The 288358-nt window shown below is 37.9% G+C and overlaps 3 protein-coding genes and 2 pseudogenes across 16 annotated transcripts; all 5 read left to right on the plus strand.

The window, feature by feature from the left end:
- The first annotated feature begins 4797 nt into the window (after positions 1–4797).
- LOC101718722 (disintegrin and metalloproteinase domain-containing protein 32) lies at positions 4798–122122 on the plus strand. Of its 5 annotated transcripts, XM_021236779.2 has the most exons (20): positions 4811–4984; positions 14101–14171; positions 18723–18784; positions 21877–21952; positions 26819–26895; positions 28081–28258; positions 40969–41037; positions 44717–44788; positions 46614–46679; positions 56515–56586; positions 56774–56940; positions 57642–57723; positions 70678–70808; positions 73048–73231; positions 74098–74307; positions 79462–79557; positions 95582–95696; positions 105153–105330; positions 117004–117154; positions 120990–122122. In XM_021236779.2, the coding sequence occupies exons 3-14, from the start codon at positions 18729–18731 to the stop codon at positions 73127–73129; spliced, it is 1128 nt and encodes a 375-aa protein (XP_021092438.2). In that variant the 5' UTR covers positions 4811–4984; positions 14101–14171; positions 18723–18728; the 3' UTR covers positions 73130–73231; positions 74098–74307; positions 79462–79557; positions 95582–95696; positions 105153–105330; positions 117004–117154; positions 120990–122122. The 5 variants fall into 5 exon arrangements, with proteins under 5 accessions (XP_087073481.1, XP_021092438.2, XP_087073483.1 ...); XM_087217355.1 differs by having other exon boundaries at positions 4798–4984; positions 73048–74307; XM_087217357.1 differs by lacking the exons at positions 74098–74307; positions 79462–79557; positions 95582–95696; ... (1 more) ...; positions 117004–117154; positions 120990–122122 and adding an exon at positions 70376–70510 and having other exon boundaries at positions 73048–73089.
- On the plus strand, positions 96149–102909 carry LOC101724112 (ATP-dependent chromatin remodeler CHD1 pseudogene; annotated as a pseudogene).
- A 29527-nt stretch (positions 122123–151649) lies between the features above and the next one.
- LOC101718365 (Y-box-binding protein 3 pseudogene) lies at positions 151650–152775 on the plus strand (annotated as a pseudogene).
- Positions 152776–180060: 27285 nt separating this feature from the next.
- Positions 180061–192624, plus strand: Ido1 (indoleamine 2,3-dioxygenase 1). The gene is made up of 10 exons (XM_004855319.3): positions 180061–180218; positions 182329–182424; positions 182541–182660; positions 186282–186400; positions 187361–187375; positions 188970–189069; positions 189460–189577; positions 190616–190667; positions 191063–191211; positions 192168–192624. Exons 1-10 carry the CDS (start codon positions 180120–180122, stop codon positions 192521–192523), a joined length of 1224 nt encoding a protein of 407 aa, XP_004855376.1. The 5' UTR covers positions 180061–180119; the 3' UTR covers positions 192524–192624.
- Positions 192625–209412: 16788 nt separating this feature from the next.
- Positions 209413–256874, plus strand: Ido2 (indoleamine 2,3-dioxygenase 2). 10 transcript variants are annotated; one of them, XM_013076072.3, is made up of 11 exons: positions 209420–209863; positions 215374–215501; positions 220522–220617; positions 231536–231658; positions 234293–234411; positions 236902–236916; positions 238626–238725; positions 239916–240033; positions 247938–247989; positions 254379–254527; positions 255795–256874. In XM_013076072.3, exons 2-11 carry the CDS (start codon positions 215499–215501, stop codon positions 256148–256150), a joined length of 1131 nt encoding a protein of 376 aa, XP_012931526.2. In that variant the 5' UTR covers positions 209420–209863; positions 215374–215498; the 3' UTR covers positions 256151–256874. The 10 variants fall into 10 exon arrangements, 9 of the variants coding, with proteins under 9 accessions (XP_087073486.1, XP_012931528.1, XP_012931526.2 ...); XM_013076071.3 differs by having other exon boundaries at positions 209420–209840; XM_021236775.2 differs by having other exon boundaries at positions 209420–209840; positions 231539–231658.
- The last annotated feature ends 31484 nt before the right edge of the window (positions 256875–288358 follow it).

The raw sequence follows: 288358 nt of genomic DNA on the forward strand, positions 1-288358 counted from the left end.
CTCTCATTCTTACATATTTAGAACACACAAGCTTGGAATATTAGACATCTAACAGGTTGATAGATATAATATTTTCATATCTCATCTCCTGTATAAATAGGATTTTTTTTCTTTTTGGTACCAGGGCTCCAACTCAGGACCTTGCATTTGAAAGCCAGGTGCAGTGCCACTGAGCTAAATCCCCGGCCCCCACAATTAGGAGTTTTTAACATAGATATATTCATACACTATTATCAGGTGTATGATCTATAAATCTTTTCTCCCTAGGTTGACTTTTCTCTTTCCTGATAATGTCCTTTTGTGCAGAAACCATTTTAAGTTTTATGAAGTCTTTTCCTATTTTTATCTATTTATTTATTTAGTTAGTTTTTTTGTTGTTGCTTTTGTGGTGCTCAGAACCCAGGGCCTCTTGCATGGTAAACAAATGTTCTACCACCAGGCTACATCTCTAGTCCTATTTTTTGTTATTGTGGGTTATGCTTTTGATATTTTATCTAATAATCCACTGTCAAATTCAACATGAAGAATTTACCCTATATTTTCTTACAAGAGTTTCCTATTTTTTCTTGTTAAATTTAGTTTATCCATTTTGGCCTAATTTTTGTACATGATGTGAGTGAGGTAGGCATCCAACTTCATTACTTTGGATGTGGAAATCCATGTGTCAGAGTTGAGACCATTCTGTTACCATTAAATGGACTTGGCACCCTTGGAGGAAATTGTTTGTCTACAGATGTGTAAGTGTACTTTTAGACTATCAACTCATTGGTCTTTGTGTCCATCATTATGTTAGTACTACACTATTTTGATTACTATTGTATTTCGGTAAGTTATAAACTGTGAAGGTGAGTCCTCCAATTTTGTTTTTTATCAAGACTGTTCTGTTTATTCTAGTCCTCTTATAATTCTGTATGGACTTTAGGATCAGTCTTTCAATTTCAACAAAAAAAGGCTGTTGAAATTATATTAATGATTCTGTTGAGTTCATAGATTGCTTTGGGTTTTACTGACATCTCAACAAACATAGTAAGTCTTTGATTCCATGACTGTGACTTGTCTATTTACTCCAGGCACTTTAATTTCTTTCAGAAATGTTTTATAGCTTTCAGTGTAAAAGTTTGTCACTCTTGTTTTGTTTTGTTTGAATATTATTGTAAATGAAGTTGCTTTCTTAATTTTTTTCGATTGTTCATTGCTTCTGTGTTGAAACACAATTGATTTTTGTGTGTTCACCTTGTGCCCTATATAAGTCTTCTGAATTCATTGATTAGCTATAGCAATTTCTTTTCTTTTCTTTTTTTTTTTTTTGGTACTGGGAATTGAATCTAGGATGTTGGTCTTGAGAGGCAGGCGGTGGCACCACTGAGATAAATCCCAGGCCCCAGATCTAGCAATTTCTTAATGCGTGCTTTGGAATCTTGTGTGTACCTCCCCCCACCCCACACACATATAACCATATCATTGATTCTTTGTTGCCTTTTATTATTGTTTGAGTGCTATGGTAAGACCTCTGAGTCCTATGATGCATAGCACTGATAAAGTGGGCATTCTTTCTTTATTCTTGATCCCAAGGAAAAAGCTTTCAGTTTCCATTAAAGAACATTTAAAATTTCTTGCATATTGTTTCAGATGACATCTTTCATGTAGATAATTATAAATATTTAAAGCAGGTCCCTATAGCTGTTTTGAGATTTTTCCATTATGGAGAGTTGGGGTAGTTATGTATGAGCTTGGGGAAAATAATTTCTTAATTAGAATTTTTGTGTTAATGTAGCAATATTAGAATGTTTTGGTCAGTATTTATCTCATGTCACATGAATTTTTTCTTGGCCTTTATGTAGGCTCTTATAAAAAAATCCTGGATTTTTAATTTTTTAAATGTTTGCCTTTTAATTGTATACTTCAGTCTATTTATATTGATTGTAACCATTAATAAAATTTTCTAACATCTCATTTTACTATGTGTTGTCATTAGTTTTTTGATTTTGTTTCTTTTCTACATCCAATTCCTCATATTATTTTGGATTTATGTAGTTCCTTTTACAGTATGTTTCATTTTTCTTTTGTGTTAGTGTTTAGTGAAATTATGTTTACTTTTTCTAAACAACATGAAGACCTTATAATGCTTTAATTCTGATCACCTGTTACTGATTATATGCTATTGCTATCTAGTATTCTAATTCTTTCTTTACAATTTAAAAACATATGTATTACTATGTTGTATTATGAAATGTTTGTTTAAATTTGTGAGGCCATGCACTGACATTGTTAAGAGCATGAACTATTAGCCCAGCTGCGCAGCTTGAATTTGGCTTTGACACTCACTAGCTCTAAATTTAGGCAACTTTCTTATCCTTTTCTGTTCTTGATTTCTTATCTGTAAAATACTTTATAACAGTATAATCTCAAAGGATTTTGAGACAGGGTCTCACCAAGTCACTAAATTGCCCAGGCTGGTCTTTAACTTGAGATCCTCCTGCCTCATCCTCCCAGAGTGCTGGGATTACAGGTGTGAGCCACATGCCTGGCTCCATGGAGACTTTTTTTTTCTTCTACCATTACAAAGAATACACAATATTATCACTGGCACCCTTAGGAACAGGTGTTCCTTTGTTTAGTTAACATGGAAGTATCACCCTCTAGAGGGTTTATGTATGGTCTTAGAATCCACATTCCATGCAGCGTAGGCTCTTTGTTTTGCCTCCTATGTCTGTTACCTGCAAATGCAGACAGTAGCTTACTATCATAAGAAGACGCTCACAGGACCAGTGCTGCTCCAAAGTTTGAATTTTTATACTTGCTTATTATTTGGGGCCAGGTATAAAAGAAATGAGGCAATGGACCATAAAAACAGACTCAGATGATATCCAGTTAACAGTCATCTAAAATACTTCAAATAACTATGATAATTCTGCAGTGGAATTACTGTCAAGATTAAGAATTTCACCATAGAATTAAAAAATTCAAAAACAATCTGTTAGATTCTAGAACTAAAAGACAAAAACAAAAACACCCACAAGAGCTGAAACTAAAGATAGAAAAGAGGGCTTTAAAATTAGGAGAGAAGCAGAAAATTTAGTACAATTCACATCATGTGAAATGCATCTCATCTTGCTACCCCCAAAGTCCTGCCAACTCCAACTGCATGTCACATTGAGTGTCCTCATATATAGTCTTTATTATTCAGTATGAGTCCGTTGAAAACTAACTGAAATGAAGTGAAGATTGTATAAATTGGGAAACATTTATCAGCTAGTGTTTTAGCATGGTGTTAGAACAGATACTAGGATTGGATTGATGACAGAGTTAAGAAGGGTATCCAAGTGCTGGGGATTTAGCTCAGTGGTTCTGCTGCCTGCCCTGCAAGCGCAAGGACCTGAGTTCCATCCCCGGTACCCGCCCCCCCCCAAAGTGTATCCAAGTACTATATGAGGATGAGAGCAGACAAGAAGACACATAATCACATGGTTAACCCTCAGGGTGGATATTGTTTGAGGAGCTGAAATTTCAGCTGTGTACATAAACACAGCTAGGCTTACACAGCAGTAATGAGCTACCCATAAATTTTAACAACACAAGTGCTTCCTCCACTTAGTCGCCTTATTTATCTTTCACAAATTGTTTTACAATTTCATGTGCTATTTTTGAAAACATATAAGCTACAACCTTCACGGATTACTGATTATGGAGTAATACTGATATTCTGATTCCATTTTAGACTCTAATTGAATCTCTTTACCTATTGACTATATAATAATCTCAGAATATAAACTACCCTTATCTGTTGTCATGGAATGTGGAAGTGGTGTGATGTTGAGCTTGTCATGAATACAGCATTATTTCACTCGGGCCACATGCACTATGAACTATCTTTTCTCCCCCTCACAGGCCACCTCTACCACAACTGCAGATACTCTCAGGAAAACTTTCCCACACCCAATTTCTTTTGTATTCTTTCGGATTTATGTAGTTTCCCTTATGTCACATTTCATTTTTCTCCTGTGTGCTTAGGGATACTTTTAAATTAGATATAAAAATAAAATCTCTTTTAGAGGTTTTCCTACAGTTTTCCGCTTACGCATCTAATGTAATGTGTAAAGTTACGTTTATTTTCCAAACAATGCGAGGACCTTAGCATGTCTTGGTCCTGATCACCTTCGCAATATGCCACTGTCTGGGATTTCAAATATTCTTTATTTTTTATTATTTTAGTTCATTAGTTCACTGTGTAGTACATGATGTTTATATTCCTTGTGTGGAGTTGGTACCTGACACATCTTCATTCCTTTTTTAACCCCTTCCCGCTTCTCTCCCTCTCCCTCTTGGTCCCCTTCCCCTGTGAAAAGCTCTTTCCCTACTTCCTATTATCTCTTATTTTGCTCCTTATTTTTCCTCTGGTTCTCCTGTGGGAGACACCACACGACATTTAGGCTTTGTGTCACGCCCTCTTCCCTCGTCCCGCGGGCTCCTCCCGCCTTGGCGTCGCGGCTGCGCCGGCACTGGACGCGCGCGTCGTCCGTGGGGACGCGGGGCGCAGACTGCGCTCCTTTCCGGGCAGCAGGGGCCGTGGCCAGGCGCGGCCGCCGTGAGGGACGCGGAGCGCGGGCACCAGGCCCACGCGGTGTCAGGACCCTCCCGGCCCGCAACGGCTGCTCCGCCCGCCGCCCATCGCCCGCCGCCCATCGCCCGCCGCCCATCGCCCGCCGCTCGGAGCCGCCGGGGCCGCCATACCGCGCCCACCTCTGTCGCTGCTGCTACTGCTGCTGCTGCGCTCCGGGCTGCGCCTAGGGGCGGCCGTCGGTTCGGAAGCCGCAGCGTGGGGGCGCCGTAGGGCGGGCGGCCTTTTTGGGCGGGTCGTACGCTCAGACGCTGACTTCACTCCGAAGCACCAGGAGGGCCCTGAATTTCGCTCAGAATGAAAGGACCGCCTTCCTCAACCTTGGTCTGAGCTGGCAGGGCGCGCCAGGCAGCTGCGCGTCTCTAGGTACAAAAATCGTGGGAGGCCGTGGAGGGGCACTGCGGGCCTCAGAGCTGCTGTCGCTGTCTCTTGCGGGACGTTTAGTCTGAAGAATAGGAAGAAAATCCAGCTTGTGTATTTGATAAAGGGAGGAGTATTTCCATAGGCTTTCAGATTACAGTATTCTTTGTGTACTATAACTTGACAAATGGCAATGGTTAATTGTGGTGTCGAATCTGAAAAATATCAATGAGCTTTTCTTAATATGCCACATTAAAATTTGTTCATCTATGCATATTGAACATTGATTTTTACTTATTTTTAAAATGTATTATCTAGTTTAACTTTTCAAAAATTTCAATTGTGGGAAAGCACCTAAAATGAAATTGCGTTGTATCAGGTTATTGTTGGTAAAAAAAAAAAAACCCCACAAAAATTGTTTTTAAGTTGTTTTCAGTTCACAGTAAAACTGAGTGGAAAGTAAAGAATTCCCAGATAGCCCATATCCCTTCCCAACTCTCTCAACGTTTGGCTCTGCAGAGATGGATTTGTTAGAACTGAGGAATTTACATCGACATATCCTTACTATCAAGTCTCTAGCTTACGTTAGGGTTCATTGTTGGTGTTTCACAGTCTGTGGTTTTGACAAATGTGTAACAACATGTGCCCACTCTTGTAGTATCATGAGTCAAAAATTCTCTGTGTTGTGCCTGTTCATCCTTTCCTCCCCCATTAGCCTTAAACAATTTTCGACAATGCTCATAGCTTTGCGTTGCCTAGATTGTCATATAGTTTGAATCATACAGTGTGTAGCTTTCGGATTGGCTTTTTCTTTGTAATATATATTTGTAATATATATTTTAGGTTCCTCTGTGTCTTTCCATGGCTTGATAGCTCATTGCCTTTTAGCCATGAAAAATATCTCACTGTCTAGATCAGTGATAGTGAACCTGTGGCACACAGGTTATTGTGTTTTAAGACAAAAGGTACTAATGTAGAGTTGGCACTTTGGGATACATAAGTGGGTTTTGGGTTGCAGATTGGCACTCAGTCTCTAAAAGGTTCGCCATCACTGGACATGGTCTATCATTTATCCATTGATCTACTGAAGGACATTCTGGTTTCTTCCAAGTCTTGGCAGTTACAAATAAACGTCCGTGTGCAGGTTTTTGTGTGAGCGTGAATTTTCAACTTCTTTGGATAAATGCTGAAGAGTCATTAGAGGATTGTATTTAAGAGTATGTTTATATTTATAAGAAATCACCAAACTGTTTTCCAAAGTGGTTATACCTTGTGGAGTCCTGCCAGCAGTGAATGAGTGTCTGTTGTTCTAAATTCTGACCAGCATTTGAGTGGTCAGTATTTTGGATTTTGGTCATTGTAATAGGTGTGTAGTAGTATCTCATTGTTGTTTTAATTTACAGTTTCTTAATGACACATGTATCAGTCTTTTTATATGCTCACTTTCCCTCTGTGTACCTTCATCAGCTAAAAGCTGGTTAAATGAATTGCATACAATAGTTTATTTCTTACATTTCCTATTCTCTGCTTTCAGATTCCTTTTCCTACAATTTGTCAAAACATTCCTTGATTTTTAACTTCATGTGTTGAAGATAATTGTAAAATTCATGTTTCAAATAACCATTAAAGCAAATGGTAGGATCCAGTCTTAGGTAATGGATCTAGTACATTAAATCCTAAATCGTAGGTAATAACTCCATATTAATAAATTTGTTCCCACCCCCGAATCATCTCCTGTTGGCTAAGGATCCTGCTAGGATTTTGTAGCACTTTGGTGTAAGAATTTTGTACTCTCAAAGCAATTTTTTGCAGTTTCTCCCTAGGCAAACTACAATACAACTTGGGGCGGGGGTGTTGAAACAGGATCTTGCTGTGTAACCCAGGCTGGCCTTGAACTCACAGCAATCTTCCCATCTCAGCCTTCTCAGTGCTGGGACTACAGCCTCTCTGGGGACAACTTAACTTCTGATAAAAGCTTGGAAATAATAAGAGTTTGTGGTGGTGAGCTACCAGTTATGGGGCTTCTGGTTCAGGTGAAGTCAGTGTAAGGTTTTATGCAGTGAAAGGCAGATTTCTTCAAATGGGGCTGAAGGCTGCTTGCTTCTCCAAGGAAAGCCCAGGAGATTGAGAAATTTTAAATTTCCTTTCAGCCCAAGTACACTTATCTCAGAAGTCTGGATCTTATTATTTCCTAAACAGTGAGTTTAATTTTTTTTCTGCCTAAAAATTTCTTTATGCCTCATTTTTTTCCCCCTTAAATTCTTTTATTGGTACATTTTAGGTATATAATACATTTACATTTATCATTGGGAACTTTTATCTTTACATGATGTATCTTGGTTGTTATTTTTTCCCCATTCCCTGCCCTCCCTTCACCCCCTCCACCCTTCCCCATTTATAAAGACTTTGTTTCCTTTTTTTCCATTTCTCATCATTTTTTCCTTTCCCTTCTTTCCTTTCCCCTGCCCCTCCCACTACCCCTACCCCTGTGGACCTTTTCTTCCTATTTTTCATTATTAATTATTCATTTTAATCATTGGTACATTTTAGGTATACAATATAATGACATTCATCATTGGAAATTTGCACCTTTACATAATCTCTTGGTTCTTATTTTTCCCTTTTGCCCAGCCCTCCCTTCAACCCCTCCATCCCTCCAACCCCTCCGTCCCTCCATGTTTACAAAGACTTTGTTTCCATTTTTCCATTTTCTCATATTAATTCCATTCCCTTCTTTCCTTTCCCCTACCCCTCCCACTTCCCCTTCCCCTTTGCCCCTTTTCTTCCTATTTCACATTATCTGTTATACCTTTTAGTCCTTATTTACACTTTCAGTTTCTCACACTAGAGAAACTAGTCAGTATTTACACATGTGTCCTGTTTATTTCACTTGAGTATCGCCTCAATGTGCATCCACATAGCTATAAATGTCTCTAATTTCTCATTTTTTATGGCTGAGTAGTACTTCATTTTATAAGAAAACACATTTTCTTTATCCAGTCTCCAGTTGATGGACATTTGGGCTGCTTCCAAGTTTTAGCTATTACAAATTGTGCTGCTGTGAACATGGGTGCACATATATCACTGTGGTATGATTCTTTTAAATTTTGGGGGAAGACACCCAGCAGGGGAATAGCTGAGTCAAATGGGACTTCCAGTCCTAGTTCTTTGAAGTATCTCCATACTGATTTCCATAATGGTTGCACCAGTCTACACTCCCGCCAGCAGTGGAGCAGTGTTCCTCTTTCCCCACAGCCCCACCAGCATTTGTTATTGGTTGATTTCATGATAGCAGCCAGTCTTTCTGGAGTGAGGTGGAATCTCAGTGTTTTTTTCATTTATATCTCTCGAATGACCAGTGACGTTGAGCATTTTTTCATGTTTATTTGCTATTTCTACTTCTTTGTCTGAGAAATGTCTGTTCATTTCAGATGCCCATTTTCGGATTGGGTCTTTAAATTTGGGAGGTCTGATCTTTTTAAATTCTTTGTAGATTCTATATAGTAGACCTTTGTCTGAGGAAGAGCAGGTGAAGATTTTTTCCCACATTGTGGTTTGTCTCTTCACATTGCTGGTGGTTTCTCTTGCTGTGCAGAACCTTTTTAATAAGAAGAGATCGATCCCACTTGTTGATTGTTTGTGCTAGTTCATGGGCAACTGAGATTTTTCCTCTACAGGAACAACAGACTCACTGAGAGCAAAATAGGGCAAACAATTCCTTTCACAATAGCATCCAAAAAACTGAAATACCTAGGAATCATCCTAACGAAAGAAATCAAAGACCTCTTCTCTGAAAACTATGGCACTCTGAAAAGAGATTGAAGATGATATCAGAAAATGGACAGACATGCCCTGCTCCTGAGTAGGAAGGATTAATATAGTGAAAATGGCCATACTTCCAAAACTGCTATATAGATTTAATGCAATTCCAATTGAGATCCCAGCAGCATACTTCATAGACCTCGAGAAAACAATCCAAAAAGTCATTTGGAGCAAGAAGAGACCCAGAATAGCAAAAGCAATTCTAGGTAACAGAGACATGGCAGGGGGTATCACAATCCCCAACCTGCAACTATACTACAAAGCTACTATGATAAAAACAGCATGGTACTGGCAAAGAAACAGGCTTGAGGACCAGTGGAACAGATTAGAAGATGCAGAAACAACTCCAGACACACTCAGTCATCTCATCTTCGATAAAGGAGTCAAACACCCTCACTGGAGGAAAGATAGCCTCTTTAATAAATGGTGCTGGAAAAATTGGGTTTTAACTTGTCAAAGATTAAAACTAGTTCTATGTTTTTCACCATGCACTAAACTAAAATCGAAATGGATTAAAGATCTCAATATTAAAATAGAAATGCTGAATCAGCTGGAACAGAGGTTAGGTAGAACTCTTGAAGACATTGGTGTGGGGAAAGATTTTATGAACAAAACCTCAGTGAATTTAATTTTAACATAGGAATTCTTGTGACATTGCACATTTACATTAGCTTTGCAACTCTTTAACCCTTACATCCTGATTCTTACGCATGTTTGCCCTGTAGCCATAGGAAATACAGAATTTCTGTAAGGCCAATGCACAGAACTTCAGATGATTCAATGGGTTTGAACTTGGGAGTCTAACATCTTAAGTTGCTTCATTTTCTCTATTCTCTTCAGGCAGCCTAGCTCACTGTCTGTGTCATTACTTAGGTTATTGTAGGAATTAAGTAGCCCCATAGTCACTTAGTCTCCTAACACCTTACTCCTTAACCTCACATCATCTCCTGCCACCACAAGGGACAGAGAACATGCACTGTGATGCCACTGATTCTGTGTCCCACATCCCTCTAGCAAGGTAGCTACCATGCGGTCATCAAACAGGTACTAATTTAGACCCAGGAGCTCCATTTTAAGGGTCTGTTTTCCTGGGCTACTGTCCTTGCCAGTTTGGGTGACAGTTTAGCCTCCAGCATGAAATAACAGTGAGTACTCAAGGATTTCATTCAAGTGTTATGAAAGGACTAGTCAATGAGGTATGGGCAGCTTTAAGGAAACCAGTGAAGGCTGTTAACCCTACTGTGAAAATATGTTACCATCCTAAAGAAAGAAGATGATATTATTGGAACCTGGTGAGAGACATAGCTGTTGAAGAGAGCAGTTGTGACTTGGAGACATTCAACTATATTCCAAACAGCCTGTTCTGAATTGATAGTGGAAAAAAAAAAAAGCTTGACTTTGTTTTCTCCCTCTGATTTTTGCCAGTGCCTCTCACTGGCTGACCTCATCCAAATCCAATGGGCAAAGGATCCTACATATGCAATCTGTGGAGTCTCTTGGGCGGAGCAGGGCAGAGAAAGGACAAGGGGATTGATAGCCAGCCTAGAATACATGTGTCTGTTTCTGGACTCTATTCCATTGATATGTCTATCCCTGTAGGGACAGGGGTCATAGGCAGGAAAAAGAATAAAATAGGATCTCATTAAGCTTTATTAAACCTTACTAAAGGCAGCTTTTTGCTTCTGCAGCTAGACTCTAGGAATTAGACAAAGGTAAAGAGAGACAGAGACAGAGATGGACATAGAGATGGAGATGGAGATGGAGCTGGAGATAGACAGATGGAGACAGAGATCAAGAGACTAGAACTGGGAAGATGCCAGGTAACATAATTAACATAAGAATTTAGCAGGCAGAGTGGAAAGGCAAAACAGGGATGTAGCCAGGAATATGATGGCCAAGGTAGTCAGCCCCCCACTCATCTCTGATAAAATGCAAAGGAGATCAGAGACAACTACCTGAGGACTCTTATTTAATATATAAAGCACACATGTCCCTTAATCATTAACTCTAAATTACCTTTCTGTGAGCCCCTGAGGCATTATCCATCACAAAGGGACAGGGAAAAAATCAAATAGCCAGGTAGAATGTAGATAGAGTTGCCCAGGTTAGGATCAAAGACAGCCAGAAAGCCAATCAGATAGTGACAACTTCTAAGTGTCCATGTGAAGGGTCGGAGAAATAACTAATGCATAAAGGGAGCTGAAGACAAAAATCCATGAGTGCCCCCTACTCTGTTCTCTTTGAGTAGCTGTCTATCTTTTTTCTTTTCCATTTTTTTTTCAAATAAATTGTTTTCCCTTATTTTAAACTCTGCCTTTGTGATGTATTACTGAAGGTGAGAGTTTCTGATTTCAGCAGGATCCCAGTAACTGCGTGTTCAAGCACAGCAGTGGTGTAATGTGGCATGGCACAGTGTGTTGCACATTCCTCCCCAGAAATGATACCTCTATGACCAACTAAACTCAAAATTACTGTAAAGATAATTTAAATAAATTACTGTAAAGATATGTTTTATTTCTATGGGGGGAAGGAAGAGGATAAATAAAACTTTTCAAGTATCTCCAGGAATTTCATAATGACCTGGTGAAGAAGGTGCATAGCCATTACTCTTAAGCAAAAATGCAAACTTATTTTAGGAATTCTTGGGTTATTCGAACATGTAAAGCAACCACTTTTTCTGTCAGTGGTTTCATACGGGTGCCAATGCCTGTACTGATTTGCTTCAGCAGAGAACATATTTGGAATTATATTTTATTATGATCATTGCCAGATTAAATTTAAAACAATTCTTTGCCTTTTTCTGTTGCTTACCCATCATTTTGTAGGCTAAACAAGTCAAATAAGATTATGATAGGAATCACCACCTTTGTATATTTCAGGTTTCTCATGGTGGGACTGATTTCTGTATTCAGAAAGACTGTGGCTTAATATTTTGGTGATGGTAGAGATGATATTTAGGGGCTTCCATTTGGCCCTTTCTTACATAACAACCCTATCATGTGGGTCAGGGAGGCAAAGTATGAATTTCACAACTTATTACTTGTGCTTCTTTATACAAACTGCTCCCCTATGGGGAAAATATGATAGAGTTGATTTGTAGACCCATAGATACAGTCATCTGTTTGAACTTAAATTTCATTGAGATCTTCCAAGCACTCATTTTCCTCAAGTGAACCACAGCAGTATTTTAAGTTTTCAAAAATCAAGTTAGAGCCCTTCCTTCCTTCCTTCTTTTCTTTCTTTCTTTCTTTCTTTCTTTCTTTCTTTCTTTCTTTCTTTCTTTCTTTCCTTTCTTTCTTTCTTTCTTTCTTTCTTTCTTTCTTTCTTTCTTTCTTTCTTTCTTTCTTTCTTTCTTTCTTTCTTTCTTTCTTTCTTTCCTTCCTTCTTTCTTTCTTTCTCCTTCCTTCCTTCCTTCTGTGAGACTGCATAACCTTTGCCCCTTTTTTCTCCAGCCCCATTGTGATTAAAATGTGTTAATAGATAGAGATGCTTGTTAGTCTAAGGATGCTAGATCCTCCCGCCCCATTGTGATTAAAATGTGAGTTGATAGATGGAGATGTTTGTTAGTCTAGAGATGCTAGATAGGGATCTGTAACCAACCTAGGGTCCCAGAGTAAACTACTCAACTCTTTGTTTATCCAGAACTGTTATTCCAGACACCACAATTGTTAAAACAAGCTGCAGATGTCTGCTAACCATCAATATGTGACAGTCGTATGTTAACTTCCCCTTCAACCCCCTATAAAAACAGCCTCGGATTCTGAGCCAGTTGCCTCTCTAAGCTATTTTGCTTTGGGAGTGCCATCTGGCCAGACTAATAAAGGTCTGTTTCCCAACTTGGCTGGTGTGTTCCTTCCCGGGTGGTCTTCGCTGTAGTCAGCTCCTTGGAGCGTTTGGTAAGGCTTTTGGTCTTACATTCTGAAGGCACCACTGAGATTCCTGGGTATGCTTCACTAATCAGCTCCTTGGAGCATTTGGTAAGGCTCTCAGTCTTACATTCTGAAGGCACCACTGGGATTCCTGGGTGTGCTTCACTATAGTCAGCTCCTCGGAGCCTTTGGTAAGGCCCTCGGTCTTACACTTCCTTCCTTCCTTCCTTCCTTCCTTCCTTCTAGTACATGCTTGCAGTGCATAATGTTTACATTCCTTGTGAGGAGTTGGTGCATATACATAACACGTCTTCCTTTTTTTCATTCATTTTTCCTCCCTTCTGTCTGTCTCTTGGTCCCCTTCCCCTTTGAGAAAGATCTATCTCCCTACTTGCTATTATCAATCTTTTATTTTGCTCTTTATTTTTACTTTGGGTTTTCCATGTAAAGGAAACCATGTAATATCTTAGCATCTGGGTCTGATTTATTTCACTTAACATTATGGTTTCAAGATGCATCCATTTTCCTACAAACGACTCATTTATCTTTCTTTATGGCAGAATAGTACTCCATTTTGTCTAAGAACCACATTTTCTCTATCCATTCATCTGATGAAGGATCATAGAACTAAATGTTAAAATAGAAACACTTAACCTGCTGGAAGATAAAATAGATAAAACTCTTGAAGTCATAGGTGTAGGCAAGGACATTTTTAACAGAACCCCTATTGCACAGGAAATAGTACTAAGAATTAACAAATAGGATTGTATCAAATTAAAAAGTTTCTGCACAGCAAAAGAAACAGTCAACAGAGTGAAAAATCCTATAGACTAGAAAAAATTGCCAGTCCTCAGACAGAGGACAAATATCTAGAATATATAAAAAACTCAAAAATATTAGACCTCTCCTAATAAGAGATTGAATCAGAAAATGGGCAAGTGCAATGAAGTATATCTTTGATTGATATTTTTGCTCTATTTGTTCTGGGTTTGTTTGGGTTTTTTTTGGTACTGGGAATCGAACTCGGATCCTTGGCTTGCTAGGCAGGTGGTGGAACCACTGAGCTAAATCCCTGGCCCATTGCCTTATTCTGTTTCCTTCAGGAATAGCAAATTTTTTTGGAAGTTGAATATCTCCTCTCCTCCCCCTTTTTTTTGGTATTTCATAAGTATCTACTTTTCAAGTTAAATGTTGTTAAGGTTCATTTGTTTTGTTTTGAATATGTGACAGCTCATGAACTTGCATGCCACTCTCCTACAGAGGCCACAGTTGTCTTTGTAGCTCTCCCAATTTCTGTGCATGTGCTGGTAAAGTGAGTACTCAGGGTTTTTAAAGAAGTACGCAGTGTAGAACCATCCATAGTTATGTAAGTAATACAAGAAAATAGTCAAATTTAAGGCAAGTTGTTGACTTTTAAAAAAATTTCTTCAGGTTCTCAACGTTCATTCCTTCAAATCATATTTCCAGAGAAACTACAAGGAAATGCAAGCAGTAATTTACAAGTAAGATACGTAAATATTTTTACAACATAAATTATTATATGAAATTTCTTATTTTTATCATATAACTGTAAAATATATCATCATTATAATACAAGTGTAAATATCTAATATTATTGCCAATAAAGGTAATTTAAAGTTTTAATGGTAAAAGCAAATATATAAATAATAATGCTCTGCTTTGTTTAAAATTTATCATTTCTTCATGGTAAATTATTTTTAAAAGTTCACATATAGAAAATAATATAGAAGAATTAAGTGTCTTCTCTAAGTGATATCAAGGAGGTATCTTGGACATTCAGATGAGGAAAATAATGTTCTCCAAAACAACATTATCTTTTGACAACAGTTTTCTTCCTCACTCTTGATCCCTGTGCCTACCCATTCTCAGGCAAGAAGAAACCTTATATATTTTACTATTTTTATTAGGAAGGGTAATAGTTTATTTTATTCACTGATTTATTTAACATCTATTTCTCTGTAGAATTGCCGTGTAAATATACTACGCATCCTAGGAGAGTAAAGAGAAAGAAGAAACTGAACAAGCCTGACTTAAAGTGGCCAATCTTTTGATAATGCTTTGTTTTTTAGCAGATTTATTTAGGTATAATTTTCACACTACAGGATTCATCTATCATAAGTGCACAGCTCAATGATTAGTACATAATGAGGGTTGTGCAAACATGATCACAATCCAGTTGTAGAATATTTTCATAATCCTGCAACTTTCCCTCCTAGCTTGTGAACTTTGAATGTTGTCTGTCTTCTGGATTAAAACTGTTGTAGTGAGGGTATAATGATATGTCATTGTTGCTTTAAGGTACATTTCATCAATAAATAATGATGTTGAACATTTTTCATGAGTCTTTTTATCTATTTGTATAGCTTTCTCCCAAGTATTTATTCAATCATTTATCTGTTTTTTAATTATTTCTTTATTTTTGAGTTCTAGAGAGTCATACTGTATTCTGGATATGTTTTTATCAGTTGTATACCTTTAATTATTTCCCTCCAACTTGTAGTTTGCCTTTTCATTTTCTAAAGTGTTTGAAACATACTTTCAATTTTGATGACATCTTATCGTTTTGTCTTTTATGGATCTTGGCTTTGGTTTTGTCTTGAAAAGCTCCACTGTGTACCTGAATTGTGTCCCTTCAAAATTCATATGTTGAAGCCCTAACCTTCAGGTCTCACCTGAAACCAACCTACTGCCATGATGGTCTTGACTTCTGGGCTTCAGAATTTAAAAAAAATAAATTTATGGTGTTTATGTCACATATGTTACATTAACTCACTTATTTTACTATTTCTGGTTCTTTGAGATACCATCTGCTATGATTTCTTGTAAGTCTGAAGGTATTCTTTTAGTATTTCTACTAAAGCAGGTGTTTGTGTCACCATTTTAAAAGCACGGGTTTTGATGAATATAGAGTTCTTGGCGGGCAGGGTTTTTTTTTCTTTCAGCACATTTTATACCTCACTTCACTGCCTTTTGTCCTCCATTAATTATTTTAGAAGACAAATCTGTCATTAACTGTACTGATGCTTTGTTGTATGTGATGAGTCATTTTTGTCTTGGTATTTTGAAGATTTTTCTCATCATGTTTAGGTCTTATCAGATTGCCCAGGAAGTATCTCAATGTTTATCTTCTTGACTATTTACTCCTTACAGTTTATTGAGATTTGAGATGTGTAGATTAATGTTTTTCTTTAAATTTTGGGTGGTTTTGCCATAATTTGTTCAAATATTTTTCCTGACCTTATCTATTCTATTTCTCTCACATTTCTAGAACCTACATTTCTAGAACTGCCTTTACTCACATGTCAGTACTCTCACAGTTGTCTTACAGGATTCTCCTTTTTTTTTTTGGTACCAGGGATCGAACTCCAGACCTCGCGCTTGCGAGGCAGGTGATGACACCACTGAGCTAAATCCCTGGCCCCAGGCTTCTCCAGTTTTATTCACTGATCTTCAATATTTTTTCTCACTGTTCTCTAGAATAGGTAATTTTTATTGCCATACCATCAAATTTATTTATTCTTTTTATCAGATTCTACTGTTGAACTGCTTTGTTCAAATTTTGCATTTTAATTATTTTACTCTTCCACTATTGTTTTAAAATGATTGTTTTTTTTTTTCTCTATTTCTCTGAAGAATGCCATAAAGTTCTCATAGTGATTACATTGAGTCTGTAAACCACTTTAGGTATTGTGAACATTTAATAATAGTAAATATTCCAACTCATGAACATAGGATGCTTTTCCTTTTCTTTTTTCTTTTTTTTTATTTGTGTGTGTCTCTTTGATTCCCTTCAGTAAAATTTCATAATATTCATTCTAGACAGTTTTCAAGTTCTGGTCAAATTTATTCCTAAGTATTTTTTGTAGTTAATTTCTTTTTCAGGTAATGCACCATTGATATATAACATTGCTACTGATTTTCATGTTTGGATGTTTGCTGAATTAATGAATTGGTTTTAATAGCTTTTTGTGGAGTCTTGGAGTTTTCTATTTATAAGATCCTATCATCTGCAAAGAGTGGTGATTTGACACCTCCTTTCTAATTTGGGTGATCTTTATTTTTTTCATTTGCCTAATAGGTTCTGCTAGGATTTTGACTACTGTGTTGAATAAAAGTGGTAGAAGTGGAGTTTCTTGTAACAGAAGTTAGACAGAACTTTCATCTTTCCCTAAATGTGTTAGCTGTGTCCTTCTTGTACATGACCTGAAGTACATTTCTTCCCTAAGTATTTTGTTTAGAGTTTTTAATCATAATGGGATTTGAATTTCTTCAAATGCCTTTTCTGTATCTATTAAGGTAAAGGAAAAACAGTAATTATTAAGATATTAGTATAGCAAATATTACTTCCCTTACTTGTACTTGCATAATGGGATTTAGCATAAAATGGCTATATTTGCAGATAATTTGGAGAAATTTGGTGAAATCCTTAAAGCAAATAGAGGAAATTATAAGGTAGTTTACTAAACAATGATGTTAAATTTGTATTTTAATTTTTAACCTCTTAAAAATTACTATGATTTTGTTTTGGGAACATATTCATTCAAGAGCTACTTTGGATAACTACTTGCACATCAAGTCCACTAAAAAACTAGATAAAGATGCTTTAGCAAGTATACTTAATTATTACATTTAGACCAACCTCTCCAAGGAACTATTTTCTTATCACTGAGACTTTTAAAACTTGTTTACCCTTCTGCTTCAGTACAAGAATCTTTGCAGTATTTCTGTCTTCATATCTGTCATGCTTAATTTGCATTTTCCTCAATTTTTCTGTTTTAAAAAATAAATATTTAAAAATTTGAAAGAAATTGAGATATACAGAAAAAATATAGCGATAGCGGACAATTCTCATATGCTGTTCACACAGTTTCCTCTAATATGAAAATTTATATAGTTATGTTGATGCATTATGTTTGTTAAAACCAAGAAATTAACATTGGTATACATTTTGAATAGATAATACATTAAATACTATTTTCTTTGGGTATCAGTGGTTTTTCCAGTGATGTCCTTTTCCAGTTCCAGAATCTAAAACAGGATATCCCATTGCGCACCCTCCCTGTCTCCTTTGTTATGTTGCAGTCTTTCCTTGTCTTTCATGATCTTGACCGTTGTGAAGGGTACTGGGCAGGTATTAAGTAGAATGCCTCTCAGTTTGGCTTTGTCTGATATTCTTTCATCATTAAACTAAGGTTATGAGATTTAAGAACATTACCATAGAGGTGAAATGCTCTTAACATTACATCATATTGGATATATGATATCAATTTATTACTAATGACATTAACCTTCTGGTTTCATTTTTTTACCATTTGCTGACCTTTGCACAACTTGCCTTATCCTTTTGTTTGTGTGGTATACTGGGTGCTTTTTATTTTCACAGATCCTGGAGCATTTATCTTTTTTGTTGCCCTAGTGTTTGTGTCCTTTTCATTTTTACATGCTTTTTTCCCCCGTACAGATAATACTATTGCTTACCACATGTTCTTTTTTGCTAGGTAAAATCTTGTCCCTCAGATTCACTGATCTGTAAATATTCTAACCTACAGCTACCAGTATTCTAAATTGAAAATAGTAATGGTAGAGTCAAAAGCAGTATCAAATTTTGATCAAGAATCTTCCATTTAAAAAGATAGGAAATAGGATATCCTAATATGGAATATTTTTTTAAAAATTGTTAAATAATTTTTGTGCTTGGTACAGGAAGCTTCACTGTTGTAGAGTACCTTATTATCCCAACAATGCCATGTGAATAAACATTACAGCATAGAATATGGTCTCTCCTTTCATAGGAGTTTATGATTTAGTTACATGTAGATTACTCTTCTTATATAAATCCTTAGATTTGCTTATTGTTGGTGGAAATAGTGAGAATGTGTTAAATAATAAATGTTAAAACTCTAATATTTTGTTGAAGATTTTAAATCAGTCTTACATATTTTAAGCACTATTTGGAGGAATTAATTGATATAAAATTGTTTTGCTTCTTATATTAAATTCACTTTCACTCTTAGTTGTTCTTGACTTTCTAGGACCAGATGTCCTATATTATTGCAATAGATGAGAAACTGTGTACTGTGCACCTAAAGCCAAGGTAAGTTTTTTTTAGTTGAGAATTTCATTTTATGTCTATGAAATTTTTTCCTTGCAATAAAATGATGTATGAAAAATAATACAATTGTTGTTAATATTTTTTATCTGTTTTGGATGAACTGATGCTCTCTTGTGACCTAAATTTTTGGTCTTAAAATCTTATGTAATCTTTTGTGAATGGGGATTCAGAAATGAAAAAGTGGGGACCCACCTCTTGCAGACTGATATCATGATAGTTGGCAGGACTGGTTGGATCTCTGCAGCCAGAGTAGAGGGAAAAGAGGAACAGACCCCAGTCAGGGGAAATGTGAATCTGAATTGGAGAAGCTGTATATGAACTATTTGTGGGACATTCCAGCTGAAATAGTTAGTTGAAATTAATCTGGTTTTGAACATGGGAGAGAGATATGACTTTCAACATCCTTTATGATAAAATTCTCAACCATAGAAGGAATGTACCTCAATACAATAAATATCACATATAACAAATTCATATGTAATATCATATTCAAAGGTCAACAGTTGAAGGCTTTTCTCCAAGACCACCTAAGGTTAGTAATGAGACAAGATACCTACTCTAACTGAAATAGGAATGTTATCAGACCTCCAAATGACATAGGGGAAATATTATAACTCTAAACCTGCTAGATGTAAGATACACTGAGTTTGTGTTCCCCAGAATCAAAGAATGAATTCTAAGGAACAACAGAAGTTAAGAGTAGGAAATGTTTATTGAGAGATATAGATGCTGAGAGGTAAGAAGGGTCCCAAATGGGTGTCTGGGAACTGTGTTACAGGGGAAGTTTTATAGAACACAACCACATCAGTACAATGTGGGTTAAAGCTATGATCAACCCATAAAGTTACAAGTATAGTCGCTTAGGTAATAGTCATTCAATGGGGTAGCAAGTCACATAGCAAGTGTACATGGAAAGAACAGAGAACTTTTCAGGAAGATGATGGGCCTGAGGGTCTTGATCACATGCCAAGGTGACTTCTCTGATGTCTATCTAGACTACATTATACCAGGTATTACAACTTGTCTCATCCCTTGGAGAACTATGTAGGCCTAGTCATTTTATCTTTATATTGAGGCCTGACCTCCAACTGATGCACCTCCAGCCACAACTGTAATGTGTTTTTATCTTTTGGACTGACTCTCTCAAGAGTCCAGCCCAATCTGACTGCCTATAATATTTTTACCTAACTTAGCTGTCTATAATATAACCATGCCTGTTCAAGATAGTACCGGACATTCCAAACAGAACAGTTAGGCAAAATAAAGAAAGAGAGGGCATTCAGATTAGAAAGGAGAAGCTAAACTGTCCCTGTTTGTAGATAACATGATCACAATACATAAAAAAAACCTCAAAACATGTATATGGAATTACAGTAGACTACAAGTTTTCAAAGTTGCCTTAAGCAATACGAGCAAAGCTGCAGTCATCACACTAGCAAATTTAAAAATATACCACAGTTACAGTACCAAAAGCTGTCTATATAGGTAATACATATGCTCACAGAAATAAATGAGATATAAATGTAGTGGTGTATTTTAAAGATAAGAAAAAACAAAGAACTGAATACTGTGGAGCATTTAAGGGATGAAGGAAAGCTAGATGAAGGGATTTATATTAGTAAACAGGAAGACATGGGGAGTACCAAGAGGGAATAATATCATTAATACCAGAGCCAGTTGGCTAAAGGGGAGATGTAGTCAAGTGTGGAATGCTTCAGGGTAATATTGTTATAGGAAATAATACCAGAGTTGAAATATGAAATAATATATCTCCCAACATGTTAACGGTATGATATCCCAAGTTCTTGTTCTCTAGAAATCGAAGAATGAGTCCTAGGGCCAATGGAGGTTAAGAGTAAGAAGATATTTATTGATAGGAAAGCTCCTGAGGGGCACGAGGGGGACCTGAGTGGGTAGCCCGGGACCCCACTTTACAGAGGAATTTTATAGAGTGAAATTTACCTGGGTACAACGTGGGCCACAGCAATGAACATCCAATAAGGTTACAAATATAGTCACTTAGGTAATGGTGGTCCCATTGGGAAACAAGTCATGTAAAAAGCATGGATGAAAAGAACAAAGATTCTCCTAGGATGTGGTGGGTCCAGAGGTCTTTGGTCACTCACTGGGGTAGTTGATGTCTATCTAGGATTCATTAGCCCAGTGTGTACGTCTGGTCATTTTGTCTTTATCTTGAGGTGTTGTTTTCAGCTGATGTGTCTCCAGTGTAGCTGTGGTGTGTTTCACCTTTGTCCTGACCCTCTTGAGGACTTAGCCCTATCTGACTGCCTATAATATTTCTACTTAGCTCATCTATGTATAGTAATATTACTTGACCTCAGACTGCCTTTGGGAATTGACAAATAGGGAAATTTTGTGAAACAAAATTTAGCTGAGTTTTTCCAAAAGAAACTAATCTGGGTAGTCTACTTAAGTTTTATTGGGTTAGAGTCAGGATGAGGTGGGCAAGCCTAACTAAAATAGTATAATAAGTACAGGCAATCATAACCACAAAATCCTGAGCATAGACTTAAATTTTTAGCACCGGTACTAAAAATAAGACTTTTACCTAAGACTCTTCTACCTCCTTATGAAAGTAATATAGTCCACTATCCATGGTAGTGAAACATACAGTGAAAAAACAGCAGACTCATAATCTCACATCCAGTTCATGTCTTTATATTTTAAAATGCATTTTCCTTCTTCTTGTAGTCCTTTCTTATTGCTTTAAAGTTCATTAAGTCTGGAAACTTATTTTGAGTAACTGTATTATATTGAATAAAATATATTATATGTCAGAAGAAAACACTATCAAAGATTGACCTACTTTTTCTCTAAAGGTCCAGAGAGTAAATTTTTTTAGTCATTGAGGGCCATATTATCTCTGCCAAACTACTTTCTTCTGCTCTTTTAGCATAAATACACTAATAGATATTGCTGTTTTCCAATGAATCTTTATTTATAAAAACAAAGAAAGGGTAAGATTTGGCCTGAGGATGTCATCTTGCTGACTGCTGCTTTGTATGTTTGGAAAGAAAAACTTTTAAAATTCTGTCACTCTTATTTACATTTAGATATTTTCTAGCAAAGGATTTTATGGTTTATTCCTACAGTCAAGGCATTGTGAATTCTCAGTCTTCAGGTATTCAGGTAAGAATTAAGATCTATGTTTTATTAATTTAAAGAAATTATATTTAACAAATACTTTCCTAACAGAGAAGAATCTCAGTATTCACGGGATATTTTAAGGTATTTATGTAGATTTATACAAGGAGATCATGAAGAGGCTCATGCTCATCTTTGTGAGAAGATAGGTTGTACTCTTTGAGAAGAATGGATGTGCCTGACCTCAAAGGTTTCTTGCTGTTTTACAATTAAAACAGTTAATTTTGTATAGCCCTGAGTTGTTTGTCTCCCAAAATGAAACAATAAATTTGAGGAGAAAAGAAAGAATTTAGGAGAATGTTTATTAGAAATAATAAGAAAAAAGCTCTTCATCCATACTCATCAAGAGGGGAAAGGCATACTCTGTACTTTCTTTGTCTTGGCCTTATATAGATAGGTGGATTGTGGGGGCTCAGTTCAAAAGGAATGAGTTCAAAGTGTTAAAAAAGAAACTGATTATCTTGCATTTCTAATTTTTTTTAGTCCTGTTGAAGTTCAGGTTTAGAGGTAGGGAGGAGCTGTAAGAGCTGTTAATAAACTTAGCATACCCTGGATAAGGATCTTCTTCCTAGGGGGATGAGTCTTTATCTCTCTATTCTTGTTACAGGAAATAATGCTGGAGGTGAAATATGAAATATTATATCTCCCAACCTGTTAACTGTATATACGCTGAGTTCTTGTCCTCTAGAAATCAAAGAATGAGTCCTCGGAACAATGGAGGTTAAGAGTAGAAATAAATAGGACACATGTGTAAATACTGAATAGTTTCTCTAGTGTGAGAAACTGAAATTGTAAATAAGGATTAAAATGATTAAAATGAATAATTGATAATTTGAAATAGGAAGAAAAGGTCCAAAGGGGTAGGGGAAGTGGGAGGGGAAGGGGAAAGGAAAGAAGGGAAAGGAAAAATTATGAGAAAAGGGAAAAATGGAAACAAAGTCTTTGTAAATAGGGAAGGGTGGAGCGGGTGAAGGGAGGGCAGGGAATGGGGAAAAAATAAGAACCAAGATACATCATGTACAGGTACAAGCACCCAGTGATAAATGTAAATGTATTGTATACCTAAAATGTACCAATAAAAGAATTTAAGCCCCCCCCCAAAAAAATAGGAAGATATTTATTGATAGGATCCTGAGGGGCAGGAGGGGGACCTGAGTGGGTAGCCCGTGAACTCTGCTTTACAGAGGAGTTTTATAGGGTAAAACCCACGTGGGTACAATGTGGCCCACAGCCATGAACATCCAATAAGGTGTGGGACTGCATAACCTTTGTTCCTTTTCTCCAGCCCCATTGTGATTAAATGTGAGTTAATGGATAAAGATGCTTGTTAGTTTTGGGACACTAGGTAAAAATCTGTAACAGACCTAAAGTCCCAAAGTAAACTACTCAACTCCTTGTTTGCCCGCAACTGATGTTCCGGGCACCACAATTTTTAGAACAAGCTGCAAATGTCTGCTTACCATCAATACATGATAGTCGACCACTAACCTTTGTCCTCTTTTCTTTAATTCTATATGTTAACTTCCCCCTCAACCCTCTATAAAAACAGCCTCAGACTCTGAGCCAGCTGCCTCTCTAAGCTATTTTGCTTTGGGAGTGCCATCTGGCCAGACTAATAAAGGTCTGTTTTATTTTCCAACTTGGCTGGTGTGTTCCTTCCCGGGTGTTCTTCGCTACAGTCAACTCAGAGTGTTTGGTAAGGCTCTTGGTCTTACATTCTGGAGACACTGCTGGGATCCCCGGGTGTGCTCCACTTCAGCTCCTTAGAGCATTTGTTAAGGCCCTCGGTCTTACAAAGGTTACAAGTATAGTCACTTAGGTAATGGTGGTCGAATTGGGAAACAAGTCATGTAAAAAGCATGGATGGAAAGAACAAAGATTCTCCTAGATGTGGTGAGTCCAGAGGTCTTTGGTCACTCACCAGGGTGGTTGATGTCTATCTAGGATTCATTAGGCCCAGTGTTTGTTCTTTGAGGAAGTATGTAGGTCTGGTCATCTTGTCTTTATCTTGAGGTGTTGTTTTCAGCTGATGTGTCTCCAGTGTAGCTGTGGTGTGTTTCACCTTTGTCCTGACCCTCTTGAGGACCTAGCCCTATCTGACTGCCTGTAATATTTCTATCTAGCTCATCTATCTATAATAAACTCATCCCAACCTTTTACCCTTTGTCCTTGTGTTTTCTTCTACATTTTTATGCTTAACAAGCTGCTTGATTAACTGGCTACATGAATTAACTTTTTTTTTTTTGGTACCGGGGATCCTACTTGGATCCTTGCACTTGCGCAGCAGGTGGTGAAACCACTGAGCTAAATCCCCAGCCCTGAGTTAACTTTTTATCTTACCCCATAGTTAAGCTGCTCTACCTACCTACAATAACTAATTTACTACCTTTTGAGATTTGCTGGGTCCTGGCTTATAGCCTAGAATATGGTTTTGTTATACTTAATTGGGAAAGATTATAGAGAATCACCACCACTCTGAGCCAAATTTGAGTCCTTTTTTGTTGTCAGCTGGTGTTTGAGAGTGGCTCAAGCCTAGAAAACTCTTGAGGAGGAAAAGCAGCTTGCAGGGTTCTTTTAAGGCTCTTCTAATTGGGGAGGGCTCAGAGAGAGGGGCAACGCAAGTGAAATTTCACAGGAGCAGAACTTTGCTAAGTTAGTGGAGGTCAGGGGAAGTTTCACACAATTTAGTTGAAACAAAATATCGCATAGGTGAGGAGTATCCTGTTCACAAGTTTGTAAAGATACCATACAGTTGCAAATTGCTCTACCAAATGGGAAGGTATAAAGATAACATATAGTTGCACAAAGATAACATATAGTTGCAGACTGCAGGATGTGGCAATCTGTCATGTATTAACTGAGGGGACTCCAAAGCGGGGAAGGGGAAGGAACTACCCAGAATCATTCGACTTTACACAAATGGAGTCAGGTTGGCTATCACAGTTTCATTTTTGTAAATGCTCCAAGTATGTTTTAAAAATGTATTCTTCTCTTTCAGATATTGCATTCTGATACTTATATAATAGATTTGCAAGTTTGTTAACTCAGGTTGAAGAAGAATTGTCAGGACTAGTCAGCAAGAGGCCCAGAAAGGACTCATTCTGCAGAATTTCAAATTATTCACTCAAAGAATATAGTGTGGGCCCTAGAGAGAGAAAGGGGGTGGGAGTGGGGAGACAGAGAGAACGAGAGAGAAAGAGAGAGAGAGAGGAGACAGAGAGGAGAGAGAGAGAGAGGAGAGAGAGAGAAGCTTAGTACAGTTGGGAACTGGGAATGTTTGTGTTTTTGGTGTTGGAAATTTGTGGAATTTGTGAATCTATGGGAAGTCCTGTCTAGGTATTGGAAAAGGATGGTTCACCCACAGAAAGAAATAGCTCAGTCAAAGGGGAAGGCCTATTTTTATAGGTGAGGAGAGGTAATCTATTCACACATGAAAGAAGCCCATTTGCAACTAAAAACAGAACAACTGAAACCATTTGCAGGTGAAAGGGAATTCTACAGGCTTATTGTGTTCTGGAAGAAAAGAAAGAAAAAAATCTTAACTGGGTTTGTGTCTTGAAGCTGCAGTTTTCATTTTAAAAATCATTTTTCCTTTTTTCTTTTCTACTTATCTTTATTTCTTCTATCCTACCTTATGTTCTACATATGGTAATTGGTTGATTACCAACTATGCTGTTCATACCTGCAGATTTTGAATGCTTTATTTATCAGTTACTGAGAAAAATTACGTTGAAAAATATTTTAGTAATATTGTGAATTTTATATTTTTGCTGCTCTTTCAAGTTTAGCTTTATAGTTTTTGAAGCTATATTATGTAGTGAATACAAATTTAGAATATTTGTACCTTCCTTGTGAATTGAAGCCCCTATCATTATGAAAGGTCTCTCCTTACCTCTAGTAATGCTTATTGCCTTAGAGTCTAGATTTTCATTATTACTACAGATTTCATGTCATCTTTTGAGATTGTGTTGGCAGCGGATATCTAGCACTTCAGTTTTCTGTTATTATTATAGAATTTTATATGCAAGAATATTGAGACCAGGAGATAGACAATCAATAGGCAGCTAGAATAGGGACCTGAGTAAACCAAGATAAGCCCTGGGAGAACTGGAAAACAAGAGAGAGAGACTCACTGAGGTCTGGCTTGGGGAGCTAGAGGACACCTGTTCTCCTGACATCAGAGGCCTAGCTAAAAATGGCAACCCCATTGTTTCAAAGGGCAAGGGGCTAGGGAAACTGAGATAAGCCCTCAGAAATTATGATGCAAGGTAAGTCTGTTCTGATGTCAGAGGCCTAGGTAAAAATAGCAGCCATGTTGATTCATTGTTTCATTTTTCACACACCCACCAAAATAGCCCAGCAAAGTACAGGTAACCCCCGGAAGGTGAATGCACCCTCAGTATCTTCCCTTGGAGCCTCTCTTGGCTAGCAAGAGCTCTTCTTTGTTTTCCCTAGTAAACTACTCTCTATATTCCCCATTTTCTGTGTTCATGGACTTCATCCTTCATCACCCTTAGGACAAGAGCCCAGAGAGAAAGTTGGTGTACTTTTAAAGATATCCTGATTCATAATTTTTAATTGATCATCTAAATTTATAAACTGGAAAATAATTTTACCTAATGAAATAACATATTGGAGGTCCACTAGAAAATAATAATCCCAAGCCACCAATAAGCAGAGCAGTAAAAGTGGAAAGTAAGCATTTTTTCCCTGAATTTCACTTTGCTCATACAATTGTAAATCATGTTGCCTGTGAACGATATTGAGAAAGTGTTTTCAAGCATTGAAGTAGAAAATCCTTAGAAAGTTTGTCAATTCCTACATAACCACTTCATGTTTTTTCTTTCCTAGTCTGAATGCTGCTATCAAGGATATGTCAAAGGATATCCAAATTCTCTTGCCATACTCAGCGCCTGCTCTGGACTGAGGTTATTTCTTTTGTTGATTATAGAATGGTTATGATATTTTTCTGCAGTGAATTTATTCTCTTTATATCAAGTGTGTAGCTGGAGGAAGATTTCTATTTGAAACTGAGATTTTGCGAAGAACATCCTCTGCTGAACTCCTTCCTCCTGCTTTTATTTATTCTAGCTTTCCTCACTGAGCAGACATTTTTAGTTTCCTTGAAGTTTTGGGTTCCCTAGTCTCCTTGCCCTGCTTCTCATGTTTCTTAACTGCAGAGATGACAGTTGAACATAGTTGATTGCAGTGAGTTGGAGGAGCTAAGTTTAAAGTGGATTATTTTATTAGCAAATAGATTATTTACAATAACTACCATGTGTCTTACTGTTGAGCAATATAAATAAATAATGGTAAATCAGCCTTGCTTTTCTCAAGGAAATAATCTTCAGGATGAGGAGGCAAGTTATATGTAAACAAATAATTATTAATTTCATATTTATATTTTTCAATAACATCACTCTCCTAAACTCTCTAAGAATATTAAATTTCTTTTTTCCTGATTAGAGGAGCCTCCATTCTGTCAGGAAATTCTCCACCTTTCTTTTGTAATGTAGGGTCCCTGTTTTCACAACAAATGTTTTTCAATGCTTCTTACTTGGAATCCTGAAATTTAGACCTGAGATTGTTTTCTTGTAGAGTATTGACTTAAACTGTTACCTGAATTTAGGAAGGATAGTTATACAAGTTCTTAGGAATCTTATTTTTGATTTCTTATTCAGATCATGTAGCTAAATAAAATTAATAGATTTCATTGCATAATCATTAATAAATTTTATATTTATAAATAAAATTGTTCTCTCCTTAATTTTAAAAAGCATTGCCAATTAGAGAAAAATTCATCAAGATTTCTATGTACTAATAATTTACTTATTCACTGACTCGGGAAATGGGGGGATCACTTGGATGCTGTAATGCTGTGCTCCTAGTAAACTGATTAGGTAATTTTTCTTCCTTTTATAACTATAAAAATTGAGATGAAAAGTAGGTCTTGTGGATTAGAGAAATTACTTGTCTCTAAAAAGTTATCCCTAAGACAAAATTTGGAACAAAATACTGGACTCAAAATATACCATATCTTTAATTGTATTTTTCCTTTATGGATTTTATCAGTCTCACAAATAGCACATAATATTTTTTCCTGAATTTTACAGAGGAATACTGCAGTTTGAAAATGTTTCTGATGGAATTGAGCCTCTGGATTCTACAGTTGAATTTCAGCATGTTCTTTATCAATTAGGAAATGAAAACAATGAACTTGGGATTCTTACTGAAAATAGCAGAAGCATGGAAAAATACTCAGTGGACTATAACATTTTTATAAGTGAAAAAGTAAGTGGTATATGTTTTATTACTATTTTCTGAAGGACCCTAGTTAGCAAGACAGACTCCATATTGCTGCCTGACCCACCTGCCTGTCCTTTAGATGAACTCAGAAGGAGGAAGTTTAGAAACCTCCTCCCCTTAGAGAGTCCCTTTAGAAATAACAATTAATCAACTATTGTTTTACAAATGTTCTAACAGCAGGACGTTCTGCTTCGGTACCTTTCACTTGTTTTGCTAGTTCTATCCCATAGGAGGGCCTAGAAACTGTTGGCCTCAAAGGTGTATAAAACATGTTTGTCTGCCCGAGTCCAATGCTCGGCTCAATGTCCCGGCCAGTAATAAACTCCTGTGTGGTTTAATATTGGTCTCTGGTTGGTTCTTTCTTGCTGGGTCTAACATTTTCAAAGTAGTTATTGTTTTTACTTATAAATGTAAATGTATTAGCCTGTTAAACATTCCTACAAAATACCCTCTGATTGTTAATATCTTAATCTTTTATCAACCTAATGTTTTCTTGATACCATAATGTTATCTTTTTCTCTTGCATCATTCCATCATTTACTTCTTACAACTCATTGTATTTTAGTTCTTACATTTGTCACGTTGGGGGACAAGCACTGAGGTAAGCAGCTAACGGGGATCATAAACTCAGTAATGAATGAAGGAAACAGAGTTTAGAAAGGAAGACTCTTTATTTGTAAGGGGAGAAAAGTGGAAGACAGAAAGCTGCCCAAGGAGGGGACAGGGAATTTCAGAAAGATGGAAGACCTAGGGGCCCTTTGTTTCTGGCTTCTTTAACTGGGTGCCAGGGGCCCATCCCCCTACCTGGAATGTGCCATAACCTGATTAGTTCCTTGGGCTGTCCTTGGCTTAGACTGAGCCCCCTTGCCTATTGTGTGCATTTCTTTTAGTGAGCTTTGTGTAACTTCTTTCTCTTTGTCCTTGACAGGGCCTTATCTCCGGGATTGTTGGTTAGGAGGACCTTTATCAACCTAGAGTTAGTGAGGGGATATGTGGGTATTCTATTGTAGCAATATAGTGACCTTAGGGGAAATATATATATTATACCGAATAAGAGCTTTCCCTAAAGTTAATTTGCCCCTGTCCACCTCTGTTTCCCTTCAATTCTTTTGGCTATGGGGAGGGCTGGCCTATCTTGGGTATTTGGTTTCCTGTACTTGGCTTTCTTTCTGCTTTGCCTGTCATTTCTCTGTAAATTTGTTTTAAAATATTTAAATTATTATTATTACTAGTAGTAGTAGTAGTAGTAGTAGTGGTAGTACTGGGGAATTAACCCAGGGTCTTTGCTGTGCTAGATCCCCATTCTTTATATATTTTTATTTTGAGAGAGCTCTTGATTCTACATGTGAGTGAGAATATATGGTACTCGTCTTTCTGTGCCTGGCTTATTTCTCTGAACTTCACGCACAGTTCCATGGTTTGATTCATGTTACAAATGACAAGATTTCATTTTTGTTGTTTCCTTTAGTGGTACTAGTGATGGAACCCAGGGCCTTTGGATTCAAACACATTCCCAGACTCTTAAAAAATATTCTTCAAATTTGTGACAAGGTCATGCTAAGTTATGAAGTTACCCTGTCTGTGTTCAAATTTGTGATTCTCCTCTTTCAGCTTCCCAGAATGCTAGAATTACAGTTGTGTGCCACCTGGCCCAGGGCTACAAAATCTTTTAATGGATAAATAATATTCCATTGTGTCTACTATATTTTCTTCATCTGTTCATTAGTTGATAAGCACTTAGATTGTTTTCGTTTCTTGGCTAGACATAAGTAAATTTTACAAAATACAAATATAACCATCTAAGTGAGAGAAAGACCTACTTTTAAATAGGATAAATTTCAGATAACATTGATTTATGTATTCCATAAAATTTAAGAAGAAGGATATGAAGAAATGACAGACAGGACTGTATCATAAATTGAAAAAGAAATGAAGAATCCTGAATAAATCAAAATGAATGTAGATAATGGAAGGAAAATGTTTTCAAACTAAGCATAGGAAATACTTGCTTTTATCATCAGGATCATTCCCTCAGAAGGGAATAATCCCTTGCTTCAATCCTTTGCCACAAGTCCCTCATACCTGGCAGCCTCCAATCTTTGGACATCAGGCTAGTGAGAATCAGCTTAAGACTTTTGCAAGAATTTTTGGAAAAATTTATTTCCTATTTGATTGAAAGTATGATAACGAAGCCTGGGGATGATTGTGGTCAAATCTGACCTACACTGAGATAATATACATGTTACTGAAGACAGCATGGCTGAGTGAGAGATGGAGAGATACAGTACTGCGGAATTTAATCCAAAGTGTTAATTGAAGTATATCCTAGAACTTTCAGTATCATGAATGTTTGTATGTATGTGTATTTGCTAACACAAATTCTTAGTTGTGTTTTGAGACTTAAATCTCCAACATCATGATAAATAAAAGACTTTCCAATATATTTTTTAAATGCATAGCAATTAATGATTTGAATTTTTAATTTAGCTAATAAAAACCAGAAGATATTTCCAGATTATGAAGTGGTGAGCTAGGTAAGATCAAAGAGAAGATGAAGAATAGTTGCTCACCATAACAATTTTTCTAAAGAAGTATTAATTTAAAAAATGCAACAGAAATAATAAAAGCAAAAAAATATGATCAATATGAGGAAAAATTTAAGTTGTAAATTTAAAGCGTTCCCTGGTATCTGAAATAATAACTAAGAAGATAGTAACAACCAAATATATTTTGAGTAAGTGCTCAGTTTGGAATTAAAATATGCATAAAACTCCAGATTACTCTACATCTAAAAGAATTTAACAGAAACACTTTATCTGGAAAATAAAATAGGTAAGACTCTTGATGACATTGGTGTAGGCAAGAACTTTATGAACAGAACCCCAGTGGCATGAGGAATAGTACCATGAATTAACAAATAAGATCATATCAAATTAAAGAGCTTTTGCACAGCAAAGGAAAAAAACCAAGAAAGTGAAAAGCAAACCTACAGAATGGGAAGACATTTGGCCAGCTCCTCCTCAGACAGAGGACTAATATCTAGACTATCTAATGAACTAAAAAAAAATTAGACTTCTCCAAATTAAAGACCCAATCAAAAAATGGGCAAGTAAAATGAATAGACACTTCTCAAAAGAAAAAGTTAAATGGCCTATAATTACATGAAAAAATGTTCAACGTAGCTGACTGTTAAGGTTTGTGTCTAGATATCACCCAAAGCCTTATACAGTCATAGGTGGGGTTTTTTCATAGTCATAGGTGGATCTAGGGTGTTATTCTGGGATTAAGGCTGTGTGATTACTAAATTAGTCCACTGATTGGTTTCCACATAGTTCTAGGTGTGATGCTACCTGCCCTTAGGGGAATATAAAGGGACAGAAGGAAGCTGCAATGTTGCTTATTTTTGCCGCTACTGCTTGTCTTCTGCTCTGTGATGTCCCTCTGCCACCCTGCCTTGGAGCCAGCTAACTGTTAACTGCAACCTCTACAAACTGTGAGGCAAATACACCTTTCCTCTTTTAACCCTGGGTGACAGGTATTTTGTCCCAGCAATAGGAAAAATAACTAAGACACTAACCATTAGAGAAATGCAAATTAAAACAGCACTGAGATTCTGCTTTACTGCAGAGAGAATGGCTATCAGTAAGTCAAATAAAAAATGCTGGCAAGGCTAAGTTGGGAAGGAAAAAGAACACTTCTGCATTGTTGGTGAGAATGTAAACTAGCCAAGCCACTATAGAAATTTCTCAGTATGGAGATTCCTCAGAAAATTAAAACTAAAAATTCCATTTGGCTCAGCTCTTCTCCTTCTAGATATCTTCCTAAAGGGGTTAAAAACATATTACAGGCATATACGCCTACCAATGTGTATAGCAGCACAGTTCATAATAGCTAAAACCTGAAAACAGCCTATATTTCCATCAACAGATGAATAGATAAAGAAAATATGGAATTTATACATAATAGAGTACATCTCTGCCATAAAGAAGGATACATTTGGGTCATTTTGGGGAAAATGGATGCACTTTGAGACCATAATTTTTAGTGAAATAAATCAGACACATAAGCTTAACTATTGAATAGGTTCTCTTGTGTGAGCAAGTCAAAATACAAGTAAAGAGCAGAATAAAAGATTTATAATAGAAAGTAGGGAGATAGATCTTTTTTTAAATGGGAAGGGGATCAAGAGATAGAGGGAGAGGAGAGGGAGAAGAGGAGAAGGTGATGAAGAAAGAATTGAGGTACGTTATTTACGTGTAACAATGATCCACAAGAAATGCAATCATCATGTACTGCAAATATGTACAGCACTAATAAAAAATTAAAACTAAAAAAATTTCACAACCAGCCTAGTTCTATTATTTTCCTCTGCAACATTAATCAAAAAATAGTGAAGTAGCATGTATCAAATTTTGGTTAGAAACATTTGTGTCTGAAGAATTTATGCTAGTATCATTTAAGGTGAAAGTGTCAGAAAGATATACAAAATAGCTGATTCCAGAAAATGCAGCCTCATTAATCCATTTGAAATTTATTAAACTATGAATTTGTGACATCAGATATCCAATTATCATTCTATTTTACTGAATCATTAGTGAGCAGAAGAAATGTGCTGCAATCTCTAGTAGTCTTTCCTCACTCTACTTTTAGAAACATGGAACTTAATGGGTGGGCTCAGTAAACTGTCTCTGATGAAGAAACAATGACCTTGTTTGATTTGGATTCTTGGTCCAATATTGATATCTGTCTTCTTGTAGAATCATCCAAAGCATAGTGATGAACAGAATCATCTTAGTAAGCGTTTGTGTGATAATGAAAATGAGCAAAAAGCTTTATTTGCCAAAGTTCCATGCCTTGTACACTCTCATGTTTTACTTAAGTTTTATTTTCATAAACTTTCTTAAAAATTTTATTTTGAAAAACTTTAATATATGTATGTCTACTATTTGAAAACAATACTCTTAAGATTTCTATTTTGAATAATTGGGAACTCAGTAATTGGACCAACCCTCATACTGAAGACATATAAAATTATGTAAAAAGTAAAACCTAAATTCTCAAGAACATGAGATGTATTTTCTGGGACAAAATCTGGGAGAAGGTGTGGTAATAGAGAGGTAAACATATCCATTTAAAGCTGTTTTTGCCCTAATGCAATTTTTTGATCCTGGAAAAGTGGATATTTATTTCACCATTATTTTTGGTGACCTTACAGGCCTAAAGATTCAGAAGTAAAACCCAAGAATAAGTGGTATAATAAACTGTTTCTCACTGTGAGGTAGGTATAGGAATAAACTTGAAAATAAATCTACTTTTCGTGAAGCCAGGATTCTATGATGGCTTTATTCAAGTTAAGGGACTTAGAAATTTGGTTCTAGACTGGTTGCATCTCATCAATCAGATGAAAACAACTGGAAACCATCTCTAGAGAAAGCATCGTTTTAAGCTTCAATATTTTTGAAATGTATTTTAAAATCACAATGCTAAACCTAAGGCAATGATAATCAGGAACAAAAGAAAATAAATCGCCATAAGCAAGGAACAGAAAGAAGCTGGGTGTGGTGGCCCATGCCTGTAATGCCAGCACAATGAGAGGCAGAGGCAGGAAGATCTCAAACTGGAGACCAGCCTGTATAACTTAGTAACTATATCTCAAAATAGAAAACAAAAAAGAGGGCTGGGAATATAGCTGAGTGCCCAGGCCCTTGGTTCAAGCTCTAGCAGCCCCTCTTCCCAAAAAGAAAGAATAGAAACAAACATTAAATTCAGACTCATAAGGAAACATAATATTTAAAAACCACTATGCTTACTGTGTTCAGCAAGAGTAAAATTAAATTTTAACTGAAAACAATGAGAAGTGATAAGATTGATTTTAAGGAACTATATAGCAATTTTAAAGCTAAAGAGATGACTAGAAAAGCTGGGGTTTGCAGCACCTGAGATATGACTACCTGGAGGGCTGAAAGATATATTAAAAGAAATATAAAGCCATCCAGAATGTGGCACTGGGACAAAAACATGGGAAATATAGAAAAGAGATGAGTATAAAAATGATACCATGAGAAGCAATTGGAGTCTCCAGAAAGTGAAAGAAAATGGTTCAAAAGGCAATGTTTAATAAGAATTTGGCTGAGGATTTTCCAGAATTTATGAAAGACAAATTCACTGAAGCAAGAAATATGAATGAAATGTGCTGAATCGCAAGCAAGATTAAATTAAAAGAATTACTCTTTTAGATGTACAACTACAAGAAATCAGTATATAACAAAAGACCCATATCACCCATAGGCAGTGAACCATTTTCATGTAAGATATTTGAGAGAGTGTTTTGTAGTACTAGTTCATTTGTAAGGCATAAAAGGACTCACTGAAGTAAACAGTGAATGTAAATAGTGTGTAAATAGTGTCTCCCTTCAAATTGAAGAAACACCTTATTGGAGAAAAGACCTCTGAATATAAGAAGTTTTTGAAGACTTGTAATTTCTTAGTTCCCTTCCAACTCATGAAAGTATTCACACTGGAGTGAAACCCTATGTAATGAATATGAGAAAATCTTTCATTTCTCACACATCCTTTTGAGCAGAGAAGTGAATCAATGCTAGGCAGATAATTGATCAATGTCCAAATGTGGGAAAGCTTTCTGTCATCCCTGTCCAAATGAAACCATAAGAGAACTCACATTGGTGTTCATCACTGTCTCAGTTTTAAAGTGAGTCTATGTACGTTTGATTTCTGCTTCTTTTGTAAAAGAGCATGGAAGTGTGATGGTTTGGGAGTATTCTTTAAGCCTTAGTCCATGTGATTAATAGGTAGGAATTTTTTTCCTTGGCTGAGTTACAACATTTTATGTTCCCATTCATGAAGTATCCAGGTCCATTGAGGTATATTTTCATTGTAATAGATTTAATTTTTACATAGTTTAATTGTTTTTCTGATTAATGAACCATTGAAAAATAATCCTTCTTGGTTGCTAAGCACCTCTGGTTTCTGGTGGGTTGAAGAAAAATTGTGATTTTTATTGATTGTGTGACTTTTTCCTCTGTGACCCGGGAATGACACTCTTTCTAGCTTTCTACATCTTAATCAGTGTTTTCCAGGATTATAAGTATAAACAAAATATTTATAAAAAGTATGACATAGTCTCAGTTATAAAGCTAGTTTTCAAAAATTTCTAAGGATTGAAATTGTATTTTTTCCTCTGGCCTCCATTAGAGAAATGCAAATCAATTGACAATTGAAGATAATGTCTTTTTCAATATATTTATTAATGTTTTATAGCTTACAGGACATAAATCTGTCTTGTTCTTAGTAATTTACTCTTATTTTATTTTTGGATATGTTTGCAAATGAGATTGTCTTAATTACAGATAGTTGTCAGTATATACAAATACTACTGATTTTCTTCTGAATATATATATATCAGTTCTAAAAGTTTTGGTGAACTTTAGGATTTTCTATATATAAGATCATGCTGTCAACAAATGAGAACAATTTAATTTCTTCCTTTCCAGTTTGGATGCCTTCTTTCTTTCTCTTGTCTAAATGCTCTGACCAGGACTTCAGTCCTACGTGACCCTGGACAGTTTTGTCTTGTTCATGATTTTAGAGGAAAAGCCATCAGTTTGTCACTGTTGAGTAGGAATCTAGCTGTGGGCTTGTTAACTATGGCTTTTATTGAGTTAAGGAAAATACATATAGCTAATCTGTTGAGAGTTTTTAGTCATGAAATGATGAAGTTTGCCAAATGTTTTTCATGCACCTACTGAGATGATCACATAGTTTTGTCCTGCTTCTGTTAATACAAACAATCATATTTACTGATTTATACATGTCCAGGAAACTTTGTATCCAAGGGCTCCTCTTAATGTATCACTGAGTACAGTTTGTTAGTATTTTGTTGATTTTTGCATCTCTGCTCACCTGGACTATTGACTGGTAGTTTGCTTTTCTGGTGTTATGAAGGAAAAGCTGATTATCATAAATATCAAGATTGTGCTTACCTCAAGGAGTTGTGATCAGGTTAAGGAGGACTTCATGGATTCTGGAGGGAGGGATAGAAATATTTCTTCTTCACCTTAATGATTATTACAAATTTTTTATTTTGTAAGTTATTACATTTTGCCTGATATATTTTATGCACTTTAGTAATTTGCAAGTATAAATAAAAGTGGCAATCTTCTCCACATTTATCCATAAACCTCTATTCTAATATTTTGAAAATACGCTTCTGTTTCTGATGTTAGTTTTGATTCCCTTCTCATCTGTTTTTGTATAGCTTTTAGTTACCCTGAACTTTATAATTAAAATATTATATTTATAACAATCCTAGTTTGAATTAATACCAAATTAGCTTCTGTAGTATACACACACACACACACACGCGCGCACACACACACACGCACACACACACACACACACAAAACAACTCTGCTCCTTTATAATAGCTTACCTTCTTTGGTGTCACAAATTATATCTTTAAGCATTGTATTTCCATTAACATATATTTATACTTTTAAGTTTTAAGAATTAATTTGGGAAAAAGAAAAATTACAAACCAAAAACATAATAATACAGGCTTCTACATTTACCAGTGTACTTACTGTGTTCTTAGTTATTTTATTGTTTCTAAAAGTTACTTTCTAGTGTAGTTTCATTTTGGAATGAGGACTACCTTTGGCATATTTTGCTAAGGCTGCTGTAACATTATATCATAGACTAGGTAGCTTAAATAACAGGAATTTAATTTTTAGCTATTGTGGAAATGTTATGCTTGAGAAGGTGTCCTCAAAGGTGGTTTCTTCGGAGGCATCTCTCTGCCTTTACATCACCATCTGCATTTTTATATCTGCATCTTAACTCTGTGTGTGTTTGTGTATTAATTTCCTCTTTTTTTAAAGATACCCATTCTGTTGTATCAAGACCTGCCCCAAAGATCTAATTTTAACTTGATTACCTCTTTAAAGCCCCTCTTCTAATGGAGTCCCTTTCTGGAGTTTTGCGAGTTAGGACTTCAACTTGTGGGACAAAATTCAGGGTTTAGCAGGCAGTTCTTTTACCTAGCTCCCTCAGTTTTTGACTGGAAATGACTTCACCTTAAATTATAAAAGAAAGGTTTGCCAGATAAAGAATTTTTCACTGATTTTTTTCTTTCAGTACTTAAATATCATCACACTGCCTCTGGCCCCCTCAGTTCGTTTTTCATCAAATGTGGGGTGTTTTCACCTATTACTTTCTCAAACATTCCTTCTGCCCTTTTCATTTTTCTTTGTATGGGACTCCCGTTATGGTTGGTATTCCACAGATCTCATGGAGTCTGTTCATTTATCTTCATTTTTTCCCCTTAGATTGAAAAACCAGTTAGATAAAAGGAATAAATTCTAGCTAGTGTTTCTATAGCATAGTAGGAATTAAAGAATTAACATATTTTATAGAGAAGCACCAGATAAGAGTTCAAAAGTTCCAAACACAAAGAAAGAATAAATATTTCAGAAGATGGAAATACTAATTATCATGATTTGATCATTTTATGTGTATATACATTATTGAATTATCACCCTGTACCTCATAAGTACAATTATGGTGTGTTAATTAAAGTAATTTTAAACAGTTTTGTTGATTTGTTTTGAAATTTGCATATTATTTCTTTTGTTTGCTAACATCTGCTACTGAATCTCTCTAGCAATTTGTTTGTTATATTTTTCAGCTCCATAATTGCTTTTATAAAATGATATATTTTTATTGACATTATCTATTTGGTAAGGCATTATTCTTCTGATTTATTTATTTAGTTTTTTGTACATGATTTCCCTTAGCTCTTGGAGCACATTTCAAACAGTTAATTTACAATCTTGGTTTGCTAAATTCAATATCTGAACTTCCTTAGGGAAAATTTTTATTTTTTCCTTGAGAATTGGTCATTTTATTCATACTTTACAGTTTTTTTGTTGAAGAACTGGGAATTTTGAGTATTTTAGTTTGGTAATGCTAGAAATCAGGTTGCTCTGTCTTCCCCAGTCTCTTGTTTCTATTGCCAGATGTGGCGTGTTGTAATTGTTCATTGACTTTTCTGAACTATTTTTATAAAGAGGATTGTTTGTTAGTGGTCACCAAGTGATTTGAGAGAGATTTTGTTAAATGACTTGAATCTGCTCCCCCGCTCCAGCAGTACCTGGCCAGATGTTTCCAAGTTAATTCAGGGCTTGGGCACACCTGCAGCACCCAAGCTGTTGCAACTCTGCCTTGGTCTCCAGTCCTCCTTTTACACTGCCTGAAAGTGAGCCAGAGGAGAGAGCTTAGTGTCTTCCAGAGCCATTTATGTACTTGTGTCCAGCCTTGTACCTGTGTGTTTCCTTCTAGATTTACCAGTATAATTGAGATTTTTGAAGCCTTTCTTTTCACACTAAGCCTTTTCCTTCCCAGGCTTCTCAGCATGCCCATTGCTTATCCCTTGTATTATTCTCTTCTCCAAGCAACTGCAGGTTGTGTATCTGCCTTCAAATGCTTTTAACAGATACCACCTATGAGTCCACTCCATCTCTGTGAGCAGACCCGTCAGGGAGTCCCTGGGCACCTGGAATCACCCAACCATAATTGTTTGGGAACAAGTTTGCAGTCGCATCTCTGACATCAGCCCGCCACACCAGGGACATGAGTGTCATCCTCATGGAAACCCCTGAGCTGGGTGTGTGGAGTGGATTTGTGGGTGGCAAGGTCCAAGCACCACAACATTCTTTTACAGAAATTCATCTCATCAAAATGGATATAATCATTAGGTACCTCAAACATGTACTAATAAAAATTATATATATAAAAAAGAAACAGCTGCTTCTTTTGTCCTGAAGCAATAACTTAGTTTCACCCCATCTGCAGCTCAGGTGTTTCTTATCCTTTACTAGGCTGGGCAGATACTAAGGAGCAGGTGTTCTGGGAGCAGGAGTAGCATATGAAAGGTGACTCAGACTCCTAATTGGCACTTGAGGTTGGCACTGCATTTATTGACTTAAAGAAGTTATGAGGTCCCATCTTAGATAAAGACAGAGAAGGAAAGCAGTCATCTCTTAGTGAGAGGCTCTGCAAAGGATTTGGATACAGGAAGGATTAAGGAAACTGTAACTAACTTTTCAATCTCCAGTATTTCCATAATCTATAAAGTAGAAGTTTATTGTATCTCTGATATTTAAATGAAATACATGCTTCAAAATGCTAGGTATGGCCACCATTCCACCACTCCCAGGGCAGAGGAGGTGAGCCTTGCAGGCTTCAGCAGCACCCCTCCGCCCTGGGGAAATGAGAAGACACATAAACAAGCCTCAAAAACAGACTTCCAGATCATGAGCAGCAACCCCAAAGGGAAACGAGATGGAACAATCTGATACTTATCCACCTGGACTCCCTGAACTGGGAACAAAAGAGGATCTGGAAAAAATGAAATCAGAAATAATTACTTAGAGAACAGCAAAGATTTTGCTCATGGTGCAAGACATGATTAATGAATCTAGAGAGGAAGTATGGAGTACATGTCTTTAATCTGTTGAGAAGGTTCTGTTCTACTTTTAGTCTTCTGATAGCTTTTACCATGAACAGCCCTAGAATTTAGTCCAATACTTTTTCTCCAACTAGTGACAGGATCATATGGCTTTTTCCTTTCCTCTGTTAAAATGATGACTTTTGGGGGTGGATCTTCCAATGCTGAACCAACACTGCCATCCCTATAATAAAACCACTTTTTACATACTGCCAGATCTGACTTCTAATAGTTTGTTTTGTTAAACAAATTTCTATCTATGTTCATAATTTTTTCTTCTATTATCTTTATCCAGTTTTAGGATTAGCACAATGTTGATTTCCTAAAATGAGGGGAGAAGTGAAGTGTTCCTTCTTTTTTCTGCTTTTAATGTTTGATATAATTTATTAGTTAAAATGTTTATGAGCCTGCTGTTGTCATATAGGTAGGTTTTCAAGCTAGGAATAGATTTTCTTTAATAGGTGCTATTCAAATTTTATATTTCTTCCAGAGTTAGTTTCATTAATTTGTTTTCCAAGGTACTTCTTTGAGGTTGTCGAATTTATTTCAAAAAAGATTTTTGTAATGTGCTTACTATATCCTTTTAAATTCTGTAAAATCTGTGGTAATGTCTCCTAGATCTTGATATTGTAATTTTAAAAATGTATTATTGATATTGTACAATAGGAAGGAAAGGCCTAAAGGAGCAGGGGAAGTGGGAGGGTTAGGGGAAAGGAAAGAAGGGAAAATAAAAAATATGGGAAAAGGAAACAAATGGAAACAAAGTCTGCAAACAGGGAAGGGTGGAGGGGGTGAAGGGAGGGCAGGGGAAGGGGAAAAAAATAAGAACCAAGATACTCATGTAATGGTACAAGATCCCAATGATGAATGTAACTGTAATTTATATCTGAAATATACCAATAAACTTAATGGGAAAGAAAAAAAATGCTAGGTGTTTTGTTCTTCATAAATTGGACACTGCAGACCTATTGAATGATTTCGTTAACAATGGTTTTAGTACTAGAGTCCAGGATATAAAACTTAAAGCTCTATACATTAATATTTGCCACTTGTAACAAGAAAACTTCCTACCAAGTCTTATGAATGCCATGGCAGTACCATTTATAAAGAGTTCAAACTAAATAAATTACAAAATATTTCAAATTTTATTTTCTGCTTTTCTTTTTTCTAGCCAGAAACACCAATTCCAGACTTACTTCCTCTTTATCTAGAAATGTATGTTGTGGTGGACAAAGCTTTGGTATGTGTTTTCACTTTTTCTTTAGTTTTAAATACTGTTATAAGTAGATAGTTATCCTTAGCTAGAAGGCAATTAAGAGATTCTAGTTATCTTGCCTTTTATCACAGCACAGTATAAAATATGCAAACTGTAAAAGCAAGCAACAAAAAACCATTGTAATTTTATTAGAAATGTTTTTTTGAAATATTTAATAACAGTCCTGAAGAGCAAAATTATTTTTTTTCTTTTGTTGGATCTTTATATTTTTAGGGACTCTTTTTAACCACACAACTTTTTAATGGACTTGTGGTAAAAGTGAGCCTGTTTAAGCTGCTAAGAGTTCTAGAGAAGTCTCAAAGGTAGTATATAATCCTAATCTGAGGAATGTTTCACTCTATGAAATATTTACTGACACAGAAGTGATGATAGTGTACCTGTGTAAGAAAACATTTTCCATTAATACTGTATATTGGAATTTTTCTGTACCAGATGCTTCTGGTTCAGTCCACTGTGTGCCTGATGTGAAGGCCACTCTAGATTCTCGATTTCTGTAAACAACTCAAGGGCCTCTTAAAATTTAGGGCCTTAGCGTGATTACATAGTTTGTAATCAACCCCATAATGGCTTCATTTCTTCTAATCATTAAAGATTACAGAAAGTAGGGATAAAACTCTATTTTCCAGGTTTTATTTTGATGATAATCATTTGATTCCCCCACTTAAGAAACCTCACAGAGAAGTCACCAGCTCTGTCCTTTGAGTTGCAGAGCTTTACAGGAAGCCAGAGTTGAGGTCAGAAGCAGGAGGGAGTTGGAGAAGCATGACAGTGCTTGATTTAATACAGTTCCTGGAAAAAACAAAGGAAATATTTAGGATTGAGATACTTAAGAGAAAACAGACATTTCTAATAAATATGACTAAAATTCTGGAGAATATTTGGGATTGTTAAACTTCATTTGTTACAGGCTTTTATTATGAAGTTTTGAGAGTTGTTTTAAAAGCCTCTTGCCCAAATTGTAGGTTTTGTAAGCCATAGGATGCTGACTGAACATTACTTTTCTATGTTTCTATGTATATTTACAAATTCCTGAATAAAACATTAAACCAGGTATGAAACCTGTGTTACCATATAGAGATGTATGTGTAAAGAAGAAGAATACTGACATTTTTTCTATGATTTCATAAAATGTAAATGTATAATTTTAGCCTACTGAATTCAGCAACATAATTGTGGGAAGCATATGGCACTGTAGAAACACAGCCATGTTTTCATGGTCCCATGTCAATACAATGAGAATGTACAGTTGAGAGTTTTACAATATAGATTTTAATATTACAGAACTATGCTGAGGCCAACAGATGAGGACAGGACTGCTGTTGATGACTCATTCCTTTCTAGAGGAGAGGCCACTCTGGCATACTGCTGGGGCCATATGGCCAGGCACCAGGGCCATCCTGAGACCGAGGAAGCAGAGGCCATGTGATCAGGAGGCTTTGTTATCATTTCTGTGAGATCACACAAGGCAGCATAAGCAGCTTAAGATCTCCTCACTTGCATATTTTCAGTGTGTACTAGTTGGGGTGTAGCAGCCGTGCATATTTGTCTACCTGGTCCTGGGCAGGGCAGAAAAAAAGTGGCCCTGAGGGTGAGAGCTTGTGGCAGGAGGGCCCTGGGGTGCAGGTCCTAACTGGATTGGTTTGGTACACTCTAAGGCAGTCAATTTCTATCCCTCTTTACTCTGAGAATCATGTTTTCAAAATCTGCAAGCCCCCAAGTTATCAAAGCATAAGAAATACCCAAAACAAAAAGGGCGTATTTTACACAGCAGGGCATATAGTGGATACAAAAATGAGCAACTGGTGGAGGATTGGCCCAGGGAAGACTTCGTATCAACCTTCTTGTGCAAGTATGAGAGAAAGTTTGTCAATAGTACTCAGGGCTAGAAGAGGGACGTGGAAATAGATGAATCAAATAATTCATAGGATATTTGAATTTTAGCTTAAGGCAATAGACATTGAAAAATTTTAAGCAAGTAAGTGCCATATTCACGGTTTGATTTTAGAATTTTTATTTTGGCAGTAGTGTAGGGGTAGCTTGCTGATAGGAAAATTGGAGGAGTAATCACTTAAGAAATTATTCAGTCATCAAAGTGAGAACTTAGAAATTGGTTTCTGTTAGACCTAGTGAGAAAGAACCAACCAGAGACCGATATTAAATTCACCCAGGAGTTTATTACCAGTCGGCACCCAAGCCAAGTGACAGACTGGAGCCCCAACTTGGGGGAGACAAACATCTTTTATACACCTTTGAAGCCAACAGTTTCTAGGCCCCCCTATGGTATTGAACTAGAAAAGCAAGTGAAAGGTACAGAAGCAGAACGACCTGTTGTTAGAACATTTGTAAAACAATAGTTGATTAATTGTTATTTCTAAAGGGACCTTTTAAGGGGAGGAGGTTTCTAAACTTCCTCCTTCTGAGTTCATCTAAAGGACAGGCAGGTGGGTCAAGCAGCAATACGGAGTCTGTCTTGCTAACTAGGGTCCTTTAGTTTCAGTAGGACCAGAACTAGTGGTAAAACTTTAAAGTTACTGGTGAGGTAAAATTAGAAGAACTTGTAAATTTATTCATTTGTTTAAATCTGCTGTGTGTCATCTACATATCAGCTGCTTTTCTAGTTATTAAGGATGTAGCAGTGAACAAAAGCTTTTTTTTCTGTGAAATATGTCATAATAAATGTAGATGCAATAATTGATAGTACCATTAAATAGAAGTGTTCAAAATATAAGTAAGAACACTATTTTGAGGGAGGAAGGAGCATTTAGTTTCTGATACGAGTGTAGTTTTGAAAATTTGAAGTTCCTACAGAAATCCACTGCATGTAGTGTGCTGTAGAAAGCTGTTGTGTAGACATACAGAGATTAACATTGCTGCAATCCAGAGTTCCATTGTTAATTCATAACACTTTGCACTAATTTGTGCATGTGTGGATATGTATGTGTGTGTTTTTTTGCGACAGTGGTGTATCAGAGGTCTTGTGGAATCACCATAACCAAGACACTCAACAGCACATCACCACAAGATTCTCATACTATCTTTTCACAGCCTCACCCAGATCCTCCTTCTTCTTAACCCTGTAGTGACACTAAGGTGTTCTCCTTTATCATTTCACAAATATTATATAAAGTTATCCTGCAGTGTTTTCTTTGGAGATTGTTTTTAATCTTACCATAATTTTGTTAAGGTTTATTTAAGGTGTTTCATATATGAGGATTTCATTTCTTTTTTATTGCAGATTAATATTCTAGGGAATGTTTGTACTACATTTTAAGCCATTAAATCACTTAAAAATGTTCATTTTTGGCCATTTAGGGACAACAATATTAGGAAAGTTCATATGCGGGATTTTGTGTGAGAATCAGTTTTCATTTATTTGGGATAAATGCCCAGGAGTATAATTGATAGGACATGTAATAAGTCAATTATTTGTTTTATAAGAAGTTGCCAAGCTATTTTCTAGAGTGACCGTACCACTATTTGCATCACCATTCACAATGCAAATGTTCCAGTTTGTGTTCATTTTTTCTTTGTTAATGTCTTATTTTGAACTATTCAATCCCAAGTCAGCCAGTAGATGAAGACTAAATCTCAAAATATAACATAACAAATTGGATTTAAATGTAAAATTAATTCTGTCTTTCAGTATGATTACTTGGGCTCTGATAGCATGACCGTAACTAACAAAGTCATTGAAATGATCAACATTGTAAATTCAGTAAGTATTTTCCTTTTCATGTCAGATTTTTTGTTTTGGAATTACATTTTCAGTAAGTTGAAGTGCTGTTTCTCAGTAATTAATTCATCCATTTAAATTGAGTGTGGATTTGTAATAATACTGAAATAATTTCTAGGTTATTATAAAATAATACAACATGATTTTTAATATATAATCTATTTATTTATGTCCTTAGGTGTTTGCACAACTTAATGTGATGATTGTGTTGTCATCATTGGAGTTGTGGTCAGATAAAAATAAGATATCTACTGACAGTGAGGTGGATGAATTACTGTACAGGTTTTCAAATGTGTTAACTAAAAAAGTAAACCTGAAACAAAGTCATAGGCAATATAATAAGATGTTAAGATATTTGAAAATAGTCGTTATAAAAATACTGGAAATGAGACTTTAGAAGGAGACACAGGTAAGAAAATGAAGCACCAACAGCAATTTTTAATTTGTATTGTTTTTAATCAATGAAATCTCTAAAATGGCTTTGTGTATTCAAGTGTGTTTGGTTTTAGAAATATATGCAGTTTTAGAAATATTTTTTGAGTGTATTTCTAGGTCTATCAAAATAATGAAGCCTAACTTTTCAGTTCATTAAATGTCAATATCAGTAATTATATAATTTTGTTTTTTAATATTACCTCTTCCCACTCCAAATTATTCCCTTTTACAAGATTTTAGAACATGTTTTAAAATCGCACTAAGAATGAAAGCGAGCTAAGAGATCAAACCCACTTATTTCAGAATTTGAGAGGAAATGAGTTAACATTTTCTTTCATACAAAATTGCCTATATGTATGTATATACACACACAAGGATGATAAATCGAGTAGATGGATGGATGAATGGATGGAAGAAAGGATGACTGGAAAAGTAGATGTATGGATAGGAAGGAGACAGAGAGGGCAGGAGGCAGGAAGAAAGGAAGGAAGGAAAAAGAATGAAAGCAATGAACAATGAATATATAGAATGCGTGCATACTTTATAGTAATTCTCCATGGAAATATGAACAAATCTATTTAAAATCAAGATTCTACCTAGTTAAATCCAGTATTTATGACATATCCAATCTTATCACCAACCCTAAGCTAATTTGGTGACTAATAAGCTTTGCTCAGAGAAATTTTAATTTCTCTGAAATGACTATGTGTAAAGTGACATTTCACTGTTAGAATTGTAGCTTATATAAAAACCTCAGAAGAAATCTTGAATCTTGATGCAGTAAATTGACAGCTTAATGCTGTCTTGGCACAATCAAGAATATTTCATGATATCAAACATGATCTATGTTCTGGAACTATTGAATAATTTCTGATATTTAACATTCTTTTGTTTGCTGCATACCCTGTGGTTAATAGGCAAATCACACTACCCAAATTTCTGTTTAGACTATAATTCCTCAAGTGTTAATGAATTGTAGAAAAAATATTTCCCATATTTTCTGCAGAATAAATGGAAAATTTGCATCGATCTATAGCTGGTATTAACATATTCTCTAGGACAGTTGGTGAAAAATTTTCCAGTAAACTAGGTGGTGTAGCTGTCATCAGATGAAGACAACAGAATCTGTAACTTTTTATTCACTTTCTCATGCAATACTAATCTTGAAGTATATATCACTCTGGCAAGAGTACTAGGAATTTTCAAAGTCTGGAATGATTTAAAGTGAATTTTTAGGCTTTACAGTTAATTTTTATATTTTTCCTCTTGATGGCTTTATGTGCATTGTTTTGCCTTCTTTATATGTTACCTTTTGCCATTAACATATTCAATACATAATAACATTTGATAAATCCTTTGTTCATTTTTCCAGGAACAATCTCATTTACAACTATTAGCCCAATATCTACCAATGCACATTATAGTGGAAAAAGCTTTGGTAAGTCCATTTTTTTTCTTGCCTTCTTTCCCTCCTCTCTCTCTCCCTTCCCTTCTCCTTCCCTTCTGCCCTTCCCCTTTTCTTTCTTCTTACTGAAAATTTCATCTTAATTTCAAAGACAACATGGATTTTTTTCAGTATTTTCAAATAAAGATATTTTATGTGCATTAGACAAATCGCTATGTGACCTTTGTACACCCCTATGAGTAAAAGCCCAAACTGTCCTAGACCATCCTATACCTCTGCTACCGCCACCCTCACTCTGCCCAGTGTCTTTTCCTCACTCACTGGCAGCCTTGTCCTGCACTTTATCTGCTCCAGCCTTTCTGGCCACATTGCTTTCTTTGTACACAGACATTTTTTATAAGGTACATTTACTTGATGTTTTCTATTTTCCAAAAAGCTTTCGACTTACTACTTTGTTTAAATATAACATTTTTTATTTCCCCCCATAACTAACATGTCACTTCAGTAGTAATTTGATAGGTTTTTTAATATTATCTTAAGGGGCCAGGGGTTTAGCTCAGTGGTTCTGCCACCTGCCTTGCAAGTGCAAGGTTCTGAGTTCAATCCCTGGTACCAAAAAAAAAAAATTATCTTAAAACATATTTCAGTGGTCTTCAGTATACATTTGGCTTTTACATTAGTACCAAGAGATGTGTACTGATTATCAAGTATAATGTGGTGACTAGGGATTCTGCTTTAAAGAACCATATTTTAAAGGAAAAGAGAAATATATAACAAGAGAATTCCAATATGATGCATTATGTTCACTAAAGGAAATATATTCAAAATGGTAGAATATAAAAAGATGTAGGAATTATTGTGGAAAAAATTCAGAGAAAAGAACTTTTCAGTAAACAGCTAGGATAGATACAAGTGTGGGGATCACATGCAGGAGTCTGAAAGACAACTCTTGTGTTTCCAAAATGATGAACAGTGTGATATAGCTGATCACATAAAGTAAGATGTGCAGGGTGTGGCTTGGAGGTGCATCAGGTAAGGCAACTGCATCCCAGCCTCAGGTAGGAGCTTGCATTTGTCTCATATGCAACTGTAATATTGAAGAATTTACACATGAAGTGAGAAGTAGAGGCATGCTGGACTACAGATTCAGAGAGCAATTAGAATCATATGCAGTATCTCATGATATTGGAGGAATTTGGAGTAGGATTTGGGGAATGTTGGCTACCAAAGTCTTAAATCAGATGAATAGCACACACAGAAGGCCTAAAGCTGAAAACCTAGTTCCTGTTAATTGAAAGTCGTTTGAGAATTTACATAAGGACATTGATAGAAAAATGAATGACAGAAGCATAAAACAGAGATTACAGAGCAGTGAGAACAGAATCACAGAAACAAAGAAAAGGGTACTGTTGTAGTTGTCTGAAGCTCTGTCAATAGCATTGGGATGTTAGGTGAAACCTGACTTTCAGGAGTAAAGAGAGGAGTATCTTCCAAACATTTTATAGAGAGGTATAGATTACATAAAGCCACAGGCACATCACTCTGACATTTTATGTATGTGTACCCCAAGATGGTCATGTATATACCAGCTGTAAACATTCTCACCCTCATGCCTCTTTCCACTCAATATGTCCCCAAATTTTAACTCCATCAGTTAATGTTGGTAATTTATAAATATCTTGGAAATAGAATCACAGATTATCTACTCTACAGTATTAAAATTCCTTTCCTCAATACAGTGTCTCTATGATTAATACATATTATTGTCTAGAGTAGTGGTTTATTCCTTAATGTGAAGAATACCACAGCTTGTGGTTTTTATGAATAAAATTGTAACTAACATTCTCATACATGACTTCTGGAAGACAATTTCTTTCATATATTTGTGTAGGAGTGGAATTAGTATGTCTTGGGGTATCTGATAACTTTAGATTCTATTGATAAACAGTTTTGTTTTTTATTTTTACAAGGGAAATGTAAATTTCTTTTTTTTTTCCCCATTAAGCTTATTGTTACATTTTAGGTATAAAATACAGTTACATTCATTGTTGGGATCTTGTACCATTACATGAGTATCTTGGTTCTTATTTTTTTCCCCATTCCTCTGCCCTCCCTTCACCCCCTCCACCCTTCCCTATTTGCAAAGACTTTGTTCCCATTTTTATCCTTTTTTCATATTTTTCCCTTCTTTCCTTTCCCCTACCCCTCCCACTTCCCCTGCTCCTTTAGACCATTTTTTTCTATTACACGATATCAATTATACATTTTTTAAATTACAATATTAAGATATAAGAGACATTACCACAGAATTTACAGAATTTAAAAGGATATGGAAAACATATTACAAAAATCTGTTTTGAAATAAATTTGACAACTTCTAAGAAGTACCTTGGAAGACAAATTAATGAAATTTACTCTGAGGAAATATAAAATTTGAATAGCACCTATTAAGGAAAGTATATTACTAGCTTGAAAACCTACCTGTATGACAATAGCAGGCTCGTATACATTTTAACTGATAATTTATATCAAATAATTAAAGCAGAAAAAAAAGGAACACTTCTCCCCTCATTTTAGGAAATCAACATTGTGCTAATCCTAAAACTGGATAAAGATAATAGAAGAAAAAAGTATGAACATAGATAGAAATTTGTTTAACAAAACTAACTATTAGAAGTCAGATCTGGCAGTATGTGGAAAGTGGTTTTATTATAGAGATGGCAGTATTGGTTCAGCATTGGAAGATCCACACCAAAAAGTCATCATTTTAACAGAGGAAAGGATAAAGCCATATGATCCTGTCACTATTTGGAGAAAGAAGTATCAAACTAAATTCTACAGCTGTTCATGGTAAAAGCTATGAGGAGATTAGAAGTAGAACAGAACCTTCTCTACATATTAAAGACATGTACTCCATACTTCCAGCAAAAATGCCTAAGGTGCTCTTTATCATGAAAGTATCTTATTTCTCCATCAATTTTGAAAGATAGTTTTGCAGGGTACATCAATCTGGGTCAGAGGCTGTTTTCCTTTAGGGCTTGAAATACATCACTCTAAGCTCTTCTTGCCTTGAGGGATTGCGTTGAGAAGTCCGCTGTGATTCTGATGGGATTTCCTTTGTGTGTGATTTCTTTCTTTTCTCTCACTGCTTGGAGAATTTTGTTATTCTGTTGGGTTTCTGGAATCCTAACTATTATATACCTATGTGTAGATTTTTTTTTGATGAAGGCTAGTTGGAGTCCTATATGCCTCACTTATCTGTATGTCAGGTTATTTTCCCCTCCTTGGGAAGTTTTCTGCCATCACTTCTGAGAACGGTTTTTTTATGCCATCTGCACTCTCTCCTGTTTCTTCATTGACTCCAATCAGTCTTATGTTATACTTCTTTGCATCGTCTAGCAGCTGCTGGATTGCTTTCTCGTGGTCCCTTACAATTTTAAAGCAATTTTTCTTTTCCTGGTCACTAATTGCAATCTTATCTTCTATATCTGAAATTCTGTCCTCACATTGGTTCATTCTGCTGTGTAGACTTTCAATGGAGTTTTTAGTCTCCTGGAAATCTGTTCGCATCTGTTTTATGGATTCCATTTGTTTCCTATGTTGGGATTCCATCATGTTCCTGAGCTCCTCTATTTTTTGATCTGTGTCCTCTCTAGATTTATTAATCATGTCTTGCACCATGAGCAAAATCTTTGCTGTTATCTGAGTAATTATTTCTGATTTCATTTTTCCCAGATCCTCTTTTGTTGCCAGTTCAGAGAGTCCAGGTGGTTGAGTGTCAGATTGTTCCATCTCGTTTCCCTTTGGGGTTGCTGTAGGTGATTCAGAAGTCTGTTTTTGAGGCTTGTTTACGTGTCTTCTCATTTCCATGGAGGGGGTGGTGTTTGCTACTGGTGCTCGTGTGGCTCACCTCCATTGCCCTAGGAGTGATGGAATGGCGGCGGGAAGCCTCCTCCTGGGTGCTGGGATTGGCTCACCTCCTTTGCCCTAGGAGCAGTGGAATCTTGATAAACAGTTTTGAATGTGATTATAGCAATTTTTTCTGCCATCCAGAATGAACAAAAAGTCCAGTAGTTCTATAGTGTCCCCAATAATTCGTGCTGATAGCCTTTTTTACTCTTAGTCATCTGATATGTGTAGTGATAATGTATTGTTGTTTTTATGTGCATTTATCTAGTAATTACTGAATTTGATCACATGTTCATATTGTTGTTGACCATTTAGTTGTTCTCTTTCAGAGTAAATATATGTTTTCCTCTCTCAATTTAATATTTTTCTTCTTGCTTTGGGCAAATTCATTATATGTGGCAAATACAATTTGTCGGATAGCTATATTGAGGTTATAGTGTCCTAGTCTGTGGCTTGCTTTTACTGTCTTTAGATAGATACATATTCTTAATTATAATTAGTTTAAATCTAATTTATGATTTTTTACTACTTTTTGTTTTTAACTTAAGCAGTAGTTTATTAATTCAAGGACATGACTATTTTCATCTACATTTTATTTTAGAATTTATTTTCCTTTACCTTTTTAAACAGTTTTTTAATGTATCTTTAGCTGTTAGATATGTATGCTCTGAGGTAGAAGTTAAAGGTTATTTTTTTCCTATTTTCTTCAATGGCATTTATGGAAAAGATATCTTTTATCATCTTCAGTTGTGTTACCAAGTTTTTAAAATTATATAGTAAAATAGGTGTGTTTTTTCTTGTTATTTTCTGCTATTGGCTTTCTCTTCCTTATATACAATATTGTGTTAATCAGTATGATACTGTGTTAAAGACTGTAGTTTTATTATCACATATTCTGTTTTTTGCTTATCATATTTCATGATAAGTATCAGTCCCTGTTGATTAAGTATTGTTATGTTTCCTTTATATATTGCCAAATTTATTTTAGAAAATACATTTGGGAGCTAACAATTCCATCAGCAGTATCATGACAATTAATGTAGAAATGTATATTTCTACTTTGATAAAATCTTGAGTATTCACAGATTGTCATAAATAATTTTCTTATTTTTATGTTTCCTGGGAATATGTTTCATATATCTATCCCCTATGAGGAGCAATATCCTTTGTACTATATAGAAAGTACTTTACCTAAAATAAATTTAATTGTAAACTCAATGAAAATATATGATTAATTTTACAGTACCACTGTTATCTGCAGTAATGAGTAACTGTACAACCATTTCATTAATTATTGTAGTTATGAGATATTGACCAAAAATATTCTTCAATTTAAGTAGGAATCCTTATTTTTAAGGTGTAAAATCAACAGTTTTAACAGAAGTATTAAAATTTTTCCATTTGAGACTCCAAGGAAGAGAGGATTCATTAGTCCATCAAATGTGAGTCCATATCTTCTCAAGAATTTGCCAAACTCAGAAGACATTTCCTTTCTCTTTTTATACATTATCTCATTTTTTATTAATGTATAACTTTATTATCATTCACTAAACACACACATATGCAAAGATTAAAATTATTCAAAGAAAAACAATGCAAGGGAAAAATTATAATAATATTCAAATATAATAGAACTCAACCAAGGCAAAACCGAAAAGTACTAAAACCTTTTTCCATATAATTTAAAAAAAAATGTCAAGTATTAATAAGACATCAGAAGATGTAATTTGTTTTAGAAAGATTTTCAAAATTAATATTGAACAAATAGTGGTTTGGAGAAAAAATTCTAATTAACTAGTAGACTCCACATAGGCCAACTTTTTTTAAATTTAAATTTCAATACAGTCATGTGATTCGTGATGGAAATATAATCTGAGAAATAAGTTATTAGGCAATTTCATCCATGTGTATCGCAAAGTAGCACACAGAGTGCCAACTTGTTTCCAAGCTGTAGCTATTACAAACTGTGTTGCTATAAACATGAGTGCACATATATCACTGCAATATGATTCTTTTAATACTTTTGGGAAGATAACCATCAGGGGGATAGCTGGGTCAATGGGACCTCTTAACTCTAGCTCTTTGAGGCATCTCCACACTGATTTCCACAGTGGTTGCACCAGTATGCACTCCCACCAACAGTGGAGAAGGGTTCCTTTCTTCCCACACCCCCGCCAGCATTTGTTATTGGATGATTTCTTTATAACAGCCATTCTTTCTGGGGTGAGGTTGAATCTCAGTGTTGTTTTCATCTGCATCGCTCAAATAACCAGTGATATTGAACATTTTTTTTCATATATTTATTTGCTGCCTTTACTTCTTTTTCTGAGAAATGTCTGTTCATTTCAGATGCCCAGTTTTGAACTTGGGGGGGTCTGATTTTTTTTCAGTTCTTTATATATTCTAGGTAGCAGTCCTTTGTCTAAGATGCAGCTGCTGAAAATTTTTTCCCACATTGTAGGTTCTCTCTTAGCTCTGTTGGTGGTTTCTCTTGCAGTATGGAAGCTTTTAAATAAGATGAGATCCCACTTGTTGATTCTTTGTGCTAGTTCCTGTGCTACTGAGGTTTTGCTCATAAAGTCTTTTCCTAAGCCAATGTCTTCAAGAGTTCTACCTAACTTATCTTCTAGCAAATTTAATGTTTCTGTCTTAATATTTAGATCTTTAATCCACTTCTATCATAGTTTGGTGCATGGTGATAGGTATGGGTCTAGTTTTAATCTTTGGCAGGTTGAAATCCAGTTTTTCCAACACCAGTTATTAAAAAGGTTATCTTTTCTCCAATGAGGGTGGTTGGCTTCTTTGTCAAAGATGAGGTGGCTGAGTATATCTGTAGCTGTTTCTGCATTTTCTAATCTATTCCACTGATCCTTGGGTCTGTTTCTTTGCCAGCACCATGCTGTTTTTATCACAGTAGCTTTGTAGTATAGTTTCAAGTTGGGGCTTGTAATACCCCCAGCCATGTCTCTGTTGCCTAGAATTTCTTTTGATATTCTAGGTCTCTTCTGGTTCCAAATGTATTTTTGGATTATTTTCTCTAGTTCTGTGAAATATATTGATGGAATTTCAATTGGCATTGTATTAAATCTATAAAGTAGTTTTGGAGGTATGGCCATTTTCACTATATTAGTTCTTCCTACCCAGGAGCAAGGGATGTCTTTCCATTTTCTTATATCCTCCTCGATCTCCTTTTTCAGAATGCTATAGTTTTCAGAGTAGACATCTTTTGCTTCCTTTGTTAGACTGATTCCTAGATATTTCATTTTTTTGGATGCTATTGTAAAAGTAATTGTTTCCCCAATTTCTCTCTCAGTAAGTTTATTATTTGTATATAAAAAGGTTATTGTTTTTTGAGTGTTGACCTTATATCGAGCTACTCTACTGAGTCTGTCAATGAAGTCTAGAAGTCTTTTGGCAGAGTATTTTGGGTCTTCTATGTAAAGTATCATATCATCAGCAAATAATGACAGTTTAACTTCTTCCTTTCCTATCTTTATTCTTTTTATTTCTTTCTCTTTTCTAATTGCTATTGCTCATGTTTCCAGAACTATATTGAACAGGGGTGGCGATAGTGGGCATCCTTGTCTTGTTCCTGATTTTAACATGAAAGTTTTCAGTTTTTGACCATTTAGTATGATGTTGGCTGTTGGTTTTTCATAGATAGCCTTAATCAGGTTAAGATAAAAACCTTCTATTCCAATTTTTTGTAGGGTTTTTATCATGAATGGGTGCTGGATTTTGTCGAATGCTTTTTCTGCATCTATTGAGATGATCATATGGTTTTTGTCCTTGACACTGTTAATATACTGTATTACATTTATTGATTTATGAATGTTGAACCATCCTTGCATCCCTGGGATAAATCCTACTTGGTCAGGGTGTATAATCTTCTTGATGACCCTCTGTATTCTGTTTGCCAGTATCTTGTTGAGGATTTTTGCATCTATGTTCATTAGGGAGATTGGCCAGTAGTTCTCTTTTTGGGTTGGATCTTTCCCTGGTTTTGGAATCAAAGTAATACTTGCTTCCAGGAATGAATTTGGAAGCCTTGCTTCCCTTTCAATTTCCTTGATGAGTTTAAAGAGTAATGGCAATAGTTCTTCTTTAAATGTCTTGTAGAATTCAGCAGTCAAGCTATCAGGACCTGGGCTTTTCTTTTTTCTCAAATTTTTTTTTATTACATTTTCAATTTCACTCATTATAATTGGTGTGTTTAGGATCTCTATATCTTCTTCATTTAATTTTGGTAATTCGTATGTATCTAGGAATCTGTCCATTTCTTCTGTGTTTTTCATTTTATTAGATTACAGGTTCTCGAAATAGGTATTTGATGATGCTCTGGATTTCTGCTGGATCTCCTCTGACTTCACCTTTTTCATTCTTAATTGCATGGATTTGAGCCTTTTCTTGATAAGGTTGGCTAAGGGTTTATTGATTTTCTTTTATTCTTTCAAAAAACCAACTCTTTGATTCATTGATTTTTTGTATCATTCTCTTAGTCTCCATGGCATTGATTTCTGCTCTGATCTTTATAATTTCCTCTCATATGAGCTTTGGGTTTGTTATGCTCTTCTTTTTCTGGGAGCTTGAGGTTCTGCAGTAGGTTATTTATTTGAGTTCTCTCTGTTTCCCTAATACGAGCATTCACTGTTATGAATTTCCCACGTAGAACTGCTTTCATTGTGTCTCATAGATTCCTGTATGTTGTACTGGCATTATCATTTACTTGTAGAAACTGTCTAATTTCTTCTTTAATTACTTTTGTGACCCACTGGTTGTTTAAGAGGGTGTTATTCAGTTTCCATGTGTTTGTTGGGGTTTTGCAGTTTCTTATGTTATTGATCTCCAATTTTATTGCACTATGGTCTGATAATATACAAGGGGTAACTTCAATTCTTTTACATTTACTTAGACATGCCCTATGAGCTAGCATGTGGTCTGTTTTGGAGAATGACCTGAGTGCAGCTGAAAAGAATGTGTATTCTGATTTTGTGGGTTGGAACACTCTGTAAACGTCTATTAAGTCCTTTTGTTCAATAGCTTGGTTCAGTTCTAGAATTTCACTGTTAATTTTTTGTCTGGATGATCTGTGTATTTTTGATGGTGGGGTATTAAGGTCCCCCACTACAATTGTATTACTGCTTATTTGGTTTTTCATGTCCATTATCTCATTTTATTCTTTCTCAAACCATTTGTTGCACACCATTCTCACCATGCATTGTGGAAATTTCTATCTTCCTCCTATAAACGTATTTTTGAATTTTAATTAATTTTTCTATTTATTTGTCCATCTTTCTTTACCAAGCATGCAGTCAGAGATACCTTGTATCCCACTGTTTCACCAAAAATTTCTAGCTAAAGAAGTTTCTTTTTATGGAGAGAATTATCTATAAAATTATTTTTGTACCTCTTGAGAATTTCTTGAGAATATCTTTAATGTGTATAGTAAGAATTTGTTTTAAATGCTCATGTACAGTGTTTTCTTTTTTATTTACTATGAAAGCTATCTTTATGTTAGTATATTTTTATATTGTTTTACAAACTCTATGCTTTTCTTACTTGGTATTATCAAGATATACACATCATCTAAAAAATTGCTCTTCTTTGTATGTTTTTTCATTAAGTTTATTGGTCCATTTTAGGCATACAATTTATTTATGTTCATCACTGGGAACTTGTACCCTTACATGATGTATCTTGGTTCTTACTTTTTCCCCATTCCCCTGCCCTCCCTTCAAACCCTCCACTCCTCCCTATTTACAGAAACTTTGTTTCCATTCTTTCCTTTCCCTTCTTTCCTTTCCCTTACCCCTCCACTTCCCCTGCCCCTTTAGACCTTTTCTTCCTATTTCACCTTATCAATTATACATTTTGATCCTTATTTACACTTTTAATTTCTCACACCAGAGAGACTATTTGGTATTTACACATGTGTGTCCTTTTGGAATTTGTTTTCCAGTATGAATATATGGGACCTGAAATGATGGCTTTAACACCGAAAATTGTCCAGGTTATTGGGCTTGTCAACACTGTAAGTTTTTACTTTTTATCTTTCTAGTTCTATGAAAAATCATTGGAAATTGTTTGTACATTTTATAATAGCAAATTAATGACTTAAAGATCTTTTGTTAGTTTAATACTCAAACTTTTCCTTTATTTTATGTAGTATTTTAATGTGATGGTTGATATTACTTGAAAAATATAAATCTTATTTTTAGATGTTTACCCAGCTTAAATTGACTGTTATATTGTCCTCCTTGGAATTGTGGTCAGGTAAAAACCAAATTTCAACTGATGGAGATGCTGATGATATATTACAAAGACTTTTGGCATGGAAACAGAACTCTCTTATTCGAAGGCCCCATGACATAGCATACTTACTTATGTAAGCACATACTTACTTATGTAAGAGATATCCATAAATAATCCCATTAAATTGGTACATCAGTGCATTTTTTGTGTTCTCCAATTTTCTGTAGGATCCTTTGAAAATCTATCTATCTATCTATCTATCTATCTATCTATCTATCTATCTATTAATCATCGATCTATCCAGAGATGCCACAGAGGTGATAGTGCAGTTAGAAATATAATAAAGACAATAGCCATCTAATTTATATCAGTATATTTTAAACTATAATTGAAGTGAAATTGTATTTCATGCAATTTTAGGATGTTAATTTTACTACAGAACACATACAATTCTTAGCTTATTAATGATGTAAAACTTTACAGTATTCAGTTAATATTGCATAAAAGCATTTTAGGAGCAGTAGGACTCTTTTTTTACAAATTAAAAATTATTTTTTACTTTCAGTTTGCCAAAACAGTGCATCATGAAAGGAACTAAATTGAATTTGAGTTAAAAATTACACCAAAATTAAGAGTTAGGTGAGGAAAGAAAATTTGACATTAAAGTCAATTATGAGTATTTTACATAACTTATTAGATATTATCAGATTTATTGGAACTTTATATGTTTACAAAATCATTTCCAAATTTTAGGAAAAGGATGTTAATTTAATATATTTTATAAAATGTTTTGAATAATCATACTAGTAAAAAGTCACTAATATAATGATGTAGTTACAGGAAACACCCTCACTATGTGGGAGCAACATTTCCAGGGATAACATACAATAAAAAGTACAATGCAGGTGTTGCAGTGGTATGTATTTTTTATCTTTCTTTATATTATCATTCTTAACCTTATATTTTATAAGTAGTAATGTAAGTAAACAGTTTATAACTACTACCTTTTTCTGTATATGTTATTCATTATTATTTTATAACAGGGCTATTAGAATCTTTAAAAAGTTTTATAGAAGAACATCAGTTTCTAACACATTAGAAGTATAATGCAAACATTAGTACACTCACATAACAACTAGTCATATTATTCATAAAAATTCCCTCAGATTTTTAAGTAAATCAAACACTAGAGGAAAGGTGTTTTTTAAGTTTTTAAAGTTTAAGATGTTGCAAAAATCATCAATTTATGCTTGATATTTCTTACTACTTCTTTATACATTTTTTCAAATGTATATAGCATATGCAATATATATTATTTTCCTGTATTATTCTTATTTTATGTATCATTGTAGAGCTATTTTTAAAAATTCTTAAAAGTGTACATTTGGAAATATAACTGCAGTGTGATACTTTCCCTACTGAACTTTTTATTTTTAACAAATAATACATTTATACTTATAAATACAAATATTTATACATTTTATAACTGCAAATTGTGTTTCAAGACTAATACTGAAACAATTAATAAACCAGTCACCTGCGTAATCTATACTCTTTGAATCCTGTTCTAGTTTTTAAAAACTTGTTCCTCCCAATAATATAACTCCATACCCATTTATTTTTAAGGTTTTATAGAAGTACATAAAGTAGAGGGAAAAATTATATCATAAAAGTGCAAAGAACATTTTTAACAAGACAATATTTAGGTGTAAATACCACACAGATCAAGAAATCAAATATTAACAATACTTCAGAAGACTGTTTCTGAATCTCTCCTCCTCCCATCTATTGCCTGTAACAGCGGTGTTTGCTACCCTGACAACTGTCACTATTGGTTAGTTTGACCTTTCCTTGAGCTTTTTTTATGTCTGCTTGATTAGGTATAAGATTATGTCTCTAAAAATCATCCAAGTTTATAGGTGTGGGAATAGTTTGTTCATTGTTTCACTCTGTATCTCAAGAATATAATCACAAAGGTTCTTGAGTGTTCTCTATTTTCTATATTAACAACCTAATGGACAACCTCATCTACAACTTGCCTCCTGTCCCCTTCCTCTGTAATTTTACAGCACACAGGCATTGTGTTTTGTCGTCTCTAATGTGCCAAATGATGAACTAGTATTAAATTACCCTGATTTTATAAGATTTGGTTCTTTCTGAATTTAATAATAGCATTATATTTGTTTTGTCCAAATTCTTTAATTGCTTCTCTTTTTCCACATGTTTCAGAAGTTGCTCTTTTTCACTTCGGCGACATTCTGGAGAACTTTTCTTTTTTACCGGTTTTTATTAGATCTAATGCATAGCTGTGCCTTGAGAATATTTCATCTTGCATCAGTTGGAATGTGTGCATTCCTCTTTTGTGGTTTGCTCACTGTTTTGGCAGAAAGCATGTTCCTATAATTTCCTGAGAAAGAGTAGTGAGAAGCAAATTAGATGAGAGCTGTGTGATAAAAAATGAAATTCATTTAAAAAATTTTGTCCATTTTAATTTAAAAATATCTATATCTTGAAACTTTAAAGTCTTCTTCATGCTTTTTAAACATCTCTTTGGATATTTAAGGACACTCTTATTCTCATTCATATGTTTATTGTTTGCTTCTTTTCTCTATGGAAATACTTAAGTTTGTATTCACAAACTTGGTGTCTTTTGTCCTCAAATATTCTGGATATCATAAAGCCCTTTCTGTGAGGCTAAGAATTAACTTCTGCCCTGAGAAATTAACTATAATACTTTTTTGTTATATTTTTGTTTCTATTTTTTCTCACTAGTACTGTGTTATTTACTTAGAAACCCAAAGGGTACATAAGGAGCAAAATGGAGGGTAGATAATTGGGAAGTAGGAAGAAACTTGCTCAAATGGGAAGGGGAACCAGGGAGGGTAAGGGGAAGGGAATGAAGGAAAAATGGATTTAAAAAAAGAATATGGAAGGAAAAAACTAAACAAAGCTTTTGTAAACGGGGCAGGGAGGAAGGTTTGGAGGAAGGGGAGGGAATGGGGAAAATGAATTGAGATATATTATGTACAGGTACAAATTCTCATTCGTAATGATCATATGTATGACAAATATATATTAAGAACAACAGTGAAAAAGAATCAGATAGCTGTAGTTGCAATAAATGTGTTTCTGTGTCCTCTCTTCCAGTGGTCATGGACCCAGAGAGGTCTGTGGCCGGTTAAGAGCCAAGCCACACAGCAGAAGGGCAGCAGCAGGTGAGGGAGTGAAATTTCATCTGTCTTCACAGCTGCTCCCAGTCCCTGGTGCCTGGCATTATGGCTCAGCCCAGTCTCCTGTCAGATTAGCAGTGGCATATGTTTCTCATAGCCATATGAACCCTACTCTGAACTGAACAGGCAAGGGTTTTAAATTATGCACTTCTTATGAGAATGTAACCACTGATGACCTGAAGTGAAGCCCAGGTGGTGATGTTAGCATTAACTGGAGAATGTAATTATTGTGTATCATAAATATATACTAATAAAAAAGGAAACTAAAAATAAGTCTTGTGCCCAGATCCATAGAAAAATTATCTTCCATGAAACCAGTCCCTAGTGTCAAAGAGGTCGGGGATTGATATTCTAAACTATTCCATTTTTCTACATGTGTATTTTTATGCCAGTACTATGATATTTTTGTTACTCTAATGTTGTGGTGTGTTTTGAGATTGGCTATTTTGATACTTCCAGCACTGGCCTTTTTACTTAGGATTGTTTTGGATTTTCTGGGTCAGTTTTGCTTTTCTATCAGTTTTAGGATTATTTGTTTTCTACTTCTGTAAAGGAAGCAGTTGGTGTTTTTATGAAGATGGCATTGAATCTGTATACCACTTTTATTAATTTGGCCATATGTTTTTTCATTGTTTATTGATACATTTTAAGTATAAAATATGATGACATTCATCATTGGGAATTTGTACCTTTACATGACATACCCTGGTTCTTATTTTTTCCCCATTTTTCTGCCCTCCGTTCAACCCCTCAACACCTCCCTATTTACAGAAAATTTGTTTCCATATTTTCCTTTTCTCATATTTATTCCTTTCCCTTACACCTCCCACTTCCCCTTTCCCTATGGAACTTTCAGTCCTATTTCACATTATCTATTATACGTTTTGATCCTTATTTACACTTTCAGTTTCTAACCCCAGAGAAGCTATTCAGTATTTACACATGTGTCCTATTTATTTCATTTAAGGGTATGGCCTCAATGTGCATCCATTTAGTTATAAATGTCTCTAGTTTCTCATTCTTTATGGCTGAGTAGTACTCCGTTTTATTTTTTTAAAAAAACAAACACATCTTTATCCAGTCTCCAGTTGGTGGGAAATTGGGCTGTTTCTGAGTTTTAGCTATTAAAACTGTGCCACTGTGAACATAAGTGCACATATATCACTGTGGTATGATTCTTTTAATTCTTTGGGAAAGATAACCAGCAGGGGAAGAGCTGGGTCAAATGGGACCCTCTAATCCTAGTTCTTTGAGGTATCTCCATACTGATTTCCACAGTGGTTGCACCAGTCTACACTCTCAACAACAGTGGAGAAGGGTTTGCTTTCCCCACAACCCCGGAAGGCTTTGTTATTGGTTGATTTCTTGATAGCAGCCATTCTTTCAGGAGTGAGGTGGAATCTCAGTATTGTTTTCATTTGCATCTCTCAAATGACTAGTGATGTTGAACATATTTTCATATGTTTATTTTCTGTTTCTACTTTGTCGGAGAAATGTCTGTTCATTTCAGATGCCCATTTTCAGATTGGATCTTTAAATTGGGAGTTTTGATTTTTTACAGTTCTTTATATATTCTAGATAGTGGACCTTTGTCTGAGGAATAGCTGGTGAAATTTTTTTCTCAAATTGTGGGTTGTCTTTTTACTCTGTTGGTGGTTTAACTTGCTGTACAGAAGCATTTTAATGAGATCACTATTGTTGATTCTTTGTGCTAGTTCATGTGCAACTGAGGTTTTGTTCATGAAATCTTTTCCTACACCAGTGTCTTCAAGAGTTCTAGCTAACTTCTCTTCCAGCTGGTTTAGTGTTTCTATTTTAATAATTAGATCTCTAATCCATTTCTATTTTGGTTTAGTGCATAGTGAGTGATATAGATCTAGTTTTAATCTTTGGCAAATTGAAACCAAAATTTTCCAGCACCATTTATCAAAGAGGATACCTTTCCTCCAGTGAGGGTGTTTGGCTCCTTTGTCAAAATTGAGGTGGCTGAGTATGTCTGGAGTTGTTTTTACATTTTCTAATCTGTTCCACTGATCCTCAGGTCTGTTTCTTTGCCAATACAATGCTGTTTTTATCACAGTAGCTTTTTAATATAGCTTCAAGTTGGGGCTTGTGATACCTCCTACCTTGTCTTTGTTGTCTAGAATTGCTTTTGCTGTTCTAGGTCTCTTCTTGTTCCAAATGAATTTTTTGGATTGTTTTCTCAAACTCTGTGAAGTATGCTGTTGGAATTTCAATTGAGATTGCATCAAATCTATATAGAAGTTTCAGAAGTTTGGCCATATTCATTATATTACCTCTTCCTACCCAGGAGCAATGCATGTCTTTCCATTTTCTGATATCCTCTTCAATCTCTTTTTTCAAAATGTGGTAGATTTTGGAGTAGAGGTCTTTGATTTCTTTCATTAGGTTGATTCCTAGGCATTATATTTTTTGGATGCCATTGTGAAAGGAGTTATTTGTCCATTTTCTCTCTCAGTGAGTCTGCTGTTAGTGTACAGGAAGGCTATTAATTTTTGTGTGTTGACCTTGTATCCACCTACTGTACTGAAGTTGGTTGTTAAGTCTAGAAGACTTTTGGTGGAGTTCTTGGTGTCAATTTTAACTTGTTTGTTTCCTATCTTATTTCTTTCATTTCTTTCTCTTGTCTAATTGCCATGGCTAATGTTTCCAGAACTATATTGAATAGGAATGATGATAATGGACATCCTCATCTTGTTCCTGATTTTAGTGTGAAATATTTCAGTTTTTGACCATTTAGTATGATATTGGCTGTTGGTTTTTCATAGACGGGTTTTATCAGGTTGAGATAAAGACTGTCTTTTCCAATTTTCAGTAGGGTTCTTATCATGAATGGGTGTTGGATTTTGTCGAATACTTTTTCTGCATTTATTGAGATGATCTATGATTTTTGTCCTTGGCTCTGTAAATATAGTGTGTTACATTTATTGATTTGTGTATGTTGAACCATCCCTGCATCCCTGGGATGAATCCCACTTGATCAGGTTGTATGATCTTCTTGAGGATCTTCTGCATTTTGTTTGCCAGTATCTTATTGAAAATTTTTGCATGAGGGAAGGTTTTATTCATTAGGGTGATTGGCTTATATTTCTCTTTTTCAGTTGGGTCTTTTTCTACTTTTGGAATGAAGATGATGCTTGCTTCCAGGATTGAATTTGGGAGTATTGCTTCCTTTTCAATTTCATTGAAGAGTTTAAACAGTAACGGCAGTAGTTCCTCTCTAAATGTCTTGTAGAATTCAGCAGTGAAGCCATTAGACCCCATGCTTTTCTTCATTCCTAAGTTTTTTATTAGGTTTTCAGTTTCTTTGATTGATGTTGGGTTGTTTAGAATTTTTAGGTCATCTTTGTTCAACTTTAGTAATTCATACGTATCTAGGAATCTGTCCATTTCTCCTGTGTTTTCCATTTTATTGACATAAAGTTTCCCAAAATAGGTATTGATTCTCCTCTGGATTTGTGCTGGGTCCATTGTACTTTCACCCTTCTTCTTCATAATTGTCCAGATTTGGTGCTTTTCTTTCCTTTTTCTGATGAGGTTGGCTAAGGGTTTGTCAATTTTGTCTATTTTTTCAAAGAACCAACTCCTTGCTTCATTGATTTTTCATATCATTCTTTTAGTCTCCATTGCATTAATTTCTGTTCTGATCTTTATAGTTTCCTTCCTTGTTTGAGCTTTGGGTTGGTCCTGCTCTTCTTTTTCTAGAAGCTTGAGGTTCAGCATCAGGTTCTTTAATTGGGCTCGCTCTGTTTTCCTAATATGAGTGTTCACTGCTGTGAATTTCCCTCGTAAGATTACTTTCATTGTGCCCCATAGATTGTGATATGTTGTATTGGGATTATTGTTTAATTGTAAAAACTGTCTGATTTCGCCTTTAATGTCTTCTGTGACCCATTGGTTGTTCAGGAGTGTGTTGTTCAGCTTCCATGTGTTTAAGAAATATTCACGGTTTCTTTTGCTATTGATCTCCAATTTCATCACACTATGATCTGATAATATACAGAGAATAACTTTGATTTCTTTGGATTTACTTAAACATGCTTAATGAGGAAGTATGTGGTCTATTTTGGAGAACAACCTATGTGCAGCTGAAAAGAATGTGTGTTCTGATTTTGTGGGATTGAACACTGTAAACATCTGTTAAGTCCATTTGTTCAAGAGTTTGGTTGAGTTCTGGTGTTTCATTGTTTATTTTTTTGTCTAGTTGACCTATCTATTTGTGACAGTTGGGTATTGAGGTTCACCACTACTATTTTATTAGTGCTTATTTGATTTTTCATGTCTATTATTATTGGTTTTATAAGTTGGATTTACTAGTATTTGGTGCATATATAATTATGATTTTCATCTGTTCCTCTTGGATTTTTCCCTTAACAAGGATGTAGTGGTCTTCTTTGTCTTTCTTAATTAGTGTTGATTTTAAATCCATTGGATCTTCAAATAGAATAGCTACTCCTGCTTGTTTTCAGGTTCCTGTCACACGGAGTATTGTTTTCTATCCTTTAAATTTCAGTCTATGAGTTTCTTTCTGAATTAGGTGTGTTTCTTGTATGCAACATATTGTTGGATCTTGCTTCTTGACCCATTCTGCCAGTCTATTTCTCTTGATTGGTGAATTGATGACCATTAATGTTGATGGTTATAACTGATATATATTGACTTATCCTTGTCATGACCTTTTCCTGTTGTTGGATTATCCCCTTTTGCATTTATTTTTTTGTCTTGCCTGATGGATTCATTTTTCTGGGCTTCCTGGAGTTCTGACCCTAATTGTCTTTTCCTAGGATATTGTCTAAAATTTTTTGAAGTGCTGATTTTGTATTCATGAAGTCCCCCAGGTGTTTTTTGTCATAAAAGTATCTTATTACCTGCATTGATTTTGAAAGATAGTTTTGGAGGGTACATCAATCTGGGTAGGAGTTTGTTTTCTTTTAGGGTATTAAATACTTCACTCCAGGCTTTTCTTGACTTGAAGGTTTGTGTTGAGAAGCCTGCTGTGATTCTAATGGACTTTCCTTTGTGATTCATTTCTTTTCTCTGTTTGCAGTATTTTGTTCTTTTGTTGGGTTTCTGCAATCTTGACTATTGTATGTCTAGGTTTAGATTTCTTTTGATCACATTTAGTTTGAGTCCTATATGCCTCACTTATATGTATGTTAAATTCTTTCCCCCTGCTTGGTAGGTTTTCTGCCATTACTTCTGGGAATAGTTTTTATGTCATTTTCACTATCTCCTGTTTCTTCATTGACTCTGATCAGTCCTGTGTTATTCTTCTTTGCATCATCTAGCAGCTGCTGGATTGATTTCTTGTGGTTCCTTGCTGTTTCTTTTCCTGATCACTAATTGCAATCTTATCTTCTATATCTGAAATTCTGTCCTCACATTGGTTCATTCTGCTGCATAGACTTTCAATGGAGTTTTTAATCTCCTGGAAATCTGTTTGCATCTGTTTTATGGATTCCATTTGTTTTCTGTGCTGGGATTCCATCATGTTCCTCACCTCCTCTATTATTTTTCTCTTTTTTTGCTGTAGAGTTATTAATCATATCTTTCACTATGGACCCAATCTCTGTTGTTATCTGAGAAATTATTTCCAATTTCATTTTTTTCCAGATTCTCTTTTCTTCTCAGGTCAGGGAGTCCAGATGGTTGAGTTTCAGATTGTTCCATCTTATTTCCCCTTGGGATTGCCTTTGGTGATATGTAAGGCTGGTTTTGAGTTTTGTTTATGTGTCTTCTCATTTCAACCAATGCAGTCTGCTGTGCCTTTATTGAGGTGACTTTTTTCTCTCCCGGTGGGCTTCATTTCTCAACTTGGCTCAGAGAGGCCTTCTCTCTGCTGCTCAACACTGTGCCAATTCCTAGGTTCAGAATGATGGACTTCTGGATCCCTACACTGGGCTGTTTTCCAGGCAGGCTTTTGGCTAGGGCCTTTGTGCATTTAGCAATGGTATCTGGGCAAGCCTCTGGCTGGGACCTACAGGCCTGCAAAGCTGTTTTCCAGGTGGGCCTCTAGATGGGAACTGTGCAACCCAACTTACGGTGTCTGGGCAGGGCCCTTGCTGGGGCCTGCACACTGGGGCTGCTGTTGTCCAGGCAGACTTCTGGCTGGGATCTGCACTGCCAAACCACTGGTGTCTGGGCTGGCTTCTCATTGGGGTCTGGGCACACTTACCAGTGGTATCTGGGTGGGCCTCTGGCTCTAATTTGGCCATATTAACAATATTAATTCTTCTAAGCCATTAACATGGGAAGTCTTTTTATCTTCTAATGTCTTCTACAATTTCTTTCTTCCATGTTTTGTAATTTTCATAGTTGAGGTGTTTTATCTCTTGGGTTAGGCTAATTCCTATATGTTTTTATAGTTATTGTCAATATAATTGCTTATTTGATTTCTTTCTCAGTAGGTTGATATGTACTGATCTATGGGATTGTTGTGGAATTTTCAAGTGTTTCACAATTTAGTTTCTTGGTTACTTCTTTGATGGTGATAAGTATATTTTGACGCAGTGTGCACTTTGTCAGATACTGAGGGTCTCAAAAGTGCAGGGTCCTTTTATTATCTCAAACAATTGTGTTGTAGAGAGCAGAGTATATGGGGCATACATTCTTCGGTTACCCATCTAGTCTTGTCAAGAATGCATGTTCTAAAAGAGTGTAGAAGTGAGCTGAGGCCCCTTGTGGGTGTGGCATCCCATGGTCCTTGTGTTGTTTTTTCTCTCTGCTCTTGCTGTCTCTGTGGATGTCCAGGAGCAAGTCTTCCGGGCTCACTTGCTGGGCTTACTTAGTGCCTGGTTATTGGCTGGGGCTTTTACTTCCCCAAGTTTTGACTGAAGCTTGATTGAGACAGAGGTGCACACATGACTGCCTCTTGTCTGCAGTCAGAGTAAAGTTCAGTGGCAATTTGTGTACCTAATGTATGCAAAATGTGGTCCTTAGTGTGCAATAACATATAGAAAAGAACAGTGAATAACATTACCAACAGTAAAAACTAGTGATCACAGTAGGCCAGTGAGACTGAAAGCAAGTTCCAACTGTGACACCCACAATTCTAATAAAAACAGCAGGAATAGTAGGGTCAGCAACTATATGAACTAAACTGTTTTATGAGATTATAAAAATACAGTTAAAAGTAAAGAAAATGGGGGCCAGGGATTTAGCTCAGTGGTGCCGCACCTGCCTGGCAAGTGCAAGGTACTGCGTTTGATCCCAGGTACCAAAAAAGAAAAAAAAAAAGTAAAGAAAATGGGATGAGGGAAGCAAAAATCAAGTTAAAATGTCTGAAAAATCAAAAGAGAGAAAGTAACAAGAAAAGTAGAAATTAACTCCCTGCCAAAAGTGGGAATATGTAGCTCAATATTGGAGCACCCTTGTCTTTGAACCCCAGTACGACACACGCGCACACACACACACACACACACACACACCACCTCCACCACGACCACTTCCAAAACCAAAATAGGATTGAATAAGGAAAGAAAATAGAAAGCAAAACCAAAAGAGAGTAATAAAAGTATTTGACTTACTAGGAGTAGCAAAAGAATAATAAAAAATTGTTAAAAAAGAAAAAAATATATATATAGCTATACATGTATATATACATACACACAGAGGGAACTAATCAGCTAATAGAAAAGAATCTTCATAAAAAATGGAAAGGATGTCTCCACTGGGGTGGTCAAACATGGAGGAGAATGGGTACTCCTACCTGCCCATCTGCAATGCTTTCCCTGTCTTCTTGGGCTGTGCACCCTCAGGGAGAGCAAAGCTGGGGTGCTTTACCCCTTTCTCCTTTGGTGCTGCTCTCTGGCAGCTGCCACCTGCAGGCCTGGGATTTCAGCCCATGGCAGTGACTCTGGGCTCCCTGCTTTCCAATGTCAGGTTGTGCAGAGGGGGGGTTCCTAGGCTAGAGGGTGCACTGGACAGAGGAGTTCAGTGCACTTCCAGGGCCATTCTGTGCTGAGCTCCAGGCCTTCATGCCTTGAGACACCCACCTGGGCTGGGGTGGGCGTGGGGGGCGGTGCAAAGGATGAGGACACAGACTCAGACAGTGAGGGTGCAGGAGCTGATCAGATTGAAACCTAGTCTCCATCAAAATAATCTGGCAATAAAATGACACAATTAGGATAGGATTGGCAAGGTAGAAGCAAAATCTTTACATGTAGATGAAATAATCATCTACAGAGAAAATACTAAGAAATCTCTAGGAGCCCCTAGAACTTGTATTTGAATTTAGCAGGATTAGAAAACAAAAGGTGTATATAAAAATTCAGGCCTATGTATACTTGCTATAAATGAAGAATTGTATATTGAAATTTAAAAGTTATGTAGGAGTACAAAGAACCTAGAAAAGTTAAAAAAAAAAACCAGTGTTGGAAGATGTTTAGTACCTAATTTTAAGACTTCTTCTAAAGCTACAGTAATCAAGGCAGTGTTGGTGTAAAGAAAGACATAGATCATTTGAATAAAACAGAGAATCTAGAAATAGAACCACACATATATGGTTCACTGAATTTTGAAAGATTATTTAACATTAGCATTTAATAGAATATAAACTCGATTCAAGAACCGAGGAGGAGATAGTGTTTTCAGCAAATGGCACTGGAATACCTGGTATCCGTACATAAAAAATTAACCTCAATCCTTTATTTCCATACATGAAAATAACTTGAAGGGTCTATGAACCTAAATATGAAAGCCTAAAAGTATAAAACTTTAAGAAGCAATTATAAGGGAAAATGTTTACAAAATTAGGGCAGGCCACAACTACCGAGGATACAAAAAACATGATGTATAAAAGAAAAAAATGATAAATGAGATTCCATCAAAATTTAGAACTTTAAATGACATCAGTAAAATGAAAAGTCGTCCTTAAACAGACCATATTTACAATGCATATTACCTATGACCGGAATATATAAAGAACTCTTACAGCTCATTAATAGACGACACAATTAAAAAGTAGGCATAAGAAGATGATAAATAGCCAGTACAGCACAAGGAAAAGTGTGCAACTCTAGAATCAGAAAAATACTAATGAGTACAATAACAATATTGAATTATACACTCATTAGGGAGATGAAGTTAACAGTTTTCAAAGTCTTGTCATGACATTTTCTTTTTGTTGGATTCTCCCCCTTTGAGTTTAATTCATCATGCCCAGTGGATTCATTCTGCTGGGCTTCCTGGGGTTGTGATCCTCATTGTCATTTCCTAGGGTATTGTCTAAAATTTTTTGGAGTGCTGGCTTGGTATTCATGAAGTTCCCGAGATGCTCTTTATCATGAAAGTATCTTATTTCTCCATCAATTTTGAAAGATAGTTTTGCAAAATCTGGGTCAGAAGCTGTTTTCCTTTAGGGCTTGAAATACATCTCTCCAAGCTCTTCTTGCCTTGAGGGTTTGCATTGAGAAGTCTGCTGTGATTCTGATGGGCTTTCCTTTGTATGTGATTTGTTTCTTTTCTCTCGCTGCTTGTAGAATTTTGTTCTTCTGTTGGATTTCTGGAATCCTAAGTATTTTATGCCTATTTGTAGATTTTTTTTTTTTGATCAAGGCTAGCTGGAGTCCTATATACCTTACTTACCTGTATGTCAAGTTCTTTTCCCCTCCTTGGGAAGTTTTCTGCCATCACTTCTGTGAACAGTTTTTTTCTGTCATCTGCACTCTCTCCTGTTTCTTCATTGACTCCAATAAGTCTTATGTTATTCTTCTTTGCGTCGTCTAGCAGCTGCTGGATTGATTTCTCATGGTCCCTTACAATTTTAAAGCAATTTTTCTTTTCCTCCTCACTAATTGCAATCTTATCTTCTATATCTGAAATTCTATCCTCACATTGGTTCCTTTTTCTGTGCAGACTTTTGATGGAGTTTTAATCTCCTGGAAATCTGTTTGCATCTGTTTTATGGATTCCATTTGTTTCCTATGTTGGGATTCCATCATGTTCTTCAGATCCTTTATTTTTTGATCTGTGTCCTCTCTAGATTTATTAATCATGTCTTGCACCATGAGCACAATCTTTGCTGTTATCTGAATAATTATTTCTGATTTCATTTTCCCAGATCCTCTTTTGTTGCCAGTTCAGAGAGTCCAGGTGGTTGAGTATCAGATTGTTCCATCTCGTTTCCCTTTGGGGTTGCTGTAGGTGATCCAGAAGTCTGTTTTTGAGGCTTGTTTACGTGTCTTCTCATTTCCACAGCGGGGGCGGGGGGGTGCTTCTGGTGCCCGCGCGGCTCACCCTCTCTGCCCTAGGAGCATGGGATGGTGGCGGGGGAGCTTCCTTCCGAGTGCTGGGACCAGTTCACCTTCTTTGCCCTAGGAGCGTGGGATGGCAGTGGAGGAGCTTCCTTCCAGATGCTGGGACTGGCTCACCTTCTCTGCCCTAGGAGCGTGGTATGGCAGCGGAGGACCTTCCTTCTGGATGCTGGGACTGGCTCACCTTCTCTCTTAATGAGTAAATTAATATATATATCAATAACATATGAAAGTAAATTAGTATAAAATATGCTTGCTATAAAAAGTATTAAAATGTAGAAATTTATAGAAGTAAAAATGCTTCAAGTTATTACTTTCTTTTTTTTCCTTCTTACATACCAGTTTTCCCTTCCAATTTTATTTTAGTTTCCAGATGGTGTAAGTTTGGAAGGATTTTCAAATGCACAACTCCTTGGCCTCAACATTGGATTAACGTATGATGACATAAATAATTGTTCATGTCCAAGAGCTACATGCGTAATGAATCATGAATCAGTGTAAGAATTTTTCTTAATTAATTTCACATATACTTTTAGGAGGTTTTTCCAAGATGTGATGAATTTCAAAAATGTTTTATATTGATCAGTATATCACAAATTGGAAAGTTATATTTCATTTGAAGAGATAGTGCACAAAACTTTTTCTATGTGAAACAAGTCTTGAAAGTGATAGATCTTATTATTAAGAATTTTCACTCAAGATAATTAGATAGATAAATTTAAACCTGATGAAAATTATGAAATATCAAGTAAACATATGATACTACTGCTGTATTTTGTTGCAGTCTTTGTTGCTGAGGACAGAGATACCCAGCATCATCTTTAATAATATAACATAAAACTGGCACCTTTGGCCAGTGACTTGAGGAGAGGAAAAGGGAGGAAAAATTTGAAGAGGGAAAAAAGTCCTTAATTTTTACATATTATGATAGTTGACCTAGAAGAATCATTGTACAGTTAGGGCAACAATAATATCAAAAATCCACTAGGCTGGGTGAATCTAGAAAAACCAATAATGTGTATATACCAGCAGTAAGCAAATGAGATGACTTATTTTACCATTGAAAATTTTTCCAGTAAAGGTTTATAAAGTTAGTATAATCCCAAAAAGAATTTGTATTGTTTTTAAAAGAAATTTGATACGTTCTGTGATAAGTGAGCGGTGGGGTGCTAAATATAGGCACACTTTTGAGCATGATGAGTTGGGATGTGTAGTCAAGGTAAGGATTTTACAGATGGGAGACAGCACACACATCTATAGATGGATAGAAGGGAAGGAAGAGGAGAAAGATAACATCAGACATGAAATTTAAGAGCAAAATCAATGAGTTAATTGTAAAAGATGGAATTGGTGAAAAGTTTTTATTAGGGCTGGGCCATTTATTATGATAGGAAATTAGGAGAGTAAGTGTAAAGGTGGACAGTTTGATTAATGGAGGTGCCAAGTAAAACTGATTTCTTGTGTTTAGAAGCTGAGAGCCAAGAATGTACTGTCTTTGATAGGAGGGGTAAAGCAATTCTCTTGGAGACTGGAAAGTAGAAATGGTTTAGGACATGTGATAAGATTGTTGGGCATTATGAAAAATGTACTTATAATTTATGATAACAAACTCAATTCAATCAGCATGACTCTTTTCTTTGGTTTATTCAATTTCAGCTTCTGAGTTGTATATGCAAAGAAAAGGGAGTTAAGGTTTAGCCAAATTAATACCGATGAGATTCAGAAAAAGAGCTGTAATGGATTGTGTTTTCTCCTGAAATAAGTGTATTTCATTTGTTTTCCTTCCACAAATTTGGAACTATGTGTGAAAACTCAATGTATTTTTCCCACCTTATTTCAACTGTAGGCAAAGATGGTCATACTCCCCTCAGAAAGTGAATCACTTAACGTTTAAATTGTGTTGTGCCTATCAAAGTTACATATATCTAAGTATCAGTATGTAGTCATGTGCACATGACTATCCGTTAACAACAGGCCTTGTATATATAACTGTATTGCTATAGGATTATGTCACCAGGGACCTTAGTTTGTGTGAATGCAAACACTAACTACTGTTAACTATGACATTTGCACAATGACAAAATTACCTAGTGATGCCTTTCTCAGAATGCACCCTGTTGTTAAATGCTGCATGGCCATAATGTCTTCTTCACTCATCACAATAATCTTGTGTCTTCAGCCATGTGCTGTTACAAACAACAGTACCACAGGCAGGGTGAGTTTTACAGAAAAGAGCTTTATTTTGGCTCTCAGTTCTGGTCCAAGTTCAAGGGGTCACATCTGTGGGTGGCCTTCACACTGGCCATTGCAGTCTTGAGGCCATCAGGGTGTTCATGGCAAGAGAAAGGGAGTGAGTGCACCTCCTTTGGTCTTTCCCATTCTTCGCCAGTATTCAATCACGATGGCTGCACTCTGCTTGGTAGCTGACTCTGTCTAATCTTATCACCTCTCAAGAGGTCAATTTCAAATCAGATTCAATTTCTACCTGCTTTATACCTTGCACTGGGGGTTAAATCCCATGCATTTCCTAGGGTACAAATAATAGACCATTGTAGATAACAAGAAATGCATTTTTAAAAAAATGTTAATCAGTTTTAAAATTTTAGTCAATCAATTTAATCTGTTAATGTACAAGTGTTTTTTATTTAAGTTACATGATTCATATGATTTATGTGTGGAACAATGTTTAGATTTTTTTTAGCAAGTTTTATTTACCTGAGAAATATTGCATTTTAGGAGTTCCAGTGGTATCAAGATTTTTAGTAACTGTAGCATGCATGAATATAGGCATTTTGTTTCAAAAATTGAGGCAGATTGACTTCACAACCTTTCAAATTTTCAACTTCTGTATCAAACTCAACCATTGGCTGGCAGTGGGATTTTGGAATCTAATGAAGAATATGACTGTGGTTACAAAGAGGTAAGTGAAGAATGTTGAAATACGAGCACAATTTTTACAACTCTAATAAAACATGCTTGTCAGTGGAATTATATATGTAACTTTGTCTTACATTTATAACTGAGACATAAGAATGAGCATAAGTTAAAGGAATCACTTCCCCATACCTCTTGAACTGAGAAGATCAATGTAGCCTGAAGTCCTGGTTTGCGTAGCTACTTCAAATCACCCTTGGAAATACATTTTGAATATATCAGGTAAATTAAATCCTTTTCAGCCATGATTCAGTTTCTAACTTATATGATCTTATTCTGTATTTTTTTCTACACAAACTTCTGCAAATGTTTTTCCAAAACTTTCCCTGTCCCTTGTGGTTGCAACGATTTCTAGACATCCTAATAGGTTTTCTTTAGTCATTCTCAAACATTGCTGCAATTATAAAGTCTTGGATGGTGAAGAAGCTTTTTCAGTTTGCTCATTTCTAAATATAGATATTCAAACAAATTTTCAATACTCTCCTCTCAACCAGAAAGCCCATGTATTTAGTCTCTTGTAAATATTGTTGGTGTGTATTTAATGACTCCCTTCTATTTAAGTAAAATAAAGAATCTTCATGATTCCCCCTAGCAGTACATAAATTATTTCCTTTGACAAAAACAGATGAGTACCACATAGTTATGTACCACTAAATGCTTACAAGTTCTCTCAGGCATCTGCCACTGCACACAGTAAAATCTGATATGAATGAATGTCCTGGTGCACATGTGTGCATGTGTGTATATGTAGAATCCATATATGTATGGTTTCCAGCTAGCATGAACTTCTCAAAGCTGTCTTATTTTGCTGATATGCATTGCTATGCTCATCTTGGATTCTCCTGCCCCTAGATATGTTGCCATCTCTTTGTCGATAAATCCTGCTTTTAAAATGAAAGACAGAATAAAACAACACAGTCTGAATAGATCTGCACCCTGTGAGTTTCTACAACCAGAGGCTGTACCCAGACTGTCACATAGAAGATCCCTCCAGTGCCTCATCAGTATCTTCTTCACAGTAACTGTTGCCACAGTGTATTTTTAATCTTTATTTTTTTATTGGTACGTATTTGCTGTCTATAATGATCACATTCAAGTGAGGAATTTCTACCTGTACATATTATATCTTAATTCATTTTTTCCTATTCTCTTCCCCTCCCTTCAGCCCTTCTTCCTATCTCCATTTACAAAAGCTTTGTTTCCATTTTTCTTTCCATTCTCTCTTATTTTTTAAAATCCTTTATCCCTTCCCACACTTCCCTTTTCCCCTTCCCTTCCCATTTGAACAAGCCCTTCCTACTTCCTTATATCTGTCCTCCATTTTGCTTCTTATTTACACTTTGGGTTTCTCACATAAGAGAAACAATGTGATAGTTACACTTGTGTGTCTAATTTATTTCAATTAAGATTATGGTCTCAAAATGCATCTATTTATCAAAAAATGTCTCAAGTTTATCCTTCTTTATAACAGAGTAGTGCTCCATTGTATATAAATATCACATTTTCTTTATCCATTTGTCTGTTGGTGGGCATATGGGCTGTTTCCAAGATTTAGCTATTATAAATTGTGCTCCTGTAAACAAAAGTATGCATGTATCACTGTGGTATGACGCTTTAGCTCTTTCAGAAAGATATCTAGAAGAGGAATAGTTGGGTGAAATGGCTACTTTTCCCATTGCTGAGACAAAATACCCAGTACCCAAAGTTAAAGGAGGAAAGGTTTATTTGACTAACAGTTTGAAGAGGTTTCATTCCATGGTTGGCAATTTTAAAGGCAGGGTAGCAGGGAGAGGAGCATCACAGAGGAAAAATGTTTGGGGAATGGCAGGAAAAAGGCAACAAAACAGCAGTAGCATCCTGTTTTTATATTTAATTCAGATTACAAGAGTATTTAGGGTTGTGCCACACACACACACAGTGTGGGGCACCCTTAATTGCAGCATCATACCCTTAATCTATATTCACACACCATAGATTGATCATCTTTTGTGTAGAAGACCCAAAAAAATTGCACCAAAACCCTTTCAAAGCTAATAAACTAATTCAGCAAGATAGTAGGATACAAAATCAACACAAAAGTCAGTAGTGTTCCTGGACACCAAAAATGAACCAGAGAGAAAAAAGTTAGGAAAACAATACCATTTATAATAGCTTCAGGAAACTCTGACTATTTAGAAATTAACCTAACAAAGGAAGTGAAAGAGCTGTATAGCAAAAATTATGGTACTCTAAAAAAGGAGATCCAAGAGCCATCAGAAAGTAAAAGACTTACCTTGTTCCTGGATAGGCAGAACCAATATTGTCAAAATGGCCATAATTCCAAAATTGATATATAGACTTAGTGTAATCCCAATTGAAATACCAACATTCCTCATAGAACTAAAGAAAACAATCTTAAAATTCACGTTGAACCAGAAAAGACCAAGAATAGCAAAAGCAATGCTGGGTGACAAAAGCAAATCAGGAAGCCTTGCAATTCCAGATTTCAAGTTATATTACAAAGATATAGCAGTAAAAGTAGCATGGTACTGGTGCAAAATCAGACACATGGATCAGGGGAACAGAACAGAGGATGCAGAAAAAACCTCAGGCACATTCAGCTGTCTGATCTTTTACAAAGGGGTCAAAAGCATCTGTTGAGGAAAGGTAGCCTCTTTAACAAATGGTGCTGGGAAAACTTGATATCTACATGCAGGAGATTGAATTTACATTCATAACTCTCACCATGCACTAAACTAAAATGAAAAAGGATCAAAGATTTAAATAATAAAAAATAAACATTTATCCTAATGGAAGATAAAGTAGGTAAAACTTTTTAAGACATAAGCATCACCAAGGAACATCTAAACAGAGCCGCAACTTCACAGGAAGTAATAAGAATCAATAAATGAATTATATAAAATTAAGAAGCTTCTGCACTGCGAAAGATACCACCAAGAGAAGAGACAATCTATGAAATAGGAAAACAATTTACCAACTATTCCTCAGACAGAGACTAATACCTAGAATATATAATGAAGTCAAAAAATTAGAGCCCCCCCAAAAATAAAAGACCCAATGAAAAACTGAGCAACAGAACTAAACAGACACTTCTCAGAAAATTAAGTATGAATGACCAATGTACATGAAAAAATGTTCAACATCTCTGGCCATTAGAGAAATGGTAATAAAACAACACTGAGATTCCCATCTTACTGCAGAAATAGTGGCTAATACTGAGAAATCAAATATTGAATGCTGGCAATGCCAGGGATTTAGCTCAGTGGTTCTGCTGCCTGCCTTGCAAGCGCAAGGTCCTGAGTTTGATTCCCGGTACCAAAAAAACCAGAAAAAAAAAACCCCAAGCAAAGAAAAAAGAAAGAAAGAAATAACAAATGCTGGCAAGGATTCAGGGAAAGAGGAGTCCTTCTGCATTGTTGGGAATGTAAACTAGTACAACCACCATGGAAATCAGTATGGAGATTCCTCAAAAATTTTGACACAGTTATTCTTTTAGGTATCTTCCCAAAAGAGTTACAGACTTCATAGTTCAATGGTAACTACATACTAATGTTGGTAGCTGTACAATAAAACATCTAAATCTTTTAAGTGGCCTATATGTGAATAAGTGAATCGATAAAGAAAATGTAATGTTTTATTTTATTTTTTGTGTTTTGGTACCAGGGATCGAACTCAGGACCTTGCGCTTGCGAGGCAGGAGCGGTGCCACTGAGCTAAATCCCTGGCCCATGAAAATGTAATGTTTGTACAGAATGGAGTATTCCTCTGCTATATAAAAGAATAAATTTGAAACATTTTAGGAAAATGGATGGACCTTGAGACCATAATGTTAAGTGAAATGAAACACACAAGCTTAAATATTATGGGTTTCTGTTACATGAGAAACCTAAAGTATAAATAAACTAAAGAGCAAGATATAAGATAGATAATAGGAAACAGGAAGATAGATCTTTTGCAAATGGAAAGAGGACCAAGAGATGGACAGATGGGGGAGGTAGAGGAGGAGAAGGATTGTAGAAAGAACATGTGTTTGGGCTGGGGATTTAGCTCAGTGGTGCCACCACCTGTCTTGCAAGTGTAAGGTCCTCAGTTCAATCCCTGGTACCAAAAAAAAACACTTGGAACAAGATTTTGAAAATGAATTTGTTGCCAGATAGACCATAATATGTACTTATTGCTAGTTTTGGACATTTGAATAGATGCACTTTAGAAACTTAAGTTCTAGATTTCTATTAGTTTCATTGGCTTTGCAGTGGCCCCCATGAAGGAGGAAAGCTGCCTCACATGGCCTGGGGCTCAGAACCACCTGAGACAGACAATTTGCAAGATTATGCTTCCTCTTTGGAAGCTCTGATCTGATCTTGCTTCATTGTCCCTAGAACACTAATTTGTGTCAAATGTAAGGGTCACTAAGTGAGGAGATATTTTAGTTGTGGAATAAAGGATTATTTTTAAACCTGTGGAATTTTGACACTGTCCATGGACAAGAGTATGGAGAACATGCCAGGATGGATGTTAATGATGCTGACTCCAAGTTGTTAAACTATAAGCCTGGATGGGGATGCTTGCTGGTGAATGAGGATTTCAAACCTTGGAGAGAAAATCTAGAGCCAGCCTTAAGGTGTTGCTGAATGGGTACTTGAAGATGGAATCAATCTGGCCTACATTCAATAAGGAGGCCATCCTGAGTTAACCTTGGAAGTGTTGTAAGGGAAGGGTAACAATTCTGAACAGTGGCCTCTGTGAAATCACAAAAATGTTGAAAATATCAGCAGATGTCTTCTATACACTAGGTCCCTTCACTGGAGCTCTTATTATGGAGATGATCTCTCCCTGATGTCACTGAGGTCCTTGGATTCCAGAGCTGCAGAGGTCAAGTGGGAGCATTTAATTAGTGTATTGTGAAGCAAGGCACAAATGGCAGCTGGCAGTGTTGACCTGCGTAGATTTATACACATGGCTAGATGTGGGTAGTCAGTCATGATATTGTGCCATGTTTCATATGCAATTAAACTTAATAAAGGTGAATGCAGGACTGGTGGCAGCTGCTGTCAATGAAAAATCACAATCCATTGCCAAATTTGTCAGAGCCTCAGCTCTTTGTTTACATAGAAGATGTATGCTCTATGATGCTCCAGCAAGGATAAAAAGTAGCATTTCCTCAAGCATTCTTCCTCCCCCTGAAGTCCCTGCTGCCCTTTACTAGAACAGGATGAATTATATACAGATTATTGCAGGTGAATTGGATACAAATCTGAGCTCACAGGGTATGGGTATGATGCATCAGAGAACTCAAAACACCATCACATTTCCCATGGCAGTACACAGAGTCTGGGTGACTCCTAAAGTCTCATAAGAATCCATCTGACAATGGGCCAAATGGACTTATGATCCTCCTCCATTATCATTTCACAAGTCCTTTAGTGGCAGCTCAGAGTGGATGTACTATGACGTCAACAGACCCTCACATTGGTTCCCTCTCCTGTGTAATTATAGCTTTAAAGACAGTAAAGGCCAAATGGAAACACCTGGAATCACCAGGCTAGAAATCAAAAGTAATATGTCCTGGATAAAAAAATAAAAAGAAATTAGTGAGTAATTTGAACTACATACAAATGAAGTGTTAACCAAGACATTACAAAAATATTGTATACAGAACCTATGCTACCAGCTGTGACATCAGAGGCCTCTGACACGGTCATGGTCAGCACAGATTCTGGATCCAGTCATCTTGCAAACAAACATATGTGCTTTGGAAAATCAATTAAGGACCAGAGAAGCCACTCCTAACAATATTAAAGTAACAAAAGACACATGAATAACACTGTTTTTCACTATACTTCTTATATTTTAACCTTCTTCATAATCATAATCATTAAAAAGCAAATCCCAGCAAGACAATCAAAGAATGTATGTTTCTGCTAGAAATCCATATTTTCCCCTCCTTGGAGTATATTTCCATATTAATAATTTTTTAGTTAATTCTCTAATATTTTATCTTGTAAATATTACTAATTTACATGCTATTCCCTTTGTTCTTATAGTTACATATACCTTTGAATATTCCAAAAACAATAAAAGAGTAAAGCTTCAATGAATATAATATTATCTTATTAAATAAATTGACATTAGTGTTAAATTGAAGTTATGATTAAGAAATAAGACTTCTTAAGTGCTTGAACTGGAATATCATGATTTCTTCTTTTGATATTTTAGGAATGTCAATTTAAAAATTGCTGTGATTTTAGAACATGTAAGCTGAAAGGCTCAGCAGAATGTGGTTCAGGACCATGTTGCAGATCAAACTGTGAGGTAAATTTCTGACATTTGTGAAAAGAAAACTGAACTGTGAGAATAGAAGGCTGTATTTACTGACTCAATGTGTAATTGACAAAAAAGAATGAAGAAACAATTCAATGAGATAAAGTACAGAACACATAAGCAAATAAAACTGTATAAAGATTGTTACTATGAAATAAAGAAGGGATCTCAAATTGATACTGCTGATTCTACAGTGTTGAAAACACAAATTGTAACATCTTATAAGTTATTCTTATTAGTGATGTAGAATAGTGAAGTTCATTTGGGGAATTTGGTTCAACATCAATACGCTCCCACTCTAACTTTTTGTAGTTAACTTGTACCTCTACTAACATCTCCTGCTTTCAGCCTCTATGATTTTAGTTTTATAACAACATCACATAAATTGAATCATATAATATGTATAAACATATGAATTAGGCATAAAGCATTTGAGATTCACTCATATTGTGGTGTTTAACTACGAATTCCTTGTTCATTGCTAAATAGTATTGGAAGTATTATAACTACATACTACAGTTTATTAATCCACTCCCTAGTTGGGGGATATTTGAGTCATTTTCAGTTTGGGGAAATGTTTTAGTTATTTTTTCATTGTTTAATCACAATACCTGGCACCCAAAAATTAATGGAGGAAAGGTTTATACAGCTTTGAATCCAAGTAATACAGAAAATTGTTTCTAAAATGCAATGATTTGACAGGTATATATGTACTCATCACAAGAGGGAAAAATGAGGAAGAAATGGGCAACTGGTGCTGAGCCCCGAATTCAACAGAACAATGTTAAAACTTTGGGTTGGAGAATAATCTTATTTGATGTGATGGAACATCTTTCAGACACCTCAGAAAGGGTTAGGACACCCAAAGGCTCTGGGAAGTTGCATCCATGTGCATTTCTGGACAGTGCCACCCCAGCTCTCATGGATGGTAGCTGTGTGTCTAAGGTTCTCCCATGATGGAGTTGCACCCTAATTTGATATCCAGGGCTCTCTACAGTAGCCTGCCACCCATGGCTCCATTGGACCTTGATATCCAGTGGTATCAAGGATAGATTCTGTTGCTGGTGCTTTTTTTTTTACATATTTTCTGTAGTAGCTTTCAAAAAATCATCAATAGACATTTTTCAGGGTAGTTTCTGGTTTGGAGAAAAATAATTGCCATATAAATACAGCTATCACATATAACCTCTCTCACATATACCCCACCCCGGTTTTACCTATCATTTATGTCTTGCCATAGTGTGATACATTTGCTATAATTCAGATGTCATTTTCTATACAGTGTTAACTAGAATACATAGTTTATACAAGGGTAAACTCTTTCTTGTATATACAATGGCATATATCCATTAATATAATAACAGAGAAGAGCTTCGTTGCTCTACTAAAAATGCCCTGTGAGCCATATTTTCTTTTCTCTCCACCTTCTCAAGCTCCTAGAACCCAGTGACCTTTCCACTATCTCTGGATGACATTCATCTAGGTTTCTTCCACATCCTGGCTTCCTAGTGCATTTCCTGTTGTCACTGAATAGTATTTCACTATGCATCATAGCTTGTCCTTTTATGTACTGAAAGACATTTCTGTTTCTTCAAATCTTGGGCAGCTATGAATAAAGCTGCTATAAACATTCAGGCACAAGGTTTTGTGTGGGCATGTTTTCAAATCAGTTGGTTAAATACAAAGAAACAAAATTACTGGTTTGTGTGTAGGGGAAAAACATGCTTACTATTGTAAGAAATTACCAAATGTTTTTCAAAGTGACTACACTACTTTGCATTCCTACCAACAATGGATGAGAGCTCCTGTTGTTTTATGTCTTCACCAACATATGGTGTTTCCAGTGTTTTTTACTATAACTATCCTAAGTACTGTTTAATAGCATTATGATTTGGGTTTGAAATATATTCCCAAAAGCTCACATATTGAATTATTGGTATCCAGTACAACAATATTCAGAGATTGGACTGATAATAACTGACTGGATCACCTCACCTCATAAATGGATTAATCCTTTATGGGTTCATAATTTGGTAGGATTCTAGAAGTTGTTGGAAACTTAATTGGTGTGACCTAATTAAAGAAATGTGTCCTTAAGTACATCCTTGGGGACTATAACTTGTCCCCAGCACTTTCATCTCTGTCTCTGCTTCCCAGCTGACATGAGCTGAGCTCCTTTGCTCCACCATTTCCGCCTCCCCTTGTGTTCTCCCTTGCATCAGGCCCATAGTGATGGAGCCACGCAACCACAGACTGAATCCTCAGAAGTCCTTTGCTAACATAAATCTTTCTTTCTTCATTTTATTTTCTCAGGCTTTTTGTCAAAGCAGTGGAAAACTAATACAAGTAATAGCTCATTATTATTTTAATTTGCAACATCCTAATGATACATGACGCTGAGCACCATTTTGTGTTTGTTTGCCATGTGTGTATCTTTCTAACATATAGTGTATTAGACAAGTCTGAGAAGCCAATGTATAACAGATCAGTCTCTCTTGATCATTTGTCCATGTTTTAAAATTTGGTTGTGTTTGTTTTTGAGTTTTAAGAATTCTTTGTGTATTTTGGACTAGCCTTTGTTGGATATTCACTTTGCAAGTACTTTCTGTCAGTATGTAGCTATTGTTTCCTTCTCTTGACAGTGTTTTTCACAGAGAAGAAGTAATTAATTTTAATCAAGCCCATTTTTTTCTTTCATACTTTCGATTTTCAAAAAGTCATCATCAAAACCAAGGCCACCAAGATTTCCTTCTATGTTGTCTCATAGGAATTTGATAGCTTTTCCTTGTACATTTAAAGCTATAATTCATTTTGAATTAATTTTAAAGAAAGGTATAGGTTTCATTGTTAGCATGTCAAAATCCAGCACTGTTTCTGAGAAGACTGTACTTTGCTCATTAAATTCCCCTTACTTCTTAAAGAGCAGCTGCATATATGTATTCGAATCTAATACTGGGTTATCTCTTCTGTTCTATGGTCTTATTTTTAAATTCTATTTCTAATACTATACTTTTGTGATTATTGTAGCTTTATAGTACATCTTAATGTTGGGTCGACAAAGGGATCCATCTATGTTCTTCTTCAAGAGTTTTTATTGGCTGTTCTAAGTCTCCTGTCTTTACATATATACTTTTGTTGGCAAGACCACTTCATTAATATCCATCAAGTAAATTAACTGAGTTTTTAATTGGGACTGTGTTGATAAGTGGTATTGTATTTTTAACTCCAATTGTTCATTGCTGTATATAATAAGTGATGTATGCACATTAACCTTGCATGATGTAGCCTTGCCATAATCACTTGTTAGTTGTAGGACTTTTTTCTTGGTAAATTCTTTGAAATTAAACACATAGACAATCATATATCTAAGAAAAAAACAATGTTTTATTTCTTTCTTTCTCATTTTCTTGTTTCTGTTTCCTTTTCTTGTCTTATTTGATTTCCTAGAAGTCCTAGTTCAGTGCTGTCAAGAAGTGGTGAAAGTAGTGCTCTTCCTTGTCTTCTAATATTATCAGGAAAGCCTATGAATTTTTACAACATAATGTTAGCTGCAGAGTGGTTTTTGTTTTTGTTCTCTTTGTTTATTTGTAGATGTTCTTTCTCAATTTGTGGAATTTCTCTCTAGGTCCCTGATTCTCTGACATTTTTTATTATGCACAACACATTTTATGAAATGCTTTATCTCTCTATCTTCATACAGTTGCATGACTTTTTCATCTTTAGATTATTGATGATAGGTTACATTGATTGCTTCTTGAGTCAAAAATCTGTCTTGTATACTGATAATAAATGGCATTTGATTGTGATAATATTCCTTTTAAAAATCATTGAATTTACTTTCCTAATATTTTTGAGAATTCCTTCAATGTATTTGGAATAATATTGGTCTGGACTTTTCCTTTTATGTAATACATTTGTCTGGTTTTGGAATTAGGGTAATGCTAATTCAATAGGATGGTTTTGGAAGTATTCTTTATGTTTATATTTTCTGACAGTGGCTGCCAATAAATTAGTATAATTTTTCCCTTAAGTATTTGGTCAGAGAACACAAATGAACCAAGTGCTTTCAGCTTTAGGTTATTAATTGTTAAGTTAATTTTGTTAATACACTTAGGGCTATTCAGATTAACTGTTTTGTGTAAGATTATTCAGATTAACTGTTTTGTGTAAGATTTCCTAGTCTTTTTTTATTTCAAGAAATTGGTCCATTTCTCTTAGGTTATCAATTTTTGAACATAGAGCTACTCATAAAAATTTTTTATTATCCATGGATCAATAGTGATAGCATTTCTTTCATTTCTGATGTTAGTGATTTTGGTTTCTCTATTTTTGTTCTCAGTTGGTCTGGGTAAAGTCCAGTCTCTTTTATTGATTACTGTATATTTCTACAAAATATACCTACAGTAACCCTTTTCAAAATGCCTATGATCTAGTGGAAATGTCCAAATTTTGAAAGGCAAAATAGATCATATGATATTGATATAAAAATGTGCCACAGCTAACTGCATAAATAAAATATAATTGTGCACAACATAATGTTCTGTATCAGAACACAAACTGATATTCCTAATCATTCCATATATAAAAAGTCAAATTTGGGAACAAAATATCTATGGTTTCTGGAATAAGGATAGTGACTACTTTAATGGATAGTGTAATTAAATAGTGTATAAATAAGCCTTTAGGACACTGATGACATAATATTGCTTCCTATAAATTCTCATTAGGTAGTCATGTTTTTCTCTTTGAAAACTAATTCATAATTTGCTCGATATTTTGTTTTACCACTCAATAACATATTTCCTAATAAAGTCATTTACCACAACAGAAAAAGCAAAGGAGTCAATATTGCATCTGATATTTAAAAATAATTCAAATAATTATAAAACACTCAAAATTTAGATGTTACTGACAAAGTTGTTGGAAAACTTCAAATGAGAAAACCTACATTAGAAAAATAGAATTAATGAATAGCCTTATGACTTCGAAAACTGTCTTAAATTATTTGCCTTATCACAAAGAAAATAGATGAAATTTCTCCCACAACAAATTCTACTATAATTCTAACATGATTCTACCATTTCTTCTAAAAGAAGAAATCAAATCAGTATATGAAAAAGTAATTTATTACAGGTTTCCAGTTTCTAATCTGACATGTAAGGGGCTTGGAAGTCATCACAGCCATCTTTATAACAGGAAAAAAAATCAAATAAACTGATCACAGACAACTCTTTCTAGAGCCATCAGAGAACTGAGCTGACAAGGCCAACTGCTACCCTTCAAATTGGAGACAACCAGGCAGATTTAGAGAATGACAACTTCATGTAGCAGACATCTTAAGACAAAAACCACTGCAAGAATCATTACTGGAACAGGAAAACCTATGCTACAGGTGCTGGATCACTGGATCCCTGCGTGGACAAGTTCCAGAGTAGAAAGAAAATCCAGAGGGGCCTGGCATTAGTGAGTTCGCTACACTTTCATGGGTGTCACCACCTGGAGACTGACCAGGCTCTCTCAGTGAGCACTGGACAACACTCCCCTTCATCCCACCACATTTCCTACATGGGTAGAGAAATTTGGCATCTAAAATCTCAGAGAATTCTGTTTTACTTAATGAAGCTTAACTGAACAAAGATTATTTCATCAAGGCCTAAGTGACAAATTTAACTGATGCTTACTTGAATAAAGACAAGCACCCAACTCCAGCATTCTCTAACTTTCAGAAGGAAGGAAAGCAGCCATCCAGCTTAAGTCCACTCCAGCATTTCATCTGAGGGAAGATAAATGCCCACATCTAGCTCCCTTGAAACTGGTGTGTAGGGTAAAGAAAATCTTTAATTTCAGATGCAGCTAGACTTCCTAAGTCATGTAATGAAAGTTGGCTGGAAAATTTCTGCAAATGTTATGTCATAGGGGCATCAGCTCACTGAGTATAGGACTATAGAACACCTCTCTGCTTCCCATATTTTCCCACCAGAACAATAAAAGCATGATACAAATGAAAAATCTTCATGCCTCAGACATTATTTAAGATGTTTCTAGGGAACCTCAAAGATAATAGAAGAAATGAAAAAGGACAATGGAAGAAATTGTAGCTTCTTTTTAAAATTAATTATATTAACACTTTTTTGACATACATAATGAGCAAATTCATCATAGAGAATTTGTACCTGTACATAATATATCTTTATTCTTCTTTTTCCCCCCTCCCCTCCCTTTAATCTTTCTTCCTCCCTTATTTAAAAAAGCTTTATTTCCATTTTTTTCCTTTTCCCCTCCTTCCCTTCCCTCTTCCTCTCCTTTGTTTCCCTTCCCATTTGAACATTTTATACCTACTTCTCAATATCTGTCATCCTTTTTGGTCCTTATTTATGCTTTCACTTTCTCACACAAGAGAAACAATGCAATATTTAAACTTGTGTGCATGATTTATTTCACTTAAAAATATTGTCTTGGGCCGGGGATTTAGCTTAGTGGTTCTGCCGCGTGCCTTGCAAGCAAGGTCTCAAGTTCAATTCCCAGTACCAAAAAAATAAACAAAACAAATAAACAAAAGTGGTCTCAAGGTACATTCATTTACCTAAAATTGACTCAAATTTATCCTTTATGGCAGAGTAGTATTCTACTGTATACAAAAAAACACATTTTCTTTTTGTTAATGGACATCTGGGGAGTCTTTAGGCTTCTGCTGTATTTCTCTTCATTTATATCTCTGTTTTTGCCTTATCCCCTATAAATCCCACCCTCCATGCACACACACACCAGGCAAAATCACTCTACTAAAGAAAAACTCATTGCATACAAGTTCCTGCTTCATGTTGGATTTTGTTATATAACTATAGACCTTTCTCCTATGGTTAAAGGTACCAAATTAAAGTCATCAAAGCTTGTCAGTTTCTGGGCTGTGCTTGATGCTATTGTTATTGCTAATTGCACTACTTTAGCCAGGGTGTCATACTTGTTGTAATCAGTTGTCCTCCTTTGTATGAAAACAGTGTGATTTTCTGGAGTCATAATCATTACCATAGTCCAGGACCAAAGGACTGGGTGCTGGGCCAAATAGATAGCAACCTCTCATCTCTACTAAATTGGGAAAGTGGGATCTTGGGACAGGCTCAAATGCCAAGAGCCAGCTACACCCAGAAAACATCTCTGAGTCATTTGCTTGGGTGACTTCATTACCTACCACGAGCAATTTACAAGCATTAACACAGAAAACAAATTTAAAAGATAGAAAATAACAAGATGCAGAAGCAAAAGGCAACCCCAGACCTCCAGGCCACCTAGGGCAAGTCCAGAGACAATAAGATGGAGGAAATCTGAAGCCATCCAGCCAAATTTTCTAAAATGGTAGCAGTGAAAGTAACAAAACAGATTAATAAGGCTATAGGGAAAATCTGATCAGAAATACTCAGTAAAAAGAGATGATGATCATAATGAAGGACTTGTTCAGTGAATCCAGAGTAGACACGGATAAAAAAAATACAAGAGCTTAGGAAAATGATAGAAACCATGAATGCACAACATGGGAAAGAAATGGAACCCATGAAACAGATTAAAACAAGTATCCAGGAGATTAAAAAATCTATTGGAACTCTGTGCAGCAGAATGAATCAAAGTGAGGACTGAATATCAGGTCTAGAAGACAAGATTGTGATTAGTGATAATGAAAAGAAAGATTTCTTAAAAACAGCAAAGGACCATGAAAAATCAATATAGCAGCTGCTAGATGATGCAAAGAAGAACAACAGAAGATTGATCAGAGTCAACAAAAAACCAGGAGACTGTACAAATAACATAAAAAAACCTGTTCACTGGCAGAAAATTTCCCAAGCATTTTTCGAATGACCACTGATGTTGAACATTTTTTCATATATTAATCTGCTGTTTCTACTTCATCTGAAAAATGTCTATTCATTTCAGGTGCCCATTTTTGGATTGAGTCTTTAAATTTAGGATGTCTGATTTTTTTGTTTTGTTTTTCTATATTCTAGATATTAGTCCTTTGTCTGAGGAGTAGCTGGTAAACTTTTTTCCTATTCTCTTGGTTGTCTTCCCTCTGTTAGTGGTTTTGATTACTGTGCAAAACCTCTTTAATATGATGAGATCCTAGTTGTTGATTCTTTTTAATATATCCTCTGTATTGAAGGTTTTGTTCATAAAGTCTGCCTATACCTATGTCTTCAAGAGTTTTACTTGTTTTATCTTCCAGCAGATTGTGGCCCTGTTTTAATATTTAGATTTTTTACCATTTTCTGCCAGAGATTCCTAAAGTAAGTCTCTAGTCCCCACCTGCCCACTGTGTGATGCAAGACTGAAGAAAAATTTAAGACATGGTTAAGAGAAAGTGTAAACTGGGGTGGCCAAATGCTCCTTTGTCCAAAGGCACTGGCCTGTCTCTTCCACCAAATTTTATTATTCATCAATTAGGGTAAAAGCTGCATGTATAGATGTCCATTATGTGAAATTACCATGGAAACCAATGCAGGCAAGGCTTTAAAGAGCAGTCAATGCATTTTCAAATTAGAAGCAAGATAGACAAAATATATGGTTGTAATTAGAGCATTGTCCTTCAAGCTATGAAGGCACTAATTGTGGGAATATAATTTGGGTGCAATTATCTCATATTAGCCCCACAGTTTCAGAAGCGATTACTCTAGTCTCGGCTCTGGCTGTTAGTGGGAAGGTCATATTAACCTGCGTGCTACCGCAGTGCTTGAGATACTTCTGTGAGTCATGTAGCTTCAGTCAGATTCACTTCTTAAAGTAAGCCAATTGAAGGATTTAACTGTTTTCAGCCTGCACTGCTCAAAGCATGTTTTGGGCATTATCAATATTGCAGGCTCTGACAATTTTCAATTTTAGTTTGGTGCATGGTGAGCGATATGGGTTTAGGTTTAATCTTTGGCATGTGGAGAGCCAGTACCTTTTATTAAAGAGGCTATCTTTCTTCCAGTGAAGGTGTTTGGCCATTTTCTCAAAGACAAGTTGGTTGAGTGTATTTGGAATTGTCTCTGCATCTTCTAATCTGTACCATTGAGCTTTAGGTCTTTTTTTCTTTTCTTGCCAGTGCCATGCTGTTTTTATTGTGGTAGCTTTGTAGTATAATTCCAAGTTGGAGATTGTAATGCCTCCTGCCTTGCCTTGCTGTCCAGAATTGCCTTTGCTATACTAGGTCTCTTCTGGTTTCAAATGAATTTTAGGACTGTTTTCTCTAATTCTGTGAGATATATTATTGGTATTTTGATTTGGATTGCATTAAATCTGTATCACAATTTTGGGAGTGCGGACATTTTCACTTGGTTCTGCCTATCCAAGAACAAGGGATATCTTTTCATTTTCAGGTGTCCTCTTTGATCTCCTTTTTCAGAGTACTGTAGTTTTCAATGTAAAGGTCTTTCACTTCATTAGATTGATGCCTATGTATTTCATTTTACTTGATGTTATTGTGAATGATGTGTTTTCCCTAATTTCTCTCAATGAGTTTGTTATTTCTGTACGAGAATGCCTTTGATTTTTGAGTGTTTAGTTTGTATCCTGCTATGATACAAATTTGATTATTAAATCTAGAAGTCTTTTGGTGGAGTTCTTGGGGTCTTCTATGTAGAATATTATATCATTTGCAAATAATGATAATTTAACTTCTTCCTTTACCATCCTTATTCCATTTATGTTTTTCTCTTGTCTAATTTCTCTGGCTAATGTTTCCAAAACTATTTTGAGCAGGAGTGGTGATAGTGGGCATTCTTGACTTATTCCTAAATTTAGTATGAAAGTTTCCAGTTCTTGACCATTAAATATGATGTTGGCTATGGTTTGTCATCAATGGCTTTTATTAGATTGAGATACCACCTCTTATTTAAATTTTCTGTAGAGTTTTTATCATGAATGGGTGTTGGGCTCTGTCAAATGCTTTCTCTGCATCTGTTGAAATGATCATGCGGTTTTTGTCCCTGCTTCTGTTAATGTAGTGTATTATATTTCTTGTTTGCATATGTTGAACAATCCCTGCATCCCTGGGATTAACTCCACTTGGTCATGGTGTATAATCTTCTTGATGATTTTTTGCATTCTGTTTGGCAGTATTTTATTGAGGATTGTTGCACCTATGTTCATTAAGGAGATTAGCCTGTAGTTCTCTTTTTTGGTTGAATCCTTCTGTGGAAATTGTAGCTTCTGACTCAAATGTCAGCAAGAAACAATAAAAATGCACTAAATTCTAGCCAGATAAATACAAAACTTCACACAATTCACTTTCCTTTACTCATTATACCATGCTTGGCTTTCAACAGTAAATTACAGGGCACAGTAAAGAATGAAAAGTGAAATGTTAAGGGAAAGAACAAGGGCCAGAACCAGACTGATATTCAAGTATGGTCAGAATGATCAGACTGGAAATTTGGAACAATAACAAATATGCTAATGACTGTAGGAAAATGATAGAAGCAGACAAGAACAGATGGATAATTAAAGCAGATGGATGGGGACTCTTAATAAATAACTAAAAGGAAATGCTGGAGGGGAAGGGACAGAAACAGAAACAAAATGAAGGGTGCCCTTGATGGGCTCATTGATGAATTGAACAGAGCTGAATCAATAATCAGCAAGCTTGAGGAATTGTCAAAAGAAACTTTGAACACTGAAATGCAAAGTAGTAAGAGAATTTAAAAGTCAGGACAGAATTTTAACATGTGTGAAAGTGGAGCACATGTAGTGGATATATGAGTCAGGGCTATCCAGGAGAATAGAGCCACAATGATAAAGTGGGAATTGCTTATGAGATTATGAAGGCCAAGAAGTTCCGGATTCTACCATCGTCAAGCTAGAGAAACAGCAAGCCCAGCTGTGTAACTCAGTTTGCGTCCAAGGTTCTGAGAACCAGACTCACCAATGCTCCAGTCACAAAAGGAAGAAGGTGATGGATTTACCAAATCCAAAGAAAAAGAATTCTCATTTTCTAGATTCTTTTGCTCTATGGGACTCTCACCCGGATAATGCCCAGCTGAGTCGGTGAAGATGGACTTTCTTTATTCAACTGGAAGTATGGAAGACATTTGTCAAATTGTCATTATTTTCCAATAGTCTGAGTTACCTCTTGTTAATGTCAGAAATGGATTGAATTTTAGGATACTTAGTGCTGAAAAGTTTAGAATTGCTTGATGAGGGGGCAAAACCAGTGTACATATTTGAGGTACAATATTATTCTGTAATTAGAGAATGAAACAGGTTTTTTTCTACATATAGTTGACTCTCCATATACCGAGGCACATTGTCCTCAATTAGCTCACTGGTGTCATGATTATCCTTCTCAGCTTTTCAATCACATTTCTCAAATCTCAGCAAAGCTTGAAAAACACTAATTGCATTTTAGACTTTTTATTTTCCTGCATATCTCAAATACTTAATATATCCAATGAGTTCATGCATTCTCTTCTACCCCAGTAGAAGATTCACTACCAATGACTGTTTTAGTGATTGAAATGCCACCATATACCAAGAGCTGTCTGTGCTTTATTACCAGTTATGAATGAGGTCTCCCTTGACACCTGAGTGGTAGGTGACTCAGTGCAAAAAAACCATCTCAATATCAGCTTTTTCAGGTTACTTTTGGTCACAACAATTGTAAGTTGTGATCCCTGGGAAGCAATTAAAAGACAGAGATTATTCTGCAGAATGTTCTTAGAAAGTGTACATCCAGATAAATATCTGTAGAAAGGAAAGCAGAGAGGTGGGATTGGACAAAGAGAGGTAGAATATTAGCTGTAAAGAAATTTTCAATAAAAATTTTAACTATCAACGTAGGAAGCTCTAAAGTGGATATAATGACCTGTTCAAAAATGTCCCAAGTTAGGGCCCAAGGCCTAGGCTTTTAAGACCCCACATCAATTGTTAGATACAGGCTGCCCTGAGAAGGGTGACATTGAATTTCATGGTTCTCTTCAGCTAGGAAATTCTCAAAGAGGGCTGATAGTTGAGAGCTGTATGCTAGCAACATGCTTAGCAAATGAGATTAAAATGAAAAATTTCAGCATTCCCACAGGAGTCTAGAGGTGGTAGTGCGTCTAAGGAAGTGATCCACCTAAATGGCTCATACTCTGCTGACAACTTACTTGGATTTTTTTTTTAATAAAACTTTATTAGGAGTAACTTTAGATATTTGACTTTTAGCACTGGATTTCTTTATACAATAAGCATTTAATATTATCAATCTCTCCTGCTTACTTGCATCCTCAAATTTGTATCATGTTATATTATCATTAGCTTTCAACTTGCTGTTGCTTTATTTCCTTTTGAGATTGTCTTTGAACAAGGGTCATTTACAAGTGTGCTTAATGATTACCTGCTTGGATCTTTCCCAATAACTGCTATCAGTTCCATTGTGGTCAAGCAAATCCTCTCTGCATGAGTTCATTTCTGTTAAAATTTTTATCATTTGCTTTTTGGTAAGCATATGGTCTATATTGTGCATACGTTGAAGGGTGAGTTCACTACATATGTGCCAGTGAAATGAGTTTGTAATCATTAGATTCATGACCTATAAATGAAGAATTTTTCTATGTTTTTGACAATTATTTTAGGATTTTCTTTGTCTTCACTGTCTTTAAAATTGCCCAATTCTTCATTAATTATAGAAAATATTGTTTCAAAGTATTCTTCCATGACTGTGGAATTGACTGTTTCCTTTTAGTTCCACTGCACACTTTTCACTATGACAAATATGAGCATTACTGCATGATCAGCTAGAAACTTGGGCTGAAATTGGGGAGTGCATTTGGATTTTTTGTTTTCAATTATGATGCCTTTTACTGGAGTTTGACCTGTCCCATTCTGCCGCTGTCATTGCTGCTGCCCTCAGATCAAAGCTACCATGGGGCCAGATGTGGTGGCTCTTGAGCCTAGCAATGTGAGGCAGCTGGGGAACATAGTGAGGACCCATCTAAAACTGCTGCAGTGGATAGTTCATCCCATCCAGACCCCTTCCACTCCAACTCTCCTCCTGCTGCATGTGTTTGTTCCCTCTCCGGAGGTCTCAGGTAGTTTTATTATCATATCATTATTGTTTATTTGTATTATTTTGTACAAAATTCACACTTTATAATCAGAAGCAAGAGAAATGCATTTATAAATAAAAGAATTTATAAATGTGAGAACTTAGTAACTCCATGTATCTTTTGCTAGTTAATTCTTGCTTTATTGAATTACCTTTAAGTTGTTCTAAATTCAGGATGTTAAAATTTTAGGGGTTTATTTTATGCCCCAGTGTATGAGTGCATGATTACTTTTGATAAATGGTCTATGAGATTAGATATATAATGTGGATTAAGGAAGAAATCTGCTTCATTCATATATTGTATATACTTACATATTTTAAGATTACCTGCATTGTTCTGAACTGTCTATTATTGCTGTATTTTTTTTTGCTTATTTCATTAGTATTTGAAGATAATGTTGAAAGGCCCCACTACTATTTGGATTTGACTAGTTTTCTCTGTGATTCTGTCAGTTTTTGCATTATATACTTTTTAGGACACATGTAAAATGACTATGAATTTAGAAATTTCACATTTTATAAGAGAATAAGCCTCTTAGCATTTAACAATTATTATATTTATTTGCTTTTTCATTATATACAACTATATTGGAATTCTTTAGGCTAGTATTTGCATAATGTATTTTTCAGACCTTTGTGTTTTAGATTTGTTTAAGAATTATACACTTAGCTTTTCTAATTTATCTGTCAGTCTTTGTATTTTACATTTATATTTCATGTTAATTTCCAATATTGTATTTTTATTGTCCTTTATAAATGTCTCTAATATTTATAGACTTTCCTTTTTATATTAATATTACTTTCATTGGCAAATCGTAACTGTATATTTATTTTGCATAATACAGTGTTTTGAACTTGTACACAATGTGGAACAGTGAAATCAAGCTTGGGGGTTCTGTCAGTGGGGCAGTGGCAGTTCTGTCCGTTAAATGTGTCCATGACAGGATCAACGCTGCTTTCCTAAGTGAGGAGCAGAGAACTGTGAAAGTGCTGAAGGCTCAAGCACAGTGTGATATTAACTTTGAAGAAAACAAGAAAAAAAGAAAAAGCTTTTTTGAGTAGTAATAGATTAAAAGGCATGAAAAGAAATATTGAAGCAAATGTCTAAGGTTCATGGGTTGTATTCAGTTTTCCTGTTAGAAAACCAGTCTCCATACCTATGGTTGAAACCTCGAGGTAGTTTTCACTTAAGAAAAGGTGTATGGTATATTTACTTGATACCGCTTGCTCTGACGACCTTGCTTTAAACTTAGTAAAAACTTATTGATAATATCCTTTGTTGTTTTATGCTGTTTAAGCAAATGTAAAATAATTCATAAAGGGATAATAATTGTGAAATAAGCTTAAAATGATGCTAAGGGGTGGTATGGTTTAGACCTAAAATGCCTCCCAAAATTCTCATGAGTTTGGAAGGTGAATGAATAACGGGGATTTTATATTCCTCAGTGGACTCATCCACTGACTGGTTCATAGGTCACTGTGCTGTCAGGAGGTGGGGCCTGGCTGGAGGGACTCATGGGGATGTGACCCGGCAGGGTGCATTCTTGTCCCTGGCTCTTCTCTTTTCCCTCTGCCTCCTGGCTGCCATGGGATGAGCAGCCATCCACAGCCCAGGCCCTTCCACCACACTCTGTGCCTTGGACTCAGCCAACCATGGACTAAAACTGCTAAAAACTTGAACTAAAATAAACCTTTCCTCCTTTAAGTTGTGTCTATTGAATTTTTGTTTGGTTTTTGTTGTTGTTGTTGTTCCAGCACCTAAAAGGTGACTAAGACAAGTTGATATTCCAATCCTTATCTGTGATCTATATGTTAAAATATTTATTGCCAGCACTCTAAACTGTCACTGTGTAATTGAGGGGTATAATTCCAACTCACAATTGTAATCTTTTTTGGTAAGTAGGAACAGGAGGTTAACAATTTTAATGAAATTTAAAATAGTTTAGCAGAATGAGTGTAAGATTACAGTAATATCCATGCCACTAAAAATTATGTTTTAAAATATGCCAAGTCTATGTATTTATAATACAGGTATAAGAGTAAGCTTTTGGCATATTGTTGACATTGTTTTGGCTAGAACAGATGAATATGTTTTGATTTGTCGCTTGAATAGGCATGTTTATAAATGCATATGGAAATTATATATATATAAATATTTATACAAATGAAACAAATACATTCTTAGCAGTGACAGTGGGATTTAATTAGTGGCTAAGTACTCTTTTAGTTACATACATTTTGTATTGTCTTCATTTTAGAAAACATGTACTTATTTAATTTTAAAATAAAAATCAATACTAACAATAAAATATAGAAGGGTCAATAAGGAAACACTTCCAAATGTAAAGTTCTAGCAATGCAAATTTACCATAAAGTTTTGTCTTGTTGCTCATTTTTGTTTTGTTTTGTTTCTCATTTTTAATATTTTCTTTTGGATCTGTTTTGTTTTGTGTAGGAACAGATTTTCACCTAAAAATAAAATACAAAATATTGAGCACTAATGTGGAATCTTAAAAAGGTGTAGGATTAAAAAAAAATCAAAGTATCTGTGTCAATTGATGTCTATTTTATTGCAATCATATGCATAGAAATTAAAGTGCATAAATATAAATGTCCAAGTAGTGACAGCAAATATTTCCAAAATAAATTGTAATTGTGAAAAAATTTAAATTCACTTCTGAATAACTTTATTGAATCTCATTTTTAAAAGATGATTGAAGAAGATAAAGTATTTATTAGAAATAGGCAATATTCTGAGGCTAAAATATGCTTTCATGTAAGTAGTGGTTTTGCCATTTGATTATTATTTTGTCAAAATGTTCACTACTTATTTTAACCCATTTTTCATATTATATAATCATAAAGGTCTTACAAAAAATAGTGATTCAGTGAAATTCTGGCATTAATATCATATAGAAAACATAAGACAATTCAAAGTGATTGCATATTTTTCTGTTTCAGATATGTGATAATTTTGGTAATTGCCAATGCTTTCCAGACCACAGGCCCCCAGACTGTGAATTCCGTCTTAGTTCACCAGGGGGCAGTATTGACGATGGAAATGTTCAGAAATCAGGTAAGTAGAAAGCAAACTTTTAAGGTAAGAAGAAATGTTATTTTACATGGTGCAAACCAAAAAATTCTTCTGAGTCAAATTTTTCATGATCTCTTGATTAATGCTATCATGCAGCGTGCCTTTATTTAAAGTAATATTACACAATATTTTTACTTAGATTTTCTCAGAGACAGTCAACTTAATTAAATATATTAAAACAGTAATTTAGACCAGTGAGGAAGGGGAGGGAGCCGGGGCGCTGACATCGCGCGGGAGGCGGAGGCGTCGGCGAGCTCCGTGGCGGCGGCGGCTACGACGAAGACGGTTGCGCTCGCTTGCTCTCTCATCGTCTTGGCGGCTGCCAGGGGCCGATAAGCGGCGGGAGCGGGAGCGCGCGCGTGCCGGCGGCGGCGAGGACGACTCGGTACTGCTGGCTCTGGCCGCCGGGGCCTGCGGCGCCTCAATAGTGAATTGATTGTTGGAGCCGCTCCGCAGGGGATCGCGCGTTGGGGCCGCCGCCCGGGGCTTCCCCTTCCCCCTCACGGACTCCTGCTCAGCCCGAGACTCCCGGAGCCCGAAGACTCGGCGGCGGCGGCGGAGATCGCGCATGTGCCCGGGCGCGGGGGAGGCCGCCGACCGTGCGGGCTCCCGGCGGGCGAGCAAGAGCGCCGGCTTCCTCCGCCCCGCCGAGCCCGCCCGACTGCCAGTAAATCAAAGAGGGTCCCAGGAAATCTGTGAATGTTGAAGAAAATTCATCTGTGATTTTTTATATTCAAGGAGGAATCAGTACTTATTATCATCTTTTAAGCTGAAAAGATTGATATTTTATTTTAAAACATTGATATTTACAATGAATGGACACAGTGATGATGAAAGTGTTAGAAACAGTAGTGGAGAATCAAGCCTGTCAGATGATGATTCTGGGTCAGCTTCAGCCTCTGGATTTGGTTCCAGTACTGGAAGCAGTAGTGATGGAAGCAGTGGCCAGTCAGGTAGCAGTGACTCTGATTCTGGATCTGAATCAGACAGTCAGTCAGAGTCTGAGTCAGGCTCATCCTGAGAAAACAAAGTTCAAGCAAAACCACCGAAAGTTGATGGAGCTGAGTTTTGGAAATCTAGCCCTGGTATTCTTGCTGTTCAGAGATCTGCAATGATTAAAAAGCAACAGCAGCAGCAGCAGCAGCAACAACAGCAGCAGCAGCAGCAGCAGCAGCAACAGCAACATCCAGCCTCATCTAACAGTGGATCAGAAGAGGATTCTTCTAGCAGTGATGATTCTGATGACTCATCGAGTGATGTCAAAAGGGAAAAGCATAAAGATGAAGATTGGCAAATGTCTGGATCGGGATCTGCATCTCAGTCTGGTTCAGATTCAGAATCTGAAGAAGAGAGAAATAAAAGCAGTTGTGATGAAATGGAATCTTATTATGAGCCAAAAAACAAAGTAAAAAACAGCCTCAAAATAGATCTAAGTCTAAAAATGGAGAAAAGATACTTGGACAAAAAAAGAGACAAACTGATTCATCTGAGGATGATGATGACGAAGATTATGATAATGATAAAAGAAGTTCTGGTCGCCAAGCAACTGTCAGTGTTAGCTATAAGGAAGACGAAGAAATGAAAACAGATTCTGATGACCTACTAGAAGTCTGTGGAGAGGATGTTCCTCAACCCGAGGAAGAGGAATTTGAAACAATAGAAAGGTTTATGGATTGTCATATTGGGCGAAAAGGAGCTACTGGTGCTACTACAGCCATCTATGCAGTTGAAGCAGATGGTGATACAAACGCAGGATTTGAAAAAAACAAGGAACCAGGAGAGATCCAGTATTTAATTAAATGGAAAGGATGGTCGCATATCCACAATACTTGGGAGACAGAAGAAACCCTTAAACAGCAGAATGTTAGAGGAATGAAAAAATTGGATAATTACAAGAAAAAAGATCAGGAAACAAAAAGATGGTTGAAAAATGCTTCCCCAGAAGATGTGGAATATTACAATTGCCAGCAAGAACTTACAGATGATCTGTATAAACAGTATCAAATAGTGGAACGTATAATTGCTCATTCCAACCAGAAGTCAGCAGCTGGTTTTTCTGACTATTATTGCAAGTGGCAGTACCTTCCATACTCAGAGTGCAGCTGGGAAGATGGAGCGCTCATTTCCAAAAAGTTTCAGGTGTGCATTGATGAGTAATTCAGCAGGAACCAATCAAAAACTACTCCTTTTAAAGACTGCAAAGTATTAAAACAAAGACCAAGATTTGTAGCTCTGAAGAAGCAGCCATCCTGTATTGGAGGACATGAGGGTTTAGAATTAAGAGATTACCAACTGAATGGTTTAAATTGGCTTTCTCATTCTTGGTGCAAAGGAAATAGTTGCATACTTGCTGATGAAATGGGCCTTGGAAAAACAATACAGATGATCTCGTTTTTGAATTATTTGTTTCATGAACATATGGACCTTTTCTAATAGTAGTACCACTCTCCACTCTCACTTCCTGGCAAAGGGAGATTCAGACATGGGCTTCTCAGATGAATGCTGTGGTTTGTTTAGGTGACATTAACAGCAGAAACATGATAAGAACTCATGAATGGATGCATCCCCAGACCAAACGGTTAAAATTTAATATACTTTTAACAACTTATGAAATTTTATTGAAGGATAAGGCTTTCCTTGGTGATTTGAATTGGGCATTCATAGGTGTTGATGAAACACATTGATTAAAAAATGATGATTCTCTTCTGTACAAAACTTTAATAGATTTTAAATCTAATCACTGCCTCCTTATCACTGGAACCCCTTTACAAAACTCCCTGAAAGAGCTCTGGTCATTGCTCCATTTCATTATGCCAGAAAAGTTTTCTTCCTGGGAAGATTTTGAAGAAGAGCATGGCAAAGGGAGAGAATATGGTTACACAAGCCTCCACAAGGAGCTGGAGCTATTTCTGTTACGCCAAGTTAAGAAAGATGTCGAAAAATCTCTTCCTGCCAAAGTTGAACAGATTTTAACAATGGAAATGAGTGCTTTACATAAACAATATTACAAGTGGATTTTAACTAGGAATTACAAAGCCCTCAGCAAAGGTTCCAAGGGCAGTACCTCAGGCTTTTTGAACATTATGATGGAGCTAAAGAAATGTTGTAACCATTGCTACCTCATTAAACCACCAGATAATAATGAATTCTATAATAAACAGGAGGCCTTACAACACTCAATCTGAAGTAGCAGAAAATTAATTCTGCTCGACAAGCTGTTAATTCGACTAAGAGAAAGAGGCAACAGAGTTCTCATTTTTTCTCAAATGGTTAGATATACTTGCAGAATATTTGAAATATCGTCAATTCCCCTTTCAAAGATTAGATGGATCAATAAAGGCGGAGTTGAAGAAACAAGCTCTAGATCATTTTAATGCTGAGGGATCAGAGAATTTCTGCTTTTTGCTTTCTACAAGAGCTGGAGGTTTAGGCATTAATTTAGCCTCTGCTGACACTGTCATTATTTTTGATTCTGATTGGAACCCACAAAATGATCTTCAGGCACAGGCAAGAGCCCATCGAATTGGACAAAAGAAACAGGTGAATATTTATCGTCTAGTCACAAAGGGATCAGTTGAAGAAGATATTCTTGAAAGGGCCAAAAAGAAAATGGTTTTAGATCATCTTGTAATTCAAAGAATGGATACAACTGGGAAGACAGTACTGCACACAGGTTCTGCTCCATCAAGTTCTACTCCTTTCAATAAAGAAGAATTATCAGCTACTTTTAAAATTTGGTGCTGAGGAACTTTTTAAGGAACCTGAAGGAGAAGAACAAGAGCCCCAGGAAATGGATATAGATGAAATCTTGAAGAGGGCAGAAACTCATGAAAATGAACCAGGCCCTTCCTTTAACTGTAGGAGATGAATTACTTTCCCAGTTCAAGGTTGCTAACTTTTCAAATATGGATGAGGATGACATTGAATTGGAATCTGAAAGAAATTCAAAGAATTGGGAAGAAATCATTCCAGAAGATCAAAGGAGACGATTGGAAGAGGAAGAAAGGCAGAAGGAACTTGAAATTTATATGCTCCCAAGAACGAGAAACTGTGCAAAACAGATTAGTTTCAATGAAAGTGAAGGAAGGCACAGTAGAAGTAGGAGATACTCTGGATCTGACAGTGATTCGGTCTCAGAAGGGAAAAGACCAAAGAAATGTGGAAGACCACACACTATCCCTCGGGAGAATATTAAAGGATTTAGTGGTGCAGAAATTAGGCAGTTTATCAAGCGCTATAAGAAATTTGGTGGCCCTTTGGAAAGATTAGATGCAATTGCTCGAGATGCTGAATTAGTTGATAAGTCAGAAACAGACTTCAGAAGACTAGGAGAATTGGTACATAATGGTTGTATTAAAGCTTTAAAGGACAGTTCTTCAGGAACAGAACGAACAGGTGGTAGACTAGGAAAAGTGAAGGGGCCAACATTCTGAATATCAGGAGTACAAGTAAATGCCAAGCTAGTCATTTCCCATGAAGAAGAAGTAATACCATTGCACAAATCCATTCCTTCAGACCCAGAAGAAAGAAAGCAGTATACAATCCCATGCTACACAAAGGCAGCTCATTTTGATATAGACTGGGGCAAAGAAGATGATTCCAACTTACTAATCAGTATCTATGAATATGGATATGGAAGCTGAGAAATGATTAAAATGGATCCTGACCTCAGTCTCACACACAAGATTCTTCCAGATGATCCTGATAAAAAAACCCACAAGCAAAACAATTGCAGACATGTGCGGACTACCTCATCAAGTTACTTAGTAGAGATCTTGCAAAAAAAGAAGCTGTGAGACTTTCTGGTCCAGGTGGTTTAAAAAGGAGAAAAGCAAGAGTTAAGAAGAATAAAGCAATGAAATCTATAAAAGTGAAAGAAGAAATAAAGAATGATTCTTCCCCCCTGCCTTCAGAGAAGTCTGATGATGATGCTGATAAGTTGAGTGAATCCAAGTCTGAAAGTAAAGAAAGATCCAAAAAATCTTCGGTGTTAGATGCTCCAGGTCACATTACTGCAAGTGGTGAACCAGTTCCCATATCTGAAGAATCTGAAGAGCTGGATCAGAAGACATTCAGCATTTGTAAAGAAAGAATGAGGCCTGTCAAAGCAGCTTTGAAACAACTTGATAGGCCTGAGAAAGGCCTTTCAGAAAGAGAACAACTGGAACATACTAGACAATGTTTAATAAAAATTGGAGACAATATCACAGAATGTCTGAAAGAGTATGCAAATTCTGAACAAATTAAGCAGTGGAGAAAAAAACCTGTGGATTTTTGTATCTAAGTTTACTGAGTTTGATGCAAGAAAGTTACATAAGTTATATAAGCATGCTATTAAAGAACGACAAGAAACTCAGCAAAACAGTGACCAGAACAGCAACTTGAATGCTCCTGTGATTAGAAATCCAGATGTGGAGAGATTAAAAGAGAATACAAATCATAATGATAGCAGCAGGGACAGTTATTCTTCTGATAGACATTTATCTCAGTACCATGACCACCATAAAGACTGACATCAGGGAGATTCTTACAAAAAGAGTGATTCCAGGAAAAGACCCTATTCTTCATTTAGTAATGGTAAAGATCATTGAGAGTGGGATCACTACAAGCAAGACAGCAGATATTACAGTGACAGACACAGAAAACTGAATGATCACAAGAGTAGAGATCACAGGTCAAATTTGGAAGGAAGTTTAAAAGAGAGATCTCATTCTGATCATTGATGTCATTCAGATCATCGGGTACATTCAGATCACTGATCAAGTTCTGAGTACACACACCATAAATCTTTCAGGGATTATAGGTATCACTCAGAGTGGCAAATGGACCACAGAGCTTCCAGCAGTGGCCCTAGGTCACCACTAGATCAGAGGTCTCCTTATGGCTCCAGATCTCCATTTGAACATTCAGTTGAACACAAAAGTACACCCGAGCACACCTGGAGTAATTGGAAAACATAACAGAAACTTATGCTTTGTCTTTCTGGACTTTTCTTTTAGCCATATATCATAAACCAACACAGTAATTGCCTTACATGACTTGAAAGATATAAACAGATCTTCTATCAGTAGCAGTATTGTTACTTCTTTCCAGGATGCAAGGTCTATTATCCCAACAGAAGAGAAACTATTTTTATATTTAAGGATTCTGCTGTACTGTACTACAAATATTGTAGTACTTTTCTTTTCTTTTTTAAAGAAATGGAAATGTTTACTATAACAGGGACCTCAACACTGCCCTCCCATATAGGCTGGATAAAACTTTTTTAAGTCAGTTATTTTAGACTGACCTCCATTTAAATTATGTTTGTATATGAACTTTACTCTGACTTGTGATTATGTTTCAAGAAGGAATGAAAGAGAGGTCTTTCTTAAAGAAAAAAGGCTCAAGGACTTTGTTCACTTTCCAAAGCTACTTGTTTACATTGTACACTGCGACCACCTTGCCGCTTTTCATCACAAGCTTGAATATTTAAATTCTGTACTTGTATCTGTAATATAGCCAGGAATTTCCTGTTTGTGATTTATTATTATGCCTTTTTACAAGAAAAAAAATGGCTGTAAATTATTGTAAATGTATTAAATGAGCTTTCCTTACTTCTTTCCCCCTCAGGCTTTTTTTTGACTGTTCCTTTCTCTACCAACTCAGGCCTTCTTATCAAAAAAAAAAAAAAATCAGTGTAATAACACTTTTTAATGATTTGTTTTGATGGAATCATTGTGTAGAATGTAAAAATGGGGAAAGGGGCCACTTATTTCCCTTAGTCCTTTTTATATTGAATACTTTATTAGATACATTTTACTCCCCTCCCCCTTTTTTAGTCAATATTATGTTTGTGGTAAAAGAAAAAATGATGAGATAATATGGAAAGTCTAAACAGCATGCTCTGGAAACATTTTTTTCAGATGGATTTGGTTTAAAAGGGTGGGTATATGACTCTCAGAATCCAAATGGCCAAACGTTACTGTAAATCCATTTGTTTTCCCTTTTCATGTGGGCAATAATGTCAAATGTGCTATGCAGCCAGCTTAACATTTTAGACAAACTTGATTGACTTTTAATATAAACTATTACAATGCACACTGATTGTATATAAAAACTTTACATATGACAAATTAAATTTAAGAAAAAGGAAAACAAACTCCAGTAATTTAAAGTTGCAATAAATGTCATTAGGTACAATTTTAAGTGTTATATGTGAAATAATAAAAAATATACACTTAATTTACATTAAGTGTTACCAAAAACTATAGATTATTAAAAATTCAGTGCTGAGATGCATATTTCAGAAACTATGCAAGCAATAATAAGTTGGTTTGATAATGTCAATATGAATGAAAATAAATTACTTAGCAATGACCTTGATTAGAAAGGCCTGAAGTACTGTAGATAAGGAAAGTGAAGATAAATACAATAAGTTGCTACATAATGCCAAGTATTTAAAAAAACAATGAATAAAATATAATTATCAATCATAATGGCTACATGGAGAAAAAGAGTTAAGGATGATATCAAATTTTCTTGACAGAATCAGAGGATGAAAAAATATTTTCAAAAATAATGACCCCAGATTTTTCCATCCATTGTACTATTTTTAGAGATTAACCAAAGGCACACAAACTAGAAAGTTTTCTATGCATGAAAACTACTTGTGACAACAAGAGAGTGAATCAATGGGTTTCTTCCCTTAGATTGATTCTTTCTCTCTGGACCCAATTCTATCAGCATGGTACCTCAGCCAAGAACAGACAATAAATAAAAACTTTGTGTTGCTGCTACAGATTTATGGTGGAGTCGGGGATTTTTTGCAATCTTCTCTATTCCACTGTTCAAGAGAAGATGGAAGGCCCGGGGATTTAGTTCAGTGGTTTCGCCACCTGCTGCACAAGCACAAGGACTCGAGTTCGATCCCCAGTACCAAAAAAAAAGAAGTGAGAAGACCAGCTGACCTATGAGGCTGAGATCACAAGCCTATTTAGAACAGATGACAGACCTAAAAATAACTGGGGATTTAATAGGAAGTTTCTTGGGAAGTTAAGACATTCAAAATGACTTGAGTCTGTGGAGGAATTTAGAAAGCATGACTAGGAGAAGCTCCTGATAGAACACACCCAAGAGCACAAGCTTTCCTTGGTGCTAGTCCCTAGCTTAGCAAAAGCCTGGCTGACTGCTGAAGGAGGGGTGATGCAGACTCACTCTGCAGTGACCAGGAGAGGTGCTGATGTTTGCTTGCTTTTTCATTTTCCTTTTTTTGGGTGTGTGCTTATTATTATTTTTTAAAAATTTCATTCCTAGGGGTGGGGATTTAGCTCAGTGGTTTCACCACCTGCTGCACAAGTGCAAGGACCCAAGTTCAATCCCTGGTACCAAATAAATAAATAAATAAAATTTCACTCCTATTCTTCAAGTCATCACTGTCAAAACATCATCTCAACAAAAGCTAAGAGAATTCTAGTACAGTGATCACAAAGCCAAGGAATATAGTGTGAAACAGTTTGGAAAGTTACTAAACAAGCATACCCCTGAAGTCTTCAACAATCAAGAAGGAAAGATAAACCTGAGTAAGAAAAGAGATTTCCAAATTTCTTTGTATTAGTAGTCAAATCCCCAAATTTTCAGTAACAGCAAAAATTCACATGGCTTGTTCTATTTACAGGTACAAAATTACTTAACATAAACTATATTTGAGGAAGTCCAGAACAAGATTTACTACACAAAGGCTTTAAACCACCATCTTGATGTATTCAAATAACTAAAGGGAAAACATGGGTAAAAAACTAAAGTTAATAAGGGGGAAATGCATGAACAAAATGAGAATATCAATAAAGACAGAATCTTAAAAATAGAGCCAATCAAATTCTGAACCTGAGTAGGACACTAACTAAAATGAAAAACTCAGTTCAGAGGTTCAGAAGCAGATTTAAACAAAGAAAGAACCAATGAATTCACTGCAATTTGAGAATTGTCACTGGTCTTGTTGTGAAAGTGAATGTGAGTCTGGGAGGTTGGACATGAAGGCAGCTGAAGAACTTGGTAAACTATAACACCAACTGTGGAGGAACATTGCTGCCAGAGTAAATCTTCAGGGTGGGTGAAACCTCCCTATTTTGGAAATGAATGCCTGAAAGCATTTCCATACACAAGCAGGGCAGCCAGTGTCAAGTGTGAAACATGCACTGTATGCTACAGGAGCAATAAAAAGTTGTAGATGACTCAGTTCCTCTTTTGTGATGCCTTCCTGAGTTGCTATGATGAAAAAGTGGAAAAGTTCCCTTTAGAGAATGACATACCTTTCAAAATTTTGTTTGTGTTAATTATCCTCCAGCAAATCCTTCTTTCATTGTTGATCTTCATCCCAGTATCAAAGTGGTGTTTCTTCCTCTAAACCCCACCTCTTCAATTCAACCAGTTGATCAAGGAATTATCTCACTCTTTAAGACTTACGACCTGGGAAGACTTTTGTCAGGCTGTTTGCACAACTGAGGAAGACACTGAGAAGACATGCAGTCCACAGTGCAGTATCTGCTAGAGCTGAGGAAGACACTGAGCAGATATTGGTGGCTATGGTGCATTATTGGCCTACAAACAAATCTATAATGGAAGAGAAGAAGAGAAAGTAAGCAAATCACTATGTTTGTATTTCTTTTTTATAAATTTTATTTTATTGTATCCCATTCTCTCCCTGAAGTCCTCTCCCCTCCCTATATACAAAAACTTTGCTTTGTTTCCATTTTTTTCCTTCTATTTTCACTTTTTTTTTCTTGCTGCTTCCTTCCTCTGTTCGGATTACTGAATGGAGTGATACTTGCTCAATAAGCACCTCGAGTAAGTCTGTGGAGAAATGCCCAGCTCTAGGCAGATTAGAGTATCTCTGACTGAATGGAGACTCTTGTTAGTGCTCCAGTGATGTCACCAAGGAGTCTATGAATAGCATCTGGAAGACAGCACTCAAGAGGTTCGTTCGCAGCTTTGAAGGGTTTGACAAGGATAAGGAGTTTACAAAACTCAACAAGGGTGTGGTTGGGCTGGCAGTCTCATTCACCCTGGTGTGGATGGGGCTGGCATGGAGGAGCGCATAGGACTCCTGAGGAGCTGATGCAGAGCTATTAGAGTACAAGCACATGCTTGAGAAAAAACCAAAAGAAAAGGGAAATTAGGAGAAAAAGAACCACAGAGAAAATCCACAGTGAAGGGTTTAGCACAAGAGCTTGTAGGTCTCCACATACTTCTTTAAAAATTTGAAAGCATGGACCCCAACACTGAAAGCATCCCATCAACAGAAAAAAGTAAATAGGACACACATGTGTAAATACCAAATAGTTTCTCTGGTGTGAGACACTGAAAGTGTAAATAAGGACTAAATGTATAATAGGTAATGTGAAATAGGAAGAAAAGGGGCAAAGGGGAAGGAAGTGGGAGGGCTAGGGGAAAGGATAGAAGGGAATGGGATTAATATGAGAAAATGGAAAAATAGGAACAAAATCTTTGTAAATAGGGAGGACTGGAGGGGTTGAAGGGAGGGCTGGGCAAAAATAAGAACCAAGAGAGAATATGTAAAGGTGCAAATTTCCAATGATGAATGTCATTATATTGTATACCTAAAATGTACCAATGATTAGAATGAATAATCGATAATGTAAAATAGGAAGAAAAGGTCCAAAGGGGTAGGGGTAGTGGGAGGGGCAGGGGAAAGGAAAGAAGGGAAAGGAAAAATGATGAGAAATGGAAAAAATGGAAATAAAGTCTTTGTAAATAGGGAAGGGTGGAGGGCGTGAAGGGAGGGCTAGGAATGGGGAAAAAATAAGAACCAAGATGCATTATGTAAAGGTACAATTCCCAATGAGAAATGTAATTGTGTTGTATACCTACAATGTACCAATAAAAGAATTTAATACAAAAAATGTGCATGGTGTATTATCTGCTTACAAGTAAATCTATGATGAAAAGAAAAAAAAAGTAAACCACCTGGATGGACAGGTTTCTGAAGACAATGACACCTCTTCAATATCAGCCTCAGACCGGGCCCCCAGGGCAGTTCCAGAAGGCACTGCCAGCACTGAAGAGGCCACTGTGCTTTGAGCAGTGCTGACTGAATAGCCCTTCCAGGGCAGTGAGACAATGAGCCTGTTCTGCTTAGATCTCTCTCTACTAATGTTTGTCTTTCTGCTTTTGTCTATAACAACAAACTTTTTAAAAGTTAAAAGTAAAACTGATAGAAGACTAATATCTAGAACATATAAAGAACTCAAATAAATTAATGCCTGAGAAGCAACCAATTAGAAATAGACCCAGGAACCAAGTAGACACTGCTCCAAAGAAGTGCAAATGGCCAATAAGTACTTGGAAAAATGTTCAGCGTCTTTAGCCATTAGGGAAATGTAAATCGAAACAAGTCTGAGATTCTATCTTACTCCAATAAAAATGGCTATTATCAACAACTAAAAACCAAAAACTGCTGGTGAGGATATGGGGGGAAAGGAATCCTTCTATATTGATCACACCAGTCTCCACTCCCACCAACAATGGAGAAGGGTTCCTTTTTACACACAGCCCTGCTAGCATTTGTTATTGGTTGATGTCTTGTTAGCAGCCACTCTCTCGGGTGAGAAGGAATCTCAGTGTTGTTTTAATCTGCATCTCTGGAATGACCAGTGATGTTGAACATTTTTTCATATGTTTATTTGCCATTTCTATTTTTTCATCTCATAAATGTCTATTCATTTCAGATGCCCATTTTTGGATTGAGGGTGTCTGATTTTAAAAATTTCTTTATATCTAGATACCGGTCCTTTGTCTGAGGAACAGCTGGTAAAATTTTTTCTCACACTGTGGGTTGTCTCTTCACTCAGTTGGTGGTTTCTTTTGCTGTGCAAAAGCATTTTAGGAAGATGAGATTCCAGTTTTTGATATTTTCTGACCAATTGGGGTTTTTTTTCATGAAGTCTTTGCCAATACCAAGAGTTCCACCTATTCTATCTTCCTACAGATTTAGTGTTTCTGTTTTAATATTTAGATCTTGGATCCATTTTGATTTTAGTTTAGTGCATGGTGAAAAATATGGATCTAGTTTTAATCTCCAGCATGTGGAAAGCCAGTTTTTCCAACACCAAAATCACATATTCTCTTAATGATTATAAAATGTTCTGAAGTGCTTTAGAGATTCTAACCAGGATCTGTTTTGAGAACAGGGCATATGTATGCTCATTCTGTCAATGTATTGTTAATTCTGCTAATAAATGTCTAAACTATGTATTTTTCTTTTTAACTTCACCTCAAATCTTGTATTTATTTAGTTTTTTGAATATTTCAATTTAAAAGCTTTATTATGGTAAAAGACATATTATCATTAATTAATCCCCCTCAGAATACTCCCACTTACATTGAACACACTCATCATATAGTTTTTGCCACTTTCTTTTTTATTCATAAATGTTTGTAGTACATAATGATTATATTTATTGTGAGGGATTGTTATATGTACATAACACATCTCAATTCCTTCTACTTCCTGCCTCCCTTCCATTCTCTCATTTTTCTTGCTGCCATCAGATTCATTTATTTAACTTATAAATTCTTATAAAGTTAATTGTCATATATACAGATTAACAGGAAGACTAACAGGCTGAAAAACATGTAAGATAATTACACTAAATGAAGGTACACTTTTAGCAATATTATTTATGGTGGATTATAACTTTTTTCTCTCTTTTTCCCTATTGACTGTCTTTCATTTTGCTCTTTACTTATTTATTTAAGTATCTCATATTAGAGAGTTCATGAGATATTTAAGCTTGTGTGTCTGATTCACTTCACTTAACATTATGGTCTCAAGGTGCATCCATTTTTCTACAAATGACTCAAGTTATCCCTTCTTTATGACATTGTACCCTACTGTGTATAAATACATTTTGTTTATCCATTTATCTATTGATGAACATATAGTCTGGTTCTATGATTTAGCCATTATGAATTGTGCCCCTTTTCCATAATTATGCATATATCATTATGGTATGATGCTTTTTGTAACTTTTTGGGAAGATAAATAGAAAGGGAATAGCTGAGTCAAATTGTATTTCTAGTCTTAACTTTTTGAGAAATCTCCAAATTGGTTTTCTTTTTTGTCTCATTAAGTTTATTGATACATTTTAGGTATAAAATACAGTTGCATTCATCATTGGGATCTTGTACCATTACATGAGTATCTTGGTTCTTATTTGTTTCCCCCTCTCTTGCCCTCCCTTCACCCCCTCCACCCTTCCCTATTTGCAAACACTTTGTTTCCATTTTTTTCCTTTTCTCATATTTTTTTCTTTTCCCTTCTTTCCTTTTCCCCACCCCTCCCACTTCCCCTGCTCCTTTAGACCTTTTCTTCCTATTATATAATATCAATTATACCTTTTTAAAATTACAATATCAAGACCTAGGAGACATTACCACAGATTTTACAGAATTTAAAAGGATATAGAAAGCATATTACAAAAATCTTTTCTGAAGTAAATTTGACAACTTCTAAGAAGTACCTTGGAAGGCAAATTAATGAAACTAACTCTGGAGGAAATATAAAATTTGAATAGCATCTATTAAAGAAAGTATATTCCTAGCTTGAAAACCTACCTATATGACAACAGCAGGCTCATATACATTTTAACTGATAAATTATATCAAACATTTAAAGCAGAAAAGAGAAAAACACTTCTCCCCTCATTTTAGGAACTCAACATTGTGCTAATCCTAAAACTGGATAAAGATAATAGAAGAAAAAAGTTTGAACATAGATAGAAATTTGTTTAACAAAACAAACTATTAGAAGTCAGATCTGGCAGTATGTACAAAGTGGTTTTATTATGCGGGGATGGCAGTGTTGGTTCAGCACTGGAAGATTCACCCTCAAAAGTCATCATTTTAACAGAGTAAAGGAAAAAGCCATATGATCCTATCACTAGTTGGAGAAAAAGTATTGGACTAAATTCCACAGCTGTTCATGATAAAAGGTGTTGGAGACTAGAAGTAGAACAGAACCTTCTCAACATATTAAAGACATGTACTCCATATTTCCAGCAAAAATGCCTTATATGAATGGAGAAGATTCAATGCTTTCTCCCTAAGGTGGGGAACAAGGACAGATACACCTACTCTTCCTCTTCCTCTGTCCATTAAACTTTGAAACATAGACCCAAACCAAAATAGTCTGGCAATAAAATTACACAATTAGGATAGGATTGGCAAGGTAGAAGCAAAATCTTTATATGTAGATGAAATGATCATCTACAGAGAAAGTACTAAGAAATCTCTAGGAGCCCCTAAAATTTGTATTTAAATTTAGCAGGAGTAGAAAACACCAGGTATATAAAAATTCAGGTGTATGTATACTTGCTATAAGTGAAGAATTCGATATTGAAATTTAAAAGTTATGTAGGAATACAAAGGACCTAGAAAAGTAAAAAGAAAAATAAAACAAAACAAAAAACAGTGTTGGAAGACATTTAGTACCTAATTTTAAGACGTCTTCTAAAGCTACAGTAATAAAAGCAGTGTTGATGTAAGGAAAGACGTATAGATCACTGGAATGAAACAGAAAATCTAGAAATAGAACCACACATATATGGCCCACTGAGTTTTGAAAGATTATTTAACATTAGCATTTTATAGAATATAAACTGAATTCTAAAACAGAGGAAAATATAGTGTTTTCAGCAAATGGCACTAGAACACCTGGTATCTGTATATAAAAAATTAACCTCAACCCCTTATTTCCATACAAAAAATAACTGGAAAGGATCTATGAACCTAAATATGAAAGCCTAAAAGGATAAAACTTTAAGAAGCAATTATAAGGGAAAATGTTTATGAATTTAGGGTATGCAAGAACTTCCTAGGATACAAAAAACATGATGTATAAAAGAAAAAATTGATAAATGAGATTCCATCAAAATTTAGAACTTTAAATGACATTGTTAAAATGAAAAGTAGTCCATAAACAGACCATATTTACAATGCATATAACCTATGACCAGAATATATAACGAACTCTTACAGCTCATTAATAGACAGCTCAGTTAAAAAGTAGACATAAGAAGATGATAAATAGACAGTATAGCATAAGGAAAGGTGTCAACACTAGAATCAGAAAAATACTAATCAGTACAATAACAAGATTGAGTTATACACTCATTAGGGAGATGAAGTTAAAAGTTGTAAAAGCCTTGTCATGACTTTTGCTTTTTGTTGAATTCTTCTCCTTTGCATTCAATTTGTCAACCCCAATGAATTCATTCTGCTGGGCTTCCTGGGGTTGTGATCCTCATTTTCTTTTCCTAGGATATTGTCTAAAATTTTTTGGAGTGCTGGCTTGGTATTTATGAAGTTCCTAAGGTTCTCTTTATCATGAAAGTATCTTATTTCTCCATCAATTTTGGAAGATAGTTTTGCAGGGTACATCAATCTGGGTTGGAGACTGTTTTCCTTTAGGGCTTGAAATACATCACTCCAAACTCTTCTTGCCTTGTTGGTTTGTGTTGAGAAGTCATGTGATTCTGATGGGCTTTCCTTTGTATGTGATTTGTTTCTTTTCTCTCACTGCTTGGAGAATTGTGTTCTTCTGTTGGGTTTCTGGAATCCTAACTATTATATGCCTATGTGTAGATATTTTTTGATCAAGGCTAATTGGAGTCCTATATGCCTCACTTATCTGTATGTCAGGTTCTTTTCCCCTGCTTGGGAAGTTTTCTGCCATCACTTCTGTGAACAGTTTTTTTTTATGCCATCAGCACTCTCTCCTGTTTCTTCATTGAGCCCAATCAGTCTTATGTTATTCTTCTTTGCATCACCTAGCAGCTGCTGGATTGATTTCTCATGTTCCCTTCTAATTTTGAAGCAATTTTTCTTCTCCTGGTCACTAATTGCAATCTTATCTTCTATATTTGAAATTCTATCCTCACATTGGTTCATTCTGCTGTGTAGACTTTCAATGGAGTTTATAATCTCCTGGAAATCTGTTCGCATCTGTTTTATGGATTCCATTTGCTTCCTATGTTGGGATTCCATCATGTTCCTCAGCTCCTCTATTTTTTTATCTGTGTCTTCTCTAGATCTATTAATCATGTCTTGCACTATGGGCACAATCTCTGCTGTTATGTGAGAAATTATTTCTGAATTCAGTTTTTCCAGATCCTCTTTTGTTTCCAGTTTAGGGAGTCCAGGTGGTTGAGTATCAGATTGTTCCATCTTGTTTCCCTTTGCAGTTGCTGTAGGTGATCTGGAAGTCTGTTTTTGAGGCTTGTTTTGTGTCTTCTCATTTCCACAGGGAGGCAGGGGGTGCTGCTGGCTCCCACATGGCTCACCTCCTCTGCCCTGGGAGTGATGGAATGGCAGCCAGGGAGCCTCCTCCTGGGTGCTGGGATTGGCTCACCTCCTCTACCCTGGGAGTGGTGCAATGATGGCTGGGGAGCCTCCATATTGGTTTTCATAGTGGTTGTACCAGTTTACAATCCTACCCAAAAGGAAGAAGAGTTCATTTTCCCTGCTGCCATAACAGCCTTAGTTATTGGTTGATATCTTGATGATAATCATTCTTTCTGGAGTGAGGTGGAATCTCAGTGTTGTTTTAATTTGAATTTCTCAAATGGCCAGTGATGTTAAATATTTTTTCATTTATTTGTCATATGTTTGTATTTCTTTATCTGAGAAGTGTTTTCTTTTCAGATGCCCATTTTTGATTGGGTCTTTAAATTTGGGGGAGTCTATTTTTGAGTCATTTATATATTCCAGTTATTAGTCCTTTGTCTGAGGAATAGCTGGCAAATGTTGTTTTAAAGTTTTTAGATTATACCTTCACTCTTTTGGTGGTATCCTTTTCTGTACAAAAGCTTTTTAATTTGATGTGATCTCATTTGTTGATTCTGTGTATTATTTCTTGTGCAACTTGGTAGTTTGCAGAAAATCTTTACCTACACTTCTGCCTTCAGATTCTTATCTATTTTGTCTTCCAGCTAATTAAGTGTCTCTGTTTTAATATTTCTGCCTTAGATCCATTTAGATTTTAGTTTAGTACATAGTAAAAGATATGGGTCTGTGTTCAGTTTTTGGCATATGGATATCTATTTTTCCCAGCACTGTGAATTAAAGAGGCTATATTCACAAGAGTAATGATTTGGCCCTTTTGTGAAAGATAAAGTAGCAAGCCTGTTTTTTGTTTGTTTGTTTTAGTTTTGTTTTGTTTCTTGTTTTGCCAATACCATACTGTTTTTATCATTGTTGTGTAGTATAACCTGAAGTCCAGGATTGTGATGCCACCTGCCTTGTCCTGGTTGTCCAGAATTGGTTTTGCTATTCTAGTTCTCTTCCAGTTCCATATGAGTTCTAGGATTAATTTATCTAGTTCTGTGAGGAATGCTATTGGTATTTTGATTGAGATTATCTTAAATCTATAGTATAATTTTGGAAATGTAGCCATTTTGACTGTATTCATTCTGCCTCTCCCTCAAATGGGGATATATTTCTGTTATATATTTGGATCCCTGTAGGTTTATCTATTCCTTTTGGCTTATTTGAATTGTTGGGGTCACTGTTTCTTTCTAGAATATCCTTGAGAATTTTTTGCAACACTGGTTTGGTGATCATGAATTCCAGGAGGTGCTCCTTATCATGTATATACCTTATTTCTCTATCAATTTTGAAGGAAAGTTTTCCATATGTCAGGATTGGGAGTTGTTACTGTTTAGGGCTTGAAATACTTTGGTCCAAGTCCTCCTGGCTTTTAAAATTTGTGTAGAAAAATCTGATGTAATTCTTATTGGTTTATCTTCATATGTGATTTATTACCTTTCTCTAACTGCTTTTAAGATTTTTCCGTGTGAGGGACTTTTAGTATTTTTTGTACAATGTGGCATGGGTAGGTTCTCTTTTGATCCTGGCTACTGGGGGTTCTATAACCCTCACTTGTCTGTATGTTTATTTTTTCCTATATTTGAGGAGTTTTCTGACATTATTTCTGTGAGCAGGTTTTTTATATGCTATTTGTGCTCTCTTCTGACTTTTACTTATTCCAATTTTCTTGCTTTAGTCTTCTTTGCATCATCTAGCAGCTGCTGGATTCACTTATGTCCTCTTGTGGTATTTTTGAGTAGTCCATCTTTGAAGACATCTTTGAGTTCTAGTTCTGATACTCTGTCCTCTCACTGGTTGATCTTGCTGCCCATACTTTGAATATGATTTTTAATTTACTAAATTTTCATTTTAAACCTTTTCATGGACTTGGAATCCTAGATAAACTGATCATCCATGTTTTGTATCATTCTTGTTAGCTCCTCTAGGTTTTTAGGTCTTCTAAAAGCTCTTACTCCATTTGCTTATTATTTCCATTATCTCTTTAATTCTATCTTCTCCAATCCTGTGGAGTACCTCTTTGACCTGTTTTCTAACCTGTTCTGTTATTCTTTCTAATAATTCAAATTTGTGGCTTATGCTCTTCTGCTCCTGGTTCCCCCTGGATTCATTTTAGGGGATGTGGGAGTTTCGGGGAACATTTTGTTGCCTTGTCAACTCATGTTTCTTTTGTTTTTTGTTTGTTTTTGTGCTAAGATTTGTGGATGCTTATAATCTAAAGACTTTGTTGACAGTAGAGAAATCTCTTTCATTGCTTTTCAGTGATGTACTTTATGTTGGGCTTGCTATAATCCTTTGTCACAACTCAAAGATCCAGTCTCCTTGGTTAATTTAGGAGGGCAGGAGGCAGTGTAGTTAGCCCAGCAACCAAATTTTCTGGGAATGTACTCTAGCATTGTTAATGTCACAAAGGTAATTTAAGTGTTGTCAGTCAGAGAAATAGCAACAATTATGAGAACCTGTTAGTATCACATGAACCAGCTACAGTAGTATTGTCCAAGACCAAGTGGATATTAACATACAATAAGAACAAATTATGTACCCCCTTTAATCCTAGGGAAGAAATCTGCAATTCTGGTGTAAACATTAAGACAACCCAGGTATTGACTTACAGCTAATATGTAATAAATGTGACAACCATCTCTCTGCTAATGACAGAAAAGAATGCAAAAGTATTTTTATAGAGTTAACTATCAAAAGATTAACAAAGGTTTATGGTTATACTATTAAAGATATAGGGTTTGAAGATGGGGAATGTAAGAGGAGAGCTTTGAAACCTTCAACTCTGTGATGTGACAAGGAGGAGAATGAAGTGGTACAAAGGCTTTTACCCTGGGTTAAAAGGTTGTTTATAGAATTAGGCAAAAGGTGAGAGAAAAAACTGGTGTGAACTAGAAGACAAAAGAAAAGGAAGGAGAAAACAAAGAAATTATACAGAGAGTAAAAGTAAGCACAAAATAAAGGGACAAAAATTAAAAGGGAGAAGAGGCAAAAAATAAATTTTAAAAAAAGAAGAAAAAGAGATAAGAAACAAGGCATAAAGACAAAGGAAGATTTCCCAAGGACCAGGAAACTGTTAAAGAAGAAAAGAGGAAAGGAAAGGAAAGGAAAAGCTAAAAACAATGCACATGCTTAAAAACAAAACAAAACAAAATTTTTCTCTGTGATTTCAAATGTGTGGTTTTTTTCTGGGATCTACAATTTGGGATCAGTGTTCCAATCAAGACGTGTCTGTGTTCGTGCTGGTGGATAAAAGAAGACATTCAGACCCCAGGTCCCTGCTGCATGAGGCACAGGCAGACAATAGGATTAGGCTGGGGACACCAGTTTTATGACTTTCAAATCCAGAGCAGTTCAGGCTGACCCTGACCTCTGGCAGTGGGGCAGTGACTTGTGTCATTCAGCTTAAACCCTCAGGGGTCCCTTCCAGCCTGACCATGGCTCTCTGACCATAGCAGTCTCCTGTGTCTGTCTCTCATCTAGTCACTGTGGAAACCAAACACTGAGAGCCCTGAACTGCAGCTGCCCTGCAACTTCTGTGAGACTCTGGTTTGAACAATCACCCTCTCCTTGGAATGGCATCTGATCCAGCAAGCTCTCCTAGGGGTGTGGCTGGTGCTTGGGCTGGAGTCACTCACCTCACAGCATCCTCCAGCCTGTTCCACTGTCCCTTTTCTTATGAGCTGAGAGCTGAGATCCAGGAAGAACAATGTCATGTTCTGCCTTTTCAAATCTCTGTAGATTTTAATTTTCCTGTCAGATCCTTTCTGGTTCCCAGGAACCCACTTTCTTCTTCTTTTTTTTTCTTCTTCCCCAAATTGTTATTTTCCAGTGTCTGGATTCCTAATCTCAGAAAGGCTGAATTGTTTTTGCTCACCACTCTACCATTTTCCCGAAAGCCTCTATGTACTTTTCTAAATTCTCTACATACTTTTCTAACACCTCAGATTTTAAAACATATAAAAATACCCAAAGGGCATAACTTGTAGAAATCAAATAAAAAGGAAACATGTACATGGGAAGACAGACACATTATAGATATAGATACAGATGTAGACTCAGAAACCAGTAGAATACCTAAGATTTTCTTTATATGATAAAATATTAATACTAGGCAGGGAGACATGAGTCATTTAAAAATTGTTTCCTCCAAGGAGAAAACCTGTGATTCAGTAAGGGAATGGGTGAAAGGATTTACAATGTTTTTTTTTTCCTAAAAATTTACCTAAAACCCTATTAATATATTAATGCCATAAAATTATTTTTATTTAAATTAAAAAATTTAAGTGGTACACAATACGAAAGTGATATTACTGATGTACCATGCAGTCCTTCAATACATGTATACATTATAAATATTCAAAATATTTCTTTGAGGAGAACACTCAAAATCCATCCTCCTAGCTTTTGAAATATTCGGTACATTATTGCCAATTGTAGTCACCCTACTGTGAAATTTCACCCTGGAACTTCTTACTCCCATCCAACTGTAAGCCAGTATCCTGGGATAGGAAGAGCTTGATCAATGCAATCTTTTACATTATTGGTGTTACAAATGAACCAAGAAAACAGTGCTGAAAACATGCACGGCACCACAATATTTATTTGTTTATTTGGTACCAGGGATTGAACTTGGGTCCTTGCACTTGCAAGGCAGGCAGTGGAACCACTAAGCTAAATCCCTGGCCCTGAGCACCACAATATTTAAACAAATATACATTGACAACAAGTAGGAAATCTACAAAAAAAGTACCAACAAATGTGGTTTGGGGGCTCTGAACTTAAAAGAAGTAGTTGCCCTATAATAGTCTGAAACATGTTAAAGTTGTAATTATATGTATATATGATTAGAGTAAGAAAACATACATTGATTAAGATTCTGTGCTTTTTGATCTTTCATTTTTAGATAAAATTTTTGGGTATAATATACAACTAAACAACTGGATTATTTTGAGTTTCTGCATTTTTCTGCCATTTTTCATAATTTTCATCATTGTGGTCATTAAGATAATGAAAATGAGAAACTTATGCAATGCAGAGAACACAAAGTATGATGGGTAAATATGGCTTACGCAGTTACTTTCTTAGGTGAAATCCTGTTGGTCTTTGACCCATGTCACAAATTCATACTGATGTTGTATATCATCTATTACGCCTAAATATGTACTATGCTTAATCTAACATAAATGGAAGTCTTGCAATTTTGTTTTCCAGTAGTTTGTTAGTATTCTCAGGCAAATGAGGAATCTCACTGCCCCTGAATCTTTCCTCATAAGTGTTGCATACTACACTGGGTATGTAAAAGTCAGAGAGGAGTAAATCTGATGTGTAAGTTTAAGTTACCTTCTGGTTGGATTTAAATTAAGGGTTAGAGTAAATTTTCTTCAAGGAAAATGTTTTCCAATTTAGGAGCCGTATTAAAGCTTTTATGAATTATTTTAAGTTCATATTTCCTCTTGTTCTAAAAAAATCACCTCAGGATCCCTCTGAAATTATGTGATTTCCTGTAAGTTTGTACATACTCTACTTACATTTATCCTTCTTCTGATGACTGAACATTTCACTCACTGAAGGTCAGCAGTTCTGTCATACATGACCTCAAAAGCAATATCACTGCCTCAATCTGTTTCCTGGGTTATAAGTGAATATCACAGCGTGTATAATTTATAAAGAATAAGGGTTTATTTAGCTCTGGTTTCTGGAGGCTGGAAGGCCTGTGGTTGAGAGGCTGGATCTGGTGACATCCTTCTTGATGGTGGGGATCATCTGCAGAGTCTCCACGTGGCACAAGACATCACATGGCAAGAGGGGGCTTCCAAGACCAGAGCCAAACTGCCCTTTATGCAGAGAGCTCTCAAGATGACCCATGGACCATGAATCTGTGACCTCTTCACCTCGTAAGGCCCCATCTGATTCCACCTCTTAGAACCTCACTTCTATGCCCCTTCCTCAATGAATGAGCCTTATAAACTCCTCCAGCAGGCCTTGCACAGGTACACTTAGGCCTTTAATTTTTTAGTCCAACATTTACTTGGAGCCACTGAAGAATTATTTTAACCGGAGAAAAACCAGTATTTGATCTTGCAGCAGCATGTTCATCTCTATCAGGTGTTACCTCTTTACTTCATTGTATAAAGGGTTTTGGTGTGCAGCAAGCTTTAGATGCCCTCAGTTTAGAGCCATCTGACTCGCTGCCTGACTTTACTCAGCATCGCTTGGGGCTGGAGACCTAGGGCTCCATCCTTAGCAGTCTGATTTTCCACCCTTGAGCTAGCCAATTTCTTGACATCACACGCTACAGGAGACAAAAGAGCTCAGGTTGTTCTGATGTAGGAGGCTTTTCAAGAGTCTCTGTCTTTACACACAAACTTGGAATCTGCCAGCCCTAAGAATCCTCTCCATTGTTTATTTGTCTTTGGAATGGATACATGAGCAGTGTTTAGATGAAAGTGGTGTCCAGAGAAGTCCAGTGTCAGAGATTAGGTGATTTGGATATCTGACAGATAATTGACAAAAACACTTTCTCTTTCTTGGCAGACTCATAGGGAGTGAGGTACCTGGGAGGCTTCTTCTCTGGGCAAGCGCACGAGCATCTACATGTTGTTGTATGGTGGAGCCTCAGGGATGGGTTGCTCCATTAGATCAGCTGATAAATTTGAGGACTTTTGAAGCTCAATTTAGACAATTTTCCATACAAATATTAGTGGGAAAGGACCTGGCTCTGGACAGCAGAAGTCAGGACAGTGTGGGAATTAAAATGCAGGACTGTCTGAGAATGACAGTGTTATTAACAACCTTGAGGTCCTGAATAAACCACTATGCCCAGTAGCCTCTGTACTAGGAGAGAGGGGACAACATGGCTAGGACAAGGACGGGCCTGTGATGAAGGAATTTCTAAGTAACAGGCTTCACTTCCTGTCAGACCTGGTGCTACTGGAGAATTTGGGAAGAAATTTGTTGCAGCCAATTTCTATGTTTTCAGGGAAGCAGAATGAATGTGACTGACAGTTGATTTTGGGGATTATATGGGAGCAGGGAAGGTGTCTAGAGGGGCTGGCAAGGGCCTTCTGGGGTCTTAAAAGTAGAGGAAAACCAGCCAAGGAATCTCTTAATTGAGTTCATTATGTTTCCTGAAATTCTCAAGGAAACTACCTTAGGGGTATCAGAGGATCCCCCAGGTGGCCAACACAAATTTAAATCACCCTGGGTATTTGAGTCCATTTGGCATGTAATGAGCAGGTGTCCAAAGGCTGGATGCTCAATCATTATTATTTTGTGAAATACAATACTTATTATGAATTTAGAAAGGGTGTTTTTGTTGACTAGAGTTACAAGAAAAGTGTCTTGAGCCATAAATTGTGCTGCTTTTGAGGGCTACTTGGAGTCGGCTAAGACTGGGCCCTGTGGCCCATTTATTGGGAGAGTCCTACGAAGCTGTATCCCCCAAGGACTATGACTCCTGAGACTTCTGGGAGGCCACTAGCCACCTTGAAATACCCTTGAAATAGCTGGATCGAGTACAGTACTCTCATGTTTACATCTTTTGCGGGTCAACCTAAGCAACTGAACATTTCCAGTTGCAATTCTTGTGATGGCCACAAGATGTCCCTATGAACTCAACGCAACAAGTTGGTGCTATCATGCATCCCTTGGATGGACCTGAATTTAGAATTCTGTCAAAGGCTGTCCCCAAGGCATTTGCCCAGCCTACCTCATATATTTTTTCATTCCTTTTTACAAACTTGCAAACACAATCAATACAATCAGTATTTGAATAAATATTGCATGTATGGGGGGGAGAGAGAGAGAGAGAGAAGAAAGAGAGAGACTGAGAAAGAGGGAGAGGAGAGGAGAGGAGAGGGCAGGAGAGAATAATCTTAGTCCAGTCTGATGCTTAGAATCCCAGCACTTTGGGAGGCTGAGGCAAGATGATGCGAGTGTTAACCATGCCAGGGTAGGTAATTAGTGACTTAGCAAGATTCTAACTCAAAATAAAGGCTGAGGTTGTAGCTCAGTGTGAAAGCCCTGGGTTCAAACCCCAATATCTCCCCAAACAATCATTACAAAATTGAGATTAGGTCATTCTGTTTTTAATTTTGTGAAAAGTGTCCACAGCAACAGCAGTATTTCACATTTCCATCAGCGATACACCTGAGTGCCAGTTTGCCAGCATCCTTTCAAGTTTTTGTTTTCTGTTTCACTTTTTAAAAAAATAATAGCAACTAACTTATTGGGTATGAAGTAGCATCTCATTGTAGTTTTAATTTTTAATTTCCCTAGTGATTAGTGATATTGGGTTTCTTGTGTGTATATGAAGCTGATGTTTAATGGGTGTGGAATTTCAGTTTTGCAAAAGGAAAAGTGTTCAGGAAGTGAAGAATGATGGTTGCACACTGTGAATACAAGCTGTGACTTAGGAATATATAAGATCACAACCCGAATATTAGCCAAGAAATGAATTTTTCTATGTTAATTCTCTTGTCTTTCCTCATTAAGGTAATTGAACTCCATACTGATGAGGAAAAAATTATGACTAATCTTTCATTTAATCTCCCTACATCAGGGTTTTTTTCTAAGAAACAAGAGTTCAAAATTGAATAAATAAATTTGTTTTTATTGCTATTTCATGGTTTTAATTTTTGTCTGACTGATACTTAAATTATAAATCAATAGTAATATAATAATAGCATACATTTTATATTTAACTTTTTATTTAGACTCCTTGGACCGTTTTCTAAGAATAAAACCTATGCATAACGAAAGATTTGACTTTTGACTTTTAAATGTTTGTTTTGATCTGAAACTTAAGATATAAACCCGGTAGAGCTAATTAAAAATAGGCAACTGCTCCTGAACATAACGTGAATTTCCATTGTTTTTCCTTTGTCACAGGAATGCATCCACTGCACCAGAAAGCTACCACGTGGAATATGAAGACTGCCAAGGTCGCCAGCAAATGGCCTAAAGAAGAAAATGAGCTTTATAACCCTAAAGTCCCGCCCCAAATACAGTTTATAAAATAAAGCTGTGAGTCCCCGGAGCAAACTGATGGGTCAGCCAGGACCGCGGGCTGGGTGGGGGGCGGGAGGAACCAGGCTCAGGACCAGGAACCGCAGCCCACGCTCCGCAGGACCAGGAACCGCAGCCCACGCTCCGCAGGCCCAGGTGGCAGCCCTCATGGTCACGGCGCGGGGCCGCCTGGGGTTCAAGCGTGTGTGTGCGTGTGTGCATGTGTGCGTGCAAGTGTGTGCTTGTGGGCACATATGTGTGTGAGAGTGTGTGCGTTGTGTGTCTGCACGCTTGTGGGATAGGGCTGGGTTTAATATATGCTTCAAGAGAAGTGCTACAGGTTGAGAAGCTGCAGAGAATAGAATGGTTCATTCTAACTGGGTCAGTTGGGAAAGCTTCCAGGTATAGAACATACTTAAACTGAACCCAAAAACATGAGGAGGTCATCAATACTATTCTTCAGTTCATAGCAAGCATGCTTTATTATTGCCTTGTTTATTCAAGTTCACTTCTGAAATCCTTTCAAATCCTGTGAATTACTCTAAATTTCCTTTAACATGAGACTCCAGATGGTAACTGTTTCTTTGCTACATGCCTTGAAAGGAGATTTTTCCATCTGGTTCACTTTACATATACATATTGCACATCCTAACTGAACCATGCCCTACTGAAAGCAAATGTTGTAGCATTATTTCTTGATCCTCCACCAGAGCACCTGCTAGGGTGGGGAGACTGTTTGTCTCTACACATTTCATGTGTTGGAAGCTTGGTCCTTGGCACCATGATGTTGGTCCATGAAGCCTTTGAGAAGGGGGTCTAGTGGAGTCACATAAGTCACTCAGGGTACGCTGACAACAGGGAGGCAGGACCCCAAGTCTCCGGAGATGTCATCTCCCTGTCTTGCATGTGCCGCTGTCATCTGGCATGAGGGTCTTACAAGAGCTGAGCTGATGCCCCTACCATGTCTTTGAACCTGTCCTTACTATGTCCAGACCTGTGAGTTAAACCTCTTTTCTTGAGAAAGTTAGCCTGTCTCAGGTATTTCATTTCAGTTAGATAAGACAGATTAATATAGTAACTAGGACAGCACTGGGCACTTAATGTTTAGAAAACAAGAAAAGAAAGCAGATGCCAAATGTGTGGCAATTTGATTAATGTTTGTGTAGAGTAGATTAACTTCATTACTAAAGAATCTTGAAAGCTTCCTATTATTCTCAGGTGAGAAAACCTAATAACTGATAGAATATACTTATCTTCAACGGAACTATTTCAAGCACACACAGAAGGATAGATTAAATTGTGTTTGGCTGGCAGGCCTACATTGAGACTGCTTTTTTACCTGTTTTCACTTCTGAGCTTTTAACTGGAATCATGGGATTAACGTCATTAAATAATTTAGTTTATTGGGAAAATTCAACATTTGGAAAGATGATGAAAAGAGAAGTAAAAGCTGAAAGTGTTCAAAATTATTAGACTGAAATAGTGAATGTACTAAAAAGCAGTGAAAATACGGGACGCATCAGAAATTAAGTTACTAGAGAACAGCAAGGAGCCATCAAAGCCATTAAAACATAAGACTCTGAGGTCAAAGACTTATAAGGTTGAAATGACAAAGAGTTTCTGACTGCCTCGCTATGGGAGACATAACTGAATATCACTTTCATGAGATTAAATGTGTGGAAAACAGTTCTTTCCATGGAAAGGGTAACACTAACTAATGTGAGGCTAATCAATGTGTAGCAGTAATTTCGCAAATAGAATCACTGTGTAAAAGTGCGATAAGATAGAGTTACAGAAAAATCTATGTAGAGGGACGATGGAGCTATCTGCAAAGAAAGGACAATTCAGCAGACAAATGTCTGGTGGTTTAGATTAGGATAGATGCAGGTTTTGTAAGGCCCAAAGCTGATACAATCTGGGGACTAACTTTAAAAACTGCAGTGTGCATGCAAACTTTGGTATAGGAATGAATATTTATTGATAGGAAAAGAAATCACAACAAAAATATAAATATGCAGATATATTTACAAGTAACCAGAAAAATATAACAAAGCAACGAAAGTCCTAATATACCTATATGATATCTTCTCTGCACTTTTTTGGGTGTGCAATATATGACTACCTTCCCATGTGACAGACTTATTTAGTTTTGTTTTTGAGACAGATTTATGATGTTGTTCAGGCTGACTTTGAACTCCTGGGCTCAAGTGACTCTCCTGCCCCAGCCTCCCTAAGTATCTGGACTGCAGGCACATCGTATACACAAAGCTTTCTATTTAAAAAAATAATAATAGTCTGTATACAAAATCTAGAAACAATCTTTTTTTCTTCAGTGTTACTGATCAAACATATTTCTTATTGATAGTTTAGAAGAGTTTCTGCTTTTTCACTCATGTAATGAGTGAATAATTGATACAGTGATTAGGATAATTGTCAGGTTTGGGAATATGTTACCAAGTGTCTTTTATACATGAACTATTATAAATGTAGTTGTCCTTTATAGTACTGCTAGAGGCTTAAGCCTTACAAATAGGAAATCTGATAATTCTATTTTTCATAGTTTCCATCAAAAAAGACAGAAAGCATGTTATTTTCATAACTGCATGTATTGCTGTTATGCTTTATATCTAGGAGTGCCCCCAGAGCTCAAAGGTGGGGCTGCTGGAGGGGATTGGATCATGGGGGTTTGATATTCAGCAGTGGATTAGTCCACTAATGAATGTACAGCTAAATGTGACTTGGGAGGTGAAGCCTGGTTGAAGAAGGTGGGTCACTGGGGGCATCAGTGGAAGGGTCTAGCTCCCTTCTTCTCACTTAATCCTTCTCTTTATTTTCTGCTGCCCTGCCATGAGCTGTCTCTCCTCAGCCATGTCCCTCTGCTATGCCTTGTATTGAAACCACTACAAATTGGGCCAAAATAAACCTTTCCTGCTTATAGTTGAGGGTGTTGGGTATTGTGTCTCAGCAATGAGAAAGTAACTAAGTCAATTGCTTATGAATATCTTAATTACATGAGGCATTTTTTCCTAAGCATTATAAAAACAGAATTCTCTACTTATAATTTTATCTAGGAAATGATTGGAAAAAAATTCCCATGGCATAGCTTGTAATTTAAGCATTTCACACTTCTTTCTCTTTCACTACATACATGTCTCCCTGTGGGCATTTTTATACTGTGATGCAACATTCTTATCATGAAACAAATTATAGTTTTGGATGGCTGACAATAACTTAACTAATCTGAAAAGTGATTGGGAACCAAAAAGTATGTCTCACTAAGCCCAAAATAAAGGATCTCCAATAAACCTACCCCTAATCTCTCCCCCAGTGTTTCTGCCACTCCAGTGTAACATAACAGACACAAAAGAAGATGTAAAAATGGTCAAACTTAATATATTATTCCTATGTTTGGTTTTTCTGTTTTACAAAAACATAATCATGTGAAAAAAGTGACAGACTTCTCACAAGATGATGTCAGTGGGGTTTCCTGAGAGTTAATGGTAGATATACTTTTACTCAGAAAAATATGATTGCAAGGATAGTATACAGTTTTCTCTCTTTGTCAAATGTGTGAAAAATTTATAGAAGATTCTCCATTGTAAAAATTATAAAATTCAATATATTAAATAGGAAAGTGGATGCATGCTTTGTTAGTATTGCCATAATAAAACATTACAAACCAAGTAGCTTACTCAACTGATAATAATTTTTTCACATCCTCTGGAGACCAGAAGTCTAAGATCAAGGTGGCAGCTGGATGGGCATCTTCCTGGCCTCTCTCAGTGGCTTGTACATGGGCCTTCTCCCTGTGTCTTCCGTGTCCTTTCCCCATGTGCATGCATCTCTCTTGCCTGTTCCTCTCCTAGGAGGACACCAGTCCTAATGTAATTAGGGCCTCACCTGTATGATCTCATTTAACCTTAATCACCTCTCTAAAAGCCTCATCTCCAAACACACTCATAGTGAAGATTAGAGCTTGAATATATGAATCTGGGGAGGAGGTGGAGTCTGATCATAACAGTGCAGAAGATATAGGCTGGCTCATGGCCAGCCATGAAGCAAACATTCATCAGCCACCACCAGGTCAAGATGTAGAGCATCACTATCTCCACAGTGCATACTTTTGTACACATATGGCCCATGAGTTTCCTCTGATCATATCTTTCCTTACACTAGATGCATCTGCTTGCACAATTTTTGTGGTACTGATTTTCTGTAGTCTGACCACCAATCTAAACAACTTTATACCACAATACCACATGGGTCAATCTACTTTTGAAATTTGTGTAATAAAGCTGGGCTTCTAAAATATTATTTGGAGTCTTGGTTTTTCTGCACAGTTTCTTCTGAGAGTCATTGTAATGTATTTAGTTTGCTCATGCTGTTCAAGGACAAAATGTCAAATATTTAGACTGAGGACCATGAAGTCCCCGTCACAATTAATTAGTTCTGCCATTGTAGGGTGAAAACAGCACACTCATACATAAACAAGTGGATGTGGTTGTTAGACTAAATCTTTATTTACAGGAGCCAAGGATATAAGCTGTAGTTTGTTGGCCTCTAGTATATAACAACTTTCATGCACGATACTAGTTATTTATAGTTTCTTCCTATTTCCCTCCATTGATCTCTAAGATTTAAAAACTATTAATGGTATTTCAAAATAAAATTAACTTTTGAATTGGTCGCTTCTTGGACATAGTTTTCTTCTAGATTAGTAGTATTTTTCTTTCCGAAAATTCAAGACATTTCATTATCTCCTGACTTCTACTACTGGTGCTAAAAGTCAGTGACAAATCTGTTGCTCATTGAAGGATGTAACTCATTTTTGTGTTTAAGAAATTCTATTTGTCATTTATATTCTGTACTTATATTGGAATATCTTTAGATATTAGAATTAAAAATATAAATTTTTGCTAGAGATTTATTGGGATTCTGGAATGTCTTTCACTGTTTCTCAAAATTTCTCTGCTATCATTTCACAACTGACTCTGCTCTTTTCTCTCTCTTCAGAATTCTGATTATATATATTTATATATGTTTTTCACTTACTTCTCTCTTAACTTTCCTACCATGTTTCCTTCTTTTTACTTTTTTGCTCTGATTTCTATACAGTTTCCTCTGACTTATTTTCCAGTTCATTTGTTTGCTCTTCACTATATCTTATTTGCTTTTAAGTCCATCTATTAGGTTATTCTGCTTCAAAGGTGATGATTCAATCCTCATTTCCTATATTTCTGTTTGGTACATTTATTAGTATGCTAAATTTTTATAGTTTCTTTTCTTGTCAGAAACTGCACATAAGCTTTTTTTCTTTGTGCATAGCATAACCTATTTTTATAGTCTAAGTTTTATGAATAGTCGATAATTCTAATACAAGAAACATTGAAATCCCAGCACTTGAAAGGATAGGGCAAGAGGATCATTGCAAGTTCAAGGCCAGCCTGGGCTACATAGCAAAACGCTATCTCAAAAAAAATTGATAGACTTATTAGTGCTTTTGTTTTTGTTTTTGTTGTTTCTTGCTCATGGTTTCCTTTTTCCTATGTGTTTAATTATATTGTCTTTGAAAAAATTTCTTGAATGTTCTTTGAGTTCCAAGAGAAAGAAACATTCCTATGAAGGATTCCTATGAGAACTATCTGTTTTCAAACACTTTAGACTAAATTTATGAAATAAAGGGCTTGTGGGTGTTTTTTGTTTTTGCTTTGGCCACTCTGGTGATCTGAATTTGACTTCAAATCTCCAAGGCCAACTTTCATATACAATGTCTTAGGGGCAGTTTCCCCTCCTAATAGCTTACTTAGAATGAAGGCAACTTCCTTAGAAATTGCTTGGGGTTTGAGGACAGAAGCTGCCATGTTTTCACCTTCCTGCAAGAAGATGACACTGGGTCTCCACTCAGTTTGCAAAGGCTGTCTCTTTAGCTGCGTGACCAGGACACTGGGCCTCCTTTCCATAGCTATGATGTACTTTAGTGAAAAGTTTAGACAAACACTCCCAGAGCAAAAAGGCCTCTGCTTTCCCTTGGTTCTCTACTGCCTTCTTTCCCTGACTTATCCTGACAATTCCTTTCTACACATGTTCACATCTTTAATACTCGTAGGAATTTGAAAATTTTTATCTAAAATTCTATTACTGAGGTGTTCTGAAGTGGAAGAATTCATTCAAACAATTGAGACTAGAAAGGAAAATTTGAAAAAACCTTGTGGGCGACTATGGGCTTTTTTTTTTCCCTTTGGCTTTTCTTCTGTATTTTGGAGTTTAACTAGAAATGATCCTTGAATTTTCCCCATTATGCTGAATTAATAATCTATCATGAATTGAGACTGCAAAAGTTTAAGTTGAAAACATAATTCTTAGATTTGGCTCTACTTTAAAAACTCAGTACCAGAAGCTAAAACACCAGTGATTTTACACTGTCCATGGTGCTGTTCTGGTCTGCTGGGTAGAAGTGGTAGTGGTGAGTGCTGCTCAAGGTGCCCAGAGCTTGCATTGCTGAGCTTCTACCCTCATCTGTCTTTCTTCTGCCTCCCAGCTCTGCTGAACACAAGTTAAGGTGAAAAGCAGCCTTCTCCTCTTTCCCTTGTCAAAGGCATATGCTGCTGTCTGGTTCCAAGCCCAGAGAGGTAAGCAGGCCTTGTCCTGCTCTTCAAAATTCTCAGAGAACTTTGGATTTAGCACCAAGATAAGAGAACCAGAAAACTCTCATGTTTTCACCAGCAACTAAGTACAAGTGCAATAATGTCTTGTACTGTACAAGGGATGATCAAAACATACAATGAAAGTTTAAAATTTTTAAATAATTACAGTAAAAGTTACATTGCCATTAACCCCCTTTAAATACACCTCGTTTAGAACAGTCTTATCTATCATTCATGCCACTTTCTGAAGCCATTTTGGAAGTCTTATTTGTGACCATCTGTATGAGGCCTGATCAAAAATAAAGTGAATGCTGCTGCCAAGTGCTGTCCAATGGAAAGGCAGGCTAATAAAAACATTACAGTGTGTCCTCATTCACTTCATTCACCAGTTCTGGCACCATGCCATTTCTGGCTCTTTCCCAACATGTTTTGAATCCATTCAAGATATTGAACTAGCCACTAAAGTAGAACTAAAGACACTCATAAAACAGAACTTCCAGAACTGCTTCAGAGAATGACAAGAATAATAGGAAAATGTGCTCAAAGTGTGGGCGGATATTTTGAAGGAACTTAATGGCAGAGTGTCTCTTACTGTAATGATTTTTTTAAAAATTAAGCATTCTCAGTATTTACTGATCATACCTCATGTGATGGTTCATTTTAGGAACTCACTGCCCCATCTGAGAATCTCTTATACCTGAGAATCCCCATGTGCTGGCAATAGGACTCTGGTGTCTCTTGTATAGTTTCTGATCAAGCAACTGTGACACTGCCTCATGGGATGACAGCCCCAGCCGTTGCCACCAGCCAGTGTTATATGATAGTCAACCGGACTCTATCTTGAGCCTCACCACCGTTTTGTGCTTGTGGTGGACAACATACCCAAATCCCATATCCTGTTTGGCAGAAAACTTGCTGCAGCTGCAGGAAGTTTTATAGCTCACCTAGTATGTAAATCTTCCTCTTGGTCCCCACTAGCCTGGAATAGTTCTGCTTCTGCAAAATTCCACTTGCACTCCCCTTGAGCCCTCTCCAACTGAAAGCATGATTTAAAAGGAGAAACCAAACTGCTTCTCGGGGCCTAGAGTTCTTTCCAGGCACTACCCTCTCTCAGTTGCCAGCTTCAAATAAACAGACTCAAATCTGACTCAGAGTGTGGCACATCTGTATAGTTCCAACTCACTTGGTTAGAACAGTTGGAGGCCCCAGGGAGATCACCAGCATGGGTGGACTCACCTTGCTGTGGTCTCTCCTATCTGTGACAGCAAACTATAGGGGAGGTGCCCCCTGAGACATTTCAGGGCCCCATAGTTTCAATGCCAATACTGAGGGGACTGCAGAGATGCCTGAGACACCGACCAAATTTCCTGGAGTTCATCTGGTCTGGTCTGAAGGTAAGGATCCTTCTGGTTCTTGAGGGGAACAATAGTCCTTGATGAAGGCATTCCCCAGGCCCCTCCTAAGGTCAGGATTCTGACTGAGGTGGCCCGCTGGTCTGGTCTGGTCTGACTGCAAGTCAGCCAATCTGAGAGATCCATGGGGAAGGGTTTGGAATGTTTTAACCTCTGAGTGGCTGTTGTATGAACAGGTGAGTGACTGTAATGGGCAGCACAAAGTATAGGCTGTCCCATCCATGCCCCGCAACAAAGAAGGGGACTTCTCTCCCCCTTGGAGTTACAGGGTCTGAGTGAGGTCATACTGTGATTCTGTGGATGCATCTAAGGAAGGCCAAGTTGCTCTTGTGAAGATAAATACACCTTAAAGCCTGGAAGGTCTTTAAAATTCCTGAGAGGCCCCAGGCAAGTCAACTGAGTGGTTCCTCCCCACAGAGGGACACCCCCTTCCTTAGTCACCACATCATTTAAGGGTGCACCACATAAATACTAAGGTTTTTCTCTATGTCTAGATGCCCCCATTGTCACTAAACACTCAGAACTGTTTTATCTCCTGCCTGCCCTAATTCTCTCTACCATGGGGTCATCATCCTCATAACCTGTTACACCCTTGGTTTGCATGCTTAGAAATTTTTCCTCAGGATTTTCTGATGATTATGGAGTGAAAATGTCAAAGAATAAACTTTGCACGTTTTGCAAACTTGAGTGGTCCTCTTTCAGTGTTGGGTGGCTCTCTGAGGACTCCCTTGACTCTGTCCTGGTTCAAGCAGTTTGGAGGTTTGTTACGGAGTTGTTGGAGAGTTGTTACATTGACTGGTTTAACCACTGGTTAACCTAGTTAACCTAGTTTAACCTAGTGCAGCACCCTCCTCCATGGCTAAAGTCAGCACCAGAAAGGCCTATTCAAAGTTGCTTGTTTCCAAAAGCTATTGTCCCCCTTGTGGGTGAACTCCAGAGAGGCAGAAACTGGTCCTGCAGCAGTCAGATCCCAAGGAAGTCCTCCCCATCCACCTCTGTATAACCCTAGTCCACACCCTCTCCTGTCCATCCAGATCCACCTATCCCGACTTCCTAGTTTCTTCCTCTACTTCTTCCTTTACCTCTCCCCCCATAAGAGAGTGTCTCTGATCTCAGCAGGAGGTCACCAAGTCCAGAAGATGCAGTCCAGAGGCTCTCTTGCCTTTGAGGGAGACTCCCACCTCCCAGTGGGCCAGGACTGGGAAGCCGCCCATTCTGATGCATGTCCCCTTCTCAATGTCTAACCTCTATGACTGGAAAACCCAGAATCTACCATTCTCTGAGAAGCTCTAGGTTCTGATTTCCCTGATTGAGTCAATCTTTAGGACTCATTTACCAACCTGGGATGACTATCAACAGTTGTTATGGATCCTGTACACTACTGAGTAGCAGGAAATGCTTAGGGTTGAGGCTAGAAAGGTTTTACTGGGAGGACATTTGGAGGAGAAGGCCCATGAATTGCTGAAACAGGGCTTCCCCTCAGAGTGCCCTGAATGGGATCCAAATTCTTCAGCGGGGAAACAGGCTTTGATCACATTTTACCAGAACTTGTTGAATGAGATCTGGATAGCAGCTTAGAAGCCCATAAATTTGTCTAAAACCACTGAAGTAACACAGGGACCAGAAGAGTCCACTGCTGTGTTCCTGGAGAGCCTCTGAGAGGCCTTCTGGGTTTACAACCCATTCGACCCCTTGGCCCCAGGGAAGAATAGAGCTATAAATCTGGCCTTTGTAACCCAGTCTGCATCCAATATTATCAGGAAATTATAAGAATTAGAGACACTCCCAGGAATGAACATATCTCAGCTGTTAGAAGTAGCTCAAAAGGTGTTTGACAATAGGGATTCTGAAAAACAAAAATTGGCCACAGCCATGGCTGAACAGTCAGCAAAGAGGAGGCCAAAATCTTAGTGGCAACCATCAGAAGAGACCTCAAGAAACCCAACTCCAGGAAGCCCAAAGGACAAACACCTCAGAAAATGGGGAAACATCAGCCACTGGGCAAGAATCAAATATGCCTAATGAAAGGAGGAGGGGCACTGGCAAAATAACTGCCCCCACAGACACTCTGCCAAGGTACTATTCCTCTCCACATCAAGGGGAAAGAAAGATTCAAACCGAGGGAGCCAGGGGTCCTTCTCTCTTGGCCCCCGGGAGCCCATGATAAATGTTAAAATAGGGGGCCAATGGGTCCATCTCCTGGTGGACACTGGCACCTAGAAGTCAATGTTAAAAATTCCTCTGGGAGAGCTTTCATCACAAACCATTCTCATCCAGGGGGCCACAGGAGCAGTCCAAAACTGCCTGCTCATGGGTGAGTGAATGGTGAGCCTGGGATCAAAACAAGTCATTCACTCTTTTCTGGTGATACTGGACTGCCCATTCCCCTTACTGGAATGAGACCTCCTTCACAAGCTAAGGGTCACCATTTCTTTCACTCTGACTGAAGCTCAGATGTTACTCCCTTCATATCAACTGTCCTTGACCACTGCCCTGTCTGAGGAGTATCTCTTCTCAGGGTAAGAAAACCCAGAGGAAATAAGCCACAAGGATCTACTGGACAGGCTTCAGGTGTAGTTCCTTAAAATATGGGCTGAGACCAACCCACCAAGTTTGGTTGCTCATCACTGTCCAGTGATAGTCAAGCTCTTGTCAACCACCACACCTGTATGAGTGAGACAATACCCTGTCTCTCAGAAGGCAAGACAGGGGATAGCTCCTCACATCAAGAGGTTGTTAGACTTTAGGGTATTGACTCCCTGTCAGTCTCCATGAAACACCCCATTCCTACAGTACAGAAACCTGGAACATCAGTTAACAGGCCAGTCTAGGACTTGAGAGAAATTAACTGGTGAGCAGTAACTCTGCACCCTACTGTCCCTAACCCATATACCCTCCTGAGTTTGCAGTCTCTGTGAAAGATTTAAAAAATGCTTTTTTTCAGTGTGCCCCTTGGCCCAGCTAGCCAGCCTATGTTTGCCTTCAAGTGGACTGACCCAGTTTTCCATGACTCCTGCCAGCTCACCTGGACCCAGCTGCCTCAAGGATTCAATAATGCTCTCATCCTGTTTGGTAAGGTCCTCCAGAAGGACTTGGTGAGTTTTAAATCCCACCACCTTAACCTCGCCCTGCTTCAATATGTGGCTGATCTGTTATTAGCTGCTACTAGTTATTCAGAATGTCTACAGGGGTTGTGAGAGCTTCTTTAACCAATAGAGGAATTGGGGTACAATGTCTTGGCCAAGAAGGCACAACTCTGTGTCCCCAAAATATCATACCTGGGCTATGGAATCTCAGAAGGAAGAAGAGCTTTGCTCCAGGCCAGGAAATGGGGCATCTTCCAGATACCCACACCAACTACCAACAAATTGGTACAAGAATTCCTTGGTGTAGCTGGATACTGTCGCCTATGGATACCCAGGTTTGCTGAGATAGCATGGCTCCTCCATTCTGCCATGGGAGGAAATCAATCCCTAGAATGGGGAACAGAAGAAGAGAAAGCATTCCAGGATCTCAAAAGAGCTCTGGTATCAGCCCCGGCTCTGGCGTTGCCTGATGTTACCAAACCTTTCTATCCTTTTATTCTTGAGGTAAGCGGAATCACCAAAGGGGTACTAACACAGTCTTTGGAACTCTGGAACTGCCCCATAGCCTACTTCTCTAAAAGATTACATTCTGTGGCCTCAGGATGGCTTTCATGTCTTTGGGTGGTAGCTGCCACAGCCTTATTGGACAAGGAGGCTGATAAGTTGACCCTCAGACAGGTCCTAGTCCTAACCGCCCCTCATTCAGTAGAGATTCTTCTCAAGAGGGTTACTAACAAATGGATGTCAAATGCCTGCCTCACTCAGTATCAAAGCCTCTTGCTCTATCAGCCTCGAATAATCTCAGCAGGGCAGGTTCTCAATCTGGCCACACTGATGCTGGATGATAACCCCAACACCCCAATTCATGACTGTGAGGAAGTGCTGGACCAGACCCAGGGGGGCCAATTGGACTTAACAGACACCCCCTTGGAAGAGGCCAGTGCCACCCTCTTCAGAGATGGAAGAAGCATGATGGTAAGCAGGGTGAGAAGGGCAGGGGCTGCAGTGACTACAGTTGATCAAGTTATTTGGGCCTAGCCTATGCCTGAGGGGACCTCAACCCAAAAGGCAGAACTGATCACCTTGGCCAAGACCTTGAGATGGGGAAAGGAAAAGAAGATAAATATATACACTGACAGTAGGTATGCCTTTGCTACTCTACATGTTCACATGAGCATATACAAGGAAAGTGGGCTCCTGACAGTCACAGGAAAACTGTCAAAAATGAAGAGGAGATATTGTCTCTCCTGTAGGTGGTGTGTCTTCCCAAGAAGGTGGCTGTCATTCATGTTTGGGGTCACCAAAAGGACAATACATTCGAGGCTAAGGGAAATCAACTTGCAGATCATGCAGCCAGAGAGGCATCCCTGAGGCCAGAGCAGAACCCTTAGTCATCCTGGCTACTGTGAATCCACCTCCCTCTTTGCTTCTGACTAGTCCCACTTACAATACAGATTAAGATAAAGAAGTAAGCTGGCTGCAAGCAAACAAAGATCCCCAAGACTGGTGGAAATGTCCAGATGGTTGAATCTACCTCCTCCAAGCATTAGGACCACAGCTCATCCAGCATCTGCATTTGGTCATGCACCTGGGCAGCTCCAACATGGGAAGCTTCTAGCTCCAAGTTACTGCTTTTCAAAGTTGCTGGAACTGGCTCTCCAGGCCTCTCTCAGGTACCCAACCTCTGTACAAGTAAATCCCTACAAGGGCCTGTCTGCACCTCTCGAGGGGATCAGATTCTGGGATTGGAATCCTGGAGAACACTGGGAAGTGGATTTCACAGAGATCAAACCACCAGTGGGTGGCTATCACTACCTCCTGTTTTTTGTAGAAACCTTCTCAGGTGGGGCAGAGGTCTATGCTACTCAGTGGGAGACTGCCACTGTGCTGGCAAAGAAGCTACTTTAGGAATTGATTCCCAGACTCGGACTACTGGTGTCCATTGAATCTGACAATGGCCCCACCATTGTAGCCTCTATAACTCAATCAGTAGGGCACTGGGTGTAAATTGGAAACTCCACTGTGCCTATTGATCCCAAAGCTTGGGACAAGAGGAATGGATGAATTGGACCCTAAAATCTACTCTGACCAAATTGACTTTGGAAACTGGTGAAGGGTGGGTCAGCCTGCTGCCTTTGGCTGTTCTTAGAGTAAGGTGCCACCCTTATAAAGCAGGCTTTACCCCTTATGAAATTATGTCTGGAAGACCTCCTCCCCTGCTACCCAAAGTCAAAAGTGAGGTACTAACAGAATTTTCTAACCAGTCCCTGTTAAAGTATTTCCAGTTTCTCCAACAGGTTCAGAAAACTGTTCACTCCCAGGTATGAGCTACTCAGCCCGTGCCCAGCTCTATGCCATGACATCCATTCCAGCCCAGGGATACTGTCTTCATCAAGGCTTTTCAGAGTGAAGGACTGACTCTGGCCTGGAAAGGACTCTACACAGTCAACCTCACAATGCCCTCAGCTCTCAAGGTTGATGGAATCTCAATGTGGGTTGACCGTTCTCATGTTAAGCAGGCAAAACAGTGGACTGCTGAACTGGGACCCGACCCTTTAAAGCTAAGACTAGTCTGGTTATGATTGTGACACTTGTCCTTATTGTCTTTGGGCTGATGAAACTGAGCTCTGGGGAAATGCAACAAGGAGAGAGGTACTCTTTTATTCTCACCTCCTTTAGCTTGGGAGAAATCCTAGGTAATGTTACTTTTGGTACCTTCTGTCCCTGGTAACCTCTTAGGTTGCCTGAGGTCGACCTCTATAAATTGGTTAGGAGAGACTCGGTGGGGGGGGGGCTATCAGTTCATAGACCTGGGAAGCCATGATGTTTTACCTGTGCCCAGGATTCAATCCATTTGGACAGCAGGGCTGTGGGTTCCCAATGGATTTCTATTGCCCTAGTTGGGGCTGTGAAAAATCTCCTCCTATAGCAGGGGATCAAATGCCACCAATGATTTCATAGTATGGAAACATGAGTGCCAAGTCTTGACCCTGAGGCAAAGACCCTGGGACTTTAAATGGGCCATGGGATAGAACTGGGGCTTCCTCTTCTAGCTCCCCAGAGGACTAAGTCCTAACTCTGGGGCAATCATTACTTTTCAGATGTAGTTGCTAAGCTGGGCACCAAGGCAGCTGATAGAACCCTTAATGGAAGTAACGACCCCTTGCCTGAGCCTCAGCCTGTTATCCTACCCTCAAAGCATCTGCCCCTAGCTACCAGTAAAGCAGACCCCTCACACATGCTGCCTCCATCCATGATATGTCAAACCTAACTCAGCCAGAGGTGGCTCAGGTCTGTTGGCTCTGTCTAAAAGAAAAGCCTCCTTATTATTTGGGTGTGGGAGCCTTAGACCCAATCAAAACCTTAAGTACTGTCTCAGCATGCACCTCTCCAAAGCCCTCCTTGACAATTGGTGAAGTTTATGGGAATGCAACCTGTCTGGCAACTTCTTCTTATAAATCGCATTTCCATGCTGTGTGTAGTCAAACCTTTACTCTAAAAACCTCATAGGCTTATTTCTTCCCTAATGGCACTTAGCTAGCTTGTACCTCTGGGCTCACTAGTGTGTCAAAACTCCTGAGAGAGTTACTAGACCTGAGGTCTTGTGCATCCTGGTCCGAGTTCTCGCTCAAGTATATGTGTACAGAGGACCAAAAGAATGAAATTTCATAGCACCCCCAGAACTACTGTACAGACAGAAACAAGCAGCCCCCATAGTCATTCCAATTTTGTTGGGGTTGGAGCTGGCCAGTTCAGCAGCACTTGGAACTGCTACATTGGCCAGAGGAGAACTTGAACTCTCACAGCTTTATCAAAACAGGTAGACACTGACCTAGGGAGTCTGCAATATGCTGTTGAGACTCTTCACTCCCAAGTAGAGTCACTAGCTGAGATGGTCCTCCAAAATTGAAGGGGACTTCATCTAGTGCTTTTGTCACAAGGGGGATTATGCACTGCTCTAGGGGAGGCACATTGTTTCTATGCCAAAAAGTTCGGTGTAATCCAAGATACTCTTCAAATAACAGCTCAGTATCATAATCTGTTCAATTGGAGTCTTTGGGTAACTATCTCATCACCAGACTAGCTGGTCCCCTCATCCTGCTTTTCCTCATGCTCTTGATTGGCCTCTGTATTCTTTTTTTTAAAATTCTTTTATTGGTGCATTTTAGGTATACAACACAATTACATTTCTCATTGGGAATTGTACCTTTACATGATGCATCTTGGTTCTTATTTTTTTCCCCATTCCTAGCCCTCCCTTCACCCCCTCCACCCTTCCCTATTTACAAATACTTTATTTCCATTTTTTCCATTTCTCATATTTTTTCATTTCCCTTCTTTCCTTTCCCCTGTCTCTCTCACTACACCTATGTCTTTGGACCTTTTCTTCCTATTTTGCATTGTCGATTATTCATTCTAATCATTGGTACATTTTAGGTATACAATATAATGACATTCATCATTGGAAATTTGCACCTTTACATAATCTCTCTTTGTTCTTATCTTTCACACTTCCCCTGCCCTCCCTTCAACCCCTCCATCCCTCCCTATTTATAAAGACTTTGTTTCCATTTTCCATTTTCTCATATTAATTCCATTCCCTTCTTTCCTTTCCCCTACCCCTCCCACTTCACCTTCTCCTTTGCCCCTTTTCTTTCTATTTCACATTATCTATTATACCTTTTAGTCCTTATTTATACTTTCAGTTTCTCACACTAGAGAAACTATTCAGTATTTATACATGTGTGTCCTATTTATTTCACGTAAGAGTATCACCTCAATGTGCATCCATTTAGCTATAAATGTCTCTAATTTCTCATTTTTATGGCTGAGTATTATTTCATTTTATAAAAAAACCACATTTTCTTTATCCAGTCTCCAGTTGATGGGCATTTGGGCTGCTTCCAAGTTTTAGCTATTACAAATTGTGCTGCTATGAATATGGGTGCACATATATTACTGTGGTATGATTCTTTTAATTCTTTGGGGAAGATACCCAACAGGGGAATAGCTGGGTCAAAAGGGACTTCCATTCCTGGTTTTTTGAGGTATCTCCATACTGATTTTCACAGTGGTTGCATCATTCTACACTCCCACCAGCAGTGGAGCAGGATTCCTTTTTTCCCCATAGCCCCACCAGCATTTTTTATTGGTTGATTTCATGATAGCAGCCATTCTTTCTGGTGTGAGGTGGAATCTCAGCACTGTTTTCATTTGCATCTCTCAAATGATCAGTGATGTTGAACATTTTTTCATATATTTATTTGCTGTTTCTATTTCTTTGCCTGAGAAATGTCTGTTCATTTCAGATGCCCATTTTTGGGTTGGGTCTTTAAATTTGGGAGGTATGATTTTGCTCCATTTCTTTATATATTCTAGATAGTGGAACTGGGTCTGAGAAACAACTGGTGAAATTTTTTTTCCTACATTGTGGGTTGTCTGTTCACACTGTTTTTTGTTGTTGCTGTTGTTGTTGTTGTTGTTTTGGTACTGGGGATTGAACTTGGGACCTTCCACTTGTGAGGCAGGCAGTGGAACCACTGAGCTAAATCCCCGGCCCTAACACTATTGGTGGTTTCTCTTGCTTTGTAGAAGTTTTTTAATAAGGAGAGATCCTAATTGTTGATTGTACGTGGTAGTTCATGTGCAACTGAGGTTTTGTTCATAAAACATTTTCCTACACCAATGTCTTCAAGAGTTCTACCTAACCTCTCTTCCAGCCAGTTTAGTGTTTATGTTTTAATATTTAGATCTTTAATATACTTCAATTTTAGTTTAGTGCATGGTGAGAGATATAGGTCTAGTTTTAATCTTTGGCAAATTGAAACCCAATTTTTCCAGCACCATTTATTGAAGAGGTGATCTTTCCCCCAGTGAGGGTGTTTGGCTCTTTTATCAAAGATGAGATGGCTGAGTGTGTCTGGCATTGTTTCTGCATCTTCTAATCTGTTCCACTGGTCCTCATGTCTGTTTCTTTCCAGTACCATGCTGTTTTTATCACAGTAGCTTTGTAGTACAGTTTCAAGTTGGGGAATGTAATACCTCCTACCTTGTCTTTGTTGCCTAGAGTTGTTTTTGCTACTCTAGGTCTCAACTTGTTCCAAATGAGTTTTTGCATTGCTTTCTCAAGGTTCATGAAGTATGCTACTGGAATTTCAATTGGGATTGCATTGAATCTGTATAGCAGTTTTAGAAATATGGCCATTTTCAGTATGTTGATTTTTCCTACCCAGGAGCAAGGAATGTCTTTACATTTTCTGATATCCTCTTCAATCTCTTTGTTCAGAGTGCTATAGTTTTCAGAGTAGAGGTCTTTGATTTCTTTCATTAGGGTGATTCCTAGGTATTTCAATTTTTTGGATGCTATTGTGAAAGGAATTGTTTACCCCCTTTCTCTCTCAGTGAGTCTGTTGTTCCTGTACAGGAAAGCTATTGATTTTTTTGTGTTGACCTTGTATCCAGCTACTCTACTGAATTTGGTTATTAAGTCTACATGACTTTTGGTGGAGTTCATGGGGTCTTCTATATAGATTATCATGTCATCTGCAAATAGTGACAATTTGACTTCTTCATTTCCTATCTTTATTCTTTGTATTTCTTTCTCTTGTCTAATTGCTATGGCTAATGTTTCCAAAACTATATTGAACAGGAGTTGTGATAGTGGACATCCTTGTCTTGTTCCTGATTTTAGTATGAAGGATTTCAGTGTTTGACCATTTAGCATGATAATGGCTGTTGGTTTTCCATAGATAGCTTTTATCAGATTGGCGTAGAGACTGTCTATTCCAATTTTTGTAGGATTTTTATCAGGAATGGGTGTTGGATTTTGTTGAACACTTTTTCTGCATCTATTTAGATGATAATATGTTTTTTGTTCTTGACTCTATTAATATAGTATGTTACATTTATTTATTTGTGTATGTTGAAATATCCCTGCATCCCCAGGATGAATTCCACTTGGTCAAGGTGTATAATCTTGATGATCTTCTGCATTCTGTTTGCCAGTATCTTATTAAGGATTTTTGGATCTATGTTCATTAGTGAGATTGGCTTATAGTTCTCTTTTTTGGTTGAGACTTTCTCTGCTTTGGGGAATCAAGGTGATGCTTGCTTCAGGAATGAATTTGAGAGCATTGCTTCCTTTTCAATTTCAACGAAGAGTTTAAAAAGTACTGGCAATTGTTTCTCTCTAAATGTCTTGTAGAATTTAGCAGTGAAGCCATTGGGTCTGGGCTTCTCTTAGTTGGTAATTTTTAATTACATTTTCAATTTCATTGATTAATATTAGTTTGTTTAGAATTTTTAGGTCTTCTTCATTCAACGTTGGTAATTCATATGTATCTAGGAATCTGTCCATTTCCTCTGTGTTTTCTATCTTATTGGCATATAAGTTCTTGGAGTAGGTATTGATTAACCACTGGATTTTTGCTGGGTCCGTTGCAGTTTCACCCTTTTCACTGCATGGATTTGGGCCTTTTCTTTCCTTTTTTGATGAGATTGGCTAAGGGTTTGTCAATTTTGTTGATTCTTTTGAAGAATCAACTCTTTGCTTCATTTATTTTTTTGTATCATTCTCTTAGTCTCCATTGAATTGATTTCTGCTCAGATCTTTATAATTTCCTCCCTTGTATGAGCTTTGGGTTTGTCTTTCTCTTCTTTTTCTAGAAGCTTGAGGTTCAGCATCAGGTTGTTTAATTGGGTTCACTCTTTTCCTGATATGTGTGTTCAGTGCTATGAATTTCCCTCATAAGACTGCTTTTATTGTGTCCCATAGACTCTGATGTGTTGTATTATTATTTTCACTTAATTGTAGGAACTGTCTGATTTCTTCTTTAATTTCCTCTGTGACCCATTGGTTATTCAGAAGTGTGTTGTTCAATTTCCATGTGTTTATGTAATTTTTACGGTTTCTTTTGCTATTGATCTCCAATTTCATCGCACTATGGTCTGATAGTATACAAGGAATAACTTCAATTCCTTTGCACTTAGTTAAACAAGTTCTATGAGTGAGTATATGGTCTATTTTGAAGAAAATGAACTTTTAAAGAACAAAGTTTTATTTTGGCTGTTTCAGAGGTTTCAGTTTATGATTACTTGGCCTACCTCCTCTGGGATTGTTGTGGAAGCATGTGCTGGAAAAGGCCTATTCCTGTTATACCCAGGGGGCAAAAAAGACAGGAAAGGGACAGGGTCCCAATATTACCTTCAAGGACATTTCCCTAGGGACATAAGTTCATTCATTAAGTACCACCTCCTAAAGATTTCACCATTTGGACCAAGCCTTCAACACCCGGGCCTTCAGGGAACACAGAAGTTCCAGACCATGGCACTAAGAATAAAAATGGATAGCTTGCCCTGGGTCTCTAGGTTATTATTCTGAAGGCTCCTGTGTTATGTCAAACCATGATTAAATACATTTCTCTCTTGTTAACCTGCCCTTTGTTATAGAAGGGTAGCTAGGACTCTTTATGATGGACGGGAAAGAAGAAAGCCCTTCACCTTTCTCCTACAGTTCCAAACAAGAGGATTTTGTTGATCTGAGAGCCTGAGGCAAAGGAAGACTGCTATGAATTTAAGCCAGTCTCAGCTACATATTGAGTTCAAGTCTGAACTACATAAAGAGATACTGTCTCAAAAAAAGTAAATATAAAAAACAAAGAAAGAAACAGGTGAACTTCCAGGAAGATGGAAGCAAGTAGCAAGAAATCAGCCTCCCTAAGATTCAGAATCCAGGCACTGGAAAATAACAACTTTGGGAGGAAAAGAAAGAGGAAGATGGATCCCTGGAACACAGGAAGGGTCTGAGGGAAAATTGGAGCCCATGGAGAAAGCAAAGAGACAGTCCTCAACAAAAAAAAGGAAAGGGGCAATCTGCACTTTCTCCCTGGTTCCTGGCCTGTGGAATGAGAGAGGAAGATTGAATCTACAAAGACACAGTGACGGTGGGTAACTACAGAGGCCTCCAGAGAAAAACTCATCAGAGGAACAGCAGTGGATGCTATGCACTACAATAGCTGATGAGTGACTCCAGGCTAAGTGACTGCTGGGTCTCCCTGGAGAGGGTGCTTGGTTCGTTGGCATTTTAGGGAGGAGCCAACTGAACTCAAGACGTAGAGCATCCATGGGTTGGCTTCATCTCAGGGCTCACACTGTTGAAATTTTACAATGACTAAATGAGGGACAACTGTAGGAAGTATCCAGGGTCAGGGAGCTGTGGTCAGGGCAGCAAGAGATACCCAGAGTGTTGTAGGGTGAATGACTTAGGCCCCAATCTTACAACCAGCCAGGGTCAGCCTGAACTTCTGTGGATTTGAAAGTACTAGACCCAGGGCCGAGGATTTAGCTCAGTGGTTCCAGTGCCTGCCTTGAAACTGAAAGGTCCAGAGTTTGATGCCCAGTACCAAAAAAAAAAAAAGAAAGTACTAGAACCAGTAACCTATGCTAATCCTACTGCAGACTTGTTGGGACGATCCAACACAGATTTGGGCTCTGAATGTTTCCTCTTTCTGCCAGTGACAACAGAGTCACATCTTGAATTGAACACTATCATAAAACTGTTGGCTCCAGAAGATAATCATAGTCTTGAAATCACAGAAAAAAATTTTTTTTCTTTGATTTATTTTTTCTGGTTCATTTGTGTGGTTTTAAAAAATTATTTGGTTTGTGTGTGCAGGTGTGTGAACATTGTTTTTAGCTTTTTCTTTTGTTTTGCTTCTGTGTTTGTTCTTTCCTTCATTCTTTTTCTCCTTCTTCACCAGTTTCCTAGGGCTTGTACTTCAGCCTTGATTCTAATCTCTTTATCTTCTTTAAGTTCTCTATTTTTTCCTCTTATTCCTTTAAGATTCTCTCCCCTTAGGGTACAATCACTTTACTAAGTTGATATTTACTGTATATAATTTTCTGATTTGCCTTAGATCTTCCTATGTAACTATAAATTGTTCTATTGCTATATTTGACAAATTAATAGTTATCATAGTTTGTCATTTCCTAGTCTGTGCTTGATGCTGTTACTACTGATTGTACTTCTTTAACCAATGTGATATAGTTGTTGTGACCAACTGATCTTCCCTGTATGCTAATAACTAGATTGCTTGGGGGTCATGAACAATACTGTAGTCCAGTACCAAACAAACAGCAACACTTCATCCCTAATAAATTGAAGAGGCAGGATCTTCGGACAGACTCAAAAATCAAAACTAGCTATGCTTAGAAGACATTTTTGAAAAGTAGTCATTTCCTGAAGAGGTTTCCATACTAGTAATAGAGTTACCTACCATAAGTAATTTATAAGCCTCAATGTAGAAACAAATTTTTAAAAATAGAAAATGAGAAAACATGGAAGCAAAAGGTAACCCATAATCCTCAACTCACCTAAAGCAAATAAAGGGAGCATTGAGGGGAAGAAATCAAAAACCTCCAAGCTGAATTTTTTGAAATGGTGGTAATAGAAGTAATAAAACAGATCAATAAGTCCCTTGACAATAACAAAACAGAATTAATTAAAGAGATGACAACCATAGTGAAGGAAAGGATTAGAAAATGTTGAATAGATACAGATAAACAAATAGGGGGACTTAGGAAAGATATGGAAACCATGAGTGCCCAACATAGAAAAGAACTTGATTGAATAAAACAGACAAATAAAAATCCATAAGATTAAAAATTCTACTGAAAGTATATGCAGCAGTCAAACAATGTGAGGATAGAAGATCAGATCTAGAAGACAGGTTTGTGGTTGGTGATCAACAAATGAAAGATCTCTGAAAAATAGCAAAGAATCATGAAAAATCAATCCCAAAGCTGCTAGATAATGCAAAGAAGACTAATATAAGGTTAATTGGAATTGATGAAGAATCGGGAGATAGCAAAAAGAGATTACAATCTTGTTCACCTAAGTAACAGCAGAAAATTTTCCAAGCATGGAAAAAGAACTTGAGATACAGATAAGTAAAGCATATAAAACTCCAAATAGTAATAATAAGAAAAAACAACACCAAGGCATATAATAGTCAGGATTCCAGAAATTCAACATAAGAACAGAATATTAAATGCTGTTAGAGAAAAGAAACAAATAACTTATATTAAAAAACCCATCAAGATCACAGCAGACTTCTCAGCACAAACTCTTAAGTCAAGGAGAACTTGGAGTGAAGTATTTTAAGCCTTAAAAGAAAACAATTAAAGAAGAAATTGGACAGTTCTATAATTAAATGATGCCTATGTGACATATTGGAAGTTATGGGATGCAATGAAAGCAGTCCTATGAGAGAAATTTATAGCAGTGAATTCCCATATCAGAAAAACATAGTGAGCTCAAATTATAAAAAACAATTAATTAGAAACCTCAACCTTATAGAAAAAGAAGAGAAAGTCAAGCCCAAATCTCATACAAGGGAGGAAATTATAAAGATCAGAGCAGAAATTAATGCTATTGAGCTGAGGCAGGAGGGTCACTGTGAGTTTGAAGCTAGCCTGGGGTACATAGTGAACTCAAGGTCAGCCTGAACTACATAATAAGACCTTGTCTCAAAAAACAAAACAAAACAAAATCTTGCATTAAATCTGTTTCTCTAGTAAGCATTGGCCAATACATGAAAAGAGTAAAGAACTGGGTGTGAGGAAACAGAATGGAGTGGCAGGATCCTGCATCAGGAGAGCTTGGACACAGACCAGACATGCTTTTATGTGAGGTTAACCTTTGTTCAGGAGGGCTGTGTGCTGGCTCTGAGTGTGGGTGGTGCAGAATTAAGACATGAGAAAAGAAGAAAAGCTTAATCAACATTTAATTAATAAAAATTTTGCTAACAAACACTATTTTTTTGTGTGTGGTACCGAGGATTGAACTTGGGTCCTTGCGCTTGCGCAGCAGGCAGCCAAACCACTGAGCTAAATCCCCAGCCCACAAACACTAATTTTTGGAGACATTCAGTTCAGCTAATCAGTAATAAGGAAGAGTTGAAATTTGATGGGTTGACATGTAGCCTCACTGTAGGCAGATACATACTTGTGAGTTTTATCTATGTAATAGGAGGAAGGCTGTTTCTTGCATTAAACCATTGTCTAAAAGAGAACAAACAGGAGGATTTCTTTAACTTTTTGAAAAACCAGGCGAATTTCTCTAAACTTTGAACTTATAGGGCTTTGATAGAGAGCAACATTCTCAGACTTCATCAAAATTAACGATACTTTAAAACACACACATAAACTAGAAGAAAGTATCAAATGATTTATCTGATAAAGCACTTAGCACAAAGAAAGAGTAGTTACTGAATTAAAGCAAGATGAGAAATTGGCCAGTTCAAAAAGGAAAAGAAATATTTGAATACATACTTTGCCAAAGTATGATACACAGACACATGAATAGATACATGAATGGAAAATAAGCACATAATAATATACTTGATACCATTAATCACTAGAGTAACAAATAAAGGAAGGTGGCTAGAGGTACCACTTCACATCCACTAGAATGACTATAATCAAGGAGAAGGATAATGAATTTTATTCACAAGGTTGTGGGGAAAAGTATACCTCACACATTATTGGTCAGAATGTAAAATGCTAAAGCTACATTGGAAAACAGATTAGAAGTTTCTAAAAATGTTCAACATAAATTTTACATACTACCCTGAACTCCTAGGCATTGACCTAGTAGAAATAAAAACCTCTGTTCCACAAAAACACTGACATGCATATTCATACATTATTCATTATTATGAATAATGAAGACAAGTCAAATGTTATTGAAGTGGTAAATGAACAGGTTAAGTGTGATATATCCATGCAGCAAAACAACACCTTGTGTTGCTGGATTACACAGATGTTTAGATTCAACTTTTGTGGAAATGTCACATATCTCAGTGTTAGTGGAGCATTCCTGTTTTACATTCTCATACTGATTTGCATTTCCTTGATCACTAATGACATCAAACATAGTTGTGTGTGCTTTTTTGGCCACTTTCATTATTCATATGGGAAAAATATTTTTTCAGATAATTTTTCCATTTCTTGTTTCAACTTTCAGGGGTTTTTAATTGAAAAAGTTTTCTGTGTATATATTTATTTATTTATTTATTTTTTGAGACAGGGTCTCACTTTGTAGTGCAAGCCAGGCTTGAACTCACTATGTAGCCCAGGCTGGCCTCAAACTCTCAGTGATCCTCCTGCCTCAGCCTCCCGAGTTCTGGGATAACAGGAGTTATCCACCACACCAGGCTTTTCTGTGTATGTAGACATTAGATTTAGATTATGATTTGCATAACCAGATTTATGATTTCCAAAAATTTTATCCAGTTCTATTTTTTTCCAGTTCTTATTAATCTCCTTTAAACCATAAAAGGGTTTTTTTTTGTATTTTAAAAGATGTAGATACAAACAAAATAGGAGAAGAAAAAATATATACAAAATAAAAAAACTACAAATACAGGGGATGACCAAAATATACAGAGAACAATTAAATTTAAAAACACGTAAAACCCACATCACTATTAATCTCCCCAAATACTCCTCCTGGCTTCGAACACACTTCTCCCATCATTTTTGCCACTTTCTGAAGCAGTTCTGGAAGGTATCTTTCCTGAGTGTTTTTACAAGGTGTTACAAAAAGTACGTTCCACATGGCTTAGGCTCCTGGCTCTTCCTGAAGTAAAAATCACCATGAAAGGGAAACGCTTGGCGTCCACTTAGGTCCAGGCAGCCAGGGAAGATTAATGATCATGGTCTTTTACTGTTTGATTTAAATATTCACTCCATTTGTCAATCATAGCTCACATCGATGGGGTCCGGAAAGAACGGATATCCACCCACTCGCCTGGCACGGCCTGCACCAAGCCCTCTGGGACAACACCCCACCCTCACTCCCAGAGGTAGTAATCTCATCTTCTTCTGACATTGGCTCTAAGGCAGGCTGGGTCGACAGCTGTTTTGTCCAAACCAAGGAAAAGCTGCCCATTTGCAAGAGTTCTCCTGTCAGTTTCCTGCCCCTAAAAGTGGAATCTGCTGCAGAGGAACAACTTAGCCTGGAAATAGTACCATCCACAGGTTCACACGGGCTGCTGTCATCTGTTCTAGGGTCACAGTTAACTTACTTACTTTCTGATTTGTGTGTCTGTAACTGGAATCAATAAATACTATGCACAATTTGTGGATTAAGACAAATGAATTTTATTCAGTGTCAGTGTTTAGTGCTAGGAGACCTTGAGTGTTTTCCCTTTTTCTTTTGGTTTTTTCAGGCCATTCCCACTGTATTCAGAGCAGCACAGCATCAGAAGGAGCTCAGTCCAGAATGCCCTGCATGACTTTGCTGAGTGCCTCCCAGAGGAAGTATCCAGAAGATGGTGGCCAATGTCTTATCAGTACAGCAATCGAGGCCAATAGTCCGAGCCTGATTATTTGAAGTGTAGGAGTGTTGAGAACAGTAAGCAAAAATAACTATAGTATTAGTGTGTTTCCTTGTGATACTTTTATCTCACTAAATCTTACACTTTCCATGTTAGGCTTTCTCAGCTCCATTTTATAGGCATGGGAGTCTAAAGTCAAAGAGAGATGATGAATGACTTTATGATGAAGAAAGCCAGAATCCAAGCCACGTCTATGGTCCTCTAAGGAGCTACTGACTGCTACTAAAATCCATAAAGAAACCTGCTGAAGGGGTGCTTCTTTGGCCAGTGGAGACTCTCTGCCAATTCTGCTTCTTCACAAGATTGCTAAGAAATAACAAAGAGAAGTTATTGACTTCAAAAGTTGCTGCAAAACTAACACCTTAAAAAAACAAAAACTACCAAAAAGTGTATAAACAATGATTTGCAAAAAACCATGTCTGACTCTATAGACAAAAAAAAAAAAGTTTCCTACTGTATACACAAAAAAAGAGCATTTATCATTGTAAATCTGAAATTTGATCCATGGGCCTACTGAGATTTATATTTCTGGGGTCTGTCTCTCTCTCCCTCTCTCTCCCTCCCTCCCTCTATGCTGCTCCTTCCCCTCCACCTCTGCACCCCTCCACCCTTAAGCCTCTCTCTGTCCTGTCTGATGGTGCTGGGAAGGAACCCTTGGCCCCAAGCACACCAAGCAAGCACTCTACCACTGAGCTGTACCCTTAAAACAGTTTTCCTCCTCTCAGTCAGCTGGTGGACATAAGCCATTACATTGTGCTTCCCCTGGGTGATTCTCTTTGTAATTATTAGACTAATGCAGAGGAATAGCAGAAAATATGATTCATCTTACTTGGGAAGTTGAGAAAGGTTTCTTACAGGATGTAATTGTTGAAACTTAAAGATTTTCTTGTGAATTTCTAGCATGAAATAAGCAAATATATCATTATGATCTATTTATCTATTGATTCAATGTAATCCCAAACAAACTCCAGTAATCTTTATGTAGATATCAATAAGCTGATTTCACAGCTTGTCTGAAAAGGCAAATAAACTAAAAAGGAAAAAAAGCAAGCAAACAAACACTTTTAAAAAGCAGAAGAAAATTGGGAGACTCATAATGTCTGATTTCAAGACCTACTACAAGTCACATTCATTAGTGCAGGGGCAGAATACAGATTCATGGAAAAGAAAAGAAGGCCAAAAACAGATTTGCAGCTGTGTAATCAACTAAAATATGAGAACAGCAAGAAATTGTTAAATGGAAAAAAGACAAATCTCGCAACAAATGCTGCTGAACAAAACAGGCACCCATAAGTCAAGGAATATGAATCTCAAAACACACCTCACTAATAAACTAATTAGCTAAAAATAAGACAGGAATCTAAATGTAAGATTCACACTCAAAACATTCTGCAGGAAAGTATAAGGAAACAAATTGGCATTAGTCATTGAAGAAGTATAAATTAAATCCATGGAGAAATACAATTATCTGTCTATAAAATTTCCAAATTAAAAAAAAAAACAAAATAGTGGTGAGAATTGTTTTTTTTCTTTTTGCTGTACTGGGGATTGAATGCAGAGCCTTTGCACTGGGAGACAATCCTAACTCAATTTTTTTAAAAAAAAATTTATTTTGAGACAAGGTTTTGTTAAATCACTAAGTTCTCAGGGTGAGCTTGCATTTGTTGTCTCCTTTCTAGGCTTCCCAGTAACTGGAATTACAGGCGTGCACTATCATGCCTACAGAGAAGGAACTTCAACAAATGCTCACATTCAGTGCTCCTTTGCTACACCCACTTGGAAAAGCCAGCTGTCAATATCTTTCAAAGTTACACATTTATTTATCTCGCTAATGACCCATCAGTATTATTCATAGGTATTTACTCAAGTGATTTGGAAACAAATCATTAGCTCTGTTAACCCAGCAATATATAAAACAAAATGTATTATAGTCAATCCCTGTTCCAAAAATTCACATTAAAGACAGGCATGGCAACACATACCTGTAATCCCAGTACTCTGGAAGGCTAAGGCAGGAGGATTATCAGTTTGAGCCCAACAAGATCCTGTCTCAAAATAAAAATTCTTTTTTAAAAGTGTTGGAGATATAGTTCAGTGTGGAGGTCCTGGGTTCAATTCTCAGTACTGTGGGAGCTTACACACACACACACACACACACACACACACACACACATTCAATTTAAAATTTAAAAGCCACTCAACACAATCATTACATTGGTAGATTATAATTATAAGCAGAAAGGGATTTGGTAAAATGTAATATTTATTCATGGCAAAAATCTTAGCAAGCTTAGAACACTAGTAAAAGCCCTTAAACTAACAGAGGGTATCTACTGAAAACATAAAAAATGGTCATATTTAATCATGAAATACAAAAGCTTTCCCTCTGATATTGGGCATGAGCCAAGAATATCTAGTCCCATTCCTGAAATTGCTATCACAGTACTGGAAATTATGTAATCAGTCAAGAAGAGTGAGAAAAATATAAAAAACAAAGAGCAAAAAGAATATAAGTTCCTTTTATTTTTTATATTAAATAATTGGATTTTTCTTGAGACAAGTTCCTAGTGGCCATAAACTTGAGATCTGCTTGTTTTAGCCTTCCTAGGACAGGAAAGTCTTCCATACCCCAGTAGACAAAATAATTATGTGTATAAAAAATCCAAAAGGATTTACTTCACAAAGCTATTAGAATTAATTAGTGATAGTAATAATATTAACCATTAATATAAATATGTGAATGTAAGCTTTATTTTCACTCATCATCAAAGTTATAAAATAATATATAAAATGCTACACCAATTCTACCATCAGAAAGTATCTGCAATCACAAGGACAGTGTGAGAGTGCACAGCTATATGGTCTTGGCACTCAGGAATATCAGAGACCTCTGCAGTAGGTTCTGATCTCCTGCTCAGTGCTACAGCACAAGGCTGAGAACAAACCTAAAAGATGAAACTCAAGAGACAGAGAAACCAAGAAGCCAGTACCACCAATGCTGCTCATCCAGCAAAGGTGCTGCTCAGTCCAAGCTGCTGTTTCTTATTGGTAATCAAATTGGAGTAAAGGGCAGCTACATGTAAAGGGGAACTACATGTGAGGACATGCAGTTGTGTAGTTACCATGGATAATAATACAAGCAAGGCTTATAAAGGACAAGACAAAGCATTCTCAAATTAGAAACAGAATAGATAAACTGTATGGTTGTGATTAGAATATTGTCCTTCTAGGTAAGGAGGTTTGAATTGTGGGAATGGAATTTGGATGCAAGCTACTCTGACCTCAACATGTAGGCTTTGGCTGGACTCACTTCTCAAAACAAGCCAATTATGAGAAGCCCACCAGGAGCCCAAGAAGCCTGCTGGGAGCACAGTGCATCACAGCACAGTGCAGTGGAGCACAGGACCCCTGCCAGAGGCACAGTGAGGCACAGGCACCAGCCCAGAGGCCTGAGGCCTTTGGGGAGCACAGCTGCTTAACATGGTGCAGGCCCCTCCCTGAAGCCTGCTGGGGCCAGACCTCAAGTGGCAGAGCACATAAAGACCATCATTCTGAGCTCAGGAAGATAGTGCAGTGGTGAGCAGCAGAGAGGGACTCTCTGAGGCTTGTTGTTGAGAATTGAAGCCCACTAGGAGAGTGAAGAGAGTCACTGTAGTGAGACACAGCCAACTGCAGTGGTTGGTGAGTTGTTGGGGTCAGCACCTCCTACCCCCGGGAACTTGGACTTGCCTCAGGGTAAGGGTGGCTTGAATCTGCAGTGGAACTGTGGAGAATTCAAACTCACAGGAGGTCAGGCAGCTCAATTCCAGCCTTCTAGGCAGAAACCAGACTGAATTTCAGTGGACTACTGCTTGCTTGCTGAGATTAGTCAACTTGAATCTGTAGGCTGTCCACATGGTTCACTGGTGAGAGCAGAGACACGTCTTGAAGAGGTCATTTTTCTTTCTTTTCTTATCTTTTCTTCTTCTGCTTCATTTCTTTCCTTTCTCGTTCCTTTTTTGTCCTGTTTTATTTTTTGTTGATTGTCCTTATTTATATAGGAGCATGAGCACGGTTTCCAGAATTCCTGTTGCTGATAGTTTGGTTAGTTTGATCTGTTCTTGTTTTTGTTCCCTCCTTCTTTCTTTTCTTCCTGTCTTCATTAGTTTTCCAAAGTTTTCATGATCTTCCTATGTTCTCTAGCCTTACTTCTAACCTTTCCCTCTCCTGCTATTGCTCTATCCCCTACTCCATCCCCAATTCCTTTTAAGTCTTCCCCTCAGAGGGTAAATTCGCTATATTGAAGGGGTTATTTAGTGCAAACATATTTTTGGTTGGTTCTAGATTTTGATATATAACCACAAGTCTAGTTCATACAGTTAGAGACAGCAGATTAATAGTTACCACAGTCTGTCATTTTCTAGGCTGTGTTTGATGCTATTGTTGATGTTGATGATATTACTTTGGCCAAGGTGACATGATTGCTCTAGTCAGTTGTTCTTCCTGTAATATCAAGACTGAGATTGCCTAAGGGTCATTACAGACTCAAAACCCAAAGGCCAGCTATACCCAGAAGACAATCTGAGAAGTAGCCATTCCCTAAAGGTTCTAAATACTAGCAATAAAGATACTTGCAGTGAGCAATATACAAGTACCAACCCAGGAATTAAACCAAAAACAACAACAACAAAATAGAAATGAGAAGACACCTAAATAAGATGCAAACTCAGACTTTTAGCCCACCAAAGGCAAATCAAGGGGGCAATGAGGTAGAACAATCTGCATTGCAACCACCTGGACTCCCTGAATTGGTAACAAGAGAAGTAACATAACAGATGAAAGAGGCTCTGGAAAAAAATGAAATCAGAAATAATCTCTCAGATAACAACTGAAATGGTGACCATAATGAAATATATGATTAATAACTCTAGAGCAGATATAGATTAAAAAAAAATAGAGGCGCTAAGTAAGATCACGCCAAGCTGAGTGTGCGCAGCCGGAACTCCAGCCACAGGAGAGCCCCATGGCCCTAGGGACAGGGCCACCGAGCCAGCGAGCGAGCAGTGGCATGAGCCAGGCGGGCCAGGCCCCTGGCACCACTAGCTCCACTGCGCTCCCATCTGCAACCTCTGCCCCCAGATGGGCGCCGCAGCCATCCTCCTGCCCAGCCACGAGGAGCCCAGGAGAGGACTCGGCGCCTGCAGCCCCCAGGCCTGCTGCCCTCACCTCTGTGGCCTGGTGGGCGGTGAAGACTCAGAGAAGAAAGTTCTCCACCAAAGTCCCTGGCATCGTTAAATGTTCAACGTCAGAAATGGATATGGATTTATAAATTGAAATGACACCAAAGAAGATGTATTTGTCTATCAGACTGCCTTCATGAATAACCCCCAGAAATACCTCCGCAGCTTCGCAGGTGGAGAAACTGTGGAGTTTGATGTGGTAGAAGGAGAAAAGGGTGCTGAAGCAGCCAACGTGACCAGCCAGATAGACTCCCAGTGGAAGGGAGTCGCTATGCTGCCGATCTCCCCCGCAGTAACCGCCCTGGCTACTAGGCCCGCACCTTGGGCCTCCCAGCAGTTATGCTGGGGAGGAGAAGGAGAAGGCAGAGAGTGGCAGCAGTGAAGGATTGGAGCCTCTCGCGGCTGACGGGCAGTTCTCAGGTCCCCTGGCCAGCTGATCCACCCCCAGTTTTACCCTCTGTACCTGCAGCAGCGCTTCCTGCTTTACCATGTGAGACAGAGCTCTGACCACTGCCCCTGGATCTTTTCCCATCCCAGCAGAATGCAGGCTGGTGAGAAGTCCCTGAGGGAACTCAGCTTCAGGGCCCGGTGCATGGGAACTCGAACTACCTCCCAAGGTACCGAAGAGGTCCTCCTCGCCCAAAACCCATAGCACCTATCAGAGAGGCCAAGGACAAAGAATCAACAAGCGGCCAATGGTCCAAACCAGCCTGCTGTTCACTGAGGCTACTGGCATCCCTACAACTACTGGCATCATCCCCGCCCTCCTAATGCTCCTTTACAAGATGGCAAAGAGACCAAGGCAGGTGAAGCACCAGCTGAGAACCTGACTCCAGCCGCTGAGCAGAGTGGTGCTGAGTGACACCTGCTCCCCGGGCCCCTTCAATACCAGCAGGGTGACCCATAGAATTAAGCAAACCTTACCAATACCCAAGAAGCATCTAAGCAATAAAGTGGACGACTAAATAAGATTTGGACATTAGAATGTTTACCATTATTCTTTGAGAAACTAAAAACTGCAGGAGGGAGATGTCAGAAAATATTTCTAGCCAGCTTCAAGCCCAGGAATGCCTGCACAAGATACATGAGCGCATCCTCCCCAGTTTCAGCTATCACCAGGTTTATATTTTTTTTCCTGGTTTTTACTGCTTTGGTAATTGACAGACAAAATATTAATACTACATGGGGAGTACCCCAACCAAAGAAATCTGAAATTGTTACATAGTAAATGCTTTTTTTCCCCTTTTTTGTTCATTTTGAATGCTGGTGCTAAACTTCTAAGTGTCATGATTAAAAAAAAGTTTTGTCATTATTTATTTTTAGGATGGGGGAGGACAACATTTTTCTGTCTTTTGTAACTCTCTTTGGAAATGTGCGGTAAAATTTTTCTCAAAAATAAAATTTTTAACCTTCAAAGAAAAAAAATAGAGGAGCTGAGGAAAATGATGGAAACTATAATACCCAGCACCCAGGAAAGAAATGGAAAACATGCAACACATCCAAACAGATATCCAAAGAATTAAAAATTCCATGGAAAGCTTCTGTAGAATAAGTGAATGTGAAGACAGAATTTCAGATATAGAAGACAGGATTGTGGTTAGCAAACACAAAAAGAAAGATTTCTTAAAAATATCAAGGGACCACGAGAAATCAATTCAACAGTTGCTAGACGATGCAAAAAAGAAAAGCTTAAGATTGACGGGAGTCAATAAAGGAGTAGAAGATAGTGCAAAAGACATAAATAAACTATTTACAGAAGTAATCACAGGAACTTACCAAACAGAGAAAAAGAATTTAACATAAAGATAAATGCATATAGAACTCCAACTAGCCATGATAAAAAAGTCTATACCTAGGGATATAATAGTCAAGATTCCAGAAATCCAACACAAGAACAAAATATTAAAAGCAGTTAGAGAAAAGAAACAAATAAGATACAAAGGAAAGCCCATCAGATTCACAGCAGACTTCTCAACACAAACCCTCAAGTCCGGGAGAGCCTGGAGTGAAGTATTTGAAACCCTAAAAGAAAACACTTGCAACCCAGATTGATGTATCCTGCAAAACTAGCTTTCAAAATTGATGCAGAAATGAGATATTTTCACAACAAAGAGCACTAGCTTTCAAAATTGATGCAGAAATGAGATATTTTCACAACAAAGAGCACCTGAGGAACTTCATGAATACCAAACCATCACTCCAAAAAATTCTAAACAGTATCACAGGAAAAGAAAAAGAGGGTTACAACTCCATGAAGCTCAACAGAATGAAGTTATCAGGCAAGGCAAAAAATTAAATGGAAAGGGGGAAAAAAGACCCAACAACAGGAAAATATCAAGACAAGGATTAATCAATACATATTAGTTATAACTATAAATGTTAATGGTCATAATTCACCAATCAAAAGAAATAGACTGGCAGAATGGATCAAGAAGCAAGATCCAACAATATGCTGCATAAAAGAAATGCACTTAATTTAAAAAGAAACTCATACTGAAAGTTAAAGGGTAGAAAATAATACTCCATGAGACAAGAACTTGAAAAGCAGCAGGAATAGCTATCCTCTTTGCACATCAAATGGATTTCAAACCAACACTAATTAAGAGAGATAAAGAAGGCTACTATATCCTCATAAAGGGAATAATCCAAGAGAAGAGATGACAATCATAAATATATATGCACTGAATGCTAGTGCACCCAGCTATATAAAACAAATATTAATGGACATGAAAAATTAAATGAACACTAATACAATGATAGTGCAGGACCTTAATACCCCACTGTCACAAGTAGGCAGATCAACTAGACAAAAAATCAATACTGAAATACTGGAACTGAACTAAACTTTTGAACAAATGAACTTAATAGATGTCTACAGAGTGTTTCACCCCACAAAATCAGAATGGACATTCTTCTCAACTGCATACAGGTCATTCTTCAAAACAGACCACATGCTAGCTCATAGAACATGTTTAAGTGAATGCAAAGGAATTGAAGTTTTGCCCTGTATATTATCAGACCATAGGACAATGAGATTGGGGATCAGTAGGAAAAGAAACCACAAGAACTTCATAAACACATGAAAATTAAATAACATCCTCTTGAATAATCAATGGGTCACAGATGAAATTAAAGAAGAAATTAGACAGTTTCTACAATTAAATGATAATTACAATACAGCATACTGGAACTTATGAGACACAATGAAAGCAGCCCTACAATAAATTTATAGCAGTGAATTAACATATCAGAGAAAACAGTGAGCACAAATAAACAATCTAATGTTGAACCTCAAGCTTCTAGAAAAAGAAGAGCAAGTCAAGTTCAAAGTTCATATGAGGAAGGAAATTATAAAAATCAGAGCAGAAATTAATGCAATGGAGCCTAAGAAAATACAAAGAATCAATGAACTGAAGAGTTGGTTCTTTGAAAGAATAAATAAAATTGATAAACCCTTAGCTAACCTTATCACAAAAGGAAAGAAAAGGCCCAAATCTATGTAATTAGGAATAAAAAGGGTAAAATTACCACAGATTCAGCAGAAATCTAGAGGACCATCAGTACCTACGTTGAGAAACTGTACACCAATATGATGGAAAACACAGAAAAAAATTGACATTCTATATACATATGAATTACCAAAGTTGAATGAAGAAGATATAAAAATTCTAAACAGCCCATGAAATTGAAAACGTAATTAAAAACCAACAAAGAAAAGTCCAGGTCCTCATGGCTTCATTGCTGAATTCTACAAATTTAGAGAGCTACTGCCACTACTTCTCAAACCCCTTAATGAAATTGAAAAGGAAGCAATACTCCCAAATTCATTCCTGGAAGCAAGCATCACCTTGATTCCAAAAGCAGAGAAGACTCAACCCAAAAAGGGAACTACAGATCAATCTCCCTAATGAACATAGATGCAAAAATCCTCAATAAGATACTGGCAAACAGAATGCAGAAGATCATCAAGAAGATCATATATCCTGACCAAGTGGAATTCATCCCAGAGATGCAAGGTAGGTTCAACATTGGTAAATCAATAAATGTAATAAGCCGTGTTAACAGAGTCAAGAACAAAACCATATTAACATTTCAATAGATGCAGAAGAAGTGTTTGACAAAATCTAACATCTATTCATGATTTTAAAAAACCTACAGAAAATTGGAATAGATGGTCTTTATCTCAAACTGATAAAAGCCATCTATGAAAAACCAATAGCCAACATTATACTGAATGATCAAAAACTGAAATCTTTCATGCTAAAATCAGGAACAAGACAAAGATGTCCACTATCACTACTCCTGTATAATACATTAGCCACAGAAATTACAAGAGAAAGAAATGAAAAAAAGAGATAGGAAATGAAGAAGTTAAATTGCCATTATTTGGGGATGACATGATACTGTATATAGAAGACCTCAAAAACTCCACCAAAAGACTTCTAGACTTAATAATCAAATTCAGTAAAGTAACTGGAATCAAAGTAACCATTCAAAAATCAATAGCCTTTCTGTACATGAACAATAGACTCACAGAGAGAGGAATTGGGGCAACAACTTCTTTCACAATAGCATCCAAAACAATGAAATACCTAGGAATCAATCTAATGAAGTAAAATGCCTCTACTTTGAAAACTATAGCACTCTGAAAAAAAAAGATCAAAGAGGATATCAGAAAATGGAAAGACATCCCTTGTTCTTGGGTAGAAAAAGACAATATAGTGAAAATAGCCAAACTTCCAATACTGCTATATAGATTCAATGCAATCCCAATTGAAATTCCAACAGCATATTTCCAGAACTAGAGAAAACAATCCAAAAATTTATTTAGACCCAGAAGAAACCTAGAATAGCAAAAGCAATTCTAGCCAACAAAGGCAAGGCAAGGGATATCACAATCCCCAACTTGAAACTATACTACAAAGCCACTATGAGGAAAACAGCATGGTACTGGCAAAGATACAGACCCAAGGATCAGTGGAACAGATTAGAAGTTGCAGAAACAACCCCAGACACATTCAGCCACCACATCTTTGACAAAAGAGCCAAACGCCCTCACTGGAGGAAAGATAGCTTCTTTAATAAATAGTGCTGGAAAAACTGGGTTTCAGCTTGTCAAAGATTAAACTAGACCCATATTTTTACCATGCACTAAAGTAAAATCAAAATGATTCAAAGATCTAAATACTAAAACAGAAACACTAAACTGGCTGGAAGAGAGGTTAGGTAGAACTCTTAAAGACATTGGCATAAAGACTATATGAACAAAATTTCAGTTGCACTGGGAACTATTACAAAGAATCAACAAGTGGGATCTCATCTTATTAAAAAGCTTCTGCACAGCAAGAGAAACCTCCAACAGTGTGAACAGACAACCACAGTGTGGGAAAATTTTTTTACCAGCTGTTCCTCTGTCAAAGGACTACTATCTAGAATATAGAAAGAACATAAAAAAAACCCAGACCGCCCAAATTTAAAGACCCAATCCAGAAATGGGCATCTGAAATGAACAGACATTTCTCAGACAAAGAAGTAAAAGCAGCAAATAAACATATGAAAAAATGTTCAACATCACTGGTCATTTGAGAGATGCAAATGACAACAATCCTAAGATTCTACCTCACCCCAGAAAGAATGGCTGCTATCAAGAAATCAACCAATAACAAATGCTGGCAGGGGTGTGGGGAGAAAGGAACTCTTCTTCATTCTCGGTTGGAGTGCAGACTGGTGCAACCACTGTGAAAATCCGTGTGGAGATTCCTCAGAAAACTAGGATTAGAGGTCCCACTTGACCCAGCTATTCCCCTTCTGGGTATGTTAAGAATTAAAAGCACCATACCACAGTGATAGATGTGCACCTATGTTTATAGCAGCACAGTTTGTAATACTTAAATCTTGGAAACAGCCCACTTCAACTGAAGACTGGATAAAAAAGATATGTGTGTTTTTTTAATAAAATGGAGTATTTCTCAGCCATAAAGAATGATAAACTAGAGACATTTATAGCTAAATGGATGCACCTTGAGACCATTCTCTTAAGTGAAATAAATAGGACACACATGCGTAAATACTAAAGTATTTCTCTGGCATGAGAAACAAAGTGTAAAGGAGGACCTAAATGTGTAATAGATATTGTGAAATAGGAAGAAAATATTCAAAGGGGAAGAAGAGCTGAGTGGGAGAAAAGAAAGAAAAAAATTAGAAAAGGAGGAAAAAATGGAAATAAAGCTTTTGTAAATAGGGCTGGGTGGAGGAGTGGAAGGGAAGGAAGGGGAATGGAAAAAACAAGAACCAAGATATATCATGTACATCATTGGGAGTTTTATCATAATATATACCTAAAATGTAACAATAAACTTAATGTCTACATAAAAACTAAAATATTCTTAGGACATATTGAGGAAGACAAAAACCTTGAAGGATATTTCTTGTTTGTTGAAGATGCAACATTAAATTTGTGAACAACATCATAGCAGTCAGTATTTTTCATTTCAATCTGTATTGTCACTAATTATGAATACCTGTTCTGAAATCAAAGCTGCACAAAGCCATCACAATAAAAATAAACTACATACCAGTATCTCATGTGAGTATAGAGATTCTCAACAAAATATTAATAAACCACTTTTATAGAATTACAAAAAGAATATAGGTACACATCAAAATTACGTGTAATTTATTCCAAAAATTCAAGTGGAAAATCTGAAACCCATTCATGATCAAAACTCACAACCTCTCCTACTGCAGTGATTAAATTTAGCAGCCTATTGCAATTCATGGGGAACGTATTTTAATAATAATATGATTTATATTTTAAAATTGCTAAAATAATCAGCTATAACACTCTTGTCATGAAAATTAAGTTGATAAAGTGTTGGACACATTAACTTAGTAGACTGAATTTTTCTAAAGTCAAAAATATTGCTGTACCTGGAAAAATACAAAATTATTATTTTTCAATTAAGAATAAATAAGTAAAATTTATATCAGATTGGAAATAGATGGAAATATATTCTCACTCAGTCAAAAAAGAACTGAAAGCCATTCATACTTTAAGGATGCATAGAATATTTCTTTATACATGTACATGATCCAGTGTGGGGAATGTTAAGGAATCTTCACACCCAAATCCTAGAACAAATTTATGAATTCAGCTAAGTTGCAGAAACAGAATTTCAATGCAAAATTAAATGTGTTTCATATCATAGCATAAAGAATTGGAAAAGGAAGGGAGGAAATGATAGCATAGGAAACAATAAAATAAAGTAAGAAAAATAGTTAAGGATAAATTTAGCGAAAGAAGTCAAAACTTAACAAAAACAAAAAGTATTACTGAGAGGAATGAAGCTCTCAGAAGACAAGCAGTTCTCTTTCAGGGATTTTAAGGGTAAATATTGTTAAAATGACAATTCTCAGCTTGATTTATAGTTGTAACACAGTGCTTATCCTAGTGTCCATAGAGATTTAGCACAATCGGCCACACTCTGTCAAGGTTACTCTGAAAACCAAATGACTCAGAAGATGAAAACAATTTGAAAATTAAGAGCTACTTGAAGAAGCTTTCACTTTCTATTTTCAAAAGGCAAAACAAGGTGGAAATTAAAAAATATAGTGCCAATGAAAGGTTACACATATAGAGCAATAACACAGAATTCAGAGCATGGAAATAAACCTGCATATTTATGGTAAATTGATTTCCTGCAATTGTGCCAACTAAATTCAGTGGTAGAAAAGTAGCCTTTTCAAAAATGGATGCTGAAGCCATTGTATATCTACATGGAAAGAGTAAATTCTTACTTTAACTTACATCACAAATTACTCAAATTGGGCCACAGACCTAAATTTTAAAACTAACACAACAGAGCATTCAGCAGAAATCAGAAAAGAAAATATTGATGATTTTATGTTAGACAAAGTTCTTAAAAATGGCATCACATAGGTAAAGGTGATAGATTGGATTTGTCAAATAAAAAACAATTCCAGACTCAATAAGGACAGATTTTATCCAAAAGGATTACTGAATAGGGGGAGGAAGGCCAGTGTGATGGGGATCACTCTGTATCTCAAGGATTAGGTAAACCTTTTTTTCTTTTACAGGGAGGAGTAAGCAATGCTGAAGGAGAGTGTGAGGAAACAGAATGAATGGGAGTGGCAGGATCCTGGATACGGGACTGTTAGACTGAGCATGAATCCACTCATTAAAATAGGCTTTTTTGTTGCGAAAAAGAAAAGTTTGGGTAGGGGATTTAGCTCAGTGTTTCTGCTGCCTGCTCACAAGCACAAGGTCCCAAGTTCGAACCCTGATACCAAAAAAAAAGTTTATTCCAGTGAACAGGGACTAAAATCAGGAACAGATTCTAGCAGCTAGCAGAGAAAGAAAACTATACTTAGGTAGATTGAGGGGAAGGGTCTATCATCATAAGGAATATTTATGACTTGGATGCCCAAGGATGGTCTGCTCAGGTGGGTAAACAATCACTGGATTTCTTGGTGCCAGAGGGATGTATACTTCATTTTTAGTCCATTTGTTCTGTTTACTGAGAAGCTACTGTTGTTTGCTGAAAGCAGCCTATTTGCTTTGTCCTGTTGGTTTAGGCTAGGCCTGACGTGGACCAGACATTCTTTTAGATGAGGTCAGGCTTTGTTCAGGAGGGGCTGCTGGGAAGGACTGTGTCCTGGCTCCAAGTATGAAGAATCAGGAAGTGAGAAAAGAAGAGAAGCTTATTCAAAGTTTATTCTTATTCAAAGCTTATTCTTCAAGTGCAGAATCAGGAAGTGAGAAAAGAAGAGAAACTTATTCAAAGTTTAATTAAGAATTGTTTTGCTGTCTTGGAGATTGAATGCAGGTCCTTGCCTTGAGCTACATGTCCAGCCCTTTTTATTCATACTTGTTTTTCAAATTTTGAGACAGGACCTCCAAAAGGCACTAAATTTTCCAGGCTAGGCTCAAATTCCCATCCTCCTGCCTTAGCATCTGATGATTAAAACATTGATTTTTAAAATTTAAAATAAAACTACTTTGTTGTAAATAAAACAACTTTGATTATTGGAGACATGCTATTCTGCTAGTATTTATGAGGTAAAGAATGAACATTTGGTGGCTCTGTCTAGCCTTATTTTAAGTAAAGGAGGGCTGTAGGTACCTGTAAGTCTATTTGAATTAAGCCATTTTCTAGAAAAGAAAAGGTAAGGAATTTTATAACTATTGAAATCACAGAGCCTTGTGAACACAACATTGTCAGATTTAGGAAATGTATCTACTTTACACTTGAAAATGCAAAACACAAACTAGGAAAAATTATTTGCAAATCATTTACTGACAAATGACTTCAGGCTAACATGAAAAGAACTCTGACTACTTAAAAGAAGATGAAGAACTCTTACCACTCAAAAGATGAGAAGTGGACCAATTAAAACAGGTGACACCTGGTGACTTGATGACAGGTGACAGATGACTCATGGTGATTTGTCTCCCTCAGCCTTTGGGATATGAACCTGATAATGAGATAAAAGAGGGAAATAAAAAGTAGAAACTTAGAAAGTTAAATGAAATGTACCAGGGAGAATAAAATATTGTGTCTGAAACAATAAAAAAAACCAAAAAAAAAAACCTGCGTTCATCTCTGGGATGAAAATAAACGCCCACACTCTGCAAGTCGGCTACTCCACTCCTCCCAGGTCCATGGGGTCCACGGAGACCTTCTGAGCGCCTGGGAAAGGCAGGGCAAGCACCCACCCACGCTGACACGGACTTGGGGTCTACATCCCAGGACTCGGGATGCTGTTATCACATAAAATCAACTAGACTGAAATGTGGATCGTTTTTAGATGCAGATCCCCAGACATCCTTCCTGAAAGCATCTGTTTTCTATTTTCTTCTCACTTTCCCAGGCATTTCAATAAAACTCTTGTGCTTTATTTATTTATTTATTTATTTTGTGGTATGGGGGATCAAACTCAGGGCCTTGTGCTTGTGAGGCCGGCACAGCGCCACTGAGCTAACTCCTTGGCCCTTTCACTTTGTTTTTAAGCTAGGTTCTCACTATGTAGCCCAGGTAGGCCTTGAATTCAGGATGATCTTCCTGCGTCAGCTTCCTAAGTGCCTGTACCACTATACCAGGCTTGTGCTTATTTTAAAAGTCAACAAAACTGTACAAAGCCATCTAAAAATGGCTATAATGTTCTCTCCCCTGCTCTGCCCACCTGGGGACAGTGCCCCTGCGAGGTCACACATGGGTTCTCTCCTCAGGTTTGATCTGAAGACTAGGGTGCTCTTTCTGCCTTTGGCTGGGATAGAGAGGAGCTCTGGGATCCCAAGGGTCCTAGGTTAGGGTAGGGAAATGGGCTAGTGACTTTGGGGAGGAGACAGCACCTGTGGCAAGAAAGTGCCCACTCCAAAGAAAAAGACAAGATGTGCATTCCTTAGGGGTTTTTTTTGGTACCAGGGATTGAACTCCGGTCCTTGTCATTGCACAGCAGGCGTCGAAACCCATGAGCTAAATCCCCAGCCCTGCATTCCTTAGGTCTGGGACCCTTTCCTCTGCCTCCAGCTGCTCTCCAGACCCCAGAAATGAAACTGAACCCTGACCAGGCTGAGAGAGGCAGGGCAGCCTCTCTCAGATAAGGCGGACCACTGGCAAGGTTGATTTTATTCACTTCCTCATTAACGAACTCTGCTTCTGCATTCAGTTAGTAAAAAGCACCTAGAAATTCTGTAATCTCTCTCCTGGAAAGGAGCTACTGTCTCATCCTGGCATTACTGAAACCCTTGCTGAAAAAAGGGGGCGGGGCGGGAGAGGAAGCTGTGTGAAATCATACTAACAAATAATCAGGAGGATATTTATTGTCAAGAAGACTCTGGAAATCCTTAGCATGCCTCCATTCTTTTATTACAAACCTTGCTGTTCTCCTTTTTCCTCTCTTCCCTACTATCACTTAATTCCAAACCCTTATGAATATTCCATTCACCCTTCTCGCAGTTCCCCCGGAACTGTTTTCCAGTAGCTCTGTCATTGCAGATTCCTGCTTCAGAGTGACAGAGACACTTTTCTTAGGAACACTGGGGTGGCCCTGTGTGTCTGTACAACCTCTCCTGGAGGAAGATGGGTAAGAGCGGCCTGAGTTTCTCTGACAGGGCCCCAGGGGGCAGAGGTGGTGAAGTATTAGGGATGTTGGATGCATTAACCCTGCAGGACATTTGAGGCAAACATACATTCCCTTAACACCAACACATTAGATATCCTCTTCTGGTATTGAAATCTGACCTTTCATTTGAGCCTGTAGTAGGTAAGATTATCCCTTGAGGTTAAATTATTTTGGTGTTTTGATAAATTAATGAGGTTACAGACATAGACACATATATGGCATCAAATCTGAAAAGAATAGCAGTCTATAGCTTGCAAACACATACACAGCCCCAAATCTACTGGTGGTGAGGTCTAAGGCAAGTTTTTCATCACAGATCTTCCCATCACCAGATAATCATTTTTAACATCGTCTATACCTTTCTGTTAAGGAAGAGTCAAATAAAATAATAATTTTAAAAATTGCAGTTTGCATAAGACCATTTCACAGAGGATTCAGAAGGGCACATCACTTAGACTGTACTGTCCCATTATATAAAATGCAAAATGTTTAGCTATAGATGCTGTCTCTCTACCAGAAACTGCCACTTTCATATTACTCAAAGATGAGGTTTCAGGGTTATTTGGAGTGTCAATTTTTGGATAGTCTCAATATGTAGTCTAGGTCAGCCCTCTGATTTTTGCTTTGATATCTTCTTTGTCCAGTGAATCATGTAAAAGTATGTTTATTCACTTTTTAGCATACACAGATGTTTCCAGTTAACTTTTTCAAAAAGTTACTTCTGTCAGAATTTCTCTTGTCCCATTACCTATACTAAAAGTTGAACAACAAAAACAAAAACTTTCCGTGTAATTATGGTTTATCTTTCTGTCATTTATATTCCATGAATTTTTGTTTTACATATTTGCAGGTTATGTTACATCATGTTGTTAATTTTTATTTTATTAGTAGATGTTTACAGTACAATAATGATTGCATTCGCCATAGGGAGTTCGTACATGTACATAACCCATCTTAATTCTGTTTTGGTTTCCCTTCTGTCCTCTCATTCTGTTGGTTGTTTCCTTTCTTGTGAAGATTTTAAATTCAATATAGTCCCACTTCTTGATGCTATTTCTCGTGGAATTGAGGTTCTGTTTAGAAAGTCCATGCCTGTGCCTTTGCTTTCAAGAGTTTTACCTATGATAGCTTCCAGCAGATTGTTTCTGATTTTTTTATTTAGATCTTTGATCCATTTGGATTTTATTTTAGTATGTAATGAGAGGTATAGGTCAAGATTAAATCTTCTGAGGGTGGATAGCCAGTTTTCCCCGCACCATTTGCTAAAGAGGTGATCTTTCCTACTCCACATGTGCTTGGCTGTTTGTCAAGGGTTAGATACCTGAATGTGACACCGTTATTTCTGCATCTTTTATTTTGTTCCATTGGTCCACATGTCCATTTTTGTGCCAGTATAGTTCTATTTTTTTAATCGCTGTAGCTTTGTAATATGTATTTGGGATTTTGATGCTTCTCATTGCCTAGGATTGCATTTCTTTGGGGGCTTTTCTGGTTTTATACTCTTAAGATTGTTTTCTCTAGTTCTGTGAGGAACACTGTTGAAATTTTTCTTAAAATTGCATTAAATCTATGCATCAATTTTGGAAGTGTGGCCATTTTGACAAACTGGGTAGGTTTTGCCTATCCAGGAACAGGGGATATCTTTTCATTTCTGATATGCTTCGATCTGCTTATTCAAAGTACTGTAGTATAGTTTTCATTATAGAGGTGCTTCACTTTCTTTGTTAGATTAACTACTAAGTATTTAATTTTTCTTGAAGCTACTGTGAGTGGTATAGGTTTCCTTATTTCTTTCTAGGTAGGTTCATTATTGATGTACAGGAACATGAGTGACTTTGCATCCTGCTACCTTGCTGAATTTATGTTATTAATTCCAGGAAGCTTTTGGTAGAATATTTTGGGTCTTCTATGCAAATGATAATGTCATCTTCAAATAAGGCTAATTTGCCTTCTTCTTTTCTAGTATGCATCCTTTTATTTCTTTCTCTCACTTGATTGCAATGGCTAAATTTTCAAGTACTATGCTGAACAGGAGGGGTGATATTGGACATCCTTATTTCTAAGCTGATTGTTTTTCCTCATTGATCTATCTATTTGTGATAGTAGAGTATTGTAGTCCTCACTATAATTATGTGAGTTTATCTAATCTTTTATTCCAGTAGAATTTTTTATGGTTGGGTGGGGCTGTGTTTGATGTATGCATATTTATAATTGTTATCTCTTCATATTCAGTTTTTCTCTTAATCGATATGTAGTGAGCTTCTTTGGTTCTTCTGACCAATTTTGGCTTTATATTCACTTCATCCTAAAATAGCTACTTCCAGCTACTCCTGCTGGAGTTTGGGATCACATTGCATAGAATATCATTTTTATCCTATGATTTCTAGTCTATTAATTTCTTTTTGGGTTTAATGTTTCTGGTATACAGCATATGGTTGGATTTAGTTTTTCTATCTAGTGTGATAATCTGTGTCTATTGATTGGGGAATTGAGATTATTGAGTATTATTACTAAAGACCATTGATTTATTTTTGTCAATGCATCATTTTCCTGTTCCTGATTCCTTTTTTCTTCCCCTGCTTAACAGGTCACCCCACTTGGTGTATTTATTCCATTAGACTTTTTGCATTGTTGGCTTCAATGACTGTTGTCTTTCTCTAGGATATCCTTTAAAATTTTTTGGAGTGCTGGTTTGGTGGTCATGAATTTCTGAGAATCTAAGGTGCTCTTCGTCTTGGAATGACCTCCTTTCTCCATCAATTTTGAAAGATGTTTTGGCAGGATATACTAGTCTGGGCAGTACTGGAGGGGTGCTTGAAACTCTTCACTTCAAGCTCTCCTGGCCTTTAAGGTTTGTGTTGAGGAGTTTGCTGTAATGGTAATGGATTTACCTTTGTAAATGATTTGTTGCTTTTTTGCTAACAGCTTTTGAGTATCTGTCCTTGTTTTGGTCTTCTGGGATTTTAACTATGATGTGTTATAGTGAATTTCTTTTCTGTTTTTGGTTATTTGGGGTTCTACATCACTTATCTGCATGTTAAATTATTTCCCCATACTTGAAAAGTTTTCTGCTATTTTTTTTGTAAATAAGTTTTTATGCTTGTCATACTGTGATCTGATTTTTCACTAATTTCAATTAATCTTAGGTTCATCTCCTTTGCATCATCTTGCAAACTGTTGGATTGATTTTCCATGTTGTATAGTTGTTCTTAAAGTATTTCTGAGTATATTGTCACTTGCACTATCTCTGTCTTCTATTGCTGACATCTTGTCCTCATGCTGATCACTTTTGCTGCCTATACTTTCAATAGAATTTTTATCTCCTGGATTTCTGTTTGGTACCATTACATGGACTCTAATTCTTTGCTAACATGGTCACTCATGTTTTGAATCTTCATTTTTAGCTTATTTATCTTCTTATTAATGTTTTCTCTAAGCTCACTGATCATTTTGTTCATTAAATCCATTATCTGTTTAGTTATACCATCTTAGAGCTCACTGGGCACATTAATGCTCTGGTTTCTGGTCTCCTCTTCCTTCATTTGTCATAATTTTTCTGTTTGACTCTTCATTTCCTCCACATCAAAGTCCCATTGATCAGCTTTGGGGGAGTTCAGAGATTTGGGAGGCATTTGGTTGCCTTGTTTTCTCATGTTTCTCTTTCTTTCTTTCTTTCTTTCTTTCTTTCTTTCTTTCTTTCTTTCTTTCTTTCTTTCTTTCTTTCTTTCTCTCTTTCCCTTCCTTCCTTCCTTCCTTTCTTCCTTCCTTCCTCCTTCCTTCCTTTCTTTCCCTTCCTTCCCTCTCTCCCGCCCTCCCTTCCTTCCTTGCTTCCTTCCTGTGTGTACACATGTGCTGAGGGTTGCAGTTTGATTATCATGGAATGATTTTTGTTGCTAATATTAAGGTCTCTCTATTTAGTGTATTTAATGTCTGCCTTCCAGTGAAGTGCTCTGGGAATAGCTAACTATGGGCCTTTGCCTCTGTTTCAACATCCAGTCACCTCTGTTAATTTGGGAAGGGAGTGTGCAGTGTAATTGGTCCAGCATTCAGTTCTCCAGAAATAAACAGCAATATTGTTGATGACACAAAGAACAATGAGATATTGACATACAGTAAAAACCAATTTATAGCAACAACTATGCCACTCTAACTATAGAATCAAAATCAGCAACAATAATCAAGTCAAAGACAAAGTGGATAGTGACATACCTTTAAGAACCAACAAAAGCTACCACTGCACTACCCTTAAAAGAAAAGAGATTTGTAAGTGTAATATAGACACAAAGACAAATCAAATATGGCATACAGTCAATACATACTGAAATGTAAGAGCTATACAACCATTAATAATAGAAAAGAATTCAATAATAATAGCATAAAGTCAACTAAATATGTAAAGATTCATAAAGTGTAATATTCATACTAATAAAGATGAAAAGATGGGGAACAGAAACATAAAAGAAGTAAAATTTTAAAAATAAAGAAAAGAAAGAAGAGAAGAAAGAGAGAAAAGTGGGATAAATGTTCCTGCTAAGTAAAAGGGCCAGGCATGGTAGTTCAGGCCTGTAATCCCAGCATTCAGGAGGCTGGAGCAGGAGGATCACTGCAAGTTCCCATCAGCCCCAACTACATAGTGAGTTCAAACCCAGCCCAAATTATGTGGTAAGATACTAACTAAAAAAAAAAATAGTAAAAGAAAATTAATAGAATTAGATAAAAGTAATAAAAAGAGCAAACAATATAAAGAAGAAAAAAGTTAAAAGTAGAGCAAAATAAAGAAAAAAAAGAAAAGGAAGAAAGAAGTGAAAAAATAAAAGCTCAAACCCCAAGAAACCAATAAAGAAAAAGAGAGATGAATTAAAAAAAAATCCTCCATGTTTTATTTTCATCATCTCCAGTGTTGGAAGACACCAGATATGAGGGAGGGGTAGGAATCACTACTTACACTTATTTTGCTTCCATACTCACATTTTTGTGTGTGGCTGCTGAGTCTGCCCTTCCTTTCTTGCTGGGCATGGTTAGAGAATGGTGTACACCTTTAGTCTGTATTCTCTCCAGCCGCTCCCAGTTTCCATGTTCCTCTTTTTGCCCCAAGTCACAGCTTCTCCTCCTAGCTTTATGGCCTACGGTTCTCTGAAGGGCCCTCACCTGGCAGTCCCTCTGTCCATATACCTCAGGCTGTGGAAACCATCCAAGCCTAGGCAAATCTCATATCACATTGGCAGATGGGGAAAGCAAACAGACCACTGAGTTCTCTGTTGTGTTTATGCAATGGGGTGGTAAGGTCAAGCAGTCTGATGGACTTAATGCCAGCACTTTCAAACCCAGATGTCTCTGAAGACATATTCAACTGGCCTGGCTTCTCATCACAGAGGGTGGAACTCCATGTCATTCTTGACTTAAGCTTAAACTTCTCAGAGGATCTACTTCTAGTCTTTTCCTTCTTCACAACTGTCTCTTGTGGCCATCTCCCACCCAGGTTTTGAGGGTGACCCCTCAAAACCCTGAAATGCAGCTCTTTTGTAACTCAGTCTTAAACAATTAACCTCTTTCCAAAATGGCGCCTGATTAAACACTCTCAAGTATAGCTATGTGCTGCACTTTATTTCTTTTCCAAGTCTAGCTTGCCATGCAGATGGTGTTACTGTAAGAATAAAACCCTACACTGTTTTTGGAGTTTACAACAATCATGGGCTTTTCTTGAGGGCAGAGATACCAGCTGAGTTTTTGTTTATCATTGGAGCTGCCAACCCTCTCCAGCTTTAACTTGGGTTGTCAGAGACAGGTTGCCCTCCCTGGGAGACAGGATCCACTCCCTGAGAATAAGCTTTCCAAACTGCTTCATTCTTTTCTCTGTGTTATGTTCAATTTCTTCAGCTTCTCTGTACTTTTTAGTTTTCTTGTGAGCTCCATCTCAATCCTCAGAGATCTGCTTTGTTTTCTTCACCAAGTTGTTGTTTTCCAGGTGTGCAGATTCCAGGTCCCAGAGAGGCTGTATGTCTCTGCCTGTCTTTATGCCATTTTTTCTCTGATGTTATGTTACTGGATGTATAAAAATTTATGTATCTATTATTGCTTTTCTTTGAAATAAGGACTCACCATGCTGCCTGTTATGGCTTGTATCTAGATGTTCCTCCAAAGCCTCATGTGCTCATAGGTAGGGCTTTTTGGAACTGACTGGATCTAGGGCACCTGATACTGGGATTAAGGGTGTGTGGCATTTAATTAGTCCACTGGTTGGAACTGTCATATTTCTGGGTGTGGATAATGGAAGGCCCACTTGGTGTGGGTGGAACCATTCAAGAGAGAGAGGGAAGGCAAGTTATTGCTTGTTGCTTGGTGCCTTCTGCCTGCCATGAACTGTTTCTCCTCTGTGATGCCCCTCTGCTATGCTGCTCTGCCTTGGAGCCAGTCAACTATGTACTGCAACCTGTACAAACTGTGAGCTGAAATAAATTTTTCCTCTTTTAACTTATGAGTGTCAGGTAACAAGAAAAGTTACTAAGACATGTCCAAGACAGATTTGGATTTCTGAACTCAAGCGTCTGACTGGGATGCTTGAAGACAACCTGGGATTGTAGGAACCACATCTGGCTCAGAATGTTTAAAAATGTAAAATTATTGTGTTTTTCTGATAAATTGAACTTTTCGTATTATAAAATATTCTCCTTAGTCTCTGTGATCATTAGTGTTATATTGTTGCAGAATTTCAAGAGACAGGAGAGGCCAAATGGGAGTCAGGGGGATTTATTTAAGTTGTATACACCGGCTCAGCAGACTCTGTTCAACATGGCTGAACACTGAACAAAGAGAAGTTTCAGATTTTATACATTTTGTCAAAGGGGGTGTTTTTTTAGTGACATAGCAAGTGAGTTTACTGGGACAGGATAAAGGCAGACAATTTTGTAACTTTGCCTTGAAAAGAGACAGTGTCTTATGAATTATATGAGAACAAAGTGTCATAAACTTTGTTTACAGGACATAGTTGTTAATTTTATCTGTACCAGAACAAGGAGTTACAGCTACAGGGGAAAGCAGGGTGATCCGTGTGGGGAGGCTGCCTAAGGCTGGGAAGGACTTCTTTTTAAGTCTTGCTTCATTCCCCCTTTTGATGCTCTTTATAACAGATTTTACTAGAGAGCATCTTCATCATCATTATTATTATTATTATCAATTTTTGTCATAAGGGGGTGCTCAATACAACCTATTGAGCAGAGGTTGATACTTGGTTAAGGCAATCAGTAGAGTGGTGATGTTCCTGTCTATCAGAGTCTCTATGGCCAACTGAGTGTTTTTGACAAGTAGGGTAAGATGCTGGTTCATGATTTGACCTCCCCAGGGTCAAAGGCAGTCCACATCTTGGGATGATGTCTTTTAACAGTATCTTGGTCACCACTTGTGTCTTTTTTGTTCAGGTGGGGAAGGCTTTAATTTATTTTGAGAAGGTGCCAGCAAGCACCAACATATATTGATAGTCATTGGCTCAAAGCAATTTAGTAAAGTCCATAAGTAGGTTTTTACGTGGGCAGCTCTCGTTTCCTGGATACTTGGGGGATAGGTGGGCTTTTGCCTAGGGCTGTTTTGAGCACAGGTTAGGCATTGTTCACAAACAGCCCAAGTGATGGCAGTGAGCTGTGACACATAGAAATGGTGGCCTAGTAATGTTTCTAACGTTGTCTTTTTTATATGAGACCCCTGATGGAAATGTTTTCTGAACTTGGGGCTCAGCACTTTAGGCATGGCTAGCCTCTTATCAGCAAACTTTTATCATTTTAAAAATATACTTTATAGTTTCTCAGGCAAGACAGGCTCTTTTATCTGAGGAGTAGCTCAGGGTCTCTGGGAGAGGAGGTTCCGAGAAGAGGGGCATGGCCAGGATGGCCAGGGCCCCACCTGTGGGTTGGGAGGCTGCCATAGCAGCCTATTTTGGTTCTCTGTCTGCTTTTTTTTTTTCTTCTGGCTTTTAATGTCTCAGCCCATTGATGTCCTCTGCAGTATATAATAGTCACCATCTTTAGGCTCCACAATGTATCTTTTATATATATTATTATATATATTATATATTAATATATATTATATGTTATATATATTAATATATTATGTTATTATATATTAGCAGTTAAGTCTCTCTCTCTCTCTATATATATATATATGGCCCTATGTACATGTAATGTAAAAGCATATCTGGAATCTGTATAGATGTTAGCTTTTCGTCCTTTGTTCTTTGTCTTCTGGGCTGACGTTTTGGTGGGCAGAGGTTGGGCCTCTACCACAGAGTCTAATGTCATCATTGCGTATCTTGTCCTTTGGGTTCCTTCCAGCAACATTTGGGTCTCCAAGAGGGCAGTCTGTGAGAACTCCCTGGTTCAAGAATACTTTGTCTATGATTTTTACATATGTTGTGCCCAGTTTACGAAGTCCCAAAGACCACCAGGAGGCTGTTTCCGATGTAAGCACACTAGGGTTGTTTATTCAAGCTTAAGCAGGGACTCTCAATTGTCACCGACACAGCGGATCGAGATTGAGAGCCCCGAGTTCCAAATTAGCAGGGTTTTTACTGAGATTACAACAAGTTTTGGTCATTAGCAGCCATATGATTGGTTAACATTAAGCAAGTATGAAGTGTAGAATTTTGATTGGCTAGGCTCATTGGGGGTTGAAGGGGATTACGTATAGGTTTTTACAAGAAGAATGGGGACAAAGGTTAGTGGTCTACTGTCACGTACTGATGGTCAGCAGACATCCTGACTAATGGTCACGACCACCCTGTGTGGACAGTCAGTACGTTAACAGATTGTCCTATAGATAGTGGGCCCGGGACATTTGTTTCTAGGGCAAACAGATGGCTGAGTAATAAACTAAGGAATCCTGAGTTGTGGATTACGTCCTTTGTCCTAGTTCAAGCACTAATTTGAGAGAACAAAGGAGACTGCTTCATTTTGGACAAAATGGAGTCATTCTGGTCCCACATTTACAAAATGGAGTCACTTTTGGTCTCACACATAGTCATGAAAGGGGTGGGGGGGTGGCCCTGGCTCAACTGGGAGCAAAGAACCTGGATTAAGACTGTTTATAGTCTCTAAAGTTATGTAGGGATTTTTTTTTTTGTACCAGGGATTGAACTCAGGATCATGTGCTTGCCAGGCAGGCAGCGGCACCATTGAGCTATATCTCTGGCCCTTGGGATTTTTATATAGTATCCTTAATATCGAGTCATTCTTGGTTTTGATAACCAATGGAGTCCTCTCTGGTCCATCAAGGTTATGACTGAAGGTGGCACTCAGACAGTCAGTTGTCTCAGAGTCAGCTTGTCAGGTTTCTGCATCAGCAGGGTAGCAGCAGCAAGCACTTTAAAGCATGGAGGCCTCCCGAGGGCCAGAGTCTATTTGTTTTGATAAGTATGCCACTGAGCGGTGCCAGGATCCTACAATCTGTGTCAGGACCCCTATGACCATTCTCTTTTGTTCCTGGACATACAGAAAGAAAGTCTTGGTTATGTCTGGCAGCCCCAGGGTTGGAGGTTGGGTTAAGGCTTTTTTGATTTGTTTGAATGTCCTGTCCTGTTCAGCTTCCCAGAAGAGAGGGTTCTTTCCCCTACTTTGGTGGTTTCATATATGGGGTTAGCCATGAGTGAGAAGTTAGGGATCCAGATGCATCAGAGACCTACTGCCCTCAGAAACTCTCTTATCTGGAGTCTGGTAATCAGGGTTTGGAGAGCACAGACAGCTGGTTTTTGTTCAGTACCCAGTTGATGTTTCTCTTTTGTTATTATAAAACCCAGATATCTGATCTTTTGTTAGCAAATTTGAGTGTTCTTCTTAAATATCTTCTATCTGGCCTTCTAGAGCAGGTAAAGAAGATCTCTGGTTCCTTAGAGACAGTGCTCATGAGAGGGGACTGCAAAAAGAAGATCATCTACATATTGTAATAAAACATAGTCACTTCCTGGTGTGAGAAAGACCTTGAGATCAGAGGCAGTGCTTCTGCGAAGAATGTAGGGGAGTTCTTAAACTCCTAGAGAATCTTAGTCTAAGTGAGGTATTCTTTTATGCCAGTAATTGGGTCTCCCCCATTGAAATGTAAAAATGGGTTGACTGATTCATGCCAAGTGGAGACAGAAAAAGGCTCCTTTGTCTTTCTAATACAGGTAAGTGAACCAGGGAGCACTAGCTGGGCTAAGTCCCATTAGTGTATATAGGTTTGGCACTGTTGGGTGTATGGTTTCAGTAGCCTAATTTACAGCACACAAGTCTTGTACTGGCCTATATGTATTAGTCTCTGATTTACACATCAGCAAAAGTGAGGTGTGCCAAGAAGACTGGCATTTGACCAGATTTATTTTTTATAAGCCCCTTTAAGTGTCCCTGAATGCCTTGTATAGCTTCCTTGGGGAGAGGATACTGGCAAACTCATACAGGAGTCACCACTGGCCTTAGTTCCATTACTACCAGAGCTTGATTTACAGCTAGCCTGGGTGGGCTGTCTTCACCCTATACTCCGGAAACCATCTGTGTCAGCCCATATCATTCATTTGTTCCTGGCTAGGGTGGCTTATCAGAGTACAGTCTCCATTCCTCAGCCTGTGGGACAGTGAGGGTGAACACCATAGGCTCAGGGTTGGTCAGATTTAAAGCCATTTTTCCTTGTTGTCCAAAGCCAATTTGGGCTTGTAACTTATGAAGCAAATTTCTTACCAGCAAAGGAACTGGGCAGTTTGGAAGGTATAGGAATTCATGTTGGATCTCTCTTCCCCCTATAACACATCTCTTGGGCTGGAAAAATGGCCTCTTCCTCTGGAATTCTAGTGGCTCCAACAATAGTCACATGGTTTTTGTTCAATGGTCCAATACACTGTGTCACCATGGAATGTTCAGCTCTATTATCACCATAAAATCCATCAACTTGGCAGGCTGTGCCAGGCTGATGACAATGAACAAGCACTGGCCTTGGGGCTCCCGAAGCCAAGAGCATCCCTCCCATTGTCTCGCTCCATGCTTTCTGGCACTTTGAAATGAAAGGATGATCCTTGTTTTATCCTTTTAACCTTGGCAGGTATATCTGGGTCCAAGTCTCTCTGCCTTGCATCCTTGCCTCAGCCCAGCTGCTGGACCAGCCAGATGCTCAGGTGTTCTTTCAGTTTTGGTCTCCATCTGGGCTGGTCACAGTCATCACCCTGTTTCACAGGGTTCTTTTTTTATATCAGCTCTTCTGTGGCGAACCACCTATACATCCTGGCCACTAAATCTAGGCAGCTTTCTACATGCCTTTGCCCTTTACAATGCAACACTATCAATTACTTTTGATTTTAGACCAATTAGATTGCCTCCCTCTACCAGTCTTCAGCTGAGCTCAGGTGACCTTGGACTCACACACTTTACTCCGCTCATTTACACACAATTACGTAGTTTTCTTACACCCTCCAGACTCACATATATTCTTTTGCTCACTCACACACAGTCATACACCTCTCCTATCTCATTTTTTAGCCTGGGTGTAGGTTTTGCTTAACTCCCTCTGAGTCCGGCTACTCAGTACACCTGGGTGTGAGTATTGTTTGACTCCCCTGAGTCTGACTATGTGTCACACCCTCTTTGCAAGTCACTGTCATTATGGGCCTGTCCCTTGAGTTGTTAGAGACCAACTCCCACCACAGGCCACCCCACATTCCTCTTGGGGTTGTAGGTTTCATCTGACTCAGTCAGAATCAGACTAACCATGAGTCTCCCCCATGGTGGGCCACTCCCACATTCCTATCACCCCTATGAGCTGATTCACTTTGCAGGTTGCAGGCCACTTCTGCTTGGGGTGCCAGTGTGGTCCAACTTAATCTGGATAAGATTACTTGGTACCCCCAGGAAGTGATTAGCTTCCCCTTCTGTCCTGTCATACAGACAGGTTCTCCCTGGGGCCCCTACCTTACCATGGTCCCCTAGCACACTGTTGTTTCAGAATTGTCCTGAATCCCAACAGGTTCCTTTTGCACTGCTGGGGAGCGGGAAGTTTCCAGGCTGTGGGAAGGTTGATTCCCTCTCTAAGGTGAAGTCTTACCTGGTGGCACCAGAGGTCTCAGGATTCCTGCATCTCAGGCCCTTCTCCAGCCTGCAGGCAACGGAGTCAGTAACTCGGTTGTCTCCAGTCCATTCATGGTCACCAGAAATGTTGCAGAATCCAAGTGACAGGAGAGGCCAAATGGGAGTCAGGAGGATTTATTTAAGGAGTATACACTGGCTCAGCAGATTCTATGTTCAACATGGCTGAGCATTGAATAAAGAAGTCTCAGCTTTTATACATTTTGAAGAAAGGGGGTGGTCTTTCTAGTGACGTACAAAGGCACTTGAACAGGACAAAGGAAGACAGTTTTGTACCTTTCCCTTGAATGAAGACAATGTGGTATGAATCATATGAGAAGAGAGTGTCATAAACTTTATTTACAGGACATAGTTAATTTTATCTGTACCAGGACAAAGAGTTATAGTTACAGGGGAAAGCAGGGTGATCTCTCTGTATATGGGGGGAGGCTGCCAAAGGCTAGGAAGAACTTGTTTTTCTTTAAGTCCTGCGTCAGTGTCAGGCTGGTATGACATAGCACTTTGTTATTCAAGTAAACCCGAATTTAGGAGTTGTGAAGATATTTTGTAGTTGTGGTCCACAATCAAGAGGCTTTAAGTAAAGGAGGTAAAACTCAGTAATTTGAGTCTCATCCAAGCAGTTAAATGGCCTTAAGAGCAAAAATGTAGGGTTTCCTATAGAAGAAATTCTGCCTTTGAAATGCAACATAAGGTTCTGAACAAGAGTTTCCAGCTTGTTGGCAGCCCTTCCAGACTATGGCTCTCCTGGCTTCAAAGCACATAAGCCGGGTTCCTTGACGTCTCTCTATCTGTATTCTTCTCTCTCTCTCTTTCTCCCCTCCCTCCCTCCATCTCCCCCCCCTCCTTGAAATATCTGCTCTTTTATAAACAAGTTCTTTTTTGCAGAAATCTGACTAACAAAATTTCTAATGAACTATTTGCCCCAAAGTGCCATATAACATGTATATATAGGTATAACAAATATTGTTACTAATGTGTACATGATGTTTATTTTGTTTGCATGATGTATATTTTTTAGTCTTTTATTTTTATATTCTCTGTATTATATTTTGCATCTTTATATTTTTACATAGCACATAAAGCAATTTTAAAGTCTAATATAATAGTCACTGTACTTTGTAATTAGAATTTTTGTCTATTTACACATAATTTTATATGCCAGTGAACTATTTACTATTTGCTTTCTTTTTAGTCCAGTTGTTTAGCTTCTTTTTTTGCTTTTTTATATCTTGATTTTATTAAGGTATACTTGCTAACACATTTTTCCCATCTATTGGCTCTTTGTTTATATATTGCCATATTTTATAGGCAATCCTGAAGATTAAAACAAACTTCTGTAAATTTCCAAAACCCTTCTATACTAGTTTTTATTACTCTTTCTAGAACATGCAAGATTTTAACATCATTTGCCTTCTTCATATTCATAATATAATGAATTGTTGTTACAATAAGTTCAATCTATGTATTTATGCATGTGAATAGCTGTCATCTAAGTAAAACTTCACATTACTTTTTGTTGTTGGAATAATTAATCATTGCTGTTTTATGGGCATTCTTTCAGATTTAGTCAGGCAGCTACCTCTTTCACTGCTCCTTATTATTTCTACTTCTGAGAGTACATTCCTTCTAGAAAAACTGACAAAAAATCAGCAATGTTTTCTTCATTATGGATTATTTGCTGGCATTATGTTTTAAATTTTTGTTGGTCTTTAAATGTTTTATTTTATTACATTCTCAAATGATTTTTTCTGTGAATATACATTTCTTGCTTGACTATTTTTTTCCACTCAGTGCTTTCCTGTTATACATTCCTTGCTCAGGATTCAATTACTTCTTCAAGAATTCAAGATCAGTCTTATTGTTGCTCTTTTCAACATCCTTTAAATTTTATTTCTGGAAATTTAAAAAATTTAAATATTTTTATCATTTATTTTAGCCAGTGTTACTATGATGTTATTAGCTGTAGTTTTTATTTCATTTAAGCCTATTTGAGGTACATAGTGTGTTATCTATTTGGGACTCTGTACCTTTGGTTGTAGCTTAAAACTTCTCCAACCCTATTGTCTTTAATACTACTGCCACTCTCTCTCTTAAGCCTCTTCTAAAACCAAGATAATATCTCCTTGAGAGTTTCACACTATAGCCTCTGTCTCTTATTCTCTCTGTATTTGGTGCCATTTTTTTCTTACTGGCTTTAATCTCTTTTCTTCTAACATATCTGCAAGTTTAAGAATTCTTTTCTCATTATGCTTATATGCTGTACATTTGGTTACATTTTCTGCAGTTTTTGCAAAATATCCCAGACCTGACTTTTGTTTTTTATTTTTAATACATTACACAAATGAATTATAAAATCTACTTTTCCATATGTCAAATCCCCAGTAGGACTATCACAGTCTGTTGTTTGTCATAGTTTTATTATCATGTGTATGTATGCTTTAGTGATTATTAGACATCTATTAAAATGGTTTAAACACTCTGAGGTCTAAGATATTTTCTTCCTCAAAGGAGTGCTTAATTTTGTGTTTTCATCCTAGTTCCCTTTCAGAAACCTCACGAAATTTGACTATTCTTAATGCACAATCACATAAATATTAAGAGTGATTGTTCATAGATATTGATATTTCAATGGCTGCTTTAACTCTTTTTACATATGCTAGATGATTTTGACTGAGAATTATTTTTTTTAGAAATAAAGTTATATGTTATGTATTAGCATAACACAATGGTAAGGTGACAATTGGTTGCACCACAGAGGATGACCTTGAAGAAGGGATAAATTTGTATTTATCATGGCCCTGGATGCAGTGTTTCCACAGATGTCCTGGTAATGGTGCTGCTGGTAACCATGCCGATAGTGACAATGTCCACAGTAATGAAATTTCAGGGTTTCCAAATAGAGATGCTAATTGAGCAACTGGAAATATAGTCTATTGCTACATGGACACATCAGGAAATATCAACATAAAAAAAAGAGAATCCTAGCTGTCAAGACAGGTGATATGAACAAGGGAAACAGATTCATATGAAACCTCGGATCTAGGAAGCCATAGATCAAAAGGCTGAGCTCTGTCTCTCAAGTCCTCTACAGCATAATAACCTGGCCATTAATAAAAAGCTAAAGAGGGAGACAAAGCACCCACATGAGACCATAAAATTAAGAAACTCTTCTGTAGCCATGTGGGAGTGTTATTGAAGGAAATGTGGTTACAACTAAAGAGGAATTAAGATGAACGAAGGCAGGATAAAATAAGAATACAGTTCAGAAAATAAGGAAGAGGTTGAGCTTAGATGTTAAAAAGTTAGAGAAATTAGAGCCATCAAGAATTATTGCTCCTGTAGACAAAATAGGATGGACTTAGTAAAGTAGATGAATAAGAGGAGTAAAATTAAGTTTTCCTGAAACATGCTGCTTCAAAAGTCAACCTTGAGACATATTTCCAAGTTAGAATCATCTAACTTTATTCTGTGTAGTAAATACATGTAGAAAAATTCAAGTACAGAGAATGAAAAATCATAGAAAGAATCACAGATATTCTAATTATAATATTATGCTCAGATCTCTATCTTCCATGGCTGTATAATAGGCCTTTGTGATGTTTATTTTGGATTTTTCCCCTTGGGCCTCGTTCCAAATTTACCCACCCGATGATTCAGATGATTCATTTATTTGGAAGAAGTTTAGCACTGTATTCTTTTTCTGAGTCATTTTTGGTTTCAATTTCCCTGACCATCTTTTATAAAGACATAATATTCTTGCAAAACCATCTGTTCTCAGCAAAGCCATTATGTGAAAGAGAACGGCATCAGAGCTATTCTAGTATGTGCCAAAGCTGTGGCTCATTAATTTGTTCCATGCGTGGACAAGCTGGATGACAACACTGCTTTGTCTCTCTGTGTACTGGACACGAACTTTCTGTCTCTTCTGCTCTTGATCTTCTACAGGAACCATCTGGCCTCTGCTTTTGTTGTAGTGCTATTAGCTCAGGCAATGCCTCCAAGAGAAGACAGACTGGCATGCACCTGGGAAACCTTTACCAAAGGCAGTCTTCATTTTAAATTTTGAAAAAAAATTTTTTTCAAGGTGTTTTATTCTTGGCTTCAGTTTTGAACAGAGTAGAAAGCCTCCAATGTGCAAGGCAGTTGCCTCTTCACTGCTTGAAGTCCAAACTTAGCAGAGATGCAGGACAACCCTCCTAAAAATGATGTCATAGGTAGGAAGAGAGAATGGCATTATTTTGAACACAGAAAAATCTAGGTCAGAGCAATGAGGCAGTGGAGAGGCACATCTTTCCCATTCTTCACGGACTCCTCTATATTTATACTTTAGGACCATTGACTAATAGTTCAGTATCTCCCTGGTTGTATTTAGAGGCTACTGAAATGATGCTGATATTTTCAAACATCTCTAGAAACTTAAATGAAAAACAAAAGACAAAGAACAAAATGGTAATTTAGCATTATAGCAATGATAAATTCTTTTTATTTTAAATTTAAGTTTTAAAAGTTAGTTTTTTGTGGTACTGGTGATTAAACAAATCCAGAGTCTTCACACTGAACTATATCTACCACCTATTAATTTATTTATAGACAGGGTCTTGATAAGTCACCAAGTTGCCCAGGCTGGACTCAGACTGGTGATCCTTCTGCCTCAGCCTCCTAGAGTCCTAGGACTGTAAGTATGTACCAGCTTAAACACTTCTATATGGCTGTTTTTTGGGGTAGACTCTTTGGGGCTTCCCACAAGGAAGTAAGTCAATAGTGTTCCTCAGAGATAATGAGGTGAATGTAATACTAACTTTCAGTTTCTTCATATGATGAATAAAAATACTTGTGTGGTTTTATTGTTTACCAAATTCCAAATACAGAAGGTAGAAAATGAAACTATCCCCAAAGTGGAAGTTATTTTCCCCTGCTTATGTGCTAATATTTAGTTCCTGCCTCTTACGGTCACTATAAAAAGTAAATGCTTTCTGAAACTTTTCAGAGGCCAAGGAGGGCCAGTAGAGCAAACTGAGAATGGCTCAGGACAGAACCTCCCCTATGGAAAGCTCTTGGGAAATCCTCAAAAAGCACCACATAGATGAAGATGTGGGCTTTGCACTGCCAAATCCACTGGTAAGAGACTGGTGAAATGTGAGAAAATGTGTTTTATTCTTGTTCATTACCTGGGCAAGTAAACTTCTACTGAACAGCTATTGTGAAGTAATGGATAAGTTAGTGCCAAAATGGAAGCGGAATTTATTTTATTTTATTTTTCTGTAGTAGGGGGGATTAAACTTGGGATCTTGCATCTGCGAGGCAGGCACGGGAACCACTGAGCTAAATCCCCAGCTCTGGAAGCAGAATTTAAATAACTGGGTCTCGTTTACTGTTTTTCAGGTTTTATTCCTAGAAACTGAGTCAAGTATGTAATTTTTACTTACCTAGCACAGAAATGGAGAAGGATGACATAAAACTATGGGGAGTCTTTTGACACTACAAAAAAATTACTATAGAAATCAGGAGTTGTTTTATTACAAGTGCATTTTCAGAGGGCAACTTGAAAAAGCCAGTGTTATAAATGGGCTTCTAGTAACAGGGAAGCCTCTTTCTGCATTGATATATCTTAATCTGTACAAAGTGTTTGGAGCTAATTTGATTCTTGACATGACTGGGTTTATGAGATGATACTTTAGGTAACTTTTGGGCTGTATTAATAACGTTTGTAGTTTACTGGTGTATGATTCAAAGAGTGTGAACTCCTTTCTTTTATCTTGCAAGTGTTAGCTATAAAGTACAAGGTATGTAGGGGGAAATGCTTGTCTTAAAAACTACTTTCCCTAAGTTGAATTCCAAAGAATGTCATGCAAACCAATTTGTCATCAATATTTTAATGGTCAAAAACATGTAGAGGATAGAGGGGAGATACCCGTATGGAAGTGCCCAGTGTTCATATCTACCTCCACAAAGAGGAACCAGAATAATAAGGAAATTGTTGCCTTTCGAGGTAAATGGAACTGGATCCCAGCACAGGAGAGACAGAACTATGTAAGACAGTCTTAATGTAGTGGCATAGCAGCTGGGATAAAACTCACCTAAGGCCAAAATCTTGTGCCATAGCAAGAGACACAAGAATAGTGACATCTCTGACAATTCAGATATTCCAAAGAGAAGCCAGAAAATGCTTCTTTAGGAAACAAAGGTAGAAGTTTTTGATTTAACAAAGACAGAAAAATCATGTGCTGAGGTTACTAAAATGTGTGGTAAGAACAAATCTATCAGTGAAATTGTGAAGGAAAAATAAATTTTTGCTAGATTTACTGTGACATCTTAAACTGCACCAGTCACAGTCACAATATGTGGAAGTGCTTGGTTGGGATGGAAAGTGAATTCGATGTATTGCAGGATGCAAGTCCAGGAAAGCCATAGTATTATGGTTCAGTGGTATTTATTTGCAGCTTCAGGCATCCCTGGGAGTCCCTTGGAACACAGGCTCCATGGACAAGGGGGGTCTCCTATTTATAGCATCTCCTGAGTGTCCAGTAATATGCCAGATCTTGCAGGGTATATAAAATTAAAAGTACAATACAGTCCTTGCACACAATACAAACCTTGCACACTGAGATATAAAAAGACTATGGACTATGAAAGTTTGAGATACTTATGTTTGAATTACAATAAACCAGATATGCAAAACAAGGTACATAAACTTTTTGAGCCTGGGTTCTTTCATTTATGATATAGAGACAACTTCCTGGACCATTAGAAGAAGTAAATGAGAAATACATGTCATTCTTGAGCAAAGTACCTAATCCAATAGTGATATTTAATACATCTCATTTTCTTTCAAAGAATTTCAAATCTAGCTGAGAAGAAAAATAAAAGTAGCAGATAATAACACAAAAACCCAAAATCATAGGATTTATCCTGGAAGAGGCTGTTGTCGAATGGAGAAGTAAGGAAGGTTTCAGGAGGACTCTAGAGCTGAATTTTGAAAACAGGCAAGTGGAAGTGTTGGAAGAAAGGAAGTGGAGGAGCTCAGAGAAAGATTTGAGTTCTGCCTGTCCCTCAGGTAGTGCAGTGCTTCTGGACAGTCAGTGCTTGCCAGAACAGTGTCTAGCAATAGAAGACTTAGTAAATAAAGGGAGGAAAAGGCCAAGTAGGCTGTGGGTGAGAGGCCAATGAGAGAGTTCAGTGACTTTCATTAGCAAAGCAAAGTCCTAATTTTTTTGTTTGCTTTTTCCAGGAGGAGCTGCCTGATGAATATAATGCCTGGATTTTGATTGCTAAAGATCTACCAGAACTGATTAAGACTGGCCAATTTCGTGAAGAAGTTGAGAAGGTTTGAAATATGAATTTCACCTGTCTGCTTCTTGTGTAACTTCTTCACAGTGTCATTGGTTGGAAATGTAAGCCCTCACAGATTGACTGTAGTGAAATCTCTCCATCTGTTCTCAGCTACCAATGCTCAGCACTGATGATCTCAAGGAGCATGACCAACAGCGCCTCGCACACTTAGCTCTGGGCTTCATTACCATGGCCTATGTGTGGAACCGAGGAGATGGGGATGTCCGAAAGGTTTGGAGATTTACTGATGTTCCCTATGGTACACAATGGATTTTCATTTACATGAAATGAAATGCAATTAACACTTAGTGTAAAAACTTTCAATTGTTGAAGGTATAGCTCAGCATGTGGTAGGCTGTAGATAAGAAAAAAAATTCTGAGTAGCATTATAGCTGTATTTCAAAAGTTTGGAGAAGAGGGAAAAGAGGAAAAGAAAACACCACTTATGGTCTTACCTTGCCAAGTGCTATCATCACTATAGTTTACTATTTTACTTATATAGCACGGTTGCTCCTTTTCTTACATATACATATACAGCCTCTTTGTGTAACTTAATTTACACCGTGAACATTTTCTAGGTTCTACACAATAATCCTAGTCATTCAAGACCATAATTTTTCATTGAGTTCTTGAACTTTATTTACTATGTCCTCTATTGCTAAACATTTTACTTGTTTTTAATATTTCCCTTTGATAAATGACACTACAATGAGTATCTTTGAATAATTCTTCTTAGTTAAGGCTAAAGGGCTTATAGGTGTCAACATAGAAGAACATGTTGGTTTCACTCTACCATTATTAACATTAAATAACATTAGTTGCAAAATATATAGATTAAAATATGTCATTTTATATGTATGTTTATATATATGCATTTTTAGCTTAGTCATGGTCTCATTTTATATAACAGCATCAATTATGAGCCTATAGCTGCTAAAAATTATTAGCCTTGATGGCAGTTTTACTATCAAACCAACCAAAAGGTTTTTGCAGTAACCCTTCCTAGGGACTGGTGTGGGACAGATGAATGGGAGAATTCCAAGATGCCTGTGTCCGTTATTTGTCCAGTAGTGCAGCTCCAGTCCTTATACTCCCCTCCTATGTAGGAATGCCAGTTTAGGTCAGTAGAAAAACAGGAGGCCTGTTGAAATGTGAATTTCAGATAAACGATGTTTTTTTTATATATATATATATATATATGTCATAAAATATGCAAATTTATTGAGCATCTTGTATTTTATTTGTCCTTTGTAATCACATGAAACTATTGCAGATTATAATACCTAAACTTTAAATCACAAATATATAGATTCCAAAAGCATTTTCTGCCATTTAGGAATCTTATCTTTTCTAGTAAGGTTAATTGATGTCTTATCTAGGTATTTTTTTGTTGTTCTTCACATCCTGCTTAAAGACAAATCAGTACATAATCCCTGTGTGATGAGTCATCTCCAGACATATAGAGAAGTTGTTCTGGGAATACCTTGTACTTTACTATAGCCCTCATCACACATTCTGTGTGATGTAAAAAACATAAGGCTAATTCTAATGTTAAGTTTAACTTAAATTTTATGTAAGTGCACAATCTTATCTAGAATGGTTAGCTAAGTCTGCAGGTGTTGTGTACATATCATAATGAAGTTCATGGTGTGCTGGGAGCTCTGAGCAAGAGGCCAGAGGATGAAATAGCGGTGGGTGTGGTCATAAGGAACAAGGATACTTGAAACAGAAAGGAAAGACAGAAAGCACTAGCAAAAATCATAGAGACCAGAGTGTCTTGAGAAATAATACATTAATCAGAATTATGAAAGAAAATTAGAAAATATATTTGTAATTTATCATAGTTTTGTACACTCCATCACTCTGAAAAGGTTCTTAGGAAGCAACAGTGCAAAAGGTACAAAAAATTAATAAGGAAATTATAGGGAAAATAAATAAAAAGAACAGAAGTCAACATAAGGCACATTTTTTCTTGAGAATAGGCAACAAACTAGCATCTGAGTTTCCTAACAGCTGTGAGAGTGATTATAATAAACCTGTTGGAACATTCTCTTTTTCATTTAAAGGTAACTATTCTATTAAACTTTTGGCCTTTTATCTCCACTGATCTTTTCTCCAAATTAGGAATGACATAACTTATTTCCTTTTAAAAGATATGTAAATAGTTTGCCAGCCAAATCTTTCAGTCTCTAGAAGCACAAACTGCAAAGGAAAGCACACAAGGGTAACTTGATGGTCAGAGATTCTGTCCTAACACTTTGTTCTCTGAGTTAAATACATCACCAAGTTCATTAAACTAATCTGAAGCCACTTGGATTACAACTCCTAAGATTAAAATAAAAACAACTGGTGTGGGGTGAACTGTTATACCATCTCTACCACTGAAGTTCTGCACACCAGACTGTTCTCTGTTCTTATCTTTCCCTGGTTAGATATGTGTGTTCTTGTCACAGGCTGTCAATGAGACTGTCCAGTTCTAAAGCAGGTGATGGTTAGATAATGAAGTTAGGGAGATAAATGATACAGTGTTAGCTTCATGGCTACTGGATCTGCTGGAGAACATGCCTGATAGGAGGAAGCCAATGGCTAGCTGGAAGAGCTACCAGGTAAGACCTCTTTCTTCACATCCAGGAAGAGTGGCACTAGATAACTGGAGGACTGTCTTGTGGGGGCAGAGGCCTTTTAATGTGTGCCAATCACACAGCAGAGTTTTATGAGTAGCAGGCTCAGAAAGAAATAGTTGTGGAGAAAAGGTGTGAGCTGTGGTTTCACTTTGAAAGGAACAGGGAAGAACTGACAGCTAAGATGTTTCTTCAGGGAAAGACAAAGTCAGTTGTTGTGGTTTAGATCAAAAGTATCCTCCAAAGGTCTCGTGTGTTCAGAGGTGGGGCTTTTGGAAGGTGATTACATCAGATTATATCACCAGGGCACTAAATTCATCAAAGCATTAATCCACCAGTGAGTTCATAGCTAAAAGTGCTGCTAGAAAGTGCGGCCTGGTTGAAGCTGGGTCACACATTGGGATTGTGGCCTGGAAGGGTAGAGTTTTGTTCCCGGCCACTTCCTCGTTCTCTGTGACTCTTCATGTTCTCTCTACTTCTGGCTGTCATGAGGTGTGCCACTTGATGTCTCTGCCTTGGGGTTGGAGTTGGAGCTGGAGCTGGCCAACCTTAGCTGCCTAGTCTGAAACCATGAGCCTTTAGGTTGTAAGTGTTGGGTATTTGGTTCCAGGACCACTCCTGGTGGCTCATATAACAAATAAAAGAAGCTTCCTCCTTCGGTTAAGAGTAAGTTTTGGTAGCTAAGCACCCAACAATATCCCTAGTGAATCTTATTTAAAAAAAAAGTCATCCAAGAGAATTTCCTTCTTCACTGAACTCCAAAAGCAGAAACCTATTTACACTTTCTGCATGTATCATGTCCAAAACTCTTAATTACAGAGACTTCAGGCATCTGTGAGACAATTTATTTTATTATTTATTTATTGCCAGTGGATAATGTGGTGTCTCACCTAGAAAAATTATTTAACAAATGTTCATGGGGTGGTTGGATGAATGATGGAATGAAAATATCTCATAAAGCCATCAGAAAGGGAAAGACACCAGGCTGTAGAAAGTAAAGCAGGCAGAGTTGCTTTGCACTTTTCCCTCCATATGGCCAAATTATGCCCCCTCATGTACATCCAAATCATGAATATTTAATAATTACTGGGTTAAATTATGAAATATGGAAGAAAAAATACATTTATTTGCTTTCAGAGTCCCATTATATAGAAAACCTAATGTTTTGGCAGCCAGGAAGCTGAAGATGAGAGGCACTTCAGTGGAAAACTAACAACTGTGCTTTAATTAGGTCCTGCCGAGCAATATCGCTGTGCCTTACTGTGAACTCTCGGAGAAGTTGGGTCTGCCTCCCATTCTGGTTTATGCAGACTGTGTGCTGGCAAACTGGAAGAAAAAAGATCCCAGTGGGTATGTACACTGTAATTTTAAGAGGAGCCATAGTTCAGAGTGTTTCAATCAAAGGAGATATTTTTATTGGTTTAAGTTTTGGCAGCCCAGCTTCTCTGTTGTTGGGTATTGTTTCTTGGACCATTGTGTCTGACACTACAAATATATTGTACGTAAATGGAAGAGAAGTGTGAAATCAGCGTACACTACCACCCACGGAGATCCTAAGTATTCACTGAGAATTAGACTCTTGTATTCACATTACAGGTAATACCATGCCAAGCAAGATAGAGAGTACTTCAGTTACCTCTGAAAATTCTTTTTGCTCATTCCTATCCAGTTCTCTTTTCTGCCCTAGGCCACTGGATTCTAATTTGTCTTATAAAAAATGCTTTGGCTTTGTACAAAAAATTAGTAGGTTTTGTTGCTGGATTTTATACTATTGAAGCCATAGAGTACGTACTCTTCTGTGTCTGGCTTCTTTTGGTTGACATGCTTTTGAGATTCTACATGTTCAATTTTGCATAGCCACTGGCCTTTAAGTCAGTCCATCTTGGGAGGACAAGTAATAATGTCTGGGATTTCACTGCACCTGGTCAGGGTCTTCTTAGTGATGGGATTTGCCAAGATAAAGGGACAAGAGGATCACAATGTCCTGTGGCTCTAGGCGGGTATCCTGTAAGGAATAACCTGCAAAGGGAGATGCCATAAAATGAAAGGATTTGATCTAGAAAGTTTCTTAGTAGGAACAACTAATTTTGACTATCTATGTGTGTTCCTTTCATATTTAATTTTTAAAATTTCACTTGTAACTTAAATGGCTGCAGTACAACCTTGTATAACTGAAAAAGTATTTTTTCTTTTTGCCTATGTCTTAACTCTGATAAATCAGTAGTATTCAATCAAGTAACAATAACTGAATCTCATGTCAGTTTAAATTGTTTTTCTTTCTTTTCATCACATCATGGCTGCTTTCATTAGGCCAATGACCTATGAGTAAGTATTTGATTTTTCTTTCATTGTAAGAGTCATTTGTTATTAAAATAAATTTAGTTTTATCAATTTAACTCAAATGCATTTTTGAATGGCTGATTGAATTCAGGCAAAAAGTAATTTAAGCAATTATTTAAAGAATGAATAATAGGTCCTCAACTATGTCTATGGGTATAATAATACTGATGTCTCTTTGATATTGTTAACTATAAAAACATTAAAAATATGAAAATATTCATATGTATGTAAATAATATGTATAAATACAAATTGCAAATAAATCTATGTATCTGTGACCTAATGACCTCTGTGGCCAGAGCAAGTAGGCTATGTCAATAAATAGCCTTGTACCTGTTATTTTTTATCTAACCCTTAACTTATGTACTAAATACAGATAAGAGCTCAAGAAATTAAGGTAAATACAAATATTATTCTGCCCGGGTGAAGACAGACTAATGGAGGGAAAGGAGACATATGAAAATTGCATAATGTCATATGATTAGGAGAAGGGATAAGGAGACTAGGAGCTCTACTCAAATAAAAATCTTAAAAGTTCAGAAGACTGAGTAGAAATCAGCTAGGAGATGGAAATGATGAGTGTTTAGAGAATCATAAATGTGGAGGCCATGAAGGGATAAAATTTTTTGCGTATTATCAGAGTTGAAGGATCATTGTTGTGAGTATAGTTATTGATGTGAATAACAGTATAAGAAAGAGAAGAATAAATACATTTATAGAAAGATTATGTAGACTTTTGCTGGCTATAATCAGGAGTTTAAAGAGTTTCTTTAAGTAAAAAAGTTGTAGACAGAAGAACAATACCATCTATCCCAAAGATAGAGACTGATGATGTCTTGCCCAGGACCATGCAGCAAATAAGTTTCAGGTATTGTCCGGCTTCAGAACCCATGTAACTAGCATAAAACAAGTCATACACCTCGAGACACCAGGAGTATGTTTCCTCCAGTGCCAAAACCTCAACAGAAAAGAAAAATAGAGTCTAACCAGTTATTTGAATTTGTCCATCAATTCCCTCTTAAAGCAGATAAACTACTGAGAAATTGAATCATGGTCACAGATAAAAATATATACATAAATATATTTATTTAAATGAAAAGATTACTCCTTAAAAGTCTACCTCAAAAATTCATCTATTAATGTCAAGTGTACATCTATCATAATGAACTTGCCTGTGAAAAGTTAATAGAATAACACAAACCAATCAATTTTGAGGGACTGCAATTCCAAGTTCTGGAATAAAATTCCAAGTCCCAGCATAATCTGACTTATTATTAATTATTTGATTTTAGACAATAGGCCTAATATAGCTTTTATTTCCTTCCCTTTTCATTTGTTTTCTTTTGGTGCTGAGGGTGCTAGACAAATGCTTTACCATTGAGGAACACTCCAAACCCTTTTGCTGATTCCTTAATATTACCAAACATATAGTGGAGATATTAAGATATACCATATGCCTCTTGCAAAATCATTTTGAAAATAAAACAGGCTAAATAAAAGCTCATGAAAAGTATAAGTTACTTTACATATATACCAGTATCTTTGCCAATTTTCTTGTTTGCTTTAATGGATTTTCTTAGGAACATGGACATTCTGTTTTCATTCCCCGGTGGAGACTGCAGTAAAGGTTTCTTCCTAGTTTCTCTGTTGGTGGAGACAGCAGCTTTTTCTGCAATTAAAGTACGTTTATTCACACCTACAAATTTCATGTCAATTCACATGCACAGAGGTTAGCAAATGAGATATAGTAACATGCATTGGCTTTGTCTTAAGTACAGCATTAAATGGCTTAATAGATCATCTAATAGAAACATTTTATTATTCTTTGGGTAAAACCTAAAATATAATATCTAAAGGCCATATGTTTAAAGTCAAATATGAAATTCCTATAAGGTTTAATAATTGCAATTTATTATTAATAAATAACAATAAATTCAATGGTTTTGACTTTTGAAAATAGAAAGGAAAGCATAGATTTAATTTGTGGATTAAGACCAGAAAAGTCTTTTCAGTGGTAGTGTTTAGTGCTACAAAGTCATATGTATTTGCCTTTTTTCTTTTCTTTGTCAGGTAATTCCCACTGTACTAAGAGCAGTACAACAACAGGATGAGGAAGCTCTGCAAATTGCACTTCTAGATATGGCTGACTGCCTAAAAAACGCCCGGGAAGTGTTTAAGAAGATCAATGGCAAGTGCCATGAACAGTACAACAGTTGAAGCTCACAGTTGAGAGCCCCTGATTGTCTGAAGTGTAGAATTGTTGAAAAAAAAAAAGGAAGCAAAAACCAACTATCACTTAGGGTATTCCCACTGATGTATTTTATCTCAGTAAATCATTATACTTTCCCTGTGGTAGGCTTCATTAGCTCCATTTTATGGGTAAAGGAGTTTATGTTCAAAGAGAAACCATAAATGACATTAGGTTGTTTAGGTCGTAAACAGGGAAGGCAGAGTCCAAGCTGGGCCTATTGTACTCTAAGGAGCTGCCTCCTCTGCTACTATAATCCAAGCAGTTCTGGAAAGTCAGCTTCTGATAACCATGGCTCTCTGCTAATTCTATTTCTATTCAAGGTCACTAACATCAGAAAAAATTCACTGAGGCCAAAGGCTGTTGAAATTAACAGCTAAATAAACTACTAAAAAAAGTTCTTAAACAGCTGTTTACAAAAAGACATACACCCTACAAGATAAATTTCACAAATTTGTGAGTGTTTATTCCTGGACTTGGAGTTACTGAGTTTTACTCTTTGGCAGGTAGATATGCCTTCGAATCAAATGTGTAATGTATGGAGAAAGAGATCCTGGGGTGTGGTCTATGGAGAGACTGAATTTAGTTAGGTAATTAATTCAGTATTTATTTGCAGTGCTCAGGATGGAACCCAAGGACTCATGATTCACTCTAGCCTTGACTTGGTTCTAGCATCAGTTTATCTGTTGTGAGCACCTAAAGTGATGCGAAGGAAATAAGTAATTGTTGACAGTTTAACTGACCTGAGGACGCATAGCAGTGGGCAGGCGACTCTTTGTCAGTGCTCTGTAGCAGCCTCAGCACAGCCCTTCTGTGCTCACAAGTGGTGGGCAGCAGAACAAGCTGGTCCCTGGGGACCTCCTAGGTGCAGAGGCCCTGATGCATTTCCTGTGGCCTCCACTGAAATACTGTCCTTTCTTCACACTTTGGATTTCCTGTTGAATACTGTTAAACCGAACACTTTCTATCTTTTTCCAGGCTATGTGGACCCAAATCTATTTTACAAAGTTCTTCGCATATATTTGTCTGGGTATGTAGTTGTTTCCTTAAATTTTTTTATCTCTCAATTAATAGAAAGAGCACTCCAAATTTTTATTGATGGTCCCAGTATTTGTTGGGTTTAGATCACTGTTTCTAGCCTAAAACACATATTGTAGAGAAAGAACAGATGATATTTTCAGTTAGTACTAGGCCAAGGATGCTGGGAGGGGTCCGGAGAAACTAGTGAATGATTTGTGTTACTGCAAAGATAAGGTTCCTTTCTGAGAATATATGCTATTTCTTGTTCTTATGCATGAAAATTAGTAGGGGATATGGAAGAAGAGTCATGAAATGTATCATTTTTCTTTTTTTAACCTCTGGTGCAAAATTTCTGAAAATTGTCAGTTAATCCATAAACTGACTTTTCTTTCCTTTGTTGCCTAGTTGGAAAGGCAACCCAGAGCTGCCTGAGGGCCTGCTGTACCAGGGTGTCTGGGACACGCCCAGGCAGTTTTCGGGGGGCAGTGCGGGGCAAAGCAGCATCTTTCAGTGCCTCGACGTGGTTCTGGGCATCGGGCAGACCACCGGCAGAGGTAGGTGGGAAATGAAAAAAATAATTATCTCTTGCCTCAATGCAATCACTACTTTCTTTCAAGAAAATTTTTTTTTATCTGCATCTTAGCTTACTTGTTGATTTTAAGAGAATCAGTGAAGCATGGACCACATAGCCATGATCCCATTTCACAGATGAAGAAGCAGACTAGCTCCTGCTGACCAACTAGGAAGTGGGAGAGTCAAAAGTCAAACTGACTTTATCATTCTCCAAATTGTGAGACTTGAGCATGGAATGAAGCCCTGGTTACCTCTGGAGAAGCCAGTGTCACATATTCTGAAAATGTGTGGTCAGATTTAGAAAGTCTTCTGGAAAAGATACCCAACTGTGGGCAGAAGGTAGGGCTGCTGAGACTCTCTGACAGGAGAGGCCTGGCACTGCTGGTGTGGCTGGCAGTCAGAGCCATGTCTGCACCAAGGTCAATGAACCATGTTCATTATATTTCTTCCGGGGTTTTGAAGAAGGAGGGGAGCAAACCTTCTTTCTATCTCTCTCTGTTTTCTTAAGCTTCTATTTAACAGAGGGAAAACCATTGACTTAGATGAAAATATACTTTTTCTTAATTAAGATACATTTTAAAAAATGATACTTTAAACTCCTTTGGACTCAGTGTCATGATCTGGCAAGTGCAGATTAAATATACCCTGTCTACACCAACACTCTCTTGGAAGAGCAAATATAGTAGCAAATGTGAAAGAACACGCAGAGAAAAATCCTTATTATGAAAAATGAGTTTTGCACTATTTTCAGAAATAGTAATAGTTTCAATAATTAGCATTGCTAGTAGCAAAAGTAATAGCAGTTCAGCCTTCAAAGAGGAGCCTCCTGCTGGGGCTTGAATGTGTGATCTCCTACCGTTCTGATCTTGCTCTGCCTTTGGCCCTGGCTTGGGAAGACTGTGGTATCCTGGTCATATGTCTCTGTCCTGCCCTTTAGGACCTGCAGCTGAGTTCCTCAAGGACATGCGAACATATATGCCATTTGGACACCAGGAATTCCTCTCTTTCCTGGAGTCCTGTCCATCAGCCCGTGAGTTCGTCCTTTCCAGAGGCAGTGCTAACTTGAAGGAAGCTTATGATAAGTGTGTGCAAGCTCTGGTCTCTCTGCGGAACTACCATTTGGGAATAGTGAAGATTTACATTCTAGATCCTGCAAAGAAGCAGTCCAGGGAGGAGGAAACCACCAGTGAGCAATCGGAACAGGGAAACAGAGGAACAGGAGGCACTGATTTCATGAAAGTCCTAAAGACTATAAGAACAAAAACCATGGAATCCCTTTTGAAGGACCGTTAATCTCGCTCTAGCAAGGGTGTCAGCAATGCCTATAAATCTTCATCTATTCCTGTAACTGCTCATTACATCAGACTCATGAATTAATAACATGCAAAAATTTACTGGTGATCCACTGTAAAAGATTTTCAAATATCTTTTTCTGTTTTCTGTGTATTTCTCATAGGAAATTACCAAAAGAAAACTATGTAAGGTTGAAAGAGCTAATATTAGACATTTTGTGGGATATATTTATTATTAGAATATAATTATGAAATTACACAAATAAAAATAATATAAGATGTAATAAAATTTGCTTCATTTTTAATTCTAATTAAATATTCCTCCAGAGAAGATATACTTCCCACCCTGACCCTTCAGAGAGCTAATATTCTCCTGGGTTTGAAAATGGTAACATCATACTTTCTTATATCATACTTTCTTGCCTGTCTGCTTGGCCACATTCTCATTGCATGATAAACTTCAGGATGCCAGAGACCTTATGGTTCATCAGACTCAGCTCTTATAAGACACTTGAAAACCTGATAAATGAATATATCAAAGAATGAAGAAATGTATGAATATATGTATTGAACCTAAGAGGAAATATCACCTTTGAAATATAATTTCTCTTGAGAGATCAGGTCACTGGACATTCACACTGTGGAATTGGTTTATTTAATGATGGAATTCCATACAGTTAGGGCTTGGGAGAAATGTAAGTTGTCTTAGCTACCTCTGCATTTTAACTATGACAAAGTTGTGCCTTTGGTGGTAAAGTAATTTATTTAGGGTCATAGAATTAGTTACAAATAGGAAGGACTTTTGATTTTCTTGACAACACTCATCTTTTTCCCATTCTGCTCAGAATATAGTAGGGTAATAGAGAGGAACTTTGGGTGAGGAGAGGAGCTGAGATGACCTGGCAGGATCTCTCAGGACACAAACGCTACTCTGTCTGAAAGAAGGAGACACCTGGTACATTTGTAGGAAAATGGATGCAACTGGAGACCAAAATGTTCAGTGAATTAATCAGACACATATGCTTATATGAGAAATGTGAAACATAAAAAAAAGAAAAATAAAAGGTAGATAATAGAGAAAATGAAGATAGATCTTTTGCAAAATGGAAGGGAGATAAAAGATGAAGGAAAAGGGATAAGGAGGGGAAGAGGATAAAAGAAGAAATAAGACAGAGCACATCCATGTACTGACTCCAGGAAGAATGTAATCATTATGTACTGCAAATATGTACTATTAAAAAACAAAACTGAAAAAAGTAGCAAGCCAGATATGAGGGGTGTTATAAAAAGTAGGAGAAGAAATACCTTGTAATGGTCCCATGGGTGTTTAGCAAGTACTTTGAGTTCATGAAAACTCCAGCTCTGAGATGGAAAATAAGACAGGAATTTAAACAAGTACATGAAATTTAAGGAAGGAAATGTGCTCAAACTTCTAAATACCATTTAAACATTGCTCCTCAAATATACTCTATTCCCCTGTAATCAAAGAAGATTTCATTTGATTCCCTGGAAAATCCAGGGAAATGTCAATGGAAGCCATGTGTATGTGGCAGGCTGTATTTTATCCTTTTTTCTTCTTGTCAATGATTTTGCAGAGTATGCCATAAAATTTTATAATGAAAAATGTATATGTATTGTATCTATACACCTACACAGTTGTCTTACTTTTCAATACTGGGACAAAATACACGATAATCATAACTTTAAAAAGGAAATATTCATTTTGTCTCACATTCTTAGTCCATGGTCAGCTTGGCCTAAGGCAGAAGCACTTTGGCAGAGGGACACAGAAGAGAAAAAATGGCTAAACCTATGACAGCCAGGAAGCAATGACAGAAGGGAGGAGCTGTGGAAGGATATATCCCCTTCCAGGTCATGCTTCCAGTGACCGGCCCCTTCAGACCAGACTCCACTTGCTAAGGGCACATTTACCTATGGATTCATCTACTGATGAGCATACTGCCACTATGAGCCAATCACCTTCCCAAAGCCCACCTCTGAACATAAGGTTTTTGGAGGACATTCTAGATCTAAACCATAATAATTCTGAGTACATATATACAACTAACTGTACCTGTGAGTAACTTCAAAAGGACAACCAGAAAGGCTATGACATTGTTAGAGTTCTATGTAGTAGGAAAATTCTGAGTGAGGTGATTGACATGTAGGCTCTACCTTGGACATGCATCAACTTTGTGACCTGAAGGACGTCCTTTATATTTTTGTAAGATGAGCATAATAATACTTGCTATTGTTGTTTGTGATCTGGATGTCCCTCCAAAGCCTCATGTGATCATAGGTGGGGCCTTTTAAGAGGTGGCTGGATCTACAGTGTGTGATTGATTCATGGGGCAATCCTGGGATTAAGGATGTGTGATTACTAAAGCAGTCCACTGATTAGTTTGTCACCACCCTAATCCGGGAGCCTAGATAGACTATAAAAGAGGCAGATAAAAGCTGCTAAAGTCTCGTGCTCGCTTTTGTTATTTTCTGCTACCATGAACTGTTTCTCCTCTGCTATTCCTGTCTGCCATGTCATCTTGCCTTGCAGCCAGCCAGTGATGGACTGACACCTCTACAAATTGTGAGCTAAATAAATCTTTTCTTCTTTAACTTTAGGTGTTGAGTATTTTGTGTCAGCAAGGAGAGAAAAGTAACTAAGACATGTGCCCTTCCTGTATCACAAGACTACTGTGAGGAATGATGTGTGAGGTATAATGTGTGAAGTGTTAAGAAAGTACAAAGCACCAACTTCAATATAGGTCAGTCCTGTTGCCAAGTATCACTTAGTGACTCCAGGTCAAGACACTTTCTGAGTTTTCCTGCCCACTGTGCTGGTTGTTCTGTCCCCAAAGCTCTAGGAGGTTGTATTTTAGGAGTTTTATCATTTCAGAGTTACCTAATTCATGCCAATCACCTTGAGATGTAGACCATCTTGATCCTTAGAGCAAAGCCCTGCATCCTCACCTTTAGGGCACCAGATCTGTTCTGACTTGGAGGAGAGAAATAGAGTGGAAGGAGGAGGATGCCGGGTCATTGTCACAGACACTGCACTAGAAATAAACTTCAGAATTTCCTACACAAGGTATGGACACTTATTCCAGAGCCTCCCTCTTTTGGCCAAATAATAGAAAATGAGATTCTTGGTTTTCCACTAATGAATTTACATCTGGATTGAGAAATACAAAGCAAAGTATTGGATATGTCTCTAAAGAAGCTTTTATGTCACACCCTGTACCACCCAGTCTCTGCTTGTCACAGTGAGGGCCTCTCTGTGAGTGGAGTGATCAACAGAGGGTGAAGCTGGCAGCCTATTACTGGAGAAGGTCTTAACTAGACATAGTAAATTAGTAGCCAGGCTCCCATTATCTTTGTCCATTTTTCTGTTGCTAACAGCAAAATATCACAAGTTGGGTATGTTAATCAGCTTTGGGTCACAGTGAAAAAATACTTAAGAAAAGTCAACTTAAAGAATGAAGGGTTTATTTTGGCTCAAAGTCTCAGAATTGTTTATCCTTGCTGAGGTGGCTCCACTGGTTGTGGGCCTAGGGTGAGGCAGAGCACTTCGGTCAGGAGTATGTGGTGGAGCAAAGCAGCTCAGCTGATGGTGGCTGGAAGCAGAAGAGAGGAAGAGGTCAGGATCCCAGTCTTCCCTTCAATGCATGGTCCTACTGGTACCTGGCTCCCTCCCACTAGTTCTCATCTCCTAAAGGTCTCACCACATTTCAGTAGAACTACAAGCTCCTGACCAAGCGTTTGGTATATGGGCTTCTGAGCCACATTTAAGATAACACTGGGTAACTTACAGGGCAATGTGTATTTTGACTCATTGTGCTGTTCCAGGATTGACAGCCAGCAACTGGTGATGCCCTTCTTGCTGCCAGAGTTCTCAGTGGGCAGAAGACAAAACAGCAGGAGACAGGGAATGCATGATTCTCATCTCTCTCCCTCTTCTCAAAAAGCTACCACGACTCAGTATCCTATGACCTCATCTAATTCTAGCTACCTCTGAATGCCTCACATCTATCTACACACCACAGTCAGATTGAGTTTCCTTCTTAATAGCCTACAATGTGGATTTAATTCCAACATGACTTTTTCAGTGGACAAACCATATTCAAATCATAGCATGATTTTAATAAGAATTAATCATCATTCTATCCCAGTCTATGTTCTAGAGATTCATCATGGTGTATTCCTCTACGTGTTGTTTCCCATTTGCCAGGAAAGTAGGTTAAAATATGCATCATTTCCATACCAAGAACTCAGACAATTAACTATTTTTAGTTCTTGCCTTTTATAATTAATTTTTATACATTTTAAAGTGTATTTTATATTTCTATATCCTATTGTTTCTTGCACTAACATATTAAATATGATGTTGCATGGAACTGAGAAAAGTATAGCTCTATTATCATCCCTGTGAACTATTTATGTCTTTTACCCAAGAGCTCATGAGTCTCTTTTACTCAAGAGTCTGAGACCTGTGTTTGGCCAGCAATGAACTCGATGTAGAAATTTACTCATTTCCACAGAATTGTTTTAGATGACAATAAAGATTTGACAAGTTAGAAATTCAGACAGACCAAAACTTTGCCAGATAAGCATACACTTGGTAGTTTCTGAGGTTATTGGCAACTCTGAGATGCAATACCCTAAATAAGGTATGAATCCATATCTAAAACCTTTGATAAGATACCAAGTCCTTTGTTAGTGCTGACACCAGGACCTATTTATACATTAACTCATTTATTCTTTAAAGAAGCTCTGTGATGTAGGTATTATTAACCTCTGCACTTTAGAATCAAGGCAACACAGATGTCAGTAGGTCAAGACATTTTTTCAAGAACATTAAACCCTTTTAGTCTGGCTCCAAAATCCTACTCTTTATCACCATAAGATAGAGAATGAAGATTTTCTACTTCCTTTGGGAAAACCACTAAAGAAGGTCAACAGCTTGATTCACTTTCATGAAGGCATTCTTCTAGTCTCTTAATAGTTAAAAATTCAAAATTCATAGAGCATTCATTTTGATGTCAATCAGCTCACAGAGATAAGGCATTACATTATGCTTCCACTGGGTGATTCTCTAATTGTTCAACTAATAAGAAAAAGTGTATATGATAGAGGCACAGAGTAAGATCGATTCATCTAGCATGGAAAGTTTCTTAAAGGAAGTAATATTGATAATTACTTTTTTTTTCAAGTATCACAATGTTTATCAATAGATACAAGTATATAAAATCAGGGCATGAACATGACTTGATAAACTAAGTAGACTTAATTTCAATACTATAATAAGAGGGACCAATCCAAATTCTCACCATTTGTTTCACACCCACAAAAACCACTTCAAGGGCATTAACAATCTCTCAAAACTGATCAGTTTTGTGCAAGTAAACCATGTTTCTTTTTAAAAGACTTGTGCACTTGCCCAGGCTCAAGGATATTAAAATCTAGCACATAAAGCCCATTACTAGAGGTAGAAATACAGGCAATATACTATTACGGCAACAACCATCAATTACAGTTAAGAATTTTTCTGTAACAACCAAATGGATAATCAAATATTGCAACAACTCAAGTATTACTGAGCAAAGTGCATTTCTACAGTATTCAGTGGTGCTATTCAGTTTTCTAACTTAAACCAGCCTATGATAACTGGCAGCGAAAAAGGTCCTTGCAATAGACTGCCTCTGCTTGAGAACTTATGATGTAATTATTGCATGCTGCTAATATACTATCTAAACATTAAAGACACTCCTAAAATATTTGATGGTAGACTATGATTAAGACATTACACTACAAAAAAACCTTATGCAGAAGGAAATCCTATACTGACGTGCTTCTGCTTTAAATATTGTGAAAACATACAGCCGAATGAATTTTCGCAGTGGTTAGGTCAACTGCAGTTACATCATAGCAACAGTATGTTTTGCACAATTTAAGGCTGTGGCTGGTTCTTTAGTCAGCTTCTTCCTCTGATTTTTCTTCTTCAGCAGTTTCTAGCCAAGTCAGCCACTGATTCAGCTGGAACAAAGCCTTGCCTTTTCCTAGTGAATCAAAGGGAAGGCTTTGATAATTACTTTTAAAGTTGAAATAATTTAATTGTTGCCACTTAATTGAAATGTTTATTTTGAATTTTCAGTCTGAAAAAACGCTTAAGAAATTACATAACTTTACCTGTTGAACTAGCTTCATACAATTCAAGAAATAAACATAAAAATATGAATTCTGCAGATGTTCAGCAGAATCATCTAGTAGACACTACCTTTTGGTGGAGCAATTTTTCTAAAGTATAAATTAACAATGATACTTATTTATTCTATATGCCTGTTACTATTGTAAAAGTCTCATATATATTAAATTCAATTAATTATCACAATGAGCCTATGAAATAGGTACCATTATTAGCTACTTTTTTTCCTACAATGACATTCATACCCTATAGATTTCAGTAGCTTTCAAATGCCACACACCTACAGAAAAGCAAAGGTGTTATGGTTAGGATCCATTGTGTCAAAGGCTTGGTTGCTAGCTGATGGGCTTTGAGAAACTAAATGGTTCATGGGAGATCTAACTTCATTAAGTGGTTAATCTTTTGATGCATTTATAGTTCAGGGGCTTATCAGAATTGAGGGCTAATTAGACAAAGTGGATCCCTGGCATGCCTTTGAAGGGTATGTCTTCTCTACTGCCCTTTCCTCTCCAGCACTTTTCCCTCTGCTTCCCGGCTGCCATGTAGTGAGCAGTTTTGCTCCACTGCCCCTTTCCATCATGCTGTTCTGCCTCATCTTAGGTCTACAGCACTGGAACTAGCAGATCATGGACTGAAACCTCTGAAACCATGAGCCCAAATAATCTGTCCCTCCTTAAGTTGTTTGTGTCAGGTATTATGTCAGATGGATGGAAAGATGACTAACATACCAGGCAACCTAATGCCAAATCTTTCAAACCATTATACAATATAATCTTTTTTTGGAAAAGAATTGGATATTTGATTGTATGAGTCCTCCCCAAGTTCTAAGCTCATAAATCACTTTTCATTACGTTGTAATAATAAAAGAGCAATGTATACAGAGTGGTAAGACCCATTTTTGTTCCCATTACTACCAGTTGGAGCAATTTCCCAAACAGTTCCAAAAGGTAGCTCAGAGCCATTTCCCTGAACTTGGTAGGCAATTTAGGTGGCTGTGTTTTTGGCATAGAGGCTATAGCCTGGGACTTGAGACTAATGGATACAGAAGCTGGTGTCTGGAAAGATGGTGATCTACACTGAAAAGAGAATGGAGATGTTTAAAGTATGCAACCCACATACTAAGGAATCATTTAGTAGTATATTCAGAGCTGGGTCCATTAACACTGGTTTAGAAGTTTCAGTCAAAATGATAGATAAGAAAGCCATACACATGAAGTGAAAATATTGTATTGGTTCATGTTTTCTAGAGGAACAGAATAAATAGGACCCACATACACATATATATGTCATATATATATATATATATCATGTAGAATATGGATAATTATGCAAGAGGATTGATTAGATAAGCTTTTAGTATCAGAGGAGGAAATAGTTCAAAATGGCTCTCTGTGCTCTGAAGAACTAGAAGATCTAGTAACTGCTCAGTTCAAAAAGCTGAAAGCCACAGAGCAAGAGAGGCCAAAGACGCAGCACAAGTTCAAGACTGAAGGTCTGTGAGTTCCTTAAAGAGTCATTGCTAAAAGCCTATGCTGAAAGGCTAAAGAAACTGGACTGGAATATCTACAGGCAGTGGCAGTAGGAAAAGAGTCACTTAGCCAACCAGAAAGGAGCTTTTGAAAATGCAGGCTGACTACCTCCTTCTTCCCCTTTCATTTCATCTCGGCTCCAAGTCTATTGGATGGCACCACCTACATTCAGGGTGGGTTACTGCTGCTACTTTTGCTGGCCTGTATGTCAATCATTTCTAGAAACACCCACAGAAACACTTAGAAATGTGCCTTACTAGTTTGCTAGTTGCATCTTAATCAAGTTGTCAATCAAGAGTAATGGTCACAACTGGAACATCCCTCTATCTTGGGTCTTTATAAATATTTTGATAATAGTAACTATGTATACTTGGTGTTAGAAATGTGTGATAATAGAGAAAGAAACAAGTATCTAAAGCTCAGAATGAAAGTCTTCTCAGAAAATCTTGTTACTTCACATGCTAGATGATCATTAGTCTGTTCTATCTTCATGATCAGGTACGATACACCAAGAACTCACATGTTCTAACCTCTTAGATATAATATGAACATCAAGATCTTCATCTTTGGGCTGACAACTCAGTTAAAAATCCATTTAAAAAGCAATGTAATCTATGTGGAAGTCCTAATTGCATCTTTCCTACAGTGGAAAGTATACATGCACTTGGATTTAATCTTTGGTCTGTAAACTGTGTACATTACATGCCAGTTATTGAAAGGTTACCATTTGATATTGAAATAGTCAAGAACACAATAAATAAAATAATATTGGAAGATTACAAAATGTCAAGATTTGTCTGAGAAAAGTAAATGTTGAGGTGTAAAACTACCATTGGGTTATCAGAAATGTACATTATTAAGTGTTACATCTGCTTTAACTCTTTACAGGTTAAAATCAGGCTGAAATAAAAAAGGACACTAGTGTACTTAGCTCATTCAGAGAATGTAAGCATGAAACTGTTAAAGACATTCTCCACATATTCATCAATGGAAATATGACTACTATGTACTCATTAAATTACGGAAAATTTTTCCCATGTTCATAGAATGTGCCCACCTACCAGCAACAGTAGTAGGTACAGGTTTGACAATCTACCAGAAAAAATCCTGGAAGAAATATGAATGTGTATCCAGATTTGTTTAGCTTATAAAATACTTCTCCAAAATTATCTACTTTGCAAAGTACTATAAATGCATCTTGATGTAAAAGTTTTCTGATGTTGATTTTGAGATTTGGGATTATTATGGAACCAAAAAAGAAGATTTAATTCCAGTGATTACAAAAATGTAGAAATCTTAAATCTAGACAGGAGAAACTTAATAGCTCAAAACAGGAAATTACAATTATATGTTCCATGCTCATGAGGCTCATTGAATTTTTTAAATACTGCAACCCATAATTTCAGCAGAGGAAAATGTAAGTGAAAGTACTTTCTTCTACCTGGTCATTGTAAAAAGATAAACTGGCACTATGAGCATACCTAAGGCCTTATCACCTGCTCCTTCTGTGGATCTTCCTAATAAGGAATATGGCATCCTTTATTGGAATGATCATGAATAGTTCTACTTCTTCACCACAGCAGTACATTCCTAATCTAGCCATTGTTACATGATAAAGGGGCTCATTGTACAGCAACAACTCCAGTACAAACTCTTCTTACAGGAGTACAAGATTGTTCTTCAAAGCAGCATAAATGTTGACATCTATTTCTTTAAGAAAATATTGGCAGGATGACATAGCCAAGTAGTAGATATGTATAGGTAGTTTTATGATAATTCTCAGCTTATCCTGCAGGCAGGATATTGATCATAAACCTAAGCAAAAGGTAATATAACTAGATACAGAGAAAAAAAATTTAAATTCTAGCTCATATCAAGCAGAGAAAACTGCACTATTTACCCATTCTTTTCATATTTTGTAATGAAAATTCTAGTTTTCATTGATTATAAGTCCATTTCAATAAATAACTTTTTGTAGCCTTAAAGAAAAGTGATTGTTTTATTTTATATAACTTCGTATTTTAGAAAGCATTTATAAGTTGGATTTTTAATCCATGCCCAAATACCTTAATGAGGAGGTAAAGCACAAGCAAACATCATTCCTCATAATACAATGCTCAAAAAGTAAAATAATTAAGTAACCTAACTTTGCCTTCAAAACTTGCACACAAAATTACTCCATTATGGTTTTCTAAAAGTCAAAATAGAAAGTATGTGTGGGAATTGGGTTTTTATTGTTTTTTTACTTTTGAGTAAAATTTACCCTTAAAGAAAATTAATTCATAGACTAGGTTAATCATAATGGATATTTTAAATAATAAAAAGTCAATGTGTGTTCAAAAGAAGAATAGTACTCGATTTTTTTCCAAATCATACATGCAATGGTTATGATGTCATGACTATGTTAACATATTTTAAAAATTTAAAGTATTTTCACTCAATGTAATTATTTATTTTCTGTAACCCTGCCAGTTAAATCAGAAGAAGAACTATTTTTCTTATTTTGTGTTGACTTTCAAAAGTGTTGTTAGCAGGGGATAAGAGAAAAGGAGAAGACCAGAAACACCCATCTTTTGAATAATGTAGCTTTTAAAGAATACATGTCCCAGGCCCTTTACTTCTTCAGTGGTCATCAGAGCATTCAGGGGCTAGCGCTGCATCATGCTGATATAGCCCCCTCCCATCTTCCCATTTCTACTTGAGAATCTCTTTTAAGCTACTGTGCACCTTCAAACAAAGAATTAACTTGTAAGGAATTCTCTCTCAACTCTATTCCCATAGAATTTTAAAATTCTCTTTACATATATGTTACTTTTTCCCTTACAGAATTATTACAGTCTCATGTATGTGTTATTTCACTTGCTTACTGGTCAGTTTCCTATGGATAGGTTGTTGAGATTTTCATTTTTGCATGGTAGTACTTACTAATCTATTTCAAATATTGTGTATTAAAAGAATATGACCCTGTACACATCAGAGTCGCTACACAGACCCCTCATTTGTTCAATAATCATTTAACAGTGAAGCATAAAGTAGAGTGCTAGATTCTGAGTAAACAGGGATAGAGCTACCCATTGTTAGGAGCTCACCAGTGGTGAGCTGTACAAATGAATGAATGTTAGTAACACGATGGAGTAAGGGCCATGAGAATGTAAGGTGTAGCAGTATGAGAATAGCAGGTGTAAGAGTATAAAAGAGCCACCTCTAAACGCAACTTGAGTGCAGCAAGAGGAAAGTGGGGTTTTCCCTAAATAAAATGAGGAAGGAGAGGATAGTGCTGCAAATGATATGTGTAAGAATAAGACTGCTTAGATTAGACACTCGGTGAGTTTTAAAGGGTGAAAAATATAGATGCAAATAACAAACCATGATGAGAAAATTCCAAAAAGTGAAACAAGAATGTTCAAGCATGGCAGCATAAGCACTATGTGTTTGAAGAAGTACTCATAGCTCATTACGACTGAAGCATAACAGAATGAAATGGGTAATGGCAGTGATGGTAAACAAGCCTGGGTAGGTAAGTGAATGTATACCACAACTGGCCTCAAAAGAAGATCTCAAGCAGAGAAATTACTTTATTACATTTAGATAATAGTTAAATGAATAGCTGCAAATTTTAAATAAATATTTAAATGACTCTGGGAATAGTTGGAAAGAAAAATTGCAAGTGATGGACATGGGGAATAATAGTAAAGGCAAGATAATGAATTAGGGAGCTGAACAAGTGATCCAATTATGAAGTGATTGGAAAATATTACAGGTTGTGTTTTGAAGTTGAGAAATCAGCGATGTGGTAACTGGGTAGTGATTATAAGATCCTAATAATAAATAGCAAGGAACTTAATGAATAACAATAGATTGGAAATGGTGAAATATTTGAAGAATTGCGGTAGTAAGGCTGGCAAGCCTGGTGTGCTGGGGCCTATGGTTCAGATGGACAGGGGATTTCATGCTGGTCAATGATGAGAGTCCAGCCAAAGTGTGCAATGCAGAATGCCCCTATGCTTTGCTTCATGCTCTTCTGTCAGCAACTTAAAATTCTTTTTTTTCCTTAGATTCTTTTATTGGTACATTTTAGGTATGCAATACATTTACATTTATCATTGGTACTTGTACCTTTACATGATATATCTTGGTTCTAAAATTCTCAATAATTTTGAGCAAAGGAATTTACATCTTCATACATTATCAAGTCCCCCAAACTATGTTGCTGGTTCTGAGAGACATCATTTAGTAATTATGAACTACAAAAGGAAAATGTGTTTTGTTCTTAGAAGACAGTAAGTAATAAATTCAGCTTAGTTGTATCACTAGGCAGTGGACTCCCTGCTCAAGGCCTTCAGTTAAGGGCTGTGAATTTTAAGTTTTTGCAGCTGTATTAATGAAAGATATATAAAAAAGTTTGATGAGTGAAGATATTTCAGTGAAACTTCTAATCCAAGTAGGTGTATCTAGTGTATGCGGGGCTGTCTGGGTCTAGAGATCTGAAGACAACCAGCTGGAAAAAGGAGGTGTCCTCCTGGAGAAGGTAGCTGCAGTCTCTGAATGGATGAGTCACCCAGAGACAAGAGAGTGAGAAGAGGAGGAAATCAGGCCTAAACTGTGGAGGTAAGCAATAGTCAGCTAGAACCAGAAAAAAAGTTGAAAAAAACCCAAGAAAGGAAGCCATGCTTCTAGTGGCTGGAAGTGATGGCTTTAAATCAGATTGTCTGTACTTCAGTCCTGGTTTTGTCACTTGCACGAAGTATATTTAGCTCTAATGTAATTTTTCTGAGCTGTGATGTCTTCAATTGAATTATTAGAATAATAATAACACCTAACTCACAAGGCTTTTGGGAGAGTAAAGTGAAATATTCTATGGAAGAGGTACAATCAGAAGGAATAGGTGTCATGGAAGATGTGAAGAAGGGAAGAGATTTTTTTTTTTTTAAAGCCAGTAGCAATGTCAGATGGCCACACAGTGAAACAAGGAAAGGACTGGAAAGTCCCCCTTGAATTTGAGAACAAAGAAGTAATAATGAGCTGGAGAAGAACAATTTCAGTGTGCCTGTAGTGTGGGGTGTTTGACCATTTAGATTTTGTGCTTTATCAATTTAGAAACTGAAACTAAGCATATCTAATGTTGTTATCAGTGAACATAATTGATGGCCCCACAATTTCAATAGTAAAAATATTTTCTTCATTTTCTAGGTGTTTTTTTTTTAATTCCACTTCCCAAAGTCTCAAATGCTTAGTCTAAAAGAAATGAAACCCCTGTTGTGTAGTCCTGTGTCTTCTTGGAAAACTTAGAACTTAGGATTCTAAAACTCCCAGTCCTACTGTTAGGAGAGGAAATTTCTGACAACAATTAAGTCAACCGACTTCCTCTTGGTAAATAAGAATGAAGGGAGAATGTCATCCTGAGTGGGGTTCTATGTTCCTTACTAAAGGGTATGTTTGTGGAGCAAGCTCTAAAATGGTACAGTATAAACCAGTATGAAATTCTACATGACCCTACATGACCTCAAGTACCTTGTTCTAAAAATATGAGGTCCGTAATGAAACTCCCAAACATTAATGGAGTCCCAGACACTGGCCTCACTGCTATAAAAAATACAAAGCTGTTAGCTATGATTTTACCTTAAGGGGGTGTTGTGGCTTGTATCTAGATATCCTCTCAAAACTTCATGCAGTCATAAATGAGGCCTTTTGCAGGTGGCTGGGTCTAGCATACGTGATGCTGGGATCAAGCATATGATGCTAGGATTAAAGGTGTGAGTGCTAGCTGTTTTAAGGGTGAGTAGCCTGGATGTTTTGGATAGGTTCCTTACTTGTCACTTGTTGCTTATTGCTGCTGCTGCTGCTGCTGCTGCACGTCTTCTGCTATGACCCTCTGCCATGCCACCCTGACTTGGAGCCATTTGATTATGGATTGAAACCTCTACAAACTGTGAGCCAAAATAACCCTTTCCTCCTTTACCTTTGAGTGTTGGGTATTTTGTCTCAGTAATGAGAAAAAGTAACTAAGACAAGACGCTTACAGTCTAATAGGAAAGACAAAGTGAATATGTTAGTAATAATCATATCAACTCAAACTTAAAATTGGATGTGAAAAGATCTCTCTGGTTGTATTATCCTTCAACCAGAGAAGAGTTCTGAAAAGGAGTCCATGTAAGTGTGTATTAGCACTTCAGATGCATCTTTAAAAAATGAGTCAAGTTCAGATAGAAAGTACTTTGGGTATAGAACATACTATGAATAAAGAGACAAAGTAAGACACGCACTTTACTTCAGGAGCAGCAAATAATTTTTTGAGGGCTTGACCACAGTTTTATGTACAGCTAGAAAGGTGCATAAGAGTCAGATCATGGGCATAGTTTCATGCCAGTTCAAGAAAATTTGAACATTGTTTCATCATCAATGAAGAGCTCTTGAAAATTTTTGTGGTAGGAACTGAAATATTCACAGGCCTACAAGTAACATAGGTCTAGATGGTGGGAGTAAGAAAGATTAGGATCTAATGCAGAGACTTGGGATAGAATTGATGGTAAAGATTAGATGGAAATGCATATGAAGTGGTGACACACACTTGTAATCCCAGCACTTTGGGAGGCTGAGGCAGGCGGATTGCAAGTTCAACCCCAGCCTGGGCAATTTAGTGATTTAGCAAGAACCTGAGTGAAAAAAAAGAGAGTGTGTATGTGTATGTGGCTCAGCGGGAGGCCCTGGGTTCAATTCTTAGAGTGTAAGAAAAATAAAAAAGAACACTGAAGAAGAGAAAGCTATGAAAACACTGTGAATATATCCAATGCTGAAATGGAAAAAGGAGTCAGTGACTGAAACAGAAAAGATAATAGTACAATGGAAAAGAAAAGAGAAAACACACAATATTAAGAAGAGATTCCAGAATGAGTGGGAAAGGAGAAAATTATGAGAAAACACTGTTATGTTAAGTGCTTCTTTTATAGTTTTTCACTTATTCATCAGATAATGTCTATTGTTTCCTGCAGGTGTGAAAATAAAGGTTTATAATTTTAAGCTACTCATCAACAGGCAATAGAGATGACAGATAATAGAGCAGAGACATAATCTTAGGTCATTCTTCCAGAGTTACCAGTGGGAAACTCCTGCACCAAGAAGCAGCAAGTCAGGAATGTGGTCCAATTCTGACACCAGCTCCCAGAATAACTTTCTATGGTTTGATTCATTACCATAGTGTAGCAGACATCCCTGCCCAGTACTAGCAGGCTATGAGTGGCACATGCTTCTTGCTTTCCCTAATTTGGCTGTGTTGCTTTATATCAGGAATCAGACCAAAGCCCTATAGGACTCAAATGGCCACTTCAGGTAGCAGAGTTGGGCTAGTATTGCTCCTTTCCTAATGGCTGTCACTGAGGCCTAAGTCCTGGTCTGTGAAGTGGCAGAGCTCTGCAGAGTTACATGCATCTGAGGTCAGCATGATCCCAATTAAAATCCTTTCCCCTGAATTATGACTTCTCACTGACCCAATGGATTGCTTGTTAATTGCACCCTGTCCCAGTACCAGTTTGTTCTATCCAAGCAAGATAAGCAGTGCTTACTCCCTAACAGCCCTGCCTAGCATTGGCAGTGTTTCACTAGATGTCTTCTCTGCTCCCTATTCCTTCCCATGATTGTATTCAATAAATACTGGATGCACTTGGGGGCTTTGTCTTGATGCATCAGTAGCACTGATCAGGTCCCAGGACCTAGATTCTATCTTGTTTACTGTTTATATTAACCTTTTTATTAACCTAATTATTTAATTAACCTTGTGCTATGGTGGCTCACAGGAGGCCAGGACCCACTGTGGGGGTTCTGGCAATGTCCCCTTCCCTGTTCCCTATACCATAGCTCTTGGGTTCCATCTGAGTCATGAGGGTGTTGACCTATATCATTTACTTATAATGTCCAGTTCTAGTACTTTATGATTTTTATTTAGGTATGTATGATTTTATTTATAATGTTTTGGTTCTAATATTTTATGGTTTTTATGGTTCTTTAATGTTACAGTAAATTCTTGAGAGGATGCAGAAAGAATGTCTGACAAATAACAAGCTCCCACAAAAGCATAGCTAGGCCATCTCTTCGTATGAAATGAAAGGAGACCAAGAGGATGGCTACCATACTGAGCTTGAGAAACTGAACTTAGTGGCATAAGAAACTGAAATCAGAGGTTAGTTGGATGTCGAGCTGAGGGTCAGTGGGTAATTGAGAATATCTCAGATAGCTTATGATGAGTGGTAAACATGTAAGGCTGCTTTTGACAGATGTCCTTCAGAAGAAAAACGCCCCTGGGTACAAATGGATGAGTAATCATAGTACTTCCTACTCTTAGCTTTTTCCATTTTACAAAAAAGGGGAAGGACAAATGTGGTTGAATAAACTGCTTCCAAATAAATTTGTTCACAGCATTATGACTTATGTTCAAAGTCCACCGAGAAAAAGGGAGGGCATTCAGACCATCCAGTGCAGACTGCTGCCCTGGAAGCCATTGTGCTGGGCTCCCACATTAACCTGTTTGGAGAACAGAGCAACGACTTGGAAATCACACCCTAAGTCCCAGTCCTCATTCTGTTAACAGTCAGAGTAATGCTGGACTGGGTGTGTCATGTGCACTGCCTCAGTTTACTAATCTGTAAAATGAAACTGGTAGTACCTAATTCATAAGTGAGAATATCCATTCTGATGGTAGGTTCTCAAAAGTTTTTTGAGAAAAGGAGAAGTTTGAGTACAATTTACTGTGTCAATTAAATATAAAAAGTTATTTTTGAAAATCTGGAGGGTTGAATGAAATGATCTGTTTAGGTTCTTTTCAAGTCCATTGATATCCATGACCTCATTTGTTAAATTAAAAAAAAACTCCATTAAGCAATCAAAGATTTCTCAAATTTATTAAGCAGCATTTCTTAAAATAAGCTGAAACAACCATAATTTAGATTATATTTTTCAAACTAAAAAAAAACTGTTGTAAGGTTCTGATATATACTATTTGAATTCTTCTCTCCACTGTACTTCTCACTGATCAGAAACAACTATCTGAATGCAACTTCTACTTTTAATAGTTTGCTCATTTTGCAGTAATTTTGACCCCATTGTCAACATTCATCATGAATCAGCATCATGTCAGTGAAGGATTTGATCAGCCATAAATAAAAGTCTAGCTCACTTCCCCATTCTCAAATGTGAACATATTTGTCTCTGGGTTTAAAAGCAATTTTCTCTTTTGCATGTACATGAAAGGAAAGGAGGGATTTTCTTGGAGTTGGTTTGTTTGCCTGTTTGTTTCAACCAGTAGTCTTTAATTGTTTGCTCAACTTTGTCTCAGAGCAAGGTCCTGACAGGCTGGAATTCAACCTCAGGACAAAGTTCCACCATACTACTAAAGACAACCAGTGGATTCAGTTTTGAAGCTCCCTTCCCCTGGGTCTTTGATTATTTGGATCAGTTGCTTCTGCAGTGGCAGCTTCTGTGCAGGTATCAGGAACAAAATTATGGAGCCTCAAAGACAGAATTTGAAGACAACACTGCCATTGTGTTTAGGAAGATACCACATTTCTGAAGAGTATGGCTTTCTTCTTCCAAATCCTCTGGTAAGCATAGGCCCTTGGAACAGGTAGGTGTCTTGAGATTTTGGGTTTTTTTTTTTTTCAATTTATGTAGCCATTTAGAGACATGTAATGTATATACCATATTGTTAATCTAAGGAACATGCTATAAATAACAGGGTGTAACTGCCAAAAAAAAGAGAAAGAGATGTGATAGCTCTAGCTGAAGACTGTTCAAATACAATGCTTTGAAGCCAGAAAAATTAGTAGAAAATTGTTAGTTATCAAGGAAAAGACTGTTTAAAGATAAGTTGTACAGACAAATAGCCTCAAGAATGGTAGTGTGGTGCTTCCAGGTACATTCTCCCACATGATGTATGGTTTCCTTGAACAAGAAAGAGATGGAATTCCCCATTATAGATCCAATCTTTTGGATTAGATACATGTTTGGAACATAAATTCTGGGAGAGCTTACTCCTTAGTAAGGACTAAGTCCCTGCTTTTGACATCTTGATACAAAAATTTGTCTTAACTTGTTGGTGGAAGAAAAAGAGAACAGCAGGGAACTTCGGTCTTTCTAGAGCTGCTGAAAAGGATTAGACGGTATCAGAAATTTCTAAGAAGAGGAAGGAAACTTTGAAAACAAAGACTACTACTAAATTCTTAATTCTACTCAGAGTAAAACCTGTTATGCAGTTGTTTTACCAGCTAGTTCTTATCATTGCTATATATTTTTTAATTAAATGTGCTCTGAGATATACAATACTAAACTGCAAGAGTTCTTGGAAACCAACTAAATCCATTCTTGTGCCCTTCTGCATATTTGGGCTACTTGAAGTCCAGAAAGAATGGCATGCCCAAAGTCCTATTAGCTGCAAATGCAGAACTGGTCCTTAGGACCCTTGGCATCTTTTTCCAACCACTTTATAAATAAGGGCCAAGGCCATTTAGTTAAAAAGCTAGGGAGATGATTTTTGCAGTCATCATAATTATTTATTAGAAAACTCCCAGCCTAATCCAACCACTTATTTATGATCAACGAACGATCTGGAATTCATTGAACTTTGCTAACTAGCTGCTCCTGTGATTTTTTTTTTTTTTTTTTTTAACGTTTGAGGTATTACTGTAGGAATTTAAATGAAGATAAGAACCACTTACTGATCTCAGAAGTTCTCTTTAGGGAGCAGTTGGCTGTGCAGTCTAGTCACAGAGCTGCAGTTCCCTGCTGAGGGGACAGTGTGTGGGGCTGCAGTCCTGAGCCCTGGATCAGGTGCCCCCAGGCCACCCCTATGGTAGCCAGCTGTTTCCACTTGCTAGATACTGATCTGATTCCTGAGAAGCAGGACTTTCTGAGAAAAGTCCCGGGCAAGCCAGAATGAGTCAGCTACCTTAATTCACACTTAGCACCTACTGTGGCTCTGACTGAGTCACAAACTGACCTGTGTTTACAATCGTGCTCACAATACTACTATGAATCATGGATGCAAACATAATGATAGATCCAGAGTAAGGACTGGAAGCCAGTTCTTGGGACTCTTAGTCCAGGGTTTGTTAAAAACTCCAGTCTGTGTGTATAACTTGGAGTGTTAACTCAGGAATAATAACATCATCCTCTCTAGTTGACAAGGAAGAAAGGGCTAATAGACCAACACATTTAGTTGAAATTAAAAGTGTGCCCAAAATGTGTAAAATAATATTGCAAAGGAGGTAAGCGTTAGGCAGGGCCACAATTGTAGAGTTCCCCTTACTGTTGTTTCCTAAATATCTAAAGCAGAAGAGAAACAGTAACAACATCAAGTGTTTGCGACGTTCTGAGCCTGATAGAATCTGTGTTGTGGTTTAATTGATGGATTTCCCTTAGAAGAAACTTCCACTTCTGAGCTCTTGTAAAAACATTTCCTAGTTCCACTTTGTGGTAGTCATATTTTCCAGAACTCTCAAATGCTAATCTTTTCTTTCAGTTTTGATTTTCATTCATGTGAGAATTTAAAATATCTCCTTTTTGGGGGGAGGTGTAGAAGAAGGAACATTTCATAAGAAAAGGCCCAGGTTTCCTCAGAGCTCAGGACACACTTGGTTCCAGCGCTGCAGGCAGCAGTGTTGCGACCGGGCACAGATTGGGACTGTAGTGGGTGCACATCCTCAGAGGCATAGCCAGGCTCTTCTGGCCTCTGGGTCAAGGACACATGTTCCTTCACGTCAGCTGGGCTCAGTGTGTTCTTTCAGGATCTCTTCCATATGACCTTGGGCTTCTTACTGTAGACTTAAAGTCTCTGAAAAAAATAGGGTCAAGCTAATGAAGAAGAAAATACTCTAGCGAGAGAGGAGGAGACTGACTTCATTCAAAATATTCTATCCCATTGTTTCTATAAACTCAAGCATTTCCAAGTTCTGACATTTCAGAATGAATGAAAACTTTCAGTATGAAAACTTAGCATCTCACAGACTCCTAACTGTAAATATACCACAAAAATCCTTTGCCAGATTATGTGACCTACATGTGTACATGCAAGGATGTGTGTGTGTGTGGGGGGGGGAGTTGGTAATTTCTCTTTAGACAAAGATTATAAGAGCTTGGCAGAAAAGCAGGAACCAAGGTAGGAAAACAGGGAGATCTCAAATGTTGAGCTCTGAAATTTGGATTTAATACATCTGGTAAGATGATACCGTGCAACTAGTATTTGAAGAGTTTCCTCTCAGGAAACTCTATTAAGAGCAAGCTAGCTTAGAGCATGGATCCTGGGCTGCTCGCCAAAGTTCCGTAGGCAATTTTAAAAAATGCCAATTCAGAGCTCCACTCAGTTAATTCTGAATCTGAGGCCTACCTTGCCTCAGTGCTGGAACCCCAGATGGAGTGAAATACAGCAGGAGCCACCAAAGTGGTACTGGGAGAGAGGAGGGGCCACACATAGGAGGCCAGCTGTGGAAAAGAGGGTGTGTGGCTCAGGGAAGTACTAGGAAAGACCAGGAAGTAGTTTACATATGAAAATAAAGGAGATGCATTATGTGAACTTTTTGGGCAGGAGAAAAGGATTGGTGTAAATAGCTGTGAAGATGTTAGAGCTTATTCTTTATTGTGATCAATCAGCACTTCAGGAAAAATGACTGCATGTAAAAATTCAAAGCGCTTGACAGAAGCAGTGGGCTCCAGCTGGTTAGAAGAAAACAAAATTAATTGCCACGGTAGGGTACATTTTCTAGACAGAAATTATAGATTGGAAGAGTTGAGATATTTCTTTGAACAATGATTGCATTTCTGGGAGCATGGCTGATCAATGCCAAATGGGGATTTCAGACAATAATGGTACCATAGTAGCAACAAAGAAAAAGAAATCATATTTGATAATAGTTAATATAGATCTAGTTTTAAAAATGTGTTTGAGGATGGGAAGGAGTAGAATGGATGAAGTATGAATTTTTGTGCAGTAATAAAGGAACCAAGAAAAGAGGGTAGAGATGAGGGGAATTAGACAAACAGGCAGAAGGAAGTGGAGGTAGGGGGTTGCTCACCATGAAATTTTAAACAAGGCAACTCGAAGATGTTCTCAGCTCGGATTTAAACTTTCCAGGTGGATGTGTCTTATTTTTAGAAGGGTTATCACCTCACCCACTGCAGGAAGTGGAGAGAAAAGGTAAAGGGGAGAAGGATGATGGAACAGCAATGATTACAAAAAATACTGTCCTGTCCAGAGATCCCCAACCCCAACTTTACAGGGATGAAAAGGAAAAAGCAATGAAAATTGACAATGTAAAATATACAATGGTCAAGGATGGAGCAGAGGTAATTCAATGGTAGAAGGTTTGCCTGGCATGAGCAAGGCCCTGAGTTCAGGCCCAGCACCAAAACAAGTATTAGTATTCAATACATAAATAATATAAATAAATAAAAGTTTAAAATTTAAATTTTAAAATAAAGAAAATTAAAATGGTCAGTGAAACACAGGGACACAAAAATCATGGCCAGTAGCTTTGATTAGCATTATTAATTGAAGGTTTAATCTTGAGTTGATTTTCATGAGATGTGTTAGCTGCCTTCTCATTGCTATCTGCACTATGGAGCAGGAAAGCTATCAGATAATACATCCTAGATCTTTGCACTAAAGACACTGTAGGTGGTAAATTTTAAATTACATTTTCTATTTCCTCCAAGCTTTTTAGTCAATGAAGCTCCATAGTCCTAGACAAAAAAAGGATATTTTATAATTTCCCAAATCTAAATTAAAACTGAAATTTTCAAATGCATCGGCAAAATTTATTTGTAATCTCTTATATTTCATTAAGAATACAGCTTTTCTTGTATTACAAACTCTTTATAACATGTACCATGTACAGATAGGAATAAAGCCATGGAAATGTCTGCATTGTACAGGGCCCCTTGGTAACTGACTCCACCTCTGCTCCTCACAGTAGCTTTCACCATTAACAAGGTTCTTGGTAATGAATTCATCTCCATCTCTTAAGCATATTTCCTAGCTGACCACATTTCTCTGGCTCGACCTAGTTCAGTCTATCATTCTATATCCCCTGATCTGCTGCCTTCTTCCTTGTTTCTTTATCCTTGCTCTTGGCCAGCTGAAAAACACTCTGAATGGCAGGCAGGTTAATTTTTTAAAATGAAATCGACCATGACACTCTGCTCTTTAACACACTCCAGGAGCTTGTTAACATACACTCAAATGTTTATTATATTACACAAGGCTCTTCACTATCTTTACTTCCACTTTACTTTGGTGCAATATCCTGCCAGTTTCTTTCCATTCCCCGCCTTTTCTGTAGATATTTTTCTGGTTTATTTTCCCTCAAGTTTTTATGTTTAACTCTCACTGTACTATTTTCTTAGCCAAAAAAGTTAAGTTAACTTTTAAGTTTAGTTAACTTTTTAGTTAAGTGTTAAATCTAACACAGAGTTTATTGTTTCAGTAAAGGATATTTTAAAAATATGTTATACTTTAGATTGCAAATATGTTAAGAAAAATTATCCAAATTAAAGTGAAAGGCTGGCCATGGACCCTGTCAATGTCATCGAAGTCTAACAGTCTTACTGTAGGATCATTAACCATAAAAGATGTCCCTGTTACTTGCTATTCATTAGGAGCCAATATTGGATATAACATGTTAATTTGTAGATTTCTGAGCTCCAAAAGATTTTTGTTGAGAAAAAAATAACCCTTATGCTTTAGATTGTACTGCTTTACTGACATTAACTGGCCATGTATTTAATCTGGCAAATTTATTTCGAATATTTTCTCAAAACTCCATAATTCCTCAAGTTCCCTTTGAACCATCTTTTCCATGCTTCTGATTTCAGCCTTAATGAGCTAAATATATTTTGACACAAATTTTGTACTTAAACGAGTCACTTTTTAAGCTTTTTGAAAATTGAAATTGAATGCAAAAGCCTGGAAAAACAAGTATAAAATGAGAAATTGATTTCCAAAAAGAAAGGAAAACAAAAATGGTTTTGTTGTTCCTGTCATTCCACTTGGCCTCCTGAGGGGTGAGGTCTTCTGAGGCCACCTGGTCTTATTGAGACAAGGGATAAGAAACAACAGGTTCCTCTCTGTGTTTAAATCTGAAGAGGTGTTGGGCAGTGCACTGAACTTTGAGACAGAAGAGCTGGCCAGGAAGCAGATGTGAAATGGAGAAAAGTCATCTGACCTCTCTGGGATTGAACTTCCTCTCTTCCAAATTGGAAATGGTGAAATGGTAAGTCCTAACTCACAGCACTTAGAACACAGTGCAGATAAATGAAAAACAAGCATCTGTGATAAAACTAAAAGGTATTAAAAGAAATGATGTTGAGATTAGATAAGCATGATTTGAGTACTCCATTAGGAATAGCTGTTCCAAATATACACATCAAAATATAATAACCAAAGTAGGTGAAAATCTTTTCAAACTCATTAGCAGTCACAGAAATGTAAAATTTAAGAATGGAATGGGTAGCAAATTGATAGCAATCTGTGTGGTATATATTCTATACAGCATATAGAAAACCACACAAGAAACTTTGAAGAGTCATACTTGCTAGAGAGGAGGATGAGAATTAGGATATTTTGTATTTTGTGCTTTATAGACTTCATATTTTGAATATTCTGTCATATGTGTTGATTACATTTTTAAAAGCATCATGCTTGAGATAAGGTATTAATGAATTTAGTACTATTTAATATTAAAAACTATGAAATTGTAATGCAATTAATACCAGTCAAATCTTAAAAACATAAAACAAAAATATTAGTAATGCTTAATGTCACCAGAAACATAGATGAATTGCCACTTCTAATATGCAATATGAATGTATTGTTGTGGCTGCCTGGATGTCCTGAATTGATTCAAGATGACTCTTAGTGATCATTTTGACTTAAGGGAAGAACTAGAAATCACATGTTCACAGATCCAGCGAATAAGGTGGCTGAGGACAGACTACAATATTTTTACCAGCCTGCCTTTCTATTGGGTAGTACTTGGCAGCAGCATTGGCTGTATTTTTATCACTCCTAGTTAAGACAGGAAAACACTTTCAGAACTGCTGAAAAAGAGACAAGAATGGTGGAATAAGTGTGTTCAGAGTGATGAGGAGTATTTTGAGGGGGACTAATATGAGTGTGTCTTTTACTGTAATGAATTTTTAAATTTTTAAACAGCCATATTTTTAAATTATACTTTGCAAGTGTAATAATCATCTGATGTAATTTTTCTGTAAGGAATGAAAGTTGTTTTCAACTTTTTACATGTATGTAATACTAATCCAGAAGATCTACTTTTAGGAATTTGTCCTAAGGAAATAATAAGAAAATGTCAAAAAGATATGAGCAAGGATTACTGTTCCAAGTTGTTAATCATTGAGAAAAATTATAAGTAATTCAAAATACTCGCCAGTAACTAATTAGAATACTTTGTAGGCTTTAAAACACAGGACATAATTATCTATGAAGGAAGTGTTGGTTAGTGAGACTCCACTTGTCCCATCTCTCATACTGGAACTTAAACTCTGACAACAGAAAGTCATTGACATAATTCACCACTTTCTCCAATTTCTAGAGGAAAAGCTAAAAGGCAGAAAACATTTAAAATTGATTGTAAATTACTTTTCAAATCCTTTATTCCCTTCAGAATTACTTGCAGGGTTGGTCTTCACAAGTTTTCAATTTTAGTGTGCATTGGTCAGCTGGAGGGACAATAAGAGAGAGGTTGGTCCCACCTTGGTGTCTGGTCCAGGATGCCCAGGATGGAGCCCAGGAATTTGCATGTCTGACAAAATCCAGTCGTGCTGATACTGCTAGACTGGGGCCCACACTTTGAGAGTCTCATTTTTTAAATTGGGGTGATACAGAAATTCAAACCTTAGACTTTAAAAAGGAAGTGGATGTACAAAGGAAGAAGGAAAGTATTTGCCCTAAGAAAAGTAGATATTAAAGAAAAGTACAATTCAAATCCTCAGTTAATAAAATGAAGTATTTAGGAATTTTCATGCAAGTCAGGAAGCCAAAATTCAGGGGACTTTCCTATGATTTCTTATCTAGGCATCAAAGAAAGAAGAGAGGTAATAATTTAGTTACAGCTTCTTGTCTTGAGGCTCACTTGAAAGGCAACTTCTGAATACCATGATTCTGTAACTTTGGTTTTATGTTACAAAATTAATGTCAAGTCTACTACTCTATTATATTTTCACTGAATTCAGTTTTTGTTCATAAACATATACATCATAGAGGGAAGCTGAAAAATAAGTTGCCAGTTCAGTTAGTTCATCACAAATCTGCCTGCCTTCGCGTGTGTGTATATGTGTGTGTATGTGTATGTATGTGTGTGTATGTGTGTGTGTGTTTTCCTGGGACTCTAACCCAGACTTTTGCACATTAGGCAAGCGCTGTACTGCTGAACTATATCCCCAGCTTCTGCCTGTATTCTTGCTAGCATCTTTGCTCTGCCACTGTTTTGTAAATTCCTAAACTTTTATCAGTTTAGTTATCAGCTTTCTTCATTTCTGTACTTGTAGCTGAGTTTTTGCTAGAAAAAATGACACAATCCTTCTTATCAACATTTTTTTCTCTGGGACAAGATCAAGGGAAGCAGAGTATCCTGTGCCTACCAAAACCTGATATGCTCAGAGAATACAGGAGCATGTGTGACATCCTCCATATCAACACCCACATCTACGGTGAAGACAAAACACTTAAAACTGGGATAATTTGATTTGTTGTCAAAGCCAGTAAAAGGTGCCCAGTCTGTCTTGGATTGATTCAGGGCCAAAGATAGAAAGGAGATTAAATAAAATCTATAGTTTTCAGAGAGTATAGCAGGACATTCAATATACCACAGTTACAAATTAATTAGGAGCCTGAGCCCAGCTTTCTCACAGACCCTCAGGACACAGGTGTAATAAGTGATATCTGGGTAGCTGATAGGTCTCTGCCTCTCCAACTTTATAGTTCCACACTTCCCTGAGTTCTCAATGTACCTTCTTACTATCTAGATGTGTGTATGTTTAGTTCCCTTTCCTTTCCCCTCTATTACTAATTTAATTCCTACCCCATCCTCAAGTCACACAACCAAGACTTCACTCCAATGTACTGAGAAGATGAGCTCCTAAAAAGTGAGCCCCTTCAACATCTGACCTCCTTTCACCACATCAGGGCCACATGTCCCATCTGACTCTTCATCCCCTCTCCCCTTCTTCCATCACCTCCTACTTTAAACATTCCCCTGTCTCTCCAGTATTACATCTTTCCCTCTTAAAAGTAGCGGACTATAACTGACCATGTATCTTATTCTTAAGACACGTCGCTCTCAAATTCTCCCTTTACTACTGTTTCTATCAAAAAAGCACTATATTTTCCTTACTTTGTCAAAACATTAACATTTGAACCCTACTCCTTGGCCCTGGCCTTAACCCTGACTCTACACCATGTAGAGAAATTCGTGTATATTAGGGACTTCTAGTTTTGTTTTCTAAATGAAGCATTCTTGCCTTGGCTTTCTGATGATTGTCTACTTCTGGGAAATCCTCTAATGCCTTACTTCTACATGGTTAATCTCTTATGGTTTGTCAAACATCCAGAACTTTCCTTTTCATTTGTATTAGTGGATTCAATTTCTGTAACTGTCCTGTGAGTTTTCCCTGGTGTGCTAATTTAGGCTTTCTTCCTGTTTCAATTTGCAAATCTTCAGAAACAATTTATATACTTTTGTTTTCAGTTTTTCTGCAGTTATAGTCTCATATAAATTTTATATTGAACTTCAGACTTCTCAGTACAGTCGTAACGTTGGGTTTCACAGACTTTTATGTTTATTTTAATTTTAACTTTTTGTAGTACTTGGGATGGAACTCAGGACCTTCTACATGATAGACAAGCACTCTACCAATCAGCCACACTACAAGGCCCCCCATTCCTGGTCTCAAACATGTGATCATCCTGCTTCAATCTCCTGAGTAGCTGGGATTTCAGGTGTATACCACCCTATTTGGCTCCACAGATAATTTAAACTTAATAAATTTAAAAATAAGTTCCCTACCTTTAAACTCACTCTCTGACCTTTACAGCATTTTGATCTCAGTTTGTGTTCTCACTCATTTAATCACATAAAAACACTGCCTTCAGTTGTACAGGTTGTACATGGAAAAAGGAGTTCCAGATCATTGGGCTGGAGCAGGTGTTGGAAAGGTCTTAGGGAAAGGGCCAAATAAGCTGTAAGCTTTGGATATCAGGTGTTTTCTGTTGGGGCTACCCAACTCTGCTGCTCTGACCCAAAAGCACCATCGGAATATATACATGAGATGGCTGGCTTCCTATAAAAACTGATTCATAAAAACAGATGTCATTAGCTATTCCCTGAGTTAGAGCTGGGACACTGAAATCCACACTCCCTTCTACAGGAGTGACCCAGAGGACCCACAAATGTGGTTATTTGAGGGAGAGATTTTCTTAAGTTTCCATCTCCACATGGAATCATTACATCATTTCCTTCTTATTTTCCAAATACATCTTAAGTACATACTCTGTCCAACTTCACTGTCATCATTTAAGTGTAGTCTTTGAGGACTATTTCATAGGCTTCCTTAGGCGATTTACATGGTAAAATCCTACAAACAAAATTATCTTCCTGAAATTTAAATCAAACTTGTGGAAGTGCTAACACCAACTTACACAAAAGAAAAAAATTATATAACCTACACAAAGCACATATGATCTGAATTCCTAGATTCATCTTCCACCAATCCTTTCTCTTGAGCTTTACACTCTAGCAATACTGAATAACTCATAGTCTGAAAAGAACACACATCTGCTTTCCTGCTATCCTCGCTGCCTTTTCTACTTTCCTTCAAATTCCCACCTAGAAAAGCCATGTTCCTACTCCAAAACTATACTCAACTGTCATATTTTATGACTATTTCACTTTATTTTCCCACAACTGACAGAATTAGCCCTACTTATTTTTTTTAGCAAATTCTGAAACTTATACACAAATTAAACATATTATGCAGCTTTAGGTTCAATTTGTCCACAGTAAATTTGTCTTCCCTACTAGACTGCATAAGGACAAACATTGTATCTGAATCCTCTATGCTTCTGCATTATTTGGCATGAGGACTAGTCAGTTCTCAACATTCATTGAACTGAAATGACTTCAGTTCTCCTTAAGTCTGAAATCTGAAGGCAACTACTCTTCAGAGTTACTTCCTAGAGACATCAATAATACTGAGATGTTTCTATTCTAAATGCAGAAAGAACTTCCTGAATATTACCAGCCCTGGATGGAAATTGCCAACAAGCTCCCTTACTTGATTGAGAGTCACCAGCTTCGTGCTTGTGTAAACAAGGTAAGTGTACTGTTCTTGCTCTTTTTGTGAGCCCTGTCTTTCCACCTGGTTTTCATCTCTACCCCACTGTCTTTCTTCAGCCATGTGGAAATGGGCCAGGTGACCCGGGGAACTGATCCTGGCCATTGGGTTTGTCAACAACTCTACCTTGGCTTTTCTATAAGCCCAATGACTCCTTCCTGATCATGTGTTTCCCTAAAGCTTCCAGAGCTTCCATAAACAATACCTGGAACATACTAAGTACTCATGAAGTGTTTTTATAAAGAAGAATGTGGCTGGGAATTGAAGATAAGTTAATGGAAAAGGTGTAGCCTGGGAAAAGCAAAGAATGAAAATTTCAGGAACCTCATTCACCAGTCAGGGTCCCACCTCTCCACAAGTCTGTTCTGCATCCTGTCAGCGGTATCTGACTCAGAAGAATTTTCCAGTTATAAGGTCATGGTTGGCTATGAGTCCTGCAGAGGTAATTATGTCGGCAAATATGATATAAGCATTTATGTATATGATGAGCAATATATGACAAAGAGCAATTTGTCCCAAGACTATGTCAGGAACAGTGGAACATCTTGGTCCCAGGAAAACTGAAACTACCTTAAAAGGGCAATTACTTCATTTTGTTACTTAGTGGTCATGTAGTCTTAAATTTCTTAATCTTGGAATTTCACTTCTTTAAAAAATGGGAGAAGTTCTGATCTCATAGTATCATTGTGACGACCAAATGACTTTTGAAGGGGCCACCTCACAGTTCCTGGCAGTTGTCAATGTTCAATAAGTGTCTATGGCTTCCTTCTTATCTGGTCTGTGACTGCTATAATCGTGCCATGTAGTTTCACAGTTGCAATTTCATGAGGTTCTCCATCCTTCAGAACTCTTCTTTGCTGATGTTCAAATTAATGGCTATTATTACAAATTCGCTTTAAAATACTTCAAATTCCTGCTCTGTACAAAGCACAAGATTAGAACCCTCTAAAAAAATAAGAGGCTCACTTCAGTGTCCACAAAAATGTCAAACTAAACCTAGTAATTTCTTTGCCTGTTACATAAAAATTTTCATTGATCTGACCAAATAAATATAGAAAGAAGAGGAAAGAAAAATATATGGAAGTCCAGGAAAGTATAAAGGATAGAGTAAAAACTTTAAGACTTTTGTACTATATTAAGCAAAATGTGCATCAGATTCACAAAGAAGTTTCAGTACCAATGAAAAGCATTCGAGAAAAGCAAAAGGAGACACCCATGAGCCCCGCTTGCTCTCCCACCTCAGAAAGGTAGAGAAAGGGGCGTTGGTAGCCTGGGACAGTGGACAGATGGACAGACTAGAATGCACTTGTGAACTATGTGATCCTTGGTGCCAAGGTTTCCTCAGACTTTCTCTGATCAAACTGCCATTAATAAAGAGAAGGACTTGTTCACTTGGAGTTCCTGGTAGTACAGGAAATTGAAATCAATTAACATTTGTGCTAGGTTTAATAGTGCCTCTCTAAAATTGACACACATATTTGTAGAAATGATCTTATTTAGAAATAGAATCTTTGCAGCTGTGATCAAGTGAAAATGAGATCACACTGTTTTACAGTATATGGTAAATCTAATATCACTGTTATCCTTATAGCAAGAGGGCAATTGGATGCAGAGACATAGATACACAGCAAAAGATATCATGTGAAGATAGAAATAAACAATGAATGATTCTTATAAAATATCCAGCTAGATAAAACCACTTTTTCTTTACATTACCAAAAACAGAGGGCTAGAACAGTTGGAAATTAGTTGTGAAGAGATAATACTATAATTATTTCTACTACCATGAATGGAGCAATAAATAAAAATGCTTGTCCTTTGAGGCATTTCACCTGTACAGATAAATAATTGGTGAGTTTAAGATTTGATCTTACAGTTGGTTCAGGCCAACCACCTTGCTCAGGAAGGCCCCTGGTTTGTCTATCTGTATTCTGAAACAAAATGTGTTCATTGGCTTAGATTCATCCACTTACATTTCCCAGGAGGATGTGTTCACAGGGAGCTTTCTAAGAGGTTCAGACATATTCTGGAAATATAATAAGTAGAGAGCCAAGTTAGCCATTGCTTTTGATAAATTGTACATGTGTACTCATGAATATGATGGACAAACCAAAGTTACCAAACTATATAGAGATAATGGATGATTTAAAAAAGAAAAGGGTGGCCTAATGGGCATACAGAGCCAATGACCTCTAATAAATAACCAAAAATGAGATCTGTGCTTTTAAAATTCTAACTGGTGTCCAGGATATTGCCTTCATGAATTAATAAAGACTGACATGTAAAATGATCAACAGACTGCATTTCTGAAAGCAAAGGAACAAACACACAAAAAACTGAAATTCAATTAAATTAAGTAAAACACTGATTGTTTTAAAAATGGGATTTAAGGATTCCTTTGGGTTTCATAAACATAAAACAAAAATCAAAGACATGCAAACCATCAGAAAAAATGAAAATATATTAAAATAGACACACAGATGGTATGAATTCCATGTAAGAAATGTCCTGTAAAGAGACTAATGGAAGTGGAAGAAAAGAAAACTTTCAAACTAATTACAAGAATAAAATTTTTCAGATCTCAAGAAACATTTGAGTTTTTATAACAGGAAGACAATGTTGGGAGCCCACAGTGTGTCACTGTTACCTTCATGCAGCTCAGCTGCAAGACCAGGCCCTGACAAGCCAGTGAGAGCTGTCTCCACCTCTTACAATGACAGACTTGGCCACATGGATGCTTGCAGGGGATTTGGTGTCCTGGGGCCAAGTCTGTGGCTTGCATTGCAAGCTGGAAAAGGCAAAGGCTAAAACACTCACTAGTAAACTGGATTGAATTTCCCGTGCATAAAAATAATAAAAAGGTGTCCTTATAGATGCTGGAAAGGGTATGTAGCAACAGCAATATTTTTCTCATTACTGGTGAGAATGTAAAGACAGCTTGATAAAAGCTCTTGTAAAGCTAAGCATAGACTTGGGATAAAATTCAGCATTAGCATTCCTAAGTATTTATCCAAGTAAATTGAGAGTTTATGTTCACAGTGAAACATGTATGTGAAATGTTATAATAGCTTCATTTATAATCAACAAAAAAGCCAAAATAAAAATAAAACAAATAAAAAACTTGAAACAACTCAGATATCCCTCAACAGAGGAATGAACCAATTAAACTAAAGCCATCCTATATAATAGGATACTATTTAGTGATGTAAGTAAATAACACTTTGATTTGTGCAACTGCACAGATGGACCTGAAATACATTAAACTAAACCAAACATGTCAGACCCAAAGCAGCACACTGTACATTTTCTACTCAGATGGCATTCTGGGAAAAGGGAAACTGTCACTGGTCACCAGCAATTGGTGAGGACAGGGTAGTTCACTACAGAGCAATGTACAGGGAGCCCCCTGACATGGTGAGCCATGGTGGGCACAGGGCTCCACACATCCCAGAACCTGTAGAATTGTGAACTAAAAAGAATGGACTTACATGTATGTAAATTTAAAAAACAACACAGTATTTTGGGAGATCCCAGGATGGGATGAACACTGCAGAAAGGAATCTAACTGGACTCCAGAAGTACGTCCTGTTTCAATCCGGAGTGTAGAGGGAAGAGAGAGCTCTGGAGGAGATGTTTGACTATAAGTAAGGCCAAAGAAAAGATGAACTGCACAAAATCACTGGACTCTGGCTGTAAGCTGTTTCTCATGAGATAGAAGTTAACAATCTTGAAACTGCTTTACATAATGTACTTGGATTGAGCCAACAGGCAAATGGATGTAGATGGTATTTCACCGTGAGAGATGAAGGTCACAGGTTAACAAGGTGAGAGACTAGAATTAACCTGTGGTAAAAGATTGGATATCAGGAATATATGTAAATGGATACTGTATTTGTGTATATATGTGCATTTGCATACATATAATCTTATACACACACATTTTCTAGTTCTTTCTACTATGAAGATCTAAGAGTAGTGACATTCCAGGAATAATGAGAAAACCCAGTGCCTAGATTTATAATCCCTCTGAAAAAAAGAATCAAGGCTTCTTGATTATACACCTGGGAAAACACAAGAGGACCCTAGAACATCTTGTCCTGCCAGAAAGTTAAGGTGGTGTGGAAGAAAACCTGAAAGAGCTACCAACAAACAGCCAGGCTGAACGATTTGTATAAGCAGATAAACAAACCAGTGCATACAATGATTATAAATTAAAGGAAAAAAAAGCTGTTCATATTGATATTATTAAGAATCAACTGAGAAATATTTATAAAGTTTGAGGAAAAAGAGTTTTTAAATATAGAATTGTTTTGTCCATCACTGAGGACAGAATGAAATGTTATTACTCAAATCAAAGTTAAGAAAGTGTGTCTTTTTCTCAATTGCTTAGGAATTATTCTAATAAAACAAACACAAATCAAAATAAAGGAATTAGGAAAGGGAAATAGGAATATTTCAGAAACATTCTGAAATGAGAAAATCTATAAATTTTATGATCAATTCTAAACAATCATTGATAACATAATTGTGGTAAAAGAAAAAGAATCACAACACTAACGTGTATGTGCATGCATGTATTGCACACCTGTAGTCCTGAGACCTGTGTTAATGTGATGAAACTAAAATTTCTCAGCAACATTTTTTTTGGCAGGACTAAGGGCCAGGGCCTCATGCAAACTAGGCAAGCACTCTACCACTTCATATTTCTTTTGAACAAAACTTGAGACATAGTCATGTGAGAGTTGTAAAATCATCTTTATATAAATTCTCTATTCTGTGTTATAGGGCAAATGAACAAGAAAAATAATATATATTTAATAGCAAGGTAAAAAGTTTGCCTCATCCCAGGCTCCTAGGGCAGAGAAGCTGAGCCGGTCCCAGAACCTGGAAGGAAGCTACCCCACTGCCATCCTAAGCTCCTAGGGAAGAGAAGGTGAGCCAGTCCCAGCACCCAGAAGGAAGCTCCCCTGCTGCCATCCCAAGCTCCTAGGGCAGAGAAGCTGAGCCGGTCCCAGCACTCGGAAGGAAGCTCTCCCACCACCATCCCAAGCTCCTAAGGCAGAGAAGGTGAGCCTCATGGGTGCCAGAAGCACACCTCCCACCCTGTAGAAATGAGGATACATGTAAACAAGCCTCAAAAACAGACTTCTGGATCACCTACAGCAACCCCAAAGGGAAACAAGATGGAACAATCTGATACTCAACCACCTGGACTCTCTGAACTGACAACAAAAGAGGATCTGAGAAAAATGAAATCAGAAATAATTACTCAGATAACAGCAAAGATTTTGCTCATGGTGTAAGACATGATTAATAAATCTAGAGAGGAAACAGATAAAAAAATAGAGGATCTGAGGAACATGATGGAATCCCAACATAGGAAACAAATGGAATCCATAAAACAGATGCAAACAGATTTCCAGGAGATTAAAAACTCCATCGAAAGTCTGCACAGCAGAAAATGAACCAAAGTGAGGATAGAATTTCAGATATAGAAGAAAAGATTGCAATTAGTGACCAGGAAAAGAAAAATTGCTTTAAAATTGTAAAGGAACGCGAGAAATCAATCCAGCAGCTGCTAGACGATGCAAAGAAGAATAACATAAGATTGATTGGAGTCAATGAAGAAAGAGGAGAGAGTGCAGATGACATAAAAAAACTGTTCACAGAAGTGATGGCAGAAAACTTCCCAAGGAGGGGAAAAGAACTTGACATACAGATAAGTGAGGCATATAGGACTCCAAATAGCCTTGATCAAAAAAAATCTACACATAGGCATATAATAGTTAGGATTCCAGAAATCCAACAGAAGAATAAAATTCTACAAGCAGTGAGAGGAAAGAAACAAATCACATACAAAGGAAAGCCCATCAGAATCACAGCAGACTTCTCAATGCAAACCCTCAAGGCAAGAAGAGCTTCGAGAGATGTATTTCAAGCCCTAAAGGAAAACAGCCTCCAACCCAGATTGATGTATCCTGCAAAACTATCGTTCAAAATGGATGGAGAAATAAGATACTTTCATGATAAAAAGCACCTCAGGAACTTTATGAATATCAAACTGGCACTCCAAAAAATTTCAGACAGTACCCTAGGAAAAAACAATGAGGATCACAACCCCAGGAAACCCAGCAGACTGAACACATTGGGCCTGACAAATGCAAAGGGGGAGAATCCAACAAAAAGAAAAAGTCATGACAAGGCTTTTAAAACTTTTAACTTCATCTCCCTAATGAGTGTATAATTCAATCTCGTTATTGTACTGATTAGTATTTTTCTGATTCTAGAGTTGCACACCTTTCCTTGTGCTGTACTGGCTATTTATCATCCTCTTATGTCTACTTTTTAATTGGGTTATCTATTAATGAGCTCTAAGAATTCTTTATATATTCTGGTCATAGGTTATATGCATTGTAAATATGGTCTGTTTAAGGACTGCTTTTCATTTTACTGATGTCATTTAAAGTTCTAAATTTTGATGGAATCTCATTTATCAATTTTTTTCTTTTATACATCATGTCTTTTGTATCCTAGGTAGTTTTTGCCTACCCTAAATTCATAAACATTTTCACTTATAATTTCTTCTTAAAGTTTTATACTTTTAAGCTTTCATATTTAGGTTCATAGATCCCTTCAAGTTATTTTCATGTATGGAAATAAAGGGTTGAGGTTAATTTTTTATGTACAGATACAAGGTGTTCTAGTGCCATTTGCTGAAAACACTACCTCTTCCTCGGAACTTGAATCGAGTTTATATTCTATAAAATGCTAATGTTAAATAATCTTTCAAAACTCAGTGAACCATATATGTGTGGTTCTATTTCTAGATTCTCTGTTTTATTCAAATGATCTATATGTCTTTCCTTACACCAACACTGCCTTGATTACTGTAGCTTTAGAAGAAGTCTTAAAATTAGGTACTAAATGTCTTCCAACACAGTTTTTTTTTTTAACTTTTCTAGGTCTTTCGTACTCCTGCATAACTTTTAAATTTCAATATCCAATTCTTCATTTATAGCAAGTATACACAGATCTCAATTTTTATATATACCTTGTGTTTTCTAATCCTGCTAAATTCAAATACAAGTTCTAGGGGCTCCTAGAGATTTCTTAGTATTTTCTCTGTAGATGATCATTTCATCTACGTATAGAGATTTTGCTTCTACCTTGCCAATCCTATCCTAGTTGTGTCATTTTATTGCCAGACTATTTTGGTGGGGCCTAGGTTTCAAAGTTTAATGGACAGATAAAGAGTAAGCATATCTGCCCTTGTTCTCCACCTTAAGGAGAAAGCATTGTATTTTCTCCATTCATATAAGGCATTCTTGCTGGAAGTATGGAGTACATGTCTTTGATCTGTTAAGAATGTTCTGTTCTACTTCTGGTCTCCTGATAGCTTTGACCATGAACAGCTGTAGAATTTTGTCCAGTACTTTTTCTCCGACTAGTGACAGGATCATATGGCTTTTTCCTTTCCTCTGTTAAAATGATGACTTTTGGGGGTGGATCTTCCAATGCTGAACCAACACTGCCATCCCTATAATAAAACCACTTTCTACATCCTGCCAGATCTGACTTCTAATAGTTTGTTTTGTTAAACAAATTTCTATCTATGTTCATACTTTTTTCTTTTATTATCTTTATCCAGTTTTAGGATTAGCACAATGTTGAGTTCCTAAAATGAGGGGAGAAGTATTCCTTCTTTTTTCTGCTTTAAATGTTTGATATAATTTATCAGTTAAAATGTATATGAGCCTGTTGTTGTCATATAGGTAGATTTTCAAGCTAGGAATATACTTTCTTTAATAGGTGCTATTCAAATTTTATATTTCCTCCAGAGTTAGTTTCATTAATTTGTCTTCCAAGGTACTTCTTAGAAGTTGTCAAATTTATTTCAAATCAGATTTTTGGAATATGCTTTCTATATCCTTTTAAATTCTGTAAAATCTGTGGTAATGTCTCCTAGATCTTGATATTGTAATTTTAAAAATGTATAATTGATATTGTGTAACAAGAAGAAAAGGTCTAAAGGTGCAGGGGAAGTGGGAGGGGTAAGGGAAAGAAAAAAAGGGAAAAGAAAAAATATGAGGAAAGGAAAAAAATGGAAACAAAGTGTTTGCAAATAGGGAAGGGTGGAGTGGGTGAAGGGAGGGCAGGGGAAAGAGAAAAATAAAAGAACCAAGATACTCATGTAATGGTACAAGAAAAAAGAAAAGTTTGCCTTACCAGTTCTCAGGATATAATATAAACTATAGATATTGAGACCAGCTGGCATTGGGGCAGCAATAAACAAAGAGAGGCTAATAAATTAGTACAGAACCTACGTAAAGATCCAGGTATCTACAAAAACTTAAGGTATGACAGAGAGGAAATAATACAGCAGTGGGGACCTAAAGGCCTCAGCAGGAAGGCACTGAGCCACCCCTACAGTGCAATGGGGCAGAAGAGGATTCGATCTGCAACTTTTACCACAAAGTACACTCATTAAAGATGTATTAAGAACTTAAATGTAAATACAAAATTTACCAAACTTTCAGAAGGAAATTTAGGGAAATATATTCCTATATTGGAAGTAAAGAAGAATTCCCTAATAAAACATATAATTAGGATGTTTTTTAAATAAACTTGATAGCATTCAAATGGTACCTTTATTCATCAAAATAGGCCAAATGAAAGGGGAAAAAAAGCAAGCCATAAACTCAGAAAAGATATTATCATATATAAAGCTGAAAAATAATTTTAAAAAGAGATTATATCCTGAAAATATGAAGTCCTAGAAGTCAGTATGAAAGACAATCAGAGCTGGGAGTTTAGTTCAGTGATAGAACACTTTCCCGACACGTGCAAGGCCCCGGGAGAGAGGAGAGGGGGAGAGAGAGGGAGAGAACAAAAGGAAAAATCACATACTTTTCTCTCCCAACCTAAGTCCAGAAACTGGCAGAATGTTAGAAATGTTAGTTGAATACTATCAAGGAGGACAGGTATTCCGTTGGTGCAGTATTGTTTTTATCTTTCCATTTTGATGTAAAACTGCAATTTCTGGTTTTAGTCCAATTTCATTTATAATAATGAGTTTTAATATCCTGTCGTAAGGGGGAATAAATTATACATTTATATCCTCAGACACTAATAATTCAGAACAAATAATTCAGAACAAATTGGATTAGGAATAAAATGTGATAAACATTTTGTATTCATTTTTGAAAAAGGTATTAATAATAACTCTCTAATTATATATCTTTTCAATGTGCCCAACTACAGTATAAATTATGTTAATGTAATGCTCAAATAATTTATTAAAAGTAAACAATACGGAAAATTTAAAACAAACAAAAAATGTTTTACATTTAAGATGAGACCGAACTAAAATATTTCTGCAAGTACATGCTTTCCATCTTGTAATGAAGCGGAAATATGGAATCAAGTTGATTGCCTGGGTGAAATTATTAGGTGTATGATTCACTCCCTATTTCACCTTTGTTTGAGTAGCAAAAGAAAAAAAAGTTTCTCTGCAGAAGCTTTTGTTTGCCTTTTTAATCTCTCCAGTTGTTTTTGACTGTATGTTTGCGTGGCAGGGTGAGGCCAAGGACTCTGGAATGCACAGAAAAATGCTTTTCTCTACCAGGAGGAACTTTCTCACGTTGAGGTTTCTTTTCTTTCTTTTTTTTTTCTTTTTTCTTTTTTCTTTTTCTTTTTTTTTGTTTTTTGGAGACAGGGTCTCGCTATGTAGTAGTTCAGGCTGGCCTTGAACTCACTATGTAACTATGTAGCCCAGTTTGGAAACTAAAGATCCTCCTGCCTCAGCCTCATCTGGGCTGAGAATTTAAGGCTTCCCTGTAGGTAGCCGTGGCTACTTAGCACTTGAATTGTGGCTGAATACCTGAAGACACTTAACTTAGTTTTGAAGACTTTAAAAGAGCCACTGGAGTTTGTATTTTTCCTATTATTTAGTATTGATGCATCTCATTACATATTGACTTTAAAATATATTGTTAAAGCTCATTTCAGGCTTCCTTTTTACTTCTTCTTTATGTCGCTGCGGAAAGTCCCTATAGAACCACTCAGGACGGCACAGGCGTGCTGACCTGGAGCCTGCGGGGCTGCACCGCGCTGTGAGCTCCCCCAAGCTGTGCGTGCCCAGGAAGGGGCTTTCCCCAGTGTGACTCAGTCAGGGAGGAGCCCGCCCCCTGGCGGCCGACGAAGGTACTGCTTCACTGTCCCCGCAGGGAGCGGGCCGCGCTGTTCGCCAGGGGGTTCAGGTCAAGCCAGCTGAACAGCAGTCAGACTTGCTTGGGCGCTGGACTTCAGGACTTTCCTTCCGCCCCTCCCTGGCCCTGTGGTGAGGGCTGAACCCCGGCCTCCCGCCTGCGGGCGCGCCCTCTCTCACTCTGCTGGCCTCACTTCACCCACGCTGGAGAGAGAGCTCGGTGACCACAGGAGGACTACAAGCCTGGCGCTGTCCAGGGTTTTGTGAGACAGGCCTGCGGAAGCTGCCTTGGACGGGAGACTGAGGCAGGAGGACTGCAAGTTCCGGCCCAGCCCGGGGAATTTAGTGACTTTGCAAAGCCTTGTCCTACATTGGGGTAGGCTGGGAGTGTAGCTCAGTGTGAAGGTCCTGAGGTCAATCCCAGCACCACCAAAATCAAACAGAACAGAACCAGACAAATAGCTCCCCAGAAAAGCCTATGACATAATCACATCACGGCGGTCCTGAAGACCCTGACAGCCCTCTCACCCAGCAGGAGCTCAGCGATGGGGGCCCTGGCCAGCCTAGGGCAGGGCCGAGCAGTGCTGCTTGGCCCTGCCCTCGTAGTGTCCTGGGGCCGCCGAGGTTCAGTGGGCGGGCTCAGAGCCCAGCCCACCCGGCCTCCAGCCGCTAACCCGCCCGGATTCCTAGCAGATGCCCCTCCTCAGCTGCCACCTCCTGGAGGGCCACCGCCAGCTGCGCCTGGCCCACCTGGTTCTGAGCGCCGTTACCATGGGCTACGTCTGGCAGGAGCGAGAGAAGCAGCCTGCGGAGGTAAGGGGTGAAGACCTGGAAAGTGGGTGGCTTCTTGCTCTTTTCCTGGATATCAGTTCAAGGAAAGGCGAAGAGCCCATTCATTTACTTATTTTTTAAAACAATGTGTATTTTAAATTATAATTATTCAGTCATGTTAATGTATAGATCAGTGGGTTTCACTAAGACCTTTCGATCCGCGACGATGTCGTGCTTTGATCATATCCACCTACAAGCCTGACTCGTCCTTTCTTCTTTTCTTCCTCCCCTTTCTCCTTTCCTAAAATCCCTCTTCTACTTTGAGATCATCTTTTTCGTTGCTTTTAATGTTTTCACATATGAGAGAAAACATCTGATCTTTATTTTTCTGTGGCTAATTTTGCTTAAACTGATGCCCTCCAGTTCCAACCATTTTCTTGAAAATGACATGATTTCATTCTTTATGGCTGAGTAATAGTCCACTGTGAATATGTATTCCATATTTTCTCTACCCATTCATCCGTTGATGGGGATAGAGGCTGTTCCATACCTTGGCTTGGGGAATAGTAGCACAGTAAGTATGAGTGGACAGGTATCTATTTTGTGTTTTGACTTTATTTCCTTTTGATCATATGATAGTTCTGTTTTTTAGATGTTTAAGGAACTTCCATATTGCTTTCCATAGTGGCTGCACTAAATTACATTCCCACCAACCATGTATATTGCTTCCTTTTTCTGTAATCCCTGCTAGAATTTGTTATTTTTTTTATAATAGCCATTCCGATTTGGGTGGGGTGGAACCTCAATAAAATTTTTTTTTGCATTTCCCTGATGGTTAAAATATTGAGCATTTTTTTCATATATTTATTGGCCATTTGTATCTCTTCTTTTGAGAAGTGTCCGTTCAGCTCATTTGCCTGTTTAGTGAATGAATCCCTTGTAAAAGGCCCATTTCAATGGATTCTTTTCTTTCCCTACTAAGAAGGGCACATTGTCATTTACCACTAGTCATTACTTGCTTAACACTGTTCTCTTCAAAGCCAATTATTAGCCTATCTCTTTATAATCTATTCAAATCACTTCTGACTCTGTGCAACATTTTACAGGTTCAACCTCCACTTTGGGACATGACTTTCTTGTCTGATCATCCATGGTGTAAATGAAAAATCCTTTCCAATTTCATGAGTGTAGCTTTCTCAGAACTCTCATCCTTGCATACCTTCATCCCAGAACTCTCCAGTTCAGTGAGCAGCCACCCTGTGTCTGCCCATCCTGCCCCTCACCTTGTCACACAGGGCAGGAGGACAGAGCTGAAGCTCACTTACAAACCGTATCTCAGCACAATATTCTGTATGTTCAGATTGTGCTGAAATCTCAGCACAATATTGCATGGAGTCCCCTTCACCATCTACTCCCTAGGGCAGCGGTGGAGTGCATCACTGCATTATTGTGTTTTTCTCTTAAGGCAAAAGATATTAACGTAGAGTTGTTTTTTCTAAACTAAAACCTCAGTATTAGGGTTTAATTGCAGTGTTGGTGCTTTGTATAAGTGGGTTGAGGTTGCAGTTCAGCTGTCACTGCCCTCAGGGGCATTGTCCTGAGTTAGGGGCAGGTGGGTAGGGAGAGGGGTGGGCTCCCAGAAAGGGCTCTTCACTTCATCCTTACTCTGTCCCCTCCCTTGACTCCTCAGCTAAGTGGGCGACTCCCTTCCCCACAACTGTCCCTCCCTTGCCTTTGAGGAAAGCCAACTTTAAATTTTAATTTCAAAACTCTCTAAAGTTCTTTATTGTTTCCTATCCCAAACCATTCTATGCCATATTTATCTAAAAGTTAACATTCAAAAAAGATAGAAATAGAGCTTCTTTCATAGATGTTTCTATCCTAAAGGGAAAGGGATGGGAGGTGAGGAGCAGAAGGGTTTTTTCCCTAACCTACACTCATTTAGCATTTTCCATGTCCAAAAGCCCCCGTGGAGCTGAGCAGCTGTTCCAGGCTCTGTGGTGGCTGCTCAGGAGGACAGCAAGCTCAGCAGCTGAGCCAGGCATGTGGACACGGGTTCTAGACTTCAGGTGTCCTTTGGGTTGAAGGAAACCGGTTGTGTTTCAATGCTGTTAGACCTTGAGGTGTGCACCAGGGATTCACTTCCCAAAGTGCAGGCTGAAATGATGAGAAGTCGGGTGGAGGCAGAAGAGATGAAGGAGGGTGGAGGGGGTCTTCCTCAAAAGTTGTTACTGGGTCTGACTTCTGAAGGGACCGACAGCAGGTAACACACAGGCTGAGTGTCTGTCTTCTTCCTCTCCCTGACTGACACACAAACACACACACACACATGTGTGCACACACACCCCTTAGCTATCTCTCTGTGAGTCTATATCTATCTGGAGAGAGGTTTTCCCTGTGTTTACCTTCTCAGCCCCTGATTTATGCCTGCACAGTTTGGTAATCCTCTTCTTATTCTCACCACTGTGTGCTCACCCACATCACAGCACATCCTCCTACGAAGTACTCCTCCTGGTTGTTGACAGGAAACTGTACAAAGTGCATAAACAGGGATCCCTTAGATAATTCACATTTGGTTCCTGGTCATCTCTCGACCACAGGATTGCTGGGATAAGTGACAATGGCTGCCACCTGTATTTCTAGACTGTACTAATTTTCCAGATTTATATCTCAAAGGTACTGCCAAGAAGCCTTGCCATTCCCATGGTGGAAGTCTCCAAGATCCTGGGGCTCCCACCCATCTTGGCCCACTCTGACCTGGTGCTGACGAACTGGACTAAAAAAGACCCCAAAGGGTAAGAGGGAGCACTTCTAATCTCATCACATGAGGCCCAGCAAAGGACAGGCTCACGATTTCATCTCTCCTTCCACGGAAGGCCCAGGCTTTTCTGGCTATTTATAATTAGCGATGTTCGTATTTATCTCCTTCATGGTTCCAAAGAGACGGTGAACTTGAAAATAAGCTCAATGATCATAAGCCCCACGAGTTTCCTCTCAAGCACTCCTCATACTCGCCCCGGGCCACTGTTTTTCCTTGCCTCACATCACACTTGAATGTATCAAGCTGACTTTCAAATCCCTGCACAATCAGACTGTACTTTTTCTCTCTCATCAAACTGTTTATTTCCTAACGTACCTCCATCCTAGTCAACTTAGGACCAGGTTTGCAGCAAGCGACCATCACATGGAGGTCATAAGTGAATGCTTAAGGGTAAATTAAGAGGAGATGCTTCAGAAAGTTAAGTATCACATGGTTTCTCTTTTATGAGAAACCTAAAATATAAATAAAGAGTAAATTAAAAAAGAGATGGTAGGAACCAGAAAGGAAGACTTAACAGAGATGGGGTAGAGAGTCAGGGAGAGGGAGGAGGTGGGAAGAGAGAGGAGGGGGATTGAAAATGATGAAAGTATGATGTGGCCACATACTGATTCCCCAAATGAATGTGGCTATTTTGGATCACAAACATACACAAATAAAAAATAACAGTGGAAGTCACACCGTGGGCATATGTATCTAGATGTGCTACTGGAACAGTGGCTGCCTAATCCCCGCCCCCCCCCTTCCAGCATCTGCTCTGCTGCCCAGCCCTGTGCTGTGAGAAGTGCCAGCTGCAGGAGGGGCTGAGATACAGATGCTCTGGGAAATCAGTCCCAGTATCCAACTGGTCTTTAAGGCTGCTGCACAGGCACCAGACATGGGTGAAGGAGCCTCAAATGATTCCAACTCAGCCACCATGGAGCAGAGATGAGCATCCCCTGCCACACCTTGTCCAGAAGCCCACAGAATCCACAATCTAATACATGCTCATTGTTTAATGCCAGAAAAGAGAAGAGTAGGTACTTTAGGTGTGGTGCAAAGAGAAGTTGGTTAACAGTGCCATCTGTTCTACTTAGTCTTTTTTGGACAGGTCTCTTAGGAACAGGGGCATTTGTCTGTGGAAGACACAAGATTATAACAAACAAGAAATCCGTTACCCAGGATAGGGTAGGAAAAGTCAAGTGTCAGTTTCTCTTTGTACTTATTGTTCACAGCCAAGTGTATTCTATGCTGGAGATGCAACAGATAACACTCACTTTTGTGAGCATTAAAACAGCCAAAGAGTCACTGAGGTTGGACCAAGGAAGAACTTCCTCAGCATAACAGTTGTGGGTAGCCGTGGTACTGCTGCAGGGGATGACAGGAAGTGACAGTGAAGGGTGAAATGCTTAACAGATACTTTAGCTCTAGGACTAGTTTGTATGCCCTTTGGAAGGGGTGAGATTGGGCCATCTCATCTCTCAGAGGACCTTTGAGCTCTGGATTTTATGTTTCCATAATCATCAATTTTGATATTTAACCAATTATGCTTTAATAACTAAACTGGTGACCAATAAAAGCTATTGAATCTTGGTTAGAATTTAGATGGGATGGACTAATAAATATACACCATTTATTCTGGTCAATACATGGAATATTAAATCAGCTGGATTTGTGATTCAAAGAGGAAGAGAAGAAAAAACAACTGGACTGGGCTAGATAAATCGAAAATATAATAACAGAAAGCTAAAGTCTTAAGAAGTGAGAGTGCAGGGCTGGATTAATAAATCCCAGAATCACAGGCACAGTCCTGGGGCTCCGCAGTTGTTCTTGTAATGACCTTCTGTAGTCTTTTATGGCCTAACCAGAGATTACTGCTATGAAGGAATGAAATAGATAAAAGTAAAGTACACCTAAAGTGGTTAAATAATGAGAAGTGCAGTACACAAAGTACCAACAATAGCAGCAACACTTCCTTCTTTTTTGAAGATGGGATCTTGTTATGTAGTCCAGGCTGGGCTCAAACTTGTGATCCTCCTGACTCTGCCTCCCAAGTTCTGGGATTGCTGGTGATCTTTAGAATTTCAAAAGAATGACATCAATGCAGGCTTTAAAGACTCACAAAAAAAGTATGTTGAGGGCGGCAGAGCTTGATCTAAGGCAACCCTTTAAAGATGAGTAAGAAGAGAAGAAGGAAAATGTGTGGGTTTGGAAATTACAGGAGTATAAGAGAAATAATTCATCATGATAGCCACAGGCCAGTTACTCGGGACGGTAGGTAAGCTGAGATTCAGCTCACTCTGTCACCAGTGGCTCATAGTTCAGTCCCAACTTGTGATACCCAAGGTGTGTGTGGAGAGAGCACCTGGAGCACCTGCATATGCATTTCACATGAGTGCGTGTGACCATAGAGGGTGTGTCTGGTAAATGCACTGACTTTTTCTTCCTTTTTGTTTTTCTCTTTGTGGTTGACAATGAATTGGACCAGACCTCTGGAAATCAGGTAAGTTGCCAGAAATCTTTTGGTCACTTTAGTGTTCATACTAATTTAAAAAACTTATAATAAAATAAAGCAGAAAACATACCAATTTACACATGCAAAATGATATCAACTATATAAAATGTATGAAAAAAGACAAGAAGGAAATGTGCCGAAAATGAAAATTCTGAAAGTTAGCAACAGTTTACTGCCTTGTAGGGATAAGGGAATTGAAAGTCAGGCTGTGTTTTCCAATCTGTACACCATAAAGTAAGTAAAATACAATACAAGGAAACAAATGAAATTTTCATTTCCCCTTTCTCTCCTGCTTAAAATGTTAGAGTCAAAAATAATCCATTGAGTTAACTTTATAGGTTTTTGTAGACTGGATACATCTAAGATACTGGAATCTTTCAAAAGATAATAGATCATTTAAAAACAGTGTCTGTAAAGTCTCCCAGCTCCTGCTCTATGAGACAGCATTTAAAAGTCAGATTAAAAGGAGCATTGGTCCAGTCTCAGAACTACTGGATTCCCCATCTGGTCCTCTGCCTAACTGTAGGGGACAGGGGAAGGGGACGTTACCAGAACCTCTGCAGTTAGTCCTGGTCTCCTGCGAGCCACGGCAGCACACGGCGAATTACAGGAAAGGTAGAAAAATGAGACTGAGAAGAAGCTGAGCTTTGGGTCAGATCAGTGCTGCTCTGGGCAGCAAAGACAAAGCCCGCAGCTTACCACACCTTTTATTCAGTACATCGGGAGAAACAAATGTAACAGATGACTTGCAGAGAGTTCAATAGTTCACATTGGGATAAACAAGGTGTAACAAAAGGCTTGCAGAGAGTTCAGTACATCTCTGGCAAACAAGATGTTAATCAGTCCAAGAACAATGAGGAACTGAGCAGATGTTTGTTCTCCCAGGATGTTTCTTGTCCTGGAGAATCACAGCATCACTGGATCACGGAAGTCTCAGTTGTGACCGGAGGCCAAACTGGAGTTATTCTGTAGCTGGGCTGTAGGCAAGAGAACTAGGCTAACCAAATGATTTTCCCCTGGAATTATGTAGCATTGCTCCCAACACCTAACCAGCCACATGACCTTGGGAAAACTTTTGCTTCTGGGGAGAGAGTTTCGCAGCTCTACGCAGCAAAGGTGATCTGTTGCCTCTAATCACTGGAGCTCTGGGGCTCCGTGGCTCCACAGGAAGGCTGTGAACCTGAAGAATCAGCTGCACTTTTCACTAAGGACTGCCCACTGACTGTGTTTCAGCTGATTCTTCCATTGGGGCAATGGTCTAGGTGCGGTGATGGTGAACCTTTTAGAGACCGAGTGCCAAACTGCAACCTAAAGTCCACTAATTGATCGCAAAGTGCCAACACTGCGATCCAACCTGAATACTGAGGTTTTAGTTTAGAAAAAAACAACTATTATCCAGTGCTTGGCTGCTGAGGCAACTTAACTTGTATGCTGACTCTGCTTGCCCACTATGGCACCCATACCATAGGTTTGCCACCACTGTCTAGGACTGTCAGGGCCATGCTGGCCTTGTGGGGTCCTCAGGCGAGGTGAGTTGGGTTCCCTCCCTGAGTACCGCTAGAGGTGCGCACTCCCCTCAGGGCTGCCCTGGGGAGGAAGGGGTCCCAGACTCCCCTTGCCCCTATCTGACTCAGTGGCAACTGTGGACAGACTCAGTCTGTCTGGCAGTCTGACAGTGTGACCATCTCCTTTCCAAGCAACCTGGAGACCATTGTGTCACTTCCTGGGGGAGAAAGCCTGCGTGGCTTCGTGCTGGTGACAGTTCTGGTGGAAAAAGCAGCAGTGCCTGGAATTAAGGTATCTTCTCGTTGACAGTACTTTGTCTTCCTTCTAAATGAGAAGTCAGTCTGAGCTCTCTTTCCCTTCCAGTTCTTGCCCTTGCAGCACATGGACATAGGTCTTGTCCAACTTAGTGCAAGTCTGAATTCAACTCACAGTGAAAGCTCCCTTCCTGCTATAAATCTTCGAGCAGAACATATCTCCATTCACCAATGACCTTGCTCTAGGAATGGGAAATCAGGGCACACAAGACAAATTGTCCAAGCCTAGAGGCTCATGATCTAATGGAGGGAAATGAATTAATGTAAGGTAAAGGCAAGAAAAATGCAGCATTTCACAAAATGACAGGTAAAACTTAACCTGGACTTGAAGGGTCAAAGACTCCCCAGAGAAACAACAGCTAAGTTAACACCTGAGTGATACACAGGCAGGAGAAAGGGAGGGGTAGAGAAGAGGGAGAGGGGAGGCTGAGATTTCTGCCAGAGAAAACTGCTCTGCGCAAGTTTGGAGGAAAATAAAATGGAAAACATTTAGCACTAGAAGGCATCATTGAGATGATGCAGCCCTAGGGCTTGTGATCCCAAATTTTTCTAGGAATTGTCCAGGTACCAGACAGGTCAGATATAAAACAAGAATCTGGAGTGGCCTGTGACCAGCTTTGCCTGAAGATACTGACTCCAGGTTTATGCCTTTCTTTAGTACTTTCTTGGTGAGCATGTACTGAATGCCCGCTATGTCCTCATCAAGGCAACCAGTCCCTCACCATCAGGGTAGCATGTTCTTTAGTCTCTACGTGAAACCAGGGGCTGGAGTGAGTGCTCAGCATGTCCAACCGCCAGCACCCTAACCACCCCAAAACTGAACTGTACAGCTTCTTTAGCTCCCCTCCCTGTGTCTAACCCCCAGAGGTGCAGAATCAAATCCTTCTCAGTGCAGTTCAGTGCAGGGACTGCGGGGAAACGAAGCTTCGTTGCAGAGGAGGCTGTGGGGCTGGGGATCTTTTAAGGAGTGCGGTTGCCCTAGTTGGAGATGCAAACGTAGAAATGGTCATATAACGTGTGATAAATCCAGAAAAAAGGATGGAGAAGTATGATAATCTTCATTCGGGGCCTTGAGCAGTACAGGAAGTAGCAGCAAGTGAAAGCCAGCGGCCGCCCTCTCTAGGGTCCAGCCCCCCAGGTCTGAGGGGGTAATGATTCTATCCCCAGGCCCTAGCTCAAGCGATCAGTGCCATCCTGCAGTCCAACGAGGACACCCTGCTCAAAGCTCTGCAGCGCCTGAGACTCTCCATCCAGGACATCACCAGGACCTTGGGACAAATGCACGGTGCGTCACTCAGGAAAGACCGGTTTCAAAAGGGCTCAGTTTGGGGGAGGAGGGCTGGAGCCCGGCTGCCTCCTGAGTGGATGATGATATGTTTGTCCACTAGATGGCAGGAGTGTATCACCTTTGATTTAAGGTAAACTTGCCGTTCAGGCTGTCAGAATGCTCTAGGTCTGTGGAGATATTTTGGCAATTTGCCTTTCTTTGTGTTTTGCTGTGATTCAGACCGTTTCCAGTCTTGGGGAAGACATGTCTTTGGAGTGTCGCGGTCTTGTTGAAGTTGGGAGGAGGGGCCAGGCTAACCCTATCACGGTGATCCTGAGAGCTGCAGGCAGGGACACCCAGAGGAATCCTCTTTACTCCCTCCAGTGTCTCTTGTATTTTTTTCTCTCTTTGGGTTCCCGACAGGACTGACCTTGGCTTCCCGTGGCTAGGCAGACAGAAGCTGTCACAGTAGTGGTCAGTTAAACGGTCACCTCTTATTCTGGTTTTGACATTCAGTGTCCAGTGTCAGGCAGGCTCCTCAACGACCTCTATCAGAGAAATCTACAAACCATACCGGTTTTTAAGGAAGGTTTGGATGAGGGGTGAGACTCATTAGCAAGAGAACAATAAGTCTCAGCATCCCTTTCCTGAATTCTGCTCCACTGAAAGGAGAGAGATTCCAAGAAAGCGAACCTTCACGGGAAGCAGGATAGGAGAGAGGAGGCCAGAGAGCAGGTGGTGGGGGGATTTGTGTATTGGTCATCCCAGACTCTGCACTAGGGGAAATCCACCCAAAGTCCACGGGTTGCCTGTCATTTCCAGTTGACTTCCCTGCGTTACAGTTTACATTCCCAATTTCTCCGTTTTCTTTCATTTTAGCCTAAAGTTCCTCATGGTCACCTCAGTAGCGATCTTGCCCCAGGAGATTTATTTCAGCTGTTCCAAGACACCCTGACTTCACTACTCAGGACAAGATAATTGGAGACAGAGTGCAGGTGACAGGATCCTGAAGTGAGCACTTGTGCACAGTTTCTGGAGGTTATGAAGACTTTCCACCCTGAGTGGTGCAGAAAGTTGGCACACCTAGTGTTAGAGTGGTGTAGGCTTCCCAGTTGTCATTTCCAGGTCACACTGCAAGCTCAGACCAACTCTTCTTGCTGTCTTGATCGTCCTTTACAGAAGGTCTGATGGCCTGAGGAGGTCCCAGGGACACCTTCTTGTTTTCCCCCAAAGGTTAATTTTCCACACAGACATGCTCTGTGGAAAAGGTTTTTACTACCAGTCATGCTCATTTATATGGTAACAAGGTGGATATATCTGCATTTTCTAAAGACAGCCAAAGCATTCTTCCCTGTCATTCCATGAACTCCTAAGCAATGTATCTGGACACCCCGTGCACATCCTGGGTGAAATTTGGGTCCCTGCTTGTGACAGGAAGCAGTGTGTGATTTCTGAGGCAAGGTTAGACATGAGGCAGCTTCTACCTTGTATGCTGAGACACCACAAAAAATGTCCTCCAGACAACCATGCTGTGAGACAGAAAGGTCAAGCAGAGGTTGCAAGAGTACACGAGGCTCCAAGATCAGGTTGCCCTCAGCATCAAGGCCTTTGCAGCTCATGCCTCAGACTGTATGGAGCAGAGATGAGCCACCACCACCCTGCCCTGTGTCCTGACCTACAAAGCACTGGGCCATTGAGATGGGAGGGGCTTGTTAGGTTGCAATAGTGACCACAAACTCAGGTCATAAAATAAATTAAAACAAACACTAGAAGCTACCAGGCTTGAGGAACCATACACATTTTCTCAGCATTGTTTCTGTTTATAGTTGTTAACTTTCCTCTCCATGATATAGAGCTTGACTAGACTTCCTCCCTCTGCTTTCAATCCCCCAAAAAGAGCTAATCAAACAATTGCTTCTTTCAGAAATGAGCTTCAGAAGCCCCCTGCACCCTACATCTTTCCTCCATAAAGATTTCCTTTCCAGGCTGCAGCCTGCTGAGGCCTGGACAGACAGAAAGTACCCTCCAGAGACCCAATTGACACTCAGAGAATTACTGTTCTACAACCTAGCTTTCTCTGCCCAGCTCTACTGTTTTAACAGCACTCACTACTGACATAGAAACCAGACTACTCTATTTTCAGAATTTGGCTCACCGTAAGACAGAGGTACATAAGAGCACTAAAAATAATGCACATTTATCTCACCATTGCCTATCTACAGGGTCTGCATCTGCCTCTTTTGAGTGCTTTACATAGTGATCAACTAGGTATAACTGTTGCTGTGATATCTTTCGATTCTCAAGCATTTGGATTATTTATAGACATATTTTGGTACATTTATTGATGGCTCCTCTAAAAGTTCATTTTTTCTTGGAGAGATTGAATGATATTTTTCCCTCCAAAAAACCCTTGAACAATTTTCCCTTTATTTCCTTCTGAGTCAATAGAATTTCTGGCTTCTGCTTAATCCATTGGCAGCTTTCAGAATTTTCCCTTTTAATAGTAATGAGAAGTCAAAATGTTTCCTTCTAACAATTTGGTTAAGCGTTTCATCTAGATTTTCTAAAGAGTAAATTGGGGCTAAACAGTAGTGTGAACTTCTGTTGACATTTAATTTTGATTCATTCACTCAATTTTATCAAAGAAATTTTCCCTTTTAGTTTATGAACTTATGTTTAAATCATATTGGAAAAATAATTAGCATTGGAATTCTCTGTTAAATTCCATAAAAATCATGTTAACGTTTCTAAAATGTGTCTTCCCTCACGGATTAGCTACATATGGTAATCTGAATATATCCAAGCCATTTTAGGCCTCCATCTTAAATCCAGTTTTCACATAAGTCCAATGTTGTCATGTTCATGGATTGATTCTGAAAATGTACACCCATGTGCACCTACAATTTTCAAACAAACTAATTTTCAACAAAACATTGAAGATTTTTGTAAACCTTTTACAGATGACTTCTTAGGAATCTAAGAACTTAAATTACAACAAAGCTATCTAAAACTACCATGATTATCATAATTTCATGTGGTTACAGTTAATTTTAATTTGATTATGTATTTTCAACCTTCTTTGTACATATTTCTTTTGCCTGAAAGACATCCTTTAGGATTTCTGATAGTGAGCTAGTGGTAAACTCTGTCATCTAAAAATTACCCTTCTGCCAGGCCTGGTGGCACACGCCTATAATCTCATCACTTGGGAAGCTGAGACAGGAGGATTTCTGTGAGTTTGAAGCCAGCCTGGGCTACATAGTGAGTACAAGGCCAGCCTGAACTACATAGCGAGACCCTGCCTCAAAAAAAAAATACCTTATTTTACTCCAATATGAGAAAGATAGTTTAGCTAGCAACTATATTCTTTTAGATGTTCAATATAGCAACACAATGATTTTTGGCTTCCATTGTCACTGTCAAGGCATTCATCTTTCCTTCTGAATACTTGTAGGAACTTTTCTGTGTCTATCTGACTGCCTTGGTGATTTCTTTTCTCTTCTTGTGTTTTATTTTGGTCACAGTGGCTTGTGCATTCAAAATTCCTCACCGTATGACATCATAATGGAGCCAAGGCCATGTACTTTCCTTGGTAGGACAGCAGGGAACATCACACAACGTAAATACACTGCAGGTGTGTGGTTCTATGCATTGACTGAAAACAAAGATTTTCTGGGCTTTGCCTTGTTTAAAAGCCACTTCCCAGTGCAAAACTTACACATCTACTCCTAAAAAGTTAAAAAAACAACAATTTTCTTATCCTTTCCAAACAAAATTATAATAATGCTTATCACATAAAAAGCTTGATGAGGTGTGTATAAATTAATCACCAGTAGACATTATTTTTCCCTTGAGCTTTGCTAGGGTTTGAAGGACAGAGGCACTTGACCAATATGCTTGGTGCTTTGCGGAACAACGGAAGCCTCAGGAGGTCTTCACCCAGGCACTCACAGACCTAGGTGTGGCCATGCCTGCAGAAACTTAACTTGGCACCCTTTCTGCATTCTATACAGAGGTCACAGACAGCTCAACCATGTCTGTGTTGAGATCCTCTGTGTCGCCTGCAGGATAATGGCCCTGCTATTGAGACCCGCACTTCTTAGCCAAATCGGACAGGCTGAAACCAAAAGCCAAAGTTCTGGCCGCCAGCAGTGCCACGTTAGTGGAGGGAGGAGCCATCTGCCTGAGGGCTGCTGTAGTGTTCAGACTGAGCCCACAAGCTGTCCTTCCCAGTGTGCTTGAAATACAGCTTTCCCAGATAAATCAGCTGGGGATAATGAAAAGGTCACTGGATCCCCAGGCAGATCTGAACCTAACAGCCACATAACCACCCTTCTTTTTTTCTTAAATAAAATATTTATAATGTATAAACAAAACAGAACACGTAAGTTGAGGATACAGAATAATAGTGAAATAGACACCCTCACGTCCAGTTTCCAACCAAGGGAATGGACTACTACCAAAAACTTTGCAACCTTCTTGTGTTTCTTTTCTGCTTTACTCTCCAAAACATATTTTCTTTTGGTCACTATCTTGATTATTATATTACTCATTCTCTTTTATTTTTGTACGCTTTCACTGATTAAGAAAGGATCACTTATTTTGTTTTATATGTTTTTAATTCTATATGAAAGGAAGTAAAATGTATATTTTCTTCTTGCAACCTATTTAACTAAGGGCCATGATGGTTTTTATATATATATATATATATATATATGTATGTATATGTATATATATATATATATATATATGTATGTATATGTATATATATTTTGGTTTCTTTGCGGTGATGCATCTTTTTATATAAATATATTATACATTATATATTTTCTCAGTTGTTTTTGGTTTTATTGTGTTTGTTTGTTTGTCTTGGATTTGCTTGCTTGTCTTGTTATTAAAAGCAAGGCCACCACACATTTTCTTGTCCATAGCTCCTGTGTATATATATGACGACTGTGCCAGGTAGAGGCCAAGGAGTTGAATTTCTCAGTGAAAAGGTGTGTGTATCTTCAACTTTACTAGCTAGCACTGGATCGTCCTCAACATGCTTACGCTAAGTTGAAATCTTATTTCACCAACATCTAATATTGTCAGCTCTATTCATTTACTAATTCATTCATTTACTTGATTATTTATTGCCAGTCTGGTAGGAGTAAAGTAGTGTTTAATCATGGTTCTATTGGTATTTTTCTCATTTCTAAAGTGGCAGCTCTCTTCTCTCTCCATCTCTCTCAGTCTCTGCATCCCCAGTTCATGTGTGTGTGTGTGTCGGGGGTGTATGTGTGGTGTGGTGTGTGTATGTGTGAGTGTGAGTGTATCTATATAAGCAATTACTCACTACTCACGTCCATTTTCTGTAAGATGCATGTCTTTCCTGTTTTGTACTACTTTTTATTTATTGATTTTTGATACACTCTGGAGACTGATTTTTGTTATATGTACTATAAACGTTGGGGTTTGTCTCATGCTTTTTGTAAGCAGAAGTTCTTAATTTAAATGTATTCAAAATATCAGTCATTTATAGAAGTGCTTGTTTTAAGAGTTCTTACATAAAGTATTATTACATAAGCATGGGTCATACATATATTTCCCCATATTTTCAAATTGTTCTTTGGCCTTTAATGTTTAAGTTCTTTATTCACATGTAATTATTATCTGTATATAATATGAGATAGGAAATAAATCCAGCTTCTTTTCTGTTGAAACACTAATCTACAAGGTTAGCATAGTTTTATATCAGATTTTCTGAAATGAGTGGGTCCTTTCTATTCTGTTCTCTATTCTGGTTTATTGCCTGCTTGTCTTTCCCTGCTCTGATACCATCTGCCTCTTGCACTGTAGCTCCACATAATTCCTCATTTCAGGGTAGATCAAACCCTGCATGGCTCTCCTTAGGCACCCCTAGCATCAGCTCAGCAAGTGTCTCTGGAATAGTCACTGTTGGGAATTTTGCTCAGGTTGCATGAAATATGCACATTAATTTGGACACGGGCAAAATGGTTTTAATGTTATATCAAATCTTTGTATCTTATGAATAGTGCAGATGGAGAGGCAAAGCATATCATGAAATATTAGCAGAGGTCCCTGGATGAATTACTCCCATTTCTTCATAGTTCTGAGTATTTGTCATATGGCCTGAAATACCAGATAGAGAACTCTTCTCTTTAGTACATTTCTTCTCTTAGATATTGAGTTTTCTTGTCCATGAAAATAAGATATAAAAGCACATCTTTTTCATTTACTATTTTTTCTTTAATTTCTTTCAAGGTAAGTGACTTACCTATCTTTTGCATTATTCATAGTTACATGGTACTCTTGTTTTTAGTGAATATATATCTTTTTACTTAACTATTTCCTGATTTTTAGAATAAAATTGACATTTGAACATTAACCTTGAATGTAGCATTATAGTAATTATCTGAAGATTCTATGGGTTTTCTGTATAAAAATCATATCGTTTGAAAATGTTTCCTTTCTTCACTGGTAATACTTATAAATTTTATTTCTTAAATATTTATTTCTTATCCCCTGGCTGTAAACTACATGTAACACAGTACTCACTGGAAATGTTGATTCTTGTACAGTTTTAGACTTGAATTGGTTTTAACATTTTACCATTAAATATAATATGTATTCTAGGCTTTCAATGATTTCCTTCTACAGTTTAAAGATGTTTTCTACTATTCCTAATTATCTCAAGTTTTTAGTTGACTGAGAGTTTTTAGTTTTAATCATGAACAAATTTTTAAACATCTATTGAAATTATTTTACATCAAAAATAGGTTACATCTATTGAAATGATCATTTGACTTCTCTTTCAACATGTTAAATTGAATAAAATGCTAAGTTATTGTTAGCCATTACCTTTTCAATAAAATCTTGCATATAGTACTTAGGAATTTGAGTGGGAACAGAGCAGCACAAGGGAAAAAGCTGGAAGTAGGGCCCAGAGACAAATCTAGCACATGGGGCATTGCCACCTCTGAGGAAAGATGGTGCCATCCCTAAGGAGAATTTGGAAGCCTCAAAGTTGAAGGAAGACATGAGACACTGGACCAGGAGAGGTTGTAAGAAAACAGAGGGAAGATGAAGAGATGAGGGACCAGAGAGCGGTGCAAGAGCAGAAAAATGGAAATGGTGGTAGGTAAGCCCTCTTTCAAAAGATGTTTCTTTTCCCCTCAGAAGGAAAAAGGCATCGACAGGAGTCTGGATAAAGTAAACATGTACCAGGTCACAGAAGTCAGATGAGCCCCATTATGTGAAAAGGAGAAAGAACAACCTTCCAAAGTTGATGGAAAAAAATTTAGTACAAATACAAGAGCATGATCTTTTCCATACAAGTTAATAACCTATTATTAGTGGGATCCATTATCTCTATGCATTGGCACAAACTCTTAATGAGCTGGATGGACTCGAAAATGAAGCTTAGAAATAAATGGAGCTGCACTGATCTGGGGTGGCAGTCCCTGGCAAGGGCCACGTCAGTCCTGGGGCCCCCGTTGACTACAGACACTTAAGCACTGGTGAATTTGGTTTTCCTCTTTGTGATAGCACTGGTAGAGAAGATTTTCTCTGCTTTTCCTTTTTCCACTTCCCAGATTCTCTTACATATTATATTAGCTTAAAATATTAATTTTTTAAAGATTGCTTTGATCTCTTTTTTGTTGTGGTGGTGGAGCACAGAAAAAGGAAATGCCATAAATATTAAAGGCCAGCATATGGAATAGATTAAAAGTTCTCCAAGGGCCAGTGAAGGGACCAGAGAAGGGAACATTCCATCTGTGTCTTGCTGTTACTTCCATTCTGGTCTCCATGCAGATCAGATAGAGGAAGCAGCCCCAGGAGAGCAGCAGGGCCCATGCACATGGAACCAATTGCTCTTTTCGCTTCTAGTAAAGTTCACATTTTGATTGGTTTTCCAGATTATGTAGACCCAGACATATTTTATGCAGTCATCCGGATATTTCTCTCTGGGTAAGTTCAATTGTTTTCCTTCAATTGCTTCTGTTGCATTTTCCAAATTTATGAGAGGAGAAACAGACAGAACCTTCTTAGAGTATGAAACACACCAAGTGACCTTTGCTAGCAAAGTAATTACCTGGATCCACGGTTAGATGAAAGGGGACCTCCATCTGCATGACAAATGACATTAAGGACTGAATATTTATGTCCTGAGAGGTTGTCTTTGGGCCATCACGTTAGAGCCACTTGTATTCAAGCTTCTTAGTCTCCTGCTTCGATGACAGGCCCATATGCTGCCCACAGAGCTCTGGCACCCATGTCCAGTCTCTTCCCTTGCTATTTAGGTAGGGAGAGGGGGAGATGGCAGTGTACATATATTCTTTTAAAATTCCTAAAGAACCACTTGCTATGGTTCGAATGCATGTGTTCCTCCTATATCACTGTGCTTATAGAATGGCTGAGAGGGCTAGGGATGTGGCTCAAAGTACAATGCCTCCCTAGTAAGAGTGCGGCCCTGCTTCTGATCTCCAGGACTGAAAAAAAGTGCGGAAGAGAAAAAGCTTGGCCCTGTTTTTGCCCATTCACCTTCTCCCCTCCCTACCCGGTTCTCTCCATGAGGACACAGCATCTGAGGAGCTCTCCGTCAGCAGCAACTGGGTCCTCACCACACTCAACCTGCCAATGCCTTAGTCTTGGACTTCCTGCTCCCAGAACTGTGGGGAGAGGATTTCTATTACTCACAAATTACCTAGTCTCTGGAACAAACTACAACACTACCCCAGACAATTTTTTAATATATCTTGATACTGTTCTTCTGTCACATAGCTAGAAATTTCTCTAGATAGAAAATTCTACTGTACCTCTAGAAGACACAGTTCTTGTCCTAAACACAGTAGTCACTCATATCTTGATATTTTTAAATCATATTGCCTTCCTATTCACACTGAGAGAAATTAAGTGATTTTATAAAATAATATTTATGTGGCAGAAAGGGAAAATTTCAGGCATTGGGCAGATAATGTGAAATAGATATCATCTAGTACTATGTGTTTGCAACTGGGAGATGCCTGAAGAATAATCAATAGAAAGAATCTGAGCTGTGCCTAGAAACAGCAAGAGGCACATGAAATGCTGAAATCTGTTGCTGATATATTACACTTGTGTAAAAATGAAGTAGAAACATGTGCAAGGTATTCTCTCTAGATTAGGTAGATCTTTAAATGGAGCTCAGTTTGGGTGGGGAATCTTCCATGGAGGGTTCAAAGAGGGAAAGCAAGAAGGTTTCTAGAGCAACTTGTGAGTAATGAGTATGTGACTCATGGAAGAAAAAGAAAAACAAGATGGGTGTTGTGGCTTGCATATGAAAGATCCCCCGAAGGCCATATGAAGGCTTGGTCACCAGCCTGTGAGTCTGTTGAGAGGTGCAGGAACCTTTGGCAGGTGGGGGAACCTTTATGAGCTAGGGTCTGTGAGAGGAAGTGTGGTAATTAGGGGAGCACCCGCCAAGGAAACAGAGGCACCCCTTCCCCTTCCTATTTTGCTTTGCTTCCTGGCTGCCCTGAGGTAAGCAGCACTGTTCCACGATAAAAAAGTGTCATTGTCTTGAGACTAGGGATTGAAACTTCTGCAGCTGTGAGCCAAAACCAACCTTTCATTCCCATAAGTTGATTATCTCTGGTAATTTTTACAGTGATAGGAAACTGACCATCACAGGTGGGAAACATGCACAACGGAACAGAGAGTGTCTCAGAATTTAGGCTTTCCCATGTATCCATTTGGCAGGATTAGGTATAAGAAAAACAAAGGCTTTTTTGTTAAGCTTATGGGACCATGCAGGAAATTCACACTAACTACAGAAATTGACTAGGATTTAGGAAGCACGTAATCCTGGAAAAACCCTTTGTGTTCCACTCTGGTCTCAAAATCTGAATTTGTTTTCCATGGTTGCATAACAAATTATCACAGACTTAGTGGCTTTAAACAATGTGTGTTTCTTATCTCCCAGGTCTGCTGGTCTGAATTCCAGGCAGACTCAGTTGAGTTCTCTGCTTAGGATCTTGGAAGGCTATATATCAGGCTGGCTTCCTCACTGAGGATCTGGACAAAGATTTGCTTCCAGTCTCATTGAGATCGCTGCCAGAATCCAATATTTTGTTGTCCTAAAACTGATACTTCTGTTTCCTTGCAGACTGTCAGACAGGATCTGCTCTCAGCTTCTAGAGGTGTCCTGTACCCCTGATGTGCCTCACTCCGCCTCAACGTGGCACTTTGACTCCTTCTAGTACTTTGAATCTTTCTGACTTCTCCTTCTGCCCCTTGCCAGCAAAAGCACTCTGCTTTTAATGGTCCTGTGGGATGAGATTCAGCTCACCTAAATAATGCACAGCAACTCTCTACATTAAGGTTGACTGATCAGTGTCCTTAATTTCATCTGTAAAGTCCCTTTCCCCTTGCCATGTAATATATCGTACTGACAGTGTCAGCTCATAATATTAACTATCCCAGGAATTAGGATAGGAATCTGGGGGAACATTTTTAGGATTCTACCCATCATAGTGCCTTTCAAGGATGTAAATTAATTCTACTACTTTTTTATGTCAAAGGTATCTGATAAGGACGAACTACATATTCTCAAATCCTCATGATTAACTGCATACCAGTAGTAACTTTGTTTGCATTAAAATAAGTTCAGGGTCAATGTTGCATTTTATCTGTAATCTACATAAATGCCTGGCTTATTTCAAATCCTTAAAATAGTTCCTATACTGCTAAGTGGCCAGTACCAAATCCTTAAAGTGTTGATAAATATAAAGGGTCAAAAACATTGGATGGTTGAGAATTTCCAACTGAAAAATGTACATTGGCTCTTTCGTTCATGATTTGTCCCATGTTTATTATTTTTTGTATACTTCTTTAAATACATTTGATGTAAGAGAGTTGAGAGACTTCATCTGTAAATGAAACATTCTTTTCATTTCTACTCACATCAGGTTTCTCAGGAAAGTTATAAGCCCCCATGTCATCTCATTTTCTTTTTTCTGTTGAAAATTCTACTTTTCATGAGGTTTCTAGAATTACACAAACAAGAAAGTCTGAAAATAACCTTGACTGTAGAGATTCAAAAGGAAAGAAGTTCCTGCCTGCCATGAGCAGTGGTTTCAGCCTGCAAGTGCCTGGGAGTGATTCTGGGGTCTCTCAGAGAAATCCAACTTCCCCTCCACAAACTCATCTCATGCTAGCTGGAGAAGAGAGATTTTGAAATTAGATGTGCTTATCTTTAGACTTCCATGCAGGTGTTTCCTGTCACCTGCAGGGTGGACCAACATGGCCTCTCCTGTTTGTGGCACTAAAAGGAGAAGAGTTAATGGCTCTTGGCAATTTGAGATGCCTGCCAAGCCCTTTCAAGAAATACATTTGTGTTTATATATTCCGGGTGTATCATGCAGAGTTATCAAGTGCTTTTTATCCTTCATCCATTCATCAAATATTTAGTGAGTGCTTCTGTGTGCCAGGCACAGTTGTCGTTTTGGGAATAGAGCAGTGAAATAAAACAGCTTCGTCTGTGGTATTTATGATTTAGAAATGAGGAGGAGATAATGAATAAATAAACAAGTTTAATAAAATGACATCATGCAATATGTGTTACAACAACAGGCGATATGGGGAATTGTAAACCAGGCTGCAGGACCTTAGGGAGGGAGTGTGAGGTGCAGTGATTGACATTTCTTAGTGTTTCTTGTTTTCCAGCAGTGCCACATTGTGACATTTGAGTGGATACTTGAACGAATCAAGAGTCAGCCACCTAGATTCCAGTCCCAAGTGAAAGGAAAGGTAGTAGCGATGTCCTTGAGGTGGGAGCATGCTTATCCTGAGGGAAGATCTGCAAGGTTGGACTGGTGAGGAAGAAAGAGAAAGACTCAGGAGGTAGAGACCAGACCTTGTAACAGTGTATTCGCCTCCTTTGAGAGAGAGGGACAACATGGCAAGCAGTGAGAAAAATAAGAACAGGATCTATCCTTAGTATCAAATCATCACTGTATTTGTGGAGTAGAAATAGACTATTTGAGAATACAGGTGGAAACAAGGAAAGTATTTGAGAAGCCACTGTTGTGATTCATGTTGATGGCTGCAACAAGGGTGGCAGTAATGAAGGTATTGAGAAACGGTCATATTCTGCCTAGACAGATAGACAGAGATAGAGATATATGTTAATGTTGACTGCATTTGCTATTTGGGTTGCATATGGAATTGAAGATAAAGAGATTAGTCAAAATGGCCAAGGTTTTTTGGCCCGATGCACTGAAAGAATTCAATTTGTGATTTATTTGGTTGGGAAAACTCCAGAAGAAACACGTTTTCAAAGGGAGAGGAGTGTGGCAGGTCAATTTGGGGAATGTCCATTCTATGGGTCTATCAAACGTGTGGTTGGACAGCTGAGTCTAGGGTTTAGGGGACAAGTACAGCTCAACACATAAATTTGCAAATACAATAGTGTTAGTCTTTAAGAGACTAGGCAAAATCACTTGGAAATGAGAGTAATGAGGAGCCCAGGGATTGACCTGTGAGAGTTCAACATTCAGTAGGGTCCAGATTAGGAAGGAAGCAGTGAAGGGGAACAAAATGATCATAGATCATCAAACAGAGCACAGAGAATTATCCAGGCAAGGGTGCCTGTGTTGAGTCCATTCATCAGCAAGTTGCTGTCGTGTCTTCATTTCTTCCCCATAAAATATTGCTCAGCAATTTGTTAAACCAAGGACTTGACATTTCAAAAGTCACAAAAACTTTTCTGGTTCTCATTTAATTCTCCTAACAATTATAGGAAGCTGATAAATATTTGGGGAAATGAGACCAGTGGGATTTGTATACAGTTACTAAATAATAGAAGCGAAAGCAGGGATCCCATCTCACTCTGAATAATACCACAATATAGGCCAATAGTTATCTAATGCATAAGATGTCCCAGGCCCTAGACAAGTGTTATTTTAATCAATGATGACCTAATACTAGCTATGGAAAAGTGATACTAATATTACTCAGATGAGGAAACTGAGGCACAGAAATGTTAATTAAGCTAAGGCTTATAGTTAACAAATGGCAAAGTTAAGGTTAAGTTCCATGACTTCCTAGAATAGAGTCCTCTGTCCTAATAGGACAGCCTGTACATGCTGTTTGACCCTTCTCTTGAGCAAAGTGACTTTTAGAATTATAGGAAGGAGGCAAAAAATCAATGTACAAATAAATTTGAAAGATTAACTGTCCAAATAGGGAAGGTAGCTTATTCTCAGCAATAGGAGAAAAAGATTCTTTTTTCTAGTAAAAATATAAATTTAAATAACGGGTTCTTAGGGAAATGAAATTGGGAAATGGAGGATTACAAGTGTGGAGTTCAAGTTCTGGTTCCATCGTTCTAACAATGTGATCCTGGAAACTTCATTCTTTTGAGTCTTTGTTTCTTCAACTATAAAGTGAGTTTTAAAAATATCTGCAGTGGTCTACTCACCAAAGGTCAATTGGGAAAATGAACAGGAAGGTGCTTTATAAGTGGGAAAGCGTGGAGTGCAGATGTGATGATCTCTTGTTCCTGCTGGTCCTGCGGAATCACCAGGCACACTCATAACTGCCCAGGACTCTGGCAAACCAGATGTAGGGAAAAACTGAGATACAAGGAAGTAGAAAGAGGGGAGGTGGAGAAAACAGTAAGGGAGGAGAGGGAGGTGGAGGGGAGGACTACTGCGCCCAGGCCCCGTCCTGCGGTGGGACTCTGACTTTGGCCTCTGGTAAGCTGCAGGGTAGGGCTGTGCTCTCCTTGTTGCCACCCCTAGTTATCAATATCTATGATAGCAGAGTATCTGAGAAAGGCATTCTCTTGAGAGCCAGTAATATCTAGGTCTGAGAGCTTCATGCAACAAATCCTACTGTAATCATTTTAGGGAGAGCAAAGAAATGTGTGTGTGTGTGTGTGTGTGTGTGTGTGTGTGTGTGTGTGTGTATACTTGTGACATTGTATTTGTAGAGTCACAGACATGAAATCATTGAGACTGAGATTAGTAGAGGAAGTGAAGAATTTTCCAAGGCCACTAAATTGTTCTGTTGATTATCACTGATGACAACATTATAACTCAGCTTTCTCAATAAATATGACAAAGATTCCTCCCTAAATAGCCTTTGCTTCTCTGGAAGAATCTTTTACATGGGGAAGGGAAAGACTGCAATTTTATGACATGTTGTGAAGCTGAGGTCAAGATGATACTTCTGTACTCACCCTACAAAGATGTCCAATCCTTTGCCCTGAAACTACCACTGAAATCAGGGTCCCCTCCTTGCTTGTTTCCGTATCAGAAATCACACTATTCCCTCCCAGTGCCTGCTTCTTCCCTTTGGTCTTTGTTCCTGCACAGATGGAGCGATAACCCAGCGATGCCCAAGGGCCTGATGTATGAGGGAGTCTCCACGGAGCCGCTGAAGTGCTCTGGGGGGAGCACTGCTCAGAGCACAGTGCTTCATGCCTTCGACGAGTTCTTGGGTGTTTGTCATAGCGAGGAAAGTGGTGAGCCAGATGTGCTTTTTTTTTTCTGAAGAGGAAAGTGAGGGAAAACAAAGAGGTGGTTTTACCCAATTGATGAAGCTGAGTATAAATTAAAAGTCATGAAGTCTATAGTTTCCCAAATCAACCAGGAAACTGCCTGGCACCTGTTATTTTGTCAAATCAATGAATATCAGAGTATCACATCTCAGCAGGATCTTGGGTTTCATTTCCAAATCTTCAAACACTGCTATAATTCCAGCTGTTCTTTGTAATGTTGGTTTGGATCCTTAGGCAGTCTCTTCCATTTCTGAGAGGGAGGAGAGAGCTAGAGTTTTAAGCTATGTCATTTCGTGGCTCGGTGTGGAGCTGGCCTGTAAAGGGTCTGAGCTCCTCCACTGAGCCCTTCCCCTGAAATGGCCATTTCCAGCTAACTACATCTGAACTGGAAGTAGAGGGATTATCATTTCAGGCTTGAAATCGCTCATTTCCTTACCTGCCAGCAACAAACTACATGCTTAACAGCTGCAAAAAGACACTTCTTAACTATAAAGTTTTCAAGTTGGATTAGAAAAAAATGACTAGAACTTAGTAGCATGGAGGCTAGTGTCACTCATAAAAGTCAATTCATGAGACCTGCTATAATTTTTCATGGCTTTGAGTATTTGGAGATATTATTCATTGATTTACTACATATAATACTAAATATATAATTAATCACCGAAAGTATCTATTGATTTGATTTGATTTTTTTTTCAGTACTGGGGATTGAACCTATGCTGTTGCTCATGCCAGGGAAGGTCTCTAACACTGAGTTACATCCCCCAGCTCTCTACTTGATTTTTAAATAATTTAGCTTCAAGTTAAGTTATTCTCAACTCATCCTTTATCTTTCTGTCCATATATAGACTTTATTTTTTTTCTTACTTAGCATTTCCTTCAGGGAAACAAAAAAAACACTTATGAAACAAAATTCTTCCGAGTATTTAGCTAATCAGTTTAAGAGTCTGTATCCTACACTTTTAATTATCTTTCACAATAGCTAGAAACTGGATATGATAGAGCTAATTTTGACTCAGTTACCTGAGATGTGCTTACTTGTTTTTCTCTTTCCTATCTCCTGTCTACAGTCAGAGACACACATTTAAGTATTTGATGTCTACAAGCCAAAGAGTCAACCAATAGATTGAGTTAAGAACCCACCCACAGTTCCTGGTATTCGAGAGCAGGCAAGTTTTGCTGTGTTCTGGGTGGGTGCATCTAAGATGATCCCATGGTTGGTCTCTTTCAGCTGATTTTCTGTGCAGAATGAGGGACTACATGCCTCCCTCACATAAGGCCTTCATAGAGGAAATCCACTCAGCTCCTTCACTGAGGGATCACATCCTGGACCGTGGCCAAGCCTGCTGTTTGGAAGCTTATAACCTGTGTCTGGAGGCCCTGGTGGAGCTGCGCAGTTACCACATCATCATCGTGACCAAGTACCTCATCACAGCTGCAGCCAGAGCCAGGAGCAGGGGGGCAAGCCACCTCCCAGAACCGTCCCAGGCTTTGGAAAACAGAGGCACTGGTGGGTCTGTAGTTCTGAGCTTCCTGAAGAGTGTCAGGGATCAGACCCAGAAGGCCATCCTACCCCTCAGGGACTAAGGGGCCACCTTCTCCCCAGCAGTGCAGAGGCACCAGGAGGGGCCGATGGCTGGGAGAAGAAGGGTTAGGGCTCTGCTTTGTAGAACAGAGTACTCTCCTTTGCTGAGAACTGTTGTCCTGAGAGCAGAGCGTATGTGGCTGGAAACATTCCTGTCCTAGCTCATCACTCACTGCAAGGCAGCCAGCAGCTGTGGACACTTCCTGTTCAGAACCCTGCAGAGTAGCTGTATCCCATTCCCTGTTCCAGGTAAGAGAAAAGAATCTAAATTCCAAAAACCAAACAAAATCGCCCATGGACAGATTACCTTGTTGATATTTTCAAAGAACAAATTCACTTTACTAAGTTGCTCAAGTATTAGAACAGGGCTTTCTTCAGCTCTAGCCCAGCCCTCTCTCTGTGCAAGTACTGAATTTGGTGGAGGAAGTGGGGAATGCACCGTGAAGATGTGCAGGGAAGAGGATGTTGACACTAAAAACTTGGAAGTCACAGTGAGAAAATGAATAGTTAATGACATGGGAACCCAGGAGACTTTCCCACAAATTCTATTGCAAATTCTATTTTAATTCCCTTCTCTATTTTTAGAAGAATGTTTTGTTCTCCATACACTGAAAGTCTGTACTTGTAAAATGAATTAATTGACCCCTCAAAAGTAAATGAGCCAAGTAGGAATATACAGTAAATTCCCATGTTTAAATGTGCAAATAAATGTACCTATTTTTATCATCTTGGTTTCTATCTCAAAGTCTCATTCCACCAACAGTAGAAAACCAGACTTTAATCTTGCTAATTTATAGTAAATGACATTAATTTAAGTGCCCCCCTCCCTCCTCCACACACACGCGTATACCTGGGATTGTAGTTAACGTCCAGGAGGTCTGTCTACCACTGTGGCATTGGGGACAAACACATGGTCATTGGGCAGCCTCTGTTTAGAGTACCCTCCCCATGGGGACTCTGTGAAGTGGATCTGGCAGTGGGTCTTGTCCTGGATAAAAGACCTCTTGGATTCTTCAAGCTTCAAGGTCCTATTATAGTAGTAGAAAATCACTGGATTCCTCCCACATTTCTTCAGCATATTTGGAGTCTGTAACACTGGATCAGGTTATCTGCACCTCCAAATAATATAAGGGAAATATTATAACTCCCAACCTGCTAGATGTCTGAAGCGCGGAATTTGTGTTCTATAAAATTAAGAATGAATTCTAGGGACAACAGAGGTTAAGAGTAGGAAGAATTTATTGAGAGAAGGATAGTTTCTGTCTAAGACAGAAGAGGGACTGGAAAGTGGGTTGCCTGCCAACCCTGCTTCTCAAGGGTGTTTTATTGACCAAAGCCACGATGAGGTAAGGCGGGTTGAAGGTGGGGCAAAACTATAGTCAACTAGTAAGATTACAAGTACAGTCATTTAGTTAATACTGATCCAATGGGAAATCACAAGCTGAGTATGAGGTGGAACAAAACTATGATCAAACAGTAAGATTACAAGTATAGTCACTTAGGTAATATTGATTAAATGGGGATCAAATGGGGAAGCAAGTCAAGTAGCAAGTGTAGAAGGAACTAACAAGGATTTTCAGAAAGGGATGGGTCAGGGACCTTTCCCGGAAGGGATGGGTTAAGGTCTTGGTCACCTAGGAGAAGCATGTGGGTGTAGTAGAGCCTCCTGTTCCCGAAGCTTGGCCTTAAGTGAATGAGCCTCAGGCCACAGTTGTCTTCTGGGCTGACTTTCTGAAGGGCCCGACCTCATTTTGTTCTCAAGAACTGGTTGTAACTCAAGTTGGTCAACTGAAGGCTCAGGCTCCTATACATAGCCTTCAAAGTCTCTCTCCTGTGCACAAGCAGATCTCAGTGTCCTTAGAGAGATATTGGCTCAGGATTTCTCAATTAACTACACATTACATGTTGTAATGTTCCTTCAAGAGCTCTTTAAGGGTTAAATCTATATCTGAGACCATCTGGAAGCACAAGCAGCAGGCATCTAGGTGGTAACTGAAGACTTTGTTAGTAAGTTAAAACTAAAATTCTGGTCATAACACAAGCTGTTTGTATGTCAGGCTGGTCGTAACTTGAGGGTCCACTGTATAATGTGTCTAACTTGGCTGTCTACAATACAAGCATCTCCATTTCTAGCACTGACAATTCTGGACCTCATCCACTTTTGGGGCCTTTGGTAGGAGGACCTGAGTCAGGTTTTGCATTAAGGCCCTGCAGACCCCCACCATCTCCTATCTCCAGTGCTTAGTCTGGCGAAGATGGAGAGGTGGGGTATGACCAGAGACACTAGGCAATGCTCCCCTCTGCATCAGTCACCTAGTGACAGGGAACCTTGTGCAGTCCAGGTGCTGAGAGGGAACCCTGGGTCCAACAGTGTTCTCTCCACTTGTTGTTGGGGTCAGACCATCAGCTCCAAAGACTGTGGCTGTCATTATTCAAAAAGCCTTTTCCTCTCATATGCTGTTCCTATCTTGAGCTTGAAAAATCTACTTTGAACTTCAAAATATGAGGACAGTAATCTATTTCTCTTTGATTTTCTCTGGTGTCAGCCCACTCCACATGGCCATGTGTGGCTTGGGGCGAGGGAGTGGCTGGAGAGGGAGAAGCATATGGGTTAGTGATTCAGAGCCTTACTCCTCCTCGGTGTCCTTCTGCAGACAATAGAATGTGCCCTTTAGAGGAAGACCTGGGCTTGAATTCCAACTTCCCCTTGTTTTAAACAATGTAACCTCAATCATTTTCAGAAGGTCATCAATCCTATTCTCCATTTCTTATAAAATCAAGTTGATAAGATGGGTTCCTGGGTGGATATAGCTAATGGAAGGGGTAGCGCAAAGAACAAAGGAAAACAAATCAATGAAACTTTCCTTGGCTGTGAAGTAGGGCTCAGAGCATGAAACAGACACCAGCTGGAAAGAAAAGACAGCATTCTTGAGACACCAGGATCCACAGTCTGCAAAGCCCTAAAGTCACCCTTTATCACATGGGGATGCTAGAAAGTCAGAAAAGTCATGGGCTCCAGGAGTTGAAATAGCTCTGTTTGCGTTCCAGCATTGTCAGATTTTAAACTGACAGACACATTGTTTAACCATAGACACTGCATGATTATTGTTTGGAGCGTAATGAATTTATCATAAGTAGAAAATACATTCAGTATACCCAACCTATTAAACATCACAGGTCAGCAACACAGTCCACTTCAGGCAATCTTCTGTGAAGCCTGGTGATCTTGAGGCTTTGCCTAGCACTGTGAGAGAGGATCCTATTGCATGCTGCTGACAGCAGTAGAAACTCAGAATTCAAGGCCTGGTTTCCAAGGAATGTATATTGTTTTCACATCATTGTAGAATCCTAAAGTCTAAGTTGGGGCCATTGTTGCATGTAGGAATAACCAATTGGTGATTATATTGCTAGCATTTGCTCGGCTATGTCCTGAAGTCTTCCTGCCAGACAGAAGAGCAGTTGAAAGTGGTGTCTACGTTCTTGTGCATGGTGAAAAAAAGGGATAATGTGACCCCAAAACAGGCCACAACATGAAACAGAGTCAAGGCTTTTCTTGAAGTCATGGAGGCACACATGGGAACAATGATAAGGAAATCTGCCTGGGAACTTAAAGGACAGGATCTCAGCCTCTTCTGTTTCCAGCTTTAGTGGGACCTGGACAGGGTGCTGCTGTCCATCCCTCGGAGTGACAGAATTAACAAAGAGCCAGCTCACTGGTTTCCTTTCAATGGATCCAGCCCACTCACAGAACACAGGATTGGACCCCAGGTTTTCAGTCAATGTTGAATGTATGGCGAACCAGATTCAACAGAGTGGGAAGAGGATTATAAAAGTTTCATCTTTCAAAATGAACAGATAATTTTTTTTTGTTGCCATTAAGCCTTTTATAAAGGATGCAACAAATACAAACAAAAGTCTTTATTGTCTCTGCTAATAAATAGCAATTAACCAATGAACCTTATTTCTATTCCAGTGATGATTTCTAGGGATAGAGTTCCATCTTCAGCCTTAAGGTACAGTGATGAAGGCAAATCTTCCAATACAGAAGAGCACACCAGTTTTTCAAGATTTTGGGAGACAAAGAGTATGTGTATCAGTGACAAATGACCAAGAGTAGGAATAACATGTTATATATAAGGGTAGCAACAGGAGCTGGAGAGGATGACCGACCATAGGGGCCCCACGCCAGTGCTGCCTCTCCCTTGCAGATGTTTGCTCCCAGTAGAACCTGTTCTCCTATCTGACATTTCTAAGTCATAGCAATCACATTGGTAGATGTGAGGACCATAGCTGCACTGCAGTGTTTTGTGCAGAGTGAAACAGAACAGACAGTTATCTAGGATGTGGAAGGTGCTGTCCTGGGATGATACTTTCATCCAGATGTAGTCAAGAGAAACTGTAGTCTCCAACACATCACAGCTTCTCAGTAATTAAAGGACTCAATCAACACCCAGACTGGAGGGACTGGAAGGGAGGCATGCAAGTTCTTGCTTCCAGAAAATGATTTCCTTCAAGATACTTAATCTTATTGCCAGGGCCCCAATGGAGGTGAGGAAAAAAATGCATGTTTTCTTCACACCTGAGGGAGGTTGCATTTTGATTACAAAAGTTTGCTCTATACAGAATAGGTACTACTTATGTTTGATGGTAAGTTTCACCTAAATTTATGCTCTCTTGCGATTACTTCATTTGAGCTTATATTTGTCAGGGTTTTGCAGAAAATGGAAACAATAGTGAGATGGGAGGGGAGAGAGAGACAGAGAGACAGAGACAGAGAGAAGTCTAGAAAGCTGGTGACCCAGGGAAAAGCTGATGCTGCAGTCCGAGTTTGAAGGCTGTCTGGTGGCAGAGTTCCGAGCTCCTTCTTGCTCAAGGGGAGAGCAGTCCTTCTTCTCTTAAGGCCTTCAACTGATTGCAAGAGGCCCATTCACATTATGGAGGGAAATCTGCCTTCTTCAAAGTCAGTTTAAACATTAGTCTTGTCCCAAAAGACCCCACCAGCACAGACACATGCAGAATGTTAGACTAAACATTGGGTGCTGTAGCGCAGTGAAGGTGACATATGCTGACCATCACAAGGCAGTCACTGCCTGGCCTCCTGGTGCTAAGGACCCAGCCTAGGGCCTTGTCACTGCTGGGCAAGTAATCTACCACAGAGTCATGAACCCAGCCCATGGCAATATTGTCTCAATAAAAATGAGAGCTCAGTGCTCCCAAGATTGGCAGGGTAGGGTGAACCCTCACCTGTGGAGGGAAGACAAGGTCTTGAAGGCCACACCTGTGCACAGGTTCACCATCACCTGTGCGGCACCCTGCTCACCGCTACCAGGGCTGAGGAGACCCTGAGTGTTTTGCAGGTCATGCCAAAGTGCATCTAGACTCCCTTTGGTAATGTTAAGGAGATTTCCTAGGATGATTTTTTAAAAAGCACATGCACAAACATTAAAGAAATAGTAGCTAGATAACATGGCAACTGGTAATGCGTAACTGCAGTGCTCAAAGGCACTGTGCCTCCTGACTCAGGCTAACTCTTGATGGGCATGGCTAAAAGTGGGACACAAAGGTCACTCACTTTAGGGAATGTGAAGCCGAGAACATGAGACTCACATGCATGAAATGAGCTCCTCTCCCTTAGGGTTAGTCTGAAATTCACTTTTTGTTATCTCAAAACCAGGACTAAAAGTGAAATAAAACTAACCCCTCTTCCCCTCAAGAGAAAAGGAACAAAGACAGAGAAGACAGACAGAGAGAGAGAAGGAGGGGGGGAGGAAGGAGGGATGGGGAAGGAGGGAAGGAAGGGAATTTCTTAAAATCCAGAGATCTTATTCAATTTAAGATCTAGAATACAAAACGTTTTTTTATCTTGCCAGGCTGGCTGTGAACTCACAGTGATCTTCCTGCCTCAGCATCCTGAGTGCTGGGATTACAGGTGTGCACCACCATGCCAGGCTGGAGTACAAGACTTTCTATACCTGCAAAGTCATTTGTTTTTTCCAAACAATGAATTTCACCCACCAACTTTTGTCTTGCAATTTCTTGTGCACAGATGTTCTATTGGCTTTGCTAATGGAAGAAATACTCTTCTTTTTCTTTGCTCACTTAACAGTAAACTAATAAAGACATTGGATATGATTGCTTTCTGAAATGCAACTGCCAGTTAATTTTTGCAGTTTACCATCTGCTCCCCAGCAACATTAAAAAAATTAAATTCTTGAGTGTAAGCATCATCAAAAAATAAATGAATTTTTTTGCAAAGTCATTTCCTTTGTAAACTCACAAATCTATTGGACCACATGCTTCTGTGGCAACTGTGGAGACATCAAACCAATTTCTATTGTTCATTTACCTTTTAATTGTCCATAAATACTTTTTTTCCTTCTTAAAGGTATCAAAGACTGCACCTGTTCTCCGTTAGAAACCAAGAGCAGCAGGTTCCCAGACCCTGTCCTGTCCCTTGCTGACCATGCTTTTCTTCCCAAGGGAAGGCATCTTGGGGCCACAGTGACTTCCCTGGGGATAACCAATATTTTAAAAGACCAACTATGTTATTATTGTATCATTAAAATATGCAAAATAAGCATCTATTTGAAATTTTATTCTGCATTACCTTTCCATTGGATAAATACTTTTCTTTAAAACTTAATTAATTAATTTGCCAATTAATTAATGTGAAAATTAGTATTAATCAATCAGACTAATTCCATAAGTAATGTGCAGTTTTCCTCATTTTAGATATTTAAAATTACAGAGATGGTTTGAAAAACAGTCACAATTTCACAACATGTAAAATTTTAAGTTCATGCTATCTCCATACAGTGCAACGGTCCATCTGCAGGCAAAGTTAAAGACAAACTGCCATTACTGGCTGTAATGCACATAAATGACACACATCACCTGGGGAACGCAAGGGGAGATTCAGTACTGAGAACCACAAATCAGTGGTCAGTGCCAGTGAGCAGAGAGAAGGAAAGCTGTGACAGTGGCGATGGGAGAGAGCCTGCCCAAGTCACATCCATTTGATCTAAAAGCAACGTCACTTTTCGACCTTACTGGGGAGGGTTCCTTTATAGATTTCACTACTTTACTCTTTGGATGCAAGATGGAGAATGGGCTTTGGTGTGGTGATATCAGAAGGGCTTCCCCGGACCTGGGCTTCCAGTGCTCGTCCCAGGACAGTCTGGACCAGCCAGTTAGTATCCGCTGACTGCCTTGGTCGAGCCACCTCACCCCCACCTTCAAGACTATGCCCAAGATGCCTGGAACCCTGGAGCACTTAGCAAACATTATCTCAGGAATCCTTCCGGAGCCTGCACAGTCCTCTGCCCCAGGTTTGCTCTTAATTCCACCTTGGTACAGATGCGCAGTGACCTTGGGAGGAGGGGCGCGCCTTGCAGGGGGCAGGGGGAGCAGGCTTGGAAGTAGCACCAAGGCAGGAAGAGTGGTGTGGTGCAGGGCCGGGGACTAACCACCTCTGTGTCTCTGCATTTGGCATGGAATTCTAAGGAGTCGAGCGTCTTTATTTGATTATGAGCGTCTGGGTCATGATGGAGGTAATGTGACAGAGCATGCATTCAGTTTTCTAGATTTATTCATACCTTCAGTTATGTGTGGGATAGGGAGGTCCACCCCCATACATTCTCCTAGCCCAGGGCCAGTACTGGCTCTTTTCTTGCGCTGTCTCTGTGTGTAGGTTTGACCAATGACCACGAGGGGGAGACAGCAACCCGCAATAATCTGCACGAAGGGCCAGGATTCTGACTTGTGGGCTGAGGGCTTGTCCTGTTTTTCAGAAATGAGTGTTTCTCCGCAGAGGGCTGTGAAAACCTGAAGAAGCTCTCTTCCGGGTCCTGCCTCCAGAGGGAACCACATTAAATCAATCCAGATGGGTCTCTTGGGCCCCAAAACTTGTACGAGTGAATAGAACTAATAACATATTTCTGTGTTGGTTTTTATTAAAAAGAAAAACACAATTTTTTTTAATTGGACAGGATTTCTTCATCCCATCTCTATGACCAGTTTTGTCTGAGGATCTTACTCTCAGAGACGCTTAACTAGAGACACACTGAAAAGATCCGTAACAGGACTGAGCACTGAAAGAAGATACATAAATCATCCATCAGGAAAAGCCAAGTCACTGCCTTGGGTTGGAAGAGATTAGCTGATCTTTTGTCTACAAGAAAAGACAAATATTGTCATTGAAATTAAACCTTTTTCTCCCGATTGCCCATCTCACCCCAGCTTAAGGATTTGGCTTGCATAAAACACTTCATATCAAAAGAGGCCAGTGATGTTTTGAACACATGCACACAGACCCAGATCGTCTGCTCAAAATGTCCTATTATGGCAGTCACGAAAGCACTGTGAAGACCAAGGCAATGTGACCGCTACCTAGCCTGCTCACTGTCAGCAAGTCCCACCTTCTTTGAAAATAGAAAACAAGCCATAAAGAAAATAAATGTTAAGTATAGATCATTTTTCTTATCCATTCACATCCAATGACTAGTTACAATGCTGACCAGGATTACAAATTCTCATCTGAAACCAAAAACAACAGATCTAGACTAAACAAAGAGCGCTCTCTACAGCCACATTCTAAAAATAAACTTGATGTTAGTGCTCACAACAGGGTATGACGTCCACACAGATCTCCACTCCCAACAGCCTTCTTTTCTGTATCACTTGCTTGGGGACAAATTCCAGTTCCTTCGTTTGACCCATTTGTGAATCACTGAGGGTCAATTTTAGGGTAGTAACAATGTTGATATTATAGGTTTGGATGGTTATATTGGGTAACTCATGTAAAAATGTTACATGAGTGTTTATGTAGAGCAAGTGCTATGGAACCTGTTATTGCTGCTACTACTGCTATTATTAGTTTCTTAGGATTGTTAGATACACAGTTGAACAGCTTGGAAGGAAAGCTTGCTTTCTTAAACCCAAGCCTTAGAGCTGTTGAAGAGTTACATGCACTTCTATTCTCTCAAGCTTCCTCTGAAAGAAAATTTTGGCCTAAGAGTGGCAGAGAAAGGTCTTGGAAATATTAAGAAATGTTTACAGTAATGCTTTCTCATCTTTTAAGGGAAATATTTTCTAACATTGTTTGACCTCTGTCATGTTCACTATGGAAGAACTTCTCCAATCCCACTAACTTCCAAATAGTATAAATTATGGACTTTAAAGTCAAACTAAAATCATGTCAGTTTTGTTGTGGAGCATTGCTGTTCTCTTTCAGAGAACTGGAGCTGCTAGGGGCTGGGGTATAGCTCTATGGTAGAGTATTTGCCTAGTATGTGTGAGGACAAGGGCCTTTTATACACACATGTACACACATATACACATATATATATACATACATACTACTATAGAATTTGAAAAACCAGAGCTAGGATACCAGATGTAAAGATTCATATGGATATTGGCAAAAGGCAGGTAATTTTCTGGGTAGAAGCACTTAACATCTTGTTGCCTGCCAGGATTAGCTGAATGGTACATGAACCAAATTTTGTGCTGCCAGTCCCCAGGTGGTGACATTTCTTCTACCAAGCCAATGTTGGGTTTTACATAATAAAGAAATCCCAAGGATAGTTTGTTTCTCTTTCATGTTTTAAAATTTCCTGGGATAGAGTTATGGCTTTATACTATCTCTAATGACTCAAGTTGTTCTATGTCTTCACTGACATGCTTAGGAGATTTCTTCTACCTCACGGTTTAAGAAGGTTACTGAAGATCCAGCTTTCATAATCTGCTTTCCAGGCCATGGGAAGAATAAGAGTGGAAAAGCAACGTTTTCCTTTTTGAAGAAACTTCCAAGAAGTGCCTTACATATATTCACTTTCTGTTGGCTATATCTTAATCATGTCAAATTCCTAGTTAGGAGGGAGAATGTCAACATGATCTTTAATAGAACAGGTATGCATGTAGCAAAAAAGCAGCATTCTATTAAAAACAGAAGGAAGAAGTGGGGGTTGGATGAATGTCAAAGTGGGCAGCAAAACTTGATTATGTTACATCTTTGTTATGTAGTCCAATTTTCTCAGTGCCCTTCCTGTTGCTCAACACTTTCCTCAGAAAAAAGTCTAAAACTCACTTAATTGTATGAGAGATTGATAATAGACGAGAGTATTGACACCATGCAGTGAATCAGCATTTTAATGGAATTTAGGGCTAAATATAGTCTATTAGTCAGCATTCCATTGCTGGGACAAGATACCTGACATATTTTTGGCTCACAGTTTCAGAAGTTTCAGTCCATGGCCAGCTGACTCCAAAGTAGAAACATCAGGGTGGAGGGCAGGTGTCAGAAGAAATATTCTGAATTCATGGCACTTTGGACTCAGAGAACAGTGGAAGAGACCCAGGCACCAGATATAGTCCCCAGTGTTATACACCCATGACCCATTCATCCACCTAAACTCTGCCTCCTAATTGCTCATTCATTACACTGATGAAGTGTGTGCCCTCACATACCACCTTTCCAGAAGTTTCCTAATACAGTCAGGTTGGCACAATTAACTGGCATAAGTCAATATAACACCTAACCACATATCCTTAAACCATACTTAATCTCCAAAGAAACACAATACCAAGATTATCATTCAGCTCAACGTGATATAATTATCCTGCTTGCAATGAAAAATGCACTAATTCATTTCCTATAGACCTAATATTTCCAGCATAGCTCAAAAGTCCAAGTCAACATTCTATTCTGAGGCCCAAGGTTGTTGTGAGCTGTGAGCCCTCATAAAATTCAAAAAACAAATTATATAATCTTAAAGTAAAATAGCACAGGATAAATGTTGCCATTCCAGAAGGGACACCAAAGCAAGACTGAAATTCAGCAGGATGAACATTAAGTTCTGTAGCTCCCTGTCCAGCACCTGGGGTGGGTTTGTGGTGAGATGTGAATTCCAAACAACTTGATCAGCACCACTCATATGGCTGCGTGAGTTGCAGCCCACATGGCCTCTCTCTTGGCTGGGCTCTGCTCACTGCCTGAGGCTTTCTTCAGGTGTTCTATGTTTCTGGCATCTCCAACTTCCTGGAATCTTCACTGCAGCGTTGGCTTCACTTTCACAGCTTCAGGTGTCACACTGTCAGGGCCTTCCTGCAAGAACTCTGATTCCCTTTGCTTAACCTCTCATGTCTTCCTTTTCAACTAGGTAGAAACCACCATGACCCCAGAACCCTGAGCATGGTAAATGAGTCCAAGAAACAATTCACTAGGTTACCCTTCCCAAGCAGGGTTCCCAAGTACATTCTTCTCAAGGCAGTCTTTCCAAGGGGTTGACATTTTGCACCCTTGGTTTTGAAAAGGATGAGTTTGCTGATTCCTGAGATGCTTTCAAGGCATCTTTCTTCCTGTTCTAGTTCAAAGTGATAATATCTGTCTTTTCCTGATGAATTCCACAAATCCCTAAAGGCTCAACTGAGGCATGAGCTCCAGGAGCCTCTTCCACCACCACCTCTCCCACATCCCCACAAATGTGCTGCCTATCACCTTTGCTTGACTCTATGGTCACATTTACCTCATACTCTCTGGTCTATACACCTTCCTCTTCCACTTAGCTCTCAGTACCAGAAAGTCACCCTGGCATCCTCCATGCCTTGTTAGGTAGTATCTAATATTTCTTGAATGAAGGAAGATGTAATTAAGGTGAGAGATTCCATTAGAGGTCAAGACAGCAGCAAACGCTTTTCAAATATCTGATGTAGGTGAGGCAAAGAACACCCTACCCCTCTGCCTCATAAAAGCCTACTTATGGATAGAGGATCTGCAGCCTGGGGCTAATGACTTTGTGGGTCTTTCTCTAAAACATTTTTATGCCAGTAACGTCTTATTTTAGTTTGTGTTTAAAAAAGCTTTGAACCTATGACCTACAGTATAAGCATCAGGTATGGCATAGATTAAAAAATAATAATATATAAAGTAATAAAAGAAGATGTATTTAGGGGATGGGATGTTTGCATATGCATTATTTTACTTAGCTTTTACCACAGTCTTGTAAGATGAGTACTGTTCTCAGCTTATCTGGTGGAGAAAACACAGCTCAAAAGTGAGTGACCTGCTTAAGCTCAAGAGCATAGTAAAAGATAGTACTAGACCTTTATCCAGATTGTTTAACCTCAAATTCAATGGTCTTAATGATTCTTTCATAACATAATTGTCAAAAGAGAAGGACTTTCAAAAACTAGACACATGTTACTGTTGGAGAGAGAGAAGAAGTATGCTACAAAACCTGTCTTGATCTTTCCTAAGTGGTTTAATGGAGGTCTCAGTCCTTCAACCCCAGCTTGTCAAAAATCTTACTCCTGTCTTACTATTTTTAAAAAAAATTTTATTGGTACATTTTAAGTATACAATATAATGACACTCATCATTGGAAATTTGCACCTTTACATAATCTCTCTTGGTTCTTTTTTCCCCATTCCCCTGCCCTCCCTTCAACCCTTCCATCCCTCCCTATTATTATAATTTTTTGTGTGTACTGGGGCTATCCTACTATTTCATCTCTGAGCTTCTGTGCCACTCTGGGAGCAGAAAACTGGAGACTCAGAAAGCCACAGTGATGGTCCGAATTGGTAAATCTGCACTAATGGCTTTGGGCAGAGATTTCCCTTAGAGTGAATCACCTTCCAGTGGCCAGTGAGTCAAGTCATTTAACTCTAAACTTTAATTCATATTTTGTAAACAATTCCATTTACTTTTTAAGTCTTTAATTTAAAAGCTGGGTTTGAAGTGGGTGGGGCAATGGTAACAGCAATTGGAAGAAGTTCTCACACAGAAAAAAAAGAGTAGAAAATGAAAGCGGATGTCCTCTTTTGTGTTACCCCATCTTGTCCATTCTCCCATTCTCACCACCAGGGCTCCCTGAGGAGAAAAAGAAAGGGATGTAAATGGCATATGTCATTTATCTACCTCTTGTCTTTTTTGTTGTTCAGACACAGGGATTACATTAGACCCTCACTGCAGCAGTGACAGAGGACTTCAACAGGTGTGGTGTTTGAAAGATCTTCCTCAGCTTTCAACAGGACCTTCCTGTATGGAGAAAGTGGAATAGGTTTGGAGTTGTTGCTTCTTTAGCACTCATCTCTGAAACCCTGATGCTGTCACTAGGCTACCCAACTTGATTATTCCTTCTCTGAAGAGGAAGAGAGGGGTTCATTTATCATCCTAGGCTAGGAGGAATAGACACTAGTTGAAATTCTTATCAACACTATGAAAGAGATGAGAGATATGGCTACTTAGAGCTAAGGGGCTGAGTCAGTGTGAGCATGTAATTCTGGATATGCAATACAGAATAATGTTGTGGTTTTACAAAGAGATCAAACCGATAGAGACTAGAGTTTATGGTTCCAAACCAAAGACTTACTTCAGATGCCTGATTCTCATGGAGTTCATTTCCAGACAATCACATGGTAATGTTGAAGCATCTTTTGTATTCTAGACATGCAATAAGCAATACACACATGCAAGGGCGCACACACACACATATGCACACCCTTATGCATCCACACTTACATATGTATACTTGTATACATATGTATTCTATGCAAATACTACACATAGCCTCAAGACATGTCCTCCAGAAGCTTAGTCCACACAGAAAACCAGGTAAATAGCAGGGCTTGTGTTCCTCCTGTGACTGGGGACTTTTTCAGGGGGAAAACTGCTTGAGGCCTCATCTACTGTCTACAGACATTCAGCCTCTAGCTTAAGATGAAGCATTAACACTTTGTAGGGCTGGCAGGTTAAAAATAAAAATCCTCAAAACATCATTCGCTCCGTAAGTACTAAGTATTTATGTTAAGTTAGTTACTGATCTATTACTTTACTGTTTCACTCATGAGTTTTCAGGGGGGCTACAAGCTATTCCAGAGCCCAAGAATTTTAGTTTCTTTTCTTAGTCTTGAAGAGGTTGTAAGGTTGATCTCCCACAATCTGTTTTTCATCTCTTCCTAGGAAATCCAGCTTCTTACTCCACCTTAGTAAATACTAAGGGTGGCTGTTACATCCAGAGACAGTCCACTGTGGTCCAGGGAAACTCAGGTCCGTTCTCCCTCCTTTGACCTTTTGTGTAATGATAGTAATTTGGTATCTGCATGTTGAAGCTGTTCGTTGTGCGGTCTCCTCCTATAGGCCTTTTCTGACAGGCCTCTAAATAAATAGGTTTGCCTGCCCTGCCTCCCAGTGCATTTCTTTATCTGCAGCCCTTTCTAGAACATTCTAATGCTTGTATATGCAACTCCCAGCCCCCCCATCTCCCACAATAGGGACCTGATTCTGTCTTAGCTACAAGGGCACCCCTTCTTCAGCTTCTCAGTTTCAACATGAGATGGCTTTTATCCATTTACATATTAGCAGAGGGCCCCACCCAATTCTCCTGCCTGGGAAGAGGGGCACATGCTGACCACATTTGAATGGAGTGCTTTGTCCCCAGTACCACAGAGAGCACTGGAGAGCAGGGACCCAGATGAAGCCTGTCAGCCTCTTCCCTGATTTTGTGTATCTGGGCACTGAGAAATGTTCATGAAAGTGTAGGCTTGAAGCTGACTGGGGAAAGAACATGTCTGAGAAAGAAGAGAAGAAAAGGAAGCTGGGCGTCAAGAGGTTTATGGGAAGGAGAGAAGAGAGGAAAAGAGAAGAGAGAAAGAAGAAAAATGGAGAGGAAGGTAGGGGAGAGGAGAGAAAAGGAGGGGCGGGAGGAGAGATTAGATAATATTTTAAAATCACTTACTGAAGCCAAATCTGCCTTGAACATACTAGTCCCCTAAGCCAATAAATTATATCATACTTTTAAAAAGTAGCCTAGACATACTGAACTACTATCTACATTTGCCCTGAATACATACCTGTCCTGACATCTGTACCTTGCTTCTTTGGCTCTGCCAGCTGTGTCTTTCATGCTCATAGTTTCCTGGATATTATAATCCCCCTGAGGTGAATTAGGTTTCTCATGCTAGTCACTCCCCTGGCTCTTTTTTGCTAAATAAAAAGATTTGAACTTCACTGCTGATCTTCCAGGGCTTCCCAGCCCACCACCTTTTCAGAGCCGGGTTTCTGTGTCATTCCCGCATGGCCTCAAATCACGTGTCTGACTTGCCTAGGTACACAGCTGAGACCGCACACCTGTCGGCACATCAGGTTGCTCTTCCATGGAAGAGCTGTGTCCTTGTTCCTGCTTCAGATACACCTTGGGAGTTTGAACTTGAAGATGTGTTAACTGGAAAAGAACCACATGAGATTTCAAGCAGGATGGCAGATCCGGAAGGCGTGAGACATTCCTACAATTCTTAAAGCAGGACGATGATCACAGTGTTGATCACTTCCTGTTCTGCTCAAATTTCCCTTTAAGGAAATTTTCTCTGGCAGTTGTTCTTGCTGCCTAATGGGCCATGCTTGTTCTGTATGAACCAGCCTTCTTGGGATACAAGGTCAAGCAGATAAAAGTAGAAGAAACAGACAGGAACACCTGCATAGTTAAATTATTTGATCCACACTGAAGGAGGAATGCTATAGGACTACTAGAAAATCTGTGAATAACCATTTTGATTCAAAATAACTTTTTGAAGATCTTGATTTTGAATACCCATTGAAAACTTATTTTTAAACCACTCTAACATGAAAAAAAATCAAATATTTCCCAGCTCTATTCCTTGTGCTTGGCTCTGTTCAGCAAGAAACCAAGTGAAATCACACAGCAAGTGACTTTTTGAGATTGGTTTTTTTCACCTAACTCAACGCCCTTTTCCACCAAAGCTGCTCATGAATCAGTGGTTCATTTCTTTTGATTGCTGAGTAGTATTCCATTATATCAATGTAACATAGTTTTTAAAATCAGTTCCCTGTTGTGAGGCATGTTAATTGTTCCCACTTTTGGGCCACTACAAATAGAGCTGGTAAAAAAAATATGTGAAGATTTTTGTATGGACATATTTTACAATTCTCTGGAACAAATGCCCAGGGTATGATTGCTGGGTAGGGTAAATGTATGTTTAGAATTTTAAAGAAGCTATTCAAACATATTCCAAAGGGACCATATCATTTTACACATTCACGAGTGGTGGGTAAGAGATGCAGTATCTTTGCATCCTGGTCAGCATTTTGTATTGCAACAGTTTTAACTTTGGCCATTCTAACAGGTGTGTGCTAGTATCTCTTTGTGGCTTAATTGCCCTAATGACTCAGTGATGCTGAACATAAAATTTTCCAGTGCTAATTTGCCATCTATACATCTCCTGGGGTGAAATAGCTCTTCATATCTGTCTGTTTTCCAGTTGGATTGATTAATGTCTTGCTGTTGATTTTCTTCCCAGTACCAGGGACTGACCCAGTGGCTTCACACAGAGCAGTATCTTCAGCCCTTTTCAATTTCTTTTTCTTTTAATTTTGAGACTGGGCATCACTAAGTTGCTGTAATTCTGGAACCAGGCTTGGACTTGCAATCCTCCTGGTTTAGCCTCCTTGAGTGCTCTTGGTTTACTGTTGAATATTTAGATTTCTTTATATGAATATTCTACATGTAAGTAGTTTATCAGCATATGATCTACTTTCTGCCTTTTTGTAGTATGTCTTGTGATAGCCAACCTGACTTCATTTTGTGCCTCATCACCGTTCCCTCTCCATTTCATATAAAGTGGAGTGACTCTGGGTGGTTGCCTCCCCCCCACCCCCACCTTGGGAGTCCTCTCTGTGACGCATGACATTTGGTAGCAGCATTGCATTTGGTAGAGCTGTCTGCAGCTGTATGTTATATTTATGACCTTGTGTACAGAATACTCTGCACCTGTGTGATATTTTGTTTCAACTAAACTGTGTGAAACTTCCCCTGACCCCCACTAATTTAGCAAAGTTCTGCTTCTATGAAATTCCACTTGGACTCCCCCTCTCCCTGAGCCCTCCCTAACTAGAAGAGCAGTTTAAAAGAAACTTGAAAGTCACTTTTAGGAGTTGAGAGGCTTTGAGCGTTAGCCCATGCACTTGCTAGGCAGGTACTGTGCTGCTGAGCTACATCCCTGGCAGATCATTCCACTTCTAACACAGTATTTCATTAATTATAACAAAAGAATATCTACAAAGTGTGCTATTTACTACTTCTACTTGTAATTTAACATACTTTGTGATCTTCTAAGGATTTACAAAGACTAGATGTTTTAAGCTTCTCCACTATATTCACAGTAGAGTTGAATAAAGTACTATTTAACAACAGTTGTATTTAAAAGTAATCTTTTAAGTAGGAGGATTCTGGCCTAGAAGCCTTCATTTCTTTAAGTTCCTTCTGTCTTATGTGATACAGGCATATGTGTCACTTAGATGTGATGTCACAATTTCACTTCCAAAAACCCCTTTCAGAAGATAGCCTTCTTATGAATTCTAACACAAAGTGTGCAAAACATGTCAGTTTACTGACTCACTTTTGTCATACATAGGCAAACTCTTTCACATTTAGAGACTGGATATTATGTAATTAAGACTCCTGTGTCCAGTATATGCACAATATATACAGAACAGCAATCTTAAATGACATTCATGTAAGATAAAGTTAACAGATAAGCCAAAATGTTCTAGCACACAATAACAAAACTCCCTTTTCAGTTTCTCCCCTTTTGCTTCCCTGAACCCAATGAGCCAGTACAGACTGTGCTAATCACAGAAGTAGTTTACTGATCCACTTCCAAACACTACATTTCCCACTCCCAGCACTCGGGAGGCTGAGACAGGAGGATCACAAAGAGTTCAAAGCCAGCCTGGGCTACATGGTGAGCTGAAGGCCAGCCTACACTACAAAGCAAGACTTTGTTTTAATACATATAAAAAAAGCTATGTACCAAAAGTGTTTTTCTACCACTTCTACATTTAAATGTATCAGACATTTCTTAACATCTGCATATCTGCATTAGATTTTTCATATAAGAACTTGTCTGCTATGCTTGCAAAACTGATGAAGTTGCACACATGTAGCATCAGTTAGCATCTGAGGTGCCCTCTAACTGTCCTTTTTGGCCTTGAGCCATTCCCTCCTCACAACCTTGTCTTTGCCTTCACCGCATGGACTAGTACAGGCATACATAGTGCTTAGAGGTGATGGATAAAGTCATAGAAATTCACTTACAGAGGAAATATGCTAACGTTAATACCTCATCACACTCTGGCAACCTCCTTAACATCTAGGGACTTGATACTGCAAAATTTCAACTTATTTGCAGATTACATGCTCTATATACACAGTAAAACAAAGCATTCAGAAAAATGGTGCCTGAAAATGTCTAAGCATAACACACTAGCGCGTTAACTTTTGCAGTTAGTTCCCCCCTGCCATCTCCTACAAAACACTGAACAATAGTTCACAGAGGTGTTTAAATAATTTCATTCCCAAAAGACAGTGTTTCATATAAATTCTAGCAAAAGGATGTTTACTAAGCAATATTTACTACCTCTAGATTTAACCTATGCCAGGGATTTCTAAGCATCTAAATAAGACTAGATGTTTCCAAAGTACTCAATTTGTCTACTATATACACCACAGCCTTGCAAGAAATGCACACATATAGAAATACTTATAATTTGAATTTGTCTTCAAACTATGAGCAACCCTTCTCCAACTAGAATGTCCAGATATAGGGGCAGTTTTCTTTTAAGAAAGACTAGGAGGAAAGCTGAGAACAGTTTTTACATATTATGTACATGGGCCATTTACAACAGCCAGTGGTATACAATGCTCAAATTTTCAGAAGACCATTCCTAGGATTTTTAACATAAAATATACAAAATTTGTTAATGTTCTAGTTCTACTTTTGTCATACGCTGGCAACCTCTTTAACATCTAGGAAGACTAGACACTGTAAACTCAGAATTATTTGTCCTTTACATACACTATATGTACTGCAAAGTATAACAGAATGCACAGATGTAAGGGACAGTGCCTACTCTGCCTCACTAGAAGCACACTGGTCAGCATTGCATGTCCTTGTCTTTCCTGGAAGCAGTGCACAGATCCAACGTGTACTGTTCCAGAGGGGTCTGGATATCCCCACACAGAACAACACTTGTGAATTTTGACAGAAAGAATCTTACAAAATGTGTTATTTTACCACGTCTGTTTTTTTAACACTTATCAGGCCCATGAGAACATCTAGAAAGAGTAGACACTTCAAAAGAAGAACTTGGCATTATTATATAGTAATGAACAAAAAGCACACACAGAAGAAAGGTTAGAGTTCGAAAAACATTTCCCACATATATGTGACCAGTCTGACATGGGAGATCCTCGTTCTTCTCCTTGTCTTCTGCTCCACTGAACAGCTGAGGAGGAATGTCCCACCTGCTGTCCCTGACAAAGATAGTCTTACCACACGTTCTGAAGACTTTGGCTTTCTGTGATTTTTTTTAAACAAGCGAGGATTTGCAAAATATGTGATTTTCTAACTACAGTAAATGTCTACAACCTCTTAACACCTAGAATGTCCAGATATAGGGGCAGTTTTCTCTTAAGAAAGACTAGGAGGAAAGCTGAGAACAGTTTTTACATATTATGTACACGGGCCATTTACAACAGCCAGTAAACCTTCCCAAAGAGCAGTGAGCATTTCCAGCTAGTCAAACTGAGATGCTTCTCTGCTGTTTCTCTCTGGTGAGCTGCTAACTTTCCAGCCATGGTCCTCTAGGGCTGCACTCTCCTTCCAGATCCTTGGCCAAAGGAGGGAGATCTTCTCCAGGTAGGACCATAGGAGCCAAATCAGCATAGTTCCATGGCCTAAGTGGCTGGAGGGCTAAGGGGCTCTACATTCAAGGGGGGCAGGGGCACAGTTGGCAGATGTTTCCAGGCCCTGGCCAGACTGTGGGCAGCCAGTGAGAGGACCCTGGGGTCAGCCGGGCAGAGGCCATGGCCAGTCCCCAGGTTGCAGGTGAGTGAGCAGTTTTCAGTGCATAGTCTTACACTTTATTTTTAGATGTAGATCTCAGTATTTCATATTGTTGAGGATTTATAAATAATATTTTAAATTTAGTTCTATGAGTGTATTACTAGCATATTAAAAATAATTTGTTCTTTTAAATTTCCTTTTTTTTTTTGGTAGTTCTGGGGAGTCAAGCCCAGGGCCTCTTGCATGCTGAGCAAGTGTTCTGCCACTATGCTACATCCACAACCCAAATAAGAACTAATTTTTGTTCATAGCTCTTGTGTTCTGAACTTGCTCAATTTATTGTATTAGTTTTAGGAGTTCTTTTTAGACTCCTTGGCGTTTCTATGAAGACAGTCATATCTGCAAATAGGGATGATTCTCATTCTTCCTTTTCAATCTGTATTCCTCTTCTTTCCCCTTTCTGCTTTATCATACTGATGTTGAATAGTATGTGAACATCCTTGTCTTGTTTTTATTCTGAGAAGAAAGTATCTTAGTTTGTGTAGAGCAGGCAGGGTTTTCCAGAGGAACAGATCTAGTAGGAGACATAGCCATAAAAAGTTTTTTCTAGTATTTCTCTATTTTATAATTTTCATTGGAGAAGTCTTTCACCTCTTTGGCTGTTTATGCTGGTAGTGTTTGTATGAGGCCATTGTGAAAGTGGAATTATTTCCCTGATTTCTTTCTTAGTGTTTAGAAAAAGCTACTAATTCTTGTATGTTGATTTTTGTATCTTCTACTTTGTTGAATTTATTTGTTTCTTAAGGAAATGTTAATTTTCTTGACAGTTGTTGGAGTATTCAGTTACTTTTTTTGATATTTAGTGAATTGTGACAGTTTATACTTTTGAAGAAATTGGCCCACTTCAACCTAAGTTGTAAAATTTATGTGCTCAGGTTTTTTATAGTATTTCCATATTATCCTTTTGGAATCTAAGAGGTTTAGAGTGGTAGCCTGTCTTATGCTTGTTATTAGCAATTTGTGTCTTCTTTCTTTTTTCCTTAGTCTTGCTGGAGATTGTTTATTAATTTTTTCAATTTTTATTAGTATAAGTTTGTAATACATAATGTTTCTGTTCCTTGTGTGCAGGTAGAACATATACACAACACATCTTAATCCCTTTTTCCATTCCTTTCCTTCCCCTCCCACGCCATTCCCTCTATCTCTTGATATCCTTCTCATTTGAGAAAGATCTATCTCCCTACTTTCTATCTTTTATTTTGCTCTTTATTTATAGATTATATTTATATATTTATATGAGAAGCCATGTGATATTTAAGCTTGTGTGTTTGATTTATTTCTCTTAACATTATGGTCTGAAGGTGCTTCTATTTTCCTACAAATGACTCAGGTTTATCTTGCTTATCACTTGTTTTCTCTCTTGTTTTCTGGTTTCAATTTTATTAACTTTTGGTCTTAGTCACTTCCTTCCTTGTGCATGTTTTGTATAAACATGGATTTTTTTTCCTGGTTCTTAGAGGAGGGAGCTTAGATTATTGATTTAAGACTTTTCTTCCTTTCTAATGTAAGTGCTTAGTGCTACAATTGCTCTATTATCTGCTTTACCTAAGCAATACACATTTTATTATGTTGGATTCTTGTTTTCAATAAATCCAATATGTATTTTTTGCTTCCTTTAAGACTCTTTCCTAGACTCATGGATTCCTTAGAAAGTCTTCTTTGTAATTTCTAATTGTTTGGAGATTTTTCTCTTTTCTTTCTGTTACTTATTTCTAGTTTGATTCCATTGTGTTCAGATAATCTGATTTCAAAAATTTTAAGGTCCAAGATAAAGTGTGTCTTAGGGTATATTCTGTGGGAGCTTAAAATCTCATGTAAAGTGTCAATCAGATCATCTCATGTCATATATACCTATATAATTAACTCTGGAAACAAGGCAGAATTAATCTTCTCATTTCATACTCCTTTTCAAAGAGTGCTAGGATATTCTAATTCCTTTTCTCTCCCATACAATTTTAAAAGAAGCTGTTTGTGTATATAGAAAATTTAGATGTTGTTGAGTTCTTCTACATATTTGTTGATTCTCTCTAGTTGTTCTGTGCGTTTTTCTGTGAGAGAGGAGTTCTGAAGTTTCCACCTATAATTGTGAATATATATATTCACAAAAATTGATAGAACCCAAATGAGAAATATATATATATAAGTTTTCTTCACATTATTTTGCAAGGTTTTTGCTTGATGTATGCACAATTAGCAATGCTATATCTCCCTGGTGGATTGACCCTTGTATCATTTAATGCCCCTCTCTGTCCTTGATCATTTGGTTTGTTCTGAAGTGTGACTATAGATGGTCACTCCTACTTTCACTAATTCATTTTTATGGTATATCTTTTCCAATCTTTTAGTTTTAGCCTATTTATATTGTTATATTTGGTGTTTCTTGTGCAGAGGATACACTAAATTCATGTATTTTTATAAGTTTTAAAATTTTGATAAGTTTTAAACTTTAGTATATTTATAACATTTACAGTTTAATATAATTATTTACATGTTAGAGATTGTCTGCTTTTTTTTTGCTTTCTTTCAATCTCTCTTTGTTTTTTCTCTCTCTGTTTGTTTTTCCTGTCTTCTTGTAGGTTGTATGGACCCACAATTCTAAAGTTTTATTTTTATTTAAAGCATTTAGCATACTTGAGTTTAACTCTGTATATTTTTATTGTTTGCTTTAAGTATTGGACTCTATATGCACACTTTGCATAATCTACATTATAACAGTTCAAATGAAATATAGAAATCCTGACTTTATGTACCTTGATTTTCTCCATTTACAATATATTTGTTTTAAATATTTTTTACATATTTTGAGGACCATATCTGAAAGTGTTAAAATTTTTGTTGCAAATTTCAAACATAATTTAGAAAACTCAGCTGGGCCCATACCAGAAATCCCAGTACTTGAGAGGATGAGGCAGAAAATCACCGAGTTTGAGGATAACCTGGGCTATATATTGAGTTCAAGCCAAGCCTGAGCTATATAGCAAGACCCTGTCTCAACAACAGCAACAACAAAATTATAAAACTCAAGAGCAAATATGAAGCTGTGGCACTGACCTCTACTTTCTCTACGTATCCCCAAATAGACTTTTATTGTTCTAAAATAAAAGATATTTTCTTTTCTTTCCTATTTTGTTTAAAGAAGTTCTTTAAACACCATTTAGTGTAGGTCAGCTGCTGGCAAGTTGTCTTAGCTTCACTTTATCTGAGAATGTTTTGATTTTCTTTTACTCCTGAAAAATTTGCAACATTTCCTTTTTTATCACTTAAAAATGTTATTCCACTTCCTTTTGACTGCCTTAGTTTCTGACGATAAATCTGCTGTCTTTCTACTTGTTTTCCGCTAAAAGCAAGTGTCAGGTCTTCCTGCTTTTAAGAATTTTCTGTCTCTAATTTTTAGATATTTGACTGTTATATGTCTTGGTGTGGAATTTTGAATTCAGGTTGGGGTGGGCTCGGGTTCTTGAATCAGCAATTTTGCAGGTTTTTGTTTGTTTCTCTGAATATAGAATGTGGTCAGCCATTATTCCTTTGAGTACTTTTTATCAGCCTTAACTTCTTTCTCCTTACTTTCTAGGATTCTAATGATATGTATACTAAAAAAATTATATTTATTATTCCACAGGCCTTATGTATTTTTTCAATTTATTTTTTCTCTGTTAGCTATCAATTTATTTACTATGGGTTGGGTAATTTCTAGTGTTCTACCTTCAATTTCATTTAGTTTTTCTTCTTTCCTCTTTATTCTGCTGATGAATTCATCCACTATTTTTAAATTTTTGGTTATTTTATTTTTCAATTGTATAATTTCTAGTAGATTATTTTTATTTTCTGTATCTTTACTGACACTTTGTATCTTACATTTGATTCAAGTATGTTTGTAACTGCTGTTGAAACATTTTACCTATGATGGCTGCTTTAAAACCTTTGTCAGATACTTCTGTCATCTTCTAGTTTGTGTCTGTTAGGTTTTTTTTTTTCAAATTAAGATTTTACTGATATTTGTTTGACAGGTACTTTATGAATGAAACTTAGATATTTTGGGTATTATATTAACACCTCTGGATTTTATTTAAAATGCCTAGTGTAGCAAAACTCCTTTGATACTCTTTCATTAGAAGAGCATCTTCCTATTCCTGCCAAGCAGGGCTAGAAATCCAGGTTTCCTCCTGGGCCTCCAACAACTCCTATTGTAAGACATTGTTTCTCATTATTGCTGGAGAGTTTCTGCCCTGGATCTCTGCTGACACAATCCTGGTTGGGTGAGTGACAGTGACTTGTGATTGCTCCCCACTACTACATGGAGATTCTTGTCTGTGCCCCTCATACCACTGTAGCATAATGGGGAATAGGCAGCTTATTACTCTCATGTGGTATCCTCTGACATAATGTAGGATGGGGAGATGTGTTACTGCCTGATAGTGATGAATGTCCTGACCCTTTACCCTGACTTCTGACCACACTCCTGGGGACTACTGAGTCTCATTGCAGCATGGGTTTCCCACCTTATGAGACATTAGAATGTTATGGCTATGCTGGTGAAGCTTTACCATCTGGTAGCAGGTTTGTGTATCAGCCAACTACCTGGCTGCTGATTATCCAGAACAAGTCACAAGGCCTTGAGGAACTCAGATTTTTACATCGACATAAGAGGGAGAGAGAAAATGATTTGTGCAATACACAATTTAACCCTAAGTGACATAATTTGCATGATATACTTAGCGCAGTGTGTGATGATAGTTATTACTATTCTAAGTCTCTTTTAAAATAATGGTTCTAATTTTAGCTCTGTGCAAAGTGTTGCCACTTTCATGCTAGTAGAGTAATTAACAGTAAAGTGTTTTAAATCAGACAGACTCAAATTTGAGACTGTGTTCCTATTTACAATTGATCAAATGATATTGATAGAATGATCTTTGTAAATATTTGTATCTTCATATATAAACTAAAAATATTAAAAAGCTTCAAAAATGCAAGGAATACATAAGATTACATATAAAGCATTTGGTAGAATCTATCACACTTTAAATGGTCAAAAGTAGCTACCAGTATATAATATTTTCATCATCATTATTAAATATAAGAAATGTTGACTCAAGGTATACTGTTTATACCCCATAAAAGTAGAAAACCAAACCATCTCAATTCTACAATATCACTCTAAAATGAAATAAATGAGAAACTCTATTTGATATATCATTTAGAAACTTTTAAATGGATAAAGTTAACAATGAGTGATTGTAGCTATTACTTTCTTAAGTCCTTATAAAATGTACTGTATGTCCACAGTGTACTATAGGTAACTCAGCTAGTACCTCCTCTTGGAGGCCAGTAGCCTGCATTTTAGACAACAAAAAGATTGCTACTAATTTAAGGCATGTCTCTGAACCCCAGCAACAGCCCTGGTTCTTTCTTATGGTCTAGCCTTATGTGGCTACCTCAAAAACTAATATAAAACAAGATATGGAAAAATAGTGTATGCTGAAATGGAAAACCCACCTAAAAAGATCTCTTACCAGTTTCTGCAGTGCTAACTATAATAAGATTCACTCATATGAGGCTATAAGAACTCAGCACCATCCTACCCATAGCAAAGCCAGGACACATCCTCAGGCTGTCAGTGATTTAGCCTCAACAAAGCCTTCTGAAGCACATAATTGATCCCTTAATTCACATTTATTGAGCACCCACCATGTACAGAGCTCGTTATTTAGGAAATATATTCATAACTAAGCCTCAACTCTTCACACTGGAAGAATTATGTATGTACTCATTAATTCATTCATGCACACACTCATTAATTCATTCATACCTGCATCTAAGAACTCAACAAATATTTAACGAGCATCTGCTGATTGCCAGGCACTCTACTTAGGCATGGGATATAGAGATGAGGGAAAAGTCACTGATGCTCCCAAATTTGGATCAAGGGCAACCCCTTGCTCAAGGAACACATTTGTCTCTACACCTGTGATTTCTTGCTGGAAATGTGGAGCATTTGGTAGAGTAGTCAGCAAGGTAAAGAAATAGTAAGCTGGTGGCCAGGCAGTGCCAACAAGGCAGGGAAAAGTGCCAAGAGGGCACAGTGAGGTAGTACCTTTATGGAGGAGTGATACCGGTGTGGATTACAGACTGACCTTGGAACTTTAAAGAAAAGTCTCTTGGATAAACACACGTCAGCAAGTCTGGCAAGACTGGTTTCAGAAAGCTCTTGTGCAAGCGTTGACAAAGGGCACTTGGTGTTGCCTGTCGTTTGCATTTTGCAGCATGGATATGTTTTCTTCCACCCCTTTTCATGGACTGTCTAAAACTGAATGTGTATGTCTGGGAGTTAATGCGCTATTATGCTGCTGGCTTTGTCTGCCACAGCTAATGGAGTGTAGACACCAGGGTTGTTTGCAACTTCTGTTCTCCCCAGAGGAACTCTGGTCAGTAATTTCAGCATGCTGTGGTAAACAAAGGACAGAGAGAAATGGCACTCGGTTTGAAAATTGCTCACTCCTTGCCAGCTGCCAGCCTGCCACAGGTCAGTGCCCTGGAGAGTAGACCCCATGGGGAGGAACGGTTGTCTCCAAGTCTCCACATAGATGAGTCTCCTCTCACAGACACAGGGACCTGAGCGATCCTGTGGTGAGGAGGGAGGAGCAGCATGGCCACAGCTGGGAGTGTTCTCCAGGACACTTAGCAGTGGGGAAAAAGCACTATTTTTTGCTCTTGTCCTTACTTGGTATGAATTTGTCAGTCTTTTAGGTTGGTCATCCCCAAAAGAAGACCTTCAGATAAGATCGGAGTGCAGGTAACTTATTTGTGAAATAATTCTTGGAAGCAGAATGGTTCAGGGAGGGAGAAAAGCCTCCCTGAGAGGTTGTGTTGTGGTGTGGGCTGACTCTGCAGGCAGCTGGGCTTCAGCACCTGTGAAAGCCTGCAGGAAAGCAGGCCAAGGGAGCACACCTCTGACCGGTCCCATCAGAGATCACATTATCTATATCCCCATTGCCTGAGGATTGTCCGGAGGACATGAACCTCCTCCCCACACTCACTTGGGTTGCACAAGCATGCAGACAACAAACTTGCACTTTACTGAAGAAAAATTCAGGCAGAGAGGGAAATAAAGAGGCAATAGTTTTATCAGAGACTCTGTCAGCACTGTTTCCCTAGCAGGCAGTATGGACTGAGGGAAAAAGTATGAGCTCTGGATCTAACATTGGGCTCCAATTCTAATATCTCCATTTATTAGAGGAAGAAAATTAAATGAGTGATATAGCCTATTTACCCAGAATTAAGTGTGCAGGTGATTATGCACATTAGTAATTATATAATTTGCTGTATAATTAAACTATTTTGGGAATCAGTCTGGTAAAAGTGACTTTATAAAAAAATAGTGATTATTCACATTAGCAAATATATTGAATCAGCCTAAGGGTGATTCTTCTTCATAAAGAAGAATGAAATCTTGTCATTTCACCAAAACAGATGAAACTAGAGGATGTTATGTTAAGTAAAACAAGCCAGACTCAGGAAGACAAGTACCACATGTTTTTCTCATATGAAGCTAAAAAAAAAAAGGTCCACCTGATGTAGAATGGTGATCACTAGAGTGTGGGGTGGGTATGTGTGATGTATGGGGGGTGGATGAACAAAAGGAGGTTGGATTTAATCAGTGCACACTGTATGCAGGTGTGGAAAGATCACACTGAACACATTCAAATGTACAATTATTGTGTTAATCAAAAATTAAAAATATAATTAAATTAAAAGTATAAATAGAAAAACAGTGGTGGTTAATATTCTAGGCCATTACTAAACTATTTGCAAGTGCGTGGGTCAGCAAGGTAGTAGCAGAATTACGGATGACCCCAAGACTGAGCCTCTGAGGATGTCCTGCCCCCTAGGCTTCCCTACTGGGGCACAGACTGCGGGATACATCTCCCTCCCCATCCAGTGACTTGGGACCCAATGCTGGCTTTCTATACAGGTGTCCAGAGGCACTCAGCAGTTTGGGTACAAACTGGGGCCGAGGGGAAGATTGTGACCACAGTCTAGCAAAGTCAGAGGAGCAGTTTTGTAGGGTTTTCGGAGGCAGCCTTGTTTCTGTTCAGCTCATGTTTTTCTCAGCTAAGACTCATGTCCTGCCCCATACCCCACAAGCATGTTTTCTAGCTGTCCCCACCATGTCTGTCATATATTCCAAACAAAATACAATGTCACAAGTGGCTTCAAGTCTTTTGTGGAATGCGGCCCACTTGGATGGCAAAATAGAAAATGTTTTACTTCATAGGACACAGGCGGTGTTACAAACCGTGGATGATGAAATTCCTTGTAGGTTTATCAACTCTCAATCTCTAAGCCAAGGAGTAAGCCGAGAGGGGCATTGCACCTCTTATATAAAATCACTCTGCTAAGTAGAAACATTAGGCCACTTTGTCACTCAGACTTCAGCAACAACAACACAAAGAAACCAAAATCAAAATCACAGCTCCTATATCCAGAAGTGAGTGGACCAGGAACTGCAACCAGTCATTAGAGAGGGTCAGTCTCAGGCATGTTTCCTTCAGTTTCCCTGGCCTACTGTCTCCAAAACAAACACCGACTGACCTGCACATAAAGCTGTTTGTCTACCAGACACTTCCTCTAAGAAAGTGCTCATTAGTGATTCAGCCTGGTGACTCCTCATGCTGAGACAGCTTTTACTTCCGGAAGAAGTGGTTCTATGACATTGGTTCAGAGAAGGCTTATTCAGTAATCGTGACTCCTGGGCCTCAGTACAGGCACGTATGCAGAGAAAATAATGCCAGGTATCATCTTCCTTCATCTCAAATAGACCAACAACCCTCAGGTCAAAATTCCTTTCTTGAGCACAGAGCAGTCTCACAGGTGTCATTAGAAAGAGGTTATTTCAGACTCGAAGGGAAGAAGAGGAAGAGAAAAAGGTGTTGATTTATCTTTCCCCTTTCTGTGATTATGGATGGGACTTCTTGAAGCAGGTGTGGTTTCTTCCTAAACCTTTGCACACACAGTGAGTATGCATGTGTGGATATGTGGGCCTCAAGGAACAAGATCTGAAAAGGAAAGAGTAGAGGATGCCCAGGGGTCATAGTAAGGATGTTTGGGTTCAGATCCATCATGGAATCCACTGGCCTGGTGATCAGTAATTACTCTTCTGGAGGTAGATACTAAGGCATTATTTCACTAATTTCTCAGCTATGGACATTGAGAACTGTAACATTCACCAAAACATTTAACTCATAGTTAAAATAAATCCATAAAACTAGGATAGTGTGATAAAAATAAAGTGAATGCTTAAATTTAAAGTGCTTTTGCAATAAAAGATGCATTGCCACTAATCCCCATGAAAATATTCCCCTAACACACTTGCCCATTTTTCTTTCTAAAACATTCTGGAAGTTCTCTTTCATGAGTGTCTTTAGTTGTGCTGTCTTGGCTGCCTGGATGTCCTGAATAGATTGAAAATGTTTACCTATCATGGTCATTTTGACTTTGATGAAGAGTCAGAAGTTGCCAGGTATCAGATCCAGTGAATAAGTTGGATGAGGACACACTTTAATGTTTTTATTAGCTGGCCTTTCTCTTGGATAGGACTAAGTAGCAGCACTCACTGTATTTTTATAACACCTCCTAAAAGACACTTGCAAAAGAATACTTCCAGAACTGCTTCTAAAAGTGGCAAGCATGATGGGATAAGCGTGTTCCTACTGAAGGGGAGTATTTTGAGGGGGATTATGGGAAATATGTCTTTTACTCTAATAATTTTTAAAAATTTAAATACTCACCATATTTTGATTAGACCTTGTACTAGTACTATCAGTAATTGACATCATGGTGGCATGGCCTCCTGGGGTTGCTGATCTAAAGCATAGCACAGTTTGATCCTACGCTAAGAGATCTTTTTAGTTTTGTGATATGACCTTCACCCTTTAAGCTGCACAATCCCAGAATGAGGATATTGTACAATAGGCTTTTCTAAGGGTTGTTGCTAGGATAAAACATGATAGGAGAACAAGAATAATAGTGATTTCTGGTTCACACATTCCAGACTGTCATCAGGGTGAAGCAGACAAGTGAAGAGTAACTATAGCAGGAAGAAAGTATGATTTCTGAGAAAGAAGGGGCAGATGATCAGCTGTGTTGGGGATCAACATGGCTTCAAAGTCAGTCATTTTTATGCACTAATTTATTTTGACATTCATTTGGCAAGAAGTATTAGTTAAATACCTAATATATGTTAAACCTTGCATACATAATGATGAACAAATTAGGCCTTATCCCTAATGAAAGAGACTGAAATATTTAAGATAAAACAAGTTGGAGAAATTGAAAGACAGAAGGTAAATATGTGTTTGTACTGAATGTCAACATTACCTCCGCCCTTTCTCTTGAGTCTATTCAATGTATTTACATCCCCAGCACTTCTTTGAAACCATTTAATCCTGATTCACAAGGACCTCACAGTCAATTCTTGGTCATCTTACCACACCTCATGGAAATTCAGTTCAAGAGTACTTGCTCACTCAGCCTTAAGACACTGTTTTCACGTGACTCCCACATTTCCCCTTCTGGTTCTCCTTCTAGCACACTGACTGCTCTTCCCCTTCTCTTTCACTGGAACCCCTTCTCTCCCCTCTCACGTGTTGGAAAGTTCCAAAGCTGGAACTCCTTTCCTTTTAAATCAATACTCACATTTAAGGTACTGTCAGCCACACACTGTCTGACACATCTATGGCTTTTCTCAGCTCCCAACTCACTGAGCCATATGCCTGCAGTAAACAGCATCATCACCAATCCTGTTGATGGAGCTAAAAAACAAAGCCCTCAGAATTTTCCTAAATTCCATTCTTTCCTATACCATATTTGGAAGTATTACTTAACCCCTAGAAAACATCTGCTGAGCTCAAGGAATAATTGTGAGTGTTCTGCGTAATTCATTTAATATTTACAAAATAGTAAACTATGTTATTTTTTTACCTCTCTTTGACTAATAAAGGAATGAAAACACAAAGTTTGTCATTTTCACAATAGAAGGAATTTCAAATTTGAGGAGCTAGGCTCCAAAGGCTATGATCTGTTTTTATTTTAGGGGGTGCTGGTAGCTGGTGGGATGTGCTGGGGATTGAACTCTGGGACTTGTGTATGGTAAGACATGCCCTACCATGGAGCTCTCCCTGGTCTACAGGAGCTATAGTTGTTATCATGTTTCTATACTGTCCATAAGATCTCCTGACTTTATCCTTTGCATTTCCTCTTAGCCCTTTACAATAAAATTTCAATTAAATTTTATCAAAAGACCATGGATAATCAGTGTTGGTGTGGCTGTTAATAGAAGGAAACCCTTGCATACTGTTACTAGAATGTGTGTCAATACAGATGTGATACATAACAGTTATAGAGGCTCCTCAAAAAGCTGAACAACCATATTACCCAGCAAGCTTGTTAGCACGATTACAAGGTCCCGTGATTTAACTCATGTGACCTTATTCTTCTAACATTTGCAGAATCTAAGCAAACACTATAAAAGTAAGGCTATGATATTAAAATTCATACATACAAATTAGTAGCTAAAAGTGAAATCTTAATGTTTTCTTTCTTATTAAATAATTTTGTGAAAGTGTGATTATTCAAACTTCCAACACTTGCTACCCATGTCATTGCAAGGATAAATGACACTGTTGCTCTTCATGTATTTTACTTCCAGCAATATATTTACATTCCAGAGCAATAGAACCTATTTAACATTTAAATTTTTCCTAAAACACTATTTCTAGTTTTTACTAATACCATATTCCATGTTTGTGCCCTAGAGTCATATCTGGAACATAAGAAACAAAAGCTTGGACACTAGGCCTTTCTGGAAAAATGTAAAAGCCTCTTACATTCATGCTGAGAGGCAGGGTTTGACAAGTTAGTAACATATCTTTTCTCTTATCTAAGAAGTTATTGAACTCAAAGCCACCCTGTAATTCCAACCTAAGGGGCTTCACTGATATCCACAGAGCCACAGCCCTCAAATCTTTACAGAGTCCGAACAAAACTGCCTTCTCTTTGAAATATGTTGAGCTCGAGATGTACAAGCCTTTACTCAAGATGTAGCTGTCTAACAGTTGATGTGAGTAATGCACAGCAATGCCATTTCAGTACTGAGTGTGAAATTGCAAAGAGAAGTGTCCAAGGAGCCTTCAGTAAATAGGACTTCCTTGCTGTTGTTGCCAGACTTGTGGCAGGAGGGGTAAAGTGTGTCAGGAAGAACAGCAGAGCAAACTTCTTTGCCTACTCTGAGGACA

This window comes from Heterocephalus glaber, unplaced genomic scaffold (assembly GCF_053883595.1).
Source record: "Heterocephalus glaber isolate CG9 unplaced genomic scaffold, H.glaber_assembly_v1.0 deba00001461, whole genome shotgun sequence".
In the NCBI taxonomy this organism is placed as follows: Eukaryota; Metazoa; Chordata; class Mammalia; order Rodentia; family Bathyergidae; genus Heterocephalus; species Heterocephalus glaber.

Excerpts from the sequence above, each read along its gene's own strand:
- LOC101718722 (XM_087217355.1), top strand. The coding sequence starts at position 18,729 with ATGTCCTATATTATTGCAATAGATGAGAAACTGTGTACTGTGCACCTA. Across the intron at positions 26,896-28,080 it reads AGCGCCTGCTCTGGACTGAG|AGGAATACTGCAGTTTGAAA; the intron begins GTTATTTCTTTT and ends TGAATTTTACAG. Across the intron at positions 41,038-44,716 it reads TTGTGGTGGACAAAGCTTTG|TATGATTACTTGGGCTCTGA; the intron begins GTATGTGTTTTC and ends TCTGTCTTTCAG.
- Ido1 (XM_004855319.3), top strand. The coding sequence starts at position 180,120 with ATGGCTCAGGACAGAACCTCCCCTATGGAAAGCTCTTGGGAAATCCTC. Across the intron at positions 180,219-182,328 it reads TTGCACTGCCAAATCCACTG|GAGGAGCTGCCTGATGAATA; the intron begins GTAAGAGACTGG and ends TGCTTTTTCCAG. Across the intron at positions 189,070-189,459 it reads CAGCTTTTTCTGCAATTAAA|GTAATTCCCACTGTACTAAG; the intron begins GTACGTTTATTC and ends TTTCTTTGTCAG.
- Ido2 (XM_013076070.3), top strand. The coding sequence starts at position 209,742 with ATGGAGCCTCAAAGACAGAATTTGAAGACAACACTGCCATTGTGTTTA. Across the intron at positions 220,618-231,535 it reads TTCGTGCTTGTGTAAACAAG|CAGATGCCCCTCCTCAGCTG; the intron begins GTAAGTGTACTG and ends CCGGATTCCTAG. Across the intron at positions 240,034-247,937 it reads GACCTTGGGACAAATGCACG|ATTATGTAGACCCAGACATA; the intron begins GTGCGTCACTCA and ends TTGGTTTTCCAG.